Raw genomic sequence first — 288358 nt, 5'->3', positions numbered from 1 at the left:
AAATCAAATGAAACAACAGGTAGATCAACATCATAGTGAAATTAATTTTGATGTAGGCGATTGGGTATTTTTACTGCTACATCTAAAGCAAGCTATTTATGAGAAGGAAATGTTGGAAATACTACATGCACTTAAAAAATCGCGACCTTACTGTTATAGACATTTTTGGGCACTGCAACCCCAAGCATGAAATGTCCATAAACCAAGGGCTCCTAAGTCCCTAAAAGTGTTGTTTTAACCCCTAAAGGAACAAGGTCAACTTATTACAGCTTCTCCCAGAAGTTCTCCATGAAAAACTGCTCAGAATTAGTCAAAACAGGATCATTTCAGCCGCTCCACAGGCCAAGTGCGTTGCATCTCACCTAAGTACATTGTGTGGGTGCGTTGCATTTCAAAAAGCCCTTCTATCGGGTGCGATGGGTGAGAAATGACAAATGGCAGTGTCATTCCGCGAGGTGGAGAGGCAATGGAAGCTTCCAGAAACTTCTACTGTGACACTTGCCTCTCTGAATTTGACCAAGGATGAGTAAGAGATCATCAATCTCCAAGTGGAAGCAAGAACTATCAGAGGGAAGACACTAATCAAATCATAAGCTGACTCATCTCCCTTACAGATATCTATATATGGATCCCTCATCCCAGAGATCCAGAGGCTGGAATTTTGCATATTGTAAGGAATTGTTGTTGGTTTCTTGAGACAAACATTAGATTGTTGGGTGATCTAAGCTTTGTATGAGGTGAAGAGGGGCTTCCTTGCTGAGAGGTTGATGCTAGGTCAGAATAACTGGTTGTAACTCCTCTTGGCTTTTTCTTGTTTATCAATAAAAGCTATTCAAGTTTTCATCCATACTCTTGTGTCATTTATGTTTGTTGCATCTGTATGGTCAATTTACATCTGATCCTAGATTGTTTATGATTATAGATCCATGTCTTTGTATAGTGCTATGCTACAGTGATCTTACAGGTACTCTGTGAAGCTGGGCGTGCAAGGGAACAAGTAGCGAAAGGCTATCAAAGAAGAGAGGAATCAAACCAGGAGATTAGCGCAAGACACAGGTTGGTCTTCTTTGTTCCTCTCTATCTATACTTTATAAAGGAAAAATGAAAGTAGCTTTACTTTGTTTGTTTCTAAGGTAGCTATCACACCTTAGTGGGATAAGCAGTTCTAAGCAGACACTTTTCCCTGTAACAAAATGGCGACTCTGCTGGGGACGAATTAGTTTGTTTGTTTATCTTCCTTGTTGTCTATTTCATAAACTTACAGACGAAGTCTGAAGTCGTGCCAGGTAGCATTCGAACTGCATTTGCCATAACAAATGCAAAGTAGATAAATGCCACTTCAGTCCATCTCCGGGATCTGTTAATGATTTAAACAACCGATTCATAAACTCTCTGATTACCCTTGTGATAGCTCTTAGATCCTCCTTAGATCTACCCCTGATTATTGAATTACTGATTACCTTTTGCTCGGCGAAAAACCATGAACTAAACTGCAAACTGTGACCTGGAACCCAAGCAAAGTCTCGTTTCTGGCCCAGCGCAGGTACTGTTCTGAGAATCTGAAATTCAGCGCACTTCCCGAGTGTAGAAGGTGCGCTGCATTTCAAATTCCCTGTGTTACAGGTGCGCTGATCAGGCTAGGCTTTGTGCAGTTTTGGTTTCTGTGATTCATTCTTTCCAGTTCTATTCATGAATTTTGCTGCCTGTGATCAGTATATCTCTGTTTGAAACCCCTTTTCTTGGGTGTTATTCCGCCTCCTTTGTACAAAAGAACTGTAAATGTTTTTGTGTGTTTGTTGAGTCATTTTCAGTTCTCCTTTGCAAAAGTAGCGTAATCGTACTGTCGTCCTTTGATTTGAAAGTGTCGCAAGTGTCAATTTCAATCATAGGAAAGAGTTTGATTGCTGTTGATAGTCGATTATCCTGTTACTATTGTTTTTGGTCTGAATTTGTAATTTTTCTAGTGTCAAAAACAAGTATTCATTTCAAAATCGTAAGGTGTTGTGATCGTCTCCATTTTTTATTTCGAAAAGAAACTTGTTGATATTTGTCGCTTGAAAAGAAATTCAGATTTGTGCATCAACTTTCTTCTTATCATTCATATACTAAGAAAGTCGAAAACAAATACATGCAGGTGCATTTGCATTTAGACAGTCTGATTGGTTTGATTTAGGAAAGTGCATTTAGAGTGTGCTCTTTGCTCTTTGTGAAAGAATTCCGACTTTCTTTCCTTAGTAGCTAGGATTTTCATTGCACAAAGAAGATAAAAAGATTGTTTATCATCTTAGATTGCATTTTAGGAATTACATCTACATCTCGCGGTGAACCTGAAAGGCAAACTTCATAAACAAGATCAACTATAAAATAAATTCAATGAATCTAACAACGCTTTGGAACCTAACGCACAAAATTTAGAAGTCTAGGCCAGAGACGTATTCCAGCGTCGTAAAGCCTGGTAACTGTTATTCTCACTGATGGTTTGGTGATTCCTCCACTTTGAGACAATAAGTGATAGTACGGACTTGTGCTCCCACGTACCATCGAGTATATTTTGGGAGACCACAATAGGCTTAATCCTTTATCCATAGGAAGCCGTGTCTGCCGCCCTATCGATCGCAATGCACTGAACACAGCATTCGGGAATATTGATTGCCGTACCGTAAAAAGTATTCTGCAGTTTTGCGATTGGTTTAGTAATCCCTCTACCTAGATTTCTAGAGCAGTCCCTTTCGTTCCTTTTCAGACTCTTTAACAGAAAAGGTCCATCTGAGCACTTGTCACTTCAGGCTCATTAAAAATCGAAGGCGACTAGAGTCATCTTTTGTTTTTTCTCGACTCTTAAAAATTGAAAAAACAAGTTGTGTCAAAGCGTCTAAATTTTATTTTAAACGGAATATTCATTACCCTTTCCTACGTTGATCTTGGGTTGAGAAAATGGAACCCACCAACCAAGGAATTCCCCTTGGAGGAAATCCTAGTCCCTTCTCCTCTTGGGGAGATGTTGGTGCAACCCATATGGCCACATTGTCGCTTCCAAGACTGACAATCAGCTTTCCTGTATGGCTCTTCTCAACCTCTGTCGTTCAGAACACCGCAATTCCTGAACAATCGAGTCAGCAACTAGACGATTCCAGAGTTACCCACCAACCTTCTACTTCCTCCAATTCTTCCTCTCCTCCTTCCTCTTCGCTTGATGGGGCTGGTAAAGCCAAAAGTCAAGTACCTGAGAAGAAGAAGGAAAAGAAGAAGAAAGAGAAGAAGAAGAAGGAGCCAAAGGCGAATGGGGGCAAACGAGCGTCGTCTAGCGAAAATCCACACACTGCACCGACCAGGCCTAAATCGCCATGTGTCATTTGCAAAGGAGACCACTATCATAGAGATTGTCCTTGCATCCCTCGGATCTTAAGGGACTGGTCTCCCCGTTTGCACAACCTAGTGTCGTCAACCTCTGATGATCATGTTGAAAACACACCATCGACTAGTGAAAGTGAAGCCCCAGGACAAAAAGGAAAATATAGATTTCCTTGTAAACTGTGTGAAGGCGATCATGTCGTCCACCGTTGTCCCTTCTTAGACGAGGCTAAAATAGTTTTGGACAATCGTCCGGTTTCACCGTTATGACTTCCTCCTGGATATAAAAAACTCTTGCCGAGTCCGTCACTAGTTGAAAATCCGGCTGGCCCGCTCAGGCAGTCGCCTGAAGCATCTATCATTGAAGACAAACCATCTGAACCCATACCAGACGAAAGTCAAAAGGTCGAGGCGGCAATTGACCTGGTCTTTCCTTCAGAGGTTCCATCTTCAGATGATACAGTCACCGAAGAGAACAAGGATGACACCGTCCAAATTCTTTTCATAAGCACAGACTCCAATGAACATGGGGGCAATTTACCCGTTCCTTTACCGCAGGAAGGAAGTTCGTCAGAGTCATACCCGGCCGTCTATTCGGTCCCACCTCCAAGCAACCTAGTTGTCTCCTTTGATTGGAATCAACTAGGCAGACCCCGTTTACCAGCTAGTGTACCATTCCGAATCATTGTTCAAATATATAGAATGGTTATGGCTGGTACCATCAAAGATGAAGGGGCTTCTGTGAGTATCCTTTCCTCGACAGCTTGGAAAGCGCTTGGTTCGCCATCGCTTTTTCCTGAGATGAGAAATCTAACATGCTTTAATAAAGGAACCAGTCGACCGTTAGGGATCCTTCCCAATGTACCCATAACATTGAGAGGAAAAATCGTTCAAATGAACGTAATGGTAGTTCAAGGACCCCTGGATTATAATATACTCCTTGGACCAGACTATATTTATTGCATGGGAGCGATTGTCTCCTCACTCTTTAGAGTAATGTGTTTTCCGCACGTTGGAAGAGTGGTCAAGCTTGTAGACCAGCTTTCATTTCCCGGATCACACAGAGCAAATAGTCATATACCATCCCTGAATGGTCTTTTCACGCAAGAAATGTCTCAACCTCCAGTCTGTCCGCCTGATGAGCGCGAGTGATTCAGGGGACATGACTGAAACCCAGGGGGAATGCACCATGGCCTGCTTCAGCAGGAAAACTTCGGGAATATGGTAGGTTTCCGCAAGAAAATATGACTAGTCTGTACTCCCTGTTAGCGCTTGGAATTCACCTAGGCTGAGATAGACAAACTCTCAAGGCTACATCAAACCATTTCACCTCGTAGCTAGCCCTACGAGGTATGAGAAGGCTCTCTCGAGTCAGATTCGATAGATCTTTCAATATGATTAGGCTGACCAATTAATAATAAAGATTTTAGGCTAGTAAATTGATAAGGGGGTTGATTTAATGATTTTTGGGGTTTTTGGTGGCAATTGGTGGAAGTGCAATTCAAGGTGCGGGGATTGAGCACAGTTTTCACAGGGGGATCTAAGGGGCAAGGTAGGAATGAGTGTTGATGCCTTAATCTGAGATGGATGATCAGAGATGATAGAGGAGAAGCTAAAGAGGGCAAACACACAATTTGAATCCTCTCTAGACAGTAGAAAACATTAAAAATGAACAAACTAAAAAGCTGAGCATGTCAAAACATGAGTTCAAACTTTACCACTTCATCTGTCCAATTTAGAAGCATAAGAGAGATGTGAAACACATAAACAAACTTACAAGAACATGTAGAGAACACACCATCAACAATCAGATCCACAAGAATCCTCAAAGATGTCTGTAAAACCCTGGCTTTCCTTGCCTTCAATTGCAGAAATAGATGCACAATATACAATAAAGCTTCCTTACACAAGAGTCCAACCATCAAAATGAGAAGGAGAGAGCATAATATAGACCATCTAGACCATCTAACTCCTTTCCCCACCTCTAGGGGTCGAGCTCAGCTTCCTAGGAGCAGTTTGAACTAATTCTAAACTAAGAACTAGAAAATAGGCAGCCCAACAACTTGCCTCTATTACTTAGCTAACTCATCCATGCATTAATTTTTCACTTTTTACATCATGGAAGCTTCTAGAAGGGTAAAGAAAGATAAAAACTACCAAAGTGCCATGAAAATATTACATTTATCCTTCATCTACAAGTAAAAATAGTCAACCATAGTCAAAACAGTGTTTTTTGACCAAAAATGTGAATTCTGGCAAATCTGGAAGTTCTGGTCGCGCCCCTTCACAGCTGTTTTTGAGTGGGTTCCACTGGTCCAAATCAGGTGCAAGATGGCTCATTGGAAAGCTTGGCCTGTCTACTTTCCATCCCAAGTGGAATTTCTGAATTTGGTGTTGATTTGACCCCTCAAAAACCATTTCTCCCAAGGTCACTTTCTGCAACTCAAAAAGTGGGCAGAAAGTCATTTTTTAGGTGTATTTTGAGCTTTTGGAGGCTCAAGACTCAAAATCAGGCTTCTCCCAAGTATTGGTAATTTTTCTTTTTGAATTACCTTTCCAAAAATGCCAAGTTTTCAAAATTCCGAGCAGCCCTTCAAACTGGTCTCACCCGGGGTGAGACCAGTTCTTGGGAAAAACCTGTAAATTGCACAAAATATTCACAAATGACAAAATTTTCTCCAAATTTCTTGAAATTTGGGCTGGGAGTCCCCAATCAAGTACCATGCTGATTCAAAGAGGCTTTGGCCAAAGTTTGGAGTGGATCGGGCGTTTTCCTTCGTTTTTGTGCTTTGGCCAACCGTCCTTGGAGCACCTTTGTTCTCGCTGGTATTTTTGACATTTCTCTCAAACCATGACACCTGTGTAAAAAGTGAAAGAGGCTTTTCTTCCGTGGCATGTTGTGGACAAAAACCTCTCTCAGTTTTGCAAAATTCATCTTTGATTGCTCTGGAACATCATTTGAGTGCGACTTGTCCCGATGTGTGAAGCAAGGAATTTTGTCGAAATGGAGCGAGATGAAGGGGATAGGGGGCTTCTAAATTCTTGGAGAAATTTTTGGGAGTGGGGAAGGATGTTAGGAAACAGGGGAAAGTGGAATCTCAGTGATTGAGTGAGGGGAAGGGGTCGAAAAGGGCAAAAGACAGGCCAAACCTAGAAAATTGCCAGATTGTAGCTAGAAACTAGGGTTTGTGCAAAAATGAGGAATTTGGCGGATCTAAGGGATGTGAAGTGTTTGATAAGGTACTTTAAGGATAGGGGAAGGTGTATGAACATCAGGAAACAAGTTTTGCCGATGATTTGGCCGCCCAAGAGAAATTAGCTTTCAAAACCCTAGGAGAGGGAAATGAGCTTTCCTAGGCACAACTGAAGCATGAACATGGTGTAAAATGACCCATTAGACACTGAAATGACGATGACAAACCTCTGAATGATGATAGGCTCAGCTGAATGATGACATGGACTGACATTTGGGCAAACCCTAGACCTAATGGCTAGTGACCAAATTTTGCTTGAAGACTCACTGAAATGACAAAATTTGACCTTGACACTTCAAAATCACTATGTAAGAGCACATTTGATCACTGGAGGAAGGCTGTAAAGACTGACACTAACATTGGCTCCAATGGGGATGGTAGCTCCTTGGAGGTGCCAAGAACCTCAGACCTCTTGGGAGAGCAGACCAGTGTTTTATTCATTGGGCAATGGAGTCAATTTATTCACATGTGACCAACTCAAAAACAACTTTATTTGACTTTGACAATTGACTGAAACTTAACTGATGCTTGACTCAAACCGACTCGATGGCAAACTGAAATAACTTGAAAAACTTACTCAACAGACCAAACACAAATGACTCATGACTTGACTTAAAACAAAACTTACAAAGCTTATGAAGGGCAGCAGTCCATCAAGATTTGAAATCATGATGACAACCACCTGTGTTTCTTACAAGACAAAATACCTTCAAACTATATCATAATGCCAATGCAACCAATCAAGCAGATGCCTTCTTGACTGATTCTCCCAATCTGATCTCATGATCAACAATAGATACTGGTAACCGGGCATCCAAAAACATAGCTGACCATGATCTCCTTCATCACTGAAGACTGCAATAAACACTATCACTGCTGGCTGCAACAAACTTGCTAGAGGATCGTGAAAAACATAAAGATTTGCCACTGCCACCTCCTGCTGAAAGAACAAGGTGTCTTTTGTTTCAAATTCTGATCTGCCTTCATCATGTGCTTCAGTAAAAGTATGCTCATGGGCTTCAAAAATCTCTGAACAAATGGATGAGCAGATCTCTTCTTGGAAAAACATTTCAGCACATGAAACATATGAAGAATCCGAATGGAAATCCTGAATGCTATGATCTTCTATGGTGTGAATGTGCTGTAGGTCATCTTCATATGATATCACAACCAAATTATCAAGTTCCTTATTACATTCTTCAATCATAAGGAAAGAAACTTTAGCTGATTCTTGAGGTGCAAAAATGACATTTCTATCATCTACCATAAATTCATCCAAAGGAACTGTTTCACTTACTTGAATGAAGATCTCATCTTGATTTTCATGAACTGACTGAATTACCTCCTCATGCAGGCTTTGCATGCTGTCTTCTTCTGTGGGCAGATCTGAAATGAGCTCTTCTCTTTCACCATCTTCAGCCATATAACAAATTTCAACCTGCTGATCTATAAAGCTGCTTACAAGACTGTCATCCTTTTCAGAAGAGGAAGAAGATCCACCATCATCTTCTTGACCATGTGTGCACTGCAAATCTGCATTAACTTGAGCCGGAGCAAGACCTCTCAAGAGCTGATCTATCTCCTCTTCGGACAAAGGAGATAATGCCTTTTGTTTTCTTTTGCTCAAACAGTGATTGTCTTCATTGATTTCAAGTGAAGGAGTATACAGATTTTCCTCATACTGTTGATCCATTTCATGCAATTTCTGTTGATTGTCAAGAGGCGAAATTTTTTCATTTTCCACCATACTAAGATCTTGGTCCTGCTGTAAATTTTCATGATCGTCTCTATGGGAATCCTCTAGGTTCTCTTCATGTTGCTGAAATGGATTCTCATACAAAGCCTCCATGATCTCAACATCCATAAAATTATCATCTTCATAATACTTCTCAAGGCTTTCAATAAAATTATGTACATGGCTACAACAGTTCTGAACGAAAATCAAAGATGGATATGATTCTTTATACTTTTCAAAGAACACGGTATGAAAATCCCTTAAACAATAAATTGAAGCAGATGGCAAACTTTCATACCAGAATCGGGCTTCATCTTCCAGAGTAGCCATAAACATTTTCATCAAACAGTCCTCAGGAAAATTGATCTTTAACTTGCGAACATGCATATGAAATCTAATCAAATGTAAAGCAGCATCCTTCTTACCATCAGCGTTAAATATGGGCAGATTCCTTGACCAATCTACCTTGGGCATCTTATTCGGAAAACCTGGAATGTGATCTCGGCTCAAGGGAGCATATCTTCTTGCAATCTGATCCATCTTGAGAAATCTCAAAGCTACTGATTTCTCTGCAGTGAAGTCACCATGAAGCACAGGTTGCTGGATTCTTCAGTGAAAGGAGTCGCCAGTGAATGATTTCAGCCTTTCAAGTGTCCGATCGTTGTTCACCATCAACAATCAGATCTGAACTTGATACATGTACTGGGGTAAAGAGTCAATGAAGCGCTACGTTCACAAGCTCACGGAGATTGACTGAAGCAGCGTTTATCTACTAACGCTGATGTAAAACAAGAGCGTTTTCGAAGGCTTCTGGCGTAACTTCAGGCTCCGTCTAAGACTTATGAAACAAACACATCAATCAACAAACAATTTTGTTCTCCCCAGTATGGTCGCCAATATGTTAGCGCTTGGAATTCACCTAGGCTGAGATAGACAAACTCTCAAGGCTACATCAAACCATTTCACCTCGTAGCTAGCCCTACGAGGTATGAGAAGGCTCTCTCGGGTCAGATTCGATAGATCTTTCAATATGATTAGGCTGACCAATTAATAATAAAGATTTTAGGCTAGTAAATTGATAAGGGGGTTGATTTAATGATTTTTGGGGTTTTTGGTGGCAATTGGTGGAAGTGCAATTCAAGGTGCGGGGATTGAGCACAGTTTTCACAGGGGGATCTAAGGGGCAAGGTAGGAATGAGTGCTGATGCCTTAATCTGAGATGGATGATCAGAGATGATAGAGGAGAAGCTAAAGAGGGCAAACACACAATTTGAATCCTCTCTAGACAGTAGAAAACATTAAAATTGAACAAACTAAAAAGCTGAGCATGTCAAAACATGAGTTCAAACTTTACCACTTCATCTGTCCAATTTAGAAGCATAAGAGAGATGTGAAACACATAAACAAACTTACAAGAACATGTAGAGAACACACCATCAACAATCAGATCCACAAGAATCCTCAAAGATGTCTGTAAAACCCTGGCTTTCCTTGCCTTCAATTGCAGAAATAGATGCACAATATACAATAAAGCTTCCTTACACAAGAGTCCAACCATCAAAATGAGAAGGAGAGAGCATAATATAGACCATCTAGACCATCTAACTCCTTTCCCCACCTCTAGGGGTCGAGCTCAGCTTCCTAGGAGCAGTTTGAACTAATTCTAAACTAAGAACTAGAAAATAGGCAGCCCAACAACTTGCCTCTATTACTTAGCTAACTCATCCATGCATTAATTTTTCACTTTTTACATCATGGAAGCTTCTAGAAGGGTAAAGAAAGATAAAAACTACCAAAGTGCCATGAAAATATTACATTTATCCTTCATCTACAAGTAAAAATAGTCAACCATAGTCAAAACAGTGTTTTTTGACCAAAAATGTGAATTCTGGCAAATCTGGAAGTTCTGGTCGCGCCCTTGGAAGTTCTGGTCGCGCCCCTTCACAGCTGTTTTTGAGTGGGTTCCACTGGTCCAAATCAGGTGCAAGATGGCTCATTGGAAAGTTTGGCCGGTCTACTTTCCATCCCAAGTGGAATTTCTGAATTTGGTGTTGATTTGACCCCTCAAAAACCATTTCTCCCAAGGTCACTTTCTGCAACTCAAAAAGTGGGCAGAAAGTCATTTTTTAGGTGTATTTTGAGCTTTTGGAGGCTCAAGACTCAAAATCAGGCTTCTCCCAAGTATTGGTAATTTTTCTTTTTGAATTCCCTTTCCAAAAATGCCAAGTTTTCAAAATTCCGAGCAGCCCTTCAAACTGGTCTCACCCGGGGTGAGACCAGTTCTTGGGAAAAACCTGTAAATTGCACAAAATATTCACAAATGACAAAATTTTCTCCAAATTTCTTGAAATTTGGGCTGGGAGTCCCCAATCAAGTACCATGCTGAGTCAAAGAGGCTTTGGCCAAAGTTTGGAGTGGATCGGGCGTTTTCCTTCGTTTTTGTGCTTTGGCCAACCGTCCTTGGAGCACCTTTGTTCTCGCCGGTATTTTTGACATTTCTCTCAAACCATGACACCTGTGTAAAAAGTGAAAGAGGCTTTTCTTCCTTGGCATGTTGTGGACAAAAACCTCTCTCAGTTTTGCAAAATTCATCTTTGATTGCTCTGGAACATCATTTGAGTGCGACTTGTCCCGATGTGTGAAGCAAGGAATTTTGTCGAAATGGAGCGAGATGAAGGGGATAGGGGGCTTCTAAATTCTTGGAGAAATTTTTGGGAGTGGGGAAGGATGTTAGGAAACAGGGGAAAGTGGAATCTCAGTGATTGAGTGAGGGGAAGGGGTCGAAAAGGGCAAAACACAGGCCAAACCTAGAAAATTGCCAGATTGTAGCTAGAAACTAGGGTTTGTGCAAAAATGAGGAATTTGGCGGATCTAAGGGATGGGAAGTGTTTGATAAGGTACTTTAAGGATAGGGGAAGGTGTATGAACATCAGGAAACAATTTTTGCCGATGATTTGGCCGCCCAAGAGAAATTAGCTTTCAAAACCCTAGGAGAGGGAAATGAGCTTTCCTAGGCACAACTGAAGCATGAACATGGTGTAAAATGACCCATTAGACACTGAAATGATGATGACAAACCTCTGAATGATGATAGGCTCAGCTGAATGATGACATGGACTGACATTTGGGCAAACCCTAGACCTAATGGCTAGTGACCAAATTTTGCTTGAAGACTCACTGAAATGACAAAATTTGACCTTGACACTTCAAAATCACTATGTAAGAGCACATTTGATCACTGGAGGAAGGCTGTAAAGACTGACACTAACACTCCCGTCCATGATTGGAAGAGGGGGTTATTCTGGAATAAGATTCTCTTGTCAAAGTTATGTGGGTTGGCAAGCATCGCCACTCACCTTTGTTTATTTCGATAAACATCGTCAAAGAAGTTTTTTGTTTACGCCGTAAATAGAATAATCTTTGGTAACCTATAAGAGGTAGACCTCTCTCGGTAAAAAAATTTTTAACGGAAGGAAGAAGGGGTAACCTTGAAACTCTGTTTTATACCCGGGGGCATGCAAACCTTTTGGCATGCAAGTGAAGAGCGACTATTTATTTTTTAAATTTGTAGGTCCTCTAACCCTTTAAACTCGTAGGATTGGTCGTTTCCTAACTTGCATAAAGGAAGGATGTGGGGCAAAACTCTAAAAGTTACCGTTTTTATATATGAGACATTCTTATCACACGACTGGATTAATCGAGCAGTTTTAGCGCGGACTTCATGCTCGTGAAAAAATAAACATAAGCAATGAGCACATGTTCCTCCATAGTTTAAGCTCATTAAAAAATGAACCAATTTCCGGTAAATAACCATCGTGAATGTAATACTTCAGCCTTTAAAGCCTTGGTCGTGTTTGCACCGTCACCTCCACTTTTGCATTGGCCAATTATTCACCTCCATTTGATTGTTTACCCATTTTGAGGAACAGCTGCGAAGAGTGATCATGTTAGCCATCCTTGTAACACTGCCGTGATTGGAAAATTCCAAACCTTACCTGGAATCAGTTGCTACCCATTTTATCACTCGTTCCTCAAAAGACGAGTCTCCTTTAAGCTCTTTTCAAATGACTCGTAAAATATGAAAAGATTGCCGAGCCATTGGCCTCTCCAGCTCGTTAAAGGGACCGGAAGTGTTATCCCTCCTCTAAATTTTAATCTTTTTGGACCTGAGGGATTATTACACAAAAAGATCGAGCGCTTGTTTTATTCGGCTTGTTAAAAGTATCGAAAATTCATCCCTTCTGTATTGTTTTATACCTTTTCAGACTTAAGGGATTAGATGACGAAAAAGGAATTTTTGAGTTTCCTTTACATTCCTTTTCAGAATCTCTAAAATTGAAAAGGACCGAGTTATCTTTGTCGTTAAACTCGTTAAAATTTTAATAGCGACAAACTTGTCTATAGACGAGAACGAGTTTCACTATCGCTAGGCTCGTTAAAACATAGCGATGGGTTTGCCCGAACGGAAAATTATAGAACAAGCATATGTTATCCTCCTAAAGCTTGATAAAAATAAAGAGGTACTAGTCAGCAATGACTGGGGAAAAATTGGGAAGAAAACTTGAAGAAAATTTGTTGGTAGCAAGTCGCTCTTGAACATGACACTTTCACTCCGCATCCAAGTCGGGTTGGGTTGTTTCATTCACCGGTCCCATCATACCATCCACATTAGGGGTTAATGCTACCAATCCATCACATCAGTGTCGCCGATATGTTCAAGAGAAGTCATTCAGAGAATTCACCTGTGTCTCACCCACTACAATACATTTATACTCCATTCTTTCATGACTGCCACCCTGAACCTTATATCACCAGATCGTTTTCACCTCCATTAAAATCATTTGCTCCGTTCCGTGTCATTGATGTGGGATTCATTAAGGCCCTCCTGTGATGGATCACTTCTTGTCGACATCAGCTCATTATCCAAGAAGTTGATCTAGGAACACCCCATTCAGTACTTTGAAGCTTGCATGCCTCAATGGCAAGTTTCTCACTTCTGGCGACAGGTTTACATCAATGACCTTCGACCAAAAGATTTTGCGTGGTGTTCGACGCCAAGTCCTTTATTCACACCACGTGAATTGTACTGCAGTACCTTGAGGGTCATTATCATTATCGGTGATTCCTCTCACGCTTGTTAACAACTTATATCATTGGCTGGTAATCAAGCGATGTCTTTCCATGTTCGACTCCAGAACATCTCTCACATGGATAGACTTGTACTTCAAGTGAAGATCGAATGAGATTGAAGACCCCAGATCTAGTTTCATCCATCCGGGCTGCGATATATATTCAGGAAAATAAAGACATCAAATGTACATCATTGCTGCACAGATAATCATCCAATCAAAGGGATGATGGCTCTATCAGAATCATCAGTCTACACTCAGACGATTGTCTGTCCTATGTACATGAAAATGAATTTATAAAGCTGAGCATGGGAATGCCCGCCTCAGCTACATCATGAAAATATTATGAAGATAATGTATTGTATTGTATCTTGTTACAGGTCTCCTCCCAGCTTGAAAGAACTTCGGATCCTCATAATAAAGCATTTCGCCCGACATCAAAAGATTAACGACCTCATGCTTTAGGGGGCAACTGTTATAGACATTTTTGGGCACTGCAACCCCAAGCATGAAATGTCCATAAACCAAGGGCTCCTAAGTCCCTAAAAGTGTTGTTCTAACCCCTAAAGGAACAAGGTCAACTGATTACAGCTTCTCCCAGAAGTTCTCCATGAAAAACTGCTCAGAATTGGTCAAAACAGGATCATTTCAGCTGCTCCACAGGCCAAGTGCGTTGCATCTCACCTAGGTACATTGTGTGGGTGCGTTGCATTTCAAAAAGCCCTTCTATGGGGTGCGATGGGCGAGAAATGACAAATGGCAGTGTCATTCCGCGAGGTGGAGAGGCAATGGAAGCTTCCAGAAACTTCTCCTGTGACACTTGCCTCTCTGAATTTGACCAAGGATGAGTAAGAGATCATCAATCTCCAAGTGGAAGCAAGAACTATCAGAGGAAAGACACTAATCAAATCATAAGCTGACTCATCTCCCTTACAGATATCTATATATGGATCCCTCATCCCAAAGATCCAGAGGCTGGAATTTTGCATATTGTAAGCAATTGTTGTTGGTTTCTTGAGACAAACATCATATTGTTGGGTGATCTAAGCTTTGTATGAGGTGAAGAGGGGCTTCCTTGCTGAGAGGTTGATGCTGAGTCAGAACAACTGGTTGTAACTCCTCTTGTCCTTTTCTTGTTTATCAATAAAAGCTATTCAAGTTTTCCTCCATACTCTTGTGTCATTTATGTTTGTTGCATTTGTATGGTCAATTTACATCTGATCCTAGATTGTTGATGATTATAGATCCATGTCTTTGTATAGTGCTATGCTACTGTGATCTTACAGGTACTCTGTGAAGCTGGGCGTGCAAGGGAACAAGTAGCGAAAGACTATCAAATAAGAGAGGAATCAAACCAGGAGATTAGCGCAAGACACAGGTTGGTCTTCTTTGTTCCTCTCTATCTATACTTTATAAAGGAAAAACGAAAGTATCTTTACTTTGTTTGTTTCTAAGGTAGCTATCACACCTTAGTGGGATAAGCAGTTCTGAGTAGACACTTTTCCCTGTAACACTTACCGAATGGGAAGACTCTTCAAGGATGAGGATGTGGAAGCATTGTTTTGTGCTATTTCTATTATCCAACCAGATTGGATAAATGAAGCAAGGGATGAATGGAAGAAGGACAAAGAAGTATGGCCACTTATTCAAAAGTTTCAAAAGATCCCAATTCAAACAATATTTCCAGAAATTGAAGAGGAAGGAAAAATCATATTGGAACCTAGGGCAGTCACAGAAACAAGAACCCGACAACTACGAAATCGATCAATTTCAGAGTATCTCATCAAATGGAAAAACTTACCCGTTGAAGATTCCACATGGGAGGACAAGAATTTTATACAGAAGCATCAAGAACTACTCAAGTGTTGAGGACAACACTTTTTGAAGGAGAGGGGCATGTTAGGCCCCTATACTACTAGTGTAACCCCTTATTGTATTAGTATAACCCACTTATTATATTGATGTACCCATGTAGTGCCCATATTGTTACTATTGTGCCCCATAGAAGCCCATTATTGTTATTATTGTGCCCTTATATTATTATTATTGTTATGTCGGATCTGATTATGTTATGACCCCTTAGACTCCTATATATAGAAAGGAGGTCTTTTCATTTGTATCATCGAAGCATTGTTCATTTATGTAATGTAAAGGAGGTTGCCCCCTCGAAGAGGCTGAATTCTAAGGCGCTGATCTATCTTTTCTATATTTTCTTGAGCTGGTTTCATAACACAGCCAAGCGGGTATGGACTCAGATGACGCTTAGTTTCAAGGCCTAACTTTTTCACTAAGGACTCTAAGATCAAATTTTCTTGGGAACCTGAATTGAATAGATTTTCCACCTTTATGTGTTTTATAATAACTCTAATGTGGAATAATTCAATTCTCTTTTGCTCATTACTTACAGGCTCATTCAAATAACTAGTACTTGCCATTGAATCAGAATTATTACTAACATAAGGAGTACCTTTTTCCCCCATGACAGTCATCAATGTCTCAACATCAGAATCTGATCCAAGGTCCTACTGCATTCTTTCCATTGTCTTCTGCTTTCCCTTTCCACTAAATATCTTTGGTCTCAGCTCCGGATGTAGCTTCCAACAGTGGTCCTCATCATGACCTTCTCTCTTGCAATGTGTGCAAGATGGTGTTGCTTCGTCCTCTTTCTTGGATGCAACGGTCTTCTTAGCCTTCCCCTTACCTTTCTTCTGAAATTTTCCATGTTAAGGGTTCGACGATGTTTTCTTGGCTTGATCATCTTTGTCATTCTTTCCTCGGCTTTCAAGATGAATCACCTTTGCACTGGCCGCATCAATCATAGTAGGCTCGAACAATAACAGTGAGTATCTCATGTAACTATGTAGCACACCAAAATACTTAGTTACAGTCTCGATCGAATCTAATGAGATGCCAAAATTCAATGCTTCTTTCCGATATTCTTCAGTGAAGCTTTGCACATTTTGGACTTTACCTTACTTTAGATATTGCCATTCTATTAGTGCCTTTTTTTATAACCCAAATGGTAAAATTGGTATTTCAGTGCAGAAATAAAATTGGACGAAGAGGAAATAAGGTTACTCGACATTTTATTGCCCTTCTAGATTTGAAGTGCTCAAAATGTAAATATTATGTCTCCAATGGCTTTAGATATGTCAAACACCCCCATATGGACTCTTTTTGCACCTCATTTGGCCAAAAACTGAGAAATTTATGCTTCTTCTAAGTTTTTTTCACTTTCCACAGCTAATTGTCCTACAATTCGACCCAAACCTGACTTGAACGCCCCAAACCCAGAACTAGAGCATAATTTTAGCTTACAATCAAGCCTGACGGTGAATTTTTTTGGATGCGCCAAATTCCCAGTAACCCCCATTTTCCCATGTAGGCTAAGAAACCGCCCCCGTAGGCCGGCCCCCAACGAATTGACCATTGGTCACATAATGCGCATAAAACTCGAGCCTGAGCACTAAAATTCTACGTGCGCGCCAAGACTTGAGGATTGCGGTCATGTTGATGGCCCATGTAGCCTGGGGCTGGACCTCCTCTACATGCACTTAGGGGTTGGCCCTTGGTCCCACCCCTTGGTTCTTTTGGGCACGGTGACCAGGGTTGGGGCTTAGCCCCCACCCAACCCCAAACGAAATTTTCACTCAAACTTAAATATAACATGGGTTTCCATATGGTTAAGTCAAAGCGCCATGGTGTAGTGGTAATGAGTCTTGTTTCTTGGTGGGAGGTCTAGTGTTTGACTCTCCCGGAACCCTATTCGCCCATAAATACATTTTATTATGCCACATGGCAGCCATCCATTAGCCTACATGGCCTTCAATCATTGGAGCATTAAAATCACATTTAGCCACCAAAATAATAATAAGAAATTCGAATCAATAAGATTCAAATATTTTTTGACCAATATGGAGTGGCCAAGTGGCAGCATGCCATTGGCCCAAAAATGCACAATCAGCCTGTCACCTGCAATTTTTTTACATGCTTGGGAAAACGATCAAAATGTGATATCGAGAGCATACGATATCGATTTTCAACGATTCGAGTTGCGTTGGATTCAATTTGCCTAGATATACGCACTGGCATAGGTTTCGATCATTATCACGTACTTTTAATTTTCAGCACTAAACTGATCCCTTTGATCACTTTAGGTCACCTTGAAGTTGTTAGGGCTGAATTGTACTTTGGATGTTTTCAGGACTTTATAGACTCAAAATAAATAAATAAATAAATTCAAGATATTTTTTTCTCGGAAGGATCTTATAATCATGATGTTAACTCTCTTGACTCATGACAATAAATCCTATGACCTAACATACCCTGGAAGCATGAAGAACATGTTTTTACCTAGAAGACCATCAATAAAGAGCATGAAACCTATGCTTTAAAATAATAACTTTTCCTTTTCTTCCTTTTTTTGTAACATAAGATACATATTGAAATGAGTAGAACAACAATTATAAAGACCAAAACTAGTTACATTTCCAACAATACAAACACTTCAAAAGACCATATTAATATCCAACATATCAATCTTATGCAGCTAGATTTAAACCAATATCATATCTAATCTAAGTGTCAAAATATGTACCTACCATCTTCATATTTTGTAACTCGGATTCCTCAGCTAGATACTTTTCACAATCCCTTCATATATGAATTCATTGACATGCAACTCTCCCTAGTTGCAATATCCAACATCCCCTGTGATGATCTCAACTTCATGAGTTAGTGAAAACTCTATCCTTTTAGCTACTTACCTATCCATTTCATGCGTATATTCATAAACATGCATTCATATTATGGATTCAACCATGAATTCAAACCATGCCTCAACCATGCACATTAACATTCTTATGCATTGCCTACATTTTTTTCCCATCATTTACATTCATTATTAAATGCAATATTATCTTTCCTTATGAGAGATTGTATTCATTCAAATGATATGTCCCACAGGCATAAGAAAAACATGTTCTTCTCTCTTATCTGGTATAGAACAACAAGAAATCATGTATTCCAAGTAATATGGAATTATTTCAGTGACCATTAACATTACCTAGAGCATAGCCAACACAAACCTGTAATTTTATTTCCATCCATGTGTTCATATCATTGTTAATATCATAATTTTATTGAGCAATTTCTTACCTAATTACTCAATATTTTGAGCATGCCAAAATCATACCTACATGGCTATTAGTAATCTAGTAGATGCTACCTAATTATATGGTACCTTAGGGAGGATCCTTACATTCCTCTTTACCAACCTCTTGATAAACACTTTATTATCCATGGCCTTATCTCCACATGATTATATGTAACATCCTTATTAGTTTCTCAATCCAAACCTGATTACATGTTCATCATTAATCTTGATTAACCATCATAAATGTTTTATAAGAGACTACTCTGAGTCTTCATTCATGCTATACATATGTGTATTCATTATTATATGCATCTATCATGTCTATATGCACCTAGCATATCATTTTCTAAAAGCCTATTACTGCATATGCATTCTTGGTTATTTAATCTCTTGCAATACTACCATGCATATGCTCTTACTCATCAACATATAACAATATTTTCAAAACTTCAGGAAAACATTCAAAATAACAAGAGATAAGTTGAGATATTCCCCCTCATAATTATGGTTGCTTTACTTGGCCATGTGCTTCTACAATTATCATTCTGTTGAGTTGTTTTGGGAAAATATAGTCAGCATCTTGATTGTATTCTTCAAAACTTTGGTAATCAACAACCCATTGAATTTCTTCATTTACTACATTTTGCAATCTTGTCTCAATCATATATCTATCACATATGTCACAAACCTCATGACATTCTTTTTCCAACAATCTTGGGTGTATGCAACCTTTCTGTTATATCCAATAATCATATTTCCTATGGTGTATAGCCTTAATACTATACTTCTTTCTCTGGAACCTTTTATTTGTGGCTTACCTTCGATCCATCACTCTGGAAATTCTATCTTTCAGGCATATCTCTTAGCTCCTTCAATTCTAGTGCTTGAACCAAGACTCTCATAATATTCCTTCTTATTCTATATTTGGCCCGTCCAGGTCCAATGTTTGAACTCTAATTTGATATCTCTCTATAACATACCTAGTCCCTTAATGCATGATTAGGGTATGGGGTATCTAAACCAAAACTCCAAGGTTAATTTATGGAGATGGGGTTGTCAAATTCTCGCTTCCTTTAACTATATTAAACCTTTTTTCTAATACCACCATTTTCTTTTTCTTGTCAATATCTTTCCAACAATATAAATTTCATCCAAATCTGAGCTTTGGACACAAAGTTATACTTATTTGAAATTTTGTCCTTCAAGTGCCTCGTTAGCATACATACCATTGCCACGTGGTAGTATTTTTTCCCCTGTGTCCCAGCCATACAACACCATGCCAATATTCCATGTCAACTTGGCACGTTATAACGTTATTGGATTCCATTAGTATTAGGAGTAAAACACAATAGTCAGTGTCCCAACCTCCTGATACTCAATGATTGGATATTCGATAACCTGATATAAGGGGAAGGCTAGTTGTCAAGACCGACCTGACATCTTGACATCTAGAAACTCTTTACCCCAACATATAATGTTTCAATAACATGAAGCCATGATATATGATTAACAAATTGTCAATTGATAGAGACCTACTTTTACATATACTGACATTTTTTTCCATCAGGTCACCAAGCCATTAGACAAATTAAAAACTTTGCTCATGAAACTCACCCATCTAATAACATATGTCAACTAGAAGGAATAATCTCCATTAATTGAGAGACAATTTGAGATCCATTAGTATTGGGTTTTGCATTGGAGGTTGTTTGATGTGTTACCAAAGACTAGATAAGTTGATACCATGACAACTCAAAGTCCCATCCTTTCAGACTTAAGTTCCTTTCAAAGAAACTCTTTTTCATGTTCCCCAAATTAGACAATATGGATGGGGGTTAGGTTCAAAGCCTCAAAGCCAAAAATTTCCAAAACTTCCACAAACAACCCCAGATATTCAAAGGGCCATAGTTTAAATTCTAAAACTTCTGTTAATCTCCCAAGTCGGTTTCAGAGGAATGAAATAAACTTTGATATGGGAAAAAAATCCTAAATACTTTTGAAGACTTGGAAATATTCTCCAACTTGTTAGATAAATCAATAATTCTAAAAATATGAAGCTTGAAAAGCCAATTTGTATTTTTTTTAATTTGTAAAATAGGAAGCACAGAAAAAGATTCCATGGGAAACAAAAGGAAGTGGGAGAAAAAGTCTCCTCCACTGATAATTTGAAATTGAAGATTATGCTAGCAAGAATAAGAGGCTTTCTTCATAAATTTGAATAATATGAAAACTTTCATATTGTAAGACATAACAACATATAGGTTGAATTGTTGGCGAATCAAGGAGTTAGATTAGAAGAATGGGACTTGGTGGTTAATAACAATAAAAATAAATGTTTGATTCCTTAAAGAATTGGAATATCATCATGCCCAAAAGAACAAGGGGCCTTTCGAAATGTGAAAACAAGTGGAGTAATAAATTGGCTACATGGATATTTATTTAAGCTCCCAGACTTCAACATGCCGGTAGAGGAGGAGAGTGGCCAAGAGGAAAAGAAGGACTTATCATCAGTAGAACCCAAAAAATAGACTAGTACCCAATTAAATGTAATTTTGTTTTTTGTTAGTAAGTTACTAGAAGCTTTATACTTATAAACCAATAGCTAATTGTGAATTGTATAGAGAAGAACGTTTCCAATTTTGGCTATTATGGTTTGTTTTAAACCCAAAATCTCTACATGTATGGCTCATTGTTCTATTGGATATATAGATGAGGTATTGTTTCATGTCATATGCATATTTTAATACAAAAAAATCAGTTGCAGTTAAGAAAACATTAGGAACATTGTTTCTATGGTACAAAATTATGGTATGGGTTTTTCCATGTTTTATATTTTGTTAAGAATTCAAAATTAAAGTGAATGATAATACCTTTTATATATTCATCTCCATATACCCTAGAGTTTTTAAAATTTTTGGTGGTTATAATTAACCCCAAAATGACAATTTCGATTTAAACCTTCAATAAAAACACATATTATATTTATTTTTACACTAACCCTATCTTATTACCTTTGCACATAAACCTATACCATCAATCACCTATTATATTCAACATTTTTCATTGCTACTCTACTTTCCTATCTACATACCCTTATTATGTCACTACATATCATTATTACTACTCCATTATATAACCTCATCATTACTTCATTATACCACTCATGGTTATTAATACACTTGTCCTCATATTCATTCATGAAATGACTCCTAACAAAACCAAATTTTGCAAAAAGAATAATTTATTTTCAAGCCTAAAAACCTCTATATTAACAATAGTCTACCTCCCTTGTGTTTTGAATTGCATTACCACTCATTGTGCATCACACATTACTCTACAATTACAACAAGATATCTTTGAGTTTTTCCCTAAAATAAAAAAACATTGGTCATATGTATGAATTGCTAGATGTGTGAAAGGAATAGCGTGAGTCAGGAACAAGGTTGTGAGGAAAAGGAAATAGATCTTAGTATAAGTATGTGTCCATTTGACATTCCCAAAATACTTTTGATTTTCGGTCTATCCATGAAAATGAATTTGTATGGAATGGCCCTTAGAAAATAATCTCTTTATATGAATCTCTTGAGCTATTTGAGTTACAATTAATCAATTTTAATAACATATCAAAGTAGATTTTTGAATATGTATTAATTTATGGCGACTATAGGGTTTTCTCTCTTTTTCTCTCTGGTTTTAGAACAAGTGAATTGGCTCTTCAAAACTCAAAATTGGCAATTGAGAAATCCTTCACACATAGTTCATATAAATTTCAAAAATGGTAGTAAGGATTAAAGCTTACAAGATTGAAACAACAAAATTACACCCAAAATTCTTGATAATTCTTCAAGATACAATATGGTTGGGGTTCTTTACCAAATTCCATGCATATAACATTGAGGAAACAAGGGATTTTTCCCATACATTTAATGGAGAGAGTGAAAGTATTGATAATATTACCATAAATATTTTTGAGTATACACTTGCACAAATCACAAGGTTAACATAACATGTTGAAAGATGGTTTAAGAACAACAAACAAAAGATAATGCAAGGACACCCTTCTTGAACAAATCTAGACCAAATTCTAATTAGACTAATGGAATGCCAATAAATTGGTTGAAGTATCCATGGAAGAAGTTGGTATTTCTAATTCAAAAATACATCACATGTGAAGGTAGGTACAATGTGACATTTTTATATCACATCAAATTGCTATAACATCTTAAGAAAGAAAAATTTGTGAATATGACCTACTACTTGTTAAACAACCTTACAAGGGATGGCTAAAGGTATTCAAAGCTAACAAAAGAATGAGTATAAAAGTTTATATTGTCATGGAATTGTCAATATGATAGAGGAATATGAATTACAAAAACATGATCAAACTTTGGAACTATTCCCTATTGAAAATGAGTTTGTATAAGGGATTATCAATGATGATGAAACAATAGTTGAGGAGAAAATATAAGAAATTACTCTACCTTCACCACAGCCCAAACATGCACCATATAAAGAAAAGAAATAATTGTCATATACTAGAAAATATAACCAGGTCCATGACTAAATAAATCACTAAATGGGCAAAGAAACCAATTAACAAAAGGAACAACCATTTGTAAAAATTGCCAAAAGGCCAAGAACAAAGTTTTATACACCTAAAGCGGAGCAAGATCAAAAAATTTGTATGACTGCATTGAATCATTAGAAGTTAAATAAGGGGAACCATCCACAACAAGGGAAACAAGTGAAGAACCATACACAATAGTAGAAGAAGATTCATTCACTACCGAAGAGAAAAAATCACCAATTGAAGAAGAATTTGATGATATCCAAAAGAAAAATTCTTAAGAGAAAAAAGGGAAGTATTCCATACAGTTTTCAAAGGAAAATATGAAGAAAAAGAAGAGGAAAATTGAAAGGTTAAAAATAGAAGTGGAGGAAATTAAGGTTTTGGAAAGATACCTCAAAACATAGAATGAACAACTCACCAAACAAAGAGAGAATTATTATTTAAGAAAATGATAGTCTCAAGGAAGAGAGCAAAATGCTATAAGAAGAAAATATGATGATTTCAATATAGGCATATCAATGATATCAACAAAACAAAACATTAAAGGCCAAAGCAATACAATTTTGTTACATGAGGACGTGCAACAACATCTCCTTGGGGAAGATGTTGGTCATTCTTTTTAAGAAAAATAGTCATCCTAAAAAACTTATTTCAGCCATAATAAAACTCTTACCCATCACTTTTTTCATATTTTGTCTTCATTTTGACCAATAAAATCATCAAAAAGGTATTTTTATTATTTCATTTTAATTTTTTTTAATGATTTTTATGCAATGGAAAAATGTTTTTGACGTAGTTTACCAAAATTAAAGTGTATTGATAATTTCACTTCCATTTATATATATGTAGATAATATGGGTGAAAATGGAAATATATGTTTTGATACTAGGTTTCCCAAGATGAGTCATGGCCTCTTGGATCCACAAAAATCCAACTATAGGGGTTTGGTCAACATAACCAGCCAACATGGAAAAATGTAGATTTTGGCAATGGATTGATATATCTAGCCAAAACTGCGATTTGGGAACAATTTTGGGCCACCATTGAGGTTGAATTTGATCTAGACGATTATTAAATCAGGAGATCAGTTGGATGAGTGAAGATTATTAGCAAGTCTATTTTTTTTTTGTATAAATAGCTATAGAAGTGACAGCATGAGAAAAGTGTGAGATATTTCCATTTACAATTGAAATTTTGATTAAAAGGAATTATACTTACCTTCTTTTAATTAATATGTGCAACATCTTCGTGTTTTTGCAATAGATAGATCTTTTAGTCTGCAAGTTAAGGCTTTGAGGTCCCCCAAGTCCTTGACCTGTCCACCATTTATTTCACATCCATATAGTGGTTTGTCGTGCATTTCATTTGTTGGAAATACTTATTTAATTTCTTTTCAATTTGTTGTTGTATGTGTACAAATTGCTTTCTTCCCATATGCACCATTAGTTTCCTTTAAATAAGAGTTGATATTTGCTTTTGAAACCAAGTTTAACCTTGCTTGGTTAAGTAAAATATTGAGGAGTCAATGAAGTATCATTGCAAATTTTTAAACCACATGAGGGAGTAGGATAAAGACATTACATCTCAAGTTTCTACCAATAGAATCCCTAATATATGCTTGATCAACTAATTAGACATGAGTTAGTTGTGTTCTTAAATTTGATTTATACTAGTTTTTCATTCACACATGTGCGATTAAAATTTATTCTTTAGTAAAAAAATCTACATAAGTGAAAAGAACATTGTTACATGGGCCTTTCTCAATGCATAAACTCCCAAAATGTGACATCCTTCCTATGTAAACTTTTATAGCCTACACTGAATTTTTTTTTCTTTTCTATTGAAATTACAAATTAGAACATTGTTTTGTTTTGGATTTTCATTATTTCCACTATAGCAACTTACTCAATATTGACATTTTCATTTTATTTTAAGTTTAAAATTCATTTTTTTATTTCATTTTAGTTTATTAATGATAGCTATAACTTCGAATTTCATTTATAATTTATCACAAGCAATTTCATTCTTTAACCTTAAGTGACTACAACGAAAATCCAAGACTAATTCTTCACATGTAGTGGTGTGCTTATAAGTTTACGAACTCTTAGTTTAATAAGATTTATCTCCTAATTTATGCAAATAAATTAGATTAATAAGAAGTATCTCATATTGTGATTGGCATATTGTAAAAGGAAATTGCCCCCTTAAAGAGGCTTCTTACTCATTCACGAGTCTTTTATTTTCAAAGTGTGAATTACTTCTTCTTCTTTTTTAATTCTATATAGAATATTTGATTCATAACAAAAAGACATTTTTCAATCAATTTAAAAATCAAAATCCATAATTTTAGTTTTTACAATAAAGCTAAGATACACTACTTAACTAATTCAAAGAATTTTTACATTCTCACATAGCAACTATAGGCCGTAACCCATCAAATAAACAAACCAATTAGAACTTATTCATCTTCTTGAGATTTCACTCCAACTTATCATCCGACATGAGATTGTTGACATCCTTTCAAAATCAAACTATCGTGGAGTATTAAAGGCAAAAACCTTATCATCTATGAGATATGAGGTATTTAATAACCCTAGTGTATTTATATTTATATTTATTCAATACCATCTCCACACATATAAAAGAACTATGACACAATTTACGAAAAAACTATTGGGAACATATAAAGTGTTGTTTGGAAATTTTTGCGCCCTTTAGGTATTAGAAGCTTGGGTGAACTAATGAAAACAATGTTTCAAAATATAGTATTTGAGTAAGGTGATTTTTGTAATTTTTAAAGTATATTTTTAAGTTAATTTTACTTAAAATCAGTGGTTGAATCTGAAAAATCTAATTGTCTAATTGTTTTTGAAGGTATTAAATCCATTTTTACATTCGAAAATATAATTTAAACAACAAAACATTACAATCTCTTTAAAGATCATGTCGTAAAATTTAAATTAAAAATGTCAATAATATGCTTTGTAAAATAGGTAGTTTTCAAAATATGTTTAGCATGTGTTGATCATAGTTTCTATCCTATTCATCATTCATCTTTTGTGCATGCACATTTTGTTCAATCAAATTAAATAGGGATGGTGAAGAAAAGTCTAGAGTGGCAGTTGCTCGATTCGTCAAACTAATTATTGAACATGATTTTAAACAATCGAATCTACAATTAGCTATATCTCTAAGGAATTTATGAGCTACTTATATTGAACTAAAAATATAAACAACAGTAGATTCATAAATAAATTTCTCAATTGGGTATATGAGGAACTCCCTAGTTGGATCTCCATTTGACAATGAATGTCACCAATAAATTATTGAACTTCATTAAGGCCTAATTGCATGAGAATCAAATCTCCAAGTGATTTGATAATATAATTTAAAAATGGAAGCCTTTCAAAAATTCAGTTATCAATAAATTTTTAAGCCAACTATGATATTTAAGCAAACTATAAAATCCTAGGTATCCTCCCTATCATGAAAATAAATAAATAAACTTAGATTACCCTTTTGTTTAGGCAAGAAGTAAGACCTAATAAGTCTAAGACAAATTTCTTCTCCAACACCTCTTCCACATCCTTGATGCACATAATTCCCATACCGCACACATTTTGAACACTATAGAAGCCCTAATATAACTTAAATCGCATATCAAAAATATATTAAACGAACGACACCTCTCATACCCAATTCATAAGCACTTTAAAACTAGCTTAAGTCTCTAGCCATTTTTTAGGCCAATTTTCAAAGGGATTCAAGATTCCAACAAACTTTTGTTAAAAGATAAATCTCTCATGCTATGAAATCTTTGAGGTTCTTTACCTAAGCAAGAATTCTTCAATCGACTTTCACTGTAAATTGCTAGCCAACTTCATGTTGGAAAGCATCATTTAGGAGATTACGAAGCAAATGGCAGTCATCCTCAAAGCCCTGGAACAATACCTCCTTGGCAATGTCATCCATGGTGTATGTCATAGCGTCTACCCATATTCAAACCTTGAACGTCTAATTGTCGAATTACACTAATGTAATGCCAAACCTCCCTCTCCTTCATTCATAATATCACAAAGATACTAAATGGGGTTGTAGCGATCATGGTAGGTAATACAAAAGCATGGCATGGTATTTGATTAGTGTGCCTTCTTTTTCACTATTAGAACTTCCTGTTAGGATATTCCGACACATAGGAAATAGTTAAGTACAACTTGGTCTAGTATAGAGTTACGTATAGAGTTAGGTAAAGTGTCTTTCTTTACTATGTACATTTTGTAACTTACAATCCGACAAGCAATAACCGTGTAAAAACCCCATTTTGTAATAAAAAATGCATCAATTATAAAGCCAACATAATTGAAAATATCAATGGTTGGTTACCTTTAATATGATGTGTCACATTCATCTCATACATGAGACACTTTTCCAGACAACTGACCTCTATACTTGTCTAATTCACACAAGCACACACACACACATTAAAGTTGTATGGTTTGCTTTCCATGTATTTAATAATTAACTGAGATGGAGAATGTCAATAAAGTATACACACACACATTAAAGTTGTATGGTTTCCTTTCCATGTATTTAATAATTAACTGAGATGGAGAATTTCAATTAAGTATATGAGCTAGATTCATGGAATTGAAAAAATTATAAAAAATTTAATAATTTTACAGTGATTTAATGTGGAAAATTGTTATAGGAAATATCACTTTAGCCTTATTTCAAATGTCCATTATGTTTTATCTGGATTCATATTTTCCTCCAATTCATCCTCTCAAATCACAAGTCACATAGAGATATAATAACTATAGAAAATAGACCCTTAATAAATTAGATAAACAAATACATCTATTTCTAAATCCAAAACTAAATATTCCCGGATACAAGATAATTTAAATTTAATTTATACATAATTAGATATTCCATCTATTCATTTTCCAAATCACAGAAAAGCACAAATAACTAAAATCCTCTTACTCAAAATATATTAACTAAAACAAATACTTATAAATAAAAATAATTACTCAAAATATATTAACTAAAACAAATACTTATAAATAAAAATAATAACATCAAACTGCATTACCATCTTTTAAAATATATTAAATTAAATATAAATTTTGTAAACTTATATATTTTACAAAATATTCCCCTGGGCTTTTTTTGACGGGGCAGCTCAAAACAATATCACTGGAGCCGGAATTATAATCCATCTAAGTCCTTCTCACTCATTAAAAGCCTCAGTAGGCCTTGGGATGGGCACAAACAATTTTGCTGAATTATCAGCCCTAAAACTTCTCCTTTGCTGGCTCATCCATAGAAATATCCTCACAGTTCAGATTTTTGGAGACTCTGCAAATGTGGTAAACTGGGTCAATGGGAAATTTAGATGCAGGAATTATATGCTGATGCCTCTGTTAGAAGAAATCCAAAGTTTAAAGACTCACTTTAATGTTTTCTCCATTGAACATATTTACAGGGACAAAAATGAAGAAGCCGACAGGTATTCTAAAGCAGGTTTACAGCAGATTCTGGGATCTTGGAGGATAACAGAGCAAGTTCAGGATCAGATCCGTGTGTCGGATCTTCCCCCGTACTCTTAAAAATATCTTTCTCTTTTTTGACTGAACATGTATGTAAAGCTCCTGAAGCAGGAGAGACAGGTTGTTTACTTTATTTTCCTTTTGATACTATGCTTTGGGCTGTTTTCCTGTTTAAAAAGGAGGCCCAGATACTATGAGACAGCTTTGAAATGTTTATTTTTTGATATGGCTGTTACAGGCCGGGGTCAGGAGAGCATTTCCTAGTCTCTTGATAAAAAGATACGGTTCCACAGAGGAGATTTAAATATCTCTATGGCAAAAGCAATCTCTGCTGAATGTTAACTCATTCCTTTTGTAGCTTTTTTATTTTTTGATTAATAAAAAAGCTCGGCTTTTTTCTTCGGAAAAAAAAATATATTTTATAAAATATAAATTAAATAAGAATAGTATTCAATAACAAAATTATAATAAGTGTTCCCATTTTCCATTAAAATTGATCTGTATTTTATTTATAACATTACACTTGTTAATCAGTTAACTTTTTATTTTTCTTTACAGAACATACGCATGTTCGCGATAATATCCTCAGACGCATATTTTGTAAAAGTAAAAAAGAAAAAAAACATAGAGATGGTGCGATAGAAAAAGATATGCTTCACATACAGTGCAATCTTTCTAATTAACGAAAAGAAATACAAAACACGATCGTGATCGTGATCGTGATCGTGCCTACCTTGGAGTAGCATATGGAATACCCTAAAATGACCCCACACAAATTTTCTTGGCTTGAAAAAAGGGGAAAAAGATACTCCATCACACAAATTTTCTTGAATTGAAAAATCGGGAAAAAGATACTCGACCCAAAAATCCATCCCACCATTGATCAATATGTTCAGGTAAGTAGTGTGGATGGGCTTTTTATCGTTCATATATACTTTTGCAGCCACCAGTGACCGACCACAACACGAAAATCTCCAGACATGGAAGGCTGATCTACGACCTTCCATCTCACAGACAACGAAGCTCACTCCAGACATGGAAGGCTGATCTACGACCTTCCATCTCACAGACAACGAAGCTCACTGGAATGCGAACCATCACACCTTGCCTTAGACTAGCCAAATTATAAAAAATAATTGCAACGAAGCTCACTGAATAGCAAACATCACACCTTACCATGGACTACCAAAATTTTATCGTAATTGCAGAGAAGCTCGCAATATATAAGCTTAATACTAAATTTTCCAAAATTTTCTTCACGGCTTCCAGAATTTCTGAAAGATTTGTGATCAGAAAAGGTGGAATACGGAAGAACTGTACTACGCTGTGTTAATCTCATCTATGAACATTTATACAATTCTCGCGATTCAAACATCGTTTACATCATAAAGAAACGACATCGCTGCAAGGATCCTCACTCCAAATATGCTTTAAGAGCTTCAGGAGAGTTCTGGCCTTCCTCTTGGCTCTGCAACTGCAGTGGCTTTGAAGTACAAGCAATAACCGTGTAAAAACCCCGGCCTGGACTGCCTCTCTCTGAATATCTTCGGATCCGGAACAGATAGCTACAAGAATAGCCGTCGCGCTCTCTGTAGCTGAATCCTCTGAGACTTTGAAAATATGCTTCACCAGCACGGGAACAGCCAGCGCATGTCGACAGACCGCTTCTAGACCCGTCTCGGTCTTACACAGAAGTTCTATCGTTGCCAGCGCTCGGCTGACGTCGGATTTATCGATATTCACCAGGGCTTCGATCAGCGCTTCAGCCGCCCCCGTTCTAGCAGCAGGTTCCCGGTTCGAATCCGCTAAGCAGAGAGAAAATAGAGCTCTGATCCCAACTTTAACGGCTCGGGGGTAATCATTCGCCTGTTGGATGAGTGATACGAGACCTTCTATGGTGCCAGGGGTTTGTCCAAGATGATCGGCCGATGCCGCGTCGTTACAAAGAATGTCGATTAAAGATCCGGCATTTATTCGGGCCTCCATGCTACCGTTCTGTAACAGGGAGGCCGCGACGAAAGCCGACCTGGACCTAAAAGCTGTGTCGCCCAAGCCGGCCGGGCACATGAGGCGGATGCCTTGCGCGGTAGGCGCCATCTGCAATAGCGCCCCGAGTGCCTCTTCAGCCAATTCCCAATCCGCCTGATCGGCCGCAGCCTCCGCGTCAGCCAAATTCAAGAGCTCTGTTACCAGCAACGGGAGCATCTCCATATTGAGCATCAGTTCCCTGTTCTGTTCCATTTCCCTTGACAGCGCTTTGATGCGCTTTATCGACTGCAATTTGAGACCTTTGTTACAGGAATTTCGGAGATCGTGCTTCAATCGGGTTACTTGGTGGGCGTCAATAGGGTGCTTTGGCGTGGGGATCCTGTCGACCCCGTGGGCTCTGTTGGCAACGCACCATTCTTGAATGAGCCGACGCAGAGTATGATTGGGAATAAGCGATAAATCATGGAGTTTCTGCATGGTAACCGGGCATGTCAGGTTTCCTTCGGCTATCCATTTCTCTATGCTGGACCTCTCGTATGTCTGACCTGTGCACAGAGTCACGGGGTCGCGCAGCAGGTCCAGGGAGATGGGGCATCTGAATAAGTGAGGGACGCTTATGCTTCCCATGATTAGGCGCAGATCCCTTCGGGTTGAAGGCATTCTTGAGAATGGTAGGAAGGAAGGAAGGTCCTAAACACCAATGAAGGAAAATCGGGGATGGGTATATAAATATATACACGCCAGGGAATTGTATTGTATTGTATTCTATTGTAACACTCGAGTGATTCAACAATCATTCATTTATAATTAAACTCGCAGAGATCGGCATCTTGTACAGTTGTTTGCATGGGATTTCTGGTCGCTTTACATGCACATGAATGCCATTTTCTTTTCTTACTTTTGAGTTTGGTCAATTCTCATTTTTGAATTCACTTTCACTTTTCTTTCTTTATTGCCGGTAGTGTGAAAACTATACCCTTTTCTTACTTTTGACTTTGGTCAATTTTCCTTTTACAATTCTCTTTTCTCGCCATCTTGTTTTAATGGTTGTAGAGTAGAAAAACATTTCTTCTACTTCTTGCAGAGTTAAAAAAGTATTATCCTCTGGTCATTGTAGAAATGCTACGGCATCATGTTAGATTATTAATATTTGAAAATAAATTTCTCCTTTTCAAATAAAATTGCTAGAATATTAAGAGGTATCATAGTTTTCATTTATATTCAGTTTTTATTAAATTTTTCAAATTTCAGAAATAACTTATTAAATTTTTACCTGTAGTAATTTCATTATTTTCTAGATATTATTTTGTTTTCTTTTTTATTATTTTTTCAATTTTATTATTATTATTTTTTTTGTAGGTAAGCACTCAAAGGTATTTGAACAAGTAATTTATTGCAAGGAGTGCCTTAATAGTGCACCTATTCACCGTCAATCCAAAGCCCCGTGAGCTTCTTTATTATTATTATTATTATTATTTTCATCTTTTCTTTCATTTACTTTTTCTGTTCTTTTTAACTTTTTATTTTTTATTTTTTGGTTTTCTAAATATTACTTAAAATTTCCATTCATCATTTTTTTTCACAATAATTTTTCTTTATTTTCATTTATTTTCAACTTTTTTTTATTATTATTTATTTTTCTCAATATTACTTATTTTTTTATAGTGGAAAAATTGAAAGATCAATATAATAAAATGCATTTAGCATTTATGTGTTTGAGAGACATTTTTTGCATTTTAATGTGATGGATATTTGTAATTATTTTATGGTTCATTATAGAGTTGACATATAATATTTAAAATAATAATAATAATTTTAAAAGTATTTTCATATATACTAGAAATAAAATTTTCTGATATTTTAATATTTTAATAGTGTGTTGCTTAGATAAGGGATTGTGTAAAGATCTAACTTAAATTAATCTTATCTTTGTGATAGAAGTTAATCTTATCTTTGAATCTATCACATGGGAAGAGGGATCAAATCCTTTAAAAGTGAAAAACATTTGAAAATAGCTAAAAAGAAGATTTACAACTCAAAAAATTTAAATATTCATAGTTAATATGGATTTATGCTAATCTTGTTAGTAACGCAATGATTCATATTTAAAATTTTGTATTGACACTCAAACAATCTTAAATTTTATTTTCAATTCAAATGTTTTTTTTTATCTATAATTGTAGATATAAATAAATTTACAACTTAATATATTTGTATCATATTGTTTTATTCTAACAAAGTACTTTATGAACCAATTTTTATATGATGATGATGATAGAAAAAAGAACAAGTTGAAATTTCAAATATTTAATCTCCATTGAAACATCTGCAATATTAAAAGAAAAATGATAATAATAATAAGATAAAGTGATTTTTTTAATAGTATTGAACCTTTATACAACTTATATAATGTAACATGAATCTATCTTTGGGGAGTTGAGGGAACTTGGGTGGGGTGGCTGAACCGTCGTTGCCTTAGCCTTGGTTCATGCCTCCCTTAGCCTATTTTGGACATCGCTTCTACTTTGATGGGATTGTTGATGATGTTGGTTCATGGTGCGATGCTAGGTGTGTGTATTTTCACCAAATTTTGTTGTCATAGTGTGTTCCGAGGCTTTTGCTTGGTGTTTCTTTGCATTGTTGTGTTGTCATCTTTCGCTCTCCTTCATTCCGTCTAGGGTTGTCGATTTTGTGGACGTTGTCATTTGCTTTGGGCTTTCTGGTCCTGTCTTTCATTGCTCGGTCCTAGGCATTTTGTGTTGGGATTTTTTCGTTATTGTGTTGTTGCCGTATTTGGTCCTCATCGATGTTGTGTTTGTGGGTGCACATTGTGGGGCTTCTGTCGGGTTTTTTCTTCTAGGGCTTATATGGCCCTACTTTTTGTCGTCCACTTTTGGGCCTATTGTTTCATTTTCGGGCCTTCAAGCCTATTGTTTTGGCTATTAAGGCGACCTGTGCCCTATTTCCTTAGGGTTGTCTTTACCCTATTTCGTTGGAATCTTTATAGGGGCTTATAGACTGGTTTTGTAATGTAAGACTCTCGTTATTGAGCTTATATGTGTAATCCTTGCAATTAGTATTTCTATGCTAACCCTTTTTGGTTTCTTTAGTGGGTGATTGTCATTTTTCTATTTATATGTTCTAGAATATCAAGTATGTACAAAATGTAATTTTCCTTTTCTAAATAAATAAAATTACACATAATTTTTCTATAAAAAACATAATTCCATCCTTAAAAAAATATGATATATATAAATATAATTATTATTTTTATTAATATTAATTTAAACATATATAAAAATTAAATTATAAACTTATTTCATTTAATTTATTTATAAATAATAAATTATTACATTATTTGAAATCTAATTTAAAAAACAAAAAATTATTAATAAATAAAATCATCATTAATTTTCAAATTATATGTAAATATATAAAATACGTGTACCTTTGTCTCTCTTTATGCTTTAAAGACTTTTAACAATATATCTCATTATGTTTTTAAAATGAATAATAAAAGATAAAAATATAAATAAAAAATAAAAAATTTCCAACACTACTCTTAAATATAAAGAATACTTATATCTTTATGTCTCGTTATACCTTTATTTTTATCCTTATGTCTTTTTATTCCTTAATTTTTCCTTTATACATAAAGGTTACATGATGTATTAAAAAATACACTATTCATTATGAAAATATTTCTATATTTTAAATTTTTAAAAATATATATATATTATGATTATAACTATAATTATCTATAAAAATATCCGGTCGAACCAATAAAATTTGATTAGAGGAAATAATAATCAGCTTTAGTTTACTCGTCATCTAAGCAAACAATATTCCTTCCACACAGTACAAGTAAACTTCTCACCTTTAATATTAAATTTGCAACTTATCAATTTAATATTATAATTCATTTTTTCCATTATGATTTATTTTCCATATTATTCACAAAGCAGTTGTCTATAACGCGATTTTTTGAAAGCTTTTCCGGTGGGTTTTTTCCATCGAAATCTGGCAGGAATTTATCGGAATCGCAAGTTTGATAGCTAGTTTCTGCTCAATGAAAGCGTCCCAAGGGTTTTCGAGGGTGCTGAATCCAAATATGCAGTTAAAAAACCATTTTAACTGCAACAAATCAAGATTTAACCTCAATTTCTTCCGCCTGATTCCATCACCGAAATCTCCAAAAAATCACATTATAGACCACTCCATTCACAAATATGAAAAGAATTCCTAAGTTTCTTGGAAATCTTAAAAAAATCAAAATACAAAAAATACTAATACAAAAAGAATCTTTGACCGACTAAATCAAAAGGCATGGAGTCTTGAGTCTCGGGCATCGAGGGACGAAAGACTACAGTGACGGTCGCCCGGCGATTCCGATGGCGATGGCGATGGCGATGGCGGAGACGTTCAGAACCTTGGGATTGGCGTGTGAGGTGAGTACAGAGACTGGAGGCGCTTCCTCTGGTCAAACACTGAACTATCTGTGGGCCCTCCCTCTACTTTTTCCTCGACTACTGGCTCATCATCGATAGCGGTAGCTTTGTAATATACGAAAATAGTCACATATGCCGATGCCTGCCAGTGCCACCTGACGCGACACGCCAGCCATTGGCAGAATACCATACCTATTCAAAGCAGGAGAACTTCGCGCGTGCGCCATCAAATGGACGTGAGAATGCAAGTGCAACAATGCTCACCCTATCATTCTCAGACCCGTCAACTCTGCTTCCCTTTTTTCTGCCGTCAACAACGACCGAATCTCCTCACACAGTGCCCATACCGATAGTCTACAGTCACCATTCTTTCCTGTTAGAAGGAAATTTCGCTCAAAGATTCCGGATTTTTAATCATGGCTTATGATTTAAAATATGTTTTTCATCTCATTTTTTATAATTTTAAAATTTAATAGTTGAATATTTAAAGGTATTTGGTAAGAGTGCAAGTTTATTCTCTAGTTAATTATTACAGATCATTTTAAGTAAATAAAAATAATAAATCAATCTATATTTAAGCATAGCAGTAAAAAATAATTATGCTTGCTATTAATTTCACAGCTAAATTATAATAATTTTTCCCACTATTTAAAGAAAATCAGAATCCTCACATATGGTCAAAGAAATTAAATAATTACAAAATCCTCGCAATATGGTCAAAGACGTTGGTCAAACAAATTGTTATGTGAACAACCTAAACCAACCCAGAAATTTGACCTGGAATGTAACTTAAACATTTTTAAATTTTGAAATAGCGACGAAGGTGGGCCATTTGAATTTTTAAATCAATCTCTCTCGAAGCACACGGATTTGACGGCTCCATTGGCTTTTGTTTCCTTCCTTTCTCGTTAAAATCAATTTGACCGTGGAACCCAACTCCGAACCAAAGTTGGGGTATAATCAATTTGACTCTCAAGCTTTGAAAATCGCCATCGTCGGCGCGGCACCGGGTATTAGGGTTTGTTTGACCATCTCGGAGACTGTTAATAATCATTAGGGTTCGTTTACCTAACATTGTGGCGGCAAATATTATGTGTAACCGTTATCTTACTAATCAAATTTAAATTCTGGTCAAAGAAGACCGCAGTGTTTCCAAATGCCAACAATACCCTCCTCTGCACATGTAGGCAAGGAGGCTGAAGAGCTCTGCAATATGACGTTCCACCCAACGTATTCTCTCGGAGGACGTATGTTACAGGTTGTTATAAATTCTTATTCAAATATTACATGTATAAAAATGATTAAGGCATATGGATTCAATAATTTGAGGTGATGCAGCATTAGCAGCAAATATCCATAGTATGCATACAAATGTATGTCATATTCATGTCTCACTAATTTTAATACTCTTGCCAAGTGAAACCTTATTTCACTAAGGTTTAATGCTCCTAATTAAACTCTACGCGGAAGCGGAAACGTTTGTTTTAACTATTCAAAGTCTTAATTTTAATAAACCATTGGTGGAACCTTCATAATCTTTGGTTAACTCTTATTAACCGCGCATATCAATAGTACTCTTTTAAACTATAGTTTCAGTTTAACCCAACATTAACCATAACACAGTTATTATGCTTATTTCTATTATAACTCTTGTATAATAGAAATATTTCATATAACACTTAAACCTTACATTTCTGTTGATTCACATGACTTTACACATTTATCGATGTTCAACCCACTTTTCAAATCTACACCGTTGATTTCTTCCTTCAGATCCAACGGCTATTGCGCCGTCCTCTTATCAACTAACCTAGACAATCTCTATTGTTGATCTGCTCCATCCTATCCAACGACTGTCGCGTCACCCTCTCAACTTTTGTGCAGCCAAATCTCCACCGTAGATCAATCCTGCTTGATCCAACAGATGTCGTGCAATCTCGCGCTCCAACTAACACGATTGATAAAATTTCGGAAGCACACGAGAAAAGTTGTTTTGTTGTGCTATGTGGCGCCTCCACGTTTTATCGCGTAGAATTTTGAAATACCAATTACAGTCTTTAAGCCGCACGAGATACCACTTCCGCCTTTGGAAAATTGCCCACGTGCTCAAATCAAAACCTTTAAGGAAGACGCTTAACCAAAGGTTTAACGCTTAATCTCATTATTAACCCTTAATGCTAAAACATAGTTTATTCTCCGCCATTCCTCTTCCGTCTTGTTATCCATCGATCTAGCTGATATGACGGTTCCCATGCTTTGCTGTTTAATTCTTTCTACGTCGTGGATCTTCCATTTGACTCCTTCCTGAGCTTAATTAAAATCCATCATTGGAACTGTTTAACCTCCAATTTTCTATGTACGTTGTCTCGGCACCCTGTCCTTCTCGATTTAATTTGCACACACATATCTTATGCAAAAACACTTCGTTTATAAATAATTACAATTTAACCACATATGTACTCTACACAAGTTTGAAATCGAATTTCTATATTTGTAAACAAGTATTTACACAATTTCTTCTCTCAGGCCTGATTTCCAATATCAGTAGCTTATGTTTCCCTATCTTCCGTAGGCTTACAGTCAAACTGTATCTAATCTTTGACTCTCTAACTAACTAACTCTCTTTATGCCTTTTAGGCTTACATTTATACAAAAGGTTCTGTAACCCATTTCAGTTCAGATCCTTATTAATTTCAACTAAACCCTAAGAATCCTCTCAATCCCATAAATCATGAACTAATTCTTAATTTAAGATCTACAATTAATTTCCAAGTCTATCAATCCCTACGAACTCTCAACTATTCTGATTCTCTCATGTTCCCCTTCATTCGAGAACATTTACAATATGCCTTTCAACACTTAATTAGATCCTACTCTCATAAAATCACTCAAAAACATTAGAATTACATTAATTTGATGCATAGGAAACCAACTTCCTTGAAACACAAGACCCCCTATGTCTACTAAAACACAATGATATTTATGAGCTGAATGCTCCTACATCAGACTCCCAAGGTTGAAACATTCATGATCTCTAGATCATGTGTTCTCATATGTTGATAGAAAAACCTCCAAGGTCCCAAACTTTAGTTTGTAGCTGCCCAAATGCCTTGCACCTTTGTTGCTGTTGTATATCTGTTGTCTTCTTGTTCATCTTCCTCTCTTTAATCAGTTTCAAATTCTGATTAATCACTCCTCCTGCTGTCATTTTCCTCAACTTGGACTGTTTCATCATCAACTGCCATAATTCTTCAATCTCCATCTCCAACACATCCTTGGGATGGTACATACTCTGCCATTTACTCTTATCTCTTTCTCTCTGCTTCAAGTTGTTGTTGTTGTCCACTAACTTCGGCACCTTCACATTCTGCATGTCACTGCATGTTGTCCATTCATAGTTAAACTGCTGATTACTTTCTTCATTTTTTTCTACTTCAACTTCTGTTATTACTCTTGAGATTGCTCCAGATACTGTTGTAGATATTGCTTCCACCCAAACTTCTTGAATATCCTTGAAGATATCTCCCTCTGCAACATCTAATTTCTGCTCCTTGTCTGCAAATTTACTTTCCAATGATTTAATGTTTTTGTTCCATGGGCTAAGTACTATCATGGAATCTTCCTTTTACTGCTTCATTTCACTGTTCTCCTGTGCCAAATATTTTTTTGTTTTTGCAGCAGTATCTTCATCACAACTTGCAACAATACACCAATTATCATAATTAAAAATATAAGGCCTCACTGCCTTTTCCTTCTTTGGAAACATCTCAATTTGATGTTCTGTGTTTTTCTCGAACTCCTTTGTCAGCACATCAGTATGCTGATTTAAATTCTCAGAAGAATTTACAAGACTGTCAGCTAGTCTGTCTTCCACACCATCTGCTTTAATGATGTCTTCATGCTCTTGTCCACTGTAATGAACTTCTTCATTCTCATTCAACTCTGATTTTACAACCTGAACACTTACTCATTGGTTTTCTAGCCTTTTCTCTAAAAGACTTATCTCATGCCATAAACTTGCCATCTCACTTGGGATTTCTCCTAAAAGCTCTGTACAATCCTCACTATCTTCTTCTTTGTCACAAGTATAATTTCTTGGTGACACTACTTCTTCATTCTTGATCAGAATAAAATTCTGATCCCTCATCTTTGTGATAGTTTTAGATGTCTGTCCATCACCCTTCCTTTGGCCATTTAAGAAAATCAATTTCTCTTTGTCCTTACCAATAACAAATCTCTTATCATAAGATATAACTATCTCATCTCTACTGAAGATATTTCCTTCACTAAGAAAGGAATTTATGAACTCCTTCTACCATAATAACTCAACTTGACCTTCATTTGAATGACAGTCATCATCATACTTTTCTTGGCAATTTTCAGCTTCACGCAAGACAGTTCCATAGGATGCTTTGTCTTCTGCATTACCTGCATTCACACGCAACTTGTCAGTTTTAAAACCACAAGACCTCATGATCTCACTTGATGATTCAATCATCAAGTCCTCCTATTGTTCCAAGTCCTCTACATGACTCAGAAATATTTCGATGGTCTTCTCTTCAATCTCCTCAAGTCCTTCACTTGGTTGCTTGATATCCTTCTCCACTTCTTCCTACTTTTGGCCATCATCATGAGTCAAACTTCCTCTGCTTTCAGTCCTTGCAATATGCTGAAAAGTAAAACTTTTCCCCAACTGTGTACGAGCATTTACATGAGACCTATCTATCTCATCTTCTTTCAGAACAGAATTGAGATTATGCCTGTCTTCTTCCTCTTTTATGACAATATCAGAAAATTGTCCTTCTTCACATGTTTCACCTATGAACATACACAAATTATCAAATTTAAAATCATGTGACCTTTTGGTCTCACTTGAAGTTTCAGTGTTCAAGTCTTTCTCCAAACGCTGATTTATTCTAAGTAATTCTTCCTTCAGTTGAGCATTCATCATTTGCTCTTTCCTCTTTTGTAGTTTATGCCACCTTATCTTTATTCTCATAAGAAAACCACACCTTTGGTCTTTCTCATTCCTCTGTAACAGTTCCATCAGTACTTCAAGATGGACTATTATCTCATCCTTCTCCCTCTCATATTCTTCATCATTCATCTGTCTCCATATGCCATTTTCTTTAGCATCTTCTTTCTTCACTTTGTGGCTTTTCTCTGAACCTCTACAATGACTATCAGTAGTCATTTTCTCATCTCACTCTATGAGTTCTTCACTCACTATGAGCTGCACAAGTCTCTACAACAGCAAGTCCTCCCTGTTACATGATACATCACTAAGCTTCTCTTCATTGAGCTCTATCTTTTGGCATCTCTCTGGTTCTCTCCTCTGGAACCATATGAGTACTCCATGCTCTAGACTTCAGCTCATCTGCACTTTTGAGAACACAACTGTCCTCTTGTATTTCAAACACAAATGAAATACTAGGTTCTGGCTACTCTCTCTCAAAAGCCCTTACTGGCTTCCTTCATCACTGCTCTTCAGGTTGTGATCTTCTTGCTGAGATGCTTCACTAATTAGTGTTACCTGCATATCAATGATATTTAAAACAAAGATCATTTCAAGCTTTCAAAATCTTGTAGCTGCCAAATTTTTATGGCCACTTTAAAATGCTTATGCTCAGCTTCCTTCTGAGAACACTCTTTTCCTCTCTGTCCAACCTTCAGTCGGATTCTTTAGGTTCACTGCCACTTTTTTTCCAATCTTTCATTCACTTTACAACTTTCCTTATTTGTCTGCTTCTATCAATCTTTACTCTGTCTTAAACCTGCAAAACTCAAACTAAAGTTAAATAAAACAATATCTGTATGATTTCACAAGCAAATTCTATCCACTCTTCACATTCGAGTGAATCTCCATTTTCCTCAAGAAAAAAAACATCGTTGTGCTTTCTTTATGCTTATGCAATCTCCTCTTAAGAGTATCACTTACTCTCATCTTATGTCATGTCTTCTACTTATTAGATTCAAATAACCTAATCTCCTCTTTCTTTCACAATCACACTTGCATTCTGCACAATTATGCTTTAATTAAAAAGAGATTTAACCATGCTCTGATACCAAATGATGCAGCCCTAGCCGCAAATATCCACAGTATGCATACAAATGCATGTGATATTCATGTCCCAGGAATTTTAATACTCCTTCCCGGTAAAACCTTCTTTCACTAAGGTTTAATGCTCCTAATTAAACTCCATGCGGAAATGTTTGTTTTAAATATTCAATGTCTTAACTTTAATGAACCTTTGAGTGGAACCTTCATAATCTTTGGTTAACTCTTATTAATTGCGCATATCAATAGTACCATTTTAAACTCTGGTTTCGGTTTAACCCAACATTAACCATAACACAATTATTCCGCTTATTTCTATTATAACTCTTGTATAATAGAAATATTTCATATAACACTTAAACCTTACCTTTCCGTTGATTCACATGACTTTACACATTTATCGATGCTCAACCTGCGCTTCAAATCTGCACCATTGATTTCTTCCTTCAGATCCAACGGCTATCGCATTGTCCGCTCATCAACTAACCCAAACGATCTCTACCGTTGATCTGCTCCATCCGATCCAACGGTTGTCGCATCACCCGCTCAACTTTTGTGCGGCCAAATCTCCACCGTAGATCAATCTTGCTTGATCCAACAGATATCGCGCAATCTCGCGCTCCAACTAGCACGACTAATAAAATTTCGAAAGCACGCGAGAAAAGTTGTTTTGTTGTGCTACGTGGTGCCTCCATGTTTTATCGCATAGAATTTTGAAATACCACTTATAGCCTTTAGGCCGCGCGAGATACCACTTCCGCCTTTGGAAAACTGCCCACGTGCTCAAATCAAAACCTTTAAGGAAGACGCTTAACCAAAGGTTTAGCGCTTAATCTCAGTATTAACCCTTAATGCTAAAACATAGTTTATTCTCCGTCATTCCTCTTCCATCTTGTTATCTGTCGATCTGGCCGATCTGATGATTCCCGTGATTTGCTATTTAATTCTTTCTACATCATTGATCTTCTGTTTGACTCCTTCCTGAGCTTAATTACAGTCCATCGTTGGAACTGTTTAACCTCCAATTTTCTATGTACGTTGTCTCGGCGCCCTGTCCTTCTCAATTTTGTTTGCACACACATATCTTAAGCAAAAGCACTCTGTTTATAAATAATTACAATTTAACCACATATGTACTCTACACAGGTTTGAAATTGAATTTCTATATTCGTAAACAAGTATTTACACAGTTTCTTCTCTCAGGCCTGATTTCTAATATCAGTGGCCTCTGTTTCCCTATCTGTCATAGGCTTACAATCAAACTCTATCTAATCTTTGACTCTCTAACTAACTAACTCTCTCTATGCCTTTTAGGCTTACATTTATACAAAAAGTTTTGTAACCCATTTCGGTTCAGATCTTTAACAATTTCAACTAAACCCTAAGAATCCACTCAATCCCATAAATCATGAACTAATTCCTAATTTAAGATCTACAATTAATTTCCAAATCTATCAATCCCTATGAACTCTCAACTATCCTGATTCTCTCACGTTCCCCTTCATTCGAGAACATTTACAATATGCCTCTCAACACTTAATTAGATCCTATTCTCATAAAATCACTTAAAAACATTAGAATTACATTAATTTGATGCATAGGAAACTAACTTCCTTGAAACACAAAACCCCTATGTCTACTAAAATACAATGATATTTCTAAGCCGAATGCTCTTACATCAATTAGTACGGAATATTCCTCTATATTATAATGGTTTTCGAGCGACATGGATTTATTGGCTTTTTGTTATTCGGTTTGGTGTTCAACTTTTATACCTAATTTCATTAATGGGGTAAATAAACTGGATTTTCGAGTGAAATGGATTTATTGGTTTATTGGCTTTTTGTTATTAGGTTTGGTGGTGTTCAACTTTTATACCTAATTTCATAAATAGAGTAAATAAACTAGAAGTGTGAACAACTCAATAATGTTAACAGTTATTCACCTTAATGTAAGCAAATTTGAAATCAAAATAACAACTCAAAAATGTTAACCATTATTCACCTTAATGTAAACAAATTTGAAATCAAAATTTTAAAAAATTAAAAGTTATAAATATACGTAAAACATTAAAAAAAAAATACACAAATATATTATAATTATTTAATTTTTATTTAACAATTAAATCAATCTAATATAAATTTAAAATTTATTAATATATACTCTAACACTAAGTATAGACTATATCAAAATATTAAATATTTTGATATTCGAAGTTTTGTGAAAAAAAAAATTTATTTTTTGAAATACGTACATTGAAAATTTTCTTATCTACATTTCAACCCATCAAATATAACGACATAAATATAAATATTATACATTCAATTTTTTAAATTAAATAAATATATCTTAATATATAAAACATTCAACACTTTTAAGTCATAAGTATGGCCACATAGATATGAATATTTAACATTTTTACATTAAATAAATATATCTCAATATATAAAACATTCAACACTCTTCCACTACCGCAAGGTGCATATTATTTATTTAAATATAAATATAAATAGAAATGTTAATAAGGTAATATGTAGAAACTTTTTATTTTATGTCATTGTAAGTCAGGTGAAGTGGAAGTTTTTGTTTTCTTAAGTGCATATTATTTATTTAAATAGAATAGAAATGTTAATAAGGTAAGTTGTTTAGATGCAGAAATTTTTTATTTATTTATTTATGTTTAAGTCTATCACGTATAGGGGAAGTTTTTTTAAATGTATTATTTTATGATAGATTTTTGTCTAAAATTTTGTATAATTGTTTTGGAATGATAAGTTTGAGCTTTATACTTTATATAATTTTATTGATTTATGGGTTTTTGAGGTACTCAATTAATTTATGCATTTGAAAATATATTTTGAATAGTGAAAATCTGCTATTTCGTGAAATTTTTCATCACTAAATTTATGCTAAAAAATAAAAGGGTTTTCAATTATTTTCAGAAATTTTATTAAATTTATTATTAGAAAATGTAACATTCCCATTAGACCTCGTGTAAAAATACATAGGATTATAAATTTATTGCGGAATTTACTAGCATGTAAAATTCTCAAACACTTATTCTATATTCCATAAGAGGCCATTAAATAAAATCATCATCATTTCATAAAGTAATTTCAGAAATGGAATAGCAAGTCACATTATGTAACAACCATTGTTGCAGCATATTAACATTAAGTTCCTTTAACCTTACATCATTATTATTGTACGTTTAATTAGGTTAGTTAATCACATATTTGATAATGTAAGTGTCAACATCATGCAAGGAAGCAACATGATTAGAATGACATAATAGGCAAACACATCAATGGACACCACTGTGCGTTGGAAACCCTGTAGGGAAAAACCAACAAACATTTATTTTATTAAATGTTTTGTAAGAGTGTTCACCCCTCACTCAATCACAGTAAGGGAGCACCCCTTAACCATTGTTAAAAACTTTACAAAGAAATATCGTCTTAAATTCAACATAACTAGCTAGAGGCCATTACAATAATCATGATATCATTTACCCCACAATTCCTCGAGCACTGAGTTTTTGTGACATGGTTGTTCCTTGTAGTGGATTATCTTGTTATTTTCAATCCCTAAATTCGCATGAGCCATATGTTCATTGTCTACCACAATGTTAAATATAATCCATCATTTGCATAAGTTACAATCATTTCCTACATTTACTACCGTTAGCAATTCTGACATCACAATTATCAAACCAAATAATAAATCTTTACTAGTTATGCTTCAAACATTTTTTCATGTGCATAAATAAAATGCGTACAAAGTTTCAAGACATGTCTTTTTTATTGACATTACACATGCATTAATTAAAAGCATATAGCTACCAAACAATGTCAATATATATTTACGTGTATGGCTATGACACAAGTATATCCATCAAAATCTCACATGTATAAAGTTAGATACATAAGATTACCAAGGCATGCTTGAGTATGTTCATACTCACAAGAAAATGGTAATATTTAAAAGAATCACCATGGTTATCATAGTAACATTTAAAAGAATCACCATTATTATCACTATCTCTTCGCACAAGAAGTGGGAAGTCTTTCCATCAGATAAACACCACAACTTCTATTGTGTTTTTTGCATAAGAATTCCTTCCTTTCCAAAAGAATAAACCACCGCAACTACCCATATATACATTTTAAAGAAAATTAGCACAATAGCTATTAGCTTTGTGCGTGAAAATACATAATCTTTATCGAAAAAAACTAACCCAACAGCCATTATCTTTGTGCATATAAACACACATTTCACTAATACAAAAAATATTCATTTGTGCATCAAATACATGTTTCTTTTCCAAGAAACCTAACATGATAGTTAGTACTTCTGTGTACACAAACACATAATCTTTTTCAAGAAAATTAGCATGGATTCTTATCATTGTATGCACAAGATTCATATGCAACCTTTCAAGAAAATAACATTGATTCTTACCACTTTATGCTCAAGATTGATATGTAACCTTTCAAGAAAATAACCTTGACTCTTATAGTTTCATGCACAAAAAATATTATGTAATCATTCCAGAAATAACATGGTTACTTCAATTTTATGCAAAATATTCATATGCATTCTTTTCCAAAAGATTAATGTAGTTAATTTATTTTTAACCAAGCAGTCTTTTCCAAGAAAATAATGTGGCTAATTTTTTATGCAAATGATATTTGTATGCATTTTTCTCAAATATTAGTATAATTAATTTTACCTTTTACCATGCTTGCATGCAAGAATAACATATATTTTATTTTCACCATATATAAGCATAAAAACAACGCATTCTTTTTCAAAGAACACCACAAGAATTATCTATTAGTTTCAACCAAAAAGATGTAGTTACTTATCTCTTTGGTGTAGTCTGACTTTGCTTTTGCATGATGATTATCTGAATTGGATCATTATATTGTTTGTCATCCATATCAATGCATTTGGAGTGGAAAAAATGGAGGAATCAACTCACGAGACCGTTTTTACCGGTGGGACCCAATTTGGCGAAACGGGGTCTGAAACCTTTTGGGAGAATTTCGAGGCATTAAACAACGTTTTTGGGGGTAAAACTCTATTTCTCTAGTGCAACAACTTTTCATTCTATTGTACACACAAATACCTTTCCAATGGCACAAGAAGCGTGTCAATGAGAGTCTATATGCAAAAATTATGCCACTCAAAAGTTGATCTTCCTTTTTTCACACCTATAATTTGGGAGGATGCCGCGTCAGCCCCCAATATTCATGGAAAAGGGGTTAGCCACGTGTTTTTTATGTAAAAGGCTCTAGAAGAGTCTTTTTTAACTCTAGTTAAGAGTTTATGTAGTCAAACTTAACAACTAGTAGGCTATCGGGTTGTGTTATAACCAGACCACTAGGAGGAAGAGGCATTCCATTCATTTGAGAGCATTTTGTTCCATAGTTGAGAAAAGATAGCTTGGAGAGATAGGAGGTAGAGCACACAGAGAGGATTTGTGCACTGTAGCAGCCCACGGGCCACAGGCATTACTTCTTTGTACTTGCAGCCATATTTTCGGACAGAGAAAGAGAGCAAAGCGACATCACCTTCCAGGTGGTTTTTCTCCCGAAATGGTTTCCCAGAGAGCATATCTTGTGTCTTATGTGTGTGTGAGCTTATTTTTTTATTCTCTACTTTTCTGCATAATTTATATTCGTATGCATGCACTAATTAAAATTAAATCCACATATATTAAAGTTTAATAAATTGTAATAGTGTAAAATTTTATTATTTTAATATATTATTATCATATCTTTTGTGACGAACTGTCTAGTGGAATATCCATGATAGTTTATGGATCAAGTGATGAAACACGTGGCTATAGTCAATCCTTGGCTTTTATTTGCATCTCCATTTAAAATCCTCATTTTCACACAAAATGGAATCTTTTACAGCATTAAGGCTTTAAAGAGGCACATAACCATAGTGATAACATATTCTACATGTGATTTATTGTGGTTTCGAGACCCCTTCATGAGGTTCCCACCAAGTGCATTCATTTATTTTACTTCAGAAAAATACAAAGGTTACCCACGCGATTTCTAGAACCTCCCCAACTGTGGATTCATATTCGTTCACTCCAACCAACGCATATTCAATTTCTTCAAGTTCTAGTATCAATCAAGATTAACCTATCCTGGTCAAATCGAGAAATAGGTCCTAAGCCTTATAAAATTTGAAAATATATCGTAGAGATGTCTGGAAGTGATCTTCTTGGATATGAGATATGTCAAGGGTACTACTAGAAAAACTCGGATTAGAGGAAGTTATGCATTGTACATGTTAATTACTATAGAAGACTGGAGTTGAAGTTCCATGATTTTCCAAACATACTCTCTGATTGGAAAGATATATGGTGCATACCCCTTGTATCCCCTACCCCAATATTTTTTCCATGAAATGGATCATAAGGTAGTTCCGAACTATTCCAGTACCCTAACTAATTCTTGATGGAAATGGTTAAACATATAATAAATTAATAATAATATTTTTATGAACATCGAATGTAAATAGGGATATTACATACTTCCCCCCTTAAAGATAGCATCGTCCTTGATGTTCATCTATTCCTACTTTCCTCATTATTACGTGTTTGCCTAGTTTTATCTCCCACTGGAACTTTGTATTTTCATTTAGGTTTCTTTTATCTTTGTAATCTTGCTTTTTAAATCATATTTAAATCATGACATCTATCTCAGTCATGATAATTTTGTAACAAGAACAACCACAAGGGGATCCTTCTAGAAATACCAATGAGTAAAAACAATAATGTTTTATTAATAATCATAAACATTTGCAGCTACAAAATATTCAATTTTTAATTTCAATTATTTAGCCACTATTCAATTTCATAAAAACAAAACAAAGTCTCTATACCAACTTACTATTATTTTCCAATATTATTGGAAATCATTACCACTTCACGCAACAATTGTAATTACAAGTGGTTTATCAATTGTGGAAAACACTCTAAGAGTGGTTTATCAACCCGACAACAAGAACTTACGGTGGTTTATCAGCCTCCATGGCAAGCACCTCATAGTGTCTGACCAACAAATCCAATTAGTATCTCTCAATCATAATCACAACAATTTTAATCATGACATTTTTAACTATCAATTATTTATGCAATGTCAGGTTATATCGTTGTACCTCAATAAGTACTTAGAGAGCACACAACTCTCTAATCATCAAAATGTTTTAAGTAGTCATAATCGCACAAAGTGCATATATATTAGCCCCTGCTATATACATCCACAAGGCGGGTAATACAATAGAAGAACTACACTTTCAATAGTTCCTCCCTTAGCACTAGGCTCCTTTCCTGTCAAGATGTACATAAAATTCTTATACACTAGGAAAAAAAAATTAACACATCACTTATCTAGTCAATTAACTTGGTTTACCATGAAAACCATAGTGGGAAAAAGAGTGTTCCTCTCAACCAATGAGAACTTGTTTCCACTAACCAAATTGATCCAATTTCACATCCAATACAATTCCCTGACAGTGACCATGCTTGGTCCAACACAGAATTCCTCTTGGTAGCGTCTTACCTATTCCTCCGACAATGCCTTGTCTTGAGGAATTTTAGCTCAACAAATAACTATTTTGGGCCTCCTCCAACATGCTCCAAAACCAACAGGGTTGCTCAAGCTTTCCCCTCTCACCTTCTTGGCCCACCCTTTTCCCTTACTAAGATCATCTATCTCTAGGGAGAGAAAATCTGGGCAGGTAGTTGCCTCTACCCCTGTCCCTCCTTGGACCTTTCCCAACTATCCTATAATTTTTTGGGATGTGAAATTTTGTCTAGCACCTTTTCCCACTATAACTTACATAATTGACCATATGCACATTAACATTAAAGAAGAAGGAACATTTATGTACATCATGTATTCATACTTGACCTTCAACATGGGCCTTATAATCTGTAAAAGTAAATTTGACAGGAAATCATGTCTACCATCTCATGTCATATAGTTGGTATTCATTTCAATTTTTCCACATAATAATCAACATGCAATTTAGAAAAAAATTACTATATATTCTATGCACAAATCTTGCATATCATAACGGTAAACATTATACCTTCACATTTGTAGTTGCAAATCACATTGCAACATTTTACCTTTCACTGGTTTTTATGTTCTGTGGTACTAGAATTTTAGTGACATTATTGTGCTTCCATTAAGCTACTCCTGCTTAATTACACTAGCAACATTAGTCACAACTACTTTTGATAAAACCATACCTTCTACAAAATATTGTTATTTACAAAATATCTTGTCAATTTTACTTTGCACATGCATCAATGTTCTCAATATTTCAACAATGTAGAAAGGTATTGGTCTTGTTTTTTTTCCTAAGCCATTTCCATGCATTAAAATTAAGCATCAGGATACATCTTCTAGATGCTACATCCAAGGAACTTTAAAACAAAGTTTCCATGAAGTTGTTTTCAAAGCAACAGTTAAGGGAATACATTTTTAAGATATAATCATTCTAATCCAATCATTGACATTCACCATAGTTCCAATTCATGCAAAATGATATTTCATTTATGCATAAGTATCTAATAAAAAACCGTTATGCAACATTACTAAATTAAATTCAAACACACAAACTTTTCTTGGTTAAACAAATTAGTAATGCCAACATATTCAAAACATCATCCAAATTTTTGTTTACAATGTTAATGAAGACACTACATATCCACAACATAATGGACTAAATTTATTAGGTTTGATATGTAGTGTCACCACAATATTCACACGCCCTGTATGAATTTTTAAAGAATGAAATTAACCTATTTGTTCAGATGTATGATGCATACCAGCTAACATTATCATTAACTTGTGGAGCTGCAAAGTTTGAGCAAACAATGTAATCAATAACATCTCATAACAATGGATTTCTTATTAAATCGGCCATTTTTAAAAACACTAATGTTATTATGATTTACGTTCTTTCTAACATTCAAGAACTCGTAGTCATGCAATATTAATTCATGAAAGGTAGCACAATATACTAAATAATCAATGCTACCATCATAAACTCAATCAAAATCTATGACAAGAATCAATCAACAACTAACCATTATAGTCAAGACCTACCACTTGACTCATTGTCTGTTTTCAACATTTAAAGGAGTTCTTTCAATACCTTTTAAAACATTTTATTGTCCTCTTCAAGGACAACACCCATTTTTTTACATTCTTTCGCTATCCCCAAAACAATACATGCATTCATTCTTTTCTTATAATCAGTGCATTGTAACTCTAATTATATTTATTTAAATGCACCATTAATAATTATTATAAGAATATGCATGTAAAGGTTGGTAATTAATCCACACTATCACTAATTACACTCTTAGTATTTCTCATGACTTAGCTACAAAAAATGCAACAAAATTTCTTGTTGCCTTTTATTTGTATAAAGCTCAAACGTCATGAGCACATTTATTCCTTAGAACATACATTACGCACCATTTTTCAATACGACTATTAACACCATCATGCATCTCATATCAAATGTGACCCATTACATACATTACAATGTAATTTTCATTAGTGTCATACGTAGACTTTATCCATTAGCATCGTACCTCTACTTCTCGTTCTTACATAACCCAAAAAGCGTCAGTGTTGAAACCTTTTCTCTGATACCACTTGTAACCCCCGGTAGACCTCGTGTAAAAATACATAGGATTAGAATTTTTTTACGGAATTTACTATCATGTAAAATTCCCAAACACTTATTCCATATTCCTTAACTGCCCATTAGATAAAATCATTGTTGTTACATAAAGTAACTTCAAAAATGGAATAGTAAGTCACATAATGTAACAACAATCGTTGCATCATATTAACATAAAGCTCTTGGTTGTAACCTTACATCATTGCAATTGTTCGTTTAATTAGGCTAGTTAATCACATATTTGATATTGTAAGTGTCAATGTCATGTAAGGAAGCAACATCATTAGATTGACATAATAGGAAAACACATCAATGGACACCTAGATACCCTAGAAACCACGTAGGAACAAACCATCAAATATCTATTTTATTAAACTTTTCTTGAGGGTTTTCACCCCTCACTCAATGGAAATAAGGGAGCCCATCCCTTGACCATTGTTAAAAATTTTACAAAGAAATATCATCTTAAATTCAACATAACTAGCTAGAGGCCATTACATTAATCATGATATCATTTACCCCACAATTCCTCGAGCACTATGTCTTTGTCTCCTAGTTGTTCCCTACAGTGGATTATCCTGTGTTTTTCAATCCCTCAATCTAAATGGGCCATTAATTCATTGGTTGCCATAATGTTAAATATAATTAATTTTTCCACAAGTCACAATCTTTTCCTGCAATTACTACCTTCATCAAACTCTGACATCAAAATAATTATCAAACCAAATAATAAATCTTGATTGGTTATGCTTCAAGCATCTTTTCATGTGCATAAATAAAATGCATACAAAGTATCAAGACATGTCTCTTTTATTGACATTGCACATGCATTAATTAAAAGCACATAGCTACCATAACATGTTGATTTATCTTTACATGTGTATGGCTATGACACAACTATATCCATCCAAATCTCACATGCATAAAGTAAAATACATAAGATTACCAAGGCATGCCTATCTACCTATACTCACAAGAAAACAATATGATCCAGACTTATGCAGGAACACAACAAAATATAGATATAAACATAAACAAAAAGATGCAGCAGAAATAAATCTTCATTTCATTAACATCAAAGAACTGAAAGATTCTTACAAGGAGAATGGAAATTAACTAGCTCGGGTGATGGTAGCTTATCTATGAGAAGAGATGTTGCGGCTACATGCCTTTGAATTGTGTTACAAGGAGGCTCAAGGGCCTTTTTATTATTAAACAACAAAGGAAAACCCTAAACAACCAAAACCCTAACCCCAAGAGATGAAATGCCAAGCATTTGTGGGCCTTGTTGGGGCTAGTTGGGCATCCAATTTCCCAGGGTCGTAACTTGGTCATATGATCTCCGTTTGGCGTGCATGATACCTTGTTGGAAATCTCTCTCTGAGTACTACAAGATTTTCGGCACGACCTTGCCTATGGCTTTCAAGCCAGGTAGTAACTCCACAAATTGAATTCATGTTATTCCTTCAAGTAGGTCTTTATTATATACATGGGGGAGACTGTTCACTTCATCTCCCAATGACTGTTCATATTTCTTATTATTTATTTACATCAATTGTATTTATTCACCCAATCCTGATTATTTGGTGTCAACATTCCCCCCCTTAATCTGAAGGGATGTTGGTGAGTCCAAGCATCATTCTGAATCGTTCAAGCTTTTCTCTTCCAAGCGCTTTGGTGAAGATGTCTGCGATTTGCTCATTAGTGGAACAATGACGGAGATGGATTGTCTTGACCTCAACATGATGTCGAAGTAGATGATATTTAGTATTTATGTGCTTCGTTCGATCATGGAACTTTGGGTTCTTTGCCAACTTTATTGCATAGGTATTGTCAATCATGAGTGGAGTTGATTGTACTTGTTTTACCTGCAAACCTTTAAGAATTTTCCTGAGCCACACAATTTCTTTTGTTGCCTCAGTTGCTGCCACATATTCTACTTCTGTTGTGGAATCTGCTGGAACTGATTGTTTGTGTGATCTCCATGAGACAGCTCCTGATCCAAGACTCATAGCATATCCTGAAGTAGATACCCCAGTTTCTTTGTCTCCATCGAAGTCTGAATCAGAGTATCCAATCAAACTGAAGTCGTCCACCTGTGTATACTTGATTCCAAAGTCTTAAGTTCCCTTCAAGTACCTTAGAACTCTTTTTGCCGCAGACCAATGTCCTTCACAAGGCTTTTGCATAAACCTGGAGAGGATTCCAACAGCAAACGAAATGTCTGGTATGGTAGTAGTTAGGTAGTTGAGACTTCCTACAAGCTGTCTATACTTTGTTGCATCCTCAAATTCTTTTCCTTCAATAGATGTGAGGTTTAAGTTTTGTTCCATTGGAGTAGTAAGAGGATTGCATTCTTTCATGCCAAACCTGTTTAACAGATCTCCAATGTATTTCTTTTGAGAAAGAAATATTGACTTCGAATGGGTTACTTCAATACCAAGATGGTAATGAACATAACCCAAATCAGTCATTTCAAAACATTTCCCCAATTCCTTCTTTATGGATGCAATGTAGCTTTCATTGTTCCCTATCATCAAAATATCATCTACATATCCCACAAGATATACAATTTTTTTGCCAACTTTCTTGACAAATAAAGTTGCATATCAAGATCATAATGTTTGAAATTGAGTTTTAGAAGATGCTCAGTTAGTTTTTGATACCAGGCTCGCGGTGCTTGTTTGAGGCCATACAAGGACTTCACAAGTTTGCATACTTTATGTTCATGTCCTTTCACAACAAATCCTTCAGGCTGGGACATAAAAACATTCTATTTTAGATCTCCATTTAGGAAAGCAGTTTTTACATCCATTTGATGGACTTTCCAACCGTTCTGAGCTGCTAGGGCAAAGAGTGTCCATATGGTAGCCCATTTTGCTATGGGGGGAAAGTCTCCTCATAATCGACCCCTTCCTTCTGTGCAAAACCTTCTGCCACAAGCCTGGCTTTGTGCTTTTCAAGTGAGCCATCATCTTTATACTTGTTCTTGTAGACCCACTTGCAGCCAATTGGTTTGGTTCCTAATGGAGGATAAACCAGCTTCCAAGTGTCGTTCTTTATGAGGGCATCATACTCCTTTTGCATCGCTTCTTTCCATTCATCATGAGGAGAAACTTCTTTGAAGGAAGTTGGTTCAAAATATGTAAACAAGTTCAATTCACAATCATAAGAAACATCCATATCAACAGGGGAATTAGAGTCATCTACATCACCTCCATTTTTTCGGTTTGAATTTCTAGTTCTTGTCTTTCCAACCTCATCAGGATGAACACTTTCAAGTGTCTTTGTCAGCCACTTTGGGGGACCTTTCTTAGATGGTCCAGGCTGCTCTGTTGATTGAGTTGGGGCTGAATCAAGATTGAGTCTCCCAATTCTATCAATCACATCACTCAAAGCATCATCCGTTGTTGGAGTTTCATGCAAGGGAGGGAGTTCTTCAGAAGAAGATTCCACATGTTGATCTAGTATAAGAATCCCCCCTTCAAGATGTGGAATTTGATTATCAAAATCTTGAAATGATTTTGCATTTGCGAATCTATCCAAGCGATCAAGTTGCCGCTCGACAACATTGTTAGTTTTGGATGATTCAAGAAAAATTACATCTCTAGATACAACAAACTTTTTATTGACTTCATCATAGAGACGGTATTCTTTGGAGGTGTTTGAATACCCCAGGAAGATACACTTACGACTTCTTGCACCAAGCTTGTTTCTATGTACCTTTGGTATCAAGGCATAACAGGTGGAACCAAAGACCCTGAGATGCTTTACTGAAGGAACATGCTGATACCACATTTAATATGGAGTCTTGTTTCTAATAGCATTAGATGGACATCTATTCTTTATATATGCAGCACATAGAACAGCATCAGCCCAAAACATTATTTTTACATTTTTGAAGAAGAGCATGGAGCATACCATATTTAAGATTGTCCTATTCATTCTTTCAGCTACACCATTCTGTTGGGGATTATAAGGTACAGTTGTTTGATGTTTGATCCCATGTTGGCGAAGATAGTTTTCAAATTCATTTGATGTGTATTCTTTTCCATTATCAGTGCAAATAGACCCAATATGAGATTGTGCATCATTTTCAATCCATTTATGAAAGTTCTTGAATGTTTGAAAAGCATCAGATTTGTTCTTCAATAAATAAACCCAACACATTCTAGTGTAGTCATCAATAAATGTTATCATATATTTATTTCCATTTGGGAAAGGAACAGGCATTGGACCACATAAATTTGAATGAATGAGTTCAAGTTTTCTATGTCCTCTTGAATGTGAATCATGAAAAGACTATTTGCTATGCTTTCCTAGAATGCAAGCATCACATTGCTTAAATTTCCTAGGAATTGTAGGCAAACCAACAACACCATTTTTCTTCAACAAGCGAAGGTTGTCATAGTTCAAATGTCCAAATCTAGCATGCCATAATAAACTTGATGGAAGTGTACCTTCTTCATAATGAGAATTGTATGAGATATGTTGTGCACGAGCAGAGGTACCTTGCAGCTTGAGAAGCCTTTCTTCTTCTATTCCCCTCATGACAAGTGAGTGGTCAAATTCTTTTCTCACCTCAAGCTTGCCATCAAACATATGAATGGAGTGACCTTGCTGGTGGATGTGGACCAAGGACAACAAGTTTCTCTTGAGTTGTGGGAGATATAGAACATGATGCAGAAGAAAGTCTGGAATACCAGGCAATTTAAGCCTGATTGTGCCAAGCCTTGATGGCTTGATTTTTGATTGGTCTGCAAAGTATACTTCTCCATCAACATTGTCAGTAAATTCTTCAAAAAAATATTTTCTATGAGTCATGTGGTAAGTTGCTTCTGTACCAAGCAACTAATCATTTTTCCAAGAAGCAAGTGAAGCATTAAATAAATATTCATTTACTCCAATATTAGGTGCTTTACCTTTGTCTGTGTCATTAGTTTTACCTTTCTGTTGGTTTCTTTGCTGCTCAATTTTGTCCCATGGTAACTTGCATGTAGAGGCATCATGTGATCCATTTCTTTTGCAGCATATTCAGTGTAAACTACCTTTTCTCCTTGAGAGTGTCTGCCCCCCATGCCTCTGAAATATCTTCCTCTTCCTCTTCAACCACCTCTTCCTCTGGAAGAATCCTAAGAAAGATTCTTTTCTTTATGAGCAAGGCACACAACCTCTTTAGAAGATTCAGGGGTTGTCTTCTTTCCAAAAACTTTCTCTCTTTTAGCAAATTTTTTCACAAGAGAGTCAAAGGTAATATCTTTGAGATTTCCATTTGCTTGCAATGACTCAAGATAATTGGAGTAAGTAGGATAAAGTGCCTTGAGAAAAGCGATAAGAGGAATATCCAATTCAACCTTAGTGGATTTGATATCATGCATTATAGATTTTACTTCGGATGCAAGAGCAAGAGGATCATTATTTTGTAATTCAAGAGTGAAGAGTTTAATCATGAGTTGAACAACTTCAAGTGCAGAATGTGAGTCATAGAGTTCTTTCAACTTTTGAAAGGCTTCGAAAGCAGTTGAAAATGGCGAAATATGGTGACTCACCTCTTCATTTACAGATGTTGCGATTAATACATAAGCTTTGCTTTTTTTATTTTCCCAAACGGCGAGCTCTTTGTCTAAGTTAGGCTGTTCAGGTTCTTTTCTCCATCTCCAATGCACACTCCTTTCCATAACTCATTGAAAATGAGGGTGTTTTTTATCATGCGGGACCACTCAAGATAGTTCTCCTTGCCACTGAGAACTCTTCCCACCATGGATATGAATGAATGCATACTGTAACAAAAAAAAATTATGCCTAATATGATTCAACCTAAATATATTGTGGAGCAGCTCCAATACATAAAAATTGTACCAAACTTCAATGCATACATGAGTGGGGCAGCGTAAATACAATGTAATACCAGCTTTCAATGTAATACACAAGACTGTGTATTAAGGCAGCGTAAATGCAAGAACTAATACCATAGCGACCACAGTTCAACGCAAAACCATATATGATACCATCATTCTGAGTTGCAAATCTTCAACAGACTTTGATGGCAACGTTCAAGAAATTATTCAAACAGACTTTGATGGCAACATTCGAGAACTGTATTAAACTGGACCAGCGTTCAATGGAACCAACGTTCAAGAAATATATATGGATGGGGCAGTGTAAACAACCATATATGATACCAATGCAAATACATTCAACACATTCAATGTAATACGGAGCAACGTATGCGTATGGTGAGTGTAAATGTATGGGCAGCGCAAATATAAAAACTGTGGGAGCAACGTAAATATAAGCCAAGATAAACAACACATTCAATGTAATAAGCCAAGAGAAGCCCATGGCAGTCTCACATGACAGTGATGATTTTTCCGAAAGCGTTGAGAATTCTGACCCTTATCACAGCATTCCAAGCCAAGGTATGGAGCAGCGCCATCAATGTAATACCACAGCGTTCATGACAACGTTCATAACAGCGTTCATACCAAGAGCATCATAAGCATACTAAATGAAAACTATTACACATTATCTAATATATATTACAGACACAAACACCCAGGTTATTAACCTCTATAGTCATGGTTTAGCTTTCGATGCAACTTCAAGTATCAACGAAACATACATAAATACTCATGAAGATGATTTCAGGCAGACTGGGCCATGGCGACACAGTTAAAACTTTCTTCTCCAACTCCGGTTGATTGAGTCCAACAAGCTTGTCAATCTGTTTCCGATCTTTTATGAAAATGAAGGTCATCATTGCTCGAACGTCCCATTCTGCACTCACCTCAGCCATTTCATCGATGTCCACCTTTAAGAACACTAGCGTTCTTATCACAGCGTTCAACGTTTACTTAAAAAATGCATATGACAAAGGGCGTAGTCTAGACAGAAGGCGCAGACTTGACAGAGAAACATATATATGACACTACCACAAAAGGAGTTACATAAAGACTAATTTCGGGAGATGGCTCCGATAGCATGTCAGGCTAGGTAGTAACTCCACAAATTTAATTCATGTTATTCCTTCAGGTAGGTCTTCATTATATACATGAGGGAGACTGTTCACTTCATCTCCCAATGACTGATCATATTTCTTATTATTTATTTACATCAATTGTATTTATTCACCCAATCCTGATGATTAGGTGTCAACAATGGCTACGGGCCTACTACCGACCTAAAAAAACATCATGAAACTAATTGGAGGTCTATGTTAAATAGGCAGGTGGCCACCAATATCCACTTGGATCAATCCTCCCCCCTTAGGAAGCAATGGTCCCAATTGCATGCAAAGCCTAGATGAGGTGAGGAAATTTCTGTTAAACCTGGTCCTGGTGAAGGAGTTGGCCTGCTTTGACAACTCGATATAGTTGGCTCCACTACTGGAGAGTGTTCTTGATCTGTGTGTCCATGATGCTGTCAATTGTGGCATGTTCGATGCAACTCGGGTTGATATTTGTTGGTGTTAGTGCTAAGAATCGTCGGATGTGTCCGAAAATGGGGGAAAGTATGGTCGCAATCAATCCACATTAAATATTGGGTACAAGCCAATGAACAGTGGAATGTTGAGCTCAAAGGCATTGTCCCCTACAACCTTAGTGATGGTGTACAACCCATATCGGAGTGAGAGAATATTGCGATGGGGCCTAGTGAGTCACTCCTTTTGCAAATGTAACCAAACTTTGTTTCCCACCTGGAACTTGTGTGACACCTAATGTTGATCATGAAGCTACTTGTACTTAACATTAGCTCTGTCCAATATGTCATGGACTTACTGGCGGATGTTTTGAATGCATTCAATGAAGTTGTTAGCCCTGTCAACTTCAGACTCAACATGAGATGAATATGCTTGAGTAGTTGCCAATGGTATGGCCACATCAATGGGACATAGTGGTTGGAATCATAATCCCACCTGAAAGGGGTTGTGTCCAGTTGAGCTATGGAGAGCTTTGTTGTAGATTTTCTGGACATGGGGGAGGCTTTCATCCCATGTGTGTGGATGCTTCGAGTTGTACATGTGCATAATGTGTACAATCATCCTATTGACGACCTTTGTTTGGCTATTACTTTGGGGGTGGAAGGTTGTAGACTTAGTGAGCTTGGTATCCAGCATCAACCAATGGCTTGATCAAAATTTTCTCAGGAACCTGTTGTCCCGATCTAAAATAATGGATTGTAGGATCCCAGAGTTTACCCACACTCATTCAAAGAAGAGCTTAGTAGTGGATTCTACTATGATACTCTTCTTACAGGCCGCTAGGATGGCCATCTATTATAACAGCTACAACCACCCTCCAAAATTTTGCCTTTGCTTTGATTTTGGAGCCTTCCTTTCTGTTGACATGACCTTACCTTTGACTATCGTTAAGTATTCATTTTTTGATTCAGAATTATCCATTCACCTGTGATTATGTTTTCTTAGTTGATCTGTGATTATGGCAATTCTAGGCTTGCCTCCAGAAACTGTGCAATCCATGAGGGAAAGCTAGCCTAATTGCGCAATCCAGATTAACAATTCTACCTTGAGCTCAAAAACTACATAGTCATGGAAGGCAACCTAACACTGAGCCCAGACATTGTGGAATCCATCACTGATCTCATAAACTTCGTGGTGCACTGAGACGGAAATTTTCCCAGTCCCCTAGAATTGCGCAATCTTTTCCGGCAATGTGCATGGAAAGTTTCCCAAAAAAAAAAATCCCTAGAAAGTAGGGATTCATCGTTAGTTTCATGAAGGTGGCACTGTCTCTATTTTTAGAAATTTCTACCAAGTTTCGCTTTTTCCTTAATTTTAGGTATGCGAGTAATAAACCCTAATTCACTCAAATCTATTTAATGGACGCCTTTAGAGCTCATTTTTACATTTGATCTTGGATTTGTAGCATTCCTGAGGAGATCAAGGAACCTTCGGTGGAGTTGTCGTTGTTTTTCCGGGTGAGTTTTGATTTTGTCATCTTTTGCTGCTTTTTCTGTCATTTTTTGTCACTTCGCTTCTATGAGTGTTGTTTTTCTTGTTTATCTTCGTAGTTGCTAGTGTTTTAACTTGTATTAGCTTGTAGAAGTGTTGTTTCAGTTGGTTTTTGCACATCGACGATCGTTGTTGCGGCGAATCTCCTCACACATCTGTTTTTCTTTTTGTTTGTTAAGCTTTTGCACTTGATCTACTTTGATTCATATTTAGATCTTCACTCAAATTCACATCAACACTTAGATATGCTTGTTTCCCACACTTGCACTAGGCAGATCCACACTTTCCTTGGTCGATTTTCACAGTGCCCAATTAGGCATTGCGCAGTCCAGAAGCTTTAACAAGCTGACGCTTGGCCTCTAAGACTATGCAGTGCACAATACATGCTAGACAAACTAAGCATTGCACAGTTCCAGGGCTCAATCTACCCCATGGCCATTGAGACTACACATTGGTCACTGCCTAGGCTAGGACTGTGCATTGTGCAATCTCAAGCCTCAAGTTGTCCCTTCGCTACTAGACTTGCATAATGTGCAATTCCCACTACAATTTTCCCTCACTTTCCCAAGAGAATTGCACAATTGTTCTCTCCAGTGCATCGATTTTCTACCTGATCTTGCTATGAAGATAGATTTTCAAAAGGCTGATGTTTGCTTTCCATGAATGTCTTTTTTGTACCGCAGGTACCACAGTTGTTGAGAAATTCTCTCCAATAGTCATTGTTACCATGGCACCCAAGAGAACTGCTTCAAAAGATACCACTAAGAGCAGTATTGGGGAAGCAGTTGAGAAAATGCAATTAAACTTGCCGGTATACGCAGACACTCATTTGTATGTAGAAAAGGACTCAGATCTTACATGGCAGAAAGTTAATGAAGCTCTTTCAGCAAAGGACTTCCCAACATATCTAGAGGACCAACAGGTATACATTAATGTCCAGAAGATCCAGGATACACAGGGTTGCATGCAGATATCCAACCTTCCATGTGTAGATGTCATCAGCTGGATTGTCTCACATATTTATGTGAAGACCATGACTTTGAGAATTACCAGTGGACGAAGCCTTTCTACTTTTCTGGTAGTGGATTATCGATGTATGTATCATTTTCATGAGCTAGAAGCACGCATGGATTCACTCTTCTATGCCACCAATAGCTATGTGGTCACAAGGGATGTTTTTAAGAGATGGGTGAAGGAGCCATCAAAGTTTCAACAGCCACCCACCAACACATACAAGACAAGGTCTCTCAGGAGGGCATATCAAAAGTTGATCATCTTAGCTTATAGAATCCATGGTCAGCAAAACACAGAGACCCTTCCAGAAGGGTGGACAGTTATTTTGAACTAGATTGTGAACAATCGGAAGCCACTCAACTGGTCAGATTTATTGGCTCAAAAGTTAACGATCCATGTAGGTAATGCCCTAAATCCTCCTAAGGGTGGGAAAGTGAGATTTTATATGTTTGCATATTTGCTGGATAAAATTTGTGCACATAACACATTCCCTGGTATGAACTAGGCTTGGTCACCTCGAGAACCTACCATTCACATCCATTGTAAGTTTCTTTCGGATTGCAGCCATCGAGGAGTTATGGAGAATCTAACTGACCACTTACTCATTCCGCTATATAGGATGATCTTTGAGGAAGAACCGCCTTGCATGTCACCTGCAGGAATGGAGGCAATATCAGAGATCGCAGATTGGTTTGCCTCATTGGATGGCAGCTTCCTTAGAGTGTTTGGTGGAGAGAATTTTTCGCATGTTTTGCCAAGGTATGCCACAAACAAGCTTGTCATGCAAGAAGTTTCATAGCATCTCGCCAAAGGGTTATGAGCTTCTTTGCACAGGAAGAAGAAAGCACTTTGGCCAACTCTTCCTATGCAAATTGGATTATACAAGATAAAGAACTTGAAGGTTACAGATACTGAAGGAAAGGCTATAAAGGACTTTGCATTCGGCACTCGAGACTTTAATCCGTACGATCCCCGTGGTATTTGCAAGAACCACTATGTGAGAATTCACTTTGAGTGACTTAGTGAGACATTTCACTAGCAAGAGGAGGATCCATGGGAGAATTGCTACAATGCCTCCAGACCTCGCAAGTCAGTTATTATATAAGGAACTTCACAGGCCATTCCACAGAAGGCAGCAACTCCAGAAGCAGTGACAGTAAAGGGAGCAACCTCGTGCAGGATAAGGGGAAGACAAAGGTTTCTCACAGTCTATGAAGAAGCCGCAAAATGAAATCGGATCTAATGGTTATGAAGGTGGTTTTAGCAATTGAGGCGGCAAGGAAACAAAGGATGCAGAGAGTAGAATGGAGGAATAAGGAAGAGAAATAGAGGAGATTGGAGGAATAAAATTAGAAGCAAGAAAAAGAAGACAAGCAGAAGAAGAGGAAGAATAGAGGAAACACGCAATAATAGAAGAAACAGTGTGGAAACAATATGAAGAGTGAGAACAAAGCCAACCACCAACAGAGGAGGAGGGTGCACAAATGCAGGATTAAGATCATAAATGATAGAGATCAATGATACAGAGGCGGAACTAGAGCTGCAAAATCAAGATGTCAAGATGAAGTTCATTATTCATTCTCCACCACTTCCGGCAATAGAGTCATCTCTAGGAAAGGAAGGGGAATTCACTCCTCTTGAAGAAGATCCGGTTATGGACATGTACAATCTGTCATACAATTAACTCTAGAAGAATATTGTACAAGTGCATAAGAAGCATTTTCTGGATGATCTCACATCTCCTGCTTTTATGAGAGAAAGAGTGATTTTGGACGACACTTGGAGAGATCTCGAAGCCATTGCCTCAACCAACTTGGCCTTCGCAGGGGCAACAAAGTTGAACACTCAATGTTTTATGGCCGAGAATAAGCAACTAGAAAATAATTGGCAGGATGCCAGGCAAGAGGTTGAACAACTCCACGCAACAACTCATAACGCAGCTTCTGCACAGGTCCACTTGGGGGAAATGAAGGAAATGATACTTCATGAAGTATATGCACTTGGAGAGACCATGCAGGATCTATATGAGGAGATGTTTACTATGCATAAGGCAGTTGTCTGTGTGCTTGGCTTGTAGCAGCAGTGTAAAGACTTTGTCAAAACTCTCATAATTGTGCAAGTTGTAATTGTTCGTGCATGAATGGACAATGCGATACAAAGAGGCACCACTTGAGTTGGGCAAGAAGATGAATCCAGAGGCAGAGCTAGAGAAATAAATAGTGTGGATTTTGATCCATAACAACAAGCATCTCACCTCACTTATTGGTAACATTCAGGCATTGTATGCATGGATATACAACAGTCTAGATTCATTGGTGAAGATCGGAAGATCCCATCAATTGGATCACTCATTGAAGCCAAACGAAGGAACCAAGTCAGAAAGGAGGTAGAGGAATACTTGTAGCAACCACCAGGGAGGAATTGGAGGTGAACATACAGAACATGCACAACTACATTTGTGGCCCTGTCCAAGTGCGGACAATGTTGATCATGCTTCAGAGTGAAGTAGAAACTGGTTCCAAAACATTTTACCTGGATTCCATGGAGGCTAGATTCCACTTCTAGCTAGACACCAATGTGGTGGAGAGTCATGATGTAATGTAATGAGTTATTTTGTAAAAAAGTTGAAGAGTCATGAGGGTGGTCCAAAGGTCATAAAGGGGAGTTAAAGAGTCACCCCCTCCATAAATAGAACCTCATAACTCATGTAAAGGGATTTTGGGAGGAAATAATTTCGAATAGGCTTAGGCTTAGAAAGAGCTTGGGAGTTTTGTCACAGCCCTGACTTCTCCATAGCATAGAGGGAGTATACTTCTTTGGAGGAGAACGTGTTGTTGATTTCACGTTCCATTATTAGGGCTAGTGGTTTGTCAATGGTGTATGTATGATTGGAACTTTCACATTTAATAAAAGCTCAGAGCCAACATGCTTTCATGCATATGTTGTGAATATAGTAGGACTATTCTTGTTGTATTGACAATGTATGTTATTTAAGTTACGCTGATGCTTATGAACTATTTCGTTTGCATTTGTATGAATCTTGTTGAATGTGTGTTGTTGTATTAATTCGTCATCATTAACTTGTGGACTATTCCACATATTATCTTTTGATGCCATTATGCTCATGGGTTCCTTTCAAACTACGTGCTATTACAGAATTTTAAGGGGCTCGCTTCCTTTTCCCTTTGTGTGTTGGAACCACCATGCATCACACTTGACCTCCTGCAAGATCACACACTTTCTCTCACCACAGTTATCGTGTGCCACTCTATGCATTTTTGCAACCAAGGCACATCATTAACAACCCACTGCTGGGAATCCTACTCCAAACAATGTGAGGTCTAGTTGGGACTTCATATCGGGGAGATCCCCTGAATGTTGGTGGGTCCAACATCGTGAGCACCATCTTAGAGAATCTGTTGATGGCCACTAAGACACAATCTATTCCATGCTTAGTAGGAGGAAGCCACCACATGTAATCCATGGAGATAGATTCCCAAGGTCGACTAGGAGTAGGCAGAGGACTATATAGGCCTTGCTTCTTGATCGTCGGTTTAGCAATAGTGTAGGAAATAAGGGATCTGATGTACTTCCCAACATCACGTCGAAGGTTTGGCCAATAAAAATACTTCTACATCATTTCCACTGCCTTTTCTACTCTGAAATGTTCAGCGGCACGACTGTAGGGCGCCTACCAATTAATCTTGGCATGCTCGCTTGAAGGAATACAGAGGTGTCCAAAGTGGCATAACAGTGTGCCCTAGAGGTCAAAATATGTAACTTTCTTGACGTCAAGGAGCATCTGGTATGTGTTGTCGATTTCTGGATCGCACTTATAAAGATGTGGCCACCCCGAAGTATCGTGTCCATAAGAGTCGAGTATAGTGGTCAACGCCATAATCGATGGTCGGCTAAGGAAGACTACAACATTATTGGTGTTTCCCTTCTTATACTTGATGTTCAAATGGAATTTTTGCAGATATGTGGACCATTTCTGATGGTGATCGTTCTGCAACTTTCTTTGTGTCTGTACGAACTACAAGGATTGGTGGTTCGTGTGGATGATTGTTTCCTTCCCCATAATTTAATGCTTCCATTGTCGACAAACTTGCATAACTAAATACATATCTTTATCATAGGTGGGATAATTTCAAACTGTTTCTTAAAGTTCCTCACTGTAATATGCCATTGGATGCCCCTGTTGAGTAAGAATTTCCCTGATCTCAATCTCAAATGATTGCTTCAGGTTTAATAATGTGAGAACTAGTGCACAGCATGGCGATGCTTCAACTCGATAAATTCCTTATGTTGGGATTCAAACCATAAGAACTTTAATTTTTCTCTACCCTTGATGACTTGACTCAAAGGCCAAGTGATATGAGAGAAACCCAACATGAACCTGCAGTAGAAATTGGAAAGACCCAGAAAGCTACGTAGCTCTGTTAGAGTGGTTGGGCCTGGAAAATCTCAAATAACTTGTATCTTGGCTATGTCCACATACACACCTTTCTCATCAATGATGTACCCCATATATAGAATTTAGAGCATACCAAAAGTGCACTTCTCCAAATTGGCACACAACTTGTGTTGTCCCAGGGTTTGGAGGATCTGTCGAATATGGTGTAGGTGCTCTTCCCAACTTTGGCTTAAGATCAGGATGTCATCCAAATACACTACCACGAATGAGTTGGCTAAGGGCCGCAAGATGTCTTCCATCAGCCTCATGAAGGTTGTGGGGAATTTTTCAACCTGAAAGGCATGACCAACCATTCAAAAAGGCCCTCCATATATTTGAACGCAGTCTTCCACACATCGGAGGGTTTGATTGGCACTTGGTGATAACCAGACTTCAAATCAATCTTGTTGAAATATTTGTCCCCCTGGAGATAGTCCAAAAGGTCATCAATCCAATGGATTGGATACCTATTCCATAAAGTGATCTTATTCATCGCTTGATAGTCAATATAGAGTCTCCAGGTGTCGTCATTCTTTTGTACCAATAGGATCAGGCTCCCGCAGAGTGATGACCTTGGCATGATGTGCCTGTTCTGCAAAAGCTCCTAAATTTGCCTCTTAATTTCATTGTTATCCATAACATAGTGTCAGAACATTGGTCTGTTGGGTAGTAGCACACCCAGGTTCATATCGATGGACTACTTGACCTAACAGTGCAAGGGTACCCCTATGGGTGAGGTGAAGATGTCCCTGTACTCCTCCACAACCTTGTCAATCTATTGTTGCCATGCGGAGGAGCCCGGTCTGGAGTTTTTGGATGTGGCCACAGTCTTCTTCTTGCCCTGAGGGCGAATCATAAGGAAGAAAAAATTCCTAGTCTGGGAAATGATCTTACTGCATTGCTTCATAGAGATCAAAGAGATGGCAGTAGGCAATGCTACCTCTGTTATCCTGTATAAATTATTTTCCAAATAAATAATAACAATGTGAGGCTTATACTCATACACAACATGAAGCTTCCATAAGTGTGGTTGGCCTAATAATACTTCACAAACTTCAAGAGGACCAGCATCACACAATACCTTATCTGTGAAAGTCTTGATGTTATAAGGAAGGCGGCATTTTTGGGTGACGCATAGATCTCATCCTTAGTGAAACCACTCGATGGTGTATGGATACGGTTGTGGTGTGGTCAATAGGCCCAACCGCTTCAAAACCCATGATGAAATGAGGTTCTTTTTTCTTTTGGTTTTGACAATGAATTGCAGTGGAGAACCCTTCACCCACATTTGTGAGTGGGAGAGCCCCTCCCCCTCCTCTAGATCTTCGGGCTAAATCTTCCCGATCTTGGTGGTGGAAACGGGGAAATTGGGCTCTGCATCAATACTTTTCTTCCCTTTGTCATTCCCCTTGTCATGTTTTGACTTAGAGTCAAAACATGCATCCGATTCAGAAACCTTCAAGTCGGCCACCAGTGACTGCTTGGCTTGACACTCACTTGTGTTGTGAGTGGGGCTCTTATAGAACTCACACCATTTCCTTGTGCCCTTCTTTATTTTCATGGTGTTTTTTTTTTCTTGCAGCTTTGGTGGGTTGTCCTGGGTCGCCATGCCTTGGAGTTGGCCCTTATTCTATGGTTTGGGGGCGCATTCCCCTTGCTTTAGATTTGCAGATCCAAAGTGGCACTTCTTCTGTTTAAATTTCTGCTCGATCTTGATAGTACAACGATAGGTGGCGCCAAGCGAGGAGATGTCTAAGAACTCCATATCATCCTGGATGTACTTATGTAGACATTCGTGGTACTTTAGTACCATATGCCGCTTAGAATCCTTGATACCCAACTTCATGCAAAGGGTATGAAAAATATTTGTGAAATCTGGCACGTCTTAGTCCCTTATCTGCCACAATTTGGTCCACTTTATGTATTTATCTTCATAGCTTCCGACAGGGTAATATTTTTCCTTGATCACATCTCGAAAATAATTCCAAGTGGGTGTGGCTGAAAACAGTGAGGGTTCCCTCTCGTCCTTCTGTTCACAGTAGGTTTCCCATCAATCTTTGACATGGGGGCTGACTTTGAGGAGTGAAAAAATAATATTTTCTCGATTGGAAAAGTCATGAGCTGAAAATTATCCTTCCAAAAAATTTAACCATCTATCTACGACATTTGCATCTATCTAGCCTTCAAATATGGGAATGTCAAATTTGACTTGTACCTTAAAGGGAGCGGCGCCTCCAAAGTGGTTGTTGGATGAAGATGTGTCACTTGTGGGTAGTTGCCAAAGGATCTGGGAAAAGCTATCCATCATCACGTTCCTCTATCACTCGAGGGCTTCCTCGAGAAATATTTTGAAAGGCTCTCCTGCTCCCTCATCTTTCTTTTCTTCCGCAATGGAAGGTCATCAGGTTTTTCAAGGTTGGTCTTGCAAAGGTTCAACTAGTTCGAGCCCTAACTCCTTATAACCTGACCTTGTCAAGGACATACAAAGAAATATTAAACCGCTTTGATACCATTGATCTAGACTTATGCAAGAACACAACAAAATATAGATATAAACATAAACACAAAGATGCAACATAAATACATCTTCATTTCATTAATATCAGAGAACTGAAAGATGCTTACAAGTAGAATGGAAATAAAGTACCTCGGGCAATGGTAGCTTATCTCTAAGAAGAGATGTGGTGGCTACATTCCTACGAACTGTGTTACAATGAGGCTCAAGGGCCTTTTTATTATAGAAAAACAAAGGAAAACCCTAAACATTTCATGACTTGTAATAACCTTGACTCTTATCATTTCATGCACAAAAAATCTTACGTAGTCTTTCAAGAAATAACATGGTTACTTATAATTTTATGCAAAAGATTCATATGCATTCTTTTCCAAAAAATCAGTGCATTTAATTTATCCTTTACCATGTAGTATTTTCTAAGAAAATAATGTGGCTAATCTTTGTATGCAAACAATATTTATGCACATTCTTTTTCCCAAATATTAGTACAATAAATTTTACTTTTTACAATGCTTGCGTGCAAGAATAACATATATTTTCTTTTCACCATAACTAAGCACAAAAACAATGTGTTGTTTTTCAATGAACACCACACGAATGATCTATTATTTTGAAACAAAAAGACATAGTTAGTTATCTCTCTAGTGTAGTCTGGCCTCGCTTTTGCAGGGTGAGGAAACAAGTGGCTATGGTCAATCCTTGGCTTTTATTTTCATCGTTGTTTCAAATCTTCATTTTTGCACAAAATGGAATCATTTCCAGCTTCAACACTTTAAAGAGGCACCTAACCATAGTGAAAAGATGTTTTTCATGTGATGTACTATGGTTTTGAGACCCCTTCATGAGGTTCCCACCAAGCACAGTCATTCATTTTGCTTTAGACAAATACAAAGGTTACCCACATGATTTCCAAAACCTCCAAAATTGTGGCTTCATTTACATTTGCTCTAACCAACGCACATTCATTTTCTTCAAGTTGTGGTATCAGTCAAGATTAACCTATCCTAGTCAAATCGAGCAATAGGTCCTAAACCTTATAAAATTCCAAAAGATCCCCCAAAGATGCTTGGAAGTGATCTTCTTAGATACAAAATACTTCAGAGTGTACTACCAAAAAAGCTCGAATTAGAGGCAAGTCTACATCATACATGTTAATTGTTGCAGAAGACTAGAGTTGAAGCTCTATGATATGCCAAACATACTCTAGAATTGGAAAAATATATGGCACATACCCCTTCTATCCCCTCCCTCAATATTGTTGCCATGAAATTGATCATAAGGTAGTTTTGAATTGTTCCAAAACCCTACCTAATTCTTGATGGAAATGTTTAAACATATAATAGATTAATAATAAATTTTTTATGAGCATTGAATGTAAATAGGGATATTACAAAAAAAGGACTTTTATTACAAGATTAACATATTTTATATGGCATAAATAACATGGTCTTTCATATTATCTACATTGTTACCATGTAATTGATATTGTTATAAAAACAAACTTGATAAGCAAATAAAATGTAGATTAAAAGAGGAAATAAGATGGAGAACTTGAAGCATGATTTGTGCTTGCTTCACTTTTGCATTTATAAGATAAATTTTCACAAGAGAAGGTTTCATCAAACTTGACTAATTTAATTAAAAAATAATAAAATAATAAACTTATAACTAATTTTTTAATGTGTATAATATATGGAAATGTTTAATCATGAATATTTAATTGCTATTTTTCTGTATTATATTAAATGAATGAAACTAAATTAGCTTAAATCCATTTTCACAATAAATATATTAAAATTTAGGAGGGATCAAATATCTTGAGATGCAAACCTCTCTTTTAGAGTGTAGAATTTGAAGAGAGGTTTGCACCTAGTTGCATCTTGAGAGATTTGATCTCTTTCGACACTACATAGATCCAATCTTAAGATGGACCTAAGTTAGTTTTCTTTATATTCATAATTAAAATTAAAATTAAACAATTATATTTGTTTAACCAAAATATAACGTAATATAATATTATCGAATAAAAATAAAACATTGTAACTTAAGTGACTTTGTTTATTACATATAGATAAATAAAATAACATGAATATTTGTGTAATTGCTCAAAGTATAATGAAGCCAACTTGCATTTTTTTATGATTTTTAATGTAGTGTTATCTAACTCTAATGTGACATCATCTCTCCCATACTAGGTTGTAGTGCGCCTCTCAATGCAAATATTATATACATTAAATGTGATTGGCATGGGTGGTCATACCATTTCCCATTGGTTTGATATGATTAGTGTCCCTATTTTTCTCTTTTTAGGAATTCATTGTGGACATAATCTTCAAATCTCCAAATTTTGGTGTGGTGTCACAAACTTAGGACCTAACATTTGATTGTTGTTGTCCCTTCTTTGCTACAAGTATGAAAGACTATGAACCCAAAACGGGACTCAAGACCTAACCTCCTATGCAATAACATCCTATCCATATTAAGTGTTGTAGATTATGTAGGGTGGGGACATTGAATATTACAAATAAAGTAATTATCAGTTTCTCATGCACTTGTTGATTAGAGGTAGAGGGTACTACCAAGTGGGTGCCAAAGGGGGATGATATAAAGGTTTAGGTTGTTCTTGATAAAGAGATTGATGCACATCCTTCCCTTCTAATGGTACCTACTAAGTTGGTTCCATTAAATGTATAGCCACATGGATTGATCAAACAATGTTCAACATGGGTAATCAAAAAGCTACATAGTGCATTGAAATAGGGATTGGTATGACATAAAAAAAGGATATGGTCGATCCCACTAGGTTGATGACATAAAGATGTAGTGGGTGGTTGAAAGCACCATGTGATGTTATAGTGTGGTCAAAGATGGCCACACTAGGCTCCATTATTGTAGGATTCTCAAGAGAAGTGATTACTCTCTAAGGTGGAAAGGGAGTAAATTGTTAGGTAAAATGTTGCTAACTTATAATGGTTTTGGAGTGTGATGACCATGTAATACATGGAAATATTCTAATGAATGTATGGTGCTTTTATGCTAGCTACAATATATCCTTGGTTGGGAGGGTGAGGGAGGCAAAGAGGAATGCAGAGATTGTTTCTTGGGGACCATTAAGCGTAGAGAGGTGCTTATGCAATGAGATGGCCCCACAAGTTTCTTCTTCACTACCAAAACCCTTTGAAATGCTTGAGACACAATATCATTGTAAAACAAGTCAATTTCATGTTGAAGGCAAGGAAGCAAACTAGAATTAAATTCAAGGATGAGCCACATTTCAGCCTTGGAGATTATGCATGGTACTTGTGATTCGGTGAAGAGCTTGATGAACTATTGCCTGGTTTTCCAACGGAAGTAATGGAGTTGGAGCTAATGTGTCATCAAATTTCAATGGTAATCAAGTGGATAAAAATGGTCAAATTTTAATTAAGTGACTATGTGCAAAGCAAACTTTAATAGAATACAAATCTTTAGGATCCATGAGACCAAAAAATTGATTATGTGGTTCCACAAAAAGCTAGGTATGAAAAGGATAAGGAGTCGTCTTTTACATCCCTTGTGACTCCTTTAGACATGTCTCTAAGGATGCAAACTATTTGGTTGAGTGGGTTATAACTAGAAAATTCCCTTGTATATTTTAGAATCTTCTATAAACACTCTAACTGCATATAGAGTTTTATTTGTCATATTTATGTGCATTTCTCATTTTTATAATGTAATGGAGACTTATTCTACTTATATGTTTGTGGTTATGTTATCTTTGGAGGATTTGAATGTGAATGTGCTTGATGTAAATGTATTTGGTTCCATTAACTAAATCGACTATGATTAAAAGTTGGTTAAAGGAATGTAACCCTTACTAAATATTTAATAATTTGCACCTTAATCATATGACAACTATCACCTATGCCTTAGGTGAGACCTTCTTCCCTAAAAAAAAAAGTTGAATACACCAATTTACTAGACTATTAGGCTTATGTCAAACATCACCTATGGACCCCAAGTCAATAATAGAGCCAACAACATGGTGTCAATTCTGGTACCTTAATTGATGCAAAATAATGAAATGCAATGGAGGTTGGAGAATACCAAGATTCAAGATTAAATTGAATAAATAAAAAATCCAAGATAAATAAAAAATGAATAATATATATATATAAACTCAACAAAAAAAAATCAAACATTTTTTAATAATAATAAAAAATAAAAAAACCAAAAATAACCCATAAAAGAGAAAATATCAAACATAAAAAAAGGTAAAACAAAAAATTATCTCACTAAAAGACAAAATATGAAACATATTAAATAATTAAAAATAAAATAAAATAAAATAATTATCTCACTAAAAAACAAAATATGAAACAAGTTAAATAATGAAATAAAATTATATATATATATATATATATATAATAATAATAATAAAACATTTACAATTTAAAATAAATAACATTAAAAATATATATGAAAATATTTTAAAAATTAGATTGAATATGAGTAAAAGAGGGACAATTGAAAGCACGATGGAGAGAGCTATGGTTTCAGCGATCAAATGTGATGGAAAATGTGTTGGAGTCTAGTTTAGGGTAACTTTTAGTGCGCATGACACCTCAGAGCAAGGGGAGGTTGTGCTCCTTTACTCTTTTGGCCCATGTTGTGGCCTTATCATTGATTATCTCTTGTTTAAAATCAGCGCTATTCCAAAGTAAATTGAAGATGGATGTGACAAGGACTAAATGGGTTTGATCACTTTATGGACTTAGTCGTTTTCTGAGGCCTAGTTCCATTACGTTGATGTGTGTCTCATCTGGATATTTGAAGCTGACATTTTTTATTGGATGTGGTCGAAGTGGAAGGGACCGGCGGATAAAAGGTTTGTGTTATTTTCTATTGCTTTCTTATTATTTGTAAAATGCTCATTTGGGCATACATGGAAATTTGAGGTGGATAATTTGTTTGAGTCTACAAATGTCGTAAGCTAGAGAAAAAAATTTCCATGGGTGATGGAGGTGGCATGGGGTCCATCCTCTATGCCCAAATGGATTTTTAGCCCATAGAGAGCATTATTCCATCCTTTGGGATATGCTTGGCTCGTGTCTACTGGTGCAATGGAGCATGAAAATTTTCAGGTCTTTATAAAGAATTTGAGTGGGAATTATTGCTCCATTTGGACCAGCAACTCTACTTCCATTACTATTTTAAAGCAAACTATTGAGAAAAAATGGGAGTTCTGTACATTTTTTCATAGCCTACAATATGAAGGGAATGTGCTTGGTGATTCATCCTAAAGCCAAGGCTATAATATCAAAGGGCACTCAACAATAATTTTGAACACAAGGCTGAGAGAAGGTACCTCAAGAGTTGGAGCCTCAGGATATAGGAATCCAAATTGGAAATTTACTTCCTTCAAATATGTTGTAAAAGGAAAACCTTCCTCCCAAATAGAATAGATACAAAGCATCCCAGGCCCCTATATTGTTGATCAAATCGAGTATTTTCCGATTATGGAAGTTGGCCTTCCAGAGGTGAATACACTTTTCTCAGCTCTACAGTCCAAGGCATTTGTCTGTCATTTTAATGGCTTATGGCCCAAAGTAGAAGCCTTACACCAATGTATATTGTCCTCTTAACCCCAAATTTTGATTTCTATCTAATATGCACCAAAGTTTTTTAATTGTACAATTTAATACATAAAAGGTTTATGACTTTCCACTTAATGAAGGGCCATGGTTTTGGGGTAAAGCGAGACTCTTTATCACTCCATGGTTTCCTGAATTCGATGCAACAAATATGGCAATCACAACACTACTGGCAAGTAAGACTCCCAAATCTTCGTCTTCATTTTTTGCACCCACAGGTCCTATAAGGTATTGGTAATAACATTGAGAAATTTCAAAAAGAGGGATATGGAAAGAACAAAGAAAGGTAGATTTACTTTTGCAAGAATTTGTGTGGAGATAGATCTTAGCAAAGGATTGTCGGATCACATCATATTGAAACATAAAAAAATTCAATGGACTCAAGTTCTAGACTATGAGAATGCAAAATTTTGGTGTCGTTCTTGCGTCCAAATAAGACATTGGCAGAATGCTTGCCCACAAGCTAAAAAGAACACAAAAAAAGAAGAAGAAAAAAACATCATAGACAAAGGGATGGTAGTTCACATATCCATACCTCTATGAAGAAGAAGAAGACACAAAGAAGAATGTAGCAAAAGAATATGGGGATACCCAAGAAAAGAATGAAAATACTACACATTTTCAGAGTGGGATAGATTCAACAACTATCCGAGAGTCAGATCAATAGAAAAAACTAATACATAGTAATTATGGCACAGTGGTCATAAAGTGTGTCCATGTATCAGAAGACTCAGATTCAGACAAAGAGAATCCTCCTAAGACAATCGAGAGTGATATGGCTCTAGTACTAGTGGATCCAAAAGTTGGGGATTGGAAACATGTATAGAAAAAGAAAGGAAAGAAGGGGAAGATTAGCAACTTCTACTACTCTTTATCTTCTCCTTTGACTTGTAGTTTCTATGTTTCACTACAAGGCCATTGTGGTCACTACTTGTTGAATGTTAATAACTTATATGTAATGAATTTTGGATTTTGCTATGATCGCCACACATGGATCTCAGTAGATCCGGGTGAATGCAAACATTTTGTGTGCAAATACAAAATGTATTTTCTTCAAATATGAATGGAAGTATAGGTTTCTTTTCTCAGAAAAGAGATATATATATCTATATATATAACTTAAAAAGGAAAAAAAATTAAAATCTAGAATAACAAAATAAAAAATAAAAAATTGTCATGTGGGCGAGGTCAATTCCAAGCATCATCCCCCCAAAAATTCGGCACCAAAGGGCCCCTAGTAGGGAAACTGGAGTGGCCTCCTCGCCCAGTCGGCATCAAGGGTCGTCGCCAGTTGTCGCGTCGATGCTTCTTTAGCATCTGTCGAGCAAGGTCGATGCCTGAAATTAACCTCGGCCTCATCGTATAGTGGACCACTTTAGTTTCCCTACTAGCATCCCTTTAGCATTGACCAGGTGATGAGTCAATGTCGAGCATCGACCCCTACCCCTAATTTTTTTTTACAATTTTTTATAATATTGTTTTACATATATATATATATATTTTTATAATTTATTTATGATTTGTTTAATTTGTTTCTAATTTATATTTTAATATGTTTTTATTATTTTTTCTATTTTTTAAATATATTTTTAAAAAATTGCGTAATATTTTTTTTCAATTTGTTTTGTTATTCTTTTTTCTTTTTCTTTTTCTTTTTTTTTTTTTTTTAGTTTTTTATTTTTGTTTCAAATTGTTTTAAAAAATATATTTTAAACAATTTTGTTTTGTTTTGTTATTTTAATCCCTTTTTTTATTAAAGTTATTTCTTTTAACAAAATTTTTATTTTGTATTTCGTTATTTTTATTTTGTGTGTGTGTGTGTGTATCTATATATATATATATATATATATATATATATATATATATATATATAAGTTTTTTATTTTTGTTTCAAATTGTTTTAAAAAATATATTTTAAACAATTTTGTTTTGTTTTGTTATTTTAATCCCTTTTTTTATTAAAGTTATTTCTTTTAACAAAATTTTTATTTTGTATTTCGTTATTTTTATTTTGTGTGTGTGTGTGTGTGTGTATGTATATATATATATATATATATATATATATATATATATATTAACTTTGAAACGATAACAACAACAAAAAAAATCCCCACGAGGCTTTGGACTTACGGTGACGGGTTCACTGTTAAGGCACTCCTTGTGATAGGTCACAAGTTCAAATACCTTGTGGGTCTATCCTATGAAAAAATAAAAATAAAAAACTATGCAAAAAAATTGAAAAATTTATTACAAAAAAAGCATTACAAAAAAAAGAAACAAAAAAGACAAACTTCAAAAACACTTTAAAAAACAAACATCTTAAAGGAAAAAAAAAAAACCAAGGACAACTTGAAAAATGGTTAAATAACCAATATTTCAAAAAAAAAAAAAAAGTGTAAAAAATATTCCAAAAGAAGAAAAAAAAATTGTTGATGTTGTATCAATGTTTTTCAAAATCAGCATGAAAATCACCAACATTTAAAAAAAAAATATCCATATTTAATACATAAGAAAATTTAATGTGTCATAAATATGCCCCCCCCCCCCCCCCGTCACCCAAAAAAAAAGGACATTTAAAAAAAAATGTTCGTACTTAATACAAAAGAAAATTTAAAGTGTCAAAAATATGTTTCTTCAAAAAGAGGTTGATGTTGCGTTAACACTTTTAAAAATAGACATGAAAATCATGATTTGATGCAACCTCTAATTAAACAAGAACTCAATACATTCTTGTTAAGTTGGTAACTTTGTTAAGAGTAAAGATAAACAAAACACACACCCAAAAGGATCAAGGAAACAAATAGAGACATGAAGAAGGGAAGAGAGAAAACCTATATATTTTACCCTACTCTACTATGGTGGATAAGAGGAAGCTTATTTTCACTGGTCTCCAAACCCCCATCTATATTAAGGTCGTTGTGGTGTTTTATGATTCCAGTGCCTCTGTGATGCAACATTTGAAATAATGATCTCCTCTAGCAAGAATTTTGGTGTCTCCTAAGCAAACTTTATGCTCGGTAGTTAGGAAGTGATCTATAAGTTCTGAGTCGTGGGTCCACTCATACCTAATGTCAACATTATGCTCATTTATCCTAACTTGAAAGGATCTAATTTCCCCATTATAACTTTTTCCATGTGAACAATCAACTTTATAGATCCCTTTGTTTTGATGGTGATCAGAGCTAGCCTTTACAAATCTCAATTTCTACTTGATGGTAGCAAATGGTCTAAACGAAGCTTTAATCTCTTTTCTTTTCAATACTTTAACAACCTTATCAACGATCCATTCAATGTAGGGTAATTGAGCTATCTTACCATAGTTATGGTTGTTACTCTAGTTTGAGGCCCATTTCTTGATCTCTACATGGATCTTCTTATGGCATTCCTAATGTCCTTATTTCTATATGAAATGCCTCTAAATACCTTGTTTAAGTGATCTTTTTCTTGCTTAGGATGTTTCTCATCATAATTATAATATCCCTCGTGGCCAAGGTGCTAAGAATGCCAATCATTTGAGAGGGATGGTGGTGAGATTCGACATGAAAGTAATTGTTTATTTGAATCTTATTTTAATAAACCTTATGGCCAAGGAACCCATCCTTCTTCGTAATGATAAAAATGTCCAAAAAGGAACGCATCCACTCTCCTTTAATTCCATGGTAAACTTCATGTCATCTAAGAGGCCATTAAGGTGATGGAATAATTTTATTAGTTCTTCTTTCTCGTGAGGCCATATCATGTTTTTGTCATCAACAAATCTCTTCCATCTTCTTCACTTTAAGGATTAAGTGTTAAGAGTTGTTCTCTTAGATTTTTCCATGAATTTGTTGGTTGTTATGGGGGAAGGTGCAACTCCATTTCCAATCCACTAGTTTACTCATAAAATTCACCTTGGAAGATAAAAAATGTAAATCTAAGACAAATGTTTGCTAACTTTGTTGTTTCAAGGTTGGTGACATCCTTGGCAAACCTACACAACTTCATTAAAGGAAATCCTAGTAAAGAGGGAAAATACATCAAAATTGATAAGGATATCATCTAAAGTAATTCTCTCACTTTTCATTGTTCCTACAAAGTCTTTGGATTCTTTAATGGAGGAGCCTATATGGATAAGGATATCATCTAGGGGACTTAGAATATTCACTACAAATTCACTAATTCATAATTGGGGGAACCAATTGCATTGACAATCGATCTAGGTGGGATGCCTTCCTTATGGATTTTTGTGGGATGATAAATCCCTGAGATCATTTCACCATTCAGAAGCAATTGTTTTTTTGTTTTTTCATCAAGACTTGAACCCTTTATAACCCTTATAACTTATTTTGTTATTTTAGATATCAGGTTGTTCATTAACTTCTTATAACTACCACTTTGGGTGAGATGTTAAGTCATTTTCCCATTCTAATCATCCAGGTTCATATTTATAGTAGCCCTTCCTTTGCCTTCCCTCAAGATCATTATTTCTAGGTTGTTCCTAAGATTCTTGAGTGCTTGGTGTTCTTCCTTATTAATAGTTCTCCTTGGAGGTTTAGCTTTTCTAAAAATAACATATAATTTTGTCTAGTGTTTTTTGTATCCTCATTAGCTATGGATTGGAAATTATCTTCAATGTTGAAAATGATACTATGAACAAGAATATATCTAGTTTCCAACATTAAATTAAGTAATTTCCTTAACACACTTAATTCCACAGACTCCATAGCATGGCATGATATGTTAACAACTTTCTTTGCGTCCTTACTTCCTCCCAAAAATCCGTGTCTCTCCTTGATATTTATATATGACAGGTAAGGGATACCAACATTACAATGTGGGCCCGAGCTGTTACAAGCAACCTATAATTAGCTCATATTTTCCTACACAAGTGAATCGCTCCACTCTAAGGGTACACATGTCATGTTTCAAGGTGATGTCATACATAATACATGCTACAATTTGATGTATCTATACAAGGTGTGTCCACACCCCTTTGTTATGACATACTCCTTTGTCACAAGCCCACAAAAAATCCATCACTTCTCTTAAGCCATGTATTCCACTAGGTCAATTTCCCCTACAAGACAACTATCTCAATATATGCATCCTCGAGTCAACTCCATGCCTCAAAACATGCATACAAGCTACTCCATACTATCTAGATCCTAAATCCTCAAAGATGCACAATGATCCTACACCTAACTATGGTGATCCCTAAGAAAGTGAACCTCTCATGTGGTCACAATGAAGGGATCCACCAAACAACCAAGGGAACTCTAATGCTCTAGGGAAGAACGAAAAACAAGCACCTACCTATGGCCATGAAATCACTAAGAAAATTATCTCCATTGTTCAAATGCATCATGGAATAACTACCATAATAAAATCCATCTAGGATCATTCAAGGACTGAACATACATCATGTACCTCAAATCTCATGATGATAATGAAAACATGGTGTAAACATTTTCAAAGTAACCTAAAAGATAACATTCCCTCTTTATGAGGAAAGTATTTATACATACACCTATTGAATCCCTCTATAAAACTCCACCAAAACTATCGCTCATGCTATCACAGCTTAATCCTTTAATGAGTAATAATCACATGTAGCAAATATTCTAAGTCCCCAATAATGAATTAGTGAATCAGAGCATACAGACACTAAAGCAGCTGGATCGAGGCCGGTCTCGACAACACCGAAGAAGTGCGGGAAAACACCTCTCTGACCTCCTTCACCTCCACTGACTAGGTCTAAGGTAGTCACTGGAGTCGCGCTATCTTCGGGTATGTTAAATTCTGATACATGCTCTGCATCAATTACTATTTCTTTAGCGTATAATGATAAAGCTATGGGACCTCAACAGAGCCCTGTTACCTTGCAATCCCACCCCATCCACCTTGAATGTCCCCTGATTCCCCCTCCGCCTCCTATATCTTGTACACCCCCATCTTTTCCAGAGGAGGTGCTATCTGATTTGAAGCCTGGAATTGATCCCATCCCCCATCGATACCACCTTCGCTCTCACTCTCAGTTCCAGGCCCCAGATGTTATAGGCATTGGACTTGTACCTTCCCCCACCTCTTCGAAACTCCCTCGAGGTCGACCATCCTCCCTGTCAAAAGAAAAATAGCAGGCAGGGATGGAGGTTGCCACGAGGAGACAACTCACTCTTGACAGGGTCCTTAGAGCACATAATCCCCTAGAGCCGTCGCCCCCATGAAGGTCCTCTCTTTCAATTGCAGAGGTATTGCTAGTCCTGAGAAAAAACTAACACTGCGAATGCTCCTCCAAACTAAGCCGACTGATATATTCTTCCTACAAGAAACCCTCGGTGCTGCCGATGCCATTTCCCCCCTCCTAGAATCCATGCTTCACGAATTGGATTTTTCAAGCCATAGATGTAAATGGCCACTCTGGTGGCATTGCCTTAAGATATAATCCACACTCGATAAAGTTGAATAGCACCTGGTGTTACACTAAAAAATGTCACCATGACCACTTACAGTTAGTATGGCTCAAATCAACAGTCATGCTACCCTCTTAGGCAAGTCTTATGCCTCTGCTATCCATCTCAAACTCAAAGAAGAGAGAAAGTCTTGTCAAAAATATGTTTATCTCTGGGGTCGCAGGTTCTCTCTAGCCTTACCTGCGGGGACGCTCACAATGTTCACAAAAGGTGCGTCCTTGGACGCTCTGTATGTTAAGGGACAGGTGCGTCCTTCTGTAAAAGGCAAAATGCGCGAGTTTCATCTTAAAAAAGTTACTTGTGGTTACTTCTAGAACTTTCTAGAGGTCGGTTTGATGAATTGGATGCGCCTCCAGTTGGTTCATGTATCTCTATTAAGGGGGAACTTATCCCATCAATAAGGGAGCTATCCCACCCAAAGAGGGGGATTATCCCATTGATGGTGGACCTGAATAACCTCTTTACAACACTATAAATAAAGACATTGAGCCAGAGGGAGGGGAGGTTGGAGCTATACATTTTCTTTGGGTAAATGCTGCAGGAATTAAGACTCCCATTTAGAACCTTGTGAGGAGAGATTGTCTTTGCTTGATTCTACTTGGAAGTGGGTGAGCTTTGTCAAAGTAGAGGAAAACCCTTGATGGACCCTGGGAGGAACTTGCACAACACCAAGGCCAGGTTGTAAGAGTTTCTTTGTTTCGTTATTAATACAAACTGGTTTATTTTTCTCAATAGCTTGTGTTAATGAGTTATTTCATGTGTTCCTTGGTCTGCATGTTAAATATATGTTTTATTATATGAAATGCAAGTGCTTGGTAATTGTTTGATTGTTTGTGGTTGCAGGAATTGACTTGAAGGAGGAGCTCATCCGGATCGGCAAGGACGGACTACAACAACCGCGTTTTGGAATAAGGTAAGCCTAAACACTTGTAGTTTTCATGTTTTAAAAGGTATATTTAGAGAAAGATCACTCCATTTTGTCTTGTTTGTCGCTAGAGAGTTTAGACTCCTAGGGAGGTCAGTTGTGTCCGCACAAACGACTTTTTCCGCCACGACAAATTGGCGACTCCACTGGGGAATCCATTAATGTGAAAGTCTTTTCCTTTGTGTGAACTTTGCTCTGAGAAAATCATTTTTATTTTCTGGTTTTTGACTGTGAGAATTAGTATTTGGGTGGCTTAGCTTTAGATTTAGTTAGATTTGGTTTTTCTTAACTTTTCCAGAAGGACGCACCCTCTGAGTACTGCACAGTGCGTCTTTGGACGCGCTGTTGCCGTTTGCACAGAGCGGGCCCGCGCCTGTTCTAACGGGTTGCCTGCGTCTTCCTGTAAAAATTTAGGAAAACTCCATTTTTGCTTTAATTGCTTTTAGATTTTGGTTTTTCTTAGTGTTTTCTGCCCAGATCCTTTAGTACCCTGTCAAAAATTTTCACCTGAACTTGTTTCATTAGCATTCCTGCTTTTAGCTTTCATCAATTGGGTGTTTTGAGTCTCTTTTTTGAGAAATTCTTAATTTGATTTCCTTTGGTCATTACTTGGAGGTTTCTCTCAGTCTTTTCACAATTTTGCATCTTTTTGCTTTTGTTTTTGCAAAAAAATTTCCCCCTCATTCGCCGGGGGGGCTAAATTGTGTATGAGTGTTAATCGCCTTTGAGTGTTTTTATGTTTTGATCTTTGGAACTCTCACCCAATTTTCTCGACTTGCACTTGATTGGTTCTTAGATTACATTAGAATCATCTTGTGTTTGAGAATTCTCTTGCATAGATCACATTTGCATAATTAGAGTTCTCAGTTTCAGAATATGAATGAAAAATGTGCATAGATTACATTTGCATACTTTTCATGTGAATTGTGCATAGATTACAATTGCATAGTTTACATTCTGAAAAATCAATCGTAGATTTAGATCAGCTTTCTTTGATTTGAATTTACACAAAAATAAAAATAAAAATTGGTTTGGAATTGATTTGCATTAGTTTTTCTTGATGAAATTAGTGCATTAGAGAATTTGTTAAATTTTCTCTTAATGATCAATTTTTTGCATTGTTGGAAGTGAATGGAAACTCTCTCCTTACTCTAGTTAGGATTCATCGAATTGAAAGGATTGCATTATCATATTCGATTGCATTCAGTTGAGTCGGGTCATAAGACCATTGGTTTCATCTCCATTTACCCATTTGAGTAATAACAGCCTTAATAACACAGCGCTTAATTAAAATTCATCTAGTAATTTTTACATTTCTAGGGCTCTGAAACACCAACATAGCTTAGGCTAGGGTCTTGGAGTAGGTGAGTACTTAACTCTCCAAGACTACAAAACCAAACAGATAGTTTATCTTGAGTAGAATAAATCCAATTGTTTCAATTGCACTCTGGGAAAGCTCCTCTTAAAGGAGAAGCACGAGCTCGTGTCCGAACCAGTGAGGGGATCATTCCCCCCTCGTTGGGAACGACGCCAGACAGTACGTATTACAAACGGTAAACCTCGGATTAACCATTGTCGAGGAGCCAGGGGTCACTTATCGGTAAACCTTGGATTGTTGTCAAGGAGCCGGTAAGGGGATTGAGCTTGCTACTCTGCCCTTGCGTGCTGTCGGAGTTTAGACTGTTCCCCCAGGTGTGTTTGTTACTGTTGGTGACCTTAGTGACCATAATCTTTAGGGTTCTACCGAGGTGACGGTGGAGGGAAGGTCCCACTGTACCTGGAGCAGACGTCGGTTATACTCACTTGGATTTTCCGGGGGGTTCACTTCACTTCGAGACGGTTAAAGTGGAGGAACTTGTGCCGGTCTATTCATTAAGCAGGTTGCCGGGGTAACTGTTCCACCCGCCATTTCTGTACTGAATTCTGCGAGGTTGGGCTTCATCACCAACTAGTGTTTTCGGTCCGGAGAGCTTACTGTTTGTGTGTGGTTTGACTCCTAGATTTGATAGCGCATGTTAATTTGTTTGTTTTTACTTTTAGAGACCATAGGTGTGAATTGTGAATTTTAGTTGTTAAGTGTGAATTGTGAATTGTTAATTTTAGTTTTAAATTGTTAATAAAATTCACTGAAGTTGAATATAATGGCAAATGTTCCGGAATTTATCAACCTAGGAACCCCTCCTAATGAGAATCCTAGTACTTTTCCTTACTTTGGAAATGTTGGTCCTCCTTATATGGCTACTTTGTCATTACCTGGATTTACAATAGGTTTACCGATATGGTTATTTTCAACTTCGTTGGCCCAAAATACTCCAATTGTTCCATCTCAACCAGATGCTTCACCTCAACAGAGTTCACCATCTCAACATCACCAACCTTCTGTTGACCCTTTACCTTCTTCGCCTAATTTTTCTTCCTCCATTTCTTCCTCTTCGCCTGGTAAAAGCCTTGATGCTAGTAACCAGGAGGCTAAGAAGAAGAAGAAAGGGAAGAAGAAGAAGAAGAAAAAGAAGCAAGATAAGAAAGAAGTCAACCAACCAACCATGGCTGTAAGTGTTAGTTGTGTTGAGGAAAACTCCGACATGCACCGTAAACCCAAATACCCTTGCAGGCTTTGTAAGGGTGACCACTTCCTTGTCAATTGTCCTGGTATTCCAAAGGTCTTGGAAGTATGGTCAGAAAAATCTCATCAACTTTCCATTGATCCATCAACCAGTGATAGTCAGGTTCCTGGGAAAAAGGGTAAAGTTAGGTTTCCTTGTAAGTTATGCAAAGGGAGTCATCAAACTCACATTTGCCCTCACATGGATGAAGCCTCAACATTGTTGGAAAACCTTACTGTTCCACAGCAAGAATTTCCAACTGGTTACCGTAAACTTTCTCCCAACCTACCGTCAACTGACGGAGTGATTGATCTAAATTCAAGTACAGTCGATCACACTCTCCCATTGGAGAGTGAAACTCATGTCACTCAGGTTGATGATCCATTAGTTGATCAAGTGGTCGATTCAATTTCACATTCGGTCGATCACACTCTCCTTTTCGAGAGTAAATTTCATACCGCTGATGTTCTTCTTGTTACATCAGATTCTTCTATGCCGGGGGGCATTTCACCTGTTTCTATAGAACCCCCTCCAAGCACTGAGGTCTTTTCCTTTGATTGGAATAGACTGACAGAACCTCGTCTTCCTTCCTCCATCCCTTTCCAAATCATTGTCAAGGCGGGTGGTAGGGACATACATCGTACTCAGGTAGATGAAGGTGCTTCTGTTAGCATTTTATCCTCAGCTGTTTGGAAAGCTTTGGGTTCCCCTCAGCTTGCGCCTATTACGCAGAATCTGAAAGCTTTTAACAGAACAATTAGTGAACCTTTAGGGATCCTTCCTAAGTTTTCTATTACCTTGGAAGGTAAAACTGTTTGTGTTGATCTTATGGTGGTTCGAGGTCCCTTGGATTTCAATTTACTCCTTGGGCGAGACTATGTTTATGCAATGAAAGCTGTCGTATCGACACTCTTTCGCGTGATGTCTTTCCCTCACAATGGCAGTATTGTGACTGTAGACCAACTTTCATTCCCTAGTCTTTTTTCAACTACCAATAATATGACACCCCTAAATGTTTCTGATTCTAAAGTGGTATCTACCCTGCCACGGGTTAATTATGTGGCAACCGGTCCCATGATTTCAGTTACCGATGTAAGTGAGCCTCTCACTGTTTGCTCATCGTCCTTTGATTTAGCTCCGGTAATTGACATGGAAAACTCTATGGGATTACTTGAACACGATGTTCTTATCCCTTTTGAGTCCCTTGACATGTGTTCCTTCCCAAGAAGTATTCTTCCTTCGGATGAAGACCTCTTGGAAGCCATGATCAAGGTGTGTCCATTGACATGTCTTTCTTCCAGTTGGAAGCCATGATCAGCGGGTTGCGAGGATAGTTTTTCTTGTATCAACCTCGTTAAAAAATGAAACAAGAGGTACGAGGATATTTTTTTTTTTCCTGTGTCAACCTCGTTCAAAAATGAATCAGGTTTGAGGATAGTTCCTGTTACTGAGTCAACCTCGTTAAAAAATGAATCAGGTATGAGGATAGTTCTTTTCTTGTGTCAACCTCTTTAAAAATGAAACAACTCCCTTTTCAAGTTAAATATTGAAAGTAAACCTTCATTTCATCCAGCCGGTTGAATGCAATGAAGCCTGGGGGGCATGTACCTCATTTCGCATCATTATGCTGGGGGCATGCGAACTTTTTGAGCATAGTTCCTTGTCTTGTGTCAAGCTCGTTAAAAAATGAAACAAGGGTAGGTTAAGTAGGTAGATTGTAGAGAGTAGTCATGAGCATAGTTCTTTGTCTTGTGTCAAGCTCGTTAAAAAATGAAACAAGGATTTTAGAGCATAGTTCCTTGTCTTGTGTCAAGCTCGTTAAAAAATGAATCAAGGTTTTTTAGAGTATAGTTTTTTGTTAGGTAGATTGTAGAAAGTAGTTATGAGCATAGTTCCTTGTCTTGTGTCAAGCTCACTAAAAAATGAAACAACTCCCACGAGTCTTTCCAAGATCTTGAAAGTAAAGCTTCATTCCATCCACCTCATTGAATGCAATGAAGCTTGGGGGGCATGTACCTCGCTTTGCATCATTATGCTGGGGGCATGCGAACTTATAACAAGCATAGTTTTTCGTTTCAAGCATGCATAAACATGAAACCGAATCCGAGCATAGTTCTTTTCCTGTGTCAAGCTCGTTAAAAAATGAAACAAATCCTCCTCTACTTGAGTCGAGAGATTGACTAGATCTCGTAAATGTTAAGTTGTATATTTAGGTTAGTTGTTTCGGTGTTTTGCATAATTTTCTTACAGTTTTAGGTCAAAGTCTTTTAAACGATCTCGTTCATGAACCTTCATTTCATCCTACTGGTTGAATGAAATGAAGCTGGGGGGGCATGCGCTCTAGCAGTTACGCTTAGGGGGCATCAAGCACAGTTTTCTCTCTGTTTCAAGCTTGTGTAAAAATGAAACTACTTCGAAGCATAGTTTTCCTCTGTTTCAAGCTTTTGTAAAAATGAAACCTATCTCGAGTCAGTTTTAGTTATTTTCAAGACTCGTTAAACTCATGAAAATCCCGAGATTATTTTGCTACTTTTCATTCTCGTAAAACAAACGAAAATGCCGAGTTCTTTCCGTCTTTTCCTGCTCGTAAATTAAATTGAAAGTCGGCCATATGAGTACATTTTTATCATTTTTTTCGAACTCGTTAAAACTTACGAAAAAGTGAAAACCATGAGTACATTTTTATCCCTTTTTCGAACTCGTTAAAACTTACGAAAAAGTGAAACCTTGGAGTTCTCTTTTAAGCCCTTTTCAGACTCTTAAAACATGAAAAGATTGCCGAGCGTTTCTTTTACACTCGTTAAAACGGAATTAAAAGACAGTCCCCTTTTAGCTCTTTTCTGACCGCAAAATCAGGAAAAGATTGCTGGGTTTTTGTCGTTTCAAACTCGATAAGGAAATAAAACGACGTGTCCTTGATCGCTTTTTACTTTTCAGGTCAACGACACTATTATGAAAGTACTCCTTGGTCGCAAGATCAAGCGGTTCCCCCAGGTATTATTTTATACTTTTTCGGGCTTGAGGGACACAAATGTACGAAAAAGTTCAACGTGGAGTCTCCTTTTGTTTTTTCAGACTCTCTAAAAATGAAAAACGCCGAGTTTCTCCTATACTGGACTCGTTAAACTTTTACAGTAAAGGACCTGTTCAATTACAAACAGGAACGAACCACTCCTTCCTAGGGTTCGAATTTAAACTAGGTTGGACTCGTCCGAAGGATGAGCTTATAATCAAGCATATGTTATCCTCCTCAAGCTTGTTAAAAATAAAGAGGTACTTGCCAGAAATGGTGGGGGAAAAGAGAGAAGAATGAACCTGTTTGTTACCTTTTGTCTCAAAAGAAACTTTATTACCACTCTTGAACACGACACTTTTCATTCACCTGGGTTGGGAAATCTTTTACCTCACAGTTGACCAAACCACTTTGAAAGTCTTTAACCGGGTTCCGGGGATTAACTTTGAGTTATTCGTCACCAAGCCATCTGTCGTGTCGTTATGTGTTCAAGAGGTCTGCAAGCAAAAACTTTCATCTGCAAAATACTTGTCATCCATTTGACCATCCTTGAGTCAGTCCTTACAGCAACATTTCTTCAACTTGAACAATGATTTCGTGTTGCGGGCTTACCTGCAACGGGTCGCTTTCTATCGACATCGACACATTATCTAGAAAGATGACTTAGGAATCGACAGCACCTTGAAGTCTGCATGCATCAATGGCAGGTTTCTCGCCTTTGACGTCAGTTTACATCATTGACTTTCGATCAAAGGATTCCGTGAAGTGTTCGACATCAAAACATCTATTCACATTTCACGGGTTGTGCTTGGTACTTTGAGAACCATTGACATTACTGGTGGTTTCTCTCACGCTTGTTAACAGTTTGCATCATCGACTGGTAATCAAGTGGTTTCTAACATGTTCGACATCGAATCATTTAATCACATGGCTAGAATCGTACCAATTCGGGAAGTAGAAGTGAAGACCCTGGATCTAGTTTCTACCATCCAGGCTGCGAGGAGTTTTGTATTCATTATCTATGTAGACTAATCATAAACAAATGGCTGCGTCCATACTGTGTCTACAAAAGTCTATAAAAATGATGTACTGCAAGATCATTCCTGTATCAGAATAGTTAGTCCATTAGTTAAAGTTTTGAATCTGAGTATGGGAATGCCTACCTCAGTGATGATATAATCTTATACATGTATTTTGTGTTGAAAATTGCAGGTTCCAACCAGGTCATCCACAAGACAATCCTTGAAATGATAAAGCGCTTCACCCTTCCTAGAATTACAAAACCCTAAATCTATTCCAGGCTTCGCACTTTAGGGGGCAATCTGTTACACTAAAAAATGTCACCATGACCACTTACAGTTAGTATGGCTCAAATCAACAGTCATGCTACCCTCTTAGGCAAGTCTTATGCCTCTGCTATCCATCTCAAACTCAAAGAAGAGAGAAAGTCTTGTCAAAAATATGTTTATCTCTGGGGTCGCAGGTTCTCTCTAGCCTTACCTGCGGGGACGCTCACAATGTTCACAAAAGGTGCGTCCTTGGACGCTCTGTATGTTAAGGGACAGGTGCGTCCTTCTGTAAAAGGCAAAATGCGCGAGTTTCATCTTAAAAAAGTTACTTGTGGTTACTTCTAGAACTTTCTAGAGGTCGGTTTGATGAATTGGATGCGCCTCCAGTTGGTTCATGTATCTCTATTAAGGGGGAACTTATCCCATCAATAAGGGAGCTATCCCACCCAAAGAGGGGGATTATCCCATTGATGGTGGACCTGAATAACCTCTTTACAGCACTATAAATAAAGACATTGAGCCAGAGGGAGGGGAGGTTGGAGCTATACATTTTCTTTGGGTAAATGCTGCAGGAATTAAGACTCCCATTTAGAACCTTGTGAGGATAGATTGTCTTTGCTTGATTCTACTTGGAAGTGGGTGAGCTTTGTCAAAGTAGAGGAAAACCCTTGATGGACCCTGGGAGGAACTTGCACAACACCAAGGCCAGGTTGTAAGAGTTTCTTTGTTTCGTTATTAATACAAACTGGTTTATTTTTCTCAATAGCTTGTGTTAATGAGTTATTTCATGTGTTCCTTGGTCTGCATGTTAAATATATGTTTTATTATATGAAATGCAAGTGCTTGGTAATTGTTTGATTGTTTGTGGTTGCAGGAATTGACTTGAAGGAGGAGCTCATCCGGATCGGCAAGGACGGACTACAACAACCGCGTTTTGGAATAAGGTAAGCCTAAACACTTGTAGTTTTCATGTTTTAAAAGGTATATTTAGAGAAAGATCACTCCATTTTGTCTTGTTTGTCGCTAGAGAGTTTAGACTCCTAGGGAGGTCAGTTGTGTCCGCACAAACGAATTTTTCCGCCACGACACCTGGGGAGGCATTGGATTTATAGGGGTGGATATCTTCTCTACTGAACTGGGAACTGATATCAAACTATTAAATATCTACGAGCCCTGCCACCATCTGGAGGAATTCTGGGAGCATCTTCTGACATCCAATATCCTGCAATTAGACAATATCATTCTGGGGGGAGACCTTAACTTCTCTATTGGTTATTTTGAGTCATGGGGGCACCATGCCCAAGTCGATCCTCTTTCAGCCTTCTTTGAACACCTCCTAGAAACTCACAGTTTCATTGACATCCCATCTGCAAAATTAGTCTCGACTTGTAGGAATGAAAGATGTGGAGAGGATAGTCTTTCCAAAAGGCTCGATCGCTTCCCCATCAAAGAGTGATTCCTGGAGCGAGGATATACTTACCGCCAGTGGGTTGGCTCGGGAGTATTATCGGACCACTTGCTGATATACCTTGATATTCGGGGAGATATAAGTAAACCACGAGCCCCCTTCAAATTCAACTCCACCTAGTTGAAGGATAATTCCTATATCCGCCTTGTCACAGACTTTTGGAAGGCCCACCCACCTGCTGTCAGAAGGAGCATTACTGATGGGTTCATCGACAACCTAAAAGAACTGAAGAAGCTATCAAAGATTTGGGCTCATAACAAGAGGATACAAGAAGAACAAAATCTAAGAGACATTGAGTTAGAAATTGTTGATATGGAGGATGAAAGTGGGGGACTCTTCCCATCAAATGATCATAGGGACAAGCTCTTTGCCTTAATAACCAAGAGGGGGAACATCCTTAAAGAAAGGGAGGAAACTTGGAGATTGAGAAGCAAAGCAATATGGCTGAAGGAGGGAGATGACAACACAAAATTCTTCCATAAATTTGCAAATGGAAGAAAGGCAATCAACACTATCTGGAAACTGACAAATGAGCAGGGAATTATGGTGGACACTTTCCCTCATTTGGCCACTCTCGCCACCTCACATTTCAAACAGGTCTACCAGGCTCCTCCCATTGCCACCCTAGCTGAGGTCATAAGAGTAGCACAACTTTTTCCTCGGTTCGTCAATCAGGAGGATGCTATGGAGTTGAATAGATAAGTCACTCTTTGGGAACTAGAGGCTACCTTGAAATGGTTTAAGAGAGACAAGAGCCCTAGTCCAAACGGCTGGTCGGTGGAGTTTTATTTGGCTTTTTTTTATATCCTAGGAGAAAATTTACTCAAGGTCATCAAAGAATGCAGGATATCTAGGCGAATGCATGGGGCCGTCATCTCCACTTTCATCGCCCTCATCCCCAGATCAAACAATCCATTAACTTTCAATGAATTCCGACCCATATCCCTGTGCAACTGCATATACAAAATCATCTCCAAAATCATTGCAAATCGCCTCCGTCCCATTCTATCCACCCACATCTCCTCAGAACAATTTTCCTTCCTACAAGATCGACAGATACATGAAGCTATAGGAATGGCCCAGGAAGTATTGCACTCAATACAGACAAAGAAGATCAAAGGTATGATCCTCAAAGCTAATCTATCTAAGGAATTTGATCGGGTACGCTGGTTATATATCAGAATGCTCCTAACTCACTTAGGATTTCCCGTGGGAGTTATAAAGTGGATAATGTGTTGCATCACTAATATATCCTTTAGTGTCCTAATAAATGGTGTTGCTTCTCCTTTCTTTCACTCTGAAAGAGGACTCAGGCAAGGATGTCCCTTATCACCCCTACTCTTCCTACTGGTTATGGAAGGGCTCAACAGACTAATTAAGGATATGCACCTCAGAGGCAGGCTCACGGGAATTAGGATCACGGATAGATGCACAATAAAACACCTCCTCTTTGTGGATGATGTGTTAATCTTCCTCAATGGGGGATTAGGAGATCTGACTACTATACAACACTCTATCAACCTATTCCAATCTGCAACTGGCATGACTATTAATAACTCAAAATCCACCATTACTATATCTGACTACTCCCCACATGAGATCCAGTTCACACTACAAAGGTTTCCTTTCACCCTGTTACAGCTGGAAGAAGGCCTCCGGTATCTGGGATACAGGCTGAAGCCGCTCGGCTACAAAATAGTTGATTGGACATGGTTGATCTCTAAGCTAGAAAGAAGACTTAATATATGGTATCACAAGTATCTCTCCAGAGCCGGAAGACTAGTGCTTATCAAAGTTGTTCTTGAGGCCACCCCAATATACTGGATGTCACTAGCTTGGATCCCAAGGGGCATCCTTGCAAGAATACAAAATCTCTGCTGCAGATTCCTTTGGAAAGGCAAACAAACAGGGAGGATTTTTGCATGGGCAAAATGGGATCTGCTGTCCATACCAAAGAAATGGGGAGGCTGGGGCATTAAAAAACTGGAAGATTTCTCCACAGCACTAGCGGCCAAACTAGGATGGCAGTTAATCACTTCTAGCAGTCTCTGGACCAAAGTAGCCTCCTCAAAATACATTGATCCATTAAGGCTGATGGATTGGCTGAGACTGACAAGCTGGAACACAACAGGGATATCGAACATTTGGAAAGCAGTACTGAAATCATTGTCACTGATCCGTGACGGACTTACCTGGAGAATTCATGATGGGACATCTGTACGTATCAACCTTGACCCTTGGATAGGATGCGGGAATGCACATTTATTACTAGAAGGACTAATACAACACCTCAAAGAATCTGGCATCACCCACATCTGTCATATAGCTGACCAAGAGAGATCTACCTTCCTACACCAAGCTTGGAAATCTACCCACAGCCTACACTTACCACATCAATGGCACCATCTCTGGACGACATACACTGCGGCTCTAACTGAATCTCACATTCGAATCTTGGAAGGGGAGGATGAGATTATATGGACAATTGCAAAAAATCGTCGGTACTTTCCCAAAGAGGGATATCTTCACCTTGCCAATAGACATAGACCACAACATATTGATGCATGGTAGAAAGTTATGTGGAAGCTCAAAGCCCCCCCTTGAACAACACTGCTCATGTGGTCAATCCTGAAAAACAGAGCCCCGACCGAGACAACCTAATCAAGAGAGGTCAACATGGGCCCTTTTGGTGCTACCTATGTAAAGACAGCTCAGAAACAGTGGATCACCTATTTCTCACTTGCCCCATCACTATTGACCTCTGGAATTCTACGCTCTCACATACCCCTACACCTAATTCATGGAGAGGTCAAGCTATCAGGGAGGTTTGGGCCAATTGGTGGACAAAAACATCCCCGTTGAAAGCAAGGAACCTCCCCCTCCTCATTAGCTGGGAAATTTGGATTGCCAGGAACCACATCATCTTTCTAGACACCGCCCCACACTGGCCCTCCATCTCCGCCTGAATCCTAGCCGACTACAGTAATATACCTGAAGATGATGATAACACACCACCCAGACATATCATTCCTGAAACCATTGACCACTCTCAACCTTGGGCTTATTTTGACAGATCAACACAAGAAGCAGGATGTGGGGGGGGTGTCGTTCTCTACTTAACTGACTCCCATTACTATCACATACAAATGGGACTTGGAGGAGGCACAAACAACTATGCATAACTCATCACAGCCAAACATCTCATTCAATTTGCTATTGAAAAAAACTACAGGAATCTACAAGTGTTTGGTGACTCAAAAATTGTTTGCAACTGGATAAACAAAACATCATCATGTCATGCTTACACTCTGCGACACATTTTGGATGAGATTCATAGATATATATCATATTTTGACAATTTTGCATGTCGTCATATCTACAGGGAACGAAACTCACTCGCTGACCAACTCTCCAAAGAGGCAGCGACCCGACCACGCGACATCTGGATGATACAGGAACAAAGAGATGGGGAGCACTACCAGTGTTACCATTGCCCATATATGGACCATGCTGCACAGGCTCACCAGGAGCCTGATATCATATGATATGCATTTTTCTTTTTTTGTTTATATTTATTTTGCTCATATAACTACAGCTTCATGTTACAGAAAATACTCTCTGCCTAGAGTAATTTAAATTTTGAGAACTAAACATTACACATCTAAGGAAATGTCTCCTTGCGTGGAGAACATAAATATATCTGCTTTTACTTTTTGACAGTCTTACAGCCTTTTAAAACTGCATATGCTCATAGCATCTACAACATGTAATTTTCCTTAATATTAATGAAACTTACGATTTTTCCAAGGGGAAAATTTACCTATATATAACTTACTATAAAATAACATATCCATAACTTATTAAATTTATAATATAATATATATAACTTATCAATATATTATAAATTATATTCATAATTATATATTCCATGATAACATATAATCATACAATATATTAATTTTTTGTTTTTATTTAATTGTTGGCTATAATAATAGGATATAGTGGTAGTTATAATAATTTTATACATTATTTTATTTCCCATTTCTTTGATTATATAACAAATTTATCAAATATCTTTTTTTAATTGATAACAATAAATTTCTTTTCTTTTTCTAACTTTATATTATTAAATATTTTTCTTATAAAATAGAAATAGGACTAAATAATTTAGAACCTAACGTTCACATTTGAATTTAATATTAAATTTTTGTTGACTTGCTCTAATTGTTATATCTAGAACGGGATGCATATATGCTATTTAAACTTATGGATAGATCGGGTTTTTTCATCATTACTCTGAGGATGAACCACATTAGATGGTTCGAAACGTCAGCCAAAAAGTTTGATTATGTGATTAATCTAGAAAGCATTCTCAGAAACATTCAATTTTGTTTGATTTGTGCATAATTGCATAAAACTGAGGAATGTCCTATTTTACCTGAACTGAAAGCAACTTATTGGGAAGACTTTGGAAACGCAAATTCAGACTACAACATTGCACCCTAGAGACCTTAGCTATGTATCAAGACCCTAGTAAAAAAAACATCCATATTATCATGTTCCTTAGAATACATGAAATGCTTCAATGTAGGCATGGCCTCCACAAAAAGTCCAAAATCAACCCTATCAACTAGGCTAAAGAGGATTTTCTTATGAAAATGTTCCTCCCCATCCTTATCACCACCACAAAAATTTCAACCCCCATACCAACAACGACCCTATCAACAACCTTAGCCTCCATATCAACGACAACCATATCAACAATACCAACAAATGAAACAACCATATCCACCCCTTTCTCAACAACCACATCCTCCTCGACAACCAAAATTAACTAAACCTCAACAATTACAACTTCCATCTAACCAACCACCCCCACGACCTACTCAACTTCCTTCCCAACCAATTGCAAATCCAAATAATAAAGTAGAGAAACATGTTTATAATGTTGAGTCTAATACATTTCCTACTTACATTAGTTCTCTTGTGAAATTGTAGGAATTTTATGTGCAACTACAAGATAATCTTGTAGCATTGTAGGAATTTTCTATGCAACTACAAGACAATTATGTGGAATTACAGGAATTTTTGTGCAAATAAAAGACAAAATTGTCGAATTATAGGAGATTATTCTTTATATAGGAAAGTTGTACATCCTAAATCAACAATGATAATTGAAAAGGAAAAAGAAGGAACTTTAGATAAACTTGAAAAACCAAAAACAACAATAAAACAAATTGTCCCTTTACACGAATAGCCTCGATCTTATAGGAAAAACACTTTTCCTGAGACATTAGTTCCTAAAAAACCAGAAATACTAAAAAGCATACCTGAATTTGATATTATTGATGAATTGAAAAATATCTCTATAAAAATTCCATTTCTTAGGGCAATAAAGGACATACCAATTTATAGTAAAACAATAAGGGAATTATGCACTAAGAAATTTGGAAAAAGGAAACAAGATCAATCAACGATAAAAGTTATAGACATATTGATCAGCCTAATGACTACTAAAGCCATTGCAGAAAATTATGTTGACGCGGGCATACCCAATGTAACAATAACAACCAACAATTTTTCTATTCCCGATACACTTATTGATTTAGGTGTTGCTATAAATGTGATGATAAAAGAAACCATGTAAAGCTTGCAAATTGATGACATTATACCAAACTCCCACAGTGTTAGAATTGGTTAATAGGTCAAAAATTAGACCGAAGGGAATTATAAGAGACGTTATTGTTTCTATTGACTCTTGAGCATAACTAGTAGATTTTATGGTCCTTAGCCCAAATCAACTCTAGGGGGACATCCTTTAATATTGGGAAGACCATGGTTGGCTATTGTCAACGCATTGATTAATTGTCGTTCTGAAAACATGATAATAACAAATGGTGATGAAATAAAAAACATTATAATACACCCACTGCAAAAACAGTGTATGAATTAAAGAAAGTTCAATGGTTAGATGATACCCCCTGCAAAAACAGTGTATGAATTAAAGAAAGTTCAGTGGATAGATGATAATGAAATAGATGATGAAATAATACAACCATTGTTAACCATTGAAGAAACATTCAATCTTAAGGAAAATATTGATGAAAATCAAATTGATCATTTCATTTCTCATCTTGATTTTCCACAATATTTTAGGGGCTAGTCATCATGAACTTTAGCCATAACACAAAATTCTGAACAATCTGGTAAAAAAAAAATAAAAATAAAAAATTGCAACTTTTGAATAAGCTTTATTGAGTACTCTGAACTTTTCTCTGCATTCTCTTTTAGGAAAACATTTTCAATAAACATGCACAGTGGATAGTTTAACATCATCATATCAATCAATATTCCTAGTACATTCTATATCACAATCCTGCAATAAAATCATTGAATTGTCTCCAAGAAAAACATTGAATATTAATTATGAATTAGATTATTTCCAGCAAAAACAATTAATTACATTATTGCAAGATATTCCAAAGTTTTTTCTTGGGATTATACTAATATGCAAGGGATACACCCTAATATATATACACATCACATATACATCCAAGAAAGTGTTAGACCTATTAGACGATTGTAGAGGAGAATGAACCCTGTCTTGAAAGAAATAGTAAAAAAGGAACTCCATAAATGATTAGATGTAGATTTCATCTACCCTATATACGAGATCCAATGGGTTTTACCATAGGATATTGTTTTGAAAAAAGATTGATAGATGGAGGGTATGTATAGATAGCAGGAAACTTAATAAAGCTACTTTAAAAAACCATTCGCTTTACCTTTCATAGATCAAGTTCTGGATAAATGTCTGAAAAGAAATGCTTTTCTTTCATTGATGGTTCAGTGGGTATAATTAGATAAGAATAGCTCCAAAATACCAAAATAAAACAACCTTTAATTGTCCATGGGGGACAAATGCTTATAAAGTATTACCCTTTGGACTTTGTAATGCACCTATCACATTTCATAGCACAGTTTTAGCCATTTTTGCTAGTTTGATCCATGATTGTTTAGAAGTGTACATGGATAATTTTACCGTCTGTGGAAATACTTCCAAGGAAGCCTTAGATAACCTAAAAAAAGTTTTAAAAATATTTTAACAAATAAATTTTTCATTAAGCACTGAAAAATGTTTTTTAATATTTAATGAAGGAATTGTTCTTAGACATCATATATCTTTTTTGGGTATTAAGGTTGGTCCACATAAAATTGAAGTGATTGTCAACTTTCCAACTCCATCCTCCCAAAGGGATGTAAGAAGCTTTTTAGGACATGTGGGGTATTATAGGAATTTCATTTTTAAAAATTCAAAATTTGCCTAGCCTTTGTTTAAACTTCTTGCAAAAGATATCAAATTTCATTGGGATAATGATTGCTAAATTAATTTTAATGTACTCAAAGAAAAAGTTTTTACAACTGATGTATTAAGAGGACTTGATTGGACATTATCTTTTCACATATTTATAGGCGCTTCAGATTCATCCATAGGAGCAGTTTTAAGACAAAGAGAACAACAAAGAACATATGTTATTTACTATATCAACAAAAACCTGACTATGGTTGAACTTAATTACTCTATTATGGAAAATACTTTTTTGGCAGTCTTTTATGCAATTAATAAATTTTGCCAGTACATTACGAGATATGAAGTCTCTATGCATATTGACCATCCTGCCATATGATACTTAATGAATAAATCGATAACAAAGTGAGAATTACAATATGGCTGCTACTATTGCGGGAATTTAACATCACTTGGTTAGACATGGCTAAGAGAAAATCAGGTAGCATATCCCTTTTCTTGTATCAACAATCATGGTGAGACCATTCTTGTAATACACATTTTTCTCAACGAAAATTTTATTTGCAATTTTTGTTATATCTTCTTGGTTTGCTGACATTGCCAATTAGTTGTCTATAGGAAAATTTCCACCACATTTCTCATCAAAGGTAAAGTAAAAAGTGATTAGACAAAGTGTTAAATACTATTGGATTCAAGGAGACCTCTTCTATACTAGAGTAGACATGGCTATCTGAAGATGTGTTAGTCAAAATGAGATACTAGATATCATGAAATCATGTCACGATGAACCAAGCGGTGGACATTTTTTAGATAAGAGGATAACATATAAATTTCTCTAGTTAGGATATTATTGGCCAAGCATCTTTAAAAAAGCCAAGAAGTATGAGGAGTTGTGATAGTTGTCAAAGAATGGGCCATCCAATTGCACCTGATGAAATTTCTCTTCATCTGCAAATCATTGTGGAATCATTTGAGAAGCAGGCCCTAAACTTTGTGGGACCCATTAATCTGACCTCAACGAAGAAGAGGTACATATTGGTTTGCACAAGCTATGTGACAAAGTGGGCCAAGGTAAAGGCTTTAACAAGAGCTACTAAGCAATTAGTAGTAGATTTCCTATTTGAAGACATTTTTGGTCATTTTGTGATACCTAGAGAGATAGTTATTGTTTGGGGGGCTCAATTCACATCAATGTTAGTTTTTTTAATTGTGAAGGAATAAAAAATTAAACACCAAAAGTTAACTCCCTATCATCCACAGGCCAATGGCCAAGTGGAATCTACAAATAAAGATTGGGAAGGTATTTTGAAAAATATTATTTGGCTGCACTGAACAGATTGGGTAGAAAGTCTTCGCGGGGCCTTATGGGCATAAAGAACTACATAGAAAAGCACCACTGAAAATACGCTATATGAAATAGGACATGAAAACTTGTAGTTTTTCCCATTGAATTTCAAATCAAAACTTTTAAAATTGTCGCAAAATTGGGATTAAATTGGTCATAAGCTCAACAACAAATAATTTTACAATTAAACGAGCTAGATGAGATGTGGTTAGATGCTTTACATAAGACCACTCTTATACAACAACAAAGAACCAAATGACACGACCAATTTATAAAGAAGAAGGAGTTCAAAGTTGGAGATTGGGCCCTACTGTTTGATTCGAGGTTTAAAGGCTTCAAGAGTAAGTTTAATACTCACTAGTTGGGTCCTTATGAAATTCAAGCTATATTTCATAATGACACTGTGAAAGTTAAGAAAATTGATGGTTCAAACATCTGATTGGTAGTCAATGGTCACAGGTTAAAATTATGTCATCAACTAATCTCTATATATGATTTTGTTTCTAATTTACTTCAACAAACAAAGATAGATATTATGGATAAAGAGCATCATTTTCCTAATCCTATTTCATCCTAAATTTACATTTTTGAGAAATAATAAAATAAAATAAGTACAAAAAACTAAAAATAAAAATAAGGTTTAGTTGTGAACACTGGGTTTTCTTGCACATCTAAACATGAACTCTGCCTAAAAACTAGGAAAATTGCAGGCAAAAGTTCACAATAAAAAGAAAAAGAAAAAGAAAAATTAAAATAATGTTTAATTGCAAAAACCAGTATATTGGCACAACTAAACATAAACCCTGCTTGAACACTAGGTAACCGACTAGCAAAGGTTCACAATAAAAGTGTGTATCATTCCTGTAATTACAGAGTTCAAAACAAAGTTTCCTGTAGCTTCCTGTAATTATAGGAATTTCTGAATATGTATATTTTCTGTAATTTGTTCCAACAATGTTATTTTCAAATAAATAATCACTTTTATTAAGTGATTATATCAAAGGAAAGAAATTTGCATTAGCAACAAAGTCCTTTATCAACATAATATCAAAAAAAAAAAAAAAAACCTTTCTAGATTCCTGCGATAAAGATTCTAGATTCTTGCAATAAATGTTTTAGAAAAAGAGGTCAGTTCAACATAAGTTAGTTTCAACAAGAGAATCATTAATATATTCCTACATGCTAGAGATTGATGGTGTCAAAAAATCAATATTCAGAACTTTCAAAAAAGTTAACGAGGTAAATGGTTTAATTGTATTTATTTATTAAGCTTAGGAGATTTTTAAATGTATGTTTTAACCTGAAAAAAGTCTATGAAATATATATTTTCCTGAATCCCTGCATCATTATCACCTTAAGTGTTGAACTTAGACCTATAATTTCATTTGTCTCTCTGAAAATTTATTATTCTTAATGCCTAAAGCCAACAATCCAACCACTTGAGGCAATACTTATCTATCTAACTAAATTTTCTTCATTTTGAAACCATGACTTATTTCGAATTACAAAATGACTTGATATCATAATCATTAAATTGTTTTTCATTTCGAAATTCTCTCAGCTAACAATCGACTACTATTTTGAATCCTATAAACCAAAGTCCTATGCTTCTTTTTCCTATACTATTACCAAAAGTTTGAATCAAGCTCACTGTCAGATAATCAACATAGTATACACAAGAGTGGTGCACAATGAGCAACAATGCATAATTGTTCTAGAAAAATACCCTAAATGTTGCATTCAATTCCACAAAGCAAGGTTGTTTCCATTCTTCGAAAAAATTTAAGGGCACAACATAGCGGTGACTAAGGCATTTGTAGAAACCTCTAATGGATAGACAACAAGTATTGGGGACATAACCTCTCAATCTCAGAAGATGCACTAGCTAGGCTACAAGATTGGAACAAGCAAGTGAGGAATGGTTTAAAGGCTAGAGGATCAAGAATAAAGCATGGGCGACATTTTGAAGAGGTTGAACCAAAACCCTGACTGGTTGAAGGGAGTCCCAAGGCAATGGCTTCAATATCCATGGGCAGACATTGTGTATCTCTTGCAGAAGTATGTAACCTACATAATTATTTATATACCATGTACACTTGCTTGAGCATGTTAATGATAGAAATAGAAGGATAATTTTTCCATTTTTCTTATGTAAGAGTTTAATAAAAATGGCCACCATGGTTCGAAATTTTTGTTCCAACAAGGAGTGATTACTTTACCACCATGGATTGGTAAAGTTAGTCATTCTTGATGAACTGAATAGATTAAACCATACTTAGGATGAATTTGTTTAAAGGAATAAGTTTGGAGCTGAAGAAGTCGTAGTTGGAAACCCTAATGAAGGAAACTCTAATAGTGAAGGAAATCATGATGAATAGGATAGGCTTGAAACACAAGCAAACCCTAAGTCCACCCTAGAATTACAAGAAAACATTAAACTTTAGAAAAATTCCCCAATTCATTAGCAATTTGGACATAATGAGGACAGAGCAAGGAAAACAAAGGTTACAACAAAAGGGAAGATGGACGTCCTCTCTAGAAGTCATTGGCTCAAACCCTGCAAGCAGAAAAAGGAAAACTAGTTCTCGGGTTCCATCAACAACTAATAGCAGAATGACTAGGGGAATGACAAATGTGCTAAGAGAAGTTTACGAGGAAACTTCTAACCTACAAAATTAAAAGAACCACTTAAGAAAACTAGGACTAGAAGCTTGGTAATCTACCAAGAAGCTTTAAAGGAAGTTTACGCTGAATAATTCCAACAATTTCAAAAAGAGTAAGGAATCTTTGAAGAACAACCACTACATGAAGAAGGTCAATATGCAAAAGTAGAAGTTGAACCTGAGAATCCACAATAGATGCCTTGCATCCTCAGACGAAAAAGAAGGACAAGAAGATATTAAAGAATCTACATAAAAAATTGTATGAAATATAACTGGTAAACAGGGTAGTCAAATCATAAAATGAAAAGTTGAAGGCACATTTGAGGAATATGACTTCATCAAATACCGACTTAAATCTTCTTATCCGAACAGCATAGGCAGTACGAGGTAGCGAGTTCTATAATTTTAGACAATGTTTTGGAGGAGACCAGCTCCAATTTTGTTTGCATTAGGGCATGCAAAACACTAGTTTGGGGGAGATGTTGGGTACAAATTTTGGTACTTTTGACTACCTTATTTCAACCTTTTCTATCCTCAATTTTAAACCAAAATTCTTCCCTTTGACCAATTTTTGTGAGGATAACAATGTAAAAAGGTTATAATAAAGGTAATCATCCTTTGTAAGAAAAATATTCTCTTTTTAATTTATAAATATTAATTAGAAGTGTTTTTTGAGTTACTAATTTGCAAATCAACACCTATGAGAATTCATGTGATTTTAGAATAACAATGTAGAGGAGGAGAATTCCTATAATTTCTCTAAGGTCTATAGGGATCCACGTTTACTAATTTGACTCTGGCACTTGGAATACATCCAAAATATTCATTAGATAGGTAATTACCTATATAGCCTCCTTGTTCGATGGGTAATTACCTATCTAGCCTCCTTGTAGTTGGTCACAACCCTCAAGTCAACGATTGGTCAACATAAGGTGTCTACTAAACAAATTATGGAGTTGGTTAAGGAAATTAGCAAAACTATCTCAATTAGTTGGAATTCGAGTTGCTGAACTTGGAAATCAATAACTAAGCCAAAGGAGATAAGGAAGACCACATCATATTGTTATCTTTCCTATGTAGATATTCTATTTTGCTTAAAACGTTGAACTGAACCCCATGTTTGGGTAAATTCAGTTCTAATTTAGTAGTTTTTGTATAAAGAGGGTTGAATTAGGAAGACATTTTAGTCATACATTTTCACTCACTATCTCTAGACAAGATTGTTATTTTGTATTAAGTGTGAGTTGAGTTAATATAAGAAGACCTTTCTTTGATATGGTATATTATTTCTCTTAGTTTTTGGGTATCTTCTTTCACAACATGTCACAAAAGTCCCTGTGGTATGTGTTGCATTGGTTCTTATTATGTTTTTTTATCTAATTGATTGTGTTTTGAGTTTATTTTTCTAATCGTTTATGTCATATATGTAGGATGTACATACTTTGTTTTTCTTATAGTTATATAGTTTCCTACAATTTTCTATAGTGTTCCTATAATTTCGTGTAGCTTTTCTAAATTTCAAATGGATACTCTATGTTTTTTTTTGTAATGACACTATTTTGGTGACATGACATGGTTAAAGAATATGATTTAGTTGGAATTGATTATTGCTTTGTTTTAAAGTTACTTGTTAGAGCTAGTTAGAGTTTAGTTAGAGTTAGTATGCCTTAAGTAATAATTGAAGGAATTTGAGTTTTAGTTAAAAAAATATTTGTCATTAGATTGAAGTGAATTTGTAAACATTGATTTCCCTTTAAAGTTTTTTCTTCTTTTTTTTTTTCATTACATTTATAGGCCAATTTTTACTGAACAAATACGTTTTCAAAAAGAGCATTTAGTGGCCCGCAAGGGTTTGGTCTTGTGGTCAACAAACTGTCTGCTAAGTTGTTTGTGCAGCTGTGCAGGTCATGGGTTCAAGTATCATCTTACCCTGAGGGGTCATTCCTTACGGGCTGGGCAGTTCCTCCTAGTTGTTATAGTGGCAGCTGGTGGGATTCGACCCCATGTAACGCAAGTACGATACCACCATCGTTGTCGATTCAGCTAGATATCAAAAAAAAAAGAGCATTTAGTGTGATGGTGCAATGTGTCTATCTGAATCTACAAAGTCAATAACTAGACTTAGAATTATAAAAACAATATTAAACTTAAATCAATTTTTAGAATTACCTGTATTTGCACTGTGTTTTATTTTTGCATAAGAAATACCTAAATAGCCAATTTGCTTATATAGTGTCTTCACCTCATAAATTTACCTACCTTGGATTGACAAACACATGTTGTGACATTTGTCCCACTATATGACTTGACACATGCAACCCCCAAATATTTAATAAGAAAAACCTAATAATATATTAGTGAATAAATTTAGCACTTGGATAATTGTTGCACATTAATACAATTTGGTGCAATGCATTATTCCATGCTCGTGATTTTACACAGTTCTAACTATCCATATAAATTACACAATGAAAAGGTTTGTTCAGCGATTGAATACAATCACAGGGTTACTGTTGTTAGCCTCACTTTCATATAAAACAATCAATAAGTCCAAAATAATTAAAAGTATAAAACTTGGAATAATTCCTACTTATTTATTCTAGAATGAGATTGTTCCTCAAACTTGGAAAGGTTTAGTTGGTTGAGTAATTCTCTCCAACTAGTTAGTCTCCTAGATTGGTGTGTGGTTGAGATATTTAGTCAACTAAAGTGATTGTGTGTCCAAGATAGACACACTATCTTGAGACATAATCTTGATGTGTTTAAATTTATCATTATCATTCTTTGTTAATACAAGTTGAGAAGTCTTTTCCGCAATTTTCTTAAATTTCAGTTTTTATTTTTCTTAATTCTTTTAATTAGTATCAAAGCATCCAAATTGATTGGTATCAAATCATCCAAATTGAATGAGAGATAGCCTATGTGTGAATGTTTGTCTATAAAATCAATTGTGTGGAATCAAGGGAGTGTGGTCTCATTTACATTGAGCTTATGTCGATTGTTGATTCCCAGAATATTCGGGAATCCGACGATATCCCAAAATATTTGAAATCCTACGAATATAAGCGCGGTCAAATAATTGACTGTGTCCATGTCCATTCGCAACAATTGACATAAAGTTAACCATTTGCTCTAAGCTTATATCGATTTCTGATTCCCCGAATATTTGGGAATATTTGGGAATAGGACGGACATGAGTGTGGTATTTGCCATTGGCGTTGCGTTCCAGCGGCTCGAAATATCATAGAGTTACAGGAGCGATTTCTATACCATAGAGTTACAGGAGCGATTTCTATAGGCGGAGTTACATTTGAATGCTATCAAATTAAGGGAGGCCATGTTCGAAGGCGATAGTGCACAACGCAAATATCTTTGCATTGACAGAAGAACGTAGACGCCCCCAACACCAAAGCCTCCTCACCACGGAGTTTGAGCACCGATCTGGAAACTACATTGTTCAAAAATTACGTTGGGAGAATTTGGGGATTCAGAATGTTTATTGAGACTTGAGACAACGGAGGAATTGAATTGAAGGTATTTAAGCATAAGCGGCATTATTTTCCATGGTAAATATACTCAGCAGTGGTGCGGTGCAGTTTTTGGCGATTTTCACGGTGGTTTTGTAGTTGTGGCGACCAAGCATTGAAATGTTAAGCTGTATGAACTATTGGAGCGTCACTATGTGGTGATAAGCTATGAGTTGCCTGTGTAAAGCATAAGTGAATGTAGCATGGTTTTGCAGAGCTGGAATGAGAGTGAAACCTGTGTCTGAGTGGGCCTGCAGAATTGCATAACAATTTCGTTTGGAGGTTTGCATTAAAATTCGTACCGGTCCATCCTTTGGCCTTTGCGTTGAGCCTACAATGAGTGAAGCAACGTTAAGGTAGTGTAATCAGAATCTATGTTAAAGTAGAACGTGTTTTGGAGGACGTTGCAAATGCCATCGAATTGAAGAATGTTGTGAATGCAATTGTGTGCTCAAAACAACGATTTGTAGAGTTGGAAAACACCTGTGTCAACATAAGTGGGCTACGTTGTCGACATGTGAGAAGGAGGAGGCCGAGAGCAAAGTTTTAAGGCCAAAATATTCACTAAGCCGTGAGAGCCAGGGGTCATCAACATTTAATAGGTAGATCGAATCTTTGAAGACTGAGTTTAATTCTGATAAGGGGATCGAATTCTCCAGGAAATCGTGGTCGATTGCAGAAGGGTAATTGAGCTGGAGGATCGAATTACTTTCTCTGAAGAGATATATTTAAAAGTCCAGATCTGAGCATTAATTTCCAGAAGACGAAATCGAGTGAGCTTCCGACTGCACTTATTTTGAAAGGAGGGTCAGACAAAAGAATTAGGAGGCCATTTTCTTGTATTGTGATCAAATCGCCGAGGCAGAAACCAAAAAGACGAGCTGCAGATGAAATCAAGATGTTGAGTGCTCTTTCTTGTTGTCAAAGGAGGAACGAATATATAGAGGCCGAATATCCAGCTTCTTCTCTGTCCTGAAGAACGAATCTAGCAGCCATTATGGAGATCGATCAGTACAGTATGAGGTTGTAGTAGTTCTTCCAAAGAGGATCAATGGTTTTAGTGTCATTTCTCCACCAACCAGGAGGTCGAGCTGTATTTCCTTGGCATCTGAAGAAAGTCTTTAAGGCTAAATCTGTGCATTATAAGGAAAGGGCCGAATATCCTTAGTGACTAGTAATCCGCTCCAGAATAACATCCATTAGGCAACTTGGTTTGCTGTAGCAGACTTATTAATTTGAGGGTGAAATCCACAGTGCCAAAACATCCCTACCAGGAGAGGATCGAATCAGTCTTATGGTGGAGGTTTTCTGGTCCTATTTTCTAGCAATTTATTGTGATATCAGATCGCTGTCAAGGCCATACTTCAGATCAGAACTTCTCTTTTGAGGCCGAATTTATACATGCTTGTAGCAGCTTCTCTAGATGCTGTGATCATATGCCTATAGTAATACCGTGCCATGTGAAGGTATCAAGTACAAAATGTGGATATGCGACCCTCTCTTGACCAGTCTTATTGTGATTACAACCCCTTGTGTACGCCCATAGAGACCCTCTAGAGACCCTCGACTAAAGCGTTTGATTCAAAAGGACATCTAACTGCGATCTGTCGTTGAATTTGTTCCACAACCATTGAGACAACATTCATCTGTTCACATGTCCATTCTTATGAGGCTTTGTGAGAATTGATAAATGTTGTTTGTCATCATATGGTCTAGATGACAAGCTAAGTGTGTGCCATGATAGGGAAGATAAGTCTTTGTATATGGACAGAGACAAAGCTCAACACATTAAAGCACAATTAGGTGGTTTTAACGTCACTATGTCTATGAGAAAATCTAAGTAGATCAACTCGAAGGGATTTACTTATTGGCCAAACTAATAAGGCCTAACTCCAAAAGTGTCAAGGAAATTTGACCCAGTAACCTCCAGACAAACAAGGTACTTAACAATAGGAACTCAACCAACTAAACTATCCTTTACGGATATTCAATTGTTCCACGTAGAAAACACTTTGTTAACAACAAATCCGAATCTTTTTAATATTGACATAATCTAAAAAGCCTGTGAAAAAACTGATCCTGCGGCTTCTATGGAGAATAACAGTTTCCCATGTAATGCTAATAACACTACAAGGACTATGTATACTGTTGAAAGTAGAAAAATAATTTAGAATCTTTTTAATATTGACATAATCTAAAAAGCCTGTGAAAAAAATGATCCTACGACTTCTATGGAGAATAACAGTTTCCCATGTAAATAACATTACAAGGACTATGTATACTGTTGAATGTAGAAAAATAATTTAGAATAGCAATCTCGTACCAAGTGCGATAAAATCACTAATATAACCTCGCTATCATCATCGAGATAATTTTTCCAAACTTACCCCAAGAACCTTCATCATCATCAAGAAAAGCTCGCCATCTTCATAAGAAATCATCATGCACAAATCTATGTAATTTGAAACATATTTGAGTGTCTTTTCACAAGTGACTTGTCTCTTCCTCTTTTGAGCTGATTTTGTACTTTTGGTATAATAATGAATCCTTCAAAAGGTGGAGCTCCTCCTTCTTTAGGGCCAACTTCAATGAATCTTCAAACTTAATGTTGACTTGTCTTTAGGTTACTTTGGGGCGGTCCTTTTGAGGGTATTTTCATTAATAAATAAGCTTTTTATTTTGGAAAATATTGGGTTTTTTTTGGCTGCCACAAGGTTTCATCAAATGGGATATTCTTTCCATGCTTCAAGAAGCTACTCCAATAGCCTTCAACAACATGCGGGTTTTTTCTGGACACAATTACAATGACAACATAACTAGCTGCCTCAGTGCTTCTTTAATATTGTCAAGGGCTCCAATACATAACTCACTCATTGTCACATGTAACAAACCTAAAAGATTCTTTTTAAGTGGTGAATCTTATTGCACAAATAACAACTTTGAAGGGCTAGCATGCTCAAACATAATATGAATTAGTCAAATGATTTATACAAGAGACATAATATGAGATTTTATAAACTTGAATGTTAAGTCTTTATATGCACAATAAATGAAAGAGATTGCAGGCCTAAGCTAGCTGAGCAAGTTAGTTCCAACAAAATAGGCTTATAAAAGTTCCAAAATAAACTTTTTAAGTGGTTTTACCAATGTAAGTGATAAAGGTGTTTCCAATGTCTTTTCTTGAAATAACAGATATGCAATGCAATTCCTACGATGATGATGTCATTACTATGTCTACAAATTGCCACAAAATGCTTGTGAGAATTCAAGCTTTGAGATACAAATTGGGGGATGAAGATCAAAGTAAAACATGGAGTCTTCATCCATAACATTACAATATAGAGCTTTGAAAGTGCAAGAATGAAGTAGCAACTCCCCAAATTATAATACATTCAAAAGAATGAGAACCAAGATGAAGCAAGGTGGAATAGAAAATGCACTTTATGAAAACATGAGAAACCATTTCCTTTGATGACATATAGGTCATTTAAGGATTGTGACTAATTTGAACCACTGTAATAATCATTAAAACTTTGAAAAGCAAATGGAAACCCAAAATTTAGGCATTTAGGCTAAAAAAATTTGGGGTGTTGTAGCGGCTACAACACATGGATAAATATTTTAATGTGAATAATGTGGATTATAAACAAAATATTTCAATCTCCACATTAATTAAAATATTTGAATATCAATTATGTATATATTATATAAAACAATTAAAAAAGTCATATGGTTAAAACAATACTTTTTCCCTAGAAAAAAATCCATAATTTTTATTAAGAAAAATAAAAATTACATTTTGTAGATGCACATAGTGTGTACGCTGAAAGTAGCATGAAGGGAGCATGACTTTACAATAAAGAGTAGAGATATGAGCAAATATGGTTATAAAATAGGACATGAACCATCGAACATATGACAAGAAAAAAATAAAAAAACAGAGAAATAGAAGATTATGGATGGCAGTTTGAGCTATTTTTTTCCTTTATACCCTTTCTTCTCTGCACCTTTTTCCATCCCTCATGATCTTGATCAACTAGCACCAAAGCTAGTTCTTGAACCTCATCTAGAAGTGGAGATTCTTTGTCTGGATCCGAGCCCTCTAACACATGTGCTTGTTTGGTGCCATAATGACTTGCGGAGTACTATTGTTTTTCTATTTCCGAACCTGTTGGATGTGGAGTGACAAACCCATCCTGTACCACAACCTCCCCATCCATTTTATCTTCGAGTTGTTCTAGTTGTGTCTCTTTGTTTTCCTCCTCCTCTTCATCCAATTGGGGAGGTTCATTAAAATTCCAGCCTTTTGGTCGATTTGGCTGCTTCTTTTTCCTTTTTGGGATCTTCTTTGTCAAAGGGCATGTGTTCTGAAGATGACCTGTTTGAAAGCACACACGACATCTAAAGGTTGTGTTCTCATAATCTAGAATTTGTAACCACTAAAAAATATTATGTTTTTGGGTGATGTGATGGTATGTCTTTGTTGAGGTCAACCTCCACACAAATCTTAGCAAAGGTGAATAAAATTTTTCTGTTCTTTCCAGGTCCATTTTTTATTTTGTCTAGTTTGTTTCCTATGCCTTTAAGGACTTAGTGTTGCCAGAAAGGAAGGGGTGAGTTTGGAAGCCTAACCCAAACTGGCATGGAAGTGACCACCATGGATGTTGCATCAAAACTAGGGAACCATGGAGTAATTAATAAATAACTCTACCCCAGAACCATGGCCCTTCATTTAGTACAAAATCCAGTTCTTTTTGTGTGTCAAATTGGACTATGAAAAATACTTTAGAGCATAAATAAATATCACAATTTATTGTTCAAAAAGTGAGCACCCATTGATGTAATGCTTCACTTTTTGCCCAGAAACCATTAAATCTACATATAATGGCTTTAGAGTGCAGTAATGTGAATAAAGAGGATACCTATGAATTATTAATCTCCATAGATAGATGGAACTTGCTCCATTTCGTCTAGACCAAAAATGTTGTTCCATTATGCAACCCTTAAAGACCTTCATTGAACTGCTTCTTTGAACGAACAAAACAAAAGATTCATTTGTATTAATCTCCATAGATGTAACTTGCTCCATTTGGTCCACAATATATGAACCAAAAATGTTATATTCTGCAACCCTCGAAGACCTTCATTGAACTGCTTCTTTGAACGAAACAAAAGATCCATTTGTTCTCCCCTGGATTACATCTTAAATGTGGCAACTGTGCCATTTGTAGACCTGGCACCCCCATGCAATCTGGATGTCAACGTAATGGTGGAATTCCTTGTTATCTTGTTTTCCTTTATCAGGGAGAAGTCTTGGAGGATTTTCCCCTTGAATTGTAGGCACTAGTAATATTGGGGGACTATGTTACCAGAAACGGGACGGTTGCCACCGTTCCCCGTAAAAAACCTGTAAGAAACGGAAACCAGACGGAAACGCCGTTTTCTACGGTTATTTTAGCTAACGGGTGCATATATTTTATGGGAAATCTTTTACCAGTGGTAGTTCGCTCTTTTGCATGTCATTCTCAGCCCTGTATTTTCACTCTTTATTGTAGATTTCACTCATGTATTCATTCAATAACCTAGAGGCTTATGCCAAGTATATAGAAAGTTGATCATTTCTGTACTATTGTCCTTTTTTTAGTTGATTTGTTTTCCTTTAACATATATATTGTTAAAATTCATAGTTTAAACACTATTCTATATGTGGCTCAAGAAATTCACATTTAATTGCAAATTCTATTTATTGTTTATATATATATATATATATATATCTAATTATTTGGAATTTTTTTTAAGGAAACAATAATTAGCTGAAGGCGCAAAATGCATAAAAATGTATACACTTAATTGATTAGGAGGCATAAGAATGTATATATTTAATAGTCAATTTGCTAAGTATCAGTTTCTTATTTAAATTATTTAGGTTTTTAATAAAATTTGGGCTGGAAATTTAGTTGAAACTATATTGAAAATTGAAACTAACGCTGTATTTTTTATTTTTATTTTCATTTTCTCTCTCCTCGTTTCTTGAGTGCGAAACCTCCAAACTCCGTTTCTCGTACCGTTTTCGTTTCTCGTTTCGTTTCCCGTTTCTCGTTTCTGGTAACATAGTTGGGGGATACCTCATTTTTCTGCAATAATCTCTTTTAGGGATAGGATTGTATCTCTGCACTTTGTCCAAAAAACTATGGATTTGCCTCCCATGTTCCTTATAAAGATCTGGAATTTTGTCCTTCTCCAGGAGGAAGGGAGGAGAATCATTTATCTGTTTTGTCGCAGATATTAAAGGGCCTTCAAACAAAAAGCAGATCATGGGGAAAATAGTCGAATGTGCAAAAATCTTCATTGATTTCGAACTATGATGGAAATAAAAGACTGCAGATAGGAGAATAGAAAATAAAGAGCCAGACTTACAACTGTCTCCCGCGCCAGATGTGTGGCAGGGAGCTCCACTAGTGACGTCGTCGATGCTCTTGGAAGAAAATGTGCGACCTGCAGCAGACCATGACTGTGACCCAACTCCCATAGCTTTAACCAGACCAAAACCCCTGCTAAAAACATCCCGCCCCTGTCCTCGGACAACTTCTGAGGCTAGAGGTACGGCATCGAGCAAGGAGATACATCTTGCTGTACGAGAATACCAAATAAAGAAGGAGTTCATACGCAAAAGGGCGACGAAGATCTCGTGGCCACTCCATGGCCCGAATGCGGGAAGTTCAAGCAGGAACTAGCGCATGATGTAGGCGGGATAGAATGAAACAACATACGCGAGCAATTGCTTCCCACATGTTTATCTTTTCTTGAGTTAGAACAAGGTTGTGAGTTTCAAGTATGCCCTCTCGGTTTAAAACAATTTATTGGTGTATTGGTGTGTTAGGTCAAAATAATTATTTCTTTCGCTTTAACATGGATGGAGTTAGTATGTGGTATATACTCTTCCGGTTCACAGTCCAAATCTCTTCCGCAAATCTCTTTCGGTTGTCTTCCTCATATCTATTCCGCATATCTCTTTTCTCTGCGGCTGGGCTCTAGGGCCGCAACACTTCGGTGGGTCGTCGCCGTGATTGGTGTTTTGGTTGCCGCCATCGTTGCCGCTTCTGTTGTGAAGGGAGTTGAGGGGGCTGGGGTGCGGTAGCTCCATTGTCTCTTTCTTTCCAGTTTTAGTGGGAGTAAGGTGCATTCGTAGTTGTCTTGTTCATGAGTTTGTCTCTGCTACAGTTTGTGGTTGCAGATCTAATATTCTGCGTTATTTCTCTGCCGCTGGGTTCTAATCTTCTGTGGCTAGATTTAGATCTAACTCTGGCGCAGCATTCTAGATCTAGATCTAATCTTTTCCGACTAGATCTATATCTAATCTTCTGCCTTATTCCTCTACGGCTGGGTTTTATGGGCAAGTAAAATATGGCTCCCAGCTTCGCGAAAATAACTGCTGGCTCAGTGCCGTCCGCTTCTGGAAGGAAAGCTCCTGCCCATATCGTCAGTGAAGCCCCAGCGCCCACTGTCCACGTGGTCCAGGCCTCACTCGATGAGGCTTTGAAGTTTTCTGAAAGTGCCATAATTTGTTGATTCAATGGTTTTTGGTCGCGGCTAACAGCGCTCCACAATTGGATCTCGGAGGTATGGAAGCCTCTCATTTTTGATGAAATTAATATCTACCCCTGTGCTAGGGGTTTCTTTATAGTAGATTTTGAAAATCCTGAAAGCAGACAATGTATTCTAGATTTCGGCCCTTGGTTTTGGGAAAAATTAGAACTATTCATGAAGCCATGGAACTCATCATTCAATCCCTCAACAGCAACGATAACTTCAGCACCAGTTTGGGTGAGATTGCCAAGCCTACCCTTGCATCTCTGGAATCTCTCCTCGCTAAAAGCCATTGGAAATGCAATTGGGAAATTTTACTGCAGGTGCCCAGAAACAGAGGAATATGCCAGAACCACCTATGCACGCATTTGTGTGGAAATGGACTTCAGTGTCGGATTCCCAGCGGAAATAAACCTAACAAGTAAAGATTATGTGTGGAACTAGAAACTTGATTATGAAAGTGTCCTCTTCCGATGTCGATCCTGCTTTGAGACAGGCCATCTAGCAAAAAACTGCCCAAAAGCCTCCCAGAAAAATCCTGGTAGAAAAAACCACCACAGATCTACTTGGTGCGAAGGAGCACAAAAAGAACACTACACTGTCATCAAAGAAGAATACTCTACTCTGAATCATAAGAAATTGGGCAAGATAGAAACAACTCTCAAGACAAGCATGGAGAAAGCCCTGCCCAACAACAAAAAAGTGCACTCGACAACCCCTCAAGCATCAACAGTTATGAGGATTCGAATACTGTACAAAATAAATATTCATTTAACAACAAAGCAGATCTCCTAGACCAAACTTCTTCTCCGACTATCTTCAAAAGGACGAACACAATAGATCGCGAAGCTAAGACACCAATGTCCCAAGAACCAGAAGAGATGAAGGAGATGCAAGATAAAGGAAGTTGGAAGACCGGAGAGAAAAAAAAGAAAGCTACAACACCAATCTCGCCAAGAAAGACGAGGAGCCAGACAATTAAAAACTAAAAATATTATAGATCCGATAGACCAATTTGGTCTCAGTGGACAGTAACCACTATCATCATCATATATATATATATATTTTAAAACTAGGGATGTAAATGAGGTTTGTAATTTAAGAGATTTGAATTTTTTTTATTGGAGGACTAAGAGATTTGATATTTTTGGAGGATTGATAGATTTAAGGTTAAAATAGATTTACGTTGGTATGTATATTTGAATGAGAAAATAAGATATATGATAACTTTACACTTTTATATTATGATTTTTTAATTTATAATTTAAAATAAAATTAATTAGAAAATTATGTGAAATTTTATATGGATTGTAAAATAAATAAATAAGATGAAAATAGTTAATATCGTCTAAAATGAAAGGGTTGATTATTTTTTGGTTTAAGAGAAATTCTTCGGCGTAAATCACAAGATAAAACATTTGTCGACGCGTTTCGAATCAACTAGTGTGGTTCATCGACATGACAAGTTGAAGAGACAGATCTAGCTTAGCATGTTAAATAGTTTGAGCAGAGCCTCCAACGACCATCAGGACTAACGGCTACTTTTGACTATAAGACCAGAGTCAAAATTAGTTATATTAGGTGACCAAAAAATATATATAAATTAATTAAAATGGTGTTTAGATTATTGACTCTACATTAAATATTTTCATCCTATCTATCTTTTTTTAAATGATCCATATAAAAAAGTTCTAATTAATTTTATTTTAAATTATAATAAGAAATAAAATTATAAATAAGAAAATCATAATATAAAAGAATGAAGTTCTCATATATCTTCTTTTCTTATTTAAATCTAGGTATGAGTATGTTATGATTTTCATATTTATAAATAAAAATAAAATTAATTATAATATTTTTTCAAATTTTATTATGGATTGTAAGTAAATAAATAAGATAGATAAGATGAAAATTCTTAATGTAGACTAGAATAAAATGATAGATTGTGTGAAGTCAGTCCAAGCTTGGATGCCCCTTGGAAAAGTTTAACGAGTTGTCTTTAGTGAGTATTTTTTGAAGCTTTTCCGGTCTAATTTCTCTAAAATCTTGTAGGAATTTACTAAAATCACAAACTTGATATGTAACACCTTCACAATCGAAGTGCCCTAGATCCATATATATAGTCAAAAAACCAGTTTAAATAATACAAATCAAGATTTCACCTCAAAATTTTTCCGTCGGATTCCGGTAGCGGAAAGTCCAAAAAGTCGCACTAAAGACAACTCCATAGTTTAATATCCTTAAAGGTGGCTTCTCAACCATTTGGTATTGGTAATAACATTTTAATTGTTATTATTATTTTAACAATAGCAAGTTGTGTTATATTTATGCAAACAAATATATTGGAATTTAAATGTTCTACATTTTTATTTTTTGGGCATATTTCCAAGGAGTTTTGCTCAAAATATGTCCATAAATTGTTGAAATATTCACCCAACAAATATTTCCCCATGTGAGAAATATAAATTTTCATTAAATCTAATGTTGATGTAACTTTCTTTTTAAAGGAGTTACTCAATTTCTCAGAATGTTAAACTATAAATATATGTCATACTTCCAAAACAATAAGAAATTAAAGAATATGATTGTGAAATAAATTATCAATATTTGTTTGTAATATTGTAGTGAAAGGATGTGAGTGAAACATGTTGAAACTTTACACATTTTTTTGGAGTAACCCGATTGACTAGAAGTGAAGTAAACTCCCTGAGGACACCTATTCCTCTAGCCTCATCACAACATGCTTAACATGTCATTTCAGGGAATCGAACACAAGTGGTGAGGGAGTTAACAACCTACCTCAACCACTCGGTCTACCCTTACTTGACATCTAAGTGAAACATGTGTACATTACTTAATGATAAAGTAATTAGGGTGGATGGAAAGGGGACAAAGTGATTAGGGCGAAGGGAAAGGGATCAAAGGATCAAAAGTGATTAGTGTGGTTGCATTGAGTTGCTCCAAGATATAAGAAGTGCTTCATGAATAACTAAATAAAAAGATCAATTAACAGGATAAGCATTTATATATATGGTAAGAGGATATTCATTCATTGTCGAATGAACTCCAGGTTTCATCAGAAGGCTCAACCGTACAGTTAATTATTGAATTTGTTGTTAGGCTCTCTTATGATCCAAATATACAATCGAGAAGAGCTTGGGTTGACTTTGTCATTGGATTCTTTGATAACCCAAAAGTTAACTTTGTAGTTGGATTCATTGATAACTCAAAAGTTGACTTTGTAGTTAGATTCATTGATAACCCAAAGCCACAATTGGGATAAGCTCAAATTTCCAAAATGATGTACCTTTAGATTCCATATTTTGAATATGTAATAAATGTATATTTCTATATTGTTATTCTAGATGTGGTATCTTTTGATTTAGAGTTATAAATATACAAATGATGTATGAGTTTAATATTTTACAATTTTTTGAACAAACACTTTGGTGGATGAGCATTGGCTCTACCCTTCCTTAACAATTTTTGCCATCATCACTATTCTAAATTCTTATGCCAAGCCACTGAAGACTTAACACTTAAATAACCTAAAGTTGATGACAAACCATTTAATCATTCAAGTTAAAAATTGATGGCAAACATGCAAATATGCAAAAGGAATATACTGAAATCCTAGAAAATTTTGGATAAATGATGTGTATATTTTTGACATGTTTCCTATACTCTTCAAAATCGTTTTCACAAACAATGTCCATCTTTTTTTTTCCCATTTTTGACACACACACAAAAAATAGTTTGTTAATATTGGGATTCATCTTTCAAATTTCTTTGGTTAGATTATGTTTAGTAAATCAAATAAATTTAAATTCTCTTTTATAATATAAATATTATTTGGTTAATTGACCAAGGTTACAAGTCATTTTTACTATGGCAAAAAGAAGGACCAATAAGTATGCCCCATGTATAGCATAAAAAATGTGTTAATTGACAGGGAGTTGGGAAAGTGTATGTGAAACATACTTGCATTTTTTTAAATAATCAATTTAGTTCTTTCAAAAAGAAGTCTTCTTACATTAAAATCAGCTAATATCCTTGAAATTGACCTTTATCTTTCATACATAAAATTATCATCGACGAGAATAATTTTTCTTAGGTTGTTTTCAATTATGCATAATCTTGAATAGTCCAGGGTTCCAGAGGGAGTCCAAGAAGTTTTATCCATACTAGGGTGACATGGGCTCATCCCTAGCATAAAAAAAGAGTGTCGAGGTTTTTATAGACAAATAAGACCTATCCCAAAACAACCTTCATTTAGTATAGAAACTAGTATTTAGCCTAAACTTGAACCCTAAATCTACTTTATCTATCTCAGAAGGTAGTCCATCCCTACCCTATTACCAATAACTTTTCGTGCCAAAGGTCATCTTGTAAGGTCAAGGATTTGGTTGATTGCAATATATTCCCCCACAACTAAGAACACATCCTTGCTCAACTTCTAATGACCTTACATCATTCCTGTGTCCAATGAACCCAAAACCTGCCTTAAAGGTAAAGCAAAGCACATCTTCCTTCTACACTCCTTCTACATCGCCTTATGTCATCAAGTATAGAGGGTTCAAGCACACAATAAGGTGTTTGTTTTTCTAAACATTAATTTTCAAATTGACAAAGTCTAAATCTATTGGAGACAATACACCCATATCTATTACGTGTTTAGAAGGACTCTTATAATTGTCCAAAACTTGACAATATTAAAAATCTATACATTCACCAATCTTATCACTAGTCATACTATTTAATCAACTCAAAAAAATATTTACAAATATATTTAACTATCTAAAAATTCATGTTATCACATTATTCATAGAGCTATTAGATAAATCTTCTATTAATAATATACCATTATCATTCGCTTTCTTTTCCCCACTTCGACCTATGCTAATTTAGAAAAACCTTATAATTTTCCATATCTAACTCCACATACTTCGCCATACCACCTTATAATTTTCCGTATCTAACCCCACATACTTCACCATACCAGTATCATTCGCGCTTTCTTTTCCCCACTTCGACCTATGCTAATTTAGAAAAGCCTTATAATTTTGCATATCTAACTCCACATTCTTCACCTGGATGTATGGCCTTTACCTTCTTCAATTGTATGTATGATGGTTCATTGAGCATTACCATGCTGACATACTTCACCTGGATGCATCGCCTTCACATACTTCAATCGTATATATATGAAAGAAAACAAATATATATATATATTTGTAACTCTCCACGAGGCTGAAAGAAAGAAAAAGCTCACTAAGCATTAAGATGCTATCGGAAGAAGAGAAATATGTAGTGTGTATTTTTGTAAACTGGCACTTTCTTCACTAGGACATTGCCATAGCCAAACTGACCTACTATACTCTACAGTGATTTCCGTTGAATTAAAGAAAAGAATGCTTTTCGTTGACGATTTTCCAGAGCTTTGTAGGTCCCTTACTACTGCATCTACCACCGTCCATTGCCGATGCCGTGGCTCGGCTGTCTACTCGGACACGATTATTTATAGATTCATTGCTCCTGGAACGGTGTCCGATTATTTATAGATTCATTGCTCCTGGAACGGTGGTGTACAGATACAACGAGAGAACATGGTGGCTTCAAAGGTAGCGTTATTCGCACTGTTAATGGTGGCGTTTACAGCAGCGAAGATCGCAGCGCAGCTTCCAATCCCTCCGAGATACGATGGGTTTGTGTACAAGGACAGAGTAACGGCGAATTCATTGCTGGTGGAGGCTTTCTTTGACCCGCTCTGTCCAGACAGCAGGGACTCATGGTGGCCATTGAAGGAGGTCCTCCGCTTCTACGATGCCAAGATTACTTTCATTGTTCACCCCTTTGCGTTACCGTATGCATTCTTGTCTCGTCTTCTATGCTTTTTCCTTTAAATTTCCAAGTCTTTTGTTGATTGAAATTGTTAAAAGACGAGGTCTTTAATTATCACATGGAGATGCTATTTCATGCGCAAAATTCATCAAGTTTAGTTGAATCTAGGAGTCCCATGCCAAACAAACTTCAAAAATGGTTCATTCAAAGCCTATCTTAACTGTGCAGATATGGCCCCGTATTATAGTTTATGTTAGACATTGAAGGTATTTGAGTATATCGATCAGGCTGAAATGGCCCTAAATTGAGCAAAATTTTGACAGAATTATCTTCTTCCTTTTATTGTCTTAAGGTAGATGTTGCACGTTGTCGTCATCATATATAGCTAAATGTAATTAGATATATGTATCCCCAATGTAAGGTTAATTAGATAAATGAATACTACATTCTGCTAAGGTTTTTTTTTTCCTTCTTCCCTAATTATGGTACCCAGTCTAGAGTGTCATAGACTTAGTGCGCCTTACTCAGCGGAAAGCCAACTGGAATCTGCAGGCGACGTGAAGTGGCTCCAGCCTCCAACTGACTGGGCTAACCCTCGGGGATATGTTTTTCTGAGGAATGGTGTGAAACTCCAACCAAATTTAACAACGTGAGCAGAACATTACGTGTAATGTGTAGGGTTTCCTTCCACAGATAAATACATTAAGTCATCTCCATTGCAAGTTGATTGACTAAAATCCAGCGTTTTACTTGCTGTTGTAAGGATTTCTGTTAAACTAAACTATCTACTTGTAAATAATTGCATATATTTCTGGGCAAGAAATCATGGTTGGGCGTGAGCTTTCAGTCGTTAAATTAAACTATCTACTTGTAAATAATTGCATATATTTCTGGGCAAGAAATCATGGTTGGGCTTGAGCTTTCAGTCTCTCGTTCTTACCCTCGCTAAAGTCAAAGGTACTTTGTCGGTATCCAAGCTCCAGTTAACAGGGGGAAAGAGTCGTCGTTGAGAAGTTCAGGCTTAAGATCTCCGATAGAATAGTTTTAGATCAGATCAAGGAGTTAATTCCAGGTTCCCTCCTTTTTATTCTGGTCATACAGCCTCCAGCTAACTGCTGGAAAAATTCCTCAAGGAGATGTTCAGGCTCAAGAACTCTGATAGCATAGTCTTAGATCAGATCAATGAGTTCTTGCCAGACTCCCATCTTTTTATATTGCTCAATCTCTTCTCTCCATCCACCAGATTGCAGCAGTCCCAGTGCAATATGGTCTGTTGCAGCGTCATGGTAGCCAGGACACGACCGAACACCAAGATTGCCACTATGGCTGGCTGTGTTACTTTCCTGCTTGGTCCTTGGGGTGATACAATTCTCACTGTTCCTCTGGCAATTTTCAAGGTCTAGATGCTGCAGTAGTAAGACAGCGGTTGCTGGGAAGTTAATGTGCTCAATCCATGGCCACTGAGGGGTGGGCAGGGCCACCTAACAATACAAGGATGATCTACCCGCCTTGGGTTTGGTACCAACTACAGCATGGAATTTTGGTTTTATGATATTGCTATTTCGTTGTGCTTGTCTTTAAGGTTGTTTTTTAAAACTTGAACTGTTAATATTTTCTATGCTCACCCTGTGGCACTTTAGATCTTTGACATGATCTAGGGAAATTTCTATGGAATTTATTGCAGATGGCTTCTGCTACTGATACTTTATACTAAAGGAAAATACCACCAGTCACATATAAAATACCATTAGCACATAGAATTGAAAGAAAATTTTTGTATTTGGAATTTGTGAAATTTCAGTAGAGGTGAGATTGCTATGCTTGTAATCTTGTTGCTGATTATTATAGGCCCAAACCAAGGGTGTGTATTTAAAACACAACTAATTTTTTGTTTTCAAAATTCAGAGCTTTACACACCCATGCGGTCTTCCTCATGTTACTTCGTAGAAGATGATGCTTTGACTGTAATTGTCGACCCTATTTCGAGTCTCAGTACCTCCAATATTGGGACTATGTCTTATGATGTAAATATGTTTAAATACTAGATCATGTGTTTGAGACATTTGCTCTTTTACTAAGTTAATGGTGTATAAATCCAAAGATGTAATATGACGTAGGCATAGAGGACGCGTGGACTCATGGGCAGGGGGAAGGGGGCATATGATATCGAAAGTGGCACACACTTGTGACTTAACTACCTCAATTTTTGTGTTGCAAGGATGTAGAAAGTGAGAGAAAGTTGTAGAGTGTGGTTTGGGTTTGTGTTTCCCAATGGATCTGTCCATTCACTGAAAGAGGTTGAAGTCATTTATGTGCTCCATGGAAGTAAGTGCTCATTGCTACCCATGAGGGAATTAGACAGAAGTAATAAACTCATCGTTGAGTGTGGTTTGGGTTTGTGTTTCTCAATGATCTGTCCATTCACTGAAAGAGGTCAAAGTCATTTATGATATTAATGGAAAGTAAGTGCTCATTGCTACTCATGATGGCATTAGACATAAGCAATAAACTCATTTCCAAGTGTCATCGACTTTTCTTTTCCTATATAATCCCCATGTTGACAATGGTAAGGGGTTTTGTGCTAGTATGCAAACAAGCTCTTACGAGAAACTTGATTACCATTCTGTTGACGGTGCTGGACCCGCCAACATGCAAGGGGATCTCCCAGGTAAGAAGTCCCAATTAGACCTCAAACCGTTTGGTGTAGGAGTCCCAACAGTGGGTCGTAAAGCAATGCCTTGACCGCAATGTCGCACAAAGGCAAGTAAGATAACTCTGTTAGTAGCAAGGGTGTGACCGCTGCAGTGAGTCAAGGAAGGTGTATGAGAGGTTCTAACACAGGTGGGTTGAGATGGGGGTGAAGGTGAGTTCCAGGTTGAAAGGGATCAGTCCCAACTCGGCTAGGAACACACAACACACAGGACATGCACAGCTTCTGGCAGAGCAGTCCACTCGGATGCGGCAGTCACAACATACAAGGTAAGATAACATGTAAAACACTCATGGATTAGTCCGAACGAGTGCAATGGTTGTTACAACGAGCTTCATATGAAAGGTCTGCCTGATGTTCGGCAGAGCAGTCGACACGGACGGGATAACATTAACAACATATACAACACATTTCCATTAATAGATTATGCATTGCAACAAATGTAACAGTTCAAATGTAGAACACAGTTTAAAGCAACATGCATTACAAGCTAAGTCACCTGACACGGGGATTCGGGACACGTAGGATTCGAGATTCGTGTTGTCGGATTCGGACACGTTGGCCCCCCGGAACAGGACACGTTATATATTATTTTATTAATATATATATATATATATTTAAAATATATATATATATATATATATTAAAAATTAGATATTATCATATTTCTTACACAAATTTTAATTAATGATACAAATTTATTGATTTCAAACATAGATCTTCATCTATAGCTATTAGTATGCATAGTACATACAAAATTCAAATACATGTCAATCTATTATCTATTTCTTATGCTTGGCCCTCTTGCCACCACGAGAAATGTCTAATTTTTTAGTCTTGTTGGAAAATCAGGATCTTTGTCATCAATATCACCCTCTAAGCATTAATATCCAGAGGTATCTTTGTCATTACCTCTGTATTTGTATAGGGATCCTTGTCATTAATATCACCCTTTAAGCATTAACATAAGATAGAACAAGCATAACATGTCAAGTCAAGATTTTGTTTGAGTGATGCGTACATTTTTAGGAGGGTCATGATACAGGAGTTCGACAATCAATGTCACTAACATCAAGGTACATAGAGGGATTGGTGCTCTTGATTAAATATGAGTTCCATACCCTAATACATGATAAAATTCAATGGAAACATTGCAATCCCCCAATCCTAAAATCCTGAAAAACTGATAAGTCTGCTGTATTTTGAATGAAATCTAAAATTCTACTTTCTCCATATGAAATCCAATGAGGCCGGAACCACTCTCAAACATCCTGAGTCATTTCATGGTAATGTTAAAAATTTAAGTAAAATGATGAAAATGAAGATTAAGGAGAATGTCACTTTTACTTTAAGAATTTAACATTACCATGAACAAGACACGTTTCCCAAAATCGCGACACGCTTTTGAAAATCGTGACACGACCTCGGATTCGACGTGTCGGAAAAGGACACGATGTGTCATATGATTTGGACACGAATCCGGACCGAATCATGTCGGATTCGCTGGATTCGGGATTCGTAAGGGGTTTAGGACGAATCTGGTGACTTAGATTACAAGTGTTAAAGATCAGTCTTACAACAAATACAATACATATGTGAAAATGTGTTAACTCTTATTATATCGAGAAGTGTAAGTTCCAATCGTACAATACATTCATGTAAACTCACTAGCCCCAACGGTGGAACGTTACAGCCACATCCCCCTGCTCCTTCAAAGAGATGAACTAGCTCCGTGCAGTGGAGAAGCCAAGGCGTGTTACAATACTATCCAAGCTCTTTCCAAGATAGTGTTATCAGAAGCTTGGCTGACCAAAAGCCCTTGCAATGAGTTATGAGGGACTATTTATAGCAAAGGGTTGGGTGACCCTTGACATTCCTCTTTGTGACAGTTCAACTACCCTCATGACTCTTCACCTACTCTATGACTGTTACATCCAACTACTGACACTTGACTTACACTTGACATGACTCAACATTATAATGCACATGTACTCATGTGAGACAACATGGCTTGAGCAAGCCAAGCAAGATATCACTGACACTCGGTTCGTTGTGATGAGACCAACTCTTTGACATGCCTGTGATGGTGAAGGTGGTGAGCTGATGCCAAGCTTGGTCGTCCGTGATGGTGTGCATGCACCTCATGGTGACATCTTGCTGAAGCGAACTCTTGCCTTTGTTGCAACCCGTGCATTGGTTCAGCCCCTTCATCCAACTCATTTACTAACATGCGCATGGTCTTCTTGGGTGCGGCTAAACTGGCAACACACTGATGCATATTGTCCGTGTTGATCTTCAAGTGTGTGCTGGTGGTCATGCACATCAACTTGTTGAAGTACATAGTTGGACTTGCTTCTTATCTTCGCCTTGGTGAGTGTGCTGAATGGGTTGGGTTGCATGCGTGCGCACAATGACATGCATGCTGCTGAATCCCTTGCATGCGATCAACAACACTGCTCACCGTGTCTGCTCCGTGTCAGCTGATGGGACGAATCTTTAACTTATACGGGCGCAGTTTCATCCGTGAGTGAACGTTGCGCCCACTACTGTTCTTGTTCCTACTGCAACTCATTATCTGTCTGTGCAACTTCATGTTCTTCTTGAGTTGCTGCTACAACACATGCAACTCCTTCTCTGTCTTCACGAGATCTTCATGTCGTGCCGTCACCTCAGAGCCTGAGTCTCCAAAGTTGCTTTCATTATCAGTGGATCTGCTTGATCTTGCAACTTTGTTCCACCTCTGTATTGTCAACAACCTTCCTCTTGCATTCATAGCATCTGCTGCATTTGGTGCGTTTGTTGCATTCGCTACGTTCAATATGCTGCCTTCAACAACTGTTCATGATGCTGCTTGTTGTGATATCTTGATGTTCTTGTCTACGAACAACTTGACATCTTCGTGAGTAGGCAAGCTCATAGACGTTTGATCGACTCCATCTCCAGGTGTGCTCTGAACGTGTCTTCCACTTCGCTCTCTTGGAAACCATTGTACCTGCATCACTGAGAGGCAAATGAACACCTGCAATACCTGGAGACATGGAAACACTCATGGCAAGCAATCTGTCAGTCTTAAACCAAAATGAACTTGAGAATTAGCTTACAACATACCTGTGTGGCTGACCATGAAGGTTGCATAATTTCGGCCGGGAGGTCGGGAGATCGATTGCCAAGACTGCACAAGGCACAGTCTAGGTTGCTGGGAGACTGACTGACTTCTGGAAGTGCGTAATGCACAGTCCAGACTGGCTGTTGACTGCTGGAATCGCGCAATGCACAATCTCAGCTGGAAATGGCTGCAGGCTTAATGACTGCATTGCATAATTTTCTTGGCCATCAATCACTGTTCCTCAGGATTGCGCAAAGCAGGCCTAGGGAACAGCTGCTGGGCAGAAATGCACATTTCTGGAGAGGAAGGCAGAGCCTTCCCTCTCAGGATTGCGCAATGTTGTCTTGGTGAGGCTCTTGGTGGGGCAGAGTCCATGTCGAGGTTGGCTAGACTCGCCAACAAGCAACTAAAAGTGAATGTGAGTGCGAATGCATGCTGATACTAAGCGTATAGCATAAGTGAATGTGCATGCAAATGGTGAATGATAGATTTAGAAAATGGAACAACATGCATGTGGGTGAGGCGAGTCATCGAATTGGCGACCGTTCGCGAAAAACAGTTTCATGCATGTGACAATAGTGAGATGTTGATGAAAACTGAAATGGTGCTAGGACAAGCTAATATACATGTAAATGACAACAAGCGTTCAAATAAATCAAGCAAATAGTACTCATACAAGCGAAAACACAAAAAGCGACAGAAATGCAACACAAGGCATGGGAAGCGGGCTTACCCCAAAACAGCTGAGCTGAATGTGCCGACTGCACCTAGATGTGATGTGGGATGTCAGAGCTGCAAGGTTGATGTGAGGAATGAGCTCTGTAGCATCCAGTTGATGAGTTTTGATAACATCGATGTTGTGACGTGCATGGCCCAAATCTAGGGAAAGCGACACTTGGTTGGAGGTTTCTAAAATGATCCTTGCATGTAACCTCCAACTGCTAAACATAGATCCTTGAAACAAGGGATACCTTTGCATGCTGCCTTGGGAGAAGCAGCCCATGCATGCAAGTCTGTTTTGCTCGGTCCCGGAGGGAATCGGTCAACTCAGCTGCACATGCAAGAGGTTGTTCGATTGCTTGAAGGAAATGCGCATTTCTGGCTGGGAGCTAGGCTGACTACCCAGGAGATTTGCGCAATTTTTGGGCAGAGCAGCTGATTGCTGCCTAGATTTGCGCAAATTCTGCGCTGAGCAGCCTTGCTAGGGAAAATTGCGCAATTCCTGCTGGGAGTGTTGACTGGCAGGATTGCGCAATCCTGGAGCTTAGCAGACTGCCAGATAGGATTGCGTAATCTTGGAGCTCAGCAGATTGCTAGACAGGATTGCGCAATTTTTGGAGGGAAGGCTGGTTGCCCTCTAGAAATGCGCAATTTTCTAGGGGAAGCTGCTCAGCCTGCAGCTGGACCAAGTCCAGGTGAACAACCTGTGAGGGGAATGCATCAAGCTGTGATCGACAGGCTGCCTTTGTGCAAGCAAAACACTGAAGCTGGTGAACTTGACGAAGCGAGGCAAGCTGCTGTGAAGGTTGGAAGGGAGGCTCCAAAATGAAGCTAAGGCAAAATTTTGGAGGGTGGTTGTAGCCGCTACAACACATCTGCTACATCTTTTTCCTTATATTCCATGTGCATGACTTCAACATGGTGGTAATGGATATCTCCAACTTTTTTGTTGCGAATATTAGTTTTTGCACAAGTGAGGGAATAACAATGGGAGATATATAGAAAAGTTTGTTTTTGTAATGGAATCAAAGTTTTCCCTGTTGTTGTGAGAAGGATAGCAAAGAGGCCTTGTTTTAGCCAATGTTATCAGAACAAGACTGGTCATCACACCAGTAGACCCTTCGGACTAGGAATCGGTTAGTACTGGTAAAAAAATCGGACCAAAAAACCAGTCAACCAAAAACACATAAAATATTCAAATTTTGAATAAAAACATATATATTCATGTGCATCCATATGAATCCAAACTATTACACAAATAAGCAAAAGTTCTCACTTATATAGCATGTGGGGATGGACATAACCAAAATAACACCGAGTGCAATCCATCTCTGAACCGAAAATACATCAAAAAACAGGCCCTAGATGGCCTGTAACATGTAGAAAAAATCATGCTACAAAAAATACCTACACATCATCAAAATCTTTGCCTATATTGGGATCTTCATCATCAATATCACCCTCTAAGCATTAAAATACGATAGAAATTGCTTAGCATGTCAATTCAAGATTTTGTTTGAGTGATGGGTACATTTTTGGTAGGATCATGTTAGAGGAATTTGACAACCAGTGCCACTAACATCAAGGTACATAGAGGGCTTGGTGCTTTTAATTAAATGCTAGTCACATACCCTTGCACGTGACAAAATCCAATGGAAATGTTGCAATCCCCACAATCTTGAAATTCTGAAAAACTGTTAAGTCTGTTGGATTTTGAGTGGGATCTAAAATTCTACTTTCTCCATATGACATCCAACGACTTCAGAACCACTTTCAAACATCCTGAGTCATTTCATGGTAATGTTCAATATTTAAGTAAAAGGATCAAAATAAGAGATAAAAGAGAATGTCAATTTAACATTACCATAAATTGCATAGCAATAGTAGGGCCATAGGCTCGAATATTAGGCACCTATTGTGGGCCAATAGCTAGCTAATAGAAAAAAAGGAAGCAAAACATGCCCCATGTGCTGCGTTGTATGTCGCTTTACTGAACTGGCTAGTTCGGTACCGAACCTGCCAAAAACAGTTCATGAGGCTGGTCTGAACCGGTTTTTCCCTCCAACTGGTTAGACCGGCCGGTTCAAACCGGTTATGATAACACTAGTTTTAGCTAGTGTGCTAGCAAGGAGGCCTTGTTTTAATAAGTGTGATAGTAAGGCCTATGGTGGTTGTCACATTCATTGATGGAGTCTTGTGTTCTTACAATTCTCACCTTTTATCGTGCAAGTAGGCTAGCAAGGGTTCAATCATTATAATCTCTCTTTTTCCTTGCTTTTGAGAGGCGTCTAGTAAGTTTTTATTGTTTGCCAATTAATGGAGATGATGGTAGAGTCAAATATATGTCCACTGTCTATTTGACATATCATTTTTTAACTCAAAGATGACATTACGACTTGCTAATGAATCCATCATTTTGTTAGTTTTTTGGTTCCTCCGAAAGTGTTTATAGTTATACCATGCTTGGGGATGCTTCATGTGATGTGAGGTGCATGGTGTATGGATGACCCTTGGTTGTTTCGTGATAGACATATACGTTGGAGTTGGCTTGGTCATTGAGTGTTGTATCTTGTCTTGATGCCTATGTGGCATTCTTCCTTGGAGCTTTGGAGACCTAGCTAGCATGATGACATTCTTCATGATGGCCACATGGAGATTGGGTTGCTTGCTTGGAGGACAATTCACCATGGAGAATGAGCATTGGGAATCTTGGAGGAGAGTGTTGAGCCCTAGATGGCATGGGGACACTTGGTTGTTTGCACGGAGGGTTTCATTTGACTCGAGGATGCTTGATTGTGGAGTGATCATGTAGGTGTGGTGGGCTAGGAGGTACACATGGATTAGGAGGTGTGGTGGAGCATTAGGCGACCTTTGGAGGAGACACATTGACACATCTCATAGAGTGTTCACTAATGGAGACTTGCTTGTTTGATGTGCATGCTTTGGAACTTGACATATGTCACCTGGAGTTGGAGTGCTCCACGCATGGACCTATCTCATGGAGAGTTAGGTTGTTTTTGGTGGACTAGGTCCACTTGGTGTTGGCCTCCCTTCACCTCTCATGTAAATAGAGGGAGGAGAGAGTCATTTCATCATACTTGTATACTTGATCATTTTTGTACTCACATGCTTGAGTTAGAGATGTGGGGTTAGGGTGAACTTTTTTTCTTGTAATCTTTATGTGTATTTGCTCTCTTTGACTTAGGTGCTAGGGATCTTGAAGGAATTTCAAGGGAAAACTAGGATTAGGGTTTCACCCTAAGAAGACAAAGAAGACAAGGGTTCATGATATACACTAGAGAGGCAAACATACCATTTTATCTTGTAGCTCTTGTGAGAAAAGAAGACTACGTTTTTTTGGCATTTGGAAACCTTAGTGCTGCTTGCTATGCTTGTTATGGATTAGAAGAGGAGACATCCTGTACACTTGTGGGATGCAAGTGTTGGTGCCAAGGAGGACTTGTTGATAATGATGCTAGCTGGTTGAGTCTTTGAGAATCTTTGGTGGAATGGGCAACTTTGGTTAGGAGTGATTCCTAGCTAGGAGGAGTTGCTGGCTAGGTTTTTCTTATGGTTTCCCTAGCTAAGATACGGAAATCTTGAATTGTACCAACTTCATGATAAAGCTGTGGTATGTACTTGTACTTCATCTCTTGTATAAAAATGAAGTTGCCATCTGTCCAAATGTTGTGTACTTGCAGATTTGATTTTCATCTTTTGTCATTTTCTTGATTGCATAGATTTTAGCACTTGTTCTTCATGATGATTTAACATTACATATAGCTGAACTGGTTAACTGATTTAACACATATCTTGAAGATAAAGGAGCAGATTTACTGTTGTTATAATCTGCTGTAATAAGAGAATTCAGATTTATTATACGCTTGGAAAAGTGTCCCTATGGGCTGTAGTATTGTGTATTGAAGTACACTAGTAAGTTGCATGGTATCTATTTTCTTGGATTGTGTGAAATTGGGATGAAGAGAAGTGAAATATTGCTGTAATAATTTAATATTTCAGATCATCACTAAGGTTGAAACTTCATACTGAATAGATCAGGGAAACCAAAAGATTGAGGTAAAATTTCTGAATTTGCATTAAGAGGCATCTCTTGAAAATTCCATCTCCACCAATTTTTTTCATAATTGTTCAACCAAGATGAATGTCAAATGTGTTATTGTTACTTTATTGTAAAATTTGAGAATGGATTATGTTATTTATCATAATGTTTATATATTGCATGAGTTGAGATAGTTGTCGCCTTTTTTTTTCTTGTCATACTGGAAATTGCCTGGAATGCAGTCAACTACAATGTTTATTTTAAAGATTTCAAGAAGAATTTTCAAAAGTAATGTTGAGGAAAAGAACAATCTGATACCCCCACTGAGTATAGCGTTAGGTACATTACATTCCCCCATGATTAAGGTTGCCTGAATATTCCCCCATGATTATATTGAACCTGAATTCAATAGTTTCCTGAGTAACCGTGGGCAAGGGGGGCTATATTTCATGATTTCCTGTAGACATTGTGTTCACTGTTGATGATTGATTGGTTCCACATTGCCTTTAGATAAAACTACCTTCATTTCCTAGATCAAAGTTTCTGTTTCTCATGGTTTGTGATGATTTTCTCTCCAAGGAGAGCAGATGGGAAGTGGAATCACTTGCTTAGAACACATAATTTAATTAACTTAGAGAAAACTTAGGATGTTTAATACGTGAGAAGCTAGGTTCTTTAAATAGAGGAGAGACCCATTGCATGCTTGCCGCCACCTCACATAGCTTCCCACTCTCTAGAAATGAAACTTCCAAATCTTGAATGAAAGTTACATATTATAGAGAGATAAAACCTAAGTTGCAGGAAACGCAGGGGTAGGGTCCGTTTCCGTACGGAAACGAAACGGAAACGCGTTTCCGCGTACCGTACGGCCTGGAAACGCGTTTCCGGCCGTACGGGCCCCGTTTCCTCCAAAAAATCACTTGTTTTTTAATTTTTTTTTTTTTTTTCTAATTAGTTTGTAAATTTTTTTAGGGTTTCTAAGCTGTTCTAGAAACCATTTCTAAAGTTATAAAAGAGCAGTGCCTCTCATTCTCTCATCACACTATTCAGCAAGGAGTTTCTCTTGGAGATTGGCAGTTGTTTCAGTAGCTGGTGTTTTGAGCAGTGAGCAAAGTAGATTTCAGCAGCGAGAGAAAGAGATTTCAGCAGCAAGAGAAGGAGATTTCAGCAGGAGATTTCTGTAGCAGCAGATTTGGCTCAGCTACAGCCATATTTCTCTTCTCTTTTCTGGCATTTCCGGGTAGTTTCAACCACAAAAAATTAATTTGGGTAAGCCACATTCATTTTGTTAGTTTTTTCTTACTATTTCTTCAATTTTTCTAGGGTTTATGCAGCTAAATTGCTGAAAAACGTTTTTTATTTATAGATTTGTTTTTTAAATTTATTTTTGCAGCAGATTTGGCTCAGCTACAGCCATATTTCTCCTCTTTTTTGGCATTTTAGGGTAGATTCAGCCACAGAAAATTAATTTGGGTAAGCCACATTCATTTCTTAGTTTTTTTCTTACTATTTCTTTAATTTTTCTAGGGTTTATACAGCCAAAAATATGAAAAACATTTTTATTATTTACACTGTTACAGATTTGTTTTTTTAATTTATTTTTGCAGCAATGGCTTCCAGCCAAAGTGCAGCTGCAACTTCAAACCCTAGGGCCAACCCAAGGGCTGAATATTATCCTCTTTGGAGGCATGTGACGAAGCTTCAAAAATGTGGAGGTGGTGGCTCATGGGAATGGCGATGCACTCTTTGCAATAATACGTACAAGGGCTCCTACCCAAGAGTGAAGGCGCATCTGTTGCATGGAGGAGGACAGGGGATTCTGGGTTGCACAAAAACATCAGATCCGTTGGTAAGGAGGGCATATCAAAGAGAGCAAGATGAGGCGGATGGTACTAAGAGAAGGCATGATGAGCATACTCAGGCTACATCTAACATTGAGCCAAGGATTGTAGCTGAAGCAAGAAAGAGGAGAGCTGGTCACACTCAAGAACATGAACAAGCAGCACCCAAACATACCAGAGGCTCAGGGCCATCCCCAGGGACACGTGGAACAATTTCAATACACCATTGCACACTTTAGCACATGCTTTGAACCCCAAATTTTATGATGAGGAGCTTATTGCTAAAAGCAATGGGAAGAGGAAGGCACCCCATAAGGATAGAGAGGTGGCTACTGGGGTGAAAAAAGCAGTAATGAGAATGTTTCCTTCTCATCTACATAGGGAGGTAAAGGAGGAATTTGCCAGTTTTGCTGCAGGAATAGATGATTATGCAGATATATCAGCTTTGGAGGAGAGAAGCACCATGAATCCAGTTAGGTGGTGGATTTGTCATGGAGCAAATGGTGTACATTTGCAAAGCCTTGCCATTCGTATTCTTTCACAAGTGGCAAGCTCTTCATCAGCAGAAAGGAATTGGAGCACTTATGGTTTTATTCATTCTGTGAAGCGCAATAGGTTGGGCTCACAGAAAGCAGAGGATCTTGTTTATGTGCACTCCAACCTTCGCCTTGCATCTCGTAGGGGTCCAGAATACAACAGTGGTCCTTCTAAAGAATGGGATGTGGATGCAGAAAATCCTGATTTGGATCTCTCTCTTGCTGCCCTGAATATTGAGGAGGATTCTGGAAGTGGAATTGGTGCATCATCTTCTTCAGCACCACCATCCACTGTTGAGCATTCTGCTGCTTCTATTTTTGATGAGGATTGTTATGATGAGGATTAGTCTTTTGTGACTTGTCTCTATAGTTCTTGCAGCCTTATAGTCTTTATTGTACTTGCAGCCTCATATACTAATATAAATAAAGGCTGATTTTGGATTTTCCAGTTCCTATATTTTTATTTTCATTATGTGATGACTCATGAGTAAATGTGATCATTGTGATGTAAATTTAATCTTAATGTTAAAATGTTTAAGTAAATGTATCATTAATGCTTTATGATTGCACATATATATTAATAATTTTTAAATGTTTTTAATATATATATATATATATATATATATATATATTATTATATATATTCGCGTTTCCCCGTTTCCAAAATTTGGGGAGGTCGCGTTTCGTTTCGCTTCCGCGTTTCGTTTCGCTTCCCCGTTTCGTGCAACTTAGGATAAAACTAAACATTGATTAAAACACTTAATATGTGCAAGATATGATGAGCACACAATCTCCAAGTTCTAGACTAAAGTGTTAGTCATTATTTTCCTTATTTAGGAGGAAGATTTCACCAAATTTTGTTGTAACTGGGTAGAGGGTTGCTCAAAAATTGATTGGGAGTAGAGTTCCTTACTTGCCAACCAACAGCGTCATAGTTTATTTCAATTTTGTATTTTGTTTCGTAGTGCCAAGAAGTGTATCCTTTGGAAGTGGAGGTTGGAAATTTGGAATTCCAATATGTGTATATAATTTTCACCACCTCTTTTAGGTGCATTATGTCAAAGGGTTTCACTTTGTTGATGTTAACTACATTATACATCCCAATATGAGTAGACATATTAAGGCAATTGGTATTTATTTTAATGGCTTGCAAGTATGTGTAACCCTTATATTAAATAGGTTTGAACTTGTGATGTTTTTAATGTTTAAAGTTCTGATGTCACATTTATTGTCTCGATGGATATATTGTTGAGAGTTTGGATGGAGTATAACTTATTGGCAATTTTGGGGAAAATACTGGATATTATTGAAAAATAGCAAGAAACTTCAAGAAATACAAAAAATTATCAATTTTTTTACATCTACAGCAACAATAACATCAAACAAACATATTTATACATAAATATGAAAACAAAACTGATGTATAAGATGTGTAAGATTTCAATTGGGATTGTTACCGCAAAATATAGCAGGCCTAGTGTAAAGCCCCACTAGGCAACCTAGATCTTATGGCAACAAGAAATCAATTGCCTCTATCACCTAAGTGGCTTCTTTCCAGCTATTTAGTGGTGAAATTAATCCCACCAGGGAGGCTTCCTTTCAAGAGATCACCAGAAAGGTATTCAGTTAAGGAGGGTTCAATGGTGATAAAAGTTTTAATGATAGGAGGAAAGGTACTGGAAAAGCCTGAAATGCTGAGATAAGAGTTGCCTAAAGTTCCAACACACTTGCCTAAGACCTTTAATTAAGAGGAGAGCTGTTATAAGTTAGGGTTTGTAATATATGCAGAGTTAGGGCACATGATGACATGTAGTGGCTCTAGAAAATAACTTATAAAGGATAAGATCAACAAAGGACCAATGGGTTATGAAAAAGGCAATCTAGGGTTAAGTAAACAATGGTTTTAAATGGCTGAAAATGCATATGACAGCAATAAATACCAATATGTCAGCCCTAATTTTAGGGTTAAAATATGCTATAAATGCCAAATTTTGCATGTTATAACTTATTTATTAAATGCAATCCCTTCCAATAAGGCAAGAACATATGGACATAACTATAAATGTAGATTTTAAGCTAACCCTAACCCTAATTAACAAGAAATTAAAGGAAGAGAAATTTAATTTGACCAACACCACCTGGACTAGTGCCTTTATCTATTTGGGCAATGAAGTCAATTAGGGTGAGGTCAATAATAGAGGGCCTTAAATGAATAGGGTGGAAGATTGTTATGTCTCTTGTAGAAATCTTAGTGACTTCTCTATGTGAGAAATTCTAAGGTCAAAGGATGCATGAACTAAGTTCCTTTGATGGATTCTTGCAAGACAAATTTTATATACCAGAAAGAATCAAGATTTCAAGGAAAGATATTGCAATTTTTAATATGGCACACATAGAAACCCTAATTTCATAAATATAACATGCAAAATGGAAGAAAATGATATGAAAATTACACAATTCCAACAAAAATCACTTTAATTAATCCCAAAAGTCTCTCCATACAAACATCTCCCTCCTAAGACAATTCACTCCACAAGAGATCACATTGTGTTCAAGAAGAAAGACAAGAGTTAGTGCACACTCTTTTAGAGAAGAGAAGTGTGATAATAATGATGATGATGAATAATGGAAAGTGGCTCCCCTCTATTTGTATGAGGGTAACCAAGTCATTCCATAATTTTACAAGAAAAGCCCTAAATTTTTTTCTTTAAGTGTTCAACTAGGTCAAACGTTACTATTACCCTCCAAAAGTGGGTACCCCTAGGAGAGCATTTCTTCTAATCATCTCCTTCCCGCCGAAAGCCAATAGCCCTTGTTAGCCACCTTGTAGCCGATGTGATGTGCTGCTTTATCTCCTCCACCTGCATTAGATGTATGTTTCCTCGCCCATTTGTCAAGAGCACATGTTAGAAGGTGGGATATCTGACCCAAATGGTATGTTTTTCATTGTGGAATTAGTTGTTTATGCTTGTTTTTTATTTAGGCATTTTGGCATGGATTATTGGATAACTTGGAAGAAGGAAGGGCTTTGACTGTGGTATTGTCCCTCACCTTAAATGGGGGTTCAATCTTCAATCATAGTCTCATGGGATCTCCCTTATTGTCCTATGGATTTAGGAAGAGCACTACTTGGGAAACCCCAATTTTGGGAGCGTGGTCCCGCTTTTCCATTCCATATTTATCACTTCCCTCCACACATTGCGAGCTCTGTTCACTATTTTCCTTTTGTTGGCACACCCCCCTCCCCTTGTCAACATATATGGGTTGGGCCTAGAACCATTGCCCTGAAGGTTGATGTAGTTAGAAGAAAGTTAAAAGCACATCATGGCCACAAGCAAGAAACGAAAGAAAAAGAAAATAATAAAATGCAAAATATGGCCGAGACATTAAATAAAGCGCGTGGGCAAAAGCTAAGCATGAGCTCTTCCCTTTATCATCATGACCATCACCTTGGTTCCTAGGGCCAATGATTGCCCCATACATAATAAAAGGAACCCATGCATGTCCCAACCCCTAGTGGGCGATGAATTGCCCCACCTTTAAGGGGGTAATAACTGCTATACATCATTCACAACATGCTATACAAATAAAAATCAAGAAAAAACAAAGGCGAATAAAGAGGGGTGGAAAAACTAAGGCTGGGGTAACTCATGCAACCATGATTGCTCCCTCCTCACATATGTACACCCAATATGTGGACTAACTTATTATTGCTACCCCTTTGACCATGGCATTTGGCCGTGAGACCCCTTCATCCCCATTTCGTTCCATCATTATTCACATGTCTCCTATTGATTAAAAGATGTACCAGGGACATGTCTTCCTCCTTAGGGGTTGGGAACACATAATAGGGTCATCTATTAGCCACTACTACCTAGGGAGGTAACACTATTACGTGATCAAAGCCCCAAATTTGGAAGAAAAGCCCCATATGAAGTCTCAATTTTCCCTTGATTAACAAGCTTGGTTCACTTAAATGCACTAATGATTAATTGTACCTAATGTTGAAGATGCAACACTGGACATTGTGTGTGGTTGGCAGGTGATTTTTGTTGTTTTTCCACGATCTTGGTGGCAGGGATAGAATCTTAAATCATTGACGCTACCAAACCAAAGATCACAACAAAACTACTTTGCACAACGGAATATAAACAACAGTAAATCTACTAGTGCACAAAATATAGATAAGCTATTACAATTTTCAACCCAACTTCGTTATATTAATCAAATTGAATAATACAACAGTCTAGGGCTCCGTACCAGGGATAATGGCCCTCATACATCCTCTAGTACAAGATACAAAACTATGGCTTGGTGTCAATCCATCGACAACCAATCTGCCCTCAACAAGATACTCTGACCATCTAGTTGTCACATGCTCTCTCAGTGCCTCTCAGTCGTACCCTGTACTTGCCCGGTCTGTCGGTTCCCGATTTGCAACACTGCCTCTATCAACAATCCAAGTCCATCTAGCCATTGAACCTTAGTTGTCCAATCTGCTCACTAGTTGTGCCTTAGTCCATCAAGGGCACAACACATCGAGACCCCTGTCAAGTTGTTCACAGCTTCTCTTGTGAACAACTCTCAACTACCCACTGCTGTTCCTCAACTACTCAGGGACTTCAACCCGCTATGGTCTTCCTGCGCCTCTCCAATGAAGACCAACATAGGGCACGAAGGGCTGCCACCTATCACTGCAAGATGTCCATCTCCCATAATGAACACAGACCCGTCATCTGCTGTAGAAGACCTTCTCCACACACAAATCTAGGGCTACTCAATTTCTCCTCTAGCTCATTAACCCTTGAGCTCAACAACTGCCACACTAGCAACCACCTAAGTCCATGAAGATGGTGCACACCGGGCTACAACTTGGGCACTATCACACTGCCCTCCACCAAACCATAAATGCCCAATCCACATTCACACTTGGTCTACTCTCATGCTACCCTCCAACGGACCAGATTGACCAATGTTTTTGTAGCATCTGCTCCTGGTTAGGGCATCCAACACCTATGAAGCCCTTCCTCTTGGTTGCCAACAAACTTCACCAACAGTCCTCTTCTAGGGCACCCATCTGCCTGCAAATCATCAACTCAAGGGATGACGAAACTGCCTTGCATTGTTTTGTTGCTCCTCTTGACATTGTACAATGCTGATGATGATCTGCTCCTCTAGATGTCCTTCATCTTTCCTAATCTAGGACTGACATCCACCTAACATCCAACTATCACCAAGGAGTCATCTGCAACCTCTACTTGCTGTTGCCTCCTTACCTTGTGATCTGTGCATTCATAGGATTGGTTAGGGCACACAACAACAACCCCAAACCACTATCCCAAACCTGTGCTAACTTCTCCAACTAGGCTACCACCTTTGCTGTCCTTCCAAGCCTTCAAAACACTGTATTACGACACAAGGCTACTCCTTAACACACCCTACATCAACCTGCGCGCAACAACAAGATGAATCTGCCCCAAACTCAAGGAGAATGTCTCTGTTCAGGCTGTGGCCTCCGTTCAATAGTTGCGGCTCAGTGAGGAAACTCTCACAAGGTCTCATGACTCTACAAATCACCTCCCCACAGTGTTGTACCTACAACACTTTCCTGCGACCCATACAGAGACATATAACACTTCAAATTAGCACAAAAAACCATTATAACATACCTCTGATTTGTTGCCGCCTAATCTGGCTAAGGAGATATACCCACGTTGCCCATAAATTGCCCTTACATCACCCTCCTGGCCGCTTCAGCGCTGCGACCTATACCAAAGAGAAAAACTACACATAATTGTAGAGATAATCTCCCAAACTCGACAACCTTTTTACTCCTTTCTCTAGCCTCAGATTCTCACTCCAAATCGCAGAGTTAAAACATGAAGTTGAATGCACTTTTGATATCTTTAAATGCATCACACTTGACCTATATTTATAGGCATCAAGTGGCTCCAACGAATTTGTCTTTGGGCACTACTTTAACCTCAAGCCAACCTGCCCAACTAGACAAATTTACCCATCCTAACTTCAAAAATTAATATCTCTTCAATGACAACTCAGAATCAGACGATTCTCGATGCGTTGGATTCGTCTCGTCATCTACTATCATCCTCATCCATCACATGTCACAATCTTGTCACGATTTTGGCCCAAACATCGATGGGTGCAAAACCCCAAGCTTGGGTTTCAAGCCCACAAGGCCACTTGTGGAGCTCCTTCCTCCAAACCCTCGATCCTCAAGGCTTGGAGTACCTCCCAAGCTACAAAAATCAACACTCCCTCTTAGTGAGGGAGGTACTTCCAAGACTAGGAAGTAACCATCATCATCGACGACACTAGCCCATCTGGCGTCCATCACTGCAACATACCCTGTAGAATGAACCTGACAACCTTGGTAGTGCCTCTGCCTCATCACATCTGAACCTGAAGATCCCAAACCTCCATAGGGCTGCTCCCTATGAGGCTAGACCCCCTCTGAGCCTACACGATCTCCACTGGCTCAGTCCTGCAAGCACTTATCCTCCTGGATCAAATAATAATCGTGCAAATCCCTCCAATCTCGGATATGCAACATCACGATTTGATGAAGACTCTAGCCTGCCAATCTGTAGTCCACCACATGAAGTCATCTCGATCTACCTGATCTCGTCCAAGCCAAAGAAACCTTTGAGCTGTCCCAACCATCCATGACAAATCAACGAAAGTCCATGATCAACAATCTGCCCTAGAACAAACTACTGTTCACCAAGCTCACCACCAATCCACCAGAACTCCCAGCCAATCTCGCTGCCAAGCCAGTCAAGAACACATCTCCATGTCTTTAGCTGAACCCTCTGCTCCATGATGTAGACACCCACAACTCCCTCCGAGTTGCTTCGTTGTGCACACTCTGATTCACCGTCCCTTAAAATTGCTCAGATACCCTCTGATACCATGTTGTTTTTCCACGATCTTGATGTTTGGGATAGAATCTTAAATCACTGACGCTACCAAACCAAAGATCAAAACAAAACTACTTTGCACAATGGAATATAAACAACAATAAATCTACTAGTGCACAAAACATAGAGAACTTTTTACAATTTTCAATCCAATTTCATTATATTAATCAAACTGAATAATACAATAGTTTAGGGCTCTCGTACCAGGGATAATGGTCCTCATACATCCACTAGTACAAGATACAAAACTGGGGCTGGGTGTCAATCCATCGATAACCAATCTGCACTCAACAAGATACTCTAACCATCTGGCTGTCGCATGCTCTCTCAACTCCTCTCGGTGGTACCCGACCCCTGCACGGTCAACCGGCTCCATATTTACAGCACTGCCTCTATCATGTTGATTTGGGGTAGCATCGGATGTGCTTTAGCCATGAAAATTGGTGGAGAGGCTAAAGCACATGAGATCTCCAAGACCCAGAAATGGTTTGGGCAGATTCTAATCGGTTTGGGAGATATTAAAATAATTAATATTTTTAATGGAGTTCCTAAGTCTAAACTTAGGAAAAATAAAATATTAATGGGTAGTAATATAAAACTGGGTTAGAAGGTTCCAAAAGACATGGATCAAGCCAAATCTAAACTTAGCCATTGATTAGAGATTTAATCTCGGCCGTTGAAGGACCAACATGAAAAGTATAAGAGGAGGCTTGAGGGTCAGTTGGAGAATACACTAGAGTGATCAGTCATTCATTTTGCTAGAGTAGGGTTGCTAAGCAAAGTTGAATCAGTGATCAGTAGCGTGGGGCAGTGAGTACTGGGCAAAGAGGCAGAGACAGTGCCAAGAGACCAGCGCAGAAGCAGAGAGCGAGAGGCAGCAGCTAGTTCAGGACATGCAGAGCCCAGTAGAGACAACGCAGAGGCCAGAGGGACTGTGTCATCCACGCAAAGGCTGCAAGAGTGACATAGAGGGTCCCAGAGGCTGTGCCTCAGAGGGCTAACACAAAGAGGTTTGAGGCTGATGCAGGGCAGCAAGAGGCTGATGCGGAGGCAAGAAGGGCCAGCGCAGAGTTTCAGAGATGCTGGAGAGGGTTTCGTGGGACAGGTTTTTTGAATACCTATTTCCGAATAGAGAGGTATTGTTGCCGTGTATTTTTCTCATTCGGGTGAGTCGGTTAGGCACCCAGTTGTACTCAAGGAAATAATGCATAATAATGAACCCTCAGAATAGCTACACCAGTTTTCCCGCATTGGGTTTTTCTGGGGACATTTGTCCAGACTCCAAAAATAACATTGTCACTTGTGTGTTTGTTGTCTTTCAACTGATGATCTGTAGATGTTGAGACTGTATTGTGTTTATTTCGTTATTTATATGTTTTAAATAACTTGTTTGAATTTAACAAGTGGAAGAAATAAACTAAAAGAATACAGATTAAATTTCTAACGGATAGACTTAGAAATTTCGACATATCAACGATCCAAGTCGATATGGCCACTGAACCTCGACTGTAAATTTGCTCACTAGTTGTGCCTTAGTCCATCAAAGGCATAACACATCGATACTCCTGTCGAGTTGTTCACAACTCCATTTGTGAACAACTCTCAATTACGCACTGCTGCTCCTTAGCTACTCAGGGACTTCAACACACTATGGTCTTCTTGCGCTGCTCCAATGAAGACCAACATAGGGCATGGAGGGTTGCCACCTATCATTGCAATATGTCCATCTATCACAATGAACACGGGCTAGGAGGACTGTCCGTCATCTATTGTAGAAGTCTTTCTCCACACACAAGTTTAGGGCTGCTCAACTGCTCCTCTAGCTCATCAACCCTTGAGCTCAACAACTGCCACTCTAGCAACCACCTAAGTCCATGAAGATGGTGCACACCGGGCTGCAACTTGGGCACTATCACGCTATCCTCCACCAGACCATAAATGCGCAATCCACGTTCACACTTGGTCCACTCTCACGCTGCCCTCCAACAGACCACGAGTGACAAATGCTGTTGTAGCATCTGCTCCTGGTTAGGGCATCTAACAGCTATGAAGCCCTTCCTCTTGGCTGCCAACGGACCTCACCAACAGTCCTCTTCTAGGTGTTGAAGAATCTTAGAGCAAAGTAGTGTAGTGTGATTCTTCATTACTTGATAACAATTTGTGGAGTATTTTTATTTTTCCTTATTAGCTTATTCTTCTTCTTCTTATTATTAGTGCATATGTGTGTACTTCATCAAACTGCTACCAAAACATAAAAACAAGAACACACGAAGTTGGCTCTCTGCCAGGGCCAAAACCTCTCTTCTCTTGAGAGGAAAACCCTTGAGTGAATTTCTCTTATTGAAGCTTCTATTGATCAATGCCAAACCCTAGACCCCTGACAAGAGTATCCTCCAAGCACAAGTCAAGTCCTTCCTTCTTTCTGCACCTTATTCCCTGGCACTTCTTCTGACACTTTGTTTTTCCGGCACTTCGTCCTCCTTCCAGCACTTCGTTCTCCTACTCCTTGGTGGTAGGCTCTCTTATGCTAGTTCTAGAAGAGATGTTTCTTCTTGATCCTAAGTGTACCTACTCACATAGGATGATGCTTTTCTTCTCTTCACCAATCAAGCTTCTTCTTCATGTAAGATTGCAGACTTGATGTGGCAGCACTGCAGCCCTAAACCTCGCACGTGTGGGAGGTTTCATGGTGTATTTGGTTCCTTTCTCCTTCGTATGTGAGAGTCTCTTCTTCGCTCCAATGAGAGGCCTTATAGGCCTAAGTTTCAAGCCCAAACAATGAGAAGTATGGGACTGTTATATTGTTGCTGATATGTCCACAGAAAGCCCTCCTTTTCTCGCACGTGTGACTGCGTTTTGCCCTAGAAACAATCCTTCAATCTTCGCTTAGACTTCTCCCTCCTTCGCTGCACTAGAGGCTCTTTATCTTCGGCTTGTCTCACTCTAATCTCGGCTCCTTGTCTTCACTTATTTCAGAGATCCTTGAATGCGTTATAGAGGAGTGGACAACCTCTATATATAGAGGTTTGTCCCTCCATTTAGGCCGACTTGTCACCTTGTTTGTAGGCCGACTTTGAGGGTTGTTTGGAGGTCGATTTGTTGAGCAGACTTTGGATAGTTTCTATGGTGGTGTAGCATGCTTGAAGGAGCTTCTTGATGGTGCCTTTGCATAGGAGTAGACTTGACTTTGCTTGGAGGTTTTTCTCTTTGACTTTAATATATATTTATACATGATGTAACATGCCCTTAAGGTCTTCAACATAATTCTTTTGACTCTTTGACTCACCTATAACACTTTGACATGTGCTAGACCTACTTCAATGACCAAGAAAATCATTGACATATATTATAAAAATAATATTTCTTTTCTTGAATAAGTACAAATATCAAAAGTACATTTATGAAGACCAAACCTAGTTACATTTCCTTCAACACTAGGACACCCATCTACCTGCAAATCATTAAGTCAAGAGGATGAACAAACTGCCCTACAACGTTTTGCTGCTCCTCTTGACATTGTGCAATGCTAGTGATGATCTGCTACACTAGATGTCCTTTCCTAATCTAGGATTGCCATCCACCTAACATCCAACTATCACCATGGAATCATTTGCAACCTCAATCTGTTGCTGCCTCCTTACCTTGTGATTTGTGCATTCATAGGACTAGTTAGGGCACACAACAACAACCCCAAACCACTGTCCCAAACCTGTGTTAACTTCTCCAACTAGGCTACCACCTTTGTTGTCATTCCAAGCCTTCAAAACACTGTACTAGGGCACAAGGCTACTCCTTAATGCACCCTACAACAACCTTCTCACTGTTGATTTCTGTAGCATCGGATGTGCTCCTGCGTTGAGATTTTGTAGAGAGGCTAAGACACATGCATTCTCCACTACCCAGAAATCGTTTGGGGAAATTCCTCCTAGAGATGATTTAATTAAAATAATCAACTTTTTTTAAATGGTTCCCTAAGTCTAAACTTAGGAAATCTGGTTAATTAAAGGTTGTTAATTAAATCAGGTGTGAATCTTCTAGAAGAAGACGAGGATCAACTCCCAGTTAATCTTAGCCCTTGATTATGTTTTAATCTTGGCTGCTGTTGCTCCAACGAGAGATTATAAGGAGTTCGATGGGCACTTGGAGAAAACACATCGAATGAGAGATCAGAGATTGAATTTCTCAAGAGTAGCAGTGTTGAGTTGCCGGAGTGAGATTGAGTGATCTTCTTGTAGTGAGGGGTAGGGTCGTAGTCAGAAGGAGAGTTTTCCAGATCCGGAGAGTGCAAAGCAGAGAGGGCATAGAGCAGTTCAGTGAGGGAGTGCAGAGCTTTAGAGGGAGTTCGAAATCCAGTGCCAAAAGTCGGGGTGTGAGACTGGAGGGCCAGATGGTCGAATTTCCAGATAGCAGGAGATCAACAGAGGAGGTGACGTAGAGCCTAGCTAGTGTGATGTAGATTTGCATAGGATTGACACAGAAGCTGCGCAGAGGCATCATGGGGCTAGCCAATCAACCCCTGATCAGTGTTGGATCTCCCAAATCAGTGTGAGATTTTCTCACTTGCCAACATTTCTTTGTATCGGATAGCCAGTTTGGGCATCCAACAATTTGTACTCAAATTTACTACTGCATAATAATTAAAACCCTTAGCTACTGCACCGTTTTCCCACATTGGGTTTTTCCGGGGAAATTTGTCCAAAAACAATAATGTATATGTGTGTGTTTATTTCTCTCCAGTGCAATATTTAGTTTCTGCAATGTTTTATTTTGTGTAGGCTGCAGTGTATGTATTTTAGTATTTGCCGTAGAAAACTGCAAGTAACTTGTTCAAATAATTCAACAAGTAGGTGAAATATTATCAGTTTGCTGCAGTAGGAATCGGGTAACCGATTTTTCACTTGGTATCAGAGCACAGATCGTGAGGAGAAGAGCTTAGTTGCAGAAAGGAAGAGGGAGTTTGAAATTATTGCAGAGGCAAGAACTCGAAACCCCAGTGGCAGTGCAGTACTCGGGCCAAAGAGGTCGAAGTTTTGAGGAGAAATCGATTTCTTTGAGTGAATTGATAGAGAAATTCGATCTCCAGATTGAAGCTTTCCACAGGCAGAAGGGAGGGAACTTATTTTCATTGCGGAGCTGATCTTCAACTGGGACACAGATATTTTGCAGCAGTTGCTGGCAGAATGGCGTTAGAAGGAGAGAATAACACATATTGAAGGAATTTCTTCCTCAGAGGACTTCCAGCCACGAATTCCGAATTTTTCTAGCAGAGTAACAGTAGCTGTGTGGGTGATTTCTCACTCTAGATTCTAGAATGGAGTGTGAATAGCTGGGCAGTAGCTGCGCAAAGGAGAAGAGGGAGTAGTTCGACTTTAGGAGAGATGGCATCAACTGGGTTGAGAGATCAAGCTCGGTTGGAGGGAGCCTCCAACTATGTTATCTGGAAGGCTAGGATCTCCTGCTTTCTAAATGAGTATGATCTCAAAACTTATGTTGATAGTGTGGTAGCTGAACTTGTCGATGCAGATCCGCTCAAGAAGTACAAGGCTGAGATGGTGAAGACTAAGAGGATCATTCTCGACGGGGTTCGAGATCGTGTAGTATCCCATATATCTGGCAAAGATACTGCTCGACAGATGTGGGAAGCCTTAGCTACGCTATGCGAAGGATCTTCTGAGCAGCGGAAGATGTACTTATAGGAGAAGTTGACATGCACGAGGATGCAAAAAGGGGAGCGAGTGGACCCCTTCCTTACAAGGCTTCGGGATGTCTGAGACCAGTTGTGTTCATTAGGATCAGCACCCCAGCCCTTAAAGTTTGTACAATTAGCGTTTCAGAAGATTAGCAAGTTTTTGTCTAGAGCATCTTGGGCAAGAGACAAACCGCCAAATTGGGAACGTGTATGGGCTGATCTGCAACAGTAGGAGATGAGGTGTGATCTGGTGAAGGGCACCATCAGTGGCAGTAGTAGCAGTGGGGCGAACATAGTGAAGGAAGAGGAGGACGTGTCCCTTGCATCAAATGGGCAATAGGAGAAACACATAAGAAAGAAGGATATTTCGAAGATCAAGCGCTTCAGGTGTGGTGAGCTGGGCCACTACAACACTAGTGTTCTCTCAGAAAGAAGGACAAAGAGGAGAAGCAGGATCAACAAGCTGCATTCGTTGAGATTGATAGGCTGTCCTCCAGACTGGAGGAAGAGTTTGCCATGATTGCCGAGATGCCTCCAGGGGTGAGGTGGGGTGATATGAAGTTGTAGCTCCAGAGAGCTACAGAATGGGTAGGATCCTTGAGGAGGCCACCTCTTGGATCAAGACCTTGCTACGGGAGCCCATAGTCAGCAGTAGCAGGATGAACCAGTGTCAGTTGGTGCAGTCAAGTGCCAGAGTGACAGATGCAATAGCTAGTAGTGGTCGGATTTTGAGCAGTGCCGAGTAGAGTTGGCAGCAATGTAGTTGGCACATAGCAGAGTCAACAACGATGTAGAGGCTTCAGTGACAGCGCAGAGGCTAGCAATAGTCAGAACTCGGACAACGGATGCATCATGCTGGACACAGCTGGTTGAGTATTTTGGATGCTTTTTCATTGCAAATGTTGCAATTGCAACAACAACAGATGGAGAGAGGGTTGCAGTGCAGATACAGTAGTTGACAACAGTTTAGCAGGGTTAGAAGCAACACAAATGCAACTCATATCAGAGTTGCGCAGTAGTTGGTGGGTAGTAGAGCCAGACATCAGCAGTGCAACAAGAGATGGTGCAGAGACAGAGTGATGCTTTAGTGGGTTGCAACACTAGAGCACATTCCTCGCTAAGAGGGAGTGTTGATTTCTGTAGCATCGAATGTGCTCTTGCCTTGAGATTTTGCAGAGTGGCTAGGATACATGCATTCTCCAATACCCAAAAATCGTTTGGGAATATTCCACCTAGAGATGATTTAATTAAAATAATTAACTTTTTTTTAAATGGTTCCCTAAGTCTAAACTTAAGAAATCTAGTTAATTAAAGGGTATTAATTAAATCAGGTGTGAATCTTCTAGAAGAAGACGAGGATCAACTCCCAATTAATCTTAGCCCTTGATTATGTTTTAATCTTGGTCGTTGGTGCTCCAATGAGAGATTATAAGGAGTTCCATAGGCACTTGGAGAACACACATCGAATGAGAGATCAGAGATCGAATTTCTCAAGAGTAGCAGTGTTGAGTTACTGGAGTGAGATCGAGTGATCTTCTTGTAGTGAGGGGCAGGGATAGTAGTTTGAAGGAGGGTTTTCTAGATCCAAAGAGTGCAAAGCAGTGAGGGGATAGAGCGGTTCAGTGAGGCAGCACAATGCCATATAGAGACAACACAAAGCTTTAGAGGGAGTTCAAAATCCAGTTGGGAGAGTCGAGATCCAGTGCCAGAAGCCGGGGTGTGAGACCGGAGAGCTAGAAGATCGAATTTCCAGACAATAGGAGATCAGTAGAGGAGGTGACGTAGAGCCTAGCCAATTTGACACAGATTTGCGTAGGATTGATACAGAAGCTGCGCAGAGGCAGCGTGGGGCACAAGTTCATTATCTCCTTCTCCTTCACAAATTCCTTTACACAACTCATTAAAAATGAGAGTGTGTTTAATCTTCCTTGACCATTCTGGATAGTTCTCTTTTCCAGAGAGGACTACTCCAACAATTGATATCAGTAGATGCATCTTAAACACTGTGTACTATGTAAAAAAAATACTCTGCTGCCAATATAAAAAATTGCACTACTAGTGGTAAAAAAATGCAGTTCTGGTATAAAATTGTAATCTGATATATATGGGACAAAGGTATTATTTTGGGGAGTTGTTACTTGGGGGAGGTTGTATATGGGGGAGGTTGTATGTGGGGAAGGGTGTATATGGAGGAGGTGTATATGTAAGAGACCCAGTTCATTTCATTGCAAACACAGAACAAATGAAAGAGACTGAGTTCATTTCTTTGAAAACAAAGGGTGTATATGAACGTGGACTGTGTAATGGTATCACAATAAAAAACCAGGAGCGGATACCACCAATGCGAGGGATGGCAGCATGGTAGGGAGGAGTGCGAAATGGAGGAAACCGCTGCGCTGTGGGAGGAGGCGGTGGGAGATGTGAACTGGTGGAGTATGCTTAGCTGTATTGGAGTCGACCGGTGGGAGGAGTCGATTGTGTAGAGAGTCGAGGGTGGAGAGGAGTGTGTTGCATGGTTGTTATGTAAGTGGATTTAAAAAATGGGCAGTGGATTTAGAATGGTATTGATACCGGTTGGGAGTGTGGAGGTAAGCGGATGGGATGGGGAGGCCATGAGGCCTGAGAGGAGCAACCAGTGGAATATGGAGCGGTATTACACAGAACTGGAGCTGCATAGGGGTGTATGAGGCATATTATAAATGCATATGACAACATTCACAGATATATGCCACACCAGAATATCACTGTACAAAGCCAAAATATAAACTTACAAAACCTCAGTCTTCACAAAAATACTCAGTGGATATTTGCTGCAGCCTTGAGGAATATAATTGCAAAAATCTTGCAGGAAATATAGGAACAAAATATGGCAGAGAACTGACAGGAGTTACAACACAAATTAATTTGGGCGCTGGCTCTGATACCATGTCAGGCCATGAGGTAACTCCACAATGCGAATTGTGTTTTTGCATTAAGATTGTTCATGGATATATACATGGAGGGAGAGACTCTTGGGCTTCAGCTCCAAATGTCTCTTCATATTCCTAATCTCCTTATTTTCTATCTACATTATTTACATAAATTTCCTAATCCCAAAGATTGGGTGTCAACAGACTTACTTTTTTTTGTTGAGAGCTATACAATAATTTTCAAAGCCTCTTGGTGCAGTTGCCTATTGAATTTACTGTAGTTGACTTACTGATGCCTCTTTAAAATTTAATAAGTTCTTCTTGTGGAGACTGTTGGTGCCATGTCCATATACTCATCTACATCCCACTCATCAACATAATGCAAAAGAAGGGGTGATGTTTTGAAATATCTTGGAGGACTGTAAGCCAGCCACCAGAAAATTGTTACGAACATAAGTAAATGCCAATATTCTGTAGTCATATAATATGATCCCAAATTTGTTTATGGTGTTAACTGGACAATTTATGCTGATTTAGTAATCATATCAATAGGAATTAGTCCAATTTCAATGGTGCAATTCCTGCTAGTCTTAGTACTCTTCTTGCCAGTATTACTTCTTTCAGATAGCAAGGACGGTTTAATCATGTATAATAGACATTTTTTCTCTTAAAACTATTCTAATTTATTAGTTGACTGTTTCTGTTACAGTTTAGATAAATGCATCTACTTATATAAAATTTATATTTATTAAGGTTGCTCCAGATATCCTACCATCTGTCCATCCATTTACTACTTATATTCTAAAAATGAATACAAGCGGCTTTGTCTGAACTTAGTTGGCTTCAATACCAACTTAACTAAACCTTGAACCTGGATCTATTACTAATAAAGATAAATTGACTTTTATTTGATTAGATGAAGCTATGGACCAGGAAATTTGTTAAACCACATGTCTGGTTACTTTGCTGTCACTGTAAAAGCAGTGATTTTGATTGATATTATTTGAAGTTGTTCTTCACAGCTTTGTATGTAAATCAAAACAAATTTATGAATTTTATTAAGTTACATGCTAGTGCAAAATAGTTTTTCAAATAAGTAGAAAATGTCAACTAAGACCATGGTAAACTTATGAATACAACATAAAAAGATTTAATTGGCCATGAGGATAGCAGTAAGAGTAATGGGAAGTTCATACAATCCTATAGTAGAGGGTAAAAGGCATGGAGTTTACCTAAAGTAAGGAGCCTCCTCAACCCATGGGTTTGATCAGTTGGTTAGCAATCTTTGTAGTCACACGTATTTCTTTGCATAATAAATCACTTCTATGAGGAAAACACCCAAAAGGAAAGGCTTTTGTGTAATGACCCACCTACAACTATAAATAAAATACGAATATTAGCATACATACGAGACCTCCATACAATAGCTAAGTATGCATGGACCCACATGTATCGCACTATATATAGGCTGATTACTACAGGGAGAGATATAAATTAAGGTAATGAAATTAATTATTGAAATAAATCCCTACCTCACCAGAATATCATATATATCAATTTAGGTAAGTAATATGTATACCACCTTAAATACACACACACACATACACACACACATATATATATGATAAATCCTTGAACTAAAAGAAAATGTTAATTTTAATTTACAAATTATATTTAAATTTAAAATTAATAAAATAATAATATAAATTAATTACAATTATAAACTAAATAAATCAAATTAATTTATTAAAATAATAATAAACTTTAGTTAAATGGAAGAGCTCTGATGGAGATTGCGCGTCGCGACCGCGAAGGATTAGGTTAATTAGGACAGCAGAACCGCAGGACCACAGGCCGCCGCATACAGATCGGCCTGCTCAGGAACCGGACAACGGGGTTTGGGTTTATCGACAGTTCAGTTTTCGAAGACGGTTATCTGCGGTTTTGACCGGTATGGAGGGTTACAGCGCTACAGATCTCTTGGATTATTCCGAGGATCCACTGGACGGGTATATAATATTCAGAAACCCTAATGCGGCGACCTCGGGTTCCATTTCACCAACTGCAGTAGAGGCCCCCACACTAGACACCACACCTGTGGTTACCCTGCCAGATCCTCTCTCCCCGCCGATCGGACTGGAAGCACCGCCTCTCTCGCCTGGGACAGCTTTCCTCCTCTCCACTCTCTCACCTGACTCCTTGGCTTTCGACCCGATCCCATCGACGCGATTCGAACCCACATCTGCACAAGAAGAGCTTCGGGAGACAGTAGCAAAACCCCACCAGGAAGCTGGGACGAGGCCATCTGGTTGTTTTGGTACTCCGGCCATCAATGAAAAGCCCACAAATCCCTCTCCTCCGGTTGGGGTTACAAACCCCCTTGTAGATCACCCGTCGGCGCCCCGCACAAAGAAGCGGAAATCAAAGTGCATCAGAGCGACGGCAAAAGACATCACCATAGCCTTCGGTGACCCTACAGACTTTGGGGAAACTATGGCAATGGCTCGGACGGTTCTGGTTGGACATGTGCGGGGGCGTACCTTCTCGGCGGGCAGATTGACGCAATGGGTCAAAGAAATATGGGGTGCCCTCTTCACCGAACTGCCAGAGGTACATGTACTCCCAAGGGGATGGTTCTCACTCCACTTTGCGAACGAGGGCCACACGGATACAGTACTTGCACAGTACTGGCATATAGAAATGGCACCTGTGCTATTGAAGCGGTGGAGTCCCCTTTTCGATCCTGAGCGCGAACAGATAGGAGCAGGGCCACTGTGGGTGCGCCTGCCAGGGCTGCCGTTACAATATTGGAGTGAGGAAGTACTAATCAGAATCGGGAACACATTGGGCACGTATTTGGACCATGATCGTTCGTATGTGGAAACAAAGAAAAGAACCCTAGCGAGGGTTCTGGTGCACCTGGACACGCGGGATGGCTTGGAAGAAAAAATCACACTGAAATGGGGAAAATACAGCAGAACACAGATACTTGATTACGAAGGCGTCCCTTTCCGCTGTAATCGATGTCACCAAGTGGGACACCTCTTCAAGGACTGTCCATTGAACAAAAGTCCGGAAGATTCTCCAAAAATCTCGCCCTCAGCTTCCAGAGGTGTCTCCCCAATCATCCCCCGTCCTCCCCAAGGCAGAGCGGCTCCCCAAGGCTCCCCAGAGAAAGCAGATATGCACAAGACAGCCTCGACCTCGCCGCCACTGACAAGGGCTCGGGCAGCAGCAGCGGCAGCGCAGGCTTCGGGTACTTCACTTATCCCTCCCTCTATCTCTTTAGATCTCTCATCTGTATGTGTGAATACAATTGCATGTTCCATGGCGCAGTGCACTATCCCTCCGCCCCCTCTGATCCCATCTACTGCACCGCCCTCATTGTCTCTCACATCTTCGCCTTCCACGAATTCATCATCCAGAACGACACTCTCCCACCCATACTCCCTTCGCCCTCGGTCTTCTCATTTGGAGGTCCCTGATACACATATCGGGTTGGGTATTGTCCCTCTGGGTCCTGGGTCCCTATCTACCCGGGGCCGTAAATCCAATCTCAACAAATCCATTAGGCGTGCAGGAGCGGAGGTCGCATCTGGGCGCCAATCCACCATTGACAGGGTCCTTAGAGCATCAAAACCCCCGAAGAATGGTCCCCCATGAAGTGCCTCTCCTTTAATTGCCGGGGCCTGGCTAGTTCACCTAAGAAACTAGTGCTCAAACGACTTTTTGAGGTCGAATTACCTGATATCATTCTACTACAAGAAACTCTTGGCCCTGCTGAGTCCATAACTCACTCCCTAAACTCCCTGTCGGCGAGATGGAAGTTCCTGGCCATAGATGCTATCGGCAGATCGGGGGGACTGGCGATAGGGTATAATCCCAAATCTATCAGGTTGGACTCCTCATGGGGAGGCCAAGGCTTCATGGGTGTGGACATCTTCTCTATGGACCTTGGCCTTACCCTTCGCATTGTCAACGTATATGGTCCTTGTCAATAGCGGGAAAGCTTTTGGAGACAACTCCTCAATCGTAATCTATTGACTTTTGATCGCATCATTTTGGGAGGAGATATGAATTTTTCACTAGGGTTCAGGGAGTCATGGGGCTCAATGGCCCAAGTGGATACCATCACAGATTTCATGAGGAGCATCTTGGAGCAGCACTATTTCATTGACATTCCCATGCAGAAACCCCTTCCCACGTGGAGAAACAGAAGGGTGGGGGCAGCAGCACTGGCTTGTAGGCTGGATCGATTCCTGCTGAAAGGCCCCCTGACCCAACAGTTACATTTCTACAAACAATGGGTGGGAAATGGTGGTATATCTGATCATTCCCCTATCTTAGTGGAAATTCTGGGCCCCCATCTGAAGCCAAAAGCCCCGTTTAAATTTAATCACCTGTGGCTTCTGGATCAAAGCTTCCTTAAATTGGTCACAGATTTTTGGAAAGCACACCCCATTGACAGAGAATCATCTATGGCTAGGGGATTCGTTAAAAATCTCACTGAACTAAAACACATTGTGATCAACTGGGCTAAAGATAAGAAGACAAGAGAAGATGTGCAGCTCTCTACAACGGAAGAAGAATTGAAAGCTCTTCTGGATGAGCGAAATCTGGGATTCATTTTGCATGAAGACAAGGCTCGCCTGGTGGAACTGGAAAACCAGAAGAACAATATTCTCAAGAATAGGGAGGAATCGCTCAGACTGCGTAGCAGGGCAACTTGGCTTAAAGCTGGGGATGAAAACACGACATTTTTCCACAATTTTGCAAAAGGAAGGAAAGTGGAAAATAACATTTGGAACCTTCCCCTTCCTGAAGGTGGACTGGCGGATTCCTTTAACAAGCTCTCTCAGCTCGGCACTGCACACTTCAGAGGAATATACAAGAGCCCAGCTGGCACAAATATGGCAGAAATCATCAATGTGGCCTCACACTTTCCCAGATTTGTAGATGATGAGGACTCTGAAGGTCTATCAGTCCCCGTCACTATGGAAGAACTGGAAAGCACACTCAAGTGGTTTCAAAAGGAAAAGAGCCCTGGGTCGGATGGCTGGACCATAGAGTTCTATATTGCCTTTTTTGAACTCATAGGAGGAGACATCCTAAAAGTGGTCGAGGAAAGCAGAACTTTGGGCCGTCTCTATAATGCTATAAACTCCACCTTCATTGCCCTCATCCCTAAATCAGACTCCCCTTCCTCCTTTGACGACTTCCGTCCCATCTCCCTGTGCAATGTACTCTATAAAATCATCTCTAAGATCATTGCCAATAGGATCAAGCCCATCCTGTCAAAGCACATCGCCCCTCAGCAATTTGCTTTCCTAGAAGATAGGAAGATCCACGAAGCCATTGGCTTCGCCCAAGAAGCAATTCATTCCATTTGGACCAAACACCTCAAGTGTATTCTGCTGAAGATTGACCTATCTAAGGCATTTGACCGAGTCAGTTGGTTTTTTATTAAGATGATCCTTATTCATTTGGGTTTCCCCCTTCCTCTCATCAATTGGATCATGGCTTGCATTACATCTCCCACCTTCAGTATCTTGATCAATGGATCTGCCTCACACTTCTTTCACTCCGAAAGAGGGCTGCGACAGGGCTGTCCACTATCGCCCCTCCTTTTCCTCTTGGTTATGGAAGCTTTGAGTCGGCTAATCATCTCTGCAAAAAGGGAAGGGTCTATCAGAGGCCTAAAGATTACTGATGAATGCTACCTCACTCACTTACTGTTTGTAGATGATGTCCTAATCTTATTGGATGGTAGCATACAGGACACAACTACTTTCAACCGCATATTAGGTCTCTTCTCACATGCTACGGGTATGGAAGTCAATCAAATGAAATCTACCATCACTCTGGTTGGTACTTCAGCTAACGAAACCTTTATTGCAAGGCAGGCTTTCCCATACACTACTCAACCTTTGGACAGGGGGCTAAAATATCTTGGATATTGGTTAAAACCGACAAGCAAAAAGATTGCAGACTGGGTTTGGCTTGTAGCAAAAGTGGAAAAAAGGTTATCTTGTTGGAGCCACAGATATGTCTCCAGGGCTGGGAGGTTAACCCTGATCAAATCTGTACTAGAAGCAACGCCGGTATTCTGGATGGCACTCGCCTGGATCCCTCGGAACATACTGGCAAAACTACAGCAATTATGTAACAGATATTTATGGGCAGGAAATCAAGACAAACGTATCTTTGCCTGGATCGGTTGGAATAAGATAGCTTTACCAAAGAAATGGGGCGGCTGGGGGTTAAAGGAGCTCCCCACTTTTGCTAAAGCCCTGGTAGCGAAAATGGGCTGGGCACTGCTGACGACACAAAGCTTATGGTCCAGTCTTACCTACCATAAATATATATGGCCTCTCAGCACTATGGATTGGGTTAGACTTCCATCATGGAACATAACAGGCATATCCTCCATCTGGAAGGCCCTATTACACTCTCTGTCTCTAATTAGAGACAACCTGGTATGGCGTATCAGAGATGGAAACAGAGCTCGGATCGGACTCGACCCTTGGACTGGCAGTGGCGGGAGGCATTTACTCCCACGAGATCTGGTGGATTACCTCTCTGCACAAGATATAAAAGTGATCGCGCAGATCGCGGATCAAGATCACACTGATATATTCCACCAGGCATGGAAATCTGCTCATCAACTAAACCTTCCCAGAAGATGGCACCCAGCTTGGCGGGAATACAGAGAGGCCCTGATTGAATCACATATCAGAATCATAAAGGGGCCGGACGAGCTCATTTGGAACCAGGCTGAAAGTGGATATTACACACCCAAGGCAGGCTACAACCAGCTAATCATTCAAAAGAAACCTGAAGCCCTAGCTAGCTGGTGGCAGAGTATATGGAAACACTCCGCTTCGCCACGCTCCAAGCTCTTCACCTGGTGCATCTTGAGAAATAAAATACCCACAGGAGAACATCTAATGCATAGGGCACAGTATGGACCTACCTGGTGCGTATTATGCAAAGATGCCTCAGAATCAACAGAGCATATATTCATGAGATGTTGTACCACTCAGAACTTATGGAAAAATCTTAAGAATTTCACAAATTACACTGGAGAATGGAATGGAACAGACCTCATTAGTGCCTGGACCGAATGGGAAAGGAGACATAAAGGTTCGAAGAATATCAATCTGCCTATTATTGTTAACTGGTCCATATGGAAATCAAGGAATCGTTTAATCTTTGAGGACAAGCCGATACACTGGCCATTGATTGAGGCAGGTATCATCACTGCTTTAAGAGAGCTTCCGGACCCGCCCCCTCCAAAAACTCGACATCCATTTCCTCCCCCTCACATCGATCAAGGCACACCTTGGGCCTTCTTCGATGGAGCCGCAAACATGCAGAGTTGTGGGGGCGGCATCATCATCCATATATCAGAGCATCATCTATTCAAAATAAAGGCGGGATTGGGTGCTGGAACCAACAATTATGTTGAACTTATCACACTGCGCCACTTACTTCATTTTGCATTGAGTCACCACTGCACTAGTATCAACATTTTCGGGGATTCTCAGATCATCATAAATTGGTTCAATGGCATATCCACCTGTCACATACACACACTCAGCATTATATTGAATGAAGTTCTCGAACTCAAAGCGGCATTTAACAATATCACTGTTTCTCACATCTATAGGGAATATAACAAAGGCGCTGATAAATTATCCAAGGAGGCCGCGCTGATGGACAAAGGCATCTGGGAGATCACTGCGGTCCAAGATCAACAGGAACAAAATTTTTATCACCGTCCATACATAGACCCGGGTTATCCAACAGCGGGTCATCTAACAGTTTAAATGAACTTGCATGTATATGACAGCAGTATATATTTTGACAAACTTTTATTTTTGTTTTCAGTTAGATAGATGCCGGAAAGGCACACCGTAATCTGCTCAAACAGAATACCCTGCGTGGTAAATCTGTACAGCAACTCATACCGATCTTTTTGCAAAAAGCACAGATGTACAAAATGACTAAGGAATATGCTTCAATGCATCTACACATGTAATTTTTCATATTAATGAAAATTACGGATTTTTCCAGTGGAAAAAAAAATAATAAACTTTAATTAAATCAAATCCTACGTATTCAAAATAAAATCCATAAAATCAAATAAGATTTGATTTTTATAAAAGGTTACACGTAACAAAAATAATGACATGGAGATGGGAAGAAGGCGGTGGGCAGAGAAATAAAAGGGGAAGAAAATCTTGAGGAAGGGGAAGGAGGCTGAGAAAGGGAAATTTTTGAGAATCTCACTTACAGAGAGGAAGAGTTCAATTGTTCTTAAGTTTTTGGGCATGGGGGACCAGATTGCGTCAATTGAGCCGCACCTTGGAACTGAGTACCTAGGTTGTACCCAGTTTCGCTGGGTGATTTTGGTCTTTTGGTAACCAGAGTGGGAACGGGAACAAGAGTAATTCCGAGGCATCTTCAACCACAGTAAACTAGGTAAGTACTCAACAGTGAATCAATGAAATTTTGATGTTATGAATTCTGTTTAAGTTCTCAAAATAGCTTCCATATTTTGTAAAAGGTAAGTGTATGAGTAAATTAGAGCCTTACATTCTTGTTGAATAAATTAGAGCTTTACATTCATGTATGAGTAAATTAGGGAACCTTACATTTTGCTAGATATATAGTCCATCTGGTTCACATAGAAGTGATAAAAAACATTTTTCTAGTTATGCTTAGAATAATTGTCATTTCTTAGTGTTTCAATATAACATGTGGACAACTTAACAATATAATGAATATCCATTATGCTTTTCTAAATCCTAATCATCAATATTAGCCTCAAAGATATCTATGCTTAGACTAATACGTAAACACTTCCTCGTACCTTTTTACTTTGGAATCGTTCTTATATGTCAACAACCTTATCTTTCCAATTACCAAAGACCTGCTATATTTAATTGGCTTACCTTCCCTAGATTGTAATGAGTATTTTTCAAATATTTGTGTCGGAAAATTCCAAAACCTTTCTAGTGGAATTTCATATTGTCTATCAATGGATAAGATTTCATTTATTTACTCACTAATCATTAAAACTAGAAAAAGAATGTCAGATTTTAAATTCTCCCACAAGTAAAATTCTGGTTTCATGTGTGCAGGTACCATCATAATTCATTTACTGCATGTCGTTCATTGCACATTGCAAACAGAATAAACAGGGCCTACACTTATCCTTTACTAGATCATTTTTTGAAACATCAGGTATTCGCTCTGATACTAGTCTTCTGGATTTCATCAAATGCAATTGCTTTTTATGCCACCATTTTGAACTTGAATGGTTCTTCGAACTTCATTTATTTGTTTTCTAAGAAAGGGTTCAGAATAATTTTCGTAGCGTCCATCAGTTCTATAAAGAAAGGAAAACATTGGATACGAGGACCTAAACTGTAGGAGCCATACTATTATAGATCATATACTACACTTATTCTCAACTAGATCATTTTCTTAAACATCGGGTATTTGCTCTAATACTAGTCTTATGTGTTTCACTAAGCGCAATTTCCCTTTATGAACTAGGAAGGTTCTTGAAACTTATTTTACAAAGGGCATAGTGTCATTCTTCTAATACTACAAAAAGTTTAATGTCTTTTAGTGCCCCTCATTTATACAAAGAAAAGTAACATTGGATCCTATAGGACCTAAACTGTAGGGCTCATATATACCCAGTGTTCCACGGGGACGCGTCCCCTATGGTGGGGGACATGCTCCAACGCTCCCCCACGCTCCGGGGACGGGGAAACTCCTGGGGAAACATTTCCCTCTTGTCCCCTTTTTGGGGAAACTCTGGGAAGATGTTTTTCTGGTGACGAAACGTGACTCCTTTGCAGGGGGGACGCATATATATGAAAAAAAAAATGAAAAATTGAAACTTGTTAAAACTTTTTTTTTTTAAATAAATAAATAAATAAAATTATTTTAAAATTTAAAACTTAAAAAATAAAATAAAAACAATTACAAAAATAAAATAGAAACAATAACAAAAATAAAAAACTTAAAGTATATTAAAACTTAGGACTTAGTATTTATTAATATTATTTAGTACTTTTTGAGAAATTTACTAATATTTCATTGCTCAATGCTTTCTATGTTTACTTTTAGTTTAGTATTCTATGGCTATTTTAGACTTCAACATAATGTCAATGTCATTGTCATATGATGAATTTACTTTTTATCGTTTTTGAAAATTTGATGTGCATTGCATAATTTCAATTGTCAAATGATGAATTTATTAATTTAATTTAGATGTACCTTGCATCATGCCAAATGATGAATTTAGAAGGAACATTGCATAATGTCAAATGATGGATTCAATTTTGAATTTAGTAGTTTTTAGATTTACAATGCAGAAATGTCAAACGATAATTCATAAATGATAATAGTCTAATAAGTAATGATGATCGTATTTAGTCTTTAGATGTAAATTTGATAATTATTAAGATTTTCTATCTAGTTATTGACATATTTTTGGGATTTTATTTTTTTATTTTTATATATTAAAATTTTAAAATTTTATAATTTTTATGACTATAACATCCCCTTGTTTCCTCGAAACTTTCCTAAATTTTGGGGTTTCTTATATACGTCCCCCTTGTGCGTATCCCTGCTCCTGCGTTTCCCGTCCCGGAAACTTGGTGGAACATTGAATATACCTACATATAGTAAATAAATACATCAGATGTGACGTATATCCACTATATGGCTTCAAACAATGGGAGCTTCTCAGAACATACATGCAAGGCACAAACTAGAACTTTTCTTCTTTCCAGGCGAAGGGTGTTAACATTGTTCAAATAACCTATGCTTAGTAGCTTGCAGAGCCTGTACAAAGTAAATAGGCATAATTGTAACCTGAAACTCTCGACAACTTAGGCTATAAGAAATACCAAGTCTTGGACCAAGTAATACTAATTCATAATACAAGACCTGCTATAAACAACATGACAAATATACATATAGAGAATTGTTACTAAAATATCAAAGGAGGGCCACAAGTAAGAGGATCAAACACCGCTACTGTAATGTCCTCTTGAAATTGAGGGTTAATGAGGGACGAAGGCTATAGTCTTGATAAAGTGGTAAAAACCCAATTTTTCCAAATTTGGGGCAAAAGTTGGGTCGGATGGGGCAAAAGAACCCAAAACTAGGTGTTGCACCCGCATCTCCTCACATCTTGAAGCCTATGGAGAAATATATAAATAGAGAGGAGTTGAGATCAAATCATCATCATCATTTGTGGATAAAATCATGTGTCTTATTGAGTTGTAGCTCTGAGGCTTTAAGACCACCCCTTCTCTTTTGCAATTTCGGTGGTGAAAGATTCCACCCTAGTTGACTCCATTTTATATTTTTCTTGTTCATTCTGTTCTGGCACGACGTTTCTTTCCATTAAAGAGCAGCGAAGTCTTTGAAGCAGGTTGAAGTCCTTCTCTGAATTTAAAGTTTGGGCAAACTTCTGTGGAGTAGGCCGCAAGCCCTAACTTGGACGAATTCTTGAGGTCACGCGAATTTCATAAGCTTGAGGTTATGTGAATTACTGTGTCTGAGGTGATATAAGCTACAGTGGTCTGAAGTGGTGCGAATCACTATGACTAGAGATCCGTACAAGTGTCCTAAGGCAAGATGAGGGTTTAAATTTCCAACAAAGGTTCAAGTCAAAAGTGCTAGGGCTCCTATGGACATTGCCGAATTCTGTGACAATCGAATCCCTAAACCCACATAAGACAGGAAGCTCCTGCAATAATTCAGATGAGCCTAGTGTTTTGAAGCATATTATTCCGTAGCTAGCTTAGCTTGTAGCTGTCAATTCATGATTCTTGTAGCAGATGTGAGATATACGACTCCTGTAACACGAAGACAGAGTTCTGCGTGGTCGTTGGAGTAGATTGAGGTTGGAAAATCAGTGCAGACCTGAGTCAAACTTAGGTATTTTATTTGAGTAGACAAAGACCTGTATAGGGCCTAACTGTTAGGCAAGAGAAGAATTAAGCAAAGTCTTTCGGTAGAAATCACATAAGAGAAATTTTTGGCTGACGTGTTTTGAACCAACAAGTGTGGTTCATCATCAGGACCAGATGAAGAGGAAAACCATGGCAAAGGCTTAAATAGAGAGAATGTCTGCCTCTTCATCTGGTCCTGATGATGAACCACACTTGGTTCGAAATGCGTCGGCCAAAAATTTCTCTTATGTGATTTCTATCAAAAGACTTTGCTTAATTCATCGTGGATCACAAAAGCCTGAATACGAAAAGGAGAAGAATCTCTGGCTAAATTATTAAATGTAGATTATGATGTAACTTTGTTGTATAGATCTTTGGACAATACATTGCACTGTTGCATTTATTGTTTGTTGATTGGAGAAATCAAATTCATTAAAGGCTACTTTGATTTGTTCAGTCTATTGCCTCATTGAATAAGTTGGTACTGTTCATTGAATAAGATATCCATTGTATTGAATTAACTATGTATTGGGAAAAAAGGTTTTGTTGAAACCCTATGAAACCCTAGTGAAAATTACTCTTGAACTTTACGATGGTATCAGAGTGTACGCATCTTTCCAGCTTGTGAGTTCATGAGCCTTGTATGCTTCTAATAGACACCAACAATGTCAGGGTAAGAAAGAAAAAGAGCACACATCGTTCAACCATGGGGGAAAGAGCAGATCAAGGAGAATAGGATCCCGACTTCTTATTAAATGCAATACTCTAGGAGCAACAACAAATGATAGGAATATTACTGCAAGGACAACTAAAAGGGCAACAATTGATCCAAGGGCAACATGATATAGCCTAAGTATTAGCTTAAGGAGAACAACAATTCAATCAGTTAATGGCTCAACTCCTGAGTAATTTAAATGTTGCAGGAAACAATAGGACCACCACTGAAGGTAGCAGTAACCATAACCCTGGTACTCCTATCCACACTAACACTAGGGAAACCAACAACAAAAATTCCATGTTGTTACGTCCTCAATTTATAAATAATCAAGTAACGACAACTCCAAAAGCAACAAAGTCAAATAGACTCTTTGATGACTATTTTCAGGAATATGCAACATTGGAAGAGAACAATCGAGCAACCCTGACCTTCCAAGAATATAGCAATATCAAGTTCTAGAATATACCCAAGAAACAACGAAATTCTGATCTAATGCACAAGGTAAGTAAACTTTGTCTCCCCTCATTTCATGGATCATATAAATGTTCAGCAAGGGTTTGGGTGCAAAAATTGGACTCCTATTTCAGACTAATCCCAATGTTAGAAGTGGATGCCTTCTAATTCGCAACAATACACCTAGAAGGACACACACATGATTGGTGGTATCATGGATTGGTCACTTTGGGGCATGCAAACATCACTTCTTATGTAGACTTTACACAAACGCTAATAGGCATATTTGATCAAAAGAACCCAGACATACACTTAAGAGAATTGGAACAACTCAAACAAATCGGATTGCACGAAGAATTTATCGCAGAATTTGAACGAATCACAGTCATGGTGACAAACATATAGAAAGAATGATTAGTCATGCTTTTTACAAAGGCACTAGTCGAACCCCTACAAGGCTAGGTCAAAGCGTTCAATCCTGCAACCCTTCAAGATGACATCAAGAAGACTTGAGACATGATAAATTCGACAACTACATCTAAGGTTCAGTCCAAGCCTCTCATCCCTCAGAAAGATAAGGAGAAGAATGTTAGTTTTTGGTAGCATCGGAAGTGCTATAGCCTTGAAAATTGGCGGAGAGGCTAAGGCACATGAGTTCTAAAGAACCCATAAACTGTTTTGTGAAATTCCACCTGGATTGTATTTTATTAAAATAATTAATATTTTTAATGGGGTTCCTAAGTCTAAACTTAGGAAAATTAAAAGATTAATGGGTATTAATCAAAATATGGGTGAGAATGATCTAGAAGGCGGATCAAGTCATGTTTTAATCCTAGCTGTTGATTAGAGACTTAATCTTGGCTGTTGATGACTCAACAGGAAAAGTATAAAATGGAGGCTTGGGGTTCATTTGGAAACACACACATAGGGAGATAATTGATCTAGAGTTTGATTTTTGGGGCTAGGAAGCTGAGAAATTCAAACTAAGTGATCATTCTGTAGCAGAGGGGCAGTGAGAATCCGGAAGAAGGACTTTTCGGAGAATACTGGCAGAGAGGTAGAGAGAGATTGCAGAGAAGCAGTGCAGTAGCTAGGATAGCTGACACAGAAAAGTTGTCTATCATGCAGAATCCAGAACTTCCGGGAACTGTTGGAGTAGCCGAGAGAGCTGACACAGAGGCAGCGCAGTAACCGGGAGAGCTGACACAGAAAAGTTGTCTGTCACGCAGAATCTAGAATTGCTGGAACAACCGAAATTGCCGAGAACTACCGGGAATTGTTGGAACAGCCGGGAGAGCTGACACAGAAGGAAGAGAAGGTGACGCAGAGCCAACACAGGAATAATCGGGGTTAGCTAGTCTTGTGCTGGATCAACTGGAATTCTACCAAGTGAAGTGAGGTAAAACTCACTCAGATTTTCCACCAGTATTTTCTCTGTAAATGATTGCTAGATGAGCATCCTAGATTTGTATTCAGATATTTCTCCTACATAATAATAAACCCTCAGAATTGTTGCATCGGTTTTCCCGCATTGGGTTTTTCCAGGGACTATTGTGTCCAAAAATAAGTGTGTCCTATGTATCTTGTTCTTTGCTCTATTTTCTGTTTCATGAGATCAAATATTTAATTAGTGTAGGCTGCAGAAGTAACTTGTTTCAATATTCAAAAGAATAACTTGATGAATGTAATTTAAAGAATCAAGTAGGTGAAGTAGATGCATATTTGCTGCAGTAGGGGTTCCTTCGAGTCTAGGATTTTTCACAAAGAAATCCTTTCAAAGAGATTGGCCAATAAGAGACAGGTTGGATGAGGAAACCCGAAGCGAACTAAGGCGGAAGAAGCTATGCTTCAATTGCAAGGAACCATGGGAACGAGGACATCCTTGCTTAGATGAGGGGAAGATTCACTACATTAAAGTGGTCTCTGACGATGAGGATGAAGGAGAAGAACCCACTTCAAATGATAAAGAACCTGCTTTTAGTGTCGAGCCTAGCAATCCCAAGGAAGAACCACCACAGGAGGAAGCTAAAAAAGTGGAAAAGCTCAACGAGGAGAAGAAGACCCGACCACAGGTTAAGATTGATATTTTGTCAGGAATCTGTAGATATTACACCTTTAGGATCAAGGGAGTCATCAAAGGACAACACATCACAACATTGATTGATGGGAGAGCTACATACAACTTCATTGATGCAACATTAATGGAAAAATGAGGACTTCCCACAGAGGAGTTCGAAGTCCTTGATGTGATAGTTGCAGATAGGTACAACTTGGATTGCACACGAGTAATTCTAGGTTTGAGTGTTCCACTCGATAATTATACTTTCACTAGTGATTTCTATGTAATAGATCTTGCAGATATCAATATGGTATTAGGGGTTCAATGGTTGTATTCGTTGGGAAAGCACACTATGGACTACCAAGCAATGGAGATGGAATTTAAAGCCCCTAATGGCAGTAAAGTAGTCTTGAGAGGCATGTCAAATGGTAGCCCACAGGTTGTTTCAGCCAGAAGAATGGAGGCCATATTTAGGCATGGAGATGTAGCATATGTAGCAGAATGCAGGATTACAAATTTACAAGCCAAAAGACTCCTAACAAGGGTGAACCACAGTACAAAGCAGACATTCAAAGAGTACTAGACAAGCATGGTCATGTATTTGTGGATATTACACCAGGCTTACCTCGAAAAAAAAGGATTTGAACATACTATAGAACTAGAAGAAGGGGCCAAGCCCATAATCACCACACCATACCGACACCCAAAGAAATTCAAGGGCAAGATAGAAAAGACCATTTGGGAATTATCAGCGATGGGCCATATTAGACCCAAATCAAGGTTGTTCACCTCATTAGTGGTTTTGGTAAAAAAGTAGGATGACATGTGGAGAATGTGTATTGATTATCGAACTCTCAACAAGAAGACCATTAAGATCAGGGAAATAGGATATATGTTCTTAATGGTCTTCTTGTTGAGAGTTCGATAATCAATACACATTCTCCACATGTCATCCTACTTTTTTACCAAAACCATTGATGCGGCGAACAACCTTGAGTTGGGTCTAATATGGCCCATCGCTGATAATTCCCAAATGGTCTTTTCTATCTTGCCCTTGAATTTCTTTGGGTGTCGGTATGGTGTGGTGATTATGGGCTTGGCCCCTTCTTCTAGTTCTATAGTATGTTCAAATCCTTTTTTTCGAGGCAAGCCAGGGGTAATATCCGCAAATACCTGACCACGCTTGTCTAGCACTCGTTGAAGACCATTAAGAAGGGCATGTGGGCTCAAAAGATCAAATTTTGGTCTTCTTCCTTTGCTTTTGACTTTCTCCTTAGCTCCTTGACTTCTTGCTTTATATCCTCTTCTTCACTTGTTGTAGGTCTAACATGTGAGGTGTGTCCAAGTAAGTCAAACTCTCTTCGTTTATATACCACCCTTCTTATGAGGTCGAATAGGCCTCTCTTAGGCCGACTTTTCACTGGCAGGGCCGACTTGGTCTTGGAGGTCAAATTTGACTTTCTAGACACAAAAATAATGTTTTTTACATGTTACAACTTGCTTAAATGGGTCTTCAACAAATGATAATGACTGTCTTGACTGATGACAAATATTCTTTCGACTTGACAAATCCTAGGAACATGAAATGCGTGCTTGACCTAGTTGACCATTCAAATGAAGCATGAAACCCATGCTTGAAAATAATAGTTTTCTTTCTTCTTTTGCTTGTTACATAAAATATACATAATGACATGAGCAAAATGACAATTATGAAGACCGAAACTAGTTACATTTTCCAACACTCCCTCTTAACTAGGGATGTATTCATAATTGTACAACTGGTACAAGGATATTCTCAAATTGAATTGTTCTCATAAGAAGAGTCGGATTGATAAGCCATCTTTAAGCATCATAACCAACACTGTCAACATAGTAAGGCCTTAACTGACAAGCTCTCTTTATATTATAGCATAATGTTGGGAGGCTTTACGTGAGACACCACACTACCTCTTAGGGCACATACCCCATCCGGATGTTCACTAGGTATATACTTTTAGAATTATTCTTATCTTGGATTACCCCTCCTCAAAGAATATTAGTCCTCTTCGACCACTCTTATCTTGGGTACTTGTCCAATCCTCAAAGTGTGTCCGTCAACTTCTTATCTTGGATTCTCTATATTTAAGGAGTACTAATCCCAGATTCTTATCCAATTCTCCATTCTCTTTCCTAGTGCCTTTACTTAAACTTACGACTGTTAGTCCTGGTCTAGTGCATGACACATGGATATATGATGTCTAACATCATTCCCTCTCAACCAGAGAGGAGGTGCTCATTCCCTCTTGATTAGAGAATATATTCTTTGCTCCTTAAACATTTAAGGAGACTTCTTCTTCCCTCTTAAGCATAGAGGAGATTCCTTACTTCCTTTCAATTGGGAAGTCATAATCGTGTTTTCATCAATACAATAACTACTAGTTCTTCATGGAGATCTTCAAGTAGTCGCTGCATGGCCCCTCCTCTCCTTTGCATATTACCATATTGAGCTTTCACCTTTCTGGATATAATGGAGCCAAATTGTGACAGGGTTCAAACCATCAACCTTTCATATCACTTTCCTCTAGTCATCACCAAAGGCATTATATTGAGCCAATAGCTTCCTCTAATCATGAAAGTGATCTTTATTGTATTATAAACATTAGGTTATCCTTTCGTACTGCTACCTTCCAATCCCAAGATGATGTAGGCATCTCAGTCACATCATTCTTCAAGGATTATTAAAGCCATCCACTCAATCCATGTATACTTTGAATTGAGATTAAGACAAATAGTTGTAGATATACATACCTCAATTGCCATTATGTATTTCTGCAACATTTTTTTAGGTAGCAAAACCATATACCAGCTAGATAACTAATACCAAAACATCAATATGATAATTACCTCAACATGATGGCCTTTTGTCAAGTTATCAAATTCTGCTTAGTTGTTCTCTTTGTGATCAACATCCTTCCTTATGGTCTATCTCCATATTGTACAAGAATCCTTCTCCATGCTTTCACTTTTAATCAAAGTGCCCATGGAATGAACTAATCAACAAGCTACACTATCTTCTTCCTTGGAGTTGTCATTATCAACATCCTTTCTTTCTTCAAGAGACCATATTGATCAATATCATCATTTCTAAGTTATGCTTTCTTGTGGAAGAGTCTTGATCTTACCATTACAAAGCATACTAAAATCCTTCTTCCAGGCATCGAGAAGTCACATGGAAGACCTTTCATGCTCATGTTACTGAGCACATTCTTACGACCAACTCTTTCTGCAAGTAGACATGAATTCTACCTTCTAGAGAAGAGTTACTGAAGACATGCATACCTTTAACTTTCATATAACCATCTAGCCATCATTCCTTTGAACAAGCTGGCTTCTATCCTTTATTGAAGATAAGCTTCCCTTAAGAGGAGAAAGACTTCAATTCTTCCTCTCAAACTGCAACTTGACCATCATCATCCCTTCATCCTTCAAGACTATTGTTAGCATAGTATTAAAAACCAGAACCGGTGACTAAACCGGTCCACCTAATAAATCAGGCTTCAAACCAGAACTGGTCAAACTAAGACTGGTCAGATCTCAATGAACTTGTATTTAAAAAAAATACACAAAATACTTATTTTTTAATGAAAATAACTACTTTTAAGATTTAAAACCATAATTCCAAACCAATAGAGACAAAATATGCAAAGTTTTCTCATCTATATACCATGTAAAGGCGAATATATCAGAATGGCACTGAGTGTAATACATATCATTGACAAAATACATAAGCAATGAGGCTAAATGGCCTACAAAGTCCAAAAACAATGCTACAAGCTATGGGGCCATTGGCCTACAACAAGACTGCAAGTCTAGACTCTATTGGTACATATTAGTGATCAACATGATCAAACTCATCACCACTACTAGACACAGGATCATCAACAAGAGCTACATAAGTATCATCTGGATCAGAGTATGAGGATTCCTCAGCCTCATCACAACCTCGGTAGTAGCACCAATAACAATAGAGCTAGACCAATGTTACTTGGGAGCGGGAGCGACCATTTTCAGAAGCTCTCGGTTTGGGAGCGAATCCGGGAGCGATTTTTTAAAAATATATATATTTTTTATATTTTTTAATTTTTGATACATATATGTCAACAAAAACATGTAGAATGATGAATTAGACATAAAAAACATAAAAAAACATAGATTGATCGTTGAACCATATCACATCAATCATCTAGAAATTATAATCGTCATCAACCATGTCCACAAGTTAGTAAAATACATATTACAACTGCAACATATTGAGTCTTATAAATCATGATTCATCAAATTCAATCTTAAAGTTTCAACTTCAAGCTTTCAGAATTGAAAATTCAATAACATTTATCATCATTGATCACCAAAGTTGTACTTGTAAGCTAAGTTTAACCATTACAAGAAGTAATATCGAAGATATTTCTAAGTCCTAACTTCTAACTGTTAACATGATATGAAATGTTAAAAATTTATAAAATGAAACATGAATAATGAGATGAAATGAAACAACTTTAGTCTTTCACAAAGCATCATATTCATAATTCACAATCATTACCAATGAGTTATAATTGCCAAGGCCTAACTTCAAACTTCAAATTTTCATTGTCACAGTGATATAATGTTTACAAAAACTATCATTATGATATGAAAGAGTCAAGAGTCAAGAGTCAAGGACTCAAAACTCAACAGTTATGAAAACTAAAGTCTAATAGAAACTAAAGAAGACAAGTAAACTGTAAATCTACATGTGGCCCTTGTCACGAGAGTCTCCAGGAGTATAAGCAGGTCGTGGTGGTATTCTAGGAGTCTCCCGCACAGACCGACGACCAGAACTAGAACCTCCACGCGAGGGTGTAGATGGAGGTGGCGACAACAAAGGAACAAGACTCGGACCTCGAGCACTGCTACTGGATGGTGGAGGTGGAGGTGGAGGTGGCATGGCTGCTGCAGCTGCTTCATTTTCATCCCTTACAAGTTCCTCTTCTAGTTCTTCAATATGTACAATGCCATCCTCCAAATTGTCATCCTCTGGGTGATTGTCCCAAATTTTATATGTGGGATCCTCATTAGCCCGATCACAGTAATGACTCAACAACCTCAAGTTGTAGTGCACATAAACCAAGCTTTTTGCTCGGTTTTCATTGAGTCTGTTTCTTTTCACATTATGTATATAGCTGTAGGTGCTCCAACACCTCTCTGCAGAAGAAGAATTTACAACCTGTGAAAGAACTTTTTTTGCCAATTTTAGCAAAAGTTCGTGGCCGCCATATGTTTCCCACCATGTGAGAGATTCAAATTTATCTTTGTCGTCCATTGCATGGAAGTTAACATACAAACCAGTGCCACTGAAGTATCTGCCTATTTCAAGGCGCACAGCCAATGTTGCACGAAGCGGGAGCGAAGCGGAAGCGCGGAAGCGTCATTTTCCAAAAATCTAGGGAGCGAAGCGTCCGCGGAAGCGTCTGCTATATATATATATTTTTATATATTTTTTTGCATTTATACTCAAAACAAACATCCCAAATACCAAATTAATTGTAGAAGACATGAAAACATGCATATTTTTGCATAAATCAAGATAGATATGGCATCCATGATTCCATTGTAGTTACTAGTATGTACAACAATCATCTATATTCTAGCTATTACAAACATACATCAAATTTTTAAGCATATTATAAAACATAAAACTATAAAAAGTATTAACCCGCGTATATGAAGACCTAGACCTTGCTGTAGCAAAACCGTGAATTGTAGGAGGCTTGAGGAGGAACCTTAAGGCTTAAGCCCCACCAGCAGTACATTGAATACCTAGTAGATCAGCATAGGTGGAAGCATAGTTGGACATAAGATCACAGTGATTTGAAGCAAGGTAAGGGCAACAAACTACATTAGCAAGAATTGCAGACTTTACAAGGAAGTCTCTCAGATCTACTCTCACAGTGTATTGATAATTTGATACTGCACCTCTGGAATAATTGGACGTTCGTTATATGGCTATGCTCTTGCTCCTGGTATGATTTACCAATAGTGTCATATGATCATTGGCATATGCTTCAGTATGATTCTTTGCATTATGACATTTGTTCATGACATCAATTCAATATGGACATGTCACTTGCTTCAGTCATATATATGTTATCGTTTCTCATATAGATCAATATTGGTATGGCTTCCCAATATTGGCAATGATGGGTATAAACCTATAAGCAGAGACTTCTTCATTCTTATATGCACTTAGCATTATGTATGGATATCACTGCTCAAATAGCTTGAGTATGGTATTGCTATGTTCTAATTACAGCAGTATATGAATATATAGAAGTGCATCCATCAGTTCAGTAGATGACTGCGCTTCCGGTTGCGCCACGCAATCCGCCCTTTTTCAATGTATATTCATTGAGTTGACATTGTATTCAGAGCAGTAAGACCGTATATTCAGGCTACAATGCTCAAGTTATATGGTATTAGGAATCCTATATGAGAATGATGTCATATTGGTGGGTTGCGTCCAGGTTGCGTCCAGGTTGCGTGCAGGTTGCGTGCAGGTTGCGTCCAGGTTGCGTCCAGGTTGCGCGATTCCGGGGGGCCGCAACCTCAAATGGCAGGAATCGTTTTTTTAACCCGGAATCGCGCCACCTCAAAAACGGAATCGCGCTTCCAGTGTGGATTCCGGGACGCTTCGCTCCGATCCGCGATTCTGGGTTTGGATCCGGCGGGGGGGGGGGCGATTCCTGCAACACTGCGCACAGCTGCACATTCCTCCCTGTCAGGTACCAACTTTTCTAATGCTTCCAAATATCCTTTAGTTACCTCTGGATCTAAATGGGGTTTGGTCCTAACCCCACCCCCTGCTGCAGGTTGGCCCAACCAAGATGTAGAGTAGTATTTTGGCGTAAGGATATACGCCAAGCAATGTAGTGGAAGGTTAAGCCTATTCCACCGTTCACACACACAATCATGAATCAGTTTGTACAAGTTGGGATCTCTATTATGAACAATGTCTTTTATTTCCCCCAACATGGTATCCATTTGCTCATACACCTCGCCAATCACTGGTTTGTTTGTATCTGCAAACCGAATCATGTGATAAATTGGCTTGGTGAAATCCAATACCTGCCTCACACTTGTCCAAAACTGCCCATCAAGAGCGGCCTCCTCCACCATTTCAAAACCTGCCATGTCAGCTACATTTGTAGCCCTTTCCTTTAACACATGCCAATGTGGACTTGATACCATGCTAGCTAATGCCTCTCTTACCTTCAAAAGGCGCCTGAAGGTGAGGTAATAGCTATCAAATCTAGTCTTCGCAATCTTCAGCAACTCCAATCTCGAGTGACTGCGGAAAAGGCCATGGGTATTGCTATGATTTGTAATAAATTTTATCATTTGTTTGCCTTTCTTGTACAAATTACCAATCCATTGGTTGTTCATTTTTGTTTTTGACAATATCATGCAACAAAAGGTTCAATGTGTGAACCAAACATCCAGACCAAAATATGTTGGGGTATTTATCCTCAATAATTGCTCCCGCTGCCTTACAATTAGGAGCATTATCAGTGATGACTTGGATGACATTGTATGGGCCAATACGCTCAATTGTTTCAAGTAATGCTTCTGCAATGTTGATGGCGGTCTTGAACTTGTCTGAGTAATCATGTGCAGCTAGAAAGATGGGACCACTAATAGACACAACAAGAACACTTATCAATGGCTTGCCTTTTACATTTGTCCATCCATCAGATACAATGGACACCCCATGGTCAGTCCAAGAACTTGTCATTTTATTCAAAGAATGTGATATTTTTGCTTTTTCATGATCAAGGCCAACGGTTCTTGCCTTGTCATACCCAGGGCTCTTGTATCCTTTAGGGGCATCATTTATCACAGAAACCATTTCGTGCCAATAAGGTGAGCGAAGAACATTGAATGGTATCCCACATGCATAGAGAAACCTGTAAACTTTTGAATCCACATCATTTCTACACCCCTCATCAAGGAAATATGATATGGTTCTACGCCTTAAGGATGATGACCCTGTGCTTCCATGTCCATATCCACTGCCTTGGGAGGATGCTGAAGGAGTTCTTTGTGATTGTGAGCTTGGTTCAAAGAAACCCTTTGATTTTTTTGTTCTGTATTGGGCTTCCTCCTCTTCCCTTATGTATTTGGCTCTTTCCGCTGCTGACACCGCTGTACAAGTTTTGATTCCTATTTGTTTCTCTCCATCCCATGGCCTTTTCCCGCAGAGGTGTCTTCTAGCACGGGTGTATGAACCTGTGTAATCAGTGTTGCAATGGGGGCAATGAAATTTAGTGGTTCCACCCCCTCTCCCTGTTTCAGCCCTGTTAACATATTTCCACTATGGAGTTTGGTCTTGTTTAGTTTTTTGAGGGTCATGTTCACCCTCCCCCAGCTCCTCCTCACCGGGGTTTTCACCCATTTGACTTTCTTCGGCTTCTTCATCCCCCTCTTCAATTTGAGGCTGGCCCCTCTGTTTCCTACTCTCCAACACCATAATAACCATAAAAGGGACCAGGAAGAGGAAAATGCCAAGAAATATAGCCAGGTCCATGGTGTTTGATGTTTGTAGGGTTTTGATTCTTGAATCTGCAAATTAATTTAATTTATTGGGATTAATTAATTTAATTTAAATACATGATTTTTAAACTCAATAAGCTAAATTAAATTAACTAAATTACTACCTAACCAGCTAAACTAACTAAATTACTAAGTTACTTACCTCTGCAGGCTTGCTCCTCGCTCCTTGGCACTTGCTCCTCGCTCCTCAGCACTTGCTCCTCGCTCCTTTGCTCTTGCTCCAGCTCCAAACTCAAGCTCAATGAAGTAACAATGAATATTTTTTTGGCCCATTGGCCTTTTAAAACCAATTTTTATTTTTTATTTTTTATTTTATTTTTTTTTAAATTTAATTTTTTTTGGGTCCGCGGAATTTTTTTCCGCCGACCCGCTCCCGGCCCCGCGCGAATCGCTCCCGGAGCGATCGCTCCCTAAGTTGATTCCGAACAGACCAGGGAGCGCAAATTTTTTTGAGGGAGCGCGCTCCCGAAAATCGCTCCCGGACATCGCTCCCGTCCGGGAGCAATTTTGGGAGTGCGCTCCCGCCCGGAGCGCAATTCGGGAGCGGGTTCGAGGGGGGGGGGGCTCCCCCGCAACATAGAGCTAGACCTAATGGAAGCACGAGTTGGTCAAGTTGCATGACTAGTGCCTTACAATGGTTGTTTGCTTTGCTTGATACAACTACTAATTCTAATTCGGATGGTGCTACCAAATTTGCATTGGGATCTGTAGTATCTTTGAAAATAGTTATAGGCTGGGGAACTGTGCCAAAGCATCTTAGTGAGGAACTTAATTTAAATGGATGACCAATAATTCAAACCATTTACACTTGTACAATCCAAAAACATCTGAGATTTTCAAAGTGCTGATTTTCACTACTAACAACATATAATCCTTCAATTGATTGTGACAGAGGAAAGAAGAAGATATATGATAATTAAACATTCATCTTGAATACTTAATTTATCAGATATAGTAGAAGCGTGTAGAGAAATTTCTACAACCAACACATATACATTCAAGAGATGATAGAAGGCAACAATTAAATGATGCAAAGGTACTAATTTAAACAACTTGTTTAATTAGCTATTCTCAGTGATGATTATAACTTTGCAGTGGGTTGTCAGGGAAGTTAATACTTAACTTAGCCTTACCCTAACTCCTATGTTACCTTGAACATATGATGAAAAATAGAAATGAATATACCAGAAAAACTCACATGAACACAATTGCTGTTAAAACTGAAGTCAAAATCCTTTGATTATCTTCAAAAACTTCCAGAAAAGTACAATGATGTTTCTTGGCTCTCTCAAAGGTTCAACCCTTCTTACTTCGAATTACAATGTATATATAGAGTGTAATTCAAAAATATCTAACTTAATACAATCTTTTACAAAAGTAAGTTCTATCCAAAATGATTTGGATATATCTAATTAATACAATTCAAAATAGGGATTCTGAAACTGATTCTGTAGGAACATCACACTATTCTAGGATGCTGTTTGCAACTGTTGCCTTAAAATCCGCTCCTGTTTTTACTGTACTGACATGTGAAAGGATGCATTCTGTTCCGACTTTTCTATGCTGCTATATGAAATCCTGCTTTCAATTCACTCAAGAAGTTCGAGGAACTTATCCCATTTTTCATCATCTGGACATGAAAATTTAATTACCCTCCTGTAGGCTTCATCCACTTCGATGTACTTCTCAAAAGTTGGCTTAGTGATAAACAAATGATGGATCTCATGCAAAATAAATAAATCATTCTCCAAACCTTCTAGAAAAGCTTTACCACTAATGATCCCTTTTACCTTAGCAAACTTTGATTTGTTTGTTGCTATGTCATGTAACTTGTACTGGTAATTTTCTAGTGGAATCAATTGGCCACGAGAATCTCTTAGGGATGGAAGTCCTTTTTGTTGGAGGATAGAAAACTTTCTGTGGAACTTCTTGATTTGAGCTTCTAAGTTTTGGCATTTATTTTCCAGCTGCAGCTACAACATTAAATTTCTTTTTGTTAATACCTTTCTAACTTCTAGGACTGTGTCTGTCCTGTCTTCAATTCCCAAGTCTTCAAGTTCATCTTTAGTTTTTGAGTTTAGCACTTTGATGATCCTTGTTGCTTCTCCTAGTTTGTGATCCAACTCTTCTTTGATTTCTGTTATGGTTGCTTTTGCTTTTTGTACTAGTTGTTCCTGTTCAAAAAATATTTCAATAGATGTCCACAACTCTAAAATGGTTGAATTGATGTCAATCCATATTTTCTCTTCTGCTTAAGAAAATATCTATGCACTGGTTGATTCATCTGTGTACTTTTCAAGCTATTTAGTTAGTTTGAAATTCCTTTGCACTTCTGAGATATATGCATTATCTGCCTTGAGTTTATTTTCTTCCATTCTTTGCAGTGATGCCTTTAACTTTTCTATTTCAACATTTCTTAATGACAGGTCTCCCATAGCCTTTGACAAATTTTTAGTGGCTTCTTCGCTGGTTGATTCTGTTTGTACTGTAGAAATTCCTGCACTCATATGTTGTTCCTTCTCTTTTAAGAGTTTTTCCATATCTGCTTCCATCTTTTGAATTTGAATATTTTGCTCAACAACCATACACAACATATTTTCCTTTTGTTTCTCTAATTGCCCCACTTCTTGAGTTTGAGGATGCTCTGTTGTTGGTAATTTCAACTGCTTCCTTAATGCTTGAATATCTGCATTTTTTCTCTTAATAATTTCTTCAATAACATTAACATCATTAGGATCTAATCCTAATTTGATTACCATATCTTCCAATCCTTTTATCCTTGTATCTTTAGCTAATGAGGACATCTTTTCTAGCTTAAGCTGAGAATGGATATTGTTTAGAGAAGCTTGCAACTTTGAAGCTGCCATGGCAGAACTTGTCAAGGAGGAATAAATCATCTCACCTGCATGTTTATGTAGATCAATTTGATCTATTGGATGAATCTGCTTTGTATCAAAAGAAAATACAAAAGTCTTGTAATCCTCTGCACTTTTAGGAACTGGAACTTTTGGCTCAAGAAATGCCAATTGAAATTGTCCTCTGTCAGGGTCCAGTGCAGACAACAATCTGGTTTGAGTGGTAGAAGACTGTTTCCAAAACTCAGAATAGGTAGAAGTCTTCAGTGCCATTCTTCTTCTTCATTTCTTTGAATCTTGTGAAAATAATTTACTGTCCTGAAGAAGGGGAAGCAAGGGAGTCAAGAATTGTTTCTTCAGCTTGCTGTAGAGAATACACATGCTCACTTGATAGTACAATTGTAGTAGATTCCTCTGGATTTCTAATCTCTGATGATTCTTCTTCTACATTCATTGTTTTTCTCCTTTTAAAAACTTTAAATTTTGTTGGTCTAAAACCTGAACCTGTAGGAGACATACTCTCACTTGGTCTCTTTAATTATTTTTCCTTTAATCTTGGAGTCTCTAGAGCTGTCTAACTGGAAATTTGTTCCTCAACCTCTTGCAAAGTATTTTCCTCCCATACTTCTTGATTTGCATACTACTCAATTTCTGGTTTTGATATGTGAGTATAGGGAGCTGACTTCTATTCAATTCTCATGGATGAAATTACTCCTAGAGGGTCGTAAGGCCAACTGAAACTTAGCTTGAATTTCATTTGTCTCAATAAATTCTCAACTTCCTTTTCTGCTGCTCTGGTATTAACTATGAATGGGCCAACTTGTGCTTTCAACTTAAATTGGGCCTTTTGTTTCCTAGACACAAAATGAATTTCATCCATGTTCAACCTCTGCCTAATGAACTCTAGAGCAAAAATCCTCATGGGCACGAAAACTGACAGTTTATATGGGGGAAATTCACAACCATAAACTCTGATTTCTATAAAATTCTGATAAAGGTACCAATCTCCCACTTTTGATTGTTCATTGAGATGCAATATCCTTTTGATTTTTGTAGATATTCTTGGAACTGCATCACTGCTAAGGAGACACAATGACAGATATAAAAATTGATCCACAAAATCATTGAAAGAATACTCTTATGAATTTTTCTTGACCAAAGAAGTCCAATGGATGACAGACTGTGGTCTTCCCTATGAATCAAGCTTTTGCAGTGGGATTTTGAATCTTTCTGACTGGTGGTACAAGAATAAATATACCAATATTGACTGATGCATAAAATATTCTTCAACACTAAATTTTAAAAATTGTTCATGGATAACCTCTGATATATACTGGCTAAAATTAAAAAGGACTAAGGGTCTTTTGCTAGCTGAAAACATTGACAAAAATCCTAGAATTACTTCATCAACCCATTTGATCATTTTGGTAACCTAAAAGACAACATAACATAGAGATAACCTATCTAGACATTTCTGGAAAAATAGCAGAGGAATATAGTGGATTGGTTAGAGGCAAATCAGAATTTGTAAAATGACCCGAAAATATGAGCTCGCTGGTGAAAGGTAAGTTTTTGATAGATTTCCATAAGGGCATCAACTGAACAAGGATGAAGAGAATTTTGAGGGTTTATCTGCAAAACCTGGCAAATTGATTCTAGGGTTATGGAAAACAAAATCTCATTATTTCGGGCAACTATGGCTCTTTGACTTGGTAAGTAGCGGCTTTCACACTAGGTCACGAATTTAGGGAAATGATGAGTTTGGGGGAAAATGAATTGGGGTAACATGGACTCCCAGAAATGAAATCATCGCTGGCATCTTTGAACTTTTGAAATGCTCAATTATGTAACTCATATGGGATCAAATTCACACTGGGTCTCTATGATTTTAAACTGAGTATCGACCAGAGGGAATTTGTGTAAATTAGGCATGGGAGGTAGGATTGGGCTTTCAATGGTTACCTTAGATTTACCCTTTTGACTGGCCATTTTGAAAATAAAAAGAAACAGAGAATCTTTGAAAGAGAATACCCGGTGAATTGGTGACTGGTAGCACTTGTTATTTCTTGCAATCTGGAGGTTTGAGAACACTGACGAATTGAAGAATAATGCACTTAACATAAGTCAATTCAGATTTACAATTGGATTTGAATAGATATAGTTTGGGTAGCCGTTTTTGGCGTGTCATTAAATGACAATCGTGATGTTGGTAGGAGGGATTTAATAATTTAATGGTCAAATAGTTAAATTATTAGGGACTTATAGCGGGGCTCAATTTGGTAGAAATGGTGGCAGTGTGATAAAATGGCAGAAGTGACAACGGAGGGTGGAAGCGGTTTGCGGGGGGGGGGGGGGGGGGTAGCGGCAGTAAGTGGTTTAAGAGGGGGGGTCCCACAATTCTTAAAAAGTGGTCATGTCACGTCGAGCGGTAAATGGAAAACCATATTGTAGACCCCCCCCCCCCCCTTTCATTAACGGTTGGGAGTGTGGGGGGTCCTGTAATTCTTTATTACTCGTTGATTGGAGCGGAGGTGATCCAGAGCATCCAAAGTTGCTCGGATGATAACTTCTTCGGGGACACTTTTATTTATCTTAAAAAAAACATTAAAATGAAATATTCGCGGCTATATCAAACTCAAAGTGACAATTGTAACATATGCTTGTCTTTATTACAAAGTGCATAGCAAAATTAATTTTTTTTGTTTTTGTTTTTGTTTTTGAGAACTATACAATTTAAAAGATAAATTGCATAGTTAAAAAGAAGTTACAATAGGGTCAACCCCCCCAACTCCATGTCAATATCAAAATCAACATCAAACTTAGGATCTTCAGTCTCTTCCACACATTTTGATGTTGGATCAATATCGTCCAACACAATGGGATCTAGATCAAGTCTTCTGTCTATCATTTGGTTGTGCCTTAGTTGAAGGTTGTATTGGACAAAGACAAGATCATTGAACGATTTTGTTCCAAACAATTTCTCTTCTCCGTGTGCATGCACTCAAAAACAGACCAATTGCGCTCACAACGTGAAGTACTACAAGTTTGGTTGAGGACTCTAACTACAAACTTTTGCAATTGAGGACATTGGCCGCCAAATGACTCCCACCAATGCGTTGCAAAGAAAAATACATTAATTAGTAACTTAGTTCATTTCATTACTTATTTACAAGTACTTATAGATAATTTGAATTGTAAATTTGTAAAACAATTGAAGTTTAAAAGAAAAGCAAATTGGAATTGCTTACTTGGTTGATCCACATCTCTTGCCATCTTTGCCAAGTTTTTTCCGAAGGTAGCTTTTGCCATACTGAAAAGAGTAAGTTGTTTATGTATTTCCAACTAGTCTGAATAGTTAGGGACCATGTGCTCCAAGCAATCATACAATCCAGATCTCCCCAACCTGCAGATCTCCTAATCGAGCTTTATAATGATACTTTGGGTTCAAAAAATACCCAGCTGCATGTATAAGATGATGCAGTTGATTGCTCCATCTGTTATCAATGATCTCCCAAATATGCCCATATTTAGCTAACTTGTTAGGTCCCTATAATACTAGTGTAGCCCCTTATTGTTATTGTTAGTATAGCCCTCTTATTGTTACTGTCGTGCCCATGTAGTTCCCATATTGTTATTATTGTGCCCCATAGAAGCCCACTATTGTTATTGTTGTGCCCTTACATTATTATTGTTATGTAGGCTCTAATTATGTTGTGACCCCTTAGACTCTTATATATAGAAATGAGGTTTTGTCATTTGAATCATCCAAGAATTATTCATTTATATAATGTAAATGAGGTTTCCCCCTCAAAGAAGATAATTTTTAAGTCGTTGATCTATCTATTTGTGAGCTGGTTGCATAACATTTGGTATTAGAGCTTTGGATTCTAGGGTTTCGCTGCTTCAAACAGGCCATCGTGGAATTTTCTCTATAACTTTTTTTCTACGAAGCTTCAAAGTTGAAATTGCAACCATGTGGAGTCGAAATCTTGGTGAACTTCATGTACAAATTTCAGATCTTGTCTTGCTATATTTTCGGAGATATGATCCGAGGAAGTTAGGGTTTTTGCAGGCTTTAGAATTCCATCTCAAACAGGTGACCTAGGGAAAATCATCATAATTTTCTCTCTGAGCATCGGATTTGAATTTCGTAAGAAGTGACAGAAAGAGGATGGACTGTAGTTTTTTGGATATCATTTTCAGGGCCGAAGGTCAAAACAGTGACACGTGGCACTCCGTACAAGTTCGCTCTACCGAACTAGTCTATAATTAGGTCATCTTGGGAGATTGGGCATAACTTTTTCTTGAAGAATCCAGTCTTGGTTTGATTTGTTGGGTTGGAAAGAAGACTTAAATGGCTACTACACGACGAAATTTCCGATTTTGAAGATTCACAATTACAAAGATACAACATTTGCAGTATTTAGCTCCTAAAAAGAAAGAAAAATGTGTGTATTTTTTAAATTTTACACAACTTTGTTTGAAAAATTAGTTTGAATTGATTCAAAGGGCATAGTGAAGCATATATATCATTGTTTGATTTCAAAATGCCTCAAAACAAAAAAATGGACACACCTAGTAAGCAGCCAGAAAGCTCTTCTATGACACATGAAGAAGAGGAAGAAATGTAGCATGATATATCAAAATTGCGAGAGTCACAAAGAGTAACCAAAAATGAACTAGAAGCGAAGATGGATGGTTTGAAAACTGACATGGAAGAACTGGTGAATGTCAAGATGGAAGGTTTGAAAAATGGTTTAAAAGCAAACATGGAAGGTTTGAAGGAAGGTTTGACAAAGTTGCTACAAGAAATGCTTTCTAATGGCGAAAAGGTATTAGATGAAACTCATGTTGAGAACAAAGGAAATGTTAATCATGATTTCATAGATTCTAATGTTGGATTGAAGACCCACCATATTCCAAAAATCAATATGAGGAAGTTTGATGGCAAGGATCTGGTAACATGGATACTATAGTTGGAACAATATTTTGATCTCCATAATGTGCAACACACACAAAAGGTACACATTGCAACTTTAACCCAATCAGTTTGTATGGTATTGATGGCTTTGTTCTTGTAAACCACTTGTCACTTGGTCAATTTTTACGGAGGAAATGATAACACATTATGAGGATACAAAGAGCAACACCTTCTTTAGCCAATTGATAAATCTCAAACAAAAGGGTTCAATGGCGGACCACATTGAGGAATTCCAAAAATTGAATATAAGGGTAAATGATATTCCAGAGGAGCATAGGATTGATGTCTTCATAGGGACTTTAAAGGATAAGATCCAACACAAGGTTTGCCTTTGGGAATCTGATTCATTGGAGAAGGCATTCACGTTGACAAGAAAATTTGAAAGAAAATTATGGCAATAAGGAAACCTACCACTCACAATTATAAAGATGGAAATGTTGTTGCTCCTAGCCTTCCACAACCTACAAGGTTGACACCACAACCTTTGGAAGAAAAAAGAGAAAAAGGGCATTGCTACAGTTGTGATAGCAAATACACTAAAGGTCGTCAGTGTGCTGAGAAGAAATTATTTTACATAGATTGTGAAGAGGAGGAAGAAAATGAACAAGAAACTTCAAAAGAAGAGGATATACACCAGCAACCATCCCTAGAGAAAGAATAAATTAGTCCAACCATATCTTGTAATGCATTGGCAGGAATTTCCACTCCTCAAACTCTCACGATAGAAGGACATATCAAGAAGAAAAAGGTAATAGTGCTGATTGATTTGGGTAGTACCCATAATTTTATTCATTGTAAGATAGCCAAGGAATTGAATTGTTTCCTATACCCAGCACTAGAGTGTCAAGTGATGGTTGCGAATGAAGGAACTATAAATTTCTCTGGAAAGTGCCATAATATCCAGCTAACCACGTGGGAATATGTATTGAATAGTTCAATTCTCTCTATTCCAATGGGTGGTGCTGATGTTGTACTAGGAGTCCAACGGTTACAATCTTTGGATACGATAGCTTTTAATTTGCAAGAACTTTTCTTGAATTTTTTTTGGGAAGGAAAGGAAGTTGAATTAAGGGGTATCGCAAGGAAACCAAGAAAGATAATTAACTTTAATGGCATGACAAAGCTTCTAAAGAAAGAACAACAGGGCGTAATTGCACAATTATGCTCACTAGAGGTTCAAACATCGAAATCATCTATTTCTCCAAATCTCCAAAAGGTCTTGGACAATCATTCCAAGGTATTTGAGACTCCCAAAGGCCTCCCACCTATTCGTAATCATGATCATTCTCTTCATTTGATTCCAGGAAGTGTTAATCCAAACACCAGGCCTTATAGATATCCCTATGCCCAAAAGAGTAAAATTGAATGTATGGTTGTAGAAATGCTAGAGGTCGGTATAATTCAACCTAGTCAAAGTTCTTTTTCAGCTCAAGTAGTATTGGTGCACAAGAAGGATGGATCATGGGGCATGTGTCTGGATTATAGGGAGCTCAACAAACTCACTATTAAAGATAAATTTCCCATTCCTGTCATTGATGAATTATTGGGTGAATTACATGGAGCAATTTACTTTATCGAGTTGGATCTTCATTCAGGATATCATCAAATTAGAATTAAGACTGAAGACATTCTGAAAATAGCATTTAGAACTCATGAGGGTCATTATGAATTTTTGGTCATGCCTTTTGGCCTTACCAATCGACCTTCTACATTTCAAGGTTTGATGAATTCCATTTTCAAACCCTTCCTTAGAAAATTTGTGTTAGTATTTTTTGATGATATACTAATCTACAACAAGTCTTGGAAGGATCATGTTCAACATGTTGATAGGGTGTTCAAACTATTGGAGGAGAAACAATTATATGCAAAACCTCCAAATGTTTCTTTGGAGTATAGTAGGTGGAATATCTGGGTCATATTGTATCTCACGAGGGTTTTAAGGTAGACCCTAACAAAATTAAATCCATTAAAAAATGGAAAATCCCCACAACCATAAAGCATCTGCGAGGATTTCTCGGGTTGACAAGGTATTATCGCAAGTTTGTTAAGAATTATGGGAGAATAGCAACACCTCTAACAACATTACTGAAGAAAGATGCATTTTCTTGGACTCCAGAAGCAACTAAGGCCTTTGAACATCTTAAAGAGGCAATGTGCCAAGCACTGGTTTTAGCTATGCCAGAGTTCACAAAAACTCTTATTATGGAATGTGATGCCTCAGGAAATGGAATTGGTGTTGTTTTAATGCAAGAAGGAAGACCCATTGCTTTTGAAAGTCATCCAATCAAAATAAAATATTTACACAAACCTATTTATGAGAAGGAAATGTTGGCAATACTACATGCACTAAAACAATGGCGAACTTACCTAATGGGAAGACACTTCAAGGTAAAAATAGATCATGATAGTCTTAAATACTTTTTGGAACAAAGATTATCTTCAGAAGAGCAACAAAAATGGGTCACAAAAATGTTGGGTTATGACTTTGAAATCATCTACAAAAAAGGGAAGCAAAATGTTGTTGCAGATGCACTCTCAAGAAAGGATGAGGATGTGGAAGCATTGCTTTGTGCCATTTCTATTATCCAACTAGATTGGATAACCGAAGCAAGGGATGAATGACGAAGAAGTGTGGGCACTCATTCAAAAGTTGCAGCAAGATTCCAGTACATCTGATACTTTCAGTTGGAAAAATGGTTCATTATGGTACAAAGATCGCTTATATCTTTGTAAGAATTTCCTACTCAAATAAAAAATTCTTTTGGAATTGCACATCTCTCCCTTAGGAGGGCACTCAAGATTTTTAAAAATTTACCACAGGGTCAAGAAGGAATTTTTTTGGGATGGCCTTAAATCTGATATTCAAAAGTTTGTGGCGGAATGTTTGGTTTACCAACAAAATAAAGTTGAGACAAGTAAGACCTCAGGTCTATTACAATCTTTATCAATTCCAAGTCAACGTTAAGAGGAGGTTTTAATGGATTTTATAATAGGTTTACCCAAGTCTGAAGGAAAAAGTGTCATCATGGTGGTAGTTTATAGATTTACCAAGTATGCACACTTTTGTGCATTATATCATCCATTTAAAGACAATACAATTGCTACTGCATTTATGGAAACAATTCAAAAGCTAAATGGAAACACAAAGATTATTGTAAGCGACAAAGATCCCATTTTCACTGGAAATTTTTGGATGGAATTATTTTCTTTCCTGGGTACTCAATTAGCTCATAGCTCATCTTATCATCCTCAATCTGATGGGCAAACTGAGATAGTGAACAAATGTTTGAAAGGATATCTTCGTTGCTTTGTATCTGATAAGCAAACACAATGGGTCAAGTTGTTATTGCTCGCTGAATGGTGGTATAACACTTCCTTCCATATTGCAGCGAAAATGACCCCATTTATGACACTTTATGGATATCATCCACTGTCCATCACATTATCTTTAAGATAAAATTGTAAGGTTCAAGCAGTGGAAGATCACATCGAGCATCAACAATAAGTTCTCCAACTCTGAAAGGATAACCTCACTTTGGCATAGAATCAAATGAAACAACAGGAAGATTAGCATCGCAGCGAAAGAAGTTTTGATGTAGGCAACTGGATATTTTTACGGCTACATCCATACAAACAAATGTGCCTCAAGCAATAAGAAGGATAATAAATTATCACCAAAGTGCTATGGTCCTTACAAGGTGTTGCAAAATATGGGTACTATGGCATACAAATTGGAGTTTCCTGCATCTTCCCGAGTGCACCCACTTTTCCATGTTTCATGCTTAAAGAAGATTATAGGTGACAAGCTCCCAGTTCAAACAATGTTGCCAGAACTTAGCAAGAAAGGAAAAATCATATTGGAACCTGAAGCAGTCATGGAAACAAGAACTCGACAGCTACAAAATCGATCAATTTCAAAGTATCTTATCAAGTGGAAGAACTTAACCGCTGAAGATTCCACATGGGAGGATGAAAATTTTATACAGAAGCATCCAGAACTACTCAAGCGTTGAGGAAACACTTTTTTTGAAAGAGGGGCATGTTAGGTCCCTATAATACTAGTGTAGCCCCTTATTGTTATTGTTAGTATAGCCCCCTTATTGTTATTGTTGTGCCCATGTAGTTCCCATATTGTTATTATTAAAGATGATTATATTGTGACCCCTTAGACTCCTATATACAAAAAAGAGGTTTTGTCATTTGAATCATCCAATAATTTTTCATTTATATAATGTAAAGGAGGTTTCCCCCTCAAAGAGGATACTTTTTAAGTCGTTGATCTATCTATTTGTGAGCTAGTTGCATAACATAACTTATCTTTGTAAGCTGCCCGTATCTGCTCCTTTGCCTGATCCATAGCCTCATAGATGTAGCCCATGGCCAACTTTTCCGCATCCACCATCCCTAGCTCCCTATTAAGGGGCTTGGTAATTTTCACAAGCTTTGCAGACCTTTTCCAAAAATAATTGTCAAAAACTTTCTTTTTGGTGTCTTTTCCATCTTGTCTACGAGCCCACCAAGATGAAGTCTAATCATTAGAAGAAAACATTTTCTGCAAATTTTTATGTTGAGAATCGAAGCATTGCAATGTAAGGAAGTGAGTTGCAAGTCTCATCATTGCAGGCCTAACAAGCACTTTGCCCCCAATGTTTTTCCTCATTAGGCTCAATACCTATAAGTGGTTGTAGATGTATTTTATAATGCACTTGGCATGCTCTACAATGTTTTTTACCTACTCCACTTTGCCAATGTCCTCAAGCATGAGGTCTATGTCATCTGCAACACATGGAGTCGAAAATATGGTCTTATATTTGGAATCTAGCATCTTTCTAGGAAGAACATAGTTTGAGGCATTATCTGTGATGACCTGCACAACATTTTGCTTCCCCACTTGCTGAATAATGTCATCCAAAAGCTCAAATAGAAGTTTTGCATCCTTCACCTTATCAGATGAATCAATTGATCTCAAAAACATCGTTCCTTGTGTTGAGAAATGCAAAGTGAGGCAGTTAAACGATTTCTCTTATTATGACATTACCTTGTGATGTTTTTCAATGTTTCATTGTTATTATTTGATCTTTCGAATTATCTTTTCTTAACATCAAGACTAATGCTTAGCAATAAATAGAAGAGAACACGAGATGTAGGCATGCTGTCAAGCAAAACCCCACTCTAGGGGAAAACCCAGTTAAAATTCTTCCTTCAGTAGATTCAAGATGAGACGACCAAGACTCTTTCAACTTAGACTGGAGACCACCTCCATCAAGTCATCCTTGTTTCACTGTGTTTGCATACCAAGATCCATGTCACTGTGTTAGCATCGAATTCTTGTTACTGTACTATTTTCAAATACTTCCCACTGAGTTTGTACCGAGACATCATCACTGCAATTCCACCAAGACCTTATCACTGTAATATTGGGAAGACCTCATCACAATAATATCATCGAGACTTCGTTTCTGTGGTGGCACAAGACCTTCTCACTGTGTTGACACTGAACCCTACATTGTGGTGGCATCGAATCCTTCACACTATAGTGGCACCGAACCCTCCATACTGTGATTACACCGAAATATTCTCATTATGGTGGCATCGACACAATGATTGCATCGAGACTGTGTTATAGTGATTGCACCAAGACCAAAACAGTGATTGCACCTCAATTCGCATTTACCAAACTGACCTGAGATTTTCTGTGATTGCACCGAGACTGAGACAGTGATTGCACCTCAATTCGCATTTACCAAACTGACTTGAGATTTTCTGTGATTGCACCAAGAGTATACCGAACTTATTTAAGAGATAATTCGAGTTTGTTCTTCTGTGTCGAATGCGAGGTTCTTAGTATTGTATATATAGTTGTTCCTTCTTGAAATATGTCGACATGACTTCATGAACAGTTGTGTCTTCATTTTAGGTGAGGCCGACATGATGGTATTTTTCCAAGGCAGCAAAATACCATCAAAGCATAGAGATCTATAACCATAAATAGTGTAGGATCAGATGTACATTAACCATATAAATGCATACATAAACAAGATTCAGAGATATACAAGCATATGGAGGAAAACTCAAATAGCTTTATTGATAGAAGTAGTAGAAGAGAGGATTACAACCAGGTTGTTTGATCCAGCATCATCCTCCCAGCATGAAAGCCCTCTCACCTCATACAAAGCAAGATCACCCAACAATGTCTTCAAAGAGAAACCAACAACACTTCCTTGCAAATTACAAAATTCCAGCCCCTGGATCTCTTGGATGAGGGATCCATATATAGATGTTTTCAGGAGAGTGAGTCAGCTTTTGGGATTTTGATTAGTGTCATTTCATTGATAGTTCTTGGTTCCACTTGGAGATTTCAGATCTCTTACTCATCCCTGGGCGAATTCAGAGAGGCAAGCGTCATATGAGTAGTTTCTAGAAGATTCTCTGGGTTTCCATCTAGCAAATTGCTTCTGCCATTTGTTTGCTCTCGCTCATCGCACCCTATAGAAGGGATTTCCAGTATGCATCGCACCACTCGTGTGTAATAGGTGAGATGCATCGCACCATATGCATGGAGCAGTTTGTATGGTCGTGTTTTGACCGGTTCTGAGTAGTTTTTCATGGAGAACTTCTGGCAGATGATGTAATCAGCTGACCTTGTTCCTTTAGGGTATGAAACAACACTTTTAGGGGTTTAGAAGCCCTTGGTTTATGGACATATGTGATTGGGGTTGCAGTGCCCAAATATGTCTATAACAAGAGCCCTTTCGACCTCATAGGCTATATAAAGGAAGAGAGTTTGATTCATTTGGACACAATTCAGAGTTCGATCTACAACAAGAGAAGAAGAGGATTTAGAGCAAAAGAGTCTAGAAGCAAAGGAGAAAGTCAAAGCGAAGGAAGAATACCAAAATTTGATTTTGTCTGCCGACATGTGCAATATTATGGTTTTTGTATTATTGCAGGAGACTGATAATTGTAGGTTCGAGTTGCAGGTCTGAAATAGAGGGCGGAAAATCTGAGTTGACTAGAAATTGTGAAGTTGGACTTTTGTTGACTTGAGCTTACTTGAAGGACGAATTGTTTGAGGGCTGACATGGTGCTTGGAGGAGGTCTTGGATTTCTCATTTGAATTGATTCTATAAGAAGAGAAGTTCTTTCTCGGTTTTCCCCTTGGAGGGGTTTTTCCTTGGCTTGGAGCCTATATTTTGTGTCCATTGTCTTTTATGATCTTCATGGTTTATGATCTTGATAATTGTTTAATGAAAAGAATCTAACAAAGAATAAAATAAGATAACATAAGTTCACAAGATTTTATCAAGGAAAAGGAGAATTGTTTAAATAGTTGCCCTACTTGATTCTTCAACAACCCCTAATCTAATGTGACCTTTCTTGAGGACTTTCTTTCACTATCTGGGAGGGGCACAAATAGGTGTCTTTGATTTATGTTTTGTGTCCATTGTAATCCATAGTTAAAATTTTCCATGTCTCCCCTGTATTCACATCCCATCCCCAATATTGGCTCCCTATTTTCCTTATCCTTGTGTATGGGCTTGGAAACTTTTCCTTGAGAGGTTGATGTAATAGAAAGAAAAGAAAAAGCATATGCCATAATGTTAAAATGCAAAAGATTGGCAAATATAAATGAAAGTGCGTGGACAAAAGCCTAGCCCTCTCATTAGCGCTCAGTAGTTCCTGACTAATACATGAGCTATCTGAATAAATAGAACTTTGAATATCCCAACCTAGATGAGCAATGGAATGCTTCATCTTTAAGGGGCCAATTATGAATATATGGAAGCTTGTAACCCAAGCTATGCATAGATAAACAAGAAAAATTAATGATGAAAAGGGTGCACAGGAGGGGTGGCAAATATAGGTGGAGGAAAGGAGTAACATAGGTCCCACGATTGCTCTTGCTTCACATCATAATGCTCAAGATGTATTGTGGCATCCTCCATGAAGCAAATCCCATGCCATGTCATTGGTCACTTACACCCATTGATTGATGGGTCGGCCTAAGCACTATTTCTCCCCTTAAGGTTGGAAGCACCTAATAGAGCCTTGTAATAAATCTGCCATGTCTAGGCATGGTAACTTGTTTACAAATCATATGCTAGGAATACATTTGAAGATGATCCCTGTGTGAACTACTTAGGTGACTTTAACATTAAATATGGCCGTTAGTTTCTATTGTTGTTTTATGTGTTTCATTCATTGAAAAATGTTGTAATTCACTTCCATATTTACTCATTGATTATCCCTAATTGCTGTTATAAATATTTACATACTCTAATCTTGTTGATTAAAACCTAGTTTATAATAGAAATGTGTAATTTTTAGATTGCATGTGTTTGATAATATATTTGATCCTCTTTAGGACATACTAAGCCCTCTAGATTTAGCCATAGGGTCCATTGAACTTTATATCTTAGAATTATGCCTTAATTCACTTAAACCCTATTATTTGAATATTTATCCTCTGGTCATTTTTGTAGTAGAACTCTTAGGGGGTTATTTAGTTTAAGTCACTTCGGTTACTTAATTTCTAAGATCTACTAGGGAAACCTACCTTCTGGGGATTGCATCCAAAAACATAAGGGGAATAATACTAAGGTGATAGTGGTAACTAATCCCTTTGTTGCTCTCAATCTACATTGCTTAGTGAGGCTTTGCACTGAGGTGCCAGTTTTTGTAGTAACATTCTTCACACTTTTGTCAGTAAGGGGTTGAGTCCTCCTCGTGATATGAAGTCTACGCTTCAATATTTTTTGATGATTATATCATAGATCCTAGAATAATCGCTCATCTGGCGACTCCATGATCTTTTTCTAACTCAAGAGCCTCTAATATAAGGTCTAGAAAGAAATCTATTATTCCTCCTAAAAGGGAGAAAGCTCTTAAGGACTCCTATAGCTAAAGAAGATGCTTGATAGAATTGAGAAATGGTTGCCTTGTTTCACTAGAAATGATGTTGTCATGCAAAGAACACAGATTTGCTTTCTTGGCGTGTTGATGGTCGTCATATTGAGGAGAAATATGTTATCATGAAACTCTTTGCTTTATCTTTTGAAGAAAGTGCTAAATCATGCTACCAAGATTTACCTGATAAAGGGATCAAGGATTGGGATCAATTCCATGAGGCTTTCAACAAGATATGGACAATTAAGAAAGAGGGAAGATTATCAATAGATTAGTTTCATGAAATAAAGAAGAAAGAAAATAAAAGTGTTTGAGCCTTTAATTAGAGATTTGATGGCTTAATCAATGAAATACCAACAAATTTTAAGCACACTGCAGATACCATATTGATGCAATATACTACTGCTTTTGATGCACACTTTGTCTATGCACCTTGAGACAAGGATCCTACTAATTTGGCTCAAGCAAACAACTATGTCGCTTGTGTTGGAGATAGCCTCTCAACCACCAAAGTTGATTTCTTCTCGTATGTTAGAGCCAAATTTAAGCTTGAGTCTAAAGCCATGAATCATGTTGACCCAAAGTTACATGCCTTTGCCCAAAAATTTGCTAAAGTGATTAATGAATCATGTAGGGTCAAATCACCATGATGAATAAATTAACTCTTATGGATAAGGAAAGAGGATCACACCCAAATTATCCTCCTAAACCTCAATATAGTAATGATAAACCACCTAGAAAGAACCCAGGCCCAAGTAGTAGTAAGACTCGTCCTCAATAGAATGTTCCTAATACCCTTGTTCTTAGTAACATGATAAATTAGGAATGGATTCCTTGGTGCCATTATTATGAGTTTCATTAGTGAAGATGTGTGTTCTTACAACCAAGTGAATGAAGAGGAAAATTCAAAGCATTTGAATTTAATCAATGATTCTTGTCCTATATATTTTTTTCCTAATAAAACCTTCCCTATAGCTAAGCAACACTATAAGGAAATGATTAAGGGATGTGTGAAGAACTAAGAATCAGATGTGAATGCTTTAGAAGGGACAAGTTTAAAGGGTTGCATTATACTAGGAGAAACAGACAACGAAAAAACCCTAAGGCAAACAACAATGATACCCCAACCAAATAGTGGACTAGGGCATCCTTACCTTTGAATGTTGACCCCAAACTAGCACCAACCCAAAAGAACAATGATGCTTCCCTATATGATGAGTTGGGGAATGCATTCTCTAAGGTGAATTTTTCTGTACCTTTCCTTGAATTAGCCAAGCTTGAGCCTCAAAGAGTTCTGTTAGGATTCCAGGAAACTCTCTTAGGTTGTAGCTCGGAGATGCCTGGTAACATGTAAATTCAACTATTGTTGCAAGGTTTAATGGAAGGAATAATGGTTTGGTTCAAGCTAGATAACCACTTCTACTCTGTTTAACTCCAGACATACATGAACACCCTCAGACTACAAGGCTTTAGACCACCAATGCTCACAATTTAGATAGTAGGTGAATATGGAGAATACTAACCACACCAGCAGATACACAAGACCATGTGATGGCCAGCTGCAACTAGTACAAAAACCTACTAATCTAGTCTATTAATGCAAAGACATGATGACAGCTCTCCTACATTAGATAGAAAGAAACCTAAGCAACCTATTCAGTGATGCATTCAAGATTCTAACACAGAGATAAGATGAAAGTTATCTAGTGCTAAACATCAAGAGAGCAAGAACACAACATATCAGGTACAAGCTTAGAATAGAGGAAAATGGACAGTGAGCAGTTAATAGCAAAAGAAGCTTGTATTTGCTGAAAATGAAGATGAGACGCTGCAAGTGACAAAATGTCTACAGTCTCCAGAAGTTGAACCTTACATCAAATGCCAACCTTGATTACATCTTTCTTTTGGGTATTTATAAATTTACATTACAATGGCACCTGACCGTTTAGGTATGGTGGGGTTTTAATTGACCACCAACTGCATTTAGTTGTCTGATGGAGTCTCTGAACAAGGTTGCTTGCTTTACTGTGTAAATCTGATCTGCACAACTACTGTGTTGTCCTTTAGGCGGTTGGAATGCTCGCAGCAGTGAATTCCATGACTGATAAATTCTGTTTCAGAACCATGCTACGTCCTTTTCTCCCTTTGCCCAGATTTTCTGTTTAATGTGGTTGTTGGGGATCTTACTGTAACCGATCCTGGCAGAGTTGGTCATCTCCTTCTTTGGGCAACAAAATGGTCATAGGATGTGGGATGCATGGGTAAGTGGACAGTTGGGATGAGAGAGAGATGACCATCAGATCGGGGAAATGAACGACGGAGATGGCTCGGCGGAGGCTATCGGCTGAAGTGGGATGGGGGTGTGTTAGGGCCGTTGGATCTTCAACGGACAGATCGGACGGTCATCGTGTGATGGAGTTGCGCGGGTGCTAATGGGTGGGGGTGGTTAACTTAGGCGGTAACGGTTTTCATTGCACCGCTTTTGGGCTCTAAGTGGTAAATGCTTGGGGCCGAGCAATTCCACTCAATGATCGACACGTAGCAGCGGATGAGAGAGAAAAACCGCTCTCATCGCGCGCTATCGCTCGATCTGGTTGCTCTCGCGATATGTGCGAAGGCCGTCAGATCTGGTGGAGATGATCTGACGGTGGAGAATGGTAGAGCGGGTTGCCTTTATCGGGTGCGATGCGAGCCGTTGGATCGGCGGGGGGTGATCAATGGCGGGGATGCGGCGTGACGGGTTACGAACGTGCGAAGACATATGGTAGGGTTTTATGGGTGCTTTGTGGTTAAGGCCAAAAAAGGTTGCTTTGTTGGGTTTAGAAGGTAAATGGGGAAACGGAAGTGGTGGAGAGTAAGCGGGGGGGAGGAGAAGGGGAAAATGACCCATGTGGGGCCTCTTTGAGGACACCACCAAACAGACCAAGCTTCTCTTTGACCTTTAGAAAGTCAGCGCTGCATAGCAGGGCTAACACTGGCTCCTTCTAGGGATGAAATCCTCCCTGTGAGGTTTCAAGAACCGTAGACCACTGCCTTCAACAAGATCAACAAGATTTCCTAGTATTCCATTAGGCATGGAGTCTAACTAAGCCTACACTTAAAAACTGTAAAAGAACATATTTACAATGTTGGGGCCTAAAGGCCTTAAACAACATAAACCTTCAAAAACCGCCCATTAACTGGGCCATCAAAAACTGGTTCTCCTTCCACACTTTGCAGCATGAAAGTGTTGTTCCCCTGGACCTGAGCAATGACAAAAGGTCCTGTCCACAAAGCATCGAATTTTCCATGATTACCTTTCTTTTCTTTCAATGCATCCCATTTAAGAACTAAGTCTCCAATTTGAAGATTGTCCATCTTTGCCTTTTTGTCAAAGGCTTCCTTGATTCTCTTTTGATGTGCTGTAGACTTCTCAATCAATTGATCTATGATTTGATGCAGTGTTGAAAATATCGGTATCGGCAAAATATCGGCGAGGGTCCAGAAAATATCTTATCGGCAATATCGGCAAAATATCGGCAAATATCGGCAAGCATAAAAAATAATTTTTTCAAATTTTTAAATATAGCCGATATTTTGCCGATATTTTCAAAATATCGCGATATTTTGCCGATATTTGCCGATATTTTCAAAATATCGCGATATTTTCAAAACAGAAAATATCGCGATATTTTCTCGGCAATATATCGTTTTGCCGAAAATATCGCGATATTTCCGAATATCGCCGATATTATCAACAGTGATTTGATGTACTTTAGCCAAGTCACTAATCCTCTTTGCCATGTCATTTTCCTCATTCTGCTCTTCTTGCAAGAACTTGGCCACAGGGAGGGTCAACTGGATTGGGAATATAGCCTTAGTGCCATATACCAGCTTAAATGGAGAATTCCCTATGGATTTCTTGGTGGTTGCCTTGTCAGCCCACAATGCAAACTTTAGTTTGGAATCCCAGTTCCTTTTGTTGTCTTCCAGCAGCTTTTTGATTATCCTTATCAGGGTCTTATTGGATGATTTTGCCAGACCAATGCCTTGAAGGTAATATGAGGTGGAATGCACTAGCTTAATGCCCATTGAGTCACACATGTCCACTAACTCTTTTGCCCTGAAGGCTGTTGCATTGTCTGTAACCAATTTGTGTGGACAGCCAAACTTGGTGAAAATGTTTTCTATCAAGAACTTCATGACAACATGGTGATCAACTTTCCTGGTAGGGATGGCCTCAATCCATTTAGTGAAGTAGTTAGTGGCTACTAAGATCCATCTGTGCTAGCCACTAGAATGTGGATTAATTTCCCCTATGAAATCCAAGCCCCACTACTGGAAAGGGCCATTGGCATGTATTGGCTTCAAGGGTAAGGATTTCAACTGCTGTTTTCCCTCAAACCTCTGACCCCTGTAACAAGATTTTACAAATGAAAAGACATCAGAAAACAAAGTGGGCCAATAATACCCAGCCCTAAGGATCTTGTGGGCTGTGGTTTTCCAGTAGTGATGTCCTCCACAGATGCTGGAATGAAACTGATGCATGATCTTGACAGATTGTTCTTTGTTCAGACATCTTAAGAGGATTCCTGATGGGTCCCTCCAATAAAGCAAGTTTTCATGAATACAGAACTTGGCTGCTCTGAGCTTAATAGTCCTGGCTTGGCTCGAGCTAAGACCTGGAGGGACTTCTAGTTTCAACAGAAAGTGAGCTATTTTATCATACCATTCACAAGAGGCCAGATTTTCGACCAAAGACTGGTTTTGTCCTCGTTCAACTGTTTCTCCCCCTGTCTGTCTGTCATTTGAGTTTGTGCTTATCCAATTCATGTCCAACATCCTGCAATTTTCTTCAGCCATCAGCTTGGCAAGGCCCTGACCCTTAATAAGCTTGGTGGGCTTCAGTTCTATGTTGAATTCAATAAGCTTTGCAATCCATTTAGCCCTTCTTCCATCAACATCTGGCTGCGTCAGGACATCCTTTATTGAAGCAGAGGGCACATATGCAATTACCTTGGAGTGCAGAATGTAGATTCAGAAAGCTTTTAAAGATTTGATAAGAGCATAAGCCTATTTTTCGATAATATCATACCTTAGTTTAGCATCCCTTAAGGTTTTATTGAAAAATGCCACTGGATGCTCTGAATCCCCATCATCTTTCTGCAATAAGACTGCTGCAAGGGTGTCACCGGAAGCAAAGGAGAAGATATGGAACTCCTTGCTATAGTCTGGGCTGATCAAAGTGGGGGCTTCCATAATAGCTCTTTTGATGGCTTCAAAAGATCTTCTTGCTGCATCAGTCCATTTGATCTCTGATCCCTTTTTCAGCATAGAGGTGATGTGTTTTACCAATTCTGCAAAATTAGGAATAAACCTCCTTACAAAATTTATTTTGCCCAGAAAGGATTGGATGTCCTTTTTTGATCTTGGGACAGACAAGGTCTGTATTGCTTTCACTCTCTCTGGGTCAATCTTGACACCTGCAGCAGAAACAATGTGTCCTAGAAGCTTGCCCTCTTCTAAAGCAAATTGTGACTTCTTAGGATTCACTGATATCCCAAACCTTCTGCACTTCAGAAACACTTTCTTCAAATGCTGCAAATGATCTTGATGGTTGCTGGAGTATACTGTTATATCATCCAGGTAGACAATGAAAAATTTATCTTTCTCCTATAAACGATATATCCATGGCTCTCTGAAAGGTAGCCCCAGCATTCATCAGCCCAAAGGGCATCTTGGAGTACATAAAAGTGCCCTAAGGAGTCGTGAAAGCAGTATTTTCTTGGTCATATGGATGTACAACAACTTGGTTATACCCTGAAAATCCATCCAGGAACGACATAACTTTAGCTCCTGAGACTTTCTGTAGCAAATGCTCCATCTTGGGTAAGGGATAGTTGTCTTTCTTAAAGCATTTGTTCAGGTTCATGAAATCAACACACAACCTAATTTCTCCACTTTTCTTCCTCACCACTACCAAGTTGGCTACCCACTTTGAATATCTCAAAGGAACTATGATTTTGGCAGCCAACAACTTCTTGATTTCTTTTTCAATCAGAGGGAGGAGCAAAGGATTTATGGGTCTCAGCTTCTGTTTGAAAGGAATGGTGTCTTTCTCCAATGGGATCTTATGCTAGATGATATTTTTGTCATAAGTTTTAAGGTCACTGTATTCCCAGGCAAAGACATCAACAAATTGCTTCATTAAGGTGTAGTACTCAGAACTTTGGGCAGCAGACAAATGGGTGGACAGATTTATATACTTTGGATGATCTGGACTCCCTATGTTATGCCTATGGATTGCAGACTGATTTTCTTTTTGGGCAATCTTATGAGGCACATCATTATGGTCAAACAGCTTCTCCAGAGGCACTAGCCCTTTAGGTATATGATTGCTAGGCAACTGTACAATACTGTCTTGGCCAATTCTGTTCCTTAGCTGGGGCTGGGGACATTCCTCCAAGGTTTCATTCTCTTGATCAATTTGCATTTCAGAGAATTCGTCAATGACTTGCAGAAACTTATTTACTTCATCATCATCCTCAAAGACTTTCCAGTGCTAGACATTATTAGGCAAAGATGGTCTATATTTTATCTGGACTTCATAAGCCAATCTAAGGGGCATGGGAGGGATGAACATGCTAGCAGACACAACAAGGGAATCCGTAAGCTGATTTTTTACTCTAGGAATATATGAGATACAAAAGCTATCAAAAGAGTCTTTGAGTCTCCATACCTCATGTCTGTATTCTTTCAGCCTTGGGTGCCTTGCTTGGAAAGTTCTGTTCACTTGTTGAATGATGAGATCAACATCTCCAAACACCTTGTTGTCTCTGATTCCCATGTCTTTGGCAATGTTTAAGCCCAATATCAGAGCCTTGTACTCTGCTGTATTGTTGATGACCTAAAAAGTCAGCTTAAAAGACAGATGTGTGCTTTCTTGTTTTGGAGACACCAACACCACTCCTGCTCCTACAGTTTCCTTTGAACAGGCTCCATAGAAGAACATATCCCAAACTTGTGTCCCTTCCTCTTCTATGGCCTGGCATACTGGTTTCTTGAGCTACACCGAGGCCCTTTGGGATTCTTCAATTTGGAGAATACAGGCTCCAAAATCAGTGTCCACAGCATAAATGGGATGATTAGTGGGATTCTTCTTATCACTGATGATATAGGCCAGCTGGGCTTCCCTGTATAGTCTTCTGCTCTCTCCTCCAAAAACTGGCACGGTGGCATAAGACAATTCATTTTGCAATGTCCCACCCAACCTCTTAATCCACCCTCGGGAAAGTAGCATACCAAACTTAGGGGGAACATCCCCAACTACAATATCCATCATCATGCTTTTCATGGGCAACTGAGTTAGGGTGATGGCTAAGTCTTTGATTAACCCCAGACATTTCACCTTCCTCGAATCAAAGGAGAACAAGTCATGATAAGGTCTGGTAATATCAAGGCCTAACTCTTCCATGACAGCTTTGGGCATCAGATTATGGCTGGCGCTAGTGTCAAGAATGGTCAAGGAGACATAAAATGATGGGGAGCTATTATCAGAGGGTTCAGTCATTGGGCTAAGCACAACTGCAGGTTTGTCATCTTGTAAATTCACATAGTCATTGGAGGCTCGTGTGGCTTTCAGCTCAAGGGCATCAAGGATGGGCTTCGTAAAGACCTCACTCTTTACAAGTTCTATTAGAGGCACATATATTTTTAACTTCTGGACTTCTGATTCAAAACTGAAAGGGGAAGGGGAATTGTCAGGGTGTCTTACCTCTTGAGCCGACGTTTTGAGGATGATGGGATCGGCTGCTGGTCACTTCTGCTTGCTGATTTGCTGCTCTGAGGGGACTGCAGTCCTTTGGGTAGGACTCTCTTTGACATTACTCGCTCTTGATCTCAAGTTATATCTCTGTTGGTCTTCAGTCTACAGAACAGCTTCCCTGTCCCACTCTTGACTGGTTTGGTCCCTAAGTAATGACTCCTCGTAGGTAGCTAATGTCAAAAACGCAACACTGCCCTTGTCTTCCATGTGGTGAATCTCATCCTCTTCATCAAATTGCTCCTCTTCCATGACTATATTCTGGAAAGGAGTCTTAACCCCTTGTTCTTCACTGGCCTCTTTGCCCTCTGAATGATCTTCAAGTGTTCATTTGCTCTTCTATATGGATTTGGATTTCTAGGAGCAAATGTATTAGGTAGCCTTGCTTTCCCAGAACTCTGCTCAACCTTCAGCTTGGAGATTTCAACAGCCAGTGACTCTATCATTTTAGTCATTTTGTCTATTTTGGGTTCTGAAGATGAAGAAGGAGAAGAAGACTCACCTCTCTGCCTCCTTCTATCTGCATGTCCTTTGAGTTTCTCTGCAGCCATGATATTGGATTCCACCTCCAAGGCTGCATCTTGCATTTCAGCTAGAGAAGCACATCTTCTCTCTCTTAGTAGCAGGCAGAAATCAAAATCAAAGGCATTAGCATAGGTGAGTTTGGCAGAGGTGGGGTAGGCTTCACTTCAGCTGGTATCTTGTTATACATACGATTGAATCTTTTATTAAAATCAGACAATGACTCCCTATTTTCCCTTTTCAGGTTGCCAAACCCAGTATGGTAGTATAGCAGGTCTTTCTTATCTCCCCAATGCTTTAAAAACACACCATCTAATGCTTCAATGTTTGCTATAGAACTAGGGGTTAGTTCTCTGAACCACTTTCTAGCCTCTCCATCAAGGCTTTGGACAAATACTCTCATCCACACATCATCTTCACTGATATCTAGGTTATCAGCATAGCTATAAAAAGACTCAAGGTGTTTTTCAGCTGTTACTCCTTCTGTACCAGTGAACTTAGGCATGTATTTCTGATATTCTCCGGTAGGCATGGCATTCAAAGGTATAGGCAGGACCAGGGGTCCATACCTAGCAGCTATGATTCTTTCCATTTTGGTGGGTGCTTGTGGGCCTGCCATTACTGTGGTGGATTGAAGAGTGCTGACAGTTTGAAAGGTAGGGAGTTGAGAAATGACTGATAGGGCTAAAGGAATATGATGGACAGGAGAGGAGGTTTCCTTTGGGCTGAGATCCAAAGGAGGTCCTAAAGAAATGGGAGCTTTATGATTCTCTGAAAATATTTCTTCACTGCTAGTACTAGAGGCTATATTTTCAACATGTAGATGCTTTGTTACAAGCCTTTCTGGCAGAGATTCATAACATTGTTTAGGCTTACCTGATCCTGATGCTCCTTTTTGTGATGTCTTTCTTTGCTTGACAATCTTCTCAGGGTCAAGTATTAGGTCAGCTGGTGATTTCTGAGGATTTCTCCGAGTATGCCTCACAAACTGAGCTAGAACTGTGATGTGGAGTTCCCAAGAGGTTCGACCTCCAGTAGAGTCGCCAGATAGATGATTACAACCAAAAATGTGTCCAGACTTTGTTTATCATCAAAGCTGGATCTGTGTCGTTCTCCCAGGGAAGCTGAGCTTCAATCTCCTCTCCTCGGCAACGGTGCCAATTATGTTAGACTTAGGATTCCAGGAAACCCTCCTAGGTTGTAGCTCGGAGATGCCTGGTAACATGTAAATTCAACTATTGTTGCAAGGTTTAATGGAAGGAATAATGGTTTGGTTCAAGCCAGATAACCACTTCTACTCTGTTTCACTCCAGACATGCATGAACACCCTCAGACTACAAGTCTTTAGACCACCAATGCTCACAATTTAGATATTAGGTGAATATGGAGAATACTAACCACACCAGCAGATACACAAGACCATGTGATGGCCGGCTGCAACTAGTACAAAAACCTGCAAATCTAATCTATTAATGCAAAGACAGGATGATAGCTCTCTTGCATTAGATAGAAAGAAACCTGAGCAACCTATTCAGTGATGCATTCAAGATTCTAACACAGAGATAAGATGACAGTTATCTAGTGCTAAACATCAAGAGATCAAGAACACATCATATCAGGTACAAGCTTAGAACAGAGGAAAATGGACAATGAGCAGTTAATAGCAAAATAAGCTTGTATTTGCTGAAAATGAAGATGAGATGCTGCAAGTGACAAAATGTCTACAGTCTCCAAAAGTTGAACCTTACATCAAATGCCAAACTTGATTACATCTTTCTTCTGGGTATTTATAAATTTACATGACAATGGCACCTGGCCGTTTAGGTATGGAGGGGTCTTAATTGACCACCAACTGCATTTAGTTGTTTGATGGAGTCTTTGAATGAGGTTGCTTGCTTTACTGTGTAAATTTGATCTGCACAACTGCTGTGCTGTCCTTTAGGCGGTTGGAATGCTTGCAGCAGTGAAGTCCATGACTGATAAATTTTGTTTCAGAATCGTGCTACGTCCTTTTCTCCCTTTGGCCATATTTTCTGTTTAATGTGGTTGTTGGGGATCTTACTGTAACCGATCCTGGTAGAGCTGGTCATCTCCTTCTTCGAGCAACAGAATGGTCATAGGACGTGGGATGCATGGGTAAGTGGACAGTTGGGATGAGAGAGAGAGATGACCGTCAGATCGGGGAAATGAACGATAGAGATGGCTCGACAGAGGCTATCGACAGAGGTGGGAGCGGGGTGTGTTAGGGCCGTTGGATCTTCAGCGGACAGATCAGACGGTCATCGTGTGATGGAGTTGCGCGGGCGCTAACGGGTGGGGGTGGTTAACTTAGGCGGTAATGGTTTTCATCGCACCGCTTTCGGGCGCTAAGTGGCCGAGCGATTCCACTCAATGATCGACACGTAGCAGCGGATGAGAGAGAAAAATTGCTCTCATCGCGCGCCATCGCTTGATCTGGTTGCTCATGCGATATGTGCGAAGGCCGTCAGATCCGGTGGAGATGATCTGACGGTGGAGAATGGTAGAGCGGGTTACCTTTATCGGGTGCGATGCGAGCCGTTGGATCGGCGGGGGGTGATCAACGGCGGGGATGCGACATGACGGGTTACGAACGTGCGAAGACATATGGTAGGGTTTTATGGGTGCTTTGTGGTTAAGGCCAAAAAGGGTTGCTTTGTTGGGTTTAGAATGTAAATGGGGAAACGGAAGTGGTGGAGAGTAAGCAGGGGGGAGGAGTAGAAGGGGAAAATGACCCATGTGGGGCCTCTTTGAGGACACCACCAAATAGACCAGGCTTCTCTTTGACCTCTAGAAAGTCAGTGCCGCATAGTAGGGCTAACAAGGTCAAATAGGGAAAATATTCGACTTGGATAAGGAATCTGAGGATCTTCTCGTGATTTTACAAAATATGCACTATGATAAAAGGATGGAAGATACACACCTTTCTTTCTCACATTAGTTGCTAATGATTTTATTTTTCATAATTGCATGCTTGACTCTGGTGCTTCTGCGAATGTGATGCCTTTAAAGGTCATGAATCAATTAGAATTGCAAATTACAAGACCTTATAGAAATGTTTGTGGTTTTGATTCAAAGTCTATCGAAGTTCATTGTATTATTAAGGATTTAAAGTTTTATTTGGCTGCTAACCATAACAATGCTATGCTTAGGGATGTTGTTGTCATAGATGTCCTTGATGCCTAAGGTATGCTCTTATCAAGAAAATGGTTTGCCATTGTAGGTGGACATTTTCAAATGGATTTGTCCTATGCTACTATACCCACTTTTGATGGAAAACCAATATCCTTTATAGAGAACATGTGGTAAGATACCATATAGAAGACATCAAGGAATTTGATAATCAAATCTCTGATATTGATAGAGAATTTGTGGATGATTATCCTTCCACAAATTTAAAGACATCAATAGAATATCAACATGGAGACTTGCCTTTTCTCCCTTTTTTCTCAGAATATATGATAGATGCCATTGAAAGAAAAGATGAGCATGATGAACATTTAAGCCTTGAAATAACTTGGAGGCACTTTGGACCTCAAACTTTTTGGAAGTTTGAAAAACCTAAAGAGAAGGGGAATGAAGGAATTGAACACAATACATGCCACATGGACATTTTACCTTCCCTCAAGGCCAATTCTTATGATTGAAGAATGAAAAGGAAAAGAAGGTATGGGGTCAAAAGGAAGCTTGATAAAATGACAGAGGGTTTTCATATAGGAGATCTTGGGCTTGTAGGAGATGACCCATACCCATATAAGATACATGGAAAGGTTGGGATTGATTACTTTTACTTGTCTAACCTTGATGGTGTGAAGTTGCCCTTACTGATAGATGGCAAACTTCTTTCAATTTATATTGGTACTTGATTGTTTAAGCTTTAGGTAGGTTAGAATAGGTAGGATTGTATGTCTTGCATCTAAATTTTTCTTCCTTCCTTCCTTTCTTTCATGTCGATTTTTCTTTCATGTTTAATTAGTGTATACCTTTCATAGGGTGACACTTAGCACCATGTCTCCATTGTTAATAATAGTTTCTTTAGAATGAGACGAGTAGCAGGTCTGCGAGCACTGGGGATTGTTGGGATTCTCATGCACTCTTCATTCAAACACATGGATCATGTCTTATATGGTGAGCACATGTCCCTGAGTTGGATCCATATGTTACCTGCATATGTGGGTAACTCCTAAGAGAATTTTTTTCCTATTGTTTTAGCTTACCAATGAGCAACCCTATGATGATCCATAGACAACTAGCCTCAGATGCCTCTCATCCATTCTCTAGTCTATGCTTTCTCTTCTAGCCTACTCATTTGATGAAAATGGGCCATCTATTATGTTACTGCACAAACTAGCAGGGGTCCTAGGAGGGAATCCTATGGAGCAACTACTAGGTCAAGGGTAATAATGGAGCAATAGCTTGCTGTCACCTCAGCTAAGGCTCCCTTCTCTTTACGAATTTTCACCGGTGGGAGGAGACCCAGTATGAGAGGAATCATGATAATGGATATGTCAATGAAAATGATGAAAGGTGATTCCCAAGGCCTATTCACAAGAGAGACTCAATTGTATGGCTTTCTTGCTTTGGAACTAAGGTGATGGGCTCTCTAGGAAGGGCCAAGCAGATCCTTAGGGCTAGGTTATGAGAGTATGCTTTGCCAAGATGGTTCTAGGAATCCTTGTGGAGACTTTTCTTTTATGTGATCTTTGTGAAATTGGAATTATCAAGTTGCGGGACCACAATTGGTCACTTGGATTAGCTTCTTATCTCTTGTGAGATTTTCGCTATACCTTTTGGAGGACGAGTTTGGATGATATGGATGAATTTTAATGTTTGGATATCTCTCTCTTGTCTTGGAGCTTCTCTATTGGCATAACTTGATGATTGGATATATTCTTTTATACATGTAAGTGCTATTTTCATGCTTATTCTTGTTATTTACTTTTGTCACCTGAATGTTGTTGGGATTTTCACTATACAAGTGTGAAATTTATTGTTTTTCTATACGAATTAGTGGAAACTGTGATCTTTTATAGCGTTGCATCATGTCAAGGGCCATGTATGAATGGGTTAATGTTCCTAGAGATATTTCATGTTAAATACATGTTGAAAAGTCATCATTTGCTGCAAATTTAGGTGTAAAGACCTTGAAGCAACTGCTCTCATGCCCTAATGCCATGTGAAGTTGTTTGAAGGCCTCCTTGATTGGGTGAACTCTTTCCAAACCATAAATTCTCCTTTACTCCATCTCTCCCAAAGGACAAAGCACTAATCCTCCATTGGTTATCACTTTTAAAGCTTATTTCTCTCACCTCCCCTTCCTTTTCTAAGCGTAGCCTCCATAAGTCTCCTAGGGCAACACTTTTGTCACGATTTAGCCATCAAAAGAATTTGATCTCTTGCCCACAACTGTGCTAATGTGTCCTCTAGAAGCCCTCCAAATTTCATGAAATTTCGACAGTGGGATCTTGAGATATCTCAAGCCCTAGCTCGAAGATCGATTCTTGCCCTTGGTTTCCCATTGGCTAGTGACCTCATTAGGATCATAACATTAAATTATCCAAAAAATATTCTTTCCTTGATCCTCTTCCCTTCCCTAATTGGGTCAAGCCCATTCTTGGTTGATCAACTCCATACCCTTGACCTAATTGTGGGTCCACTTGGCCTTTTGTGGTCCTGCAACTTGTTGATTCCAATTTCACAAAGATCACATAAAAGCCAAGTCTCCACAAGGATCCCTAGGTCTAGGAACCATCTTGGCAAAGCATACTCTCATAACCTAGCCCTAAGGATCTTCTTGGCCCTTCCTGGAGAGCCCATCACCTTGCTTCCAAAGCAAGCAAGCCATACAATTGAGTCTCTCTTGTGAATAGGCCTTGGGAATCACCTTTCATCATTTTCATTGACATATCCATTATCGTGATTCCTCTCATACCGAGTCTCCTCCCATTAGTGAAAGTCCGTAAAGAGTAGGGAGCCTTAACTGAGGTGACAATGGGCTATTGCTCCATTGTTTTCCTTGACCTAGTAGTTGCTCCATAGGATTCCCTCCTAGGACCCCTACTAGTTTGTAAGGTACATCAAACATTTTATATTCAAGTGATTTCATCTAATGTTCAAGGCCATTCTAGCATTGATCACATGTTGAATTGGATGATAGACCACTTTTGGTTGTACTCTTTTGTTCCCATGCTTCACCTTGGTGGTTATCACTTGTCCATAGTGTAGTGTGACCTTCCTTAAGGCGTTTCTTTCACATTATAGGAGGGGCACAAATAGTAGGCTCTGATTGATGTTGCATGTCCATGGTAATCCATTCTTAACACTTTCCATCTCTCCCTTATATCCACATCCCATCTTCAAGATGACTGTTATTTATCAACATTATTGGTTCCTTAGTTTCCACATCCTTGAGTAGAGCCTTGTAAACTTTTCCCTAAGAGGTTGACGTAGTAGAGAGAAAAGAAAAGGCATAAGACATAATGTTAAAATGCAAAAGGCTGGTAGGGATAAATGAAAGTGCGTGGATTAAAGTATGGCAGGAGCTCAACCCCCCTAATTAACCCTCACCCAATTCTTAGCTAATGCATGAGCTATCTAAATAAAAGGAACTTTGAATATGCCAAACTTGATGAGCAATGAATTGCTTCAAGGGATCAATGATGAATCAATGAAAGACTGTAACCTAAGCTATGTATATGTAAAAAAGGAAAATTAATGATGAAAAAGGCACACAAGAGGGGTGGTAAAAGTAGCCTGAAAAAAGGTGTAATTTAGGTCCCACGATTGCTCCCTCTTCACATCATAACACTCAAGGACGTTAAAATTTTATAACTAGTAAGATCGTGGCATCCTCCATGAAGTAAATGTTGAAGAATCAAGGGCACTAGTGTGTATTAGGATTCTTCTCCAGTTGATAACAATTTGTGAAGCACTTTTACAATTATCTTAGCTTGATCTTCTTCTTATTATTAGTGTGTGTGTTTCATCAAACAGCTACCAAAGACATAAAGACAAGTATACAAATATTAGATCTTTGCCAGGGCCAAAACCTCTCTCTCGGAGAGGAAAACCCTTCGGTAAGTTTCTCTTATTGGAGCTTCTTATTTATCAATGCCAAACCCTAGACCCTTGACTAGGATGTCCTCCAAGCACAAGTCAAGTCCTCTCCTCTTTTCTACACTTTGTTCCCGACACATAGACTTCCTTCTTTAGGCAGTTTGCTCCCCAACACTTCGTCCTCCTTCTTTGCTGCTTGTCTAGAGATAGACCTTTATTGAGAGAGCTTTATATGATATGTTCCTCTTCTATACTTAGTGATGTTCTTTTATCAAGTAGACTCCTTCCTTCTTTGACCAAACAAGATGTTTCTTGAGATGTAGGAGTAGACTTGATATGACTGTACAACAGCCCCAAATTCTTCGAACGTGTGGTAGGGATCCATGTAGATGGGTCCTTTCACCTTCGTTTGAGAGAAAGACTTCTTCACTTGACTTGGAAGGCCTTGTAGGCCTAATTTCTAGCCCAACCAATAATGATTCTTGGATTGTTCTCTAGCTGTTGTTATACCCGCAGATTTACCCTCCCTTTCTTTGCACGTGTCACTGTTTCTAGCCCTAGAAACAGTTCTGCACCTTCGCTTTATCTTCTCCTTTCTTCGCTATACTTAGGAGACCCTTTAGACTTGTCTTTTCCTCTCTCTTCTCGGCTTCTATCCTTCGCTGATTTCAGAGATGCTTGGTGGACATTGAGAGGGAGTGGACAACCTCTATATATAGAGGACTGTCCCTCCTTTAGGCTGACTTGCTGTCTTTAGGCTGACATGAACTTTCTTCTTCGTTTTGCTTCTTTTGGAGGATGTTGTTGCATGGAGAGGACTTACACTTGTCTTGGAGGTATTCCTTTGACTTTATACATAGTGTAACATGCCCTCTAAGGGTCTTACATAAACACATTGACCTTTTGACTTCCTAGAAGCACTTAAACATGTGCATGACCTACTTCAATGAGCAAGCAACTCATTGACAAATAATATAAAAATAATTTCTCTTTTCTTGAATAAATACAAATGTCAAAATTACATTTATGAAGACCGAACCTAGTTACATTTCCTTCAACACTCCCTCTTAACTAGGGAGGTATTCATACAACATTGCAAGGTGTTTGGCTATGTTTCAATCTTGAAGAATTCACATAAGAGAAATCGGATTTGCAATCCATCTGTTATAGCATCATAATAACCAACATTGTTTCCACAACAAGGCCTTGACTGACAACTCTATCTCTCAATAGATCAGAGCACAATGTTGGCGAGACCAATGACTTATAGACACCTTAGTCATTGTCTCTCAAGGTACATACCTACCCGGGTGTTCACTGAGTATGACCTTCTAGGACTATTCTTATCTTGGGTTCTCAGCCCTCAAAGAATATCTGTCCTCTTGCCTACTCTTGTCTTGGATGCCCTACACATCCTCAAAGAGTATCAGATGCCAGATGATTACCCAATCCTCCCATTCTTTCTTCCCAAGTGATGACAAGAATGTTGTGTCTACCACTTCTTCTCAATTGAGGAAGACATGCCCACGTATCCTCTGACAAGGTACTTGTCCAAGTTCCTTTTTAATTGGGAACTTTTTATAACTGCCTCTTTGCTAGGGACTTGTCCATTCATCAACTACTTATTCTTCGCGGGTCCTCCAACTGCTTTATCTCCTCCCTTCCTTTGATGTCATGAAGTCTTTGTTCGAACTTCTTCTTGGTAGGGCACCATCCATTGATCACTTTCCTTCCTTCTTTGTCATGTCATTTCTTCCTTCGTGGAAAGTGGCCTTCTTGTCACATATCTGGTTCTCTTGTCATCTGATTATGTTAAAATTGGAAACTAGGGCCAAACTCCATGTGGGTCATCTTATTCATGGCTGATAATATTTTTATTATATTTCTCTCGTCGAGAGATGTAGGATTGATCTAAAGATCATTCGATTCGGATAAGTATTTATGGAGATATGAATTTATTTTGATGATGGAATAATTATCAAGCCGACCAGCAACTCATGTAGGCTCAGAAGCCCAACAGTCGCATCTATTCAATCATAAACATTTGTATATAAATACAGGAGGTCTTTTTCTCATTTGGACACACTCATCTCATCACATCTCCCTCTCTCTCCTGAGCAGAAAAGAGGCTCTTCTCCTACTGCGCAGAAAGAGACTCTTCTCTCACACGTGTGGAAGGAAGGACGCAGATTTAGGGCTGCAACTGCAGATCGGAAGTTTGACCACTGTTGACCATCTTTCTCTATCTCAGAACTGCGCTGTAGGTGGAACTGACTCTCCTTAGAAGGCCGCATTTTTTGGTGAAGGAATCAAGCTGATCCGACGGTCGGTTTGCAAGATATTGTCTGCCCTAGTTGAGGGCTGATCTACGGTTTGCTACTGCTGATGTAAATCAGATTTATGTACTATTTCTCTCTGCTGAATTATTGAAGATAAAGGAAGATTTGATCAAAGGGTTTCCCCATATTGGGGTTTGTCCCTGGCTAGCCGCCACATCTTGTGTCTCTTGTCTTGTCTTGTTTTTCTGTCGATCATTTAATGTTCTATATGCACTTTACTTTATGTACATGTGATTGTTAATCTGTGGATAATAATAAGAAAGATAAGTAAACTGCTCTAAGCATAGAACATACCATAACTTAACATGGTATCAAAGCTGAGGTGAAGACAAAGCCCGAGCAAGAGCAAGAGCAATCACCGAAGAGAAGATTGGCAAGGATATCCTAAAAGAACTATGGGGTCCTCAACACTCTTCCCTGCCGAAGACAAGCTCCATGAGAAAGCTGACTATCACAGATGGAAGATGTCTCTCGATCTAACCTTAGAAGATCAAGGAGTGTTGGACCATGTAAGAGGCAATATTGTTGAGCCTCCATCAAATGCACCCGTTGTTGCTAGGAACAAATGGAAAACCGACGAAGTCAAAACAAAGAAGATCATCCAGGACTCTATCGACAAGCGCTTGGTGGCCTACATCTCTGACCTGAACACCTCCAAGGAAATCTACGATAGACTGGTGAGTTTATTTAAAGTTAATGATGCAAATCAAGTTTTGTTTCTTAGAAATACGCTGAAGGAAATTAAGAAGGGCAAAGATGAGAGTATGCAAGCATATTTCTTAAGAATCACCGAGATCAGGAACGATCTCCTATGTATTGGGGAGATTATTACTGATAGGGAAATGGCACTCACGACTCTTGGAGGATTACCATCCGAATGGTACGTGTTCAGGACTACTCTTCTCAATAATAATGTAATTCCTGGTTTCGAGGAATTAATGGCGAGATGCATTCAAGAAGAAACAAGGATAGAAGAGCAAGAAATGCCCATGCCTAAAGGTCCTCTTGCTGCCTTTTCTTCTTATGCTAAGAAAAGAAATAATTCCGAGACTAAATAAAAAAGAAAGGCTAGACCTAAGGGTGGAAGAAAAGGATGATATTACATTTGCGATAAAGCAGGTCACTATGCAAGGGAGTACCCTGATAGAAGGGACTCACACCGGGACGATGATCAAAATCCCTCTCATGGCAATCAAAGGAATGGCAAATCTAATAGCAGAGGTAAAAGGAGTGCCGGAAATCAAGGAAGAGGACAACCATTCAAGAAGGCTAGAAATTCCGAGTATGAATCTAACACTGTTGACAATAAGCAGGATGAATATTATCTACCAGCTGCTTTATCTACCTTTGCTCCTCTGGACTCGCTGGGAATTTGGCTTATTGATAGTGGTGCCTCAAGGCACTTCATTGGTTACAAAGAAGTTCTCCATAATTTGATAGAGAAAGAAACTAACCTGGAAATTGTCCTTGGAGATAATATGAAATATCCCATGAAAGGTGTAGGCAATGTCTCTCTTAAATTGAATCAAGGTAATATGATCCACTTACAGGATGTATTATATGTACCTGACCTAAAAAATAACCTGGTGTCCATCTCGGCAATGGAAGACAAAGGCTACAAGGTGACGTTCAGCGATGGCAAGGTACGTGTATGGAGAAACAATATTAAAGATGCCTTCACTCTTGGGTTTCAAGTTGATTCATTATATCAGGTCGGAGGAAGTCCCCTAGGTGTCATGTCTTGTGACACATCTCAAGCCTTGATCGAGAAAACCAAAAAGAAGATCAAGATCTTAAGGACTGATAATGGGACTGAACATGAATCTAACGAGTTTCATGACTTTTGTAAAGAGGCTGACATTAAGAGGGAGACTACTATACCATATACTCCTGAACAGAATGGTGTGGCGGAAAGGAAGAACTGCACAATTGTGGAAGCTGTCCGTGCTATGCCCCATGATCAAAGACTGCCGAAGTTTCTATGGGCCGAAACTGCAAACACCGCCGTATATGTACAAAACTGATGCCCTCATCAAGCATTGGGTTCCAAGACTCCTAAAGAAATGTTCACCGGTAAGAAACTTGACGTATCTCATTTTAGAATTTTTGGAAGCCCTGTATATTTTCATGTGCCGAAAGAGAAAAGGAATAAATTGGGTGCATCTGGAAAGAAAGGAATCTTCGTGGGCTATGGTGAAAATACTAAGGGCTATAAAATCCAGTGTTGATAATATCGGTATCAGGAAAATATTGGCGAGGGTCCAGAAAATATCTTATCGGCAATATCGGCGAAAATATCGGCAAAATATCGGCAAATATCGGCAAGCATAAAAAATATTTTTTCCAAATTTTTAAATATAGCCGATATTTTCAAAATATCGCGATATTTTGCCGATATTTTCCGATATTTTGAAAATATCGCGATATTATCAAAACAGAAAATATCGCGATATTTTCTCGGCGATATATCGTTTTGCCGAAAATATCGCGATATTTTCGAATATCGCCGATATATCGCCGATATTATCAACAATGATAAAATCTATGTAGCCAGTCAAAGGGAAGTCGTGATTAGTCATGATGTCACCTTTGATGAAGATATGGCTCTCAGCAAGGTGGACAATCTTTCGACTTTGAGGAGCTCTCAAGAAGCCGACACTAGGGAACTGAAAGAAAAGGATGATGAAACAATCCCTGATGTGGACCCATGGATCCTATTGATTCACCTGAGCCTTCCTCTTCTAAAAAGAGGCCCTCTTGGCTTAGGGGGCTACTCGATGATGTTGAAGGACACATTGCACCCCGAAGAACCTTCCGTGAAAGTAAGAAACCTAACAAATATCAGGGATACCTGACCATCATGAGCACGATCATACAAAATGAGCCTTCATCATTCTCAGATGCCGTCAAGCATCAAGTATGAAAGGATGCTATGACCAAAGAATATGAGTCTATTATGAAGAATGATGTCTAGGAAGTAGTTTCCAAACCCCAGGACAAGACAGTTGTCACTTCTAAGTGGCTTTACAAGATAAAGCATGCAACAGATGGAAGTACGGAAAAGTATAAGGCTCGTTTTGTCGCTTGTGGCTTCTCCCAGAAGGAAGGTATAGACTATGACGAGATATTTGCACCTGTTGCCAGATATACCACCATCCACTCGATCATAGCCCTTGCTGCTTCACAAGGATGGAACCTACATCAGATGTGTCAAGACCGCGTTCTTGCATGGTTCGATCAAAAAAGATGTCTACGTGGAGCAACCCGAAGGATTTGAGATTTATGATCGAAAATCTCATGTATGCAGGTTGAAGAAAGCTCTCTATGAGCTGAAGCAAGCACCCCGAGCATGGTATGAGAGGATCGATAGCTACTTGATGAAGCTGGGATTCATTAGGAGTGAAGCTGATCCTAACCTTTACTTTAAGGTTGAAGATTACAAACCTCTCATATTGGTGTTGTATGTGGATGACCTCTTTTTAACACATGTAGACCCTCTCATTCACAAATGTAAGAGGGAGTTGGCTTCTGAATTTGAAATGAAGGACCTAGGACTGATGCACTATTTCTTAGGACTTGAAGTCTGGCAAAAGCCAAGGGAAATTTTCTTATCAAAAGGAAAATATGTGGTGAATATATTGGAAAGATTCGATATGGTGGATTTCAAGCTTGTAACTACCTCGATGGAGCTTGAGTTTAAGAAGTTAAGTGGTAGCGCCGCTGGACCTGCCGGAGATGTGAGACTACTTGGATACACTGATGCTGATTGGGCAGGCGATGTGGTGAATCGTAAGAGCACTTCCGGGTGCTGTTTCTCCTTGGGATCTCCTTCGATATCCTGGATGAGTAGGAAGCAGAAGTTGGTGGCTTCGAGCATCGCCGAAGCAGAGTATATTGCTGCTAACATGGCCTCCTATGAGGCAGTCTGGTTGCGAAAGCTCTTCAGTGAGCTGTTTTGATTTACATTGGATACCACCGTGATCTTATGTGACAACTAGAGTGGGATTCGTTTGTCATAGAATCTCGTATTTCATGATCGCTCCAAGCATATCAATATCAAGTACCACTATATTCGAGATATGGTGTAGTGAGGAGCAATAAGGCTCCAACATATCGGTACAAATGAATAGGTCGCCGACATTCTGACAAAGCCCCTGGGGAAGGTCAAATTCCTAACTTTCTGAGAACGACTTGGTGTTGTTCAAAGACCCTCTGATGAGGGTCTTGTATGATGTATTGAGCTCTAGGAGCTTCGGGGGGCGGGGCGCGGGGTACTTCTTGGAGCGACATATGACCACAGGGTGACTCACCATCCCCTGGTGGTGTACGTGTACAGGGTAAAAGAATCAAAACTTTCCCTGTGACACCCTGTGGCGACTATGTAGCAGGATGATTAGTTCTCCTGTGAGGTCTGGATGATGTGTTCTCCATGACGATTATGTAGCAGGATGATTAGTTCTCCTGTGAAATCTGGATGATGTGTTCTCCATGACGATTGTGTAGCAGGATGACTAGTTCTCCTGTGAAGCTTGGATGATGTGTTCTCGATGGCGATTGTGGACAGAATGATCCGCTCTCCTGTGGACAGGATGATTTGCTCTCCTGTGGACAAGATGATTCGCTCTCTTGTGGAACAGGATGATTCGCTCTCCTGTGGACAGGATTGATTAGTTCTCCTGTCGAGGCATCCTATCCATGCAGTCTGGGACTCATGGGAAGTACCTTTCATCTGATCAATGAGCAGGGAAAGGATGATAAGGACCATAGTAGTATCGATGGACGCATCACTGTATCTACCGTACTCCCTATGCTAGGATGACCTTCATTGATCTGGGATCAATGATACTGGTCTCGGACTAGTGGTAGGAGTTGTACTTGTTGACCTTGCTGCTTACACCTACCTACAAGTCAGTGAGAAAAGCCTTTAACCCCACAAGGTGTGGTTGGTGGCAGGGAACTTAGAGAAGGGGCTGTCACACTAATCCTGACCTTCTCCGTTTGAGCTATCTCCTAGGTTAGCTAAGGGGGGTGGTCCCTAATGAAAAGTGAAGTTAAAAAAAGATGTGAGTTTCTAGAGAATTGTTAGAGTTAAATAGATTATTTATTTAAGATTTATAAGAAAACCTGATATGAGCAATAACCATAAACACATAAGATAAGCATGAAATACATAAACAACCAGTGCCTTCAAAGTATTGCTCTTTGAGAAATGAAATTGTTTTTTTTGTTGCTTAGAATGAAGTCAAATGCTTTCAAATGAAAGCCCAAATAACCTTGGACTTGGGTTTCCAAATGGAAAAGAGTTACTTAGCTTATGATTTAGCTTTCTTCTTCAAACTTGAATTGCCTCCAAGAACACCTGTAGGAAAGCAAGCAAAAGAGTTAGCATGCAAAAGTAGGGCCTCAAATGCTAGATAAAACCAATATGCACACAAATGAAAGAAGAAAATATATGATAATTTTTCACGATAGAAAAGAAGCAAAGGGCTCAGGAAACCCCCTCCTAAATAAATCTCTTGATGTCTTATGAGATTGTTGGCTTGAACAACTTGTGGGATCTTTGATATCCTTGGAGGTGACTATTCCAACTGAAGAAGTCTTCACACTCCAATAGAGTTGGCAACCTATCTTTTGAACACAAAAATGTCTGCAAACCAATTGTTAGTGCAAAAGAGACTTGGCATATAGAGACCAAGTTGAGCTTGTCATTCAACCAAAAATGAAAAGCTACAACAAGAGCACAAAATATACCAAGCCCAAAGGAGATTTGAGTAGCTGCAAATCTCTCCTCCCTAGACAATAATGCCTTCAGGCAAATGCACAAAAAAAAAAAACTAGATAGCAATGTAAAATCAAATGAATAATAACATCAAATGACACAGGTATACCTCCTCAACCAAAGAATGCACCACAAGAGAAGCTAGTAACCCCAAAGACTTTTATTTATTTATATGAAAGATGAATACAAAATCCAACAGAGTTTTTGCAAGCCCAACATCTCATTTTCTCGATGCAAATAAGAGCTCAAGACTCATATAAATAAGAAAATGGGAGATGACTCCGAGGAAAATTTCCAATGACAAGTGGAGATGGATTGGCAATCCCAATGTAGAAAATCAAATCACAAGTGGCAAGATGACTGGCTGTAGGTGGAAAACTTGACTCCTTGACTGTCCATCGAATATCCTCAAATCTGCTGTGTATTTTTGGCTGCCTCTAAACTGCTGTTGACACCTCAAACAGTCAAGCCAACCGACTACTGTGTAAGCTGTTATGAAGATCTACGTGTAACTGTTATGGTGATTGTGTATTGACTGCTGTTAACTGTGCGTATAGGCTGCCTCTAAACTGTTGTTCGCTGCCAAATCTGATATGTGTAGGAGCTGAAGTAGCTAGCGTTATAAGCGTGGATGGATGGGCGTAGAATAGTGGTGACACAGTCCATAACTTATGCGTTGACTGAACCTTCCAATCTGCTTCACAAATCTGCGTATATAACTTTGACAGCTGCATTAAAAATTTGACTGGGACAGCGTGTAATCTGATTTGGCATATGAGTATTTGCTGTAGGTAACTGGCAATGTTGAGCTGTTAACCGACACATTCTTTTCCATCTGATTGGTGTAGAAGACAACTGCATATTAATTGAAGCAATTTTCCATCGTGGAGTGTTGACTGTCTGCCCACAAATCTGCGTGGAATTTCCTCTTGCTGGACTATGTAACATGTGAAACTTTAATTATAAATCTTTGATTTATGGCATGTGCATATTTATCTCCTTGTTGAGTTATACGTATTCAAAGGAATGAGGTGAAGTGGGTCCCCTCCATTTATTTTTGAACTTTTCACTTTAGATTTTGATTAACATTTGATTTGAATTAAATCAAAGTCACTTCAAACATTTGCTTGTACATACTTCTCATGAGCTCATTGTGGGCCCCTTTGACTTTGACTTGAAACTTTTGACTTCAGCCTGTTGTACCTTATGAGGTGGGTCCCACATGCTTGCCACATCACCCTTGACTCTCCACATAATTTCCATGTCAAAATTTGACTTATTTTGACTTTGGAAAAATTTATAAATTTTTCCAATTATTCATTTTTTAAAATTTTTTTCCTCATTTTTGCTGCTGTCACTAGGAAAATCGGCTTTTGCGGGACTATAAATTGCCTTTTGACCCTGAAAGTGGGTTCTAGGATAATGCTGAGCCTTTGAGGATGAATTTCGAGTAGTCACATGCCCTAGACATTTCTTAAGGCCACTTATTTACATCATTACATAGAAAATAATTAAAAAATCCCATTTTGCGGGAAATTTTTAATTATTAAAAGATCCTACTTAGACCTAGCCAAATTCCACAAATTTTTTTGTGTGATCTAGTATGGTAATATACATCGATTCTAGACACTAATATGTGTTAGGGGCTCAACCTTCAAACCGTCACCCTGACTCTGGGGTAAAAAATGAGTGAAAAAACCCAAAAAATTATCCGCCTCTTAAAAAGAAGGGATAATTAATTGGGAAAAAAAAAAGAAAAAAAGAAAAAAAGAAACACTCCAAGGTGTACTCGTTTGCTGATCGAGTCCTAACATCTTAGGCCTGTTACAATTTCAAAAACTTATCATTACTAGTATCACTTATTACAATTCCCCGCAGGGTGTGGAATCTGGGTACAAGAAAGATGATGAGAAGATAGAAGTAGAGTTATAAAACTCTGTTGACTGATGACATCTGTTGGTACAAGTGTCCTTTGGATCATCTTTGGGCATGGAGTCTTCATATAATCATCAGGTGCCACTCTAGTGGTCAACAATACCCACTATGACACTGACTTTGGGTCGGTTGAGGACTGGTTTGGGACCAGTGGTACACACTCTGAGACTGACTTTGAGTCAGTGAAGGATGATACTGGTCTGGGACTAGTGGTAGGAGTTGTACCCACTATGACACTGACTTCGGGTCGGTTGAGGACTGGTCTGGGACCAGTGGTACACACTCTGAGACTGACTTTGAGTCAGTGAAGGATGATACTGGTCTGGGACCAGTGGTAGGAGTTGTACCCACTATGACACTGACTTCAGGTCAGTTGAGGACTGGTCTGGGACCAATGGTACACACTCTGAGACTGACTTTGAGTCAGTGGAGGATGGTATGATACATCCTCGATCATTTCTTCTTCTTCATAATTCGGACAAAGCAGAGCAGAGAAGAACAAAGCAGAGCAGAGCAGATCAGAACAGGGCAAAACGAAACAGAGCAGAGCAGGCAGAATAGAGCAGAGCAGAACAGGGGTCAAGCTGTACAAGGCAGTGCATTTGATGGATGAATAGTAGCGATCGACAGATGAATTGCAGATGGAGTTCTCCCTAGTTGAGAGGGAGTGTTAAAATTGGCAACTAGGGAAAAACTCCATGTGGGTCATCTTATTTATGGCTGATAATATTTTGATTAGATTCCTCTTGTTGAGAGGTGTAGGATTGATCTAAGGATTATCTAATTCCGATAAGTATTTATGGAGATATGAATTTATTTTGATTATGGAATAATTATCAAGCCGACCAGCAACTCATGTAGGCTAAGAAGCCCAACAGTCGCATCTATTCAATTATCAACATTTGTATATAACTACAGGAGGTCTTTTCCTCATTTGGACACACTCATCTCATCACATCTCTCTCTCTCTCTCCTGCGCAGAAAAGAGGCTCTTCTCCTACTGCGCAGAAAGAGACTCTTCTCTCACACGTGTGGAAGGAAGGACGCAGATTTAGTGCTGCAATTGCAGATCGGAAGTTTGACGAGCGTTGACCATCTTTCTCTCTCTCAGAACTGCGCTGTAGGTGGAACTGACTCTCCTCAGAAGGCCACATTTTTTGGTGAAGGAATCAAGCCAATCCGACGGTTGGTTTGCAAGATATTGTCTGCCCTAGTTGAGGGCTGATCTAGGGTTTGCTGCTGCTAATGTAAATCAGATTTATGTACTATTTCTCTCTGCTGAATTATTGGAGATAAAGGAAGATTTGATCAAAGGGTTTCCCCATATTGGTGTTTGTCCCTGGCAAGCCGCCACATCTTCTGTCTCTTGTCTTGGCTTGTTTTCTGTCGATCGTTTAATGTTCTATTTGCATTTTACTTTATGTACATGTGATTGCTAATCTGTGGATAATAATAAGAAATATAAGTAAACTGCTCTAAGCATAGAACATACCATAACTTAACCAATTATTTCTTTTGATCTTGTCTATGCTTTAGACTACTCTTCACATGGATGCTTCTTTGTGCTTGCTTGTTCCCATGCTTTGATCTAGTAGTCCTTCATGACTTCATCCTGATATTGCTTCGAGATTAAATGGTGCTTTTGCTGGATGGCTTCTTCATCATGACATCTTCGTAGAATAGAATCAATTATCTACACCTTTCATATCTCCAAGGCCTTCATAGGTGTCAAGGGTCCTTTGATCTTTTCCTTTCTTAGTCAGAGTTGTCTTGCCTTCTTTCGGGAGATGTCTTCAATAGATCTTTGTCAGATAGTGATTCTTTGTGATTATGGTGATCTTCACATGCTTGATCTCTTTCTTCACTTGCTTCTTCTTGTATAGATTGGTCAACCACTTTTTGCTCCTTGTGAGAGCACTTCTTCATTGCTTGCTTCTAGGACTAGTCAACATTTATTTTTCACTTGATTCTTAGTCAGCAATCTTATACTCCTTATGTGAGTATTTTCTTTTGTTGACTTTCGTTGTATTGTAGTACATGCCTTCGAGCATGTCATTGGTGAAAGAGATTCTTTCCTACTTGATCATGTTATAGAACTATTCCCATGACTCAATAATATACAAATGATAACATGACTAAACTTTGATGCATGCATACCTCATCTTGATTCTCCTTTGATCATCTTAGCTTCATTTGATTGTCTTTGGTGTGGCCCTTCTTGCTCCATCTTAGCTTGCCTGCATATCATCCTTTTCTTGAATCCCATTAATGGGATTCCCAATGAAACATCTGCTTTTCTTTATGAATCTTCTTTTAAAGATTCCATTATAGGATCTTGAACACCCTTACCCTGCAAACGTTTTTTTCCTTTTGATGATGGAGGTCTTCTAAGATTCTTAATCATGATCAATTTTCTTTAATTGTGGATGAGGTCCTATTCTAGGTATGCTCCTTCTACATGAATATCTTGAGCTATATCTACCATGCTCCTATATTCTAGAAGATATTTTTAACCATGCATTTAATTCTATTTATAAATGCTCCTTCTACATGAGTATTTCGAACTCTATGTACATCACGCTTCTAGATTTTAGAAGATTTTTCTAGCCATGCAATTTAATTCTATTCCTACATGCTCCTATACTACTCAAACTTTGAAAAAAGACTTTAAGTAAAGAAGTAGACTTAGTCATAGTAGAGATTCAGAGGATCTTCCTTCTTTTGCTTCTTGTCTTCGTCTTTCATTTCTTGAGTCACATGGGCTTCTTCCCTTTTTATTTTGTTGTTGTTGTCCTTCTTTAGTTTAGGACAATTCCTCTTGTAGTGTCCATATTCTTGGCATCCATAGCATTGGATTTTGGACATATCTTTGTTGTTTGTTCTTCGTGGACCAAATTTGCCAAATTTTCCCTTTCTCTTGGCCATGGTAGCAAATGCTTGCTCCTTTGATCCCACATCCTCTTTTGCTTTGAGTCTTGTTTCCTCTATCTTGCATAGAGACCACATTTCACTTAGTGGGGTGGCTTCCTTCTTGGCATATATGCTTGATGTGAAGTTGCCCCAATCCTCAGGTAGAGCATTGAGTACTACAATTGTCATTTCTCTGTCAGACATGACTTCCCCTAGCTCTTGAAGTTGATCCCTCATCTTAGAGATCTTCATGAAGTAGGGAACTATTCCTTCCTTTGATATTTTCATCTTGTACAATTCATTTCGTAGAGATATCACTTCTCCAGCTGTGCTTACCGAGAATAACTCTACTAGTTTATCATAGATTTCTTTTGATGTTTCAAGTTTGGAGACATAAGGAATGAGAGAGTCTTTGATGTATTCTATTAGAATCCTTTGAGCACTTGTCTCATCCTTATTATACTTGGCTAAGGCTTGAGTTTGTTCCTTAGCAGGAATAGTAACATTCCCTTTGATGTGTTGTAGAAGTTCATTCTCCTTGAGAAGTAAATCAGTCCTCTTCTTCCATGCAAGAAAGTTATTGGTCCCTACCAATTTGTTTCTTTCCTTGCAAAAGGACATTGATGTATATTCAGAAGGGGACATATACTTGATGGATTTTGAGATGTAGTAGACTTGCTTTCTCCTTGAAGACTTGATGGCTTGCCTTCCTTAGATCTCGATGTTCTTCAAGTTGCTTTTTCCAGGTGGACTTGACTTGATGACTTGTAGCTTGATGTAGGTCCTGCTTTGATTTTCTCTTCTTGTAGGTGCCTTTGTGTAAGGCTCTTCTTCTTGCTTTGTAGTTTTCCTTGATGAATGCTAGATGGTAGACCTTCTTGTCCTTCGATGTGATTGAGACTTCTTGGCTTGATGCTTCAACTTTTGTAGGTGTCCTTCCTTGACAAGTGTTCTTGAGATGACCTTTCCTTGATGTGTCACCTTAGCTCTGATACCATGTTGAAGAATTAAGGGCACTAGTGTGTATTAGGATTCTTCTCCAGTTGATAACAATTTGTGAAGCACTTTTACAATTATCTTAGCTTGATCTTCTTCTTATTATTAGTGTGTGTGTTTCATTAACCAGCTACCAAAAACATAAAGACAAGAATACAAATGTTGGCTCTCTGCCAGGGCCAAAAGCTCTCTCTCTTAAAGAGGAAAACCCTTAGGTAAGTTTCTCTTATTGGAGCTTCTAATTGATCAATGCCAAACCCTAGACCCTTGACTAGGATGTCCTCCAAGCACAAGTCAAGTCCTCTCCTCTTTTCTACACCTTGTTCCCAGCACATAGACTTCCTTCTTTCGGCACTTTGCTCCCCAGCACTTCGTCCTCCTTCTTTGCTACTTGTCTAGAGATAGACCTTTCTTGAGAGAGCTTTATATGAGATGTTCCTCTTCTATACTTAGTGATGTCCTTTTCTCATGTAGACTTCTTCCTTCTTTGACCAAACATGATCTTTCTTGAGATGTAGGAGAAAACTCAATATGACTTTACAACAACCCTAAATTCTTCGCACGTGCAGGGATCCTTGTAGTTTAGGGTCCTTTCACCTTTGTTTGAGAGAGAGACTTCTTCGCTTGACTTGGGAGGTCTTCTAGGCCTAATTTCTATCCCAACCAATAATGATTCTTGGACTGTTCTCTAGCTACTGTTATACCCGCAGATTTATCCCCCCTTTCTTCTCATGTGTGACTGTTTCTAGCCCTAGAAACAATCCTACATCTTCTCTTTATCTTCTCCTTTCTTCACTGCACTTAGGGGACCCTTTAAACTTGTCTTTTCCTCTCTCTTCTCGGCTTCTATCCTTCGCTGATTTTGGAGATGCTTGGTGGACGTTGAGAGGGAGTGGAAAACCTCTATATATAGAGGACCGTCCCTCCTTTAGGTCGACTTGAGGCCGACTTGTTGTATTTAGCCGACATGAACTTTCTTCATCGTTTTGCTTCTTTTGGAGGACGTTGCTACATGGATAGGACTTCCACTTGTTTTGGAGGTATTTCTTTGACCTTATAGATAGTGTAGCATGCCCTCTAAGGGACTTACATAAATACATTGACCTTTTGACTTCCTAGAAGAACTTAAACATGTGCTTGACCTACTTCAATGAGCAAGAAACTCATTGACAAATAATATAAAATTAATTTCTCTTTTATTGATAAATAAAAATGTCAAAATTTCATTTATGAAGACCGAACCTAGTTACATTTCTTTCAACAGTATACCCCTATTGATTGATGAGACCTAGGAATTGTTCCTACCCTTATGGTTGAAAGCACCTAATAGGGCCTTGTGATAACCCTACCATATCTACGCATGGTAACTTGTTTACAAATCATAAGCTAAGAAGACATTTGAAAATGGTGCTTGTGTGAAGTACTTTGGTGACTTTAACATTAAATATGGCCCGCTTTGATACTCTAATGGTTCCTACACCTATGATGTTGATCTCACTTGATTCAATGAATATATGTGAAATATTTCGCCCAAGTACAATTTCCATTCGTTGAGGGATTGTATCATGTTGCTCCAACACTTCAGAGAGGACATCCAACCCCACTTGATGACTCCAATAGGAACTTTGATCTAGGACGTTGATCACTTTTTGAGGAGTGTTGACCTTGTGATTTTAAACACAATTGATGACACTCTTCTCTCCCTTTAAGACTTGAAATGCCGCACTCCAAAGTTAGGGAATTACTCATAGAGATGATGCACTCTACAACTAACAAGATGCCCTTAAGCTAGCATTGCACCTTCTTGATGGATGTTGCCTTGTTTTTATGATGATTTGATGATGATGATGATGACTTGGGACCCCTTTGGAGGGGATGGTACACTGCTTTACATGATGATGTCACCTCCTTGCTCCATAATGTTCCCTTCTTGAGGCTTGGATCGATGACATGGGCTTGTTTTGATGTTGACATCTTGTTGAGGGACCCTTGCTTGATGATTGGACACATTTTGACAAGGAGTTATGACTTTAGGGATGAGATGCACCCCATTGAGTCATCGATGGCACATTTTGATGAGAGAGACATCTTTTGGAGGATGACATCACCTTTGGAGGCATTTAGCTCACATATGTGGGTTAAATGAGGTTTGTTTTATGTTTATTCAGTGAGTTAGCTATCTTTGGGGGTTGGTTTGTGACTTATCCAATTTGTAATCATATTCAATATTATTTTTAGAGCTTTTAGTTTATTTTAGGATAAAATTGACTTGTTTGTCCTCATATAAATAGAGAAAAGTTGATTTATCCTTGGGTTATTGTCACACACACTTGGAGATTAATGCACACCAGCTTGTCTTATCTTTGTTGGTTGCCATGGAGCACTAGTTGAGCGAATTGTCTTGGTAAGGATATTTTGATTGGATGGTTCTCTCTCTTGGATGATGATTGGTGATTCTATGATGATTGTGGCAATTTATTGTAAGTATTTTATTCCATCTTGTACTTGTTGAAGAATTAGGGTTTTAATGAAATTTTCCCCAAAGTGTTGTTGAATGTTTTATGGCTCTACCATCTCCTTGATAGGATTGTCATTAAGTTTTTCTTTAGGAACCTAAGTGTAGTCCTTTCAATCTCCAAAGAAGATAGAAGGACGCTAGGGTTTAACGAATTGAGAAATCGAAGTGTAGCTTTCTCTCTTCGTGAAATCACTTTCATCAGTTCTCTTCCATAGAATTGTAGCCTTAGACTCCATTATCCCTTCATTGAGAAAGGTACTAGTCCTATCTCTTGTGATACTCTATAAAATAATAGAAATAAAACCCTAAATTTTTAATCTTATGTTCTCTAGAGTAAATTAGGTTAGCTTACAACAAAATATGCATTTTTTAGTATAATTTACCTTGGACCTCATTGTCCTACGATTAGACTTTGTATGCCCTAAATTGGAAGAGTGACAATATTGCTTTACATGCATTTTCAACCATTAATTAGGGTTCACATCAATGGTTTCTATTGTTGTTTTATGTATTTTCAGCCATTGCAAATTGGTGTAATTCACTTCCTTATTGAATAGCCCTAATTTTTCACTTGTTTATTCATAGATTTAGGGCTATTTTGCTATTGCTGTTATAAATATTTACATGTTGTAATCTTGCTGAATAAAATCCTAGTTTATAAAAGAAAAGTATCATTTCTAGATTGCATGTGTTTGGGAACCTATTTAAGTCTCTTTAGGACATACTATGCCCTCCAAATTTAGCCATAGTGTCATTTAAACTCCATATCTTGGAGTTGTACCTTAATTCCCCCAAAACCATAATATTTGAATATTTATCCTTGGGTTATTTTTGTAGTAGAGCTCTAGGGGGGTGTTTAGCCTAAGTCAGTTGGGTTAGTTAACCATTAAGATCTATTGGAGAATCTTCCCTTGTGGGGATTATATCCCTTCACATAAAATGGGGAATAGTTGCTAACTTGACAATGGTAACTAATCCCATTGTTGCTCTCAATGTAGATTGCTTAGTGAGCCTTTGCATTGAGATGTTGGATTTTGTAGTAACATGCACTACATGGATTTGTGGGAAAAGTTGTAGCTTTGGAGGCAAGCTTTGATAAACCATGGGAGTAACAATAATTTGAATGGTTCTTTTCCTTGTGCTTTGGCAAGGCAACCAAATGGAGATGAAATTTTTTTCTCATTTTTACCAACTTAAAAAATTCAGAAAAAGGGAGATCATCAACCCTAATAGTGCGAATGATCCCTAAATGTGTAGAAAACACATACCCCTACTCGGAACCCACAATCTCCGCCCTCAACATAACCAATTGACAACATTAAAAAAAATCTATGCACAGAGAAGACATACATAGAACTTGACTTGGAACCCATAATTCTTGACCTTGTTACCCTAGTGAATGATGTTAAGGAAATGAAAGCCTATCGAGGAATGCCTAGTCATTTTGCAAGAAGTATGGAACTCACAATATCTCATATGTCTAGAATTCCATGGGAGCAACTCCGAGAATGATATTGGTAGGTTGGGAGCATTTGGAATGTCTTTGACATTATTAACAATGGCCTTGATTATTTGAGAATGTTTCACTTCCACTCCCCCACTCCTAGAAATGGGAAAACCTAGGAAGAAGTTCCCTAATTTCTAAAGCAGATCTTGTACTTCACTCTATTATTCTAATGACTACATAATAACAAATTCACACCATATAAACTTGTTAGTTGGTATAATTCAATGATGATTGAAAAATAGATTTAATAATTCCAACACATGCATTCCATTTTGATATTACTTATGAAAAACTCGCGGGTATTTTAATTAGGTACATATACACACTGTGAAATACAACTTTCAAAATAACATTCACTTATAAGCAAAATATCTTGGAACACACAGTTACTTAGGAATGAGCTATCATGTAGGTGTTCATTGTGAATGCCACCCTTAAGCCAAGGCTATGGATTGACAAGGACAAGGATTGCAGTTTCACATACTCAATTTCAACAATTATATACATGTTAGGTACATGAGAGTATAAATGCTAATCATCTACATAAGCAACGTTATAATGATTGGCCAAGTATCTTGCTATTCTACATGTGAGTTTAAGCACCCTTTTCTAGTGTTCATGTTAGATAAGGGCCTCTATCTTGTTAGCATACACGCTAGATCAAGATGCCATTAAATGGTGATAGAAACCTGCTCTGTCTCTACTTAATATTGTTATCATGCCAATAAAGTAGGAAAAACAATTGGATATTGATCTTGACCTATCGCAAAACCCTATTTCTCTGTTGGGTTCTCATGCACATGGCTTTGTCCTTTTGCCATTACACCAAGAGCAACAATAAACTACAACTCTCTCTTGGCAATGCCAAGAAGCACCTACACTTGGAAAAACAAAAGTATGGGAAGTGTGAAAGAATAGGCATTAAAAGAACCTCATTTATCTTTAGCAGTTGTATTTCAAGCACTCTATCTTTAGAAGTTGTATATCAAGTGCTCTATCTTTAGAAGTTGTATTTCAAGTGCTCACAAATGGAAGAACATAAGTATGGAAATATCAATTGTGTGAAGGAATAGTGTGAAAATTGGAAACTAGGGCCAAATTCCATCTTGGGACAACTCATTTGATGGAGATGATGATTGCATTGGATTCCTCTTTTCGAGACATCCAAGATTGATATAAAGATCATCTCATTTGGACAAGCAAAAGTGTGATTTTGAATTTATGCCCACACGTGCAAATTGTTCAGGTCGACCTTATCATCATGTAGGCTCAAGAAGCCCAATGGATGTGTCTCTTCATCCACAATGAATTGTATAAATACAAGAGACCTCACACCTCATTTGGCACATTCATTACTCACACATACTTCTCTCTCTTCATCTGATTGGTTCGTACAACATTGGGCAACTTCTCTCTCTCGCACATGTGGCAAGGAGGACGAGTTTTTGGGAAGAAATGCAGACCGAAATTTCAGAGTTCTGAGACAAGTTTGACCAACGTTGATCGAGGACTTGCTGACCGAGTTTGAATTGTTAGTTTTTGTAGCATCGAATGTGTTCTAGCCTTGAAATTTTGTGGAGAGGCTAGAATACATGAGATCACCAAAACCCATAAATCGTTTATGGAAATTCCGCCTAGAAATGACTTAATTAGATTATTAGTTAGTTTATAAATATTTCCTAAGTCTAAACTTAGGGAATATGACTAATTAATTAGAATTAATTAATTCAAGGTATGAATGTTCTAGAAACTCACATGGATCGACTTCAAGTTAATCCTAGCCATCGATTAAGATCTAATCTTGGTCGTTGAAGTCTCAACAGAGGATTATAATAAGAAGTCAATGGGCACTTGGAGAAGACACTCGAGAAGTTCGATTTCATGAGCAAGTTGATTTTTAGAGTAGCAGCAGTCAGTTGCCGGAGAGGGAGCTAGTGAGATTGAAGCAGTGACTGAGGGCAAGGATAGTGAACCAGAGAAAAGATTTTCCAAATACGGGGAGGCAGCAACAAGTGACTCGAATTATCCCAGAGAGGCAGCGTTGAGGGACTGCTTTGTGCTTCAGTCAAGCGATTTGATTTCGAGAGAAGTAAATTTGTTTTCAGTTCTAGAGGCCGGGAAGGAGTCCCAAAGTGTGAGAGAGATGATTTTCTCAACTTCCAAAAGCAAAACGACTTCATCAAAGCCCAGTCCGAAACAACTCGTCCAGCCAACTACGCAAAGCAGCTTAGAGGCTGCCACAATGTTCCAGGAGGTCGAGTTTTTGATAGGGAAAGTCCGGCGAAAAATTGCTTGTGGGAGAAGGGTAATTCCCTTTAGTATTTTACTCAGATTTTCTTGCTGTTTGGATTGCTAGTTGGGCATCCATAGATGTACTCAGATTTCATTGCTGCATAATAAAATAAACCCTCATTGTTGCACCGGTTTTCCCAAGTTGGGTTTTTCCAGGGACATTGGTCCAAAAATAACTGTGTAAATTTATGTGTGTGTGCTATCATTTCTTCCAGCGTTTATTCTTCTGTAGTTTTATTTGTGTATGTTGCAGTGTGAGTTATTCAGTGTTTACTATTTACTGTAGGAAACAGTAAATAAATTGTTAAAATTTAATTAACAATTAGGAGAGTAATTTCCAGCTGCTGCAATAGGATTTTGGTTGAGGAATTTTCACATGATTGCGTTTTTGGGGTCAAAGGTTTGACTTTTCTAGGCCACATCTCTGGGCACAAAAATAGAGAAATTCTGGGTTGTTTGACCTACGTTGACTTCAAGATTGACTTCTGTTTGACCGCAGAAAAATTACAGTGGTTTTCTCTCCTTTGACTGAGTTCGACCGAGCTGTTTTGGGTTGAATTTATCCTCATGATCAGGCTGAGTTTGACCAAGGAAGACCGAGTTGCTTTGAGGATGTTTTGGTGTTGTTTTGACCAACATTGACTATCTAGTTAGGACTAAAGTTTGACTGTAGTTCACTGCAAAAATATACAGGGTTGTTTTGACTTTGTATTGGGCAAGTCAATTTGAATTTTGTACTCTCTCTACTGAACTTTTGATTTAATAATAAGAAGAATTGATCAAAGGGTTTTTCCCTGGCATCCGCCAAATCTTGTGTCCTCTTGCCTTGGCTTGTCTTCTGCATTTTGTTTTATGTTCTATCTGCTTTTACTGTCAATGTGATTATTGTGATTGCTATTGGAAATTGTTATTGGGTTGCTAAGGAACATTGAGGTAAAATGTGCTAGGCATACGACATACCATTGTTAACTAAAAGTAACATGGTATCAGAGTCCAGGTGAAGACAAAGCCCAAGCAAGAGTGAGAAAAGCAATCACTAAGAAAAGTTGTTGGACAAGAATATTGGTCTAGCTTCAATGACGACTACATCATACTTCAAATCCGAGGACAAGCTCAAGGGAAAATCTGACTATCATGCATGGAAGATGAACTTGGATTTGACTTTGGAAGAGAATGATGCTATGGGCTATGTAAAGGGAAGAATGGTGGAGCCTCCTTCAAATGCACCTGCTGCTGCAAAAACAAAGTATAAGAAAGTTGAGGTTAAAGTTAAGAAAATTATTGTAGATTCCATTCAAAAGCATTTGGTTGCCTATATTTCTGATTTGAAAACATCTAAGGAGATGAATGATAAGCTGGTTGGGATGTTCAAAGTAAAGAATGAAAATCAAGTCCTCTTTCCCAAGAACAAATTGAAAGACATCAAGATGGATAGAGGAGAGTCTATTCAATCTTACTTCACGAGGATTACTGAAATCAAGAATGATCTTCTATTTATTGGAGAAGTTGTTAGTGACAGAGAGCTCACTCTTATTACACTTGGAGGTCTTACAAGAGCATGGGATGTGTTTAACACCACCATCCTCAACAATGACAGGATTTCGGGTTTCGATGAATTATTGGCTAGATGCACTCAAGAAGAAACAAAGATGATGGATAGAGATAAGTCCTCAAGTGGAAATGATTCTACGACTTTCTCTGCTCATGCTAAGAGGAAGAACAATGTTGGTCCAAGGAGACAAGGTCAAGGATTTAAGCCAGGATTCAAAGAAGGAAGAAAAGGAAGATGCTACAATTGCAACAGGTTTGGCCACTATGCTAAAGAGTGTCCTGACAACAAGGATACTCCAAGTGGTGATGATAACAAGAAGTTCAACAACAAAGGAAAGAGGAATGCTCCTGCTGCTCGATATGGAAATGGTCGTCCTCCCAAAAGATCAAGAAATTCCAAGTATGAGGAAAGTAATGTTGTAGAAAAACAAAATGAATTTTATCTTATTTATTCTTTATCTACTGCCTCTCCTTCGGATACATTGGATCATTGGTTGATTGATAGTGGAGCCTCAAGGCACTTCACTGGGTACAAAGAGGCCCTCTCAAATTTGGTTGAAAAGAAGACTAACTTGCATCATACTTGGAGATAATGCCACCTATCCCGTGAAAGGAATACAAACCATCACTCTTCACTTGAATCAAGGTCAAACCATTCATCTACAAGAAGTATTGTATGTGCCCAATTTGAAGAAGAACCTAGTATCTATTTTTGCGATGGAAGATAAAGGCTTCAAGGTAGCATTCATTGATGGAAAGGTACGTCTTTGGCAAAGAAACCCTAAAGATGCATTTACTCTTGGATTTAGGGTTGATGATCTTTATCAAGTTGGAGGAAGTCGTATGGGAGCCATGCCTTCCGACACTTCTCTTCAATCTTTGTGGCACCGAAGATTTCCCACCTTCATTACCATCTTGTGGTAAGGGAGATGGTCACAGGTATGCCCGATTTCAACATGAATCATGAAGGTGTTTGTCAGGGTTGTGCAACTGGGAAACTTACAAGGGGACCATTCCCCTCAAGCGAAAGTCAAACTTTTGATATTCTTCAACTGGTCCATTCTGACCTATCTGGTATGTTCCATGTAACATCATTAGGAGGATACTTATATTATGCTATCTTTGTGGATGACTTCTTTCGCAAAACATGGATATATTTCTTGAAGAAGAAGGATGAAGTATTCAAATGGTTATGTGCTTTCAAAGCCTTGGTGGAGAATCAAACAGGGAAGAAGATTAAAATATTGAGGACCGACAATGGAACCAAATATGAATCAAATGAATTCAATGAAGATTGTAGAGAGGATAACATCAAGAGGGAGACAACCGTTGCATACACTCTTGAGCAAAATGGAGTTGCTAAAAGAAAAAAATGTACGATCATGGAAGCCACCTGTGCCATGCTTGATGATCTAGGTCTACTAAAGTTCTTATGGGGAGAAGCTGCAAAGACTGCTGTATATGTTCAAAATAGGTGTCCACATCAAGCATTGAATTTCAAGACACCCGAAGAAGTTTTCACTCGTAAGAAACCTGATGTTTCTCATTTTAGAATATTTGGTTGTCTCGTATATTTTCATTTGCCTAAAGAGAAGAGAAAAAAGTTGGAAGCATGCGGGAAGAAAGAAACTTTTGTGGGCTACAGTGAAAACTCAAAGGCATATAGAATCTACCTGCCTGGTCAACGAGATGTGGAAGTAAGCCATGATGTTACATTCGATGATGACACTGCTCTTGGGAAACCCAGAGATCTCCCCATTCCAAGAAAAAAGAATGATGATACTACAGGAAAGTAGGATGAACCTTTGTCCGATGAGCCTATGTCCGATGTTGAAGGTCCGATGGATCCCATTGATCCACCTCCTAGTGATCTCTCTACCTCAAGAAAAAGACCGTTGTGGCTCAAAAGCACTCTTGAAGATGCTGAAAAGCATATTGCTCCAAGAGGGACATTTTGGGAAAGTAAGAAGCCCAGCAGGTATCAAGGATACCTTGCTACTATGCGTACATTGTTCAATCTGAGCCTTGTACGTTCGAAGAAGTTGTGAAACACCAAATATGGAAGGATGTGATGAATGAGGAGTACAAATCAATCAGGAAGAATGATGTCTAGGATGTGGTTCCTAGACCCAAGGACAAGTCTGTGGTCACCTCGAAATGGCTTTACAAAATCAAACATGGAGCTGATGGGAGTGCTGAAAAATACAAGGCCAGGTTCGTTGTTCGAGGCTTCTCTCAAAAGGAAGGAGTGGACTATGACGAGATATTTGCACCAGTTGCCCAATATACCACTATTCGATCTATCATTGCTCTCGCTGCCAATCAAGGATGGATCCTACATCAAATGGAGGTTAAGACTTCTTTCTTGCATGGCTGGCTTAAGGAGGAAGTATACTTGGAACAACCTCAGGGGTTCGAAGTACAAGATCGAAGGATACATGTATGCAAGTTGAAGAAAGCTCTGTTTGTGTTGAAGCAAACCCCTAGGGCTTGGTATGAGAGGATTGATAGCTATCTTATGAAGCTGGGATTTACAAGGAGTGATTTTGACCCTAGCCTATATTTCAAGGTTGAAAATGACAGGGTGCTCATTCTAGTCCTTTATGTGGATGATCTCTTTTTGATAGGTGCAGACCCTCTCATTTATCAATGTAAGAAGGAGTTGGTTTTCGAGTTCGAGATGAAGGACCTAGGACTGATGCACTACTTTCTAGGCCTAGAGGTCTGGTAAAAACCAAGTGAGATTTTCCTTTCTCAAGGAAAATACATTGTGAAGTTGCTCGAGAGATGTGGGATGGTGGATTGCAAATCTGTGTCTACCTCGATGGAACTCAACTTCAAGAAGCTATGTGGAAGTGTTGTCGGGCCCGAATTGACAAATCCTTCTGAATATAAACAACTTGTGGGGACCCTGATGTTCTTGGTAAAATCCCATCTTGACATATTCTTCGGTGTGAACATGTTGAGTTGATTTATGGTCAAGCCTCATCACATACTTTGGATTGCTGCTAAGAATCTCTTGAGATATCTTTGGGGCTCAATCTTTTGCGAACTGAGATACACTGTTGGGAATTTGAGACTGCATGGATATACAAATGTTGATTGGGCTGGTAGTGTGGTGGATCATAAGAGCACATCTGGATGTTGCTTCTCATTAGGGTTTGCTTCAATTTCTTGGATGAGCAGGAAGCAGAAATTGGTTGCATTAAGCATTGCCGAGGCCAAATACATTGTAGGACCGCTCCAAGAACATTGATATCAGGGACCACTTTATCCGGGATATGGTACAACAGGGAGCAATAAAGCTCCAACACATTAGGACTAATGAGCAGGTCGCAGATATCCTCACGAAGCCTTTGGGGAAGGTCAAATTCTTAGCCTTTCGAGAGAGACTTGGAGTTGTGGAAAGACCCTCCTATGAGGGTCTCGCTTGAGTTGGACACTGAGCTCTGGGAGCTCTTGGGGCCTTGGAGTACTTCTTGGAGCTATGAGCGACCATAGGCTGAGTGTTTTACCTTCCCCTATGTGGTGTGTTATGTATATGCTGAGCGGTTCACCTTCCCCTGTGATACCCCATGATGACATGTGTGTAGGGTGAGTGGTTTACCTTCCCCTATTAGACACATGTGTGTAGGGTGAGTGGTTCACCTTCCCATACGATTGACATATGCATAGGATGAGTGGTTCACCTTCTCCTATGGCATATGAGTAGATGAGTGGTTCACCTTCTCTAGCTGATGCCCCAACATACATCATACCCATGTAGGTTGGGACTCATGAGAAGTACCGCTCATCTGGCCAATGAGCTGGGAAACGTGGCTAGGGACCATAGCACTACAGATGGACGCATCGTGTACTGTCATACTCCCTATGTCTAGGATGCATGGTGTTCAACAACTTGATCTGGGATCATTTGAGGTTCTACCTCTGGATTGAATTTTGTTAGTGGAGAGTGGTAAGGTCTTGTGACTCACTCTCGATCGATTGTTCTTCATTATTACTTCATGGTTTAGTAGAGGAGAGATGAGATGACAGAGATGGTACATGATGACGGGATGGCATGATGACGACGGATGTATTGGTAGGTGGAATTCTCCTTTGTTGAGAGGGAGTGTTAAAATTGGCATCTAGGGCCAAATTTCATCTTAGGACAACTCATTTGATGGAGATAATGATTGCATTGGATTCCTCTTTTCGAGAGGTCCAAGATTGATATAAAGGTCATCTCATTCGAACAAGTAGAAGTATGATTCTAAATTTATGTCCACACATGTGCAAATTGTTCAGGTTAGTCACATCATCATGTAGGCTCAAGAAGCCCAATGGATGTGTGTCTTCACCCACAACGAATTGTATAAATACAAGATACCTCACACCTCATTTGGCACATTCATCACTCACACATACTTCTTTCTCTTCATCTGATTGGTTCATACAACATTGGGCAACTTCTCTCTCTCACACGTGTGGCAAGGACGACGAGTTCTTGGGCAGAATTGCAGACCAAAATTTCAAAGTTCTGGGACAGGTTTGACCAGCGTTGACTAAGGACTTGCTGACCGAGTTTGACTGTGCTTTTGGGGTCAAAGGTTCGATTTTTCTATGCTACATCTTTGGGCACAAAAACCAAGAAATTTTGGGTTGTTTGACCTGTGTTGACTACTGTTTGATTGTAGAAAAATTACAATAATTTTCTCTCTCCTTTGACTGAGTTTGACCGAGTTGTTTTGGGTTAAATTTATCCTCCTGATCAGGCCGAGTTTGACAAAGGAAGATCAAGTTGCTTTGAGGATGTTTTGGTGTTGTTTTGACCAACATTGACTTTTTGGTTAGGGCTAAAGTTTGATTGAAGTTGACTGCAAAAATTTACATGGTTGTTTTGACTTTGTTTTGGGCAAGTCAATTTGACTTTTGTACTCTCTTTGCTGAACTTTTGTTTTAATAATAAGAAGAATTCATCAAAGGGGTTTTCCCTGGCATTTGCCAAATCTGGTGTACTCTTGACTTGGCTTGTTTTCTGCATTTTGTTTTATGTTCTATCTGCTTTTACTGTCAATGTGATTATTGTGATTTCTATTGGAAATTGGTATTGGGCTGCTAAGGAACATTGAAGTAAATTGTGCTAAGCATAGAACATACCATTGTTAACTAAAATTAACAAATAGGCATTGAAAGAACATTCTCTTTGGAAGTTATATTTAGAGACAAATTGGTAGATAAGCATTAAGTGTTGATTTTAGGAAAATAAGTTTTCCATGGAAGGTGTAAAGGTTTTCGAAGGGCATTGTAGGGTGCAAATACTACAATTGATAGACTCCCTTATCAAATGGATTTATGTGGTTTACAAGGGACAGTGCAATTATTTAATCATATGTGTTTTGAAAAATCAATTAGTTCCATCAAGACTAGTTGCCTATGTTTTAACCTAGTTCATGTGCTCTTAGCAGCTGGATTTTCTAAGATATATCTTAGATTTACCAAACTTATCTAGTTAGGAAGCACTACTATTGGAATAATATCTTTTGATATTTTTACTAACATCTTGGTTGATATTTTATGAGAGAAAAGGTAGTTGTCCTCTAAGAAACCAATTCTTAATCTCTTGCTAAGGGAATCACCTCAATTATTCCCTTTTCAGAGTTGGCCCAATGTATCACTATCAAAATCAATCCCATGGAATCTCCAAAGTTCCTCAATCGTGACCAAGTTTATGATAAAATTTAACTTGCATGCGATCCTATCCTTGTCATTCAGCCCTCTACATTTGAAATATAGCTCTCCTAACCAATGTTTTAAAAACCAGCCGGTCTGAACCGGTAACCAGTCAAACTGACCGGTTAGCAAGCCCACCGGGTCAAACTGGCTTAAAAACCCGGTTTACCTCCTCATTTCGCCTTTTTTTTGCCCTAACCAGCCGGTTTTGGACGGAATCGATTGGTTTGTGGTCAAACAAGCCGATTTTGTCCTAAACTGGCTGGTTTATTGCCAGGGCAACTATAACCCCCACAAAATGCATTTTTTTGAGTTTTGAAGCTGATTTGAGGGAAATTTGGGGTTGTTTTCCTCCAAAAATAGTCCCTCCAAGAAAAACATGCCTACCCTCTCATTTTCTTGACACATCTCAACCCTAACAATGTTGGCAATTCATGGTAATGTTAAATTCTTAAAGTAAAACTGACATTTCCTTTTACTTAAATTTTTAACATTACCATAAAATGACTCAGGATGTTTGAGAGTGGTTTCGACCTCGTTGGATTTCATATGGAGAAACAAGAATTTTAGATTTCACTCAAAATTCAGTGGACTTTATGGTTTTCAGGATATCATATTTTGGGGGTTTGCAATGTTTCCATTTGATTCTATCATGCGTGAGGGTATGAGATTGGCATTTGATCAAGAGCATGAAGCCCTTTAAGAACCTTGATCGTGGTGGCATTGATTGTTGAACTTTGTTGATGTTGGTGGTACTGATTGTTGAACTCCTCTACCATGGCCTTAACAAGAATGCACCCTTCACTCAAAGGAAAACAACTGGTTAGGCATGCTAATCTTTTTCTACCACATTATAAGGTTGAGGAGATGAACCCTCACTCAAACCAAAATCATTGGTTAGGCATGTTAAACCTTTTCAATTTCTATCCTGTTATAAGGTTGAGCAATCCAAGTCTGGAGACTTTGAGCTAGATGATGTTCATGTATCTCTTGTTGATGATGTTTATGTATTTCTAGTAGCGTTGAATCAATGATGAGTTTCATGAGTGACCATGTTGATCAATGATTTGTAGTTTTGATGTCTATATTTGCTACTACTAAAGTTGTAGAGGAGTTTTAGGAGTCCTCAAACTCGGAGGGCATATTATTTATGTAGCTCATGTTGATGATCTCTTGTCTAGTAGTGGTGATGAGTTTGATCATGATGAGGAGTGATCAATTTGTTGATCACTGATATGTAGACTTGTATTAGTTCAGTGACCCCATAGCTTAGAGCATTGTTTTCGGACTCTAGAGGCCATTTAGAGCCTCATTGATTATGTATTTTGTTGTGGATATGTCTTGCACTTGATGCCATTTAGATATATTCACCTTTACATGGTATATAGATGAGTAAACCTTGCATATTTTGTTTCTATTGGCTTGGAATCATGGTTTTAAATCTTAAAAATAGCTTTTTTCATTAAAAATTAATAATTTAATGTATTTTTTTAAACTGGTTTGTTTAGACCTGACCAGTTCCAGTTTGAAAACCAGTTCATTAGGTGGACCGGTCCGGTCACCGGTTCCGGTTTTTAAAACATTGATCCTAACATCCCCTAGTGAGATAAGGCTATTTGAAAGCTCATTTTCAAGAAGTGGAATTTCATTAGACATTGTAGTGCATGAACTTGGACATGTGTATACTTTTAACGATTCATTGATGATGTTATACATGGCATGTTACCACTTTTATCCTTTTGAATCACACATCTACGTGATGGTAGATTTACCACAAGCCTAGTACACCTTAGCTTGGGTGTGTTACCCACTACCTGTGGGTGACACCCATAGGAGAAATTTTTCTCCTAGATGGTCCTTAGACGGCAGCCAACAACCACTTACGGCCACCAGATAGCTCAACGTGCCACCATCTCCGCCACCCGAGCCAACCATTATGCTTCCTTGCCTATCTGTTATCATCATATGTTTGAAGGTGGGCCTTCTAACCTCAAAGGTATGCCTTTAGTCAGGTATCTTTGCTTACTTATCATAGACATTTGGATATAGATTAGTGGGGGGATTTGGTGGAAAAAATGGGCTTGGTTTGTACTCTTGTCCCCTTGTCCAATTTGGTGGTTAACCTTGTATCCTAGTCCCATGGGATCATCGTTATTGACTACTAGCTTTAGGAGTGCCACTACATAGGAAATCTCGATTTTGGTTGCGTTGTCTCGCTTCCCGACACCACAACATAACTCCCCTCCTCTCATTATAACCCCTTTTCACATATTTCCCATTCGGGTCCACATTTTTCCATTAGGTCCAAAAGGAGTTAGCCTCCCCCTGCCCTTGTCCACACTTTGGGTCAGGCCTAGAACTGTGCCCGGAAGGTTGATGCAGCTAAAAAGAAAGTAAAAAAGCATAATATGGCCACTCTTAATAGGAAATGTACCATACAATGAAAAAGATGGTTGGGGCATACAAATCTAGTATGTGGGCAAAAGCCAAGCATGAGCTCTACCCCCATCATTATGGCCATCACCTTGGTTCCTAGGCCCCCCTACGTCATTAAGGAACCCATGATTGTCCCAACCTCTGGTGGACGATGAACTACCCAACGTTAATGGGGTATTCACTGTTATATCATACATCATGCTCTCATCCCCTGGAGCCCTGAGCAGTTTTAAAAGAAAAATCAATAAAAGGCCAAAGGCATATGAAACAGGGTGGAAAAACAAAAGCCGAGGTAACTCGTGTACCACGATTTCTCCCTCCTACATCCATACACCTAGGTGTGGGCTTCCCTTATCTTAGCTACCCTTGTACTATGGCATGTGGCTTAGAGCTTTCCCATGATGCCCCACTCCGTTCCGTCATCATATCACATGACATCTGCCACTTGATGGATGTACCATGGACCTGTCACTCTCTTAAGGTTGAAACCACCTAATAGGGTCCTTGATTAACCTTCTCCTTGAACTTGGAGACACCTGTACACTCTAAAGCCCATTATGGAAGGGCATGCCACTATGAAGTGTCCACTTGGTTCCATGATTTGTAAGCTCATTTACTCAATTACACTAATGATTTGTTGTACTAGAAGGTGAGGAGATGCATTGGATCTTATACAAGATTGTAGGTGGGTCTTCATCTTGGGGTTTGGTCTCCCTATATGGGGTCCAAGCCCTCTAGAGGGTCATATTGGCATTTGTAGGGTGTGCGTTGAGAGCCATGGGCCTCCACTATAGCAAAGAGAAGATAGCCACGCCATGGGATCCTTCAGTACCATCCATTGCTCACTTGTGTTCCACCTATTTGATGATGATGATGCACCTGGACCACCTTGCCCAGTCGGCTACACACTTGCACCACACACTTGGCAGTTGATCCAGGGCCCAGATGGGGTTGTGTCTCACCATGGGAGACAAAGAGAGGGCTTGCATCATTGTTCCAACCCTTACAGATGGGATACAGGCTTGATCGATCTACTTGGAGACCCATGAGGATGTTTTTGTGCCCCCACAACCACTTGGGAGCACCATAGGTCATTTGCTTGGAGATCAAGGGGCCACCCCCTTTATCACTATATTTGGAGCCCTTCCACTCATTTTGGCACATATTGGACTCCACTAGGCCTTCCAATGGCCCTCTTAGCTATTTATTTATCATTTTGGCCCTCTTGAGAGGCTTATTTTTCATGTTATGGAGCTATCTTGGTGTGCTTGTCACTAAGGAATGTTATTTTGCACATTATTTTATTCTTTGGTGCATCATTAGGCCTAATTAGGCAAATCGAACCCTTAGAGGATCATATATATTGCTGAGAGGCTCATTCTATTCCTCATCATCACTTTGATTTGGATCTCTCTCTTATTTAGAATTTCACTATAGCTATTGATGAATGAATTGGATGAATATTGATGCATTTCGATGTTTGGATATATTTTCTTGGTCTTGGACCTTCGATTTTGTATCTCTTTGATGATTGGATATTTAAGTGCTTTTTCATGATCCATTTTTCCTCTCTAATGAATGTTCCTAGGGCTAAATTATCTCCATTATTGCCTTGAGAAGTTATCAAATTGCTGCAATAAGTATAAATTCCTTTTGTAGCTTAGTAGCTGCCTCTAATGCCATACGCAGTTACCATAAGACTCCTTGATTGGGTAAAATAACTCCAAAAGTTGAAAGCACATTGACTTCATTCTCCCAATAGGCTAGGCACTGATCCTATCCTTGGTGATCACCCTAAAGAATATATATTTTCACCTTTTTTTCTCCTTTCTAAAGCCCTAACCCTCAAGGTCTCCTAGGGCATCAAGCGAAATCTTTTTGAGCCATCCATTTGGAGAGTGAGTTGGACTACAACTATGCTAGGATTTTCCCTAGGCCCTCACAAAGTTTGAAGGAATTGTCATGGCTAGATTTGGAATTACCCCAAGACCTAGCTCCAGCTTCGTTCTTGTCCCTAGGTTTCCTTGGTTAGTGGCTTCTGTTGAGGAGGTAAATCCCCTCTGCGGACAGTGGCGATCCCTACTAGCCCAGGCCGGGTCTAGCAACAATCATACAACGCTACAGCGCAAGTTCCTAATTGCAAATTAATAGACCAGTGATGAAGGCCTACCTAGATTCCAACGCTAGTGCTTGTAGAAGAGGTGGTGCTCCCGTTCCTTTGCTCCGACAGATCACAATCCTCACGATCTCCGTGAATAGACACCTGCACATGGAAAGAACGACACAAACACAAGCATAAATCCAACGTATGCAACTATATGTCAGTCAGAAAGGACATAACTCATCATCATCACAAATAATAACAAGAGTGGAACCATAACCAATAGTCGTTCATTAATAATCAATCAAAGAAGAATACAACCAAAGTTCTGACGCTAGATTCTCCTTTGGCGGGTCAGCAACACATGTCTCGCAAAGCCTGTTGAGAATAAGGACAAGCCTCTCTCTCTTTGGATCTTGGACAATAATATCCTTGTTTGGATTTGGTCCTAAGGGAATCAAGAAGGCTCTTGCAGCGTGAAGCTCTTGGGAATTAGGAATTCTGAATCTCTGGAACTATGGAACTCTCCAACTCTCTAACTATCCAACTCCAAAAACTCTAGAACTAGCTTGCCAAGGAAAATGGACAAGCTTTTATAGATGGAGGAAGGGGAGTTGGGATCATCCACAATAATCATGGGATTGGCCATATCATCAAGGAAGCTTCCATGAGAGGTGGCAAACCACTTCCTCTCTATGGAAATCCGTAGCCAAACCACCCAACTCAAGATAGATTCAGTCCAGGAATTTGTTAGGATGAAACTTCCGCCATTTGTTTGTTAAAAACACCATTGATTATGGTTGGCGCGGGTGCGACTCTATGACAGAGCGCCAACTGGCGCACCCTCTTTGGAGGACTTCCCCCATTGGCGCGAGGGTTGCACTATCGAACCGCGCTAATGGAAAAAAGGGCTATTTTTAGGGTTTTTCAGCAGGAGATGTCTTCAGGGCAAATAAAGCTCATGTTCAGAGGAATGTAATGCAAGTGTTTGTAGGTCATGTCACTTCTCATAGGTCCCGGAATGAGTCCTCCAAAACGCGGGAGAGGGGTAGCAGGGACGGTGACAAATTGCTGTGTAACAGATGCCCCCTAAAGCATGAGGGCCGAGAGAGGGGTGAAATGCTTTACGAGAACATGTCCAACCGAAAACATTGCTGCCGGAAAACCTGTGTGGAGAAATACAACTGATATCTCAAATACATGATATATGTGGTATTGGCGCAGCCATCCATAGCAGAGTACACAATAATCTAGATCCAAGGTATGGGCGCAGCCATCCAGTGAGGATCGATAAATAGACTTAGGCATGGTCGCAACCATCCAGTGAATGAGTCATGTAATAATCATAATAATCCACAAAATCGCAGCCCGGATTCCAACAGACAAAATCCAGGGTCTTGCGCTCCATCTCGACCCAAACAAAGTACAAGTTCAAGCATGCGAATATAGGAGTCGAAGTCGAACATGCAGGAACATCGTCTGATTACCAGCCAATGGTGAAAGCTGTTAACAGACGTGAGAGGTACCACCAATAATGACAATGGCCCTCAAGGTACTATAGGTACAATCTACGACGTGTGAATCAGTGAGCTGGCGTTGAACACCCGTAGAATCATCCGATCGGAAGCCAATGATGAAAACCTCGCGTCAAATGCAAAGAACCTGCCATTGAGGCATGCAGGCTCCAAGGCACCAGAAGGGAGTCTCTAGATCAACTTCCTGGATAATGAGCTGAAGTCGACAGGAAGTGACCTTGATCGAAGGTGGGCCATAGTGTTTCCCACATCATCGACACGAGACAGAGGACGATAAGGTTGTTGTGAATCAGGATTATGTGAGTTATCAGAGGGAGGTTGTTATTTCGCAGAGGTCAACTTCTCTTGAACATATTGGCGGCACGACAGTGGACTTGGCAGTATTTGACATCAAATGATCAGAGGTCATGGTGACAAGGCAACGAGCAGATGAGAGGTCAAACAGGATCACCCAAACCCACGGAGGCAAGTGAAAATGAGATGAGATGTCCCCACCCAGACACGAATGCAGACAAGTGCCATGTTCAAGAGCGACATACTGCCGACACGACAACGATTGTGGTTCTATTTTCCCCACCATTTCTGGCGATTACCCCAGTTATTTTTATCAACAAGCTTGACGGGGATAGCATATGCTTGTAAAGCGTCATTTCGACGGAATTCAATGTCATTAAGTTTTAACGAGCCTGACAGAGGAAGAACTCGGAGTCTTTTCATGTTTAGAGAGTTTGAAAAGACAGCAGAAAAGTAAACTCCAGGGGTGTCCTTTTTCGTAAAGTTGTGTCTCTCGAGCTCGAAAAAGTATAAAACAATGCTAAAAAAAACCGCCCGATCATTATGATCGAGGAGTACTTTTCATGATTAGAGATTTCGACTTGAAAAAGTAAAAAAGTGATCGAAACCACGTCGTTTTGTAACCGTTAACGAACCTGAAACGACAAGGGCCTGACGATCTTTTCGTCTTTACACGGTCGGAAAAGAGTTTAAAGACGACCGCCTCTCATTTACATTTAGCGAGTCGAGAGGAATAACTCGACATTCTTTTCATGTTTAGGGAGTCAGAAAAGAGCAGAAAGATGACTCCATAATGACTTTTTCGTATATTTACCGAGTCCAAAAAAGTATAAAATATAACTTGTTTCACCGTCTATGTCGCATAAAAACCTGTCGTTGCACAAAAGCAAGTGTAAAACCCATTTTCGACAAAAATATATTAAAATATTCTTAAAAAATGACTTTTAAAAACCTATTTTGAGTTAAAAAAGCCATAAATATGTCAAAATGGTAAAAATCAAATTTACTTTTTACTTTTACCTCATTGGAGAGCGACAGTAGTGCTTTTGGTGTGCGATCTTCGGGTGACGATTGCGACAAATCCGTGTGACCATTCGGAGCACCGTCAGTTCCAGGTAAGAGGCACCTTCTCATACTTCATTTTAGTCCATTTTTTAGTCGTTTTTGCTTGCTCCATCGACCTCTGTGGAGGAAATTTGAAAAACTAGGGCTGCACCCATTGACGCAGGTATCGGGCACGGACCCGTGCCAATGGAACTTTTCACTCCAAAGGCCCGCGCCAATGGGCGCGACTGTTTTAAAAACAGTCGCGCCAACGGCCGAGTGTATTTGTTTTTCAAATTTCAACATTTTTAAACTGATTTCAATGCAGTTCTAGGTTTACCAAAGATCTAATTAATATTTTTTGATCATGTGGACGCAGGGAAACGAACAAAATGGTAGTCCAATGGAAGGAAAGGGAGCATGACAGTGTGGACGAATTGGCCATAACAGACGAAGGTTGCATGGAAGCCCTTAGAAATTGCGGGCTAAAAAAATTCTTCGTGACCTCTTACTTACGAGCTCAACCTGAGCTCTTGCAGTACTTGATCAATCTTTGGGACGAACACGAGCAAGTGTTCCGTATACGAGATCAAGTGTTGGAACTGGATGTTTCTGACATCTATTTCATCACGGGGTTGTCACGCAGAGGTCCGGTGCCCATACTGACAGGGAGCAGACCATCTGGCGAAAAGATGGGCGAGGTGATGGAACGAGTGTGCCTAGGGGCACAATTCGGGTCCAGGAGTGCAAAGGTGGATATTGCCACCATTCAGGATCTAACACTCAAGGCGGTGTTATTTACCATCACACGGGCTGCGGGGGCGCAGGCACCCCACGAGGCAACAAAGAACCAACTCATATTGGCCACAGAGTGTCTGAATCCCACTATTTTTGATTGGGCCACAGCAGTGACTGCAAACATGAAGAGACAGCTTACAAAATGTAAGCGAGGCCAACTAAAACAGTTTGGCTACGGTTCTATCCTGGTATCGTTCATTCTGGAACGATTACCAATCTTTCAGGGCCAGGGGGCCATCGTAGCTGATCCGGTGCCACGAGAGCCGAGAATGGCTCGCTGGGCAGCGTTGATGCCTAGAGGGGGAGGAGGCCAATAGATGTCCTGGAGGCCAGAGTTCTTTGGGTGGCTCCGTCGCCAGATGATCGTGGTCGAGGATTGGTCGTATGCAGGGACTGACTTCACAGGTGACCCGGATCTCCCACTGCCAGAGGGAGATAAGTGGGATGAGGAGCTGGGTATGAGCTCTTTTTGATTTTATGTTTTATGATTTTTTATTGTTAATACATGCTCGTTCTAACAACAGTCATATGTGTATGCAGATGTTGGCCCAGAGAGACCAGCCGGCCTGTCCCATATATCGCGGAGAAACCAGCCTGCAGCTGACCCTCAGGAAGAGGGTGCCGAGGGAGGGGAGCTGATCCAGAACTTGGAGGGAATTGCTCGGGGAATTCCGGATTATGCCCGGCTGGCGGATGTCCCACTAGCGTATCAGAGGCATACAATGGGAGTGCCCTGTCGCATCCACCGTCTCTTGAGACGCCTAGTGCGTGCGGTGACGTGCTATCATAAGCACCACAGGGATTAGACACCTAGGTTTATTTTTATGCATATTTTTTGAGAGACATGTCGTCTCCGAATATATTAAGACGAACATGTATTATTTTTTGATCTATGTGATGCACGTTGTGCAAACATTTCGACACATATATATACATATGCCTATTTGGATGGATCTTTTACATGTGGTGATGTTTTTATATGCTATGCAGATGTCTAACACAAATGTAATTTAATTTATCAATTGCATAAGAAACGACCCAATGCGAAATGTATTTAATCACATATTTTATTTTTACGCAAGCTTAAAAGCACACATGACAACACATATGCAAACTATGCTTGGAAATGGATTTTATTTTTATGCAAGCTTAAAAGCACACACATGCAAACTATGCTTGGAAATGGATTTTATTTTTATGCAAGCTTAAAAGCACACACATGCAAACTATGCTTGAAAACAAGGGAAAACGGGCATGCCCCCCCAGCATGATGTCTCAATTCGAGGTACATGCCCCCCAAGCTTTAGTCCATTGAAAATGGAGTGAAGGTTGACAATAGTTTGATCGCACTCGACTTGAACGAGCTGATGTTTCATTATTTTAACGAGGTTGACACATTTAAAAGAACTATCCTCGTGACACCTAGTTTCATTTGTTAAGGAGCTTGACATAGGAAAGGAACTATGCTCCGACCGGACCCAGTTTCATTTTTTAAGGAGCTTGACATAGGAAAGGAACTATGCTCCGACCAGACCCAATTTCATTTTTTAAGGAGCTTGACATAGGAAAGCGAACTATGCTCCGACCAGACCTAGTTTCATTTTTTAAGGAGCTTGACATAGGAAAGGAACTATGCTCCGAACGAACTTCATCATAATGAACAGGAAGTCATTGCTTCCAAGAGTGTCACTCCCGGTGGAAGGAAAACGTCTTGGAAGTCAGGACCCAATGCCCCCAGGACACTATGCACGACGACATCATCACTGGATACAGGCACAGGATAAGTAGCCACGTAGTTGACCTGCGGTGGGGCAGATACAACCGGTGGAGAAAAACCAAGAGGGGATGCAAGCTGCGCAGGAGGCGCCGGGGGACTAAAGAACAATAATTGATCGATAGTCACGATTCTTCCATCGTGTGGAAAACAAACCACACGGAAAAGCGAAGAGACAAGGGCCCCCATGGCATAAACATAGTCACGGCCAAGGAGAAGACTGAAGTCTAAAGCACCTTGGGTAACCAGTACGTCTATATAGACGGTTTTGCCTCCCAAAGTAACAGGAAGCTTCGAGAGGATCCTTAGAGGTTGACTAGTTCCTCTGTCCAACGCTAACAGATTCTGTGCGACTGGCACAAGCTGTGGGGAGCCAAAAGCTTGCCAAGTAGTGAAAGGCATGAGACTAACTGGCGCACCCTCATCCAAGACAGTGCCAGGTATTGCCTTATCATAGGCATGTACTGTAATCTGGAAAGGCACATGGGATGGAAGGCGGAATGTAGTCAAATGACTCCAGTCGAAGGAAACGACTGAACTACTTGGTGGGGGAATCGTATGATTGCCCCCCTGCTCTACAGGAGCCGAAGGAGGACCCCCTTGATCAGTGAGGATAGGAGGGTCGTTCTTGGACTCAGGAGAATCTGACGAGACGAGAAGAACATGAGCAGTAGAATCATGATGCTCCTCCGGAACAGAGTAATCAACAGGTGGTGAACCCAAGTCGACACTCTCTCCGACCAATGGTTGGTCTGGAGTAGGCTTGGCACAGCTAGGTTTGGAAGGAGGAGGACAGACAAGAGAAGAATCTAAGTCAATCTTGTTGTCCGCAGGGAGGGGGTCAGAAGGGAGCTTCTGATAACCAACAGGAAGTTGGGGTGAAGAAGCTGTAAGACTTTCCAAAACAGCGGAAGCTTTATCCATGAGCCGACAAAGGTGAAGGGGATGGTTGCCTTCACATAGTCTACGGGGGATTTGAATCTTCCCTTTCTTCTGAATGTTGTCAGTTGAGAGGGTGGCATCGCCATGAGCTTCAGAGGACGATGAGGGACGAGCCGGATCGCGAGACCATACTTCTAGGATCCTGGGAATACCAGGACAATCACGAAGAAGATGGTCACCCTTGCACAACTTACAAGGAAACTTAACCTTCCGCGGGGGGGTGGAAGGTGTTTTGACCTGGAATGGACTTGGAGCAGTAACTGCACTTTTAGCCTCTCGCTTATGAAACTTCTTCTTCTTTGTCTTCTTCTTCTTCTTCTTAGCCACCTAGTTACTTGAATCCAGACTTTCACCAGGCGAAGTAGAAGATGAGGACGTAGAAACAGGCGAAGACGGGGAGAGGTCCACCTTGGAATCAGCATGATGTTGTTCGGGTGGAGGAACTGATTGACCAATAGTTGAGACATTAGAGACCACAGAGGTTGAGAACAACCAAACAGGCAACCCGATGGTTAACCCAGGCAAGGACAAAGTTGCCATATACGGAGCACCGACATTTCCAAAAGGAGGAAATGGACTAGGGTTTCCATCTGGGGGAAAACCTTGGCCGGTAGACTCGGGGAAGGTTGCCATTGAAAACGAGAAAGAACCCTACTCAAGCTAACGCAAACAAGATCTAACAGGGTAGATGTGAACGTAGTCGAATAAATTTTAAGACACAAGGACATAACTTGACCTTTTTATCTTTAAAGAGTCGAGAAAAGGACAAAAGATGACTCTAGTCGCCTTCGAATGTTTAATGAGCCTGAAGTGACAAGTGCTCAGATGTACCTTTTCTTTTAGGGAGTCCGAAAAGGAACGAAAGTGACTACTCTGGGGAACTAGGCAAAAGGTTTACCAGACAATCCGTAAAACTGCATATACACCTTGGCAATCGTATGAAAACCGAGGACTTTCCGTACGGCAGTCAATCTTCCCGAATGTTGTGTTCGATGCGTTACAGGTCGTAAGGCGGCAGACACGTCTTCCTGTGGATAAAGGATGATAACCTAGTGGGGTCTCCCCATATACTCGACGGTACGTGGGAGCTCAAATCCGTACTAGACCACTATTGAGTCACGGAAGGAGGAATCACCCAACCTTGAGTGAAACAAAAGTGACTAGGTTTAACGACGCCGGAGCACTTCTCTAGCCCAGACCTTTAAATGTGTGCGTTATATTCCAATGCGTTGTTAGATTTATTCAGTTCATTTTAAAGTTGATCTTGGATTATGTTTCAGTTTTCAAGCCTTACCGTATGTAATGCCTGAAAATTTCCTAAATGCAAACTATATGCCACAATACATCATTTCATTCGATGAATGCTAACTATGAGAGAGTTGAGAGCTTTCACACAAACAAAATGATCATAGAACAATCAACAATATCTCTAATGCAGCTAATGGAAATTAACAAACTTTTCTTCAAAGTCACTAATCACTAATAACAACGAAAAGCTCTAATTCAAATTAACTTAATAAAAAGCAAAAGAGATTGTTTTTTCTTTTAAAAATTGATGGCAAGATGCACTAAACAAACTTTGAGAAATGATAATAAAAGAGTAAAAACACAAATTTCACTCAATGCAAACACAATCAGATCCCTAAATGCCAAAGCAGTTCTTCAAAAACGAGAAAAGTTCCAAAGACACAAATGAGCCATGTAATCTAGGCCCAAAACGAAACAAAGCGGAGTTCAAGTGGAAAAGAGGTAGGTCACTCAAACAATGCAATGAAACGATTAACAACCACTAAACGAGTGCAAGGGAGCGATTAGAAAGTCGACTGGACCAATAGAAGACCAAAACTCCTAAGGAAGGCTCGACACATAAAGCCACTAGATGCCCTAGGGCTAGAAACGTGAAATCGATAGAAAATGGCAAACACCCAAACGGTAAAGGTTAAAGCTAGTCAAACAAGACTCCAACACACTCAAGCAGTCGAAAAAAGGTACCCAGAACAAAAACCAAGTTTAGGAGGCTCAAAAACAAGCAAACTTCAAAAGTTCCCAGGCCTGGCGCGACTGTCAGGCTACAACTAATGCCTTTTAATGATTGGCGCGTGTTGTATATGAGCAACTAGCGCCAATTGGCGCGACCGTTACGCTATAAAAGCGCGTCAGTAAAGTTTGCTATGCAAAAATAAAAAACAAGCGATCCAAAGCTAGGCCAACAATAACCAGGTAAACCAAGAGGTGAGAAACAACAAAAGAACTCAACCCAGAAGGCTAACCAAGCAAGTAAAAACCAAGAAACAACCAAAAAGCAAGACAAGCTCCCCAGTGGAGTCGCCAAATTGTTGAGGAGGTAAATCCCCTCTGCGGATAGAGGCGATCCCTGCTAGCCCAGGCCGGGTCTAGAAACAATCATACAATGCTACAACGCAAGTTCCTAATTGCAAATTAATAGACTAGTGATGAAATCCTACCTGGATTCCAACGCTAGTGCTTGTAGAAGAGGTGGTGCTCCCGTTCCTTTGCCCCGACAGATCACAATCCTCACGATCTCCGTGAATAGACACCTGCACATGCAAAGAACGACACAAACACAAGCATAAAATCCAACGTATGCAACTATATGTCAGTCAGAAAGGACATAACTCATCATCATCACAAATAATAACAAGAGTGGAACCATAACCAATAGTCGTTCATTAATAATCAAAGAAGAATACAACCAAAGTTTTGACGCTGGATTCTCCTTTGGCGGGTCAGCAGCACATGTCTCGCAAAGCCTATCGGGAATAAGGACAAGCCTCTCTCTCTTTGGATTTTGGACAATAATCTCCTTGCTTGGATTTGGCCTTAAGGGAATCAAGAAGGCTCTTGCAGCATGAAGCTCTTGGGAATTTTGAATTCTGAATCTCTGGAACTATGGAACTCTCCAACTCTCTAACTATCCAACTCCAAAAACTCTAGAACTAGCTTGCCAAGGAAAATGGACAAGCTTTTATAGATGGAGGAAGGGGAGTTGGGATCATCCACAATAATCATGGGATTGGCCATATCATCAAGGAAGCTTCCATGAGAGGTGGCAAACCACTTCCTCTCTATGGAAATCCGTAGCCAAACCACCCAACTCAAGATAGATTCAGTCTAGGAATTTGTTAGGATGAAACTTCCGCCGTTTGTTTGTTAAAAACACCACTGATTATGGTTGGCGCGGGTGCGACTCTATGACAGAGCGCCAACTGGCGCACCCTCTTTGGAGGACTTCCCCCATTGGCGCGAGGGCTGCACTATGGAACCGCGCCAATGGAAAAAGGGCTATTTTTAGGGTTTTTCAGCAGGAGATGTCTTCAGGGCAAATAAAGCTCATGTTCAGAGGAATGTAATGCAAGTGTTTGTAGGCCATGTCACTTCTCATAGGTCCCGGAATGAGTCCTCCAAAACGCGGGAGAGGGGTAGCAGGGACGTTGACAAATCGCTGTGTAACAGCTTCCTTAAGGGTCATTGCACTAAAACGTAAGTCAATTCCAATTTCATTAACCCTCTTCTCCTCCCTTGTTTAGCCTAGATCTTTTGCTTGAAGTTTCACCCAAAACCATAGGCCTTACTTGGGTCCACTTGGGCTTCTTTGTGGTTTCACACCTTCATGATTCCTATTTCACAAGACCACTTTAGAAACCCTCTTCCCTTAAGGATTCTAGGTCTGGGGCATCCCTTATTCAAGGAATATTCTTAATCCCTAGGTCTAGGCTTCCTCCTAAGCCTTTCTCGGAGAGCCCTGTACCTTGCTTCTTGAGCAAGTAAGTTCTATCATCTGAGTCTCTCTTATGAATGGGCTCTTGAAATCACCATTCCTCCATCATTGATATACCATTCATAGTGATTTTCCTTATACCGGGATTCCTCCCATCGACGAAAGTCGTAAAGAGCAGGGGACATCGATTGAGGTGATAGTGGGTCCGTGTTCCATTGTTGCCACTTGGTCTAGTACTTGCCCCTTTAGAACCCCTCCTATGACCCTTGCTAGATTGAGTAGTAATAAGGTGTTCACCGAGTGTTTTCAGGTTCCGTATCTTAGATAAAGGCCTAGCCCATTAATTAGCTTAACCTTAGAAATCCTTGAAGCTAATCACTTTTGGATACTTGGACCCATTACTCGTCTTATTTCGTTGAATTTGGTCATTGAGTATACTTTCCTAGATCTTAAATCCATCATGGATTCTATGTTCAGAGTTCAAACCATCTTGTATTACAACTTTTCATATCCAATTTGGTCATTAAGAGGCAATGTTGAAAAAACCAAAATCGACAAAAAGTCAGCGAAGGTCCATAAAACATTGTTTTAGAAAAATCTGTGAAAAAATTTGAAAAATCGACAAACATAAAAATACATAATATATATCCAATTTAAAAAAAAATATTAAACATATAAAGCAACAACAACATGAGATAAACATGTTGGCACATAAAGATATAGAAAACATTGATATATATATATATATATATATATATATATATAATGGATGCCAAATAAAAAATGATCCAACATAGTTGATACTGAGTCCTGAAGTCCGATAGTTGCCCAATCAAGGACTCAGAAATGGAGAACCAAACAACCCAGTGCCCTCTCAATACCTTTCTATCTCGCGAATGAATGTGCTGCGAACCTCGACATCAGGTACCATCCTATAAGGGCAAGTATGCAACCCTTCCGTCACCTCACCATGGAAATCAAGGTTGCATACGTAGGAAAATGCAGGGGTTGATGAAAAGTGTTGTTGCATGAATGGGTCGATAGAGCGTCCCAATCCATTGACGATCAATCAAATCCACATCATCTGTCTATTAAACCCAAGGGTACCATTGCCCACATTGTAATATCACGAATACAAATTTAGCAGAAACCTCACCATGGAAATCAAGGTTGCATACGTAGGAAAATGCAGGGGTTGATGAAAAGTGTTGTTGCATGAATGGGTCGATAGAGCATCCCAATCCATTGACGATCAATCAAATCCACATCATCTGTCTATTAAACCCAAGGGTACCATTGCCCACATTGTAATATCACGAATACAAATTTAGCAGAATATTGCTTTAGATTTTTACTTTTTTCGTTAATTCAATAAACAAATTCAAATTAAACCATAAAATTAATTGGAAAAACTGGGAAATATAAATTGCAACTGAAAATTGATAAGATGCACATGTCGTGGAACTCAGCCTTATTTTATTAATATAAATATGTTGATACAAGAAACTGGAAATCGTTGAGTTGATGGCCTCAAAAATATCTACAATAATGCCGACAATTTAGCAGAATATTTCTTTAGATATTTTTTCGTTAATTCAATAAACAAATTCATATTAAACCATAAAATTAATCAGAAAAACTGGGAAATATAAATTGCAACTGAAAATTGACAAGATGCACATGCTGTGGAACTCAACCTTATTTTATTAATATAAATATGTTGATACAAGAAACTGGAAATGGCTGAGGTGATGACCTCAAAAAGATCTACAATAACGTTGACAATTTAGCAGAATATTGCTTTAGATTTTTTTTCGTTAATTCAATAAACAAATTCAAACTAAACCATAAAATTAATCGCAAAAACTGGGAAATATAACTACAACTGAAAATTGACAAGATGCACATGTCGTGGAACTCAACCTTATTTTATTAATATAAATATGTTGATACAAGAAACTGGAAATCGATGAGGTGATGGCCTCAAAAAGATCTACAATAACGTCGACAGTGGCCTCCAAAATAATTTGATTTGATCACTGCACCCATGAATCCTGAGTGAATTCATCGACAGGAGAGATGGGTTTTCACACACACTCACTAAATCACCAAAGGGTTTTCATTCTAGGGCTACTATAACAGAGAACTAAATTCTCCAATCAACGTCAAAGACAATTATTCAAAACCAAGATATCCACAAATGATCTCCTCCTCCTTTTAAAGACTCAATAGATAGATCTCCAACCTTCTAGAAGTATCTTATTTTGATTATTTTAATATTATTCTAGAAGCTCCCCTTTGACTACATCTAAGTGACTTTTAATTTTATTTTATTTCAGTTAAGTCACTTTTGGCCTTCTTCCTTCCATTAATCATTTTCCTCTCCTTTTATTTAATTGACTAATTAAAGTCACTTTTAATCTAGGAAAATGGCAAATCGCTTCACCATGCTTTATCTGGCCATTGGAAGTCTCTCCTCATCATCCCATTCTGTAGATCTTCTTGTTCCGGTTCCAAAGAGCTATTACATTAGGGTGTTCCATCAAATCTTCCTCTCAAAATGCCACCTCAAGTGTAATTAATCAAGTCGGGCACAATATTAACCAATTTTATGAAAGTTGTCGGAATGTAGTGGAATAAAAGGCAAGCTGTACGGATGATGGAATACTCCAAGCGAATGCCATCGGATCCCCTGAAATCCCTCAAAACCCCTAATAATGTAATCCTTCTCCTATGATCTGGCCTTCATGTACCATGAAAATCCATCTTCGCTGTGTTACCCACCACCTGTGGGTAGTGTATATAGCAGAAAGTTTTTCTCCTAGATGGTCCTCAACCGATAGTTAGCAGCCCCTTGTAGCCACCAAATAGCTCAATGTGTCATCGTCTCTGCCACCTAAGCTAGCCATGTGGTCCCTCGACCACTTGTCATGAATGTATGTTTGAAGGTGGGCCTCCCAACCTCAAAGGTATGGCTTTTCATTGGTATAATTGAGTAATTTTCCTTGCTTGTCATGGACACTTTTGGGCATGAATTTATGGGGGGATTAAACAGAAAGAGTGGGTTAGGTTTGTATTCTTGTCTCCACTGCCCGATTTTGTGGTTACCCTTGTATCCTAGTCCTGTCGGATCTCCTTTACAAACCATTCGCTTTAGGGTTGGCACTACTTGGGAAATCTTAATTTTGGTTGGGTGGTCCCGCTTCCCGATACCATCTACATCACTCCCCTTCCACTCATTGCCCCATTCATCTATTTCCCCATCCGGGTCCACATAGGGTTAGCCTCCCCCTCCCCTTGTCCACGCCTTGGGTTGAGCTTGGAACGATGCCCCAAAGGTTGATGTAGCTAAAAAGAAAAGAAAAGGCATAATTTGCCCACTCTCAACAGGAAATGTACCACAAAATGCAAAACATGGTCGGGCATACAAATTTAGCTCGTGGGCAAAAGCCAAACATGAGTTCTACCCCTTATCCATGACTATCACCATGGTTGCTATGGGCCCTAGATGAGCTCCCTCTATCATTAAGGAACCTATGATTGTCCCAACCCCTGGTGGGCGATGAACCACCCCACCTTAAGGGGTATCCGCTGCTACATCTTACACATCATGCTCTTATCCCCTGGAGCTCCGAGCAGTTGTGAAGAAAAATCAATAAAAGGCAAAAGACAAATGAAGAAGGGTGGAAAAACAAAGGCCGGGTTAACTCATGTACCACGATTTCCTCCCTCCTACACTCACATACCCAGGTGTGGGCTTCCCTTATTGTAGCTACCCATGAACCATGACATGTGGTTTGAATGATTCCCCCCTGATCCCTACTCCTCTCCATTATTATATCATTGCCACCCACCATTTGAGGGATGTACCATGGACATGTCACCTCCTTAAGAGGTTGAATCCACCTAATAGGGTCCTTGGTTAACAGCCTATTGAGCTTGGAGACACTTGTACATGCCAAAGCCCACTATGGAAGGGATGCCACCATGAAATGCCCCATTGATTCCATGACTTTTAAGCTCTTTTACTTGATTATTCTAATAATTTGTTGTATTAGAGGGCAAGGGGATGCATTGCATCTTATGTAGGATTTGAGGTGGATCTCCATTTGGAGCTTGTTTTCCCTATACGAGGTCCTAGCCCTCCCAAGGGCCACATTAGCACTTGTAGGGTGAGCGTTGAGAGCCTTGGGCCTCCAACATAACAAAGATTACTTGAGGGATCCCCAACAGTGATCATGGATTGCTCGTATTCCACCTTTTGGATGGGGATGATGCACCTAGTTCACCATGCCCAGTTGATTCCACACTTGCACCATACACTTGCAGATGTTCCAGGGTCCAGAGGATCTCTCCTAATGCAGAGGGAGGGATTTTGTCATCATTCGAACCCTTGCAGATGTTTTACATATATCTTCAATCCATTTGGAGACCCATGAGGATGTCCTTTATGCCCCCACACCCATTTGGGAGCACTATAGGTTCATGCTTGGAAAACAAGGGGCCAACCCCTTGTTCACTATGTTTAGAGTCTATTTCTACATCATGGCACCCGTTGGAATTCATTACGCCTCCTCAAAGGCCCAACAACTCACTTTGTTCATCATTCGGCCCTCTTGAGAGGCTTCTTATTATGTTATTGAGCTATTTGGTGGGCATGTCACCAAAAGTATCGTTATTATGCACATTATTTTATTTTAGGGGCTCAATTAGGCCAATTTAGCTAAATCGAATTCATTAGACATTGTATAAATAGATGAGAGGTGATTCATTCTCTTATCATCACTTGGATTGGGTTATTCTCTCTTGTGAGATTTCCGCTCCCTTGTAGAGGACGAATTTGGATGAATTTTGATGTTTGGATATCTCTTTCTTGTGTCAGAGCTTCATTATTGGCATAATTTTGGTGTTTGGATATACCCTTTGCAGATGTAAGTAATCTTTTCATATCTATTCTTGTTATTTTGCTTTAATACATTGATGTTGCTAGGATTTTCGCTATACTAGATTTGAAATTTACTGCTTTTCTTATGTGAAATTGTAGAAATTTAGTCTTTTATAGCGTTGCATAATCTCATGTATCATGTGTGAAAGGGTGAATGTTCTTAGAGATTGTTTTCTATTGAACATATCTTGATAAGTCATCGATTCTTGCAAATTGAAGTATAAACTCTTCTAGCAACTGCTCTCATGCCCTAATTGCCATGCAAAGTTGTCTAGGAGGCTCCTTGATTGGGTGTGGCTCCTCTAAATCAAAAATTTCATCTTGAATCCATATTCCCCAAAGGATTACGCATTGATCCTTAGATAGGTGATCATTTTCAAAGATAATTCTTCTCACCTTCCCTTATTTTTCTAGGTCCAGCCTCCATAGGTCACCTAGGGCATAACTTTTCTCACGACTTATCCATCAAAAGAATTCAATCTCTTGCCCACAACTACGTTGGTGTGTCCTCAAGAAGCCCTCCAAATTTCACGAGATTTTAACAGTGGGATCTTGAGATATTTCAAGCCCTAGCTCAAAGATCAATTCTTGCCCTTGGTTTCCCATTGGCTAGTAACCTCATTGGGATCATAACATTAACTTATCAAAAGAAGATTCTTTCTTTGATCCTCTTCCCTTCCCTAATTAGGTCAAGTACATCCTTGGTCAATCAACTCCATACCCTTGACCTAATTTTGGGTCCACTTGGCCTTTGGTGGTCCTGCAACTTGTTGACTCCAATTCCACAAAGATCATTCAAAAGCCAAGTATCCATAAGGCTTTCTGAGACTAGGGGCTTCCTTGATAAGACATATTTCCAAACCCTAACCTCAAAAAACCCTCTTAGCCCTTCCTAGAGAGCCCATCACCTTGCTTCCAAAGCAAGCAAGCCATACAATTGAGTCTCTCTTGTGAATAGGCCTTAGGAATCACCCCTCATCTCTTCATTGATCTATTCATCTCGTGATTCCTTATATAACGGGTCTCCTCCCATTGGTGAAAGTTCGTAAAGAGCAGGGAGCCTTAGCTGAGGTGACAGTGGGCTATCGCTCCATTGTTGCCCTTGACCTAGTAGTTTCCCTATAGGATCCCCTCCTAGGACCCCTGCTAGTTTGAGTGGTAACAAACTATACTGTAGAGGAAATTGAAAATGGGGATATTACAAGTCCTCCCACCCCAGGATTGCTTTCCCTCGAGCAATTCATATTTGTCCATTGCAGAGGCATCTACACACTAATACCAAGATCCCATACAAACCACTTGGTCACATCACGCCTCCGTGCTAGACCAAAATGAATGGATCCCTTGAAACCTAGATCTCAAACAAGCCACTGACTCAATCAGCTATTAATGGATCCCAAAGCTACCATGGCCAATCATCATCACCCATACCCCATTGCTCTAGCTGTGCTCTGTCTCTGGTCGTAGATGTTGCTCTGCCAATAGAATACTAACTCATCACTTCTCTCCAAACCAACCCCTAGCATAGACTTAGGTCAACCAGACTATGCTGATGTTGGGTTAGCACTACTGGAATGTTGATGAATTGTTAGCCTACATCCCACTACCAACTGAAACATGTAGTGTCCCTCACATCTAAGGACCCATGTTGCACTATGTCCTTGACTAAAAATATCTCCCCATCAATAGGATACCAACTCATGATCTCTTGCCAATCCATCTTGTGGGAAGGATCAGATACATGGTTACCCCTATACGAAACTTGTTAAATATTTAGACAGAATATTTAATTGGCCATAAGAATGAATATAGGTAACCGATGTTTCCTTACACAACAAAATATATTTAAGAAAATGCAAAGGGTGTGGCAATTAATAGATAAAGGGGAGTTTACAATAACAGATAGCTTCATAAACTAGTCCCTGATTAATATTTATAACTCCACAGGGGATTTAAGACTGACTGAAACTCAGTTTGATCTTACCCAGGTATTTGCATAAAGAATTAAATATATGAAGAAAACATTATGAAATATCACAAAGAAAAACTCACAGGAAGGACAAGCTATAGAAGGAAAATTCAGAATCCTTTTATTAATGCAGCAAATCTCCAGCTCGATTACAATTCTGCTCCAAAGTTCATACAAGGGTTCAACCCATAATAACTCGAATGAGGAGCTATTTATACAAAACTAAATATCTGTTAGAGATATTTCTTACAAAATTTTACAAAAATAGTACAAAATAATAGGAAATTGAAAACTGCTAAGTGGTGGCACTATTCTTTAGGAATCTGTTGATGATTGGTCCCCAAAAAGTGTTGCCCAACTGTCTGTTGATTGAAGATGAAAGTTACTCAATTACTTCGCAGAAGTGATCCCATATTTGTTCACTTGGTATGGTGAGATTTACCAACTTCCTGTAAACTTCATCTACTTATGTGTATTTCTCAAAAGTGGGCTTATTTATAAAAAGATGTTTTATTTCATGCTTAATGGTCAAATCAAAATCTAAAGCTTCCAATGCTTGCTTCCCTGTAATGTGCCCTTTTATGCCTGCAAAACTTGATCTATCAGTTGCTATGCTATAAAGTTTCTAGCAGTAATCCTCCAAACTGATAAGCCTATCATTTGGAGCTACTAATCCCGACAATCCTCTCTGATTAAGTAAATTAAACTTAAAGTGAAACCTTTGAACAAAGGTCCTTAATGCTTGACATTTAGTTTCTAGTTGTGTCATGAAGTTCTTCTTTTGGAGAACCTTCTTGATCTCCAAAATGGTTTTTGTTCTGTCTAAAATCTGTATTTGCTCCAACTTTGTCTTGCTCTTTGAATTAAGAACTCTGATCATATCAATAGCCTCACTTGGTTTATCTTTAAGCAACTGTTTCACTTCATCAATGGCTACTTGACATTTGTTGATGAGTTCCTCCTGCTCGAAAACGATCTGAATGGATGGCCATATTTCAGTTATGGCTTGACTAATGTCTACCCAAATGCTTTCCTTGGCTTGGGCCAAGGTCTATGCCATCAGTGACTGACTCTGCAACTCTTCGATCCTTTTGTTCAACCTATGTGTTTTCTGCATTTCCTCAACATACAAACTGTCATTCTTTATTTTTTGTGCTTCCAAAGTCTGGAATTTCTTATGGAGCCTTTCATTCTCTTGCTTTTGATGAATGAGTTCCTGTGAAAGTTTGTTCAAATCCTCTGTTGTCGATGTAGATTCCCCTATGGCTGATGAAGATGTAATAGGAATAGTTGTGATGGGGGCTATAGATAATTGAGTAAATTTCTCTTTTTCTTTAAGCAACTTCTCAATCTGTTCCTCCATGGTTTTAATCTATACATTTTGCTCAATTATCAGTTTGAGCATTTCTTCCTTATGTTGTTTGGTCTCTGCTATTTCCTTAGTCTGGGGGTCCTCTGTAGAAGGCATTTTCAACTGTTTTCTCAATGCTACAATATCTGTGTTCTTCCTTTTGATTATATCTTCTGTTGCTTTTACATCAGTAGGGTCATATCCTATTTTAATGACTAAGTCCTCCAATGACTTAACCCTATTATCCTTAGCCAGAGATGATATTTTCTCAATCTTTAATTGAGACTGCACATTGGACAGAGCAGTTTTAAGCTTAGACAATGCCATAGCAGTGTTGGTCATGGTTGAGAACAACATCTCACTAGACTGCCTATGCATGTCCATTTGGTCAATTGGATGAATCTGATTGGCATCAAATGAGAATATAGTTTTCTTATAATCAGAAGAACCTTTGGGAAAAGGTACTTGAGCCTGCAGAAAGGCCATCTGCATTCTTCCCTTCTCGCTGTCAAATGTTGTCAGTAACCTGTGTTGTGAAGTGGAAGTCTGCTTCCAGAACTGTGCATAGACATTAGCTTTTAAAGCTTCATTCTTCTGCTTGATCTCAAGAAAGTTAGTGAAAACATTTGACTCCTCTGTTTCACTTGGTCCAGCAGACTGAGTAATTTCTAGCAAATTTTGTGAAGTAGAAGAGGAAGGAGTAGTAATTACAAGCTCCTCAGTGCCTATAGATACCTGTGAATCATCCAGATTGATGACAATAGGCTCCTTTTGACCTTGAGTTGCAGTAGTAGTAGTAGCCTTTGATTCAATCCTTGGTTTCTTCTGGTAGTGGATGAATTCCTTTTCTCCAATTGCTGATGATGATGATCCTTCCCTAGGCCTTTTGTCAAGCTTAGTTTGAGAAACTGGAGTCTGATGAGTAGAAGGAGGCAAGACTTGTTCCTCTGCTTCTTGAAGAGTATTCTCTTCCCACTGTTCTTGATTTCTAAATTTCTCAATCTCAGGCCTAGGTGTGTGATTATAAGGAGTAGTCTTAAGCTCCACCCTTAAATCTGAAATAATGCTGAATGGATCGTAGGACCAAGTGAAGCTGGGTTGAAAACCCATATGTTTGAGTATGGCATCTGCCTCTGAGCCAACTGATCTGGTGTTGCAAATGAATGACCCAACTTGTGCTTTAATCTTAAACTGTGATTTTCTCTTTCCTGAGATGAAATGTAGCTCATCCATATTCATCATTTGCCTGATATATTCCAAAGAGAAAATTCTCATTGGAACATACTTTGGCAACTTATATGGAGCCAACTCACACCCATATACTCTGATCTCTGTGTAGTTTTGGTAGAGATACCAGTCTCCTGTTCTGACTTGATCACTAAGGTGCAAGATCCTCTTGATTTCGGGACTGACTCTTGGTTCACTTTGACTGCTAAAAAGTTGTGCTATTGGGTGAATGAAACAGTCTATGAAATCTGCAAATTTGAACTTAGTTGAGTTCTTTCTGATCAACGAGGTCCAATGAATAACTGATTGATCTTCTTGTTGCTCATCCTGCTTGTGCAAAATAATGGGCAATTTGTCTCCTTGCTGAAAAATAAACATGTGAAATAAGACAAAAGAGTATTTGAATACTCCTTCAGTTGTGATATTCATAAGCTGCTCATGCATAACATCAGCCAAAAATTGACTATAGTTATACATGAAGGTAGGCTTGTTTTCTTTTGAAAAGATAGACAAATAACCTAAGATAGCCTCGTCTACCCATTGATCTGATGGGTAGCCTAACAGGCAGGAAATGAGGGAAATAATTTGCTTGGCTCTCTCTAGAAACATGGATGCTGAGTAAGGAGGATTTTTCTTGGGAAGCTCAACATCTTCAGGGAGAAAAATCTCAAAGATCTGAGCTCTTTAAGGGAATGTAAGTTTATGATATAGGTCAATCAGAGCTGCAGGGGAGAAAAAGTTGAGGGAATCACTCTCAGGTATCAAAAGCATTTTGTTTATGGCTTCAACAGTGATGGTTATCAGAATGTCACCATTCTGAGCCACTACTGTTCTTTGCAAGGGATTATACTTGGATTGACACCAAATAACCAAATCAGGGAAAGAATGAGCTTGGGGAAACATGTACAAAGGAAGGTTTGATTCCTAGAGGTTTATTTCATCCTCTAAATCAAGGTATGTTTGTTTGAGCCAATTGTGCAGTTCGAGCATGTCAAATTCACACTCAGTATCTATGATTTTGAAGTATTGATCGGCTAATGGGATATGGTCCAGGTCAAGAGGATCGAGAGTTTGTAGTTTTCCTGTGCTGAGGAAGAACCAACGAAAGATTTTTCCTTCTTCTTAGGAGCCATAATATTAGACAGAAATGGTAATCTGACAGAAAATTGCAGAGATAGCTGAGAAATGATTCAGGTTACAAACTTGGCTCAATAGCGAATTTGCAGGAAACTGAATAATTTAGAAGCAATGGAACAGTAAGAAAAGCAGTTGTAATGGGGACAATGAGTATTTATAGGGAAATTTAAGCTACCGTTACAGCAGAAGTTGTTAATAACGGGCTAATCGGCAAATTAATAACTTAACGGGAAAGGATTGTAGCAACGGATAAAGCATTTATAGTGCAATGGGAAAGCATTTATTCGACAACAGATAGCGGGAACGGTTAACAGGAACAACTATGAAAATAGGTGGAGGGCACGTGGCACGGAAGGATTGGACGAAGGTGGCGCAGAAGGATTGGACGTTGAGGTGGTATCGGAAGACGTGGGAGTGAGAATAGTGGATTTCGGAGGGGGGTGCGAAGCGTTGAGAGGGAGACACGTAGGTGGGGGGGCCTGGGTGAATGAAACCACTTTTCGCACCCCCCCTCGCCGTTATCTCATTTCGTAGCAAGGGGGTGCAAAGCGCTTCCCCGTCGTTGATCTAGGCGGGAAGACCATCGATTTGCAATAGAACTTTAGCACTATAGAACTTTAGCACTTGCCGACAAAAGATTTTGTCGTATATGAATTTGATCATAAAGCATTAAAACATGTTTAATTACAATAGTTAATCACCGCTTAACCAGGGTAATTAACGATAAAATAAAAATTAATCTAATCACGGGCGTGTTTAGACTAGCTGCCCTTAATACATTAATCAACTATTCTTAACCTAATCTAATCATTACTTAGGCCAAAATTTAAGCATATTAGGCCTTTTATTTATCCTAATCTATCCTAATTTCTGATTTTCAACCAAGATTAAACTATTTGGTTGAATTTATTCTCTAATCTAATACAAAAATTTAAAATGATTTGATCAAGATTAAACAATTTGATTCAGATCAGAAGAAAAGGTTGTGGCATAAAAACAAACTGCACACAAAACCTTTATTATTACAAAATGAAATTTATTCATTAAGTGGCATTTAAACAAGTACACTTATGCAACTATTTTGACTTTTTTGTTTGTTAAATTTTCTGATTTTCAAATATTCATTTTTTCTTTATTTTTTAAAATACCCTCTTTTGTAAAATAAAACTAACTTATAAAAAGTAAAGCATGTTACAACAGGAACCATCAAATTGCACTCCTTTGGACAAATTCCCTCACAACTCTCTATCAATCACACTTTTCAGTCATCCCAACAACCCATGCGCATAGGAAATGTCCACTCTGTACACAATTGAATCGACAGACATCTAAAAATAAAATGTTCGTTGTGGGAACATGATGAACTTGAGAATGGTACAACTCAAATTGATATTGTCGTCTACGTCTGATAGTCAAAGGTCGGTGACTTGCGACCCTCTTGATTTCTTTAGCAGCCACAATGGGCCCTTACGCTCCTGATCTGGTCGTCCCCAAGAATCCTTTGAGCGAAATTCCATTAGCTCAATCCCTGTAACAATTACGGCAATGAAGATTGTGATGATGATGATTTGGCACCTGCTAATGGAAATTCGACTTCAGAGGACTCTGTCTTGGTAATTAGAATTGATGTCCCTCTAAAAAAAACAATGAATGCTGCCTTCTATGAATGAATCCATCCCAAAAGTTTGCACCCTTTTGATCAGGATTATATATATATATATATATATATATATATATATATATATTTTTAAATTGTCTCAAATTAAATCTCAAATTTAGTCCCTGTGCTGATCTTCTGTCCAGGCATGAAAAACATGTCCTTTTTTACCACAAAACTTCGGTGCTTAGCAGCACATTGAACTCAACATCCAATCAGTCATGAAAAACCTCATGATTTCCACTCAACTGTCAACACTACGTGATTCCCTAGCAGCAAGTTGATATGAGGAACAGATCACTAGATCACTCCTTGTTTGGTACAATTGTGTTGTTTTCATTTGTCTTGAGCCAACATGCCTCCATGACTTTACTCAACAACTAATTGTATGTCAAGATCTTCGTGCGACTCTCCAATTTCCATGGTGAAACCTTGAAACACCGCTAGTGCTCTGTTGCAATCTACCACCAAGAGAAATAAATTCACATTCTTGGCCTCTAGAATGATGACCCAACCATACCAAATGGTGTTCTCTACGTATCACCACTGTGCCAAATTTTTTCTTGTTTTTAAGATTTCAATGTGCATGCAAAATGTTACGTAACTCCTGCAATCGCAAACAGTCCAGCCTCCCAGCACGCAACTTAGGCAGTTGATCAATTACCTTGCAATTCGTTGATGCATAGATCAACTTAGCTAATGGGTTGATCTTTTAGTGATTCAGGCCCCTCCAATTAATACCGCCATTGTGATTAACTTGACAATGCACAGGTTCAATACACACAACACATCCACCTTTGAATTTTGTGAATGCGCATAGGTATCTCCTTTAGGAGCACACTAACACACTCTATAGGTGCTTTCAGCTTCCAATCAATGCACAGATCTGTAGCTCGATCAACAACACTGTATTTAATTGTCTAACAATCAATTGGAATCGATCAAACCACGTTTACATCCTAAGAGACCCGAACTCCACATGATCATTCAAGCATTCTCTCTGTCCAAGTGCAAGGCAATCGCTTTGAGTGTCTAACCTTTACACACATCAAACTTGGCCTCAATATGTGTAGTCTTTGTTGGCATTATGACACAGATTTAGCGCTATGACACAGGTGTTGGCCTTGATGGCAACTCACACAAATGACAGATCACAATTCAGCTCACAGAATGAAGAAAGAGAGGTATACGCAGGTTCCCATTGACCAAGCCACGTGTACACGCGGGTTCACAGACCAAAAGGTGCGTATACCATACACTCGCACTTTCACGAAAGGAAAGGCGCGTACATGTTGGAAAACTTGGTTTTGGTCCATGGTATTGGTCCAAGGTATCTTGTCCGACGTGCTGACCCCAGGTATTTGGTCCAAGGTATTGGTTCTAAGTGGTTTTGGGCCATGGTATTGAGTAAGGCCTAAGACTATAAAAAGAGGAGAAGATCATTAGGAAAATGTACTTATGAATTGAATATCTAATGAAGAGCAAGATCTAGAATACAGGTGATTGGGTTATGGTGCACAGCTGGATCTGAATCAAGGATGGACCTGAGGGCTTGATAAAGGATAAGTTCTATTGATGGGTCAAGATCTTAAGGCTTGAAGAGAAGTATCTTTGTGTGGTTTTGATCTTTTATCTGAATAATTGGCGCACGTCGTAATATGTAAATATGATGATCTGGGTATAACTGATGTCTGAATAATTTTAAAGGTTAAAATCATCATTTACAGATCTGTACGCAGGTTCATTATAGCAAAGGCACGTATACACACTGTTTCGGCATCTCAAAAGTGCGTATACGCAGGTTTTCCTTGATACAAGTGTGTATGCACGCAGGCTCGTCACATTGAAGTAGCATACACCTCATAAAATATGCTTTAGCTTCTTCTAATTGCTGCTGTAGTGTTCTGGGTTCTGGCTTGGGTTCTGGTTACTGTTACTGTATTCTGGTTACAACATTCAGAGAAGTGATTGTTTGATTCCGTTTTGGTTGGTGCAAAGGAGATTGGTTGATGCAGATATATTTGATGTTTGATTGATGGATCCGGTCTGAAAATTTATGAAACGTGGCCCCTGGAAGAAAAGAGAAGGTTGTAGCCTTCTGTAGGTCAACACCTACGTACTAGTAAACACATCAGCGAGTACAAGAGCTAGGGGGTTGTAGCTCCCTTCTAGGATAAGTTGGAGAACGAGAGAAGGTTGTAGCCTTCTGTAGGTAGAAGCCTGCGTACTGATATAACACTGCACCAGTATTAAATTTTGTAAAAAGAAGTTTCTTATTAAAAGGAAGATAGAGACGATTGCAGCAGGTGGTTTTCACCCACATTGGGTTTCCACCTTATATCTTGTGTTCATGTGTGTGACTGTCTGTTCTGTTTTTACTGCTCCTGGTTACTGTTTATATGGTTATGATGCTCAGATTTAAGATCAACATATGAAGAATTAACTAAATTATAAGTTTACAGGTTATACGCTAATTGCCTTATATACAGTTGCGTATACACGCAAGTTTCATTAACTAAAGTAGCGTATATGAATCAGAATATGGAAATGAAATATTATTGACTTGCTAATACTGATTCACCCCCCCTCTCTCAGTATTATTTCCAACAATTGGTATCAGAGCAGGTCCTTCAGAAGAAGCTTGATCGCTTGAAGGAAGATCTATCATCATGAGTAACTACGAAAGAGAGGCATCCATTAGACCACCGATCTTTGATGGGAGCAACTTCGTTTATTGGAAGGTAAGAACCACAACCTATCTTCAATCTCTTGGAACAAATGTTTGGAAAATCGTGGAAAGAGGCTATACATTTCCATCAGCGATTCCTACAAATACGGCAGGTAAAAAGCAATATGAAACCAATGCCAAGGCCGTCAATACATTATTGGGGAGTCTGTCACAATCAGAATTTGTCAAGGTTATGTAGCTCAAAACCGCCAAAGAAATATGGGACAAGATCGTTTTAAGCTATGAAGGAGACAATCAGGTAAAACGTGCAAAACTACAATCTCTCAGAATTCAATATGAAACTCTCAAAATGCACAATGATGAAAGTATAGCTAATTACTTCCTACGTATAGATGAGATTGTTAATCGCATGAAAAACTTGGGTGAAGAGATAAAAGAAGTTACTTTAGTTGAAAAGGTTTTAAGATCCTTGTCTACTAAGTTTGAATCAAAAGTTTCTGCTATAGAAGAAAAATAGGATCTTTAGAGTCTTACTATCACACAGCTGCACGGAATCTTAACTACTTTTGAAATGAGAAAAGGAGGTCCATCAGATATGAGAGAAGTCACATTCAAAGCTTCAAGAAGAGAAGAACTCAATGAATCAAGACATATTTCAGAAGGAGAGGAAGAAGCAAACTTTGTCAAGAACCTTCAACGGGGTTTTGGAAGATTCAAAGGTAAGCTATCTTTCAAATGTTTTGCTTGTGGAAGAGTCAGCCATTATGCTGCCAAATGTCCTCACAAGGATAAGCTTGATAAAGGTAAGGAATCAACAAAATGGAATAGAAAACTAAGTGTAAGTAAGAAGAGCTACTATATGCATGAAGATAGTGATGGTTTATCAAATAGTGATGAAGATGAAAATAGTAATGATTATAGACTTCTGATGGCTTTTGAAGATGAAGATTTCTTGGATGCTTTAGATGAAGATGGTCTTTACGAAGAAATCTCTAAACTTAAAATTTGTTTAGAAGAAAAGAATAAAATTATAGATACTCTGACATTCCAACCTGCTGAAAGGGAAAAACACAATGAAAAATTAGAATGTGAAATTGTGGGTCTAAGAAACGATATTGAGAAAACAAAAGCTCTCAATCTTAGATTTGCTAAAGGATCAAAGACCCTAAATGAAATTATCAAAGTGCAGCGTTCTCCTCTGATAAAGACAGGTTTGGGATATACTGAAGAAGCACAGAAACCGTCCACCTCCACTAAAAGCTATCTTTATGCAGTAAAGAGCAGTGAACAGTTTGACAATCGTCAGCAAAGGCATAAAGCAGATCACAAAGTAAACAAGGGTCAATCTACTTCAAGGATGAACAGAAGCTACAACCAACCTCAGGTAAATCATACTCAGTTTGCTTCTAGAATGAATGTCAATTACAATCACCAGGTCAGTAGGTTCGATAATCGTAGGAATTTCTTTAATGGCCAATGTTTTTCGTGTCATAACTTTGGACAAAAAGTTGCTCAATGTGTTGCTTACAAGACCATCATGACTAGAGAAGCATGAAATCAAAAGAATGTGACAGGGATCATGAAAAGGATCTACAATAACTTTTCGCTTCTTGAAAATGAAATAGAGAGCTCTATCTGTAACAACTTCGGTTATGAAGATTCTGAATGCAGGAGTAAATTTCGGCAAACATCTCAGAAGGAGCAAACTTCATTAGGTCCCAAAACTTGGAGAAAGAAAGAACCACAACCAGAAAGATGTGGTATAGCTTTATATGCAGAAGGACAAGAAAACCAGTGGTACATTGACAGCGGATGCTCGAAACACATGACAGGTGATAAAGAAAAACTTCAGTCATATAATGCTTTAGAAAAAGAAAAGAAGGTTTCATTTGGAAATGACACTCCTGCTGTCATAAAAGGTAAAGGTTCTGTTCTCTTAAAAGAAAAGGTTAAAGCTGGGAATGTTATGTATGTTGATGGTCTAAAGCACAATCTATTGAGTGTCAATCAAAAATGCGATCAAGGAAATGAAGTAGTATTTCGATCAAATGGATGTGTTGTTCGTGATCTTGATACAGGAGAAACAATGATCAAAGGAATAAAAACTCCAAATAACCTATACATACTCAAGGGAGGACAACAACAGTGCTACCTAAGCAAAAATGATGAAGACTGGCTATGGCACAGAAGATTGGGGCATCTAAGCTTCTCTCAAATAAGAAAAGCACGCAGATTCCAGGCTGTTTGTGATCTTCGTGATATCAGCATTTCAGAAAACACAATATGCAAATCATGTCAATTTGGTAAGCAAACCAGAGCTCATTTCCCTGAGAAGGAAGGATCAGCTAGTAAGCCTCTTGAACTTGTTTATACTGATTTATGTGGTCCATCAAGGAAAAAGTCACGTCGTGGAGAAGAATACTTTATATTGTTCATTGATGACTTTTCCAGAATCTGTTGGATAGGACTTCTAAAGCATAAAGATGAAGCATTTGAAAAGTTCAAAGCCTTCAAAGCATTGGTTGAAAATGAATCAGATCGCAAAATCAAATGCCTCAAGTCTGATCAAGGAGGGGAATTTACCTCAGATGAATTCTTTGACTTTTGTGAAGAACATGGAATAAAAAGGGAATTCTCTACCGCAAGGACTCCTAAACAAAATGGAGTGGTAGAAAGGATGAACAAAACTATTCAACAAATGGCTCGTGCCATGCTAGATGAGTCTGGAACTCCTGCAACCTTCTGGGGTGAAGCTGCATTTGTTGTCGTCACTATTCTCAACAAAACAAATGTTCGGATAAATAGCACCCAAACTCTACATGAACTTTGGTATGGTAAGACTCCTACTGTAAAATACTTCAAAGTTTTTGGAAGCAAATGTTACATCAAAAGGACTGATGAAAAACTTGGCAAGTTTGAACCTAGAGCAGATGAAGGCATTCTCCTTGGTTACTCTTCCCGAAGTAAAGGATATAAGTGTTATAATAAAAGACTTGGGAAAATTGTTGAAAGTATTGATGTTGTGGTTGGTGAAGCAAGAAAAAATCCAAAGTAGGTAAAAACCGAAGATTATGAAGAAGATGAGGACTATCCTTCCACATCAAATCAGACTAATTCTAAAGAAGAAACCAATGAAGCACCAGAAGAATAGATAACAGTAGAAGAAAAGACTCCATCCAGGTATGTTCAGAAAAATCATCCAGAGACTCAAATTTTGGGACAGAAAAAGGCAGGTGTGCAGACAAGAAAAACTATTACAGAAGCTTCAAGCTATCTAGCATTGTTGTCCACCATCGAACCTCAAATTGTACATGAAGCATGCAAAGATGAATGTTGGGTCAAGGCCATGAATGAAGAGCTTGAGCAAATTGAAAAGAATAATACATCTTGGGAATTAGTTCCTAGACCTCATGATAAGAATATCATAGGAACGAAATGGATATTCAAAAACAAGCTGAATGAAAATGGAGAAGTTATTAGAAACAAGGCTAGACTTGTTTGTAAAGGATATGCTCAACAAGAAGGTATAGATTTTGAAGAAACTTTTGCACCTGTTGCTAGACTTGAAGCCATAAGAATGTTCCTTGCTCTTCCTAGCTTTCAAAACTTCAAAGTATACCAAATGGATGTAAAATCTGCCTTTCTTAATGGAGAATTAGAAGAAGAAGTATATATTGAGCAACCAGACAGATTCATCCTTGGAAATGATCCAAAACTTGTATGCAGACTCAGAAAGGCTCTCCATGGTCTAAAACAAGCTCCAAGGGCCTGGTATTACCGTCTTGACAAATACATCCATCAACAAGGTTTTTCAAAAGGATCAGCTGACAACAATATATATACAAAGATTGATAAATTGCTAATACTTGTTGTGTATGTTGATATTATTTTTGGTAGCAATGAAGAAGCCATGAGTCAAAACTTTGCTTTGGTAATGCAGAAAGAATTTGAAATGTCCCTGCTTGGTGAGCTCAAATATTTCCTTGGTTTACAAGTTCAACAAAATAAAGATGGTATATTTCTATCACAAACCAAGTACCTCAAGCAGATTTTGAAAAAATATGGCATGGAATATTCTAAACCAGTATGTACCCCTATGGTAACAAGATGCATTCTCAGCTCAAATGATGAATCAGCAGCAGTACATCAACCAACCTACAAATCCATGATTGGCAGTTTGCTTTATCTAACAGGTACCCGACCAGACATCATGCATGTAGTGGGAATAGTTGGAAGATTCCAAACAAATCCAAAAGAATCACACCTTCAGGCAGTCAAAAGGATCTTCAAATATCTTCAAGGAACTTAGAATTTTGGTTTATGGTATCCTAGGGACACAGATCTTACACTTCATGCATATACAGATGCACATTGGGTTGGAAGCGTGGATGATAGAAAAAACACTAGTGGTGGTGCATTCTATATGGGTTCCAGATTAGTGTCTCGGTTTAGCAAGAAACAAGGTTCAATTGCATTATCTACAACTGAAACAGAATATGTGGCTACTGCATCTTGCTGCACACAACTCCTTTGGATGATGAAAACATTGCAAGACATTCAGATCACATGTACTCCACCCATCTCCATTCTATGTGATAATACAAGTGCAATCAACATTTCAAAGAATCCAGTCATGCATTCCAAGACCAAGCACATACCCATCAAATATCATTTTCTACGTGAACAAGTACTTGAACAAAAGGTCAAATTGGAGTATGCTCCCTCCAAATAACAGGTTGCTGATATATTCACCAAACCACTACCCAGAGAGACATTTGAATATCTCAGACAGAAGTTGGGAGTAGTTGATGCATCATCTTGCTGTTGAAACTTATCTGTTTCAGAGAAAAGTGGTTGTACGCGAGTTTCATGAAGCGTATCCATGTACATACACAGGTTTCTGTGGATACAATCGCGTATATGATGGTTTGAAGAAAAACAGAGGATGAAAGGAGTCTGATATGGGTCTGAAAATGATCATCTGGCACAGGGTCATGGGGAGCATATACGTATAGTAATACATTGTTGGCATTATCTTAGAAGATCTTGGTACAAATTCACAGTTGTTTTTGATTCAGGTGGAACAGGTTCAGGGGGAGTTCATGGTTGCTGGTCTGGATGGTGATTGACAGAAGCTGCTGATGATAGTTGCTGATAACTATCATAGTCTTGTTTGAGATATTTGGTCTCTATGTCATATCTTTTATTGTCAAGGTCATGAAACGACCTATTTTGTTTCCCCACTATGCATGGGATGGATGATGTAATGTTCTTATTCTGTCATGTATAAACATTTGGTATATCCCCACTTGGTTGGGAGATGGATGTATGTATGAGTCTTTGGTGATAGGAAAGTCATGTTCTTCTTGTAGAACATCTTTTTGCAGACCTTGCTTACAGTCAAGGGGAGCATGGACAACACACTTCAGCATATCAGAGAATGCAGCATGTACTCAGGGGGAGCATAACCCTTTGCCCTTGATGACAAAGGGGAGAGTGACTTAGGGTTGCCATCAAGTCCAAAGGGGGAGATTGTTGGCATTATGACACAGATTTGGCGCTATGACACAGGTGTTGTCCTTGATGGCAACTCACACAGATGATAGATCACAGTTCGGGCTCACGAATGAAGAAATAGAGGTATACGCAGGTTCCCATTGACCAAGCCGTGTGTACACGCGGGTTCGCAGACCAAAAGGCATGTATAGCATACGCTCACACTTTCACGAAAGGAAAGGCGTGTACATGTTGGAAAACTTGGTTTTGGTCCATGGTATTGTGATCCATAGTATTGGTCCAAGGTATCTTGTCTAACGTGTTGACCCCAGGTATTTGGTCCAAGGTATTGATTCTAAGTGGTTTTGGACCATAGTATTGAGTAAGGCCTAAGACTATAAAAGGAGGAGAAGATCATTAGGGAAATGTACTCATGAATTGAATATCTAATGAAGAGCAAGATCTAGAATACAAGTGATTGGGTTATGGTGCACAGCTGGATCTGAATCAAGGATGAACCTGAGCACTTGATGAAGGATAAGTTCTATTGATGGGTCAAGATCTTAAGGCTTGAAGAGAAGTATCTTTGTGTGGTTTTGATCTTTTATCTGAATAATTGGCGCATGTCGTAATCTGTAAATATGATGATCTGGGTATAACTGATGTCTGAATAATTGTAAAGGTTAAAATCATCATTTATAGATTTATATGCAAGTTCATTATAGCAAAGGCGCGTATACACGCTAGTTCGGCATTTCAAAAGTGCGTATACGCAGGTTTGCCTTGATACAAGTGCGTATGCACGTAGGTTCGTCACATTGAAGTAGCGTACACCTCATAAAATATGCTTTAGCTACTTCTGATTGTTGTTGCAGTGTTCTGGGTTCTGGCTTGGGTTCTGGTTACTGTTACTGTATTCTAGTTACAACATTTAGAGAAGTGATTGTTTGATTCAGTTTTGGTTGGTGCAAAGGAGATTGGTTGATGCAGATATATTTGATGTTTGATTGATGTTATTGATGGATCCAGTCTGAAAATTTATGAAACGTGGTCCCTGGAAGAAAAGAGAAGGTTGTAGCCTTTTGTAGGTCAGCAACTACATACTAGTAAGCACATCAGCTAGTACAAGAGCTAGGGGGTTGTAGCGCCCATCCAGGAGAAGATAGAGAATGAGAGAAGGTTGTAGCCTTCTGCAGGTAGAAGCCTGCGTACTGGTATAAGACTGCACTAATACAAAATATTGTAAAAAGAAGTTTCTTATTAAAAGGAAGATAGAGACGATTGCAGCAGGTGGTTTTCACCCACATTGGGTTTCCACCTTATATCTTGTGTTCATGTGTGTGACTGTCTGTTCTGTTTTTACTGCTCCTGGTTACTGTTTATATGGTTTTGATGCTCAGATTTAAGATCAACATATGAAGAATTAACTAAATTATAAGTTTACAGGTTATACGCTAGTTGCCTTATATACAGTTGCATATACACGCAAGTTTCATTAAATAAAGCAGCGTATATGAATTAGAATATGGAAATGAAATATTATTGACTTGCTAATACTCATTCACCCCCCTTCTCAGTATTATTTCCAACAGTCTTGACCCATTTTGATAAATAGTGCAATCGATCCCAACACTCCAACACCTGCAAATGATAATTTTGGTCCAACAAGTTATAAAAGAAAAACCCTTTAAGATTGACCCTTGTGCATCAATAATTTCAACCTTGCATAATGATAAATTATTCTCAGAAAATTAACCCTTAGGATAAGGGTTCTGCGCTTGCAAAATTTTACTCCAAAACACACCTCCAATGATAGTTATGGAAGACCCAGAGATTTGTGGCCCAATGGAATTGATCTTCAAAACCCTCAGGATGGTAGGAAAACCAACTCTGATACCATTGTAATATCCCGAATACAAATTTAGCAGAATATTGTTTCAGAAATTTGTCGTTAATTCAATAAACAAATTTCACAAATTAAACCATCAAATTAATCAGCAAAATTGGGAAATATAAACTGCAGCTGAAAATTGACAAGATGCACATGCAACGAAACTCATCCTTATTTTATTAATATAAAATATGTTGATACAAGAAATTGGAAATGGCTAAGGTGATGACCTAGAAAAGATCTACAATGCCACAATTGGCCTCCAAAATACTCTGATTTGATGATTACACTTGTGAATTCTGAGTGGATTCACCAAGGGGAGTGATGGGTTTTCACCCACTCTCACTAAATCACCCGAGGGTTTTCGTCTTGGGGCTACTATGACAGAGAACTAAATTCCCCAATCAACATCAAAGGAAATTACTCAAAACCAAGATATTGCCAAATGATCTCCTCCTTTTAAAGACTCAATAGACAAATCTCTAATCTTCTAGAAGTATCTTATTTTCATTATTTTAATATTATTCTAGAAGCTCTCCTTTGACTCCATCTAAGTGACTTTTAATTTTATTTGATTTCACTTAAGTCACTTTTGGCCTTCTTCATTCAAATCATTTTCCCCTCTTATTTAATTAAGTGACTAATTAAAGTCACTTTGAATCTGGGAAAATGGTAAATTGCTTCACCATGCTTTATCTAGCCACTGAAAGTCTCTCCTCATCATCCCATTCTGTAGATATTCCCGTTTTGATTCCATCGAGCTATTACACTAGGGTGTTCCATCAAATATTCCTCACAAAATGCCACCTCAAGTGTAATGAATTAAGTCAAGTTCAATAATAACCTGTTTTACGGAAATTGTCGAAATACAACAGAACAAAAGGCAAGTTTTGTGGATGATAAAATACTCCAAGTGAATGCCATCAAATCCCATGAAATCCCCCAAAACCCCTTCGGGACCCATGATGATGTAATCCTGCTCTTGTGACCTGGCCATCATGTACCATGAAAATTCATCCTGGCTATACTATAGAGGAAACTGAAAATGGGGATATTACACACATAATAAGATTTGATAGTTTCTTTCACCCTATCCATGACCTCATTTAGATAGCCCATTGCAAGCTTGTCACCATCAACCAATCCCAAAACTTTTACTAAAGGTCCACTAACCGAGCACACTTCTTCCACTCCTTCCTAGAAGTGGTCAGTGTACACCAATTTAAAAATGGATCTGCCATCATCTCTCTTGCTATATGTATATGCATGCGTCTCATCATAAACAAACATTTGCTTCAATTCAAACTGACATTGAATCAAACACTGAGGAGTAAGGAAGTTGGTTGCAAAGCGTGTGATTGCAGGTTGTCGCAATTCCTTGTTTCTAGTGCATTTTCTCATGAGGTTAAGCACAAAAACATGGTTATATATGGACTTGGGGATGCTCCTAGCCTAATCAATCACCTCTTTGATGAAGGAAAGTTTCGCCATATCCTCAAGTATCAAATCAATACAATGCGCATCGCATGGAGTCCAAAACACTGAATGATTCCTGTCCATAAGCATCCTATCAACAACCACATAATTAGATGCATTATCGATTATGATTTGCACCACATTGGGTAAACCAATCTCCTGGAGGAATCCATCTAGCAACTCACATGGCAACACTACATCTTTTACATGTGCAAATGCATCCACTGATTTAATAAACATTGTACCCCTCGGACAATGTACCAAGAAATTTAGAAGGGTCCTACCCTGCCTATCTATCCAACCATCAACATGACTGTGCATTTAGTGACCTCCCATGACTGCTTCAACTCTGCCAATGTAGATTTGATGTCCTTTTTTGCTTGAAGAATTGGCCCATGTAACTCATCATTGTAGCAATTTTATACCCTGGTTTAACAACAACATTGGCATCACATATCAACTGCCAAATGGATTTTTTTCTTTTTTTTTGTATGTTTAGAGGTATCTCACTCTAGAAAGACACCTCCCCATAACTCTCTATGCTTCTTGCTTCTTGTTTTTTTTTTATATCACTGATTTGATGGAAGGTTGTACTCCAGCTCCTATTCGTGGAATGAAAAATGATGAGGACCTCTCGGCATGTGTGGAGCCCCTCCCACTACCCTCAGTGGTAGATAGCCTTGAAGTTGTAGCTGCTTGTTTGGCCTTCTTTACAGTTGGCTTTGCTTTTTTTTTTTTTATTATTTCATTTGCATTAATTGCATCATGCAAAACTCTCATAATCTCTGGGCTAGATTCTCTACAAATCACAACTTCTTTGTCAGGGATTTTAGCTAAATGGAATTTCAACATAAAAACCCCTCTTGTCATGTACTGGGCACATAATTTGCAATGTAGTTTTTGCCGGTTGTCACCTACAGATTCCCCATACTGCCAAAATGGGTTGAAAGCAATGTTGCACAAGCGGGGACGAAGCGGGGACGCCGAAGCGTCATTTTCCAAAAATCTAGGAAGCGAAGCATCTGCTATATATATATATATATTTATATTTTTTTTGCATTTATACTCAAAACAAACATCCCAAATACCAAATTAGTTGTAGAAGACATGAAAACATGCATATTTTTGCATAAATCAAGATAGATATAACATCCATTGTACATTAATGATTAATTATTCGAGCATCAACCATCTAGAATCTAGATTCTTCTCCTCTTGTCTAGCATTTGCCTCTACCTCGATTGTCTAGGGATATTAGTCAACATTGCCCAATTTTGATCAAACTTCCTAATTCAAGACTTAAAATATGGTAGAAAAAGCTTAACATGCTTGATCGATGGTTTTGACTTGATTGAAAGGTAATTTTTTGCTAAGGGCATGTTGCATGACAAAGGAGTTCAACAATTAACAGCACCAACACTAGGGTACATATAGGGCTTGGTGCTCTTGATTAAATGCTAATCGCATACCTTCATACTTGATATAATCTAATGAAATGCCACAATCCCATTGATCCTGAATTCCTGAAAACTGTTAAGTCTGCTGAATTTTGAATAGGATATGAAATTCTATTTTCTCCATATGAAGTCCAATGAGGCTGGAACCACTCTCAAACATCCTGAGTCATTTCATGGTAATGTTAAAAATTTAAGTAAAAGGATGAAAATGAAAAATAAAAGAGAATGTCACTTTTACTTTAAGAATTTAACATTACCATGAGGGAGCATCTGTTATATTTATATTTTTTTTTGCCGTCATTCCTCACCCTAACCCAAGGTGGACCCACCCCCAACAAGCAAACTCACCTAAAACTAAAAAAAATTGAAAAAAAAACCGATTTTCTAAACGCTTTTCTGGAATCGTACGCAAGCGTATGGGAAGCGTACGCTTCGCCCTCCGAAGCGTCGTACGAAGGAAGCGCGCTTCCGAGTCACGCTTCGGAAAATTCCAGGAAGCGGCAAAATTAGGTGGAAGCGTGCTTCCGCCGAAGCTTCCTAGACGCTTCTGCACGGGACGCACTTCCAGGTTTGGAACCGGGGGGGGGGGGGGGGCGCTTCGTGCGACATTGGTCGAAAGCCTTCGGTATAATTGTAATGGAAGCGGACAACTTCAAAATTCAAACCTAATGCACAACAAACACAAGAAAATGACATTAAAGCCCATTAGAAAAAATAAATAACAGCTTGTTGATTTAATAAATCAATTATTAACGATTTAAAAAAAATAGATTAGATCATTAGCAACTAAAAATGAGAACAGGAGGGTTGAAAACAAATTGATTCATGCTGGTTGTCCCATTTATTAAAAAAAAAAATTAAAAACCTTTACATTGTTTTATGGGCATGAAATCATGGCAAAATGTAGGCAAGCAAACAAAAATATATGAAAAAAATTCATTAAGATAGTGGGGTTTAGATACAGACTTGAAGCAAGCAAATATAAATCTATGAAAAGAAAAAACCATTAAGATAATGGGGTTTAGATGCATACTTGTCAATGGAAGCTTCATCACAGTTTTGCAGATAATGGGGTTTAGATACATACTTGTCAATGGAAGCTTCATCGCAGTTTTGCAAATGAAGCTCGCCCCTTGCTAAAAAAATTGCTGGTGGATTGGTGATAGCTGCTTAGATTCCTCCACAATCAACAACGACGCCTACAAACCCTTCTCCTCCCTTGTCCAACAGCTTAGAGAGAAATGAGTGAGGAAAAAGAAAAGATGGGTTCTTTAATCCGCCCTTCATGCTGGCCTGACAAATTTTTCCGTCGGACAACGATAAATCAGAAAAAATCACAATTTCTTAAAAAAATATGATTTTATTTTTAAGGGGTGATTGATGGTTTTGCCGAAAAAATTGAGATTTTTTAAAAAATGGCCGAATTTTCACCAATTTTTTCAAAATTGTTAAGAGCTCCTAATTATTCAATATGAAAAACATTCTAGAGTCTCTATAACCAATTATGAGATAATCTGACACGTGCTAGGTCCCAAGTCAAGATTCTTTCATAATTGAGTGTTCTCTCTTGTGTTTGTGTTTTTTAACTAGTAATTAAAGTCCCATGATCAATTCAAAAGAATCTTATTACAAATTTTCGACATGAAATTTCAAGTCCTGTATGATTCGAACAAGCCAAATGTAGTCGACTTACAGTTTTTATTTTGGCAGTTCCCCTCTTTGAACCTTTAAATATTTTGGCTGTTCGAAGTCTTTGTTGAATTTATAATTCTCAGTCTTGTACAAATGAGGTACAACCTCCACTCCCATCATTTCCCTTTTAACCTTATCCATGAAAAGCAGATTAATGACAATGTGAATATTTACCCATTCACCATTTTGTAATAACCTCTCCCGCATATTGATTGTTGACTAGCTTGTAAGAAGTGACAGAAACTTTGCTACTTAAAGGAGCAACAAGAGAGTTTAAATGACCGTATACAATACTGCGTTTCTTTTTATAATTATTTGTAAAAATACCGACTTATAGGGTGGCTCTGTAGTAGAGCCCGTTAGCGTATATTAATATATCTATTTAAGCCATGCTAATGCACTCAACGTCTTTGTTTAATGAAAAATTCGTTCAATTAATCAATAGGGGAAAGGAATCAAAGAAATCATCTACAATGTCGCAACATGCTCCATCTTCCTATATTTTGAGCTAAATTTAAAAAGGTGAAGTAATGTACCATCACATCTCCTCTATTTTCTCAATTTTCTTTACTCTAATCCACATGAATTTTATGCCATCACCTCTCAATTTACATTACAGAAATTAGCATTAATGTTATGATGAGCACCCAGCATTTTGATATGAATTTTGTATAGCACTTCTGCTTATTTTTATTAATTAACGTTGTATATACCAATGTTTTAAAACTTCGACTCCGACTCCGACTCCGACTCCGACTCGGTCGAGGGTCGACTCCGACTCCGACTCCGACTCGGTCGAGGGTCGACTCCGACTCCGACTCCGACTCGGTATCGACTCGGCCGGCTCGATTTCAATGACTCGGTCGTTGTAAAAAATACATTAAATATTTATTTTTTATAAAAACACATAATTTTAAATATCTTCATTCATGTTTCCAAACACACAGCATTAGAATATAGATAGAAGACAACATATTATCAAAGTAGGCTCATGAATATATCCATTATATCAAAATGGCACCCAGTGCATTGTCCAATAGATACACGATGATGATATAGAGATCAAAACAAAAACAAATAACCAAGGAGGCTATAAATGGCCTCTACAACAAAACTCTGTGACCAGTACTACTGGCTACTGCTAGAGTTGCCAACATCATCTGGCTCAGTGTTACTTGGGAGCGGGAGCGAAAGTGGGGAGCAAGAGCGAAAACGGGAGCTGGAGCGACATTTTCAGAAGCTCCTGGTTTGGGAGCGAATCCTGGAGAAGTTCGACAACTAATGTCACTAACATCAAGGTACAAAGAGGGATTGGTGCTCTTGGTTAAATACGAGTTCCATACCCTAATACAGGACAAAATTCAATGGAAACATTGCAATCCTCCAATCCTGAAATCCTGAAAATCTGATAAGTCTGCTGAATTTTGAATGAAATCTAAAATTCTACTTTCTCCATATGAAATCCAATGAGGCCGGAACCACTCTCAAACATCCTGAGTCATTTCATGGTAATGTTAAAAATTTAAGTAAAAGGATGAAAATGAAGATTAAGGAGAATGTCACTTTTACTTTAAGAATTTAACATTACCATGAAATTTGAGTAGCATATCAATACTAGGAGAGGTGAATGGACCCCAAATAGCACTTAACCAATTTAGAAAACACCTTGGAGTCCCCAACAATCAGCTAAATGTTAAAAAGTTCAAAAAAAATTAGAAAAATCGCTGTTTTTTGTGGGGACTGGCTAGATTTAATGACTCGGCCGAGTAGATGTGGAAACGGCCGGGTTGACCGAGTCATGATTGACTCGGCCGAGTCATGCAATAACTCGGCCGAGTCAGTCATGGCTCGGCCTCCCGAACTGGTTTTTCTGCCGAGTCATAAAATTCTTCAATGACTCGGATCAACTCGGCCGTTTCGGATTCGATTCGGCCGAATTTTAAAACAATGGTATATACAATAATAAGAGAACATTTAATGACCACTCAATTTTGACTTTAGCTTCTTGTTCATTGTTCTTGTAGTAATAGTTAATCCACACCATTTGATAATTCAATTTGTTGCTTCATTTAAGGTTATTAAATATAAGTAACAATTAAAGTAAATTTATTAAAATAATAAAAAACGTTACACTAAATTAATTGGGAGTACACCAGAGGAAATTTTGAAATCCAAATTTTATGGTCAGGCTTTTGCCTTTTGTATTATACAATTAATGCTGACAACCATGGGACTTCCATCTTCTTAGAAGCCAAAAATCCTTTTGGAAGACTTAGAAAGTGGTGACTTGTTCTCTTAGAAAGCTTAGTGGTGCATTTAGATTACATAATAATGCTTCTTATCCGTAAAGACTTGATTCTGATAATCACATTTATTTTATTAAACTTGTGAAGCAACGACCATTTAGAGTCTATGTTTGGAATTGAATGAACCTAGTTATCAAGTACTTTAAAATAGCGTCAATTGATAAGTCGACAAACACAATCTTTTTGGTTACTCAGTTTTTTTCTATTATTCCTCCCTAACCCAATCAATTTGGGTTATTTTCAAATGAACTAAAACCCATGAGATAATCAACACCTTTTGATAATTCAATTTGTTCCTTCTTTTAAGGTTATTTCTAATTAGCAATTAAAGTAAATTTATTGAAATAATAAAGAATGTTACCCTGAATTAATTGGGAGTACACTAGTGGAAATTGCTTTTTCCTTTTGTATTATCAATTAATACTGACAACCATGGGACATCCATCTTCTGAGAAGCCAAAAATCGTTTTGGAAGACTTGGAAAGTGGAGCTTGTAACCATGTGAATTTAAACAACATAATAGTGATTTTTATCTGTATACAGTTGATTGTGATAATCATGTTTATTTTAATCATAAATTTGCGAAGCAACGACCATTTAAAGTCTTATGTTTGGAATTGAATGAACCTAGTTATCAAGTAATTTAAAATGGAATCAATTGATAAGTTGACCAACTCAAACTTTTTGGTCATTTTTCTTTTACTGGATCCATTCATCTAAGGTTTTGGTTTAGTTTCAAATAAACCAAAAGCCATAGAGATAGATCCCTAGTATAAATTTCAAGTATAAATACCATATATGGATCCTTTGTATAAATTCTAGGTAGCTTTTCACTTGAAAGGGGGTGGAGTTTGTCCATTGATTAACTTTGAATATGCTATGTCATTTCAGTTTCCAAAACTTCTTAGTTCTTATGTATTTCAAGCATAAATACTAGATATGCATCCTTGGTATAAATTCTAAGTAGCTTTTCACCTGAAATGGGGTGGAGTTTGTCCTTTGATTAACTTTGAATATGCTGTGTCATTTCAGTTTCCAATTTTTTTTTTTTTGGCAATTCATTTGTTCTCCCTTTTCATTAGTGCATTTTCTCTTAGTAGAGTATTCTTTATGTTCGTTTGTTTCCTTTTGATGGTTTTGTACCTTTCTTTTGTACTTACATTATATTGGTGACTATACACAGGCAAGGTTTTATAATAAGGCAACCCTTCAAGTTTCTCCTGCTTCTATCATCGACCAAATTATTCATTTTGTATTTTCTCTTAGTATTCTTTATGTTTGTTTGTTTCCTTTTGATGGTTTTGTACCTTTCTTTTGTACTTACATTATATTATATTGGTGACTATACACAGGCAAGGTTTTATAATAAGGCAACCCTTCAAGTTTCTCCCGCTTCTATCATCGACCAAATTATTCATTTTGCATTAGAGACAACGGGGAATTCTTCATTGACCATGTTTGAATCAGCCTTTCAAGACACAGCAACAGACATGGCAACAAGGATCTCATTTAAGGTAAAAATACTTATTTAGAATTACATTTACAGGGCAAGCTTTAATGTCATCATACAAAGATTTGATTTACTTGAATCTTCTTCATTTGGTTGTAGTATGGTTGTTCAAGAGCAGTGACAGGTACACCTTACTTCTTTGTAAATGGAATCCCATTGCTCAATACTGGCGAAACAAAAGATTACAAGGCATGGAGGAGTATCATAGATCCATTATTAGCTATGAAGACCGGAGTGTCATATATTAAATGATTTATGTATTGTATGGTTTTTTTTGATGCATAAGCTTTTATTCACCTCTATTTATGACTCTTATAAGCTTGATCCTTTAGCAATAAGAAGACATCTAATGAATAACTCACTTATCTGAGAGTATGTAATAATTTAACACAAAGGTGAACGATGATACTAATGTATCATTTCCTAACATTCAATATAAATATGGATGGAATTTATTTATATTATATTACAATAACTAAGCAGATAGCTTAAAGGCCTATCTAACATCTTTGTTATTGTTTACCTTCCTATTCATTTGAAAGAGAAAATGAAGTCCGCTCACTTCAAACTATATCCCTAGATTTATGCTTTCCTTTGGTGGAGATGTGATGTTAAGTAGTTTGATGGAGGCCATAGTTTTAACCAAAACATTGTACATGACAATATTGAATGATTTTCACATATCCACGACTTATATTTGTTTACTGATGATCATAATATGAACCTAAATATTTAGTTACAGTTTAGGGGTATGTGAACCTGAGCCCATGATCCATATTTTTCTAGATATGAATGTAAGGATTTGAGAAAATTTAGGGGCATGTAATCATGAAAAGTTTAAAAATGTCACACTTCCATGAAAAGGTTTTTTCAATCTTCAGAGCTAGGTTTTCACGTAAATTGAACCTTGCCCATTATTGAAAAATTCATTGCTTTCCATCATTGATCCAACTTCTTTGGGCATTCAATAATACATCTTAAACAGCAGCTCGAATTTGCATTTAATTTAAAGAAGTTGGGCTGAGCAATTAGAATTTGCAATTAAAGAGATAGGATCATGGATTTGATTAGATGAATGATTCAATTTTATAATACATCTTAAACAGCCACTCGAATTTGCATTTAAAGCAGATGGGTTGAGTAACTAGAATTTGCAATTAAAGAGTTAGGACCATGGATTTGATTAGATGAATGATTCAGTTTTATAAATTATATGTATGTCTATATACATATAATTTATTTGCCTGGAATATTCAATAATTATTACAATGTAAAAAATATTTATTTTTAATAATCTTTTCAAATATTCAATAATTATCACAATGTGAAAAATGTTTATTTTTAATAATCTTTTTGAATTGATAATTTTTTTTTTCATTATTTTTAGAAAATATTATATTCGCTCATTACTAATTTTTATATTCATTCATTATATTTTATGATAAACACCTGTTTTATATTGATAAATCGTAATTTTAAATATGATATTTAATATTTATTAATTTTAATTTTATATAGTATTATAATATCATGAAAATGTGAAAGGTAAGTGAAATAAATAAAATATTCAATCAAAAGATCAACCATCATTGCAAAAGCTATTGCACTTCCCTCCAATTTTAAAATAGATTTCAATTAAACAGGTAAACGTTATGCTTTATATGTATTTGTTTATTTAAATGAATAGATCAACCAACATTGCAAAATTATTGCAATTCCCTCCAATTTTAAAAGGGATTTCAATTAAACAACTAGAAGTTATGCTTTATATGTATTTGTTTATTTAAATGAATTTCTAGGGTAAGAAAATTGAATGATTATGTGGTATTTATTTAAAAATATTTATCATATAAGTTTGAATGATGAATGATGCTTATTGTATGTGATATTTGATTTAAAAATATTTATCATATAAGTTTGAATGATGCTTATTATATGTGATATTTGATTTAAAATTATTTATCATATAAGTTTTATAATTTTATTAAATATAATATTTTGAATAAGGTTGATTATATGTGATATTTGATTTAAAAATATTTATCATATAAGTTTTATAATTTTATTAAATATAATATTTTGAATAAGGTTGATTAGGTTAAAAAATAATTTTATAGTACATAAATTAAAACATATAAATTGATAATGTAAATAAATTTGATTAATAATATAAATTTTAAATATTGATTTTTTTTAAAATGGAACTTAAGAATATTGAATAATAAAAGTATTTATTGATTGACAAAATTTTTTTTTTGAAGTTTAATTTTTTTTGCCAATCAATTTCTTTTTTCATTAGATTTTTATGAAAACAAAAATTATAGATGTCTCAATGATCTCTTTTTCTTTATTCTGATCAGACTTGTTGGAATAGAGGGCTGGAGGATGCCATCAATAGAGCTTTATAAACATTATTTCAGTCTGACATAGAAGCTATATAGTACTTCTAAAAAAACAAAAAAAAAAACAATTTTTAAGTTTAATTTAGTCTAAAAGTAAAATACTTTATTGGGTAACTTTTATGTTTTAAATTTAACAAGAAGTAAGATTTAAAATTTTCCCCCTCAACAAATTGCTCTGTTGCATATATAATTGTGTTAATTGGTCTTATAGATTTAAATTTCACACTAAAAAACAATAGAACTTTTAGAGGCAAATGCAAATGCATGCATATAGATGCCCATATTTTAACCTTCAATTCATATATAGCATTCAATACTTGTGTCATGGCACAAAATAATGTTGTAGACTATAAATGTAAACCATAGGTCAAAACCAACAATACCCAAATACTCATGCATGTTACCTTTATAGTGTAAGACGCACAAAGGGACATGACAAAAACAAAGAGAACTACCAACCATTTGAACTCAAACATCATCATGCAAAATATCAAAGAAGAAAAAGAGAGAAGCATGTGTTACATAATTAGAAGGGAGAATGTTATGAAATAACAGCTTTGTGTCTTTGAATAACATATTAATTTCCACCTCCATATGAACTCCTTCAAATGAGGAATCAACATTTGAGTTATGCTTATGAAAATACGAGTGAATGTAATCAAAGAGAAAATAGTTTTCATAGCTATCATTTGATTCGTCACCACTTGAAAACATATATTTTGCATGGGAATTTCTTTGTTAAGCCAATCCATTTTTACTTTGGACCGTTCATAGACATGTAGGCTCCTCACATTCCTCTCGATGGCTAATTTGAGTAGAGTTGCCAATGTTGTAAGCTCAACACAACTTTGGATGCATTTCTAGGACCCAATGCGAAAGAAGTATATGAGAGGAACTCCATTGAAAGACAACCCCTAATAAAGTAAATGCCAAATTCTAATAGTCAATTAGATGTTAGATGAAGGCAATAATAATTTCACTTTGACTTTTAGTTATTATATGGTTTATTTCACTTTAGTGTGTTTCCTAATCTATCCCACATCCACAATTTGGATTGATTCAACTGGCTTGTAACTCTTTATAATGAATCTTTCTCTTTCTCATTATCCACACAATCTTAGTTTTCTTTATGTACTCGTGTTATCATTAGTATCACAACCTAGCATTAGGCTTTTGAAAAACACATTTTCCACTTTTGTGACTTTAATACTCTAGGTGCCATGAAGTCTATGTGAGTGTGTAGACTTGGGGATTACAATTAACAAAGAAAGATAGAGGAATTTCTAGCATGACACATCAAAGAACCCAAAGGGTTTTATATCATTTGGACTATAATCAATTGATTTTCGATTTTGAAAGATTTGCTAGAGATTTCAAACAATGGTAGAGTCGTCTTCCTGAAGAAGATGTTTTTGATCACAATGAATAAGAGTGCATCATTACAAGAACACTTAAGATCAATGACATCAAGAACAATTGGAGGCCATTGGTTGGAAGATGGAAGAGAAGGACATGGCAGTAATAATGTTGAAAAGATTTCCTCATGCTTATGAACAGTTTAATGAGACCTTTAATATCACCTCTACAAATGTTGACTTGTTGTGTAATAAGTTCTTATAGTAGGGCTAATGGAAGAAACAATTTGGTAGCAATAGTGAGGGAAAGGTTTCAAAACAGGCCTTTGTTGTGAATGTTAAGGGAAAATACAAATGGGTAATGAAGGTCGGTCAATGTAGTAATGAATATGCAATCATAAGTCAAAATGACATCACGTAACTATGGGGCAAAGTGGGCCATAGGAAGTAACACCGTGGAAAGAGGTTGGACGATCAAAAATCCATCTAGGGAGTGTTGAAAAGTGTAACTAGGTTCGGTCTTCATAATGACGTGTAATTGTGATTTTATGTAATTGATGCAAAGAAGAAAAATAAAATTATTATTGTAATGCTTGTCTCATGGGTTTCATGAGCAAGGAATTTTATTTTTAGGTAAGGCTCCCATTGTGAGCCCTTAAGATTGGTCATAAAGTCAAATTGAGTCAATGTCATGTATGAAGAACCCTTCTTGGGCATGTTACAAATTTGTATGAGTCATTAAAAGAATAAAAAGGCCCTCTAAGGCCAAGCTCAAACACCTCCATCAAGTCGGCTTCAAGAAGGAGTAAAGGATCTACATCAAAGGACATGTCGGCTCACATACAACTCATGTCGGCTTATTTTCATAGGAAACCACTATAAATAGGCAACTCGGCCTCATTTTATAAGCAAGAATTTCGATCAAGGTCTGAAGTGAGAAAAGAAGTGGGGAGTTCACAAGGAAAGAAATCATATAATCGGCGAGAAGAAGGAAAGGAAGATCGAGTTGTTTGGAATTGTTTTTGGGCTAATATCTTCACACTTGTGGAAAAAACTAGGGTTTCTGCAATAGTATATGAATCCAAGAAAAAGTCACCAAAAGGGTCTCCTCATTAGCTCCACTACTAGTCGAATTCACCTGGAATAGTCCTCAAGAATAGAGAAGGAAGGAAGACATATCCAATTTCGTTCTCACTCCTCAGATGTGTGAAACTATAGAAGTACAAACTACAGATCTGTGGAAAGAGACTGAAATTTCAGAAGTGCAGACAGTTTGACTTGGATTGACTAAAGAAGGAAAAAAGAGCAATACGATTGATTCAAGAAGGATCTCATCAAAGAAGGGTTGTGACTTGGTCTTGGACAGGCAAATAGGGCAAGGGTCTTGGTCTTGGTACTCGCCAATTGAAGTCTCTATAAGAAGAAGAATTCGTTTGGGTTTTCCTCTCAAGTGGGAGAGGTTTTGGCCCTAGTCGATAACCTGCATTCTATGTCTCTTGTCTCTTTATTGTTTATGCTTTGGTAGTTTTTTTATGAAGAAGAACACTATAATAATATAGCTAAAGAGAATATCCTAATCTATTGAAGTAAAAAACATTCACAAGTAGTTATCATTAATAGAGAAATCACCTAATCAGATTTCTCAACTGGGAGGGCCTCAACAAAAGGCTCATTTTGTAGAGCATATAGAGGAGGAATCATCCTTCTATACATTCATGGACAAGTAGCCAATAGATAAACTTAGATCATGTTCTTGGTACATCGATTCAGATGAATCATGATACTTCACTAGTAGACAAGATTGGTCCACGGGATATACTGCTTATACATCCAAGGATCTTGTGATTTTCGATGGTGAAGAAAAGGACAATAGTTGGAAAAGGTAATGTGCAATTTTTATTTTATTTTTCTTAATATGTAACATGTTTCAAGTATGGTCCATGGGGTCTTGGATAAATGGTGACCGGGTGTGCTATTAAGACACTCCTAGATGTTAAGTCATTGGTTCAATTCCCGCCCTATTCAGGTGTTACTCTTGGACATGACCATGATGTAGCCTCATCATTGCTGAACTTACCAAAAAAAGAAAAGAAAAAATGTGTCAAATATGGAACTTAATCTACTATCAGTTAGTCAAATTATGAGACATTGTGCCCATCTAGATGTCAACTTTAGCAATCACCAATGCTACATAGTTCAAAAATATACCAAGAACTATTTCTCTCGCTGTGGAGGACTATGGATTGTTCGGGTCGATTGAAATTAGAGAAGTTAGGTAACATGCATTGACAACTAAGAGTGCATGATATAACAATACACTTTGGCATTAGTGTTACAGGCTTGACCTACCTCTCTCAGTTAGGCCTAGAGAATTTGATAGATGGATTTTTGACATCCAACCATAGGTCTAGAGTGTTATGGAGTTTGCTAGGAAAGGAACCAACATTGAGCACCATTTGATGAAGGACAAGTGATCCAGGATGATCTTGTGAGATCAGTTGCACAGGTTCAATTTCTTCGTCAGCATTTAAGTCCGGTGTCGTTAGCTTCGACATTGATGTTTATGGTTCAAGTTGTCCTGTAATGTATATGGTTTTCATGGTGATATGGTTTGATACCTGGTTGTCGACATGTGATTATCATTAGTTCCGCCAGGATTTGGTCGTTGACATGGGTTTGTCGTCCGTCTCACAGGATTTAGTTGTCGACATGCTTTCATCGTCAATTCTGCCAGGGTTTGGGTTTCCAAAAATGATCCATGGTTTTCATCATATGAGTTTAATGTCACATTGTGACAAATGATTGTAAAAAAGGTTGTTTTAAGAACAAAGTAATGTAAAGTCCTAATGACTAAAACCTAGCCCTAAAACAACATGTAATTCAAACCCTAACCTAAACCATGCATTAAAACACCTAAAACCATAACCTATACCTAAGAACCTAATCCATGTATACAAATACATTAAAGCCTAACCCTCAAACCTTGTAACTAAAATACATTGCAAATACATTTTAATTCCAACCCATAGGTCCCTAACCGTAGCGGTTAGTCGTGCCAGAGATGTATTCATGTGAGCGGACAAGGGGGAAACAATTATGGTGAGTAGTTAAGAGGTTACAGTAAATCGCGGGTCCCTAACCGCTGGTCATAACCGTAGTGGGACCGCAATGTGTGAACACCGAGCATTCACAGACGTGTAGACTGTGCGGAGACATCAACCATAACTGCGGGAGTTAACTGTGATATGCGAACAATGTTATGGTTAACCGCAATGGCAGGGTTGAAGTCTGGAAGCCGCACCGTCAGTGGAGACCGCCGGCAGGCAGCTGTCACATGTGCTGTCTCCTCCTCTGCGCGGTTAGCAAACAACTAACAATTGTTGAGTTATTATAAAGTCTAAACTGGGTTTTTAGTTATTTAAACTAATTCGATGACCATGTAAGTTTATCCCAAGGTGTCAAATAATGACAAGACCGAGGGAAAAACACCCTATTTTCAGCTTATGCATCCCTAAACTCAACCTAACGAGTTATAAAACTAGTTTTGCTCATTGAAGAGAAAGGAGAGTGGTTTTTGAGTTTTATGTGTAGGTTTTGGAGGATATAGCTTGTTTTGTTTTCAGTGTAACAGGAGCATCCAGAGTGAGAATTGGGAACCGTGACAGGCGTTGGAAAGTTGGTTCAGAGAGATTTCTTATTACAGTGAATAGAAGTGCCTGCGTGCACATTCAGTTTGGTCAATTTGCTGTGTAATTGACCTCCTTGGATTCAATCCTAATAAAATGGTCGCCCATCTTGAAAGCAAACCCAACGACGTATTCCTTCAGGGACGAACTCCGTGATTAGTCTTGTTATTTGGGATCGTTGTGTATTTGTTGTTTTCACTTCTGTTTTACATCTTGCTTATTTTTATCATTTGTCGTAAAGTCTTTCTTCTCAAGCAGTTCTCACAATTTATGCACTTTAAGTTAACATTCAGTTCACTATTTTCATAATCAATTCTACTTCAGTTTAACATATGATCATTTTAGATCATATAATTTGGTATTAGAGTAGGTTGCGTTTGTATAATTTGCCATTGAATGTTAACTAGGTCAAAGTCACAGCGTGGAGAAGGAACCCTCGAGGAGATTAATCCAGAGATTGGAAAGCGGAGAGTCACTCATAAGCCAACCATGACAGGATTTGATGCAGGTGAAACCCTGAAACTAAGATGAGCGATGAACAGTTTCAACGAGCATTCTTGACTATGCAACAGATGTTGGGAGAACTTTACGAAGATAAGAAGGCTGGAGATGCAGCTTCTTCTTCAAAGACATCGAAGAAGGATAAAGGTAAAGACAAGGTTGATAAACCAACTTCAACTCCATCATCTCCATCATCATCATCATCATCTTCTTCTTCTAGTGCAGAATCTGAAACGGAAAAGAAACCTAAGAAAACAACTCTTTTGAAACTTGATGTAAACTTTGAGTTACCTATTTATGATGGCGAAATGAATCCTGAAAAGATAGATAATTGGATTAAGCAGTTAGAAGTGTATTGTCGTATTCATAACATTTTTTATGATAAAACGAAAATTCAGTTAGCTACACTTAGAATGGGGGGAACAAATTTAATCTGGTGGGAAAGTAAAACTCAGATAGATGCAAAGAGGAAAGGTAAAGTCATCTCTTCATGGTCTAAGCTTTTAAAAGCTCATAGGAAGCAATTCTATCCTTTAGGATACATGCAGCAAGTTGTTATTAATTGGCTGCATTTGAGGCAAGTTAAAGGGTAGAGTGCTCATGAGTTTACTTAGGAGTTTAGAAAGAAAGCATTGGCGCCTGGTATTTCATTAGATACATGTGAAACTTTATTAAAATAGACCGACAATTTACATTGATATTTGCAGCATACATTATTGATGTTTAATCCTGATGATTTTGATGAAGTGTGTGTTCAAGCCATACATATTGAATCAGGTGGTAGACCATTCAAGTTTTCACCGCAATCATCCAAAGAGTTTGAAATCAAGGATTCCAATGATAGTAAAGGGGAGAACAACTCAAAGAGAAAGAAATCAGTGATAGCTCAGAAGGAAAGACCTACCTGTTCTCATTGCCAAAGGATCGGTCATGATGAATCAAAGTGTTGGAAACTTCATCTCGAACTTAAGCCCAAAAATTTCATTAAAAAGAAGGATGAAAAGAAGGAAATTGTAGCAGTCCAGCAAGATCTAGGTTCTGATTCAGGTGATGAAAGGAGGATAACTGCCATAGTTACAACAGGTAAAACTTCTGACACTGGTTCAAGTTCGAATACTATTGCATCTTCATCAAACATAACTCCTTCAAATGAGGATAAAAGAGTTGAATTGTTTAAGATAAGGATAACTTCTAAGAACACAAAGATAGATACATTGTTTGATCGTGGGTCATAGGCAAATTTAATATCTGAATATTTTGTTAAGAACTTGGGTTTGGAGACACGGAATCATCCAAGACCTTACCCATTAGGATGGCTAAATAAATCAACTCAGATAAAAGTCACAAGACAATGTCGATTAAGATTTGCCATTACAGCTAATTACATTGATGAAGTGGAATTAGATGTGGTTCCAGTAGACATATGTGGAGTTGTCTTATGAAGTCCTTATCTTTATGATCGTGATGCAGTATTTTACAGGAAGGCATAAATATCACCTTAAGAAAGATGGGGTTGAATTTATTGTCAGGGCACATAAAAGTAAAAATCACTTGAATTTAGTTGTTGCTAATCAGATGAAGCGATTAATAAGTTCAAATAAGAGATTTGTAATCATGTGTGTAAAGAAACAACATAAGAATCAACATGATGTTTATTTAGGTTATGAGTCTCAGCTTAAAGATAGTTTGATGAAAGTAGTAGAAACTTTTCGAGTTCTATTTAAAGAAACCAAACATCTTACTCATAAGTAGGGAATATAACATGAAGTACAGTTGATGCCTAAATCTCCTCTTCCTAATGTTAGAATGAATCAATTCAGTCCATGTTTGGAAGTTATAAGTTAAAGGGATGCAGGTCAGTATTGGGGAAATTCAGTGCTAAATTTCTCTTGTATTGTGTCACCATTTCATGTTTCGAACAATTTGGAAGCCTCTTTTCAAGTGGAGAGGAAGCCCATTTTTTTTCATATCAAAGCCTTTTCTAAAGCAGTGTCAAAGTATCCAATACATCTAAGAGAAACTTATGCATAAGGGCAAAGTGCTAATCAATGGAAACATCATTTGATGAATGAAGAAACAGTGATTCAAATAAATCATCCGACATTTCAATACTTTCAAAGTCAAACTAAGTTGCAACACTCTTCACATTACAATTTCATGGGTTTATTTCATTACAATCAGGAAAGTATATCAAGTCGAATAGCTGATATGATGTCAAAAATGTCTTTGATTGTCTCTGTCATTCTGAAAAATAGATTGTTAATACATGTCAATAGTATTGAACAATATCCTGTAGAGACTGTTTTCAAAGATGTGTATGAATCACTAATTCATGGTATTTCAAGGAAAGAAGTCAATTGCCATGTTCATAAAAGGTTGTTTGACCATCTTCGCAAGTTGTGCATACTGCAGATGGATGGAACAGTTAACATATTCAAAGTGTGCCATGATCAACGTCATCAAGGTCATCACTTTCAGGTGGTTGATCGAATGTATTGGTACATCTTTCGGACAAGGTGGAGAGTGAGGGAGCTCTACCCTCATTTACTATCTATTTAATTCAAACTTTTGTGGTCCAAAAGCTATCAAGTGGAGAGGATTGATCGAGGAGGATCTTATTAGATCAGTTGCACAGGTTCAGTTTCATCGTCAGAATTCAGGTCCAGTGTCGTCAGCTTCAACAATGATGTTTATGGTTTAGGTTGTCCGGTAATGTATGTGGTTTTCATGGTGATATGGTTTGATACCTGGTTGTTGACATGTGATTGTCGTCAGCTCCGCCAGGATTTGGTCATCAACATGGGTTGTCGTCCGTCTTGCAGGATTTGGTTGTTGACACACTTTCATTGTCAGTTCCGCCAAGGTTTGGGTTTCCAAAAATGATCCATGGTTTTCATCATATGGGTTTAATGTCACATTGTGACAAATGATTGTAAAAAAGGTTGTTTTAAGAACAAAGTAATGTAAAGTCCTAATGACTAAAACCTAGCCCTAAAACAACAATAAGTCAAACCCTAACCTAAACCATACATTAAAACACCTAAAACCCTAACCTATACCTAAGAACCTAATCCATGTATACAAATACATTAAAGCCTACCCCTCAGACCTTGTAACTACAATACATTACAAAACATTGCAAATACATTTTAATTCCAACCCACAAGTCCTCTAACTGCAGTGGTTAGCCGCGTTGGAGCCGTATTCATGTGAGCGGACAAGGGGGAAACAATTACGGTGAGCAATTAGGAGGTTACAGTAAACCGCGGGTCCCTAACCACTGGTCATAACCGCAGCAGGACCGCAGTGTGTGAACACCTAGCAGTGACCACCATGTAGACCGCGCGGAGACATCAACCATAACCGTAGGAGTTAACTGTGATATGTGAACGATGCTATGGTTAACCGCAATGGCAAGGTTGAAGTCTGGAAGCCACACCGTCAGTCGAGATCGCAGGAAAGCAGCTGTCACATGCGCTGTCTCCTCCTCCGCGCAATTAGCAAACAACTAACGGTTGTTGAGTTATTATAAAGTCTAAATTGGGTTTTTGGTTATTTAAACTAATTCGATGACCATGTAAGATTATCCCAAGGTGTCAAATAATGACAAGACCGAGGGAAACAAACCCTATTTTCAGCTTATGCATCCATAAACTTAGCCTAAGGAGTTATAATGCATGTGGAATGCTATAAACCAGTTTTTCTCATTGAAGAGAAAGGAGAGTGGTTTTTGAGTTTTATGTGTAGGTTCTAGAGGATATAGGTTGTTTTGTTTTCAGTGTAACAGGAGCATTTGGAGTCAGAATTGGGAACCGTGACAGACATTGGAAATTTGGTTCAGAGAGCTTTCTTATTACAGTGAGAAGAAGTGTCTGCATGCACAGTTTGGTCAATTTACTATGTAATCGACCTCCTTGGATTCAATCCTAATAAAGCGATCACCCATCTTGAAAGTGGACCCGGAGACGTAGTCCATCAGGGACGAAATCTTTAATCAATCTTGTTGTATCGCTGTGTATTTGCTATTTTCACTTCTGTTTTGCATATTTCTTATGTTTATGATCTATCGTATAGTCTTTCTTCTCAAGCAGTTCTCATGGTTTACGCACTTTAAGTTAACATTCAGTTCACTGTTTTCATAATCAATTCTACTTCAGTTTAACATATGATCATTTCAAATCATATAATTTCGGATCAAAGCAGGTTGTGTTTGTAGAATTTTCCATTGAATATTAACTAGGTCAAAGTCGCCGTGTGCAAAAGGAATCCTTGAGGAGATTAATCCAGAGATTGGAAAGCGAAGAGTAGCTCATAAGCCGACCATGATAGGATTTGATGCAGGTGAAACCCCTGAAACTAAGATGAGCGATGAACAGTTTCAGCGAGCATTCTTGACTATGCAACAGATGTGGGGAGAACTTTATGAAGATAAGAAGGCGAGAGATGCAGATTCTTCTTCAAAGACATCGAAGAATGATAAAGCTAAAGACAAGGTTGATAAACCACCTTCACGTCCATCATCTCCATCTCCATCTTCATCTTCTTCTTCTTCTAATGCAGAATCTGAAACAAAAAAGAAACCTAAGAAAACATCTCTTTTGAAGCTTGATGTAAAATTTGAGTTACCTATTTATGATGGCGAAATGAATCTTGAAAAGCTAGATAACTGGATTAAGCAGTTAGAAGTGTATTGTTGTATTCAGAACATTTTTTAGGATAAAACGAAAATTCAGTTAGCTACACTGAGAATGGGGGGAACAACTTTAATCCGGTAGGAAAGTAAAACTCAGATAGATGTAAAGTGGAAAGGTAAAGTCATCTCTTCATGGTCTAAGTTTGTAAAAGCTCTTAGGAAGCAATTCTATCCTTTAGGATACATGCAGCAAGCTGTTATTGATTGGCAACATTTGAGGCAAGGTAAAGGGAAATGTTCAAGAGTTTACTCAGGAGTTTAGAAAGAAAGCATTGGCGCTTGGCATTTCATTGGATACACGTGAAACTTTATTAAAATACATCGGCAGTTTACATTCATATTTGCAGCATACATTATTGATGTTTAATCCTGATGATTTTGATGAAGTGTGTGTTCAAGCCATACATATTGAATCTGGTGGTAGATCATTCAAGTTTTCACTGCAATCATCCAAAGAGTTGGAAATCAAGGATTCCAAAGACAGTAAAGGGAAGAACAATTTGAAGAGAAAGAAATCAGAGATAGCTCAAAAGGAAAGACCTACTTGTTCTCATTGCCAAAGAATTGGTCATGATGAATCAAAGTGTTGGAAACTTCATCTTGAACTTAAGCCCAAAAAGTTCCTTAAAGAGAAGGATGAAAAGAAG

The 288358-nt window shown here is 38.2% G+C and overlaps 2 protein-coding genes and 1 pseudogene across 2 annotated transcripts; 2 read left to right on the top strand and 1 right to left on the bottom strand.

Annotated features, from left to right (window-relative positions):
* Positions 1-29387: 29387 nt before the first annotated feature.
* On the bottom strand, positions 29388-31520 carry LOC149180491 (U-box domain-containing protein 26 pseudogene; annotated as a pseudogene).
* An 85522-nt stretch (positions 31521-117042) lies between these two features.
* On the top strand, positions 117043-275533 carry LOC149180489 (uncharacterized). The gene is made up of 4 exons (XM_089416140.1): positions 117043-117600; positions 155237-155339; positions 274917-275078; positions 275174-275533. The coding sequence occupies exons 1-4, from the start codon at positions 117344-117346 to the stop codon at positions 275324-275326; spliced, it is 675 nt and encodes a 224-aa protein (XP_089272266.1). The 5' UTR covers positions 117043-117343; the 3' UTR covers positions 275327-275533.
* On the top strand, positions 126028-131101 carry LOC149180490 (uncharacterized). Its single transcript, XM_089416139.1, has 3 exons — positions 126028-129443; positions 129568-129647; positions 129782-131101. Exon 3 carries the CDS (start codon positions 130368-130370, stop codon positions 130896-130898), a length of 531 nt encoding a protein of 176 aa, XP_089272265.1. The 5' UTR covers positions 126028-129443; positions 129568-129647; positions 129782-130367; the 3' UTR covers positions 130899-131101.
* Positions 275534-288358: the final 12825 nt, after the last annotated feature.

Source organism: Pinus tabuliformis, chromosome 3_2, assembly GCF_031772625.1.
Source record: "Pinus tabuliformis cultivar Carrire ecotype Pingquan chromosome 3_2, CPIR1, whole genome shotgun sequence".
NCBI lineage: Eukaryota > Viridiplantae > Streptophyta > Pinopsida > Pinales > Pinaceae > Pinus > Pinus tabuliformis.
This window is presented reverse-complemented; position numbering and strand designations above follow the sequence as displayed.

Coding starts and splice junctions, on each gene's coding strand:
- LOC149180489 (XM_089416140.1), top strand. CDS start 117,344: ATGGTGGCTTCAAAGGTAGCGTTATTCGCACTGTTAATGGTGGCGTTT. Junction 117,601..155,236: donor GTTCACCCCTTTGCGTTACC/GTATGCATTCTT, acceptor TCATGTGTGCAG/GTACCATCATAATTCATTTA. Junction 275,079..275,173: donor CAACAAGGATCTCATTTAAG/GTAAAAATACTT, acceptor ATTTGGTTGTAG/TATGGTTGTTCAAGAGCAGT.
- LOC149180490 (XM_089416139.1), top strand. CDS start 130,368: ATGAGAATGTTTCCTTCTCATCTACATAGGGAGGTAAAGGAGGAATTT.